Source organism: Amblyomma americanum, chromosome 1 (assembly GCF_052857255.1).
Source record: "Amblyomma americanum isolate KBUSLIRL-KWMA chromosome 1, ASM5285725v1, whole genome shotgun sequence".
NCBI lineage: Eukaryota > Metazoa > Arthropoda > Arachnida > Ixodida > Ixodidae > Amblyomma > Amblyomma americanum.
The window spans coordinates 447296771-447585128 of NC_135497.1; the positions used below are offsets into that span (position 1 = coordinate 447296771).

At 48.2% G+C, this 288358-nt stretch overlaps 2 protein-coding genes across 4 annotated transcripts; one reads left to right on the forward strand and one right to left on the reverse strand.

Moving 5' to 3' along the window:
- The first annotated feature begins 59630 nt into the window (after positions 1 to 59630).
- Positions 59631 to 73809, forward strand: LOC144115955 (uncharacterized). 3 transcript variants are annotated; one of them, XM_077650592.1, is made up of 4 exons: positions 59631 to 60491; positions 61303 to 61896; positions 66433 to 66658; positions 70132 to 73809. In XM_077650592.1, exons 1-4 carry the CDS (start codon positions 60351 to 60353, stop codon positions 70203 to 70205), a joined length of 1035 nt encoding a protein of 344 aa, XP_077506718.1. In that variant the 5' UTR covers positions 59631 to 60350; the 3' UTR covers positions 70206 to 73809. The 3 variants fall into 3 exon arrangements, with proteins under 3 accessions (XP_077506718.1, XP_077506717.1, XP_077506719.1); XM_077650591.1 differs by lacking the exon at positions 66433 to 66658; XM_077650593.1 differs by lacking the exon at positions 66433 to 66658 and having other exon boundaries at positions 61600 to 61896.
- Positions 73810 to 82358: 8549 nt separating this feature from the next.
- Positions 82359 to 204646, reverse strand: LOC144125695 (uncharacterized). Its single transcript, XM_077659316.1, has 6 exons — positions 204576 to 204646; positions 202232 to 202303; positions 192637 to 192761; positions 181215 to 181342; positions 155798 to 155911; positions 82359 to 82542 (listed from the first exon to the last, which is right to left on the reverse strand). Exons 4-6 carry the CDS (start codon positions 181307 to 181309, stop codon positions 82359 to 82361), a joined length of 393 nt encoding a protein of 130 aa, XP_077515442.1. The 5' UTR covers positions 181310 to 181342; positions 192637 to 192761; positions 202232 to 202303; positions 204576 to 204646.
- Positions 204647 to 288358: the final 83712 nt, after the last annotated feature.

Sequence of the window (288358 nt, forward strand, 5' to 3'; positions counted from 1 at the left end):
GGTGACTTGGTGTTTTGTGGCGTAAACATGCTTAGGTTTTTCTTTTCGGCACTATTTTCATGCAATAAAAGAAAAAAAAAATGCGGCGATAGCATAGTTTTCTAGTGCACTAGCCAGCGAAGCTGATCTGTTCGCGCCGCCGCGGGTTCGATACCTAGTCGTGGCAAAGTTTATTTTATTTATTCAAGGTCGATACTTCAACGGTAAATCAAAGTCAATACTTCAACGGTAAATCGACTTTTGCAGCTTTAGTAGTGAAACAGAGCTTTCGCTCTAAAAGTCAGGCCGCATATGTTCGGCCTGGCGATGTTTCATGAACGCCAAAGCGTTTGGTGTAAAATTAGGTACTGAAATTTTTCTGCCGTCACTGGCGTCGTTTACAGGCGCCCAAAGAGCCCGCCATTCTATCTACAACCCTTTGCTAATCGAATTCCACAAATAATTGAGCCGAAGCGAAAATGAATCGCGACAGGAGAGTTTAACTTGCCTTAGATAAACTGCAGCAAATTCAAAATATCAGTACCTGAGAACGCCGGTAGAGCGCGGCTGCTTTTAGATCTGACTTTTTTTTGTGTAACTCAGGTGATCTCTCTAAGAAAACGTTTCACTGACACATCGGAATCTATCCTTGACCTTACTTTCGTAAACTGTACTCAGGAATGTGCAATAGAAACAACGGATGGCATTTGACACCACAGTTTGATTCACACCGGTACAGGCATAAAAACTGAAATAGCTACCCCAGTGACCCGAAATTTTCTCGACTAATCTTCAGCTGACGACGAATCAATTCTATGGTAGGATATAACTTAAAAAAAAACAGCAGCTGGTGACCATGGGGCATGGTCCGCGGGGTCCTGTGTTACTTCGCTGACCAAAACAGCAAACAGTATCAGATTGGTAATCTTTGCGTTTAACAAGCAAGAGGCATCAAAATTAATTCTTGAGCTTATACTTTTGTCTGGTGGTTAGCTTCTTGTTTATGTAACAAAAAGTTTAAAAAACGGACTACTTTCTTGCCGTGGCGGAATTCTGTGCGGAGTTCCTGAATGTGGGCGGAGCTTTACTGCAGACTTAAGTTGTACCCAACTATTGATGGCCTGCACTTAGGTGTGGAGGAATTTGATAATGACTGTGATGTGCTTCTCCTCTGGGAATGGTTTAAGTTCTTGGTAATGAGATGCATAAGCAAGTTCGTCCCCATCCGGAGAGGAAAGTTAAACCGTGCCAGGCCACGGGCCACAACAGAAATCATTCACCTGGAGCGGCGATATGCGCCAAAACGAAAGGCGCGCACGGCAAATGCCACTCCCAAAAGCGATTTGGTTGAGACACGCACGATAGCAGTTTTATGAGCACACGCTGCCAAATATTTGCACAGAGCCGCCTAACAGGTTTTGGCGATTTTCCTCTGAAAAAGATACGTCCAATCGACCAACTTAAAATAAACTGCAAAATTAGTACTAATAATAAAGAAGTCGCTGATTAATTCAACAGCACATTTCAAAAGGTCTACGCAAACCCTGATAATAGTCATAACCTTCATTATGATGAACTCAAGATTTCGTACATCGCCATTTCTTGTTTTCTCAATTACCAACATCCGCTTAGTAATAATGTTTTCACAAGAAAGCAAGTGGTTGCTGACTTTGTACCGCTATTGATAAACAGCTTCTAATTGGCGCTCTGTTTTTGGATCTGCCCAAGACATCTGGCCGCATTCCGCATAGCTTACTAAGAGAAAGACCAGAGGAAATAGGGCACCTTGACTCAGTTCTCAACTTGATAACCGCATATCTCCGTAACAGCGAGCAGTTTATAGAAAATGAGGGAAATAAACCAAACAAATTCCAAGTCTTGTCTAGAGTACCACATGGCTCCGTGCTCCCGTTACTGTTTGTGATTTATGTTAATGATGCTGCGAAAACCATGGATGATTGCAAAAATCTTAAATTGTTTGCAGATGACTCTGTAGTTAACTCGGTTGTTAACTATGTGTGGTGTCAATTATTGCCTAATGAAAGCCTTTGTAAACTTGAAGACTAGTGCGAGCGTAAAGGAATGGCTGTTCGTTCACCTGTCGGCGCTGTGCTTTCTGCTGCAGTCCAGAGTGCTTCCAGACCACCGGGTGAGCGAGGATTGCCTGGCTTACCCGTACACCGCCTTCCGGACTTGGTGCCAGCAAGACAAGGGTGATCAGGGCAGGAAACTGCTGGTGGACGTCGTGCTGGTAGAGGCGCCTGCAGTCCCCCGCGAGAGGGCTACACCACCAAGCATCTATCTCATACGTAGCCTCGAGCCTTGGTCGCCACACGTCGTCACCTACTACGTCCTGCTGCACATCTCCGCCACAATCTTCCACGACTATCGACCGGTCAAAGAAAAGTTGAAGTGCTTCTCGTCTCTATTTCACCTGAACACCGACGTGCAGAGCCTTGTCGAGGACATCGGGCACCTCGATCATGGCAACCATGAGGAATGGGGGGAGTGCCTGCAGCAGGCGCAGCAGCAGGCCAATGCTGAACTCCGCCCTCTTCTGGGCGCCCTGTGGGCCCCTGCCGTGCGCCTGGTGCTCCAGCGCCAGCCCCCGCTGGCTCTGCGCTGCCCAGACCACCTACAGGTTGCCTTCGTATCCGAGCAGATGACCCTGCAGCTGGACGTGCTGCTGGCCAACTGTCGAGTCATTGACACCGTTGAGCTGGTCCGCTGGCACGGTCACCGGTCCCGCCTAGGTCAACTGCCGGCATGCGTTATGGCACTGGCCAGAAAATGCAAAGTGTGGCAAGTCCATGAGCAGCTGCAGCTGCTTCTGCAAGTGCCGCAGTCGTCAGCGGAGTAAGATAAGCTGGTCAGCTTCTTCTTCTAGCTGTTGGATTGTGTGAGGTCAACAACAACAACAACAGCCCTCCTGGATGCGCCACGTGGTGCGGCACTTCCTGCAGTCCGGACATTCCCATGCCGCCCTGCCGCTGACCAGCTGCCTTCGAGAGCTATTTCGGGAGGGGAAGACGCAGCGGTCACGCCTTCCCGAGGTGCGGTGGAAGGTATCTGTCACGGTGGCGCATTTGCAGAGCTTCGTGTGGTCGATGCCACTTCCAGCATCGCAGCTGAATGCAGCACCACGCAGGCGAAGCCAGTCTCGTGTACCAGTGCAGTACCTGAGGCCTGTGCTTCACAACGGCACTACGCCCTGCCTGACTACGCAGATGACTTCTGTAAGGATCACCATCGATGCTGCAGAGGCCTCAATGCCACCCGCTATGCGATCTGCTCGGGACAGGGTGGCTCAGAGTGAATTGTATGTTTCGATGTATACTCCTGCCGTCAGCCAGTATACCCCGCAAAGTCGAGTGAAGGAGGATGCACCATCGATGCTCTGCACGCCATGCGTCATTCTGTTGGAGGGTCATTCACGAGAGACGACTTCCGCGACGCAGTCATCAAAAAACATACTTGCCTATATCTTGAAGCGGCGACCCGTGGACCTTCCACCTGTTGTTGCCACGCCAGATCTTCTAAGGGACCCCGGGGAAGAACATGCTGGGGCCTGTCTGACGCCCACAGAAGTCGGCGAGGACTTCTAGCCAATACCAGCAGATCCATCAGATCAGAGGCTAAGATTTGTCATCTCAGATTCGAACAGTTCGCAAGCTACCCATGAACTTGACAGCACTGCCCATTGCCTAGGAAATTCCTCACTGCTGTCTCCGCCTGTGGTGCAAGGAAGCCGTTAAAAGGAAAAAGAAATTACCAGCGACCGATCGAGCCTGTTATTGACACCTACGCATAGTGCCAGCGACGACCCTGGCACTGATCTGCAAGACAGCACTCCGGGACCATTTCGTTCTCTACAGCCGACGCCTGAGCAGCCTGGTCAAAATTTGCAGCATCCTTCCAGTTTGGAGCCTGCACCCAGTACGCAGCCCAGGAGTACCAACCAGGATACAGTTGGGAACACGACACCAGGACCTGGATCCAGTCAGACGTCTTCCTTCGAACCCAGTGCCCTGCTGCCAGAGTTCCTGATTCAAGATGCGGCCAGGCACCTGCACTCGCCCACTGCAGCCATTTCCGCTCAGCCAGAAGCCAAAGAGTCACTGTTTCAGCCAGCGCCTCCAGTTGCAGTTTCAAGCCTTGCAGAGAGTGCGGGGACATTGGATGAAGAGGACCTGAATGAAAGACTTCTTAAGGACAGCTATGAGGACACGGTTCCTGAAATCAAGTTTAGGCCACATGGCCCGCCACATGGAGCCGATTTGAGCAGAGGCCCTGTGGTGACGACACTTGAGAATGAGAAGGCAGTTCCCAGGTCGGCTGCTCCTACTGCACACGTTAGAACTACGCCGTTTCGCCCCTCTAATGTCGGCACTCCACACGTTCGCACCTCAGACGTCGGTACTACAAACATCGGTACTGCAAAATTCGGCACTGCATACTTTGGGACTCCCCATGTCTGCAATGCACAGGTCAGCAATGCTCAGCTTCAGATGCCAGCTGAAGCGCAAGAGGACACTCTTCTCTGCGGTAATGACAGCAACAAGTCAGTAGAAGACGCACCAAGCAGAGCTTGTTCTCAGGAATCAGCGGTCTCTCTACGCTTGCCAGCGTTCGCGGTAAGTGGGGAACAACAGACTCCCAAGGAAAAAGACGAACCTGTTATTGAGCAGCACGCAATTATCATCAGTGTTTATGAAACCTCAGAAAGTGAAAAAAAGAGGAGGAGGACGATGTTGCTAAGTTGTCATACACCTCCTCAGAAGCACTCTTGGAATTGCAGACCACTCGCACGGAAAGCTCACAGGCCAGCTGGTCGAGGAGCTCTAGCACGAGCACCAGGGAGACTGTCGCACCACTGGCCGAGCGCAGTAACACAGAGTCGTTGCCGTCAGTGGAACCAGTCGTAGTGGCGCGTGATCCTTCTGCAGGGTTATTGACGGCAGCAGAAGAGCACCTGCAGGTAAGCAGCATCTTCCCAACGATGCTCTGTGCCATGTGGAAGAGAGAACTGTCCCCAAGATCTGACGGTCTCAGCTCAGATGGTGTGCTGATGACGTCGGCAAAGAAACACACTTTGAAGATAAGTCTGTGCCAGTCAACGAGTCATTTGGCATTCTACTAATTGTAAACTGTCCTCATGTTGAAGCTGTGTGAGGGCTTATAGCGAGTAATAATAAGTTTAGAATATGCGCCAGGCTATTTATATAGTTTTTAAAGCATAATTTTTATTCATGAATTTACTAAAGATATGCAGTCTTGCTCGGTATTCGCAATATATTCTTAATTTTTGTCGAAACTATATATGACCTGTGAAGCATGCTTTGAGCATGTTTAAATGAGTGGAAAAAACATCTATGCGTTTTTTTTGTTGGCAGTGTAATAAAATTGTACTTTCGTGAGTATGAAATTATTTAGTCCAAAGTATACTTCAATTGTGACAAATTGGTGGTACTCGCGAACATATTTGCCGAATACTTCAAGCTGCCGCGGAACAATATAGAGCACGCAATCGCGTTTCGAGGAACTGTCAAACACTTTTTCTGCCATCTTTTCGTTTATCACAAGCTCCAGCAGGGATATAACCACCACTTAATTACATTACGTGGGGACAACGTGATAGCATTACACCGGGAAGTGCGTGTTGGGAAGCTCCGGGCCGGAACCGGCCACCGAAAACGACCCCGACTGTCAGGGCAGGCCGCCTCTAATGGGCGCCCATGTAAGTGTAAGGAACGCATCACCGGCCAAGATGATGTGGCGTCTCTCACGAGGTATATATTAGGCAAGCCAAATACTACAGATGTCGGAACACTTCCAGTTTGCTGACGTAACTTTCTGTCCCCACTTGCGGTGTGGTGCTATCTCTACCGTCTAAGAGAAGTCACGTGACCTTGCGACGTCATTCACCTTTTAGTCTATGACAATGCCGCTTTTCTTACGGATCTGCCTCCTAATATTATTCGCATTAAAAGTTTCATCGAGCAAACCTTCGCATCGGCGGGTCAGTGATTTGTTGCTTCCTCGAACAGCTTTAGGAGAAACTTAATTGCGATGAAACAAGAAATATGTACAACACTATTTTGGCAGAAAAGTTCAAAGAATTGGATCCGGTCCTTCTCAAAAAATACTAAGGGGTTCACCAGCAGGGGGTGGAGGGCTTAATATATAATTGATAATGTGCACGCAGCAGTATAGTGTTGTACTAAAAATGTTTATAAAATACGCCCAACTCAAATGAAAAAAATATTGATAGGCTCCAAAATAAAAAAAAATGTGTGAGCACATAGTATAACACTAAGAAAGAAAAACTAGCAGAACAGAAATATAACAACTCAAAGAAAAAAAAGACATCAAAGCATAAGCCACAAAGCGCGAGTTTCAGGGAGAATTTGATTTTACTTTTAAAACAATTTAGATGTCAGTTTAAATTTTCTGGATAATTTACGTCGACAGAGAACTTTTGGCTCCACTGAACTCCATTAGGCGGTCACCATATGCTGTGCTACATTTGCGAAGGTTAAAATTGCAACCAGATGCTCGTTGTGTACTGCGAGAATGTAGCACGAATAGGCGTAATGGAAGCAGATAATTAGCATACTTTTTATGTTTAACAAAAGTGAAGGATAGAAACGATATGATAGGACGCAAGGATAGAAACGATAGCACATTATTAGAATGAAAAATATTGCTTCTAGAATGATCCAAATAAGAGGTAGTCGCGGTCGATGCCCGCTTTTGGAGGCGGACTAAGGGGGATCAGTAGGTTTTGTATGGTTCCCCCAAAATTCACAGGAGTAACATACATGTGAATGGCAGATCGAATAGTAGAGGGAGCGTAGATAAATTAACGTGGATTAGCTCAGCTAATCCAGGATATACAAAGCGAAAGATGCCGGCGTTCACTGTGTTCTTTGGCGTTGGCGTTGACAATGTTCTAGGCGGCGATGGTTTTGAGCAAAATAAAGGCGCATAACTGGCTCTCTGGATATGCGGACGCCTTATTCTTTCTTTGATACATGTGGTGGTGGTGAGAGAGAGATGTGGCCTGAATGCATTAGCGTTGACAGCATTGTGGCTGACATGCGGCACTTCAGCAATAGCTAGGCCGCAGCGTTCGTTTGATGAATTTCTCGCGATCAACCATTAACTGCATGTCACCTCCCAGGGTGGCAGGGAGGGCACGCAGCCTATCCAGTGTGCGGAACGCAATCAAAGCAGGCTTTTGCAGTTGGGAACCAACGCCACGTACATGAAAGCGAGATTGAAGTCTCCACTGACCTACGGAGCCGGTTGTGTGCCTTTCCTTTCGAGAAAATGAACGGCGTTTGCAAAGTTGTCAACGCCAATGAACTCTATAAACGCCGTCGGCTCACTTGTTTCGTTTGGGTTTTGAGGAAACGAAATGGCACAGTAACCGTAGCACATATCTCGGTGGAAACCCGAACCGCGCCGTAAAGGAAGGGATAAAGGAGGGAGGGAAAGAAGAAAGAGAAAATTGAAAATTGAAAGTTGGATTTTGAGGAAAGGCGCTCAGCGGCGGAACACCTGTGTCTTGGTGCTACAAGTGGCGCATGTGCAGTAGGGACTAGGAAGCGAGAGAGAGAAACAGCGGCGAAAGGTCAGGCGATGGAGTCGGCGGCGGCCAAATGCGCCGTGGTGGACGTCACTCGTGCTCTGACATACGACGGCTTGCGCGAAGCGCGGTGTTGACTAGCGCAGTGAAGCTTTTCGCTTCATTACGCATCTTTGTTAAATTAATATCTCGCCCTAATAAGCAGCTTGCAGCCAAAAGCAATTTTTTGCATGCATACTTAATTTGTTCCTTCCAATGTATCTGTAACTAAGAACAATCGCCAAGTATTTGAAGTGAAGGAACTACTTGAATTAATGAGGTATCATGAGTGAGTGTAATTAAATCCGCCTCGTGCACTAAAGCCAGATATGGCCCTTTTTTCTAGCGACAGCTACACTAAGCCAGCCATTTCGCGAGGTCAGCGTGGTTGCGAAGCAGAGCCGTGGCACCACCGCTCTGCCAGCTGTGCGCTAGCGAAGCCATGACACCACCGCTCCGCCAGCTGTGCGCTAGCGCGGAGTGACGTCATAGCCGCAGCTGGTGTGTGCGCCGCGAGCCTCGCCGCTGCTACTGTTACGTTTCGCCTACGACGCGCGGTATAGCCGGCGCGGATGCAACGGACGCCGGGGCTTCGTTCAAAGTGGCGGTCATATTGGGCCCGTTCAGTGCTGCCGTAACGCCTCCCTCCAAGCGCGTCCAGGCAGGTCTCAATGCCACGTGTCGTCGTGTGTGCGTGTGTGTGTGTGCATGTTGGTGCCCACGCTTGTCAAAGCGTGGCAGCCGGGGAGAGGAGCTCCCCAACTGGGAGGCGAGGAGGTCTGACCGGCGCCGGCCCGGCGGACGCGCACGTCACGTCTGAACATGTCCGAGCGTCGCCGTATCGGGCGCCTCATCCCGTGCCGTTCCTTCTTGCCCTCGACTCCGAGGGTATAAAAGGCAGCTGCCCCGGACGCCAAAGAGAGACTTCGATTTTCTTCCGTCGAGTAACGTAGTCGCCCTGACCGGCTGCTCTTTTGCGATGCCAGAATAAACAAGTTGTTCTGTTGCCAGTCGACTCATCCTTTGCCGGGACCTTCGGATGTTTCCAGCTGTGCCTAGGGCGCCAGGCCAACGCTACCCTTGGGGCTTGCAACCCATTTGCAACAACTGGTTGCCAGCGGTGAGATCCCGACAACGGAGGCCAGCAGCGAAGATATGCGGTCAACTGCATGCTGAGCAGCACAACGACCATCCGGGAGCAGTGCAACGAGCCCTGTGTGATGACTGGTTGCCTGCAGCGGAACGACTGCGCTGAATTCTTGGCTGCGAGGTTTGGTGAGTGCGGGACTTTCTTCTTCTGAGTTTTGCCAGGCTTTTGTTAGTGTCAGAAACAGAGCTGGTAATTGTGGTTGTCGTTGCTGCCGGGTTAGTTTGCGGCAAGACAATAGTAGGCAGTAGAGAAAGCAGCATTCGGAGCAGCCATGGATTTGAAGTCGTTGCGCAAACCGAAATTGCTGGAGCTTGCAAGAGAGTTGGGTCTGGATGTCTCAGACAAACTCAGAAAACCAGAACTGCTAAGGACTATTCTTGAGTTGGAGGCTGAGGATGACGAGCTGTCGGAATCCCTTGAGACCATTGAGTAGAGGGAACAAAAAGAAAAAGAGAAAGACGAGCGCGAACGTAAAGAACAAAAAGAAAAAGAGAAAGACAAGCGCGAACGTAAAGAGCAAAAAGAGGAGCGCGAACGTAAAGAGCAAAAAGAGAAAGAAGAGCGCGACCGTCAACACGCTTTGGAAATGAAGCGTCTCGAGGTAGAGATGGAACGCGCTCGTAATGGAACTCAGGCACACGGTGCAGGAGAACGGGTATCGTTCAAAATGACTGACCTGATGCGGCCGTTTAAGCTTGGAGAGGACATTGGTTTGTTCCTGGTTAACTTTGAGCGAACGTGCGAGAAGCAGGGGTTCTCTCGGGAAACGTGGCCACAGCGCTTGCTCACTTTGTTACCCGGCGAGGCGGCCGACGTAGTCGCTCGCTTGAAGAGAGAGGAGGCAGAGGATTTCGACCAAGTGAAATCGAGTCTGCTAAAAAAGTACAGGCTGTCAGCGGAGGCGTTCCGTCGGAAGTTTCGGGAAAATGAAAAAGGCAGAAGTGAGTCATATACAGAGTTTACCTACAGGCTTATGTCAAACATGCAGGAGTGGCTCAAAGAAGAGAAAGCGTATGGTGACCACGAGAAAATTCTGCAGTGTTTCGGGCTAGAACAGTTTTATAGTCGGTTACCTGAGAACGTGCGGTACTGGGTCTTGGATAGGCCAGACGTTAGTACAGTGGCTAAAGCCGCCGAGCTAGCCGAGGAGTTTGTGACGCGTCGGGCTCGCGGAGCTAAGGACGGTCAAAAGGGTGAATTTCGCTCCGAGTCTGAGAGGCCGAAATTCACACCCATGAGAGCAAGGGGGGACACACGTAGTGCGGATGCGAGTGAAAGCAGTCCGACCGAACGTAAGGAGACGGCGGCAGCCGAAGCCGAACGCAGAAAGCGCTTCGAGACGAGGCAAGCGCGCGTGTGTTATACGTGCCAGAAGCCGGGTCACTTTTCGGCGCAGTGTCCAGAAACAAAAACAAAAGTTGTGTTTTTGTCATTATGCAGCACTGACGAGAACATGAAGCTTCTCGAGCCTTACATGCGAGACTTCCTCGTGAACGGGAAAGAGTGCCGAGTGCTTCGTGATTCCGCAGCTACAATGGATGTAGTTCACCCCTCTTACGTAGAACCCGATATGTTCACGGGCGAGTGCGCATGGATCAAGCAAGCCGTGGAAGCTCACAGCGTGTGTCTGCCCGTAGCAAAAGTGCTTATTGAAGGACCTTTCGGAGCAATTGAGACGGAGGCCGCAGTGTCATCTATGCTGCCCCCCCCCCCAGTACCCGTACCTATTTTCGAACAGGTCCGATCACCTCCTGCGCGAGAAGGGGCTTTTGTTTGGTGAGGCTAGCGTTCAGGCCTTAACCAGATCGAGTGTTCGGGAGCTCGCTGCAAAGGCGGTAGTTGCGGGGCCGACGTTGTCGAACAATGAAAAAGGGTCGGAGGCGCAGCAAGCTGATATTCAGAGCACGTCCGAACTGAATAAAATTGAGCCTGTAGCGTTGAAGGCACCAGGTACTGGAGAGGAAATTCCCGACACGGGAAAGTTAGAAGAGCTTCCGGTCGAGCTTCCGGGACTAAGCTCAGTGACGAACAGGGAACACACTGATCAGGTCATTAGTGACTTAATCATTAAAGCACCACTGTCGCCTGAGCAGAAAACCGAACTACACCAACTCTTACAAGAGTTTCAAGGTCAGTTCTTTGAGAGGCCTGGTAGGACTTCTGTCCTTACTCATGATATAGAACTTACCTCCCCAGAGCCAGTACGATCCAAGGCGTACCGGGTGTCACCCTGCCAGCGCGATATTATGGAGGCTGAGGTAAAGAAAATGCTACAGCTCGGTGTTATTGAGGCGGGTGAGAGTGATTATACCTCCCCTTTGATTTTAGTTGAGGTACCGGGCAAGGAACCTCGTCCTTGCGTCGACTACCGCAGGCTTAATTCCATCACTAAGGATCAAATTTATCTGATCCCTAACATCGAGGAGCGCCTTGAGAAAGTTAGTAGCGCTCAGTTTATTTCCACCCTAGATCTTGTCAGGGGTTATTGGCAGATTCCACTTACAGAAGAGGCTAGTAGGTATGCGGCGTTCATTTCACCAATGGGAACATTCCGTCCTAAAGTTTTGAGTTTTGGTTTGAAGAACGCGCCATACTGCTTTTCAAGCCTCATGGACAAAGTTTTGCGGGGACATGAAGAATTCGCTTTACCGTATTTAGACGACGTAGCGATATTCTCCGCATCCTGGTCTGAGCATATGGCACACTTGCGGGCAGTGCTAACCCGCCTGCGCGAAGCGGGCTTGACAGTCAAGGCTCCCAAGTGCCAATTACCACAGGCCGAGGTTGTCTACCTCGGTCACGTGATTGGACAGGGTCGTCGCCGCCCCTCTGAAATAAAGGTGGCCGCTGTGCGAGACTTCCCGCAACCGCGCACGAAGACCGATATTCGGTCGTTCTTAGGTGTCGCCGGCTACTATCAGAGGTACATCCCCAGGTACTCCGATATCGCTGCTCCCCTGACGGATGCTCTAAGAAAAACAGAGCCCCAAACAGTCGTCTGGGGCGAGACAAAGGAAAGAGCTTTTAGCGCCCTAAAGAGCGCCCTAACAAGCCAGCCTGTGCTACGATCGCCAGACTACACAAAAGGGTTCGTTGTTCAGTGCGATGCTAGTGAGCGAGGCATGGGCGTTGTACTGTGCCAACGGGAAAATGGAGAAGTGGAACACCCCGTCCTGTATGCTAGTCGTAAGCTGACCTGTCGTGAGCAGGCGTACAGCGCCACCGAGAAAGAGTGTGCGTGTCTCGTGTGGGCCGTTCAGAAATTGTCATGCTACCTAGCCGGCTCGAGGTTTATCATTGAGACGGATCACTGCCCTCTCCAATGGCTGCAGACCATCTCTCCCAAAAATGGCCGCCTCCTGCGCTGGAGCCTCGCTTTGCAACAATATTCCTTTGAGATGCGTTACAAAAAGGGGAGTCTCAACGGTAACGCCGATGGCTTAAGTCGAGGCCCCCAACGTGGGAATCCGCCTCAAAGTTGTTTGTTACTGATGTTTTCTTCCTGAGGCAGGATTTTTAACATATTGCTTTTGTTTAGTGTTTCAAAGTGATTATGTGCTTTCTAGTGCAATTTTCCAATTTGTGGACGCGTTCTGAGCGCTGCTTGACTACTGTAGGGAACTAGGCAGTAGAGGGGAAAGAGCCTGGCAGAGCTTAGTGAGGGTTGTCTCGTGCTTGCTGACTGAGCGGTTGCGTTTCGGCGTAGTTCTAACGCTTGCTGGGAACGAGCACAAAAATGGCAACTCTCCCGAAGTCACTTTGCAGTGTCCTGTGTGAACCTGAACCTGAGCACGAAGCCTTCTCTGTGCGCTGCGCTCAAGCAACGTCGAGGGACGACCGGTTTCGATTACGAGCATCATCGAGCGACATCCCTCCGGACAGCGGATGCAGTCCCCTGACCATCGGGATCTCCTTCTCCCGGCGGGGCGGTCTGTTACGTGGCGGTCATTTTGGGCCCGTTCAGTGCTGCCGTAACGCCTCCCGCCAAGCGCGTCCAGGCAGGTCTCAATGCCACGTGTCGTCGTGTGTGCGTGTGTGTGTGTGCATGTTGGTGCCCACGCTTGTCAAAGCGCGGCAGCCGGGGAGAGGAACTCCCCAACTGGGAGGCGAGGAGGTCTGACCGGCGCCGGCCCGGCGGTCCGAGCGTCGCCGTATCGGGCGCCTCATCCCGTGCCGTTCCTTCTTGCCCTTGACTCCGAGGGTATAAAAGGCAGCTGCCCCGGACGCCAAAGAGAGACTTCGAATTTCTTCCGTCGAGTAACGTAGTCGCCCTGACCGGCTGCTCTTTTGCGATGCCAGAATAAACAAGTTGTTCTGTTGCCAGTCGACTCATCCTTTGCCGGGACCTTCGGATGTTTCCAGCTGTGCCCCAGGCCGCCAGGCCAACGCTACCCTTGGGGCTTGCAACCCATTTGCAACACTACAAAGGCGGAGCAGACGCCGCTCGCTTCGTCAGTTGTGCGCTTGGGCAGAGTGACGTCAGAGCACGCCGCTTGTGCGCGCGCCGCGCGCCTACATTACGCTAGCATTTAGAGCCTCCACCGAGGTGGCGCCGTGGCCACCGTGGCAGCTGCCGGCGGCGCGGCGCGCGGCCGAAACCGAGAGTAAAGGAGTGGAGAGGGAGGAGAGAATGAATCCACGTCCAGCGACGAAGATGAAGGAACGCCCAGCGAAACGCAGCTGCGAAAAACTGATTTTGCAATTCGACTGATCGAGTTCCACCCGGCGGGCTGTAGCTATCGCGTCACGCCAGGTTTGACCAGAGCTAAACCGCAGACATTTTTTTATGCCGAGCAGAATAAGATATATTTTGTGACGAAAGCTGCACAACGCTAGCCGGAGCGATTTCGCCCGTCTTGGCCATCTGCTCCTACAGCGCAAGCGCGAGTTTCTCCAAAGGTGCGCCATGCGTGACATCACAGCTGTGCCGCCGCCGCCACTGTTGCCGCGACCACCGCCTCGACCTCTCCCCCGCTGCGCGTTGACGCCACGACTAGCTATTGTTACGGACGGAAAACGCCAACATGCCAAGAATGTCGTCAATCGACAGATACTTCAAGGAGGTGCCGGCGTGGCTGCGGCGCCACGAATGCAGGTGGCGTCATCAACGAGGGAGCCCCGCTCCCCTTTTGTTTACGGGGGTGAAATGGACATCCGCTGCCTGGGAACATTTCTCGGGACCGTGGTTCTCATTAGTTCACGGCGCCGTACCCACCCGAGATGCAACGACATGGTGTCGAGTGTCGGCGGAGGCGGCGGGCAGCGGAGCTGCGAGTGAGTCACGGCGGACGCGGGCTTGTTTGTTTAAGGCGAGCAACGACGCCAGAATGCTCGCGCTTCGGAAGAGACCTCGTCTTCCCCTTAGTGTCTTCCTCTATGTGAAACCATCTGTGCAAGTGCAGTGGCGGCCTTTCGTTCCCACGAAGCGTTGTGCAGTGCAGGCGTCTGAGCTTCGACGCCGATTGGGCCTCCATCCGGGCTTTTCTTTACCGCTGCAGCAACAGCACGGATCATAACTTTCCAGAAGTGGCCAGACTGTGTTGTTGAGGTCGTTTTGGTAGGCGGAAACGCGATCCTAAAGACTGGACACGTGATCGACACCACAGTGATTCAACGCGTTTTAAATTAACTAAATTCCCAAACTAGGGACCTTCGGACAGGGGACCCTATTAAAGCATTAGTCTGGCATGTGATTAGCCAGCGTCCGGTACACTCTTTTGAACTTGGTAAAAATTTAAGGAGACCCTTTTCAGTCTTTCCTCCACCTCGAAAACCATCTCGTCTCTTCGTCACCCTGTTGCAGCAGACTCCCGATCCGGAACCCGTGGACCTTGGCACGGCGAGAGGCGGCAGAGGGCAACCAGAGGCCCACATCTAACACTATGCGACTTACTACGCATGCGCGTGGGGTCGAATGAATACGGGACGTGATGCGCTCGGCCGTCAGTTGCAAGCCATTGAAGAAGAGAAGCCATCCTCATTGCGGCAGCTTTCGCTACGTATACTAGGCCTAGCGTAGCTAAGCATAGCGCTTGCGCAGTAGGAGCAGAAGGCGCCATGAGTGACATCACAGCTGCGCCGCCGTCGCCACTCTCACCCTCCCCCGCTGTGCGTTGACGCCACGACTAGCTATGCGACATGCTACGCATGCACGTGGGGTCGAATGACTACTGGAGGGGATGCGCTCGGCCGTCAGTTGCAAATCATGGAAGAAGAGAAGCAATGCTCATTGCGGCAGCTTTCGCTACGTATACTAGGCCTAGCACAGCTAAGCCACCTTCTAGCTGTGCAATGCGAAACTAAGCTCCAAAACGCACTGCTCCTGAAGCTGAGCATGGCGAAAGTGGCGCGGTAAAAGCTGTAAAAAAACCTGACCGCTCTGGGGAACCACTCTGGCGGCATAAAGTTGTGACCTCTTCCTAAAACCTCAGGAGAAGACGGAACACATTTTCCAATGACGGGGAACACGGCTTGGCAAGAGTGACAACAGGTGCATCACGTAGGAAAAGTGGTTCTGTGCTACCATCTCATAGTTGCCAGCTACTGTGACCAAGGCTGGGCACAGCCGGGAGTGGAAATGAAGCGCCACAAGCAAGGAATCACCAGGACGCAAGACAAGGTCTGCCAGCGAGGAACCAGTGTCAGCGCAGGTAAACCGCGCACCAAGCACACAACACCAAAACCAAGGCGGAAGTCGGAGGCGCCCAGTCCCAGAGGACGAAGCAACGTGAAAGCAACCTTGGCCACTCCACGGAGTGCAGGCAAAAGGCTGGCCACGCCCACAACTCACAGGCGATCGACGACACCCAGTCCAAGAAGGGCAGGGGTAGCCAGAATGCAGTCTGCAACGCCCGTCGCATCCTGGCTCTTACCCACCGTGCTCGCCTCAGAGGGGCGACCGGTCTGTTCAGCCGCTCGGCTACGGTGATGTTCTTCGCCCTCACGCCCCGTGCTAGTGAGAGGGTCCGTCGGTCTTTATACAGTGCCTGCTGGCACCTTAGAGCCAAACTGGGACTACAGATTTCACTTCGTTTACTGCATCTCGATCCTCGTTTCCCCATCCCCCCCCCCCCAAATACACCATTAAATAACGTTCCAAAGCAAATAACTCCAAAGACACACATGCCCACGCTCTAAGGCGGAGCGCTGCGTCCCCCTCTTCTGTTTTTCCTCTCCCCTTGGAGCGGTCCACAAATCACTATTCCACGCACTCTCTCGGCGGTCACCTCGTCGCCGAAAAGTGTCCGACTCACGTGATCGGCTGCACGTGCACCGGCGAGTTGCGCGTGACTCCTGGGCTTCATGAATTCGGGGCCGTCGCCACGCATCCTTCACCACAGCCGTTTGTTGTCCGGTCGCATGAAACCATTGTAGAATGTCTCTCCCATCTAACCCCATAATAGACGAGGGGAGGCCCACGGGATGAAACAGGCCTCGCGTTTCCACGGGGCCTTTCAAAAATGACGCGTTGACGAGCGCGACAGCCGGGTAATGTGTCAAATTACAGGCTACCTGTTCCCTGGCTACTGTGAAGAGCATCGTCCGTGCCTTTTAACATAACTCAATACTTCCGCCTCGTGCAAGACGAAAGTTAGTGACTCACAGTCAGGAATAAAGGCAAAGGTAGGAAGTTGCCGGCATTCAATTTCCACTCCGGTAGGAAAATTGTGCACTCCCGGGATACTTTGTGAGGTTCTGCAATAAAGGCTACGCAGAAAAAAAGAAGGAGGCGCGCCTTTGTCCCCGTGCCATGCTTAGTGGGCTCGTTGTTCTGTTTAGAGGTGTCTCGGACTGAAAGCGAGACAGAGGCTCTCTGGCGCCTCACCCTTGTGCTCTCTCGTAGGTTGCTGAAGTCCGTTTGAACCTTACGAGCTCTTTTATGCTGCTGAAGTCCGTCTGAAAGTAACGCAAATTACGGGGACGTTGCCTCTTTTCCTTTCCGCAAAGAATGACTACCACTTACGAACATAAATGTTTGGCCGATTTCAGCAAGAAGACAGTTTGGCGGTGAAACTGACTAGTGAAGCCGGCATAAGCTAAGCGATGAAACTTGTAGGGCCGCAGGTCACAGCTTTGCGAGCCGCGTGTTTGAGACTCCTGCGCTAGGCCATTCGTCTGGAACGACTGAAACTCTTTGCCGCGGGTCGTGATGATTTAGGAGGATAGGAAAGCAGACGGGACGCTGGAGGAAGCAGAAACGTGGAGGGGGCTTGCTTCTCGCCAACAAGTGTACCTGCCCTAATGAAAAAAGTGTAAGACGCAATAGCCTCCCACAGGTTTGTCTACGTGTGTCCTAAAATAACTAAAAGATGTTATACATGGTTGCTAAATCATACATTTGTTTTACCAATGTCATGCAGTATCATACAAATTGTATGGCAGTTTATTGCAACATACGGCTTTTTGCAGTAGGGTGTCCACGCTGGTTAGTGTAGGTACCGGTGGCCTTGGAAAGGTTGAAGTGGTCGGACTAGGTTGGTCTGCACCGTATCAAAGCGTGCGTCGAGTGGAAGAAAAGAAGTGGTTTTTTATTCTGATCTCCTCGAGCCGACCCGGATCCGAGCCTTTCTGCCACGAGGCTCGTGTCACTTCGTCGTCCTTGCGCGCTCCCATCGTCCTGAGATAGCGCCGCTAAAGGACGTTCTCCTCCGCTGCTTGACTGCTCTAGTCAGAACAAATAACGACCGGTCAGCGCATTCTGACTCGCCTAGAGGAGCTACGCATCTTGTACCGCCTGCCGGGGGAAGCCCGGGGCATGGAGTTGGCCAACCCACGCCTGGAGGCAGTGTGGTATGACCTGGCGGGCCTGCTGTTCATGCAGCTGTCGGCGCTGTTCTTTCTGCTGCAGTCCAGGGTGCTGCCAGACCACCGGGAGAGGGAGGGCTGCCTGGCCTACCTGTACACCGCCTTCCAGACTTGGTGCCGGCAAGACAAGAGGGATCAGCGCAGGAAACTGCAGGTGGACATCGCGCAGGTAGAGGCTTTCCTGCGAGATCCTGCCGACCCCTGCACTCCTCTGCGATACGGCTCCCCGTCACCAAGCATCTATCTGATATGTGGTCTCGAGCCCTGGATGCCGCACGTCGTCACCTACTTCGTCGTGCTGCACATATCCGCCATAATCTTCCACAAAAATCCACCACTAAAAAAAGCTGAAGTGCTTCGCGTCTGCATTTGACCTGAGCACTGACGTCCAGAGCCTTGTCCAGGACATCTGGCACCTCGACCATGGCAACCATGAGGAACAGGTGGAGTGCCTGCTGCAGTCGCACCAGCAGTCCAGTGCAGAACTGCGGCCGCTTCTGGGTGCCTTGAGGGCCACAGCCTTGTGCCTGCTGCTCCAGTGCCAGCACCCACTGGCTCTGTGGTGCCTTGACCGCCTGCATGGAGCCTCCGCGGCCGAGCAGATGACACTGCAACTGGATGTGCTGCTGGCCAACTGTCGAGTCATCGACGCCGTTGGGCTGGTTCGCTGGCACGGTCACCCGTCCCACCTAGATCAGCTGCTGGGATGCGTAATGACTTTGGCCAGAAAATGTAAATTGTGGCAAGCCCCTGGACAGCTGTAGGTTCTTCTGCAAGTAACGCAGTCGGCCGAGGAGGAAGAGCAGCTGGTCAGCTTCTTCGAGCTGTTCGAACCCTCCTGGATGCGCCACGTGGTGCGGCACTTGCTGCAGACCGGACGTCCCCATGCTGCCCTGCCGCTGACCGGCTGCCTTCAGGAGTTCTTTCGGGAGGAGAGGAAGCAACAGTCTTACCTTCCCGAAGTGCGGCGCAAGGTATCTGCCACGCTGGCGCTTGTGCAGAGCTTCATGCGGTCGATGCCACCACCAGCATCGCAGCTGAATGCAGCAGCACGCAAAAAGGAAGAGGAGGACGACGATGTTATTAATTGGTCAGACGCCTCCTCAGAAGCGCTGCTGCACTTGCAGCCTACTCACATGAAGAGCCCAGAGGCCAGCTGGTCACGGAGCTCTGGCACGAGCACCAGGGAGAGTGAGGCGCCAGTGGCAGAGCTCAGTAACATGCAGCCGTTGCAGTCAATGCAACCACTCGAAGTGGCTCGTGATCCCTCTGCAGGGTTCATGAGGGCAGCAGAAGAGCACCTGCAGATAAGCGGCCTCTTCCCAACGATGCTCTGTGCCGTGTGGAAGAGAGAGACCTGTCCCCAAGATCTGACGGTCTCAACTCAGATGGTGTGCTGATGACGCCGGCAAAAGAAACACACTTTGAAGACAAGTCTATACCAGTCAACGAGTCTTTTGGCTTTGTTCTAATTGTGGACAGTCCTCATGTTGAAGTTGTGTGAGGGCTTATAGCGAATATTAATACAATTAGTATATGCGTTGGGATGTTTGTATAGCGTTTTAAACATAAATTTTATTCATGAATATACTAAAGATATGCAGTCTTGCTCGGTATTCGAAACACGTTCTTAATTTTTGTCGAAAATATTTGAATTGAAGTATGCTTCGAGCATGTTTCAAATGCATGGAAAAAGCATCTATGTGGTGTTTTTGTTGGCGATGTAATAAAAGTGTACATTCGTGAGTATGGTATCAATTCGTCTAAAGTATACTTGAATTGTAACAAATTCGGGGTACGCGTAAACATGCTTGCAGGACAATTCAAGCTGCCGCGTAACAATCTGGAGCACGAAATCGCTTTTCAAGGAATGGTGTAAACACTTGCTTTTCTGCCGTCTTTTTGTTTACTTCAAGTTGCAGAAAGGATACAACCACCACTTAATGACATTGCGTGTGGAGAACGTGATAGCATTACACCGGGAAGTGCATGTTGGGAAGCTCCGGGCCCGAACCGGCCAGCGAGACGGACCCCGACTCTCAGGGCGGGCCGCCTCTAATGGGCACCGATGTAAGTGTTGGTTGACAGACTTCTGACTTATTCCTGACGCAAGTTGCGACTAGCCGTTCGGTTCTAGATCGCCCGCCGGTTCGAACGCGACCAGTCCCGCACTAGTGCGACTTTTTGGGGGCCCACGGTTCCTGGGTCAGGAACGCCTCACCGGGTATTATGATGTATCGCGGCTCTCGAGGTTATATATGAGGCGAGCCAAATACTACAGCTGTAGGAACACTTACAGTTTTGAGACGTAACTTTCAGACGACACTTGCGGTGTGGTGACATCCGTCCCGGCTAAGTGACGTCACGTCACCTTGCGACGTCATAGACCTTTTTATCGATGACAATGTAGCTTTTCTTACGTGTCTGCCTCCTAATATTTATCGCATTAAAAGGGTCATCGAGCAAATTTTCGCGTCGGCGGGTCAGGGGTTCGTTCCTTCGTGGGACACCTTTAGGAGAAATTTCATTGCGCTGAAACAAGAAATTACCGCAACATTATTTGGATCAATAATTTCTAAGAATAGCATCTGGTCCATGGCAATAAATTACTAACATGTTCAGCTCAGAAGGTGTAGGGATTTGGAAATAAAGGGTAATGTACACGCAGCAGCGCGCTGCTGTACTAAAACGTTTAGAAATACGCAATACACAATAAAAAAAAATGCCGAAACACTTCTAAATAAGAAAATTTATGTAAACACATATGATAAGACTGTGAAAGAAAAAAATTTACTGCAAAAATGTAACATCTCAAATAGAAAGCAAGGTATCAAAGCACAATTCACAAAGTGTGAGTTCCAGGCAGAATTAGATAAGACTTGTACGGCAATTTACAGGTAGTTTCTGGCTACTTTTATCTCGATCGACATTATTTCGCTCTTTTGCTCCATCAAGCGTTCACCGTATACTGTGCTCTATTTGGGAAGTTTAGCATTACAATTAGATGCTTGTCGTGTACTGCGAGAAAGTAGGACGAAGAGGCCTAATGGAACGAGAGAATTAGTATACTTATTATATTGGTCAACGAAAGTAAAATTTTGTATTTGCGCAAAGAAAGAAACGATAGCACATGATTAGTAGAGAAAATGTTGCGCCTAGAATGATTGAAATTTGAGGTTTTCGCAGTCAATGCCCGTTTTTGGAGGCGGATGAAAGAGGATAAGCAGGTTTTATATGTTTTCGCCCAGAATTCACAACAGTAACTGATATCTGAATGAGAGAACGAGAGGCAGTAGGAGCGTAATACATGGTTATTAAAGGAATATCTCACCCTGACGAGCGTGTTCCAGCCAAAAGCAAATTTTTTGCATGATTTGATAATTTGTTCTTTCCAATGTGAGAGTAAACGAAAAATTACCCCCAAGTATTTAAATTAAGAAACCGGCTGTGGTAATCAGCGGTCAGGAGTGGGTGTAAATAAATGCGCCTCGTGCACTACAGCCAACATGTGACCATGTTTTGAGCCGATTTGAATATTGTATATTTTTTATTCGTCAGAAATATAAGCGAGGAGAAGTTGCATTTTGAGACGTTGTAAGAATGTTCAAAGTTTTATGCCTCGCACGCTTAGAAAGCATTCCTTTTCATATGTAAGTATCGCGGCAAAATAACACAGAATTATGAAATTAATGCAATATTTTTGAACTCCAATTTTAGCTACCTTTTTTCGATACGGAACCTCGCCGCGGTAGAAAAAGATTCACCTGGTGCTTCCGGTGTTTCTCTTCCTGTTATCCCGATCACCTTTTTGGATCGCTCTCCATCGCCGACTAATGCCATAAGGCTGCAAGAGATGCCTGCGAAGCCATGTCCACCAGCAGCGAGCTCAGAACATACGGCTGCAAAACACACTGCTTCTGAAGCAGAGCATGATGAAAGTGGCACGGTAAAAGCTGTAAAGACACCTGAGCGTTCAGGTGAACCACTCTGGTGGCATAAAGTTGTGAGCTCTTCTTACAACCTCAGGATAAGCGGGAAGACTTTTTCGAATGAGGAGGAGCACGGTTTGGAAACAGTGACAACACGTGCATCACGTAGGGAAAGTGGTTCTGTGCTACCATCTCACAGTTGCCAGCTACTCTGACCAAGGCGGGGTACAGCGGGCAGTCGACAGGGAGCCTCATAAGGAAGGATTCACCAGGGCCCAAGTCAAGGGTTGCCAGCGAGGAACCAGTGTCAGCGCAGGTACGATCAGCACCAAGCGTGACACCAAGTCCAAGGCGGAAGTCGGAGGTGCCCAGTTCTAGAAAAGGAGCAACGCGAAAGCCACCTTGGCCATTCCACGTAGTTCAGGCCAGAGGCTGGCCACACCAAGCCCTCACAGGCTATCACGACGCCCACTCCGAGAAGGGCAGGGGTAGCCAGGAATCAGTCTGCAACACCCGTCGCTTTCTGGCTCTCACCAGCCGTGCTCGTCTCGGAGGGACGACGGTCTGTTGAGCTGCCCGGCTAGGGTGATGTTCGCGCTCCCTCCCCGTGCTCGTGAGATGGTCCGGCGGGCTGTTGGGCGGTGCCTACCCTGGAGGCAAAGTGGGACTAGCAGATTTACTTCGTTTACTGCTTCTCGACCGTCTCTTCCTAAACACTTGAATAAATAACATTCCAAAACAAGGGAAAACAATCACACACACGCCGACGCCCTGGGGCGGAGTGCCACGTTTCCTCCTCGGTTTTCCACTTTTCCCCTGCAGCGGGCCACCAATGTCTGTACCACGCACTCTCTCGGCGGTCACCACGTCAACGCAAAGTTGCCTGAGTCACGTGGTCGCCTGCACGTGCACTGGCGAGCATAGGTGGGCCTCCTCACGCGGACGAGCCCTATCCCGATGAGGTGAGGGTGATGGAGGATGGGCGCATGAATATTCATGAGGACGAGGGTGAGGGAGGAAAGGCGTGGTGAGGTGAGTGCGAGGGAGGGTAGACGTGATGAGGTGAAGGCGATGGAGGGCAGGATGTACTGTCCGAGTAAGAGGCTGGTGGCTCGAACCGTACATCTGGCTTACGTGTTCTCTCTATGCAGCCCGTTATGGGTTGCCGTTTTTAAGCGCTAGTTCTTAGGGTGTAGATTCCCGGAGAAGACGTAGTTTCTGCAGACTAAATGTACACGAGGCGAACAAGAAAGACGGGGTGCTGCATGCCTTTGCCGTCGCCGCGATGTGCTAATCCGCTGACAATATGCTATGCCGAAAATAAACGCTCTTCAAAGTCAAAAAGGCTTTTTTAAAAATTGTGTAAAGTTTTAGTGGAAAACTTTGTATTGCGCGCGAACAACTGGCCCTAGCCGGGCCGTGCCGGTGGCCTAGTAAGGCTGTTCAATTCCTAAGTTGTATGCCTTTTTTCCATAAAGTTCGATTTCAGCTCAGTGAGGCTTTCAACAGCTGGCTGCAGCGCAAAACAGGTTTGTACGAAATTCCTCGGTGAAATCAAAGCCTGTTGGCGGCGTAGGTGTCGAATTTTTTCATTCACACTGTGAGTAGTTCAGTACAGCCGTATTTGCTTTATATTTTATATTTTCGCTGGAATTTCTGCAGTTTTATTGGCTACACACCTTGGTAACACTTAGCAACCAACTTTTTTTTTTGTCACTCGTAGGAAGGAGAGCCCAACGGTTTTGAAATCGCTGAACTTGGGTCCTGTCTGGTGCAACAGTTTCGTCCGAGAAACCCGGGAGGCATGTTTCGCAAGTGTTTCTCCGCCGGGAAGGTCGCGCACCAGCGGCGGCGGCAGGCGCGAAGGAGGGCTGCCTCGCTCTCCTGACCCTGCGATACAGAGCACAAGCGCCGTGATTCTCGCACAACACCTCGCGCGGATGTCTCCAGGGCCGCGGCATCTGAGACAGCGGCGCAGTTCATTCATCGTCGGATGAGCCGGAAAACGGCCGTCGGGGCTCCTTCGTTGAGCGCACGCAGAAAAGCTCTTCAGTCATGTTTTCTTCGGAGTCCAGCAAATGTCACGTGAACTTACGCTGCTTGTGTGACGGCACTTGGAAACTACCGATATCATCTTTTTTTTTTACAGCGGCGTTTTCAGTGAACTGATGATGATTTAAAGCTTTTTTGAATGTTTTTTATGCACAGCATGGTTTAATCTCTTGACGAGTTTGTAAAGCACGCCTTAAAACTAAAAACGCAGACGAATACGCGACACTTAACTGGCATCATCGTATCCAGTGCTGCCCACTTTAATGGCGACCTCTTTCAAGGCTCTTTGGGCGTTTTAAATGACGCCAGCGATGCTCAATGTTTTTGCAATTTGCAAAAGCAAGCGGATGTAGAAGAGACGTGTAAGTGCTATATTCGAGGACAGCAATGCCGGTGGCGAAATAGTTGAATTGTAAAAAAAAGTGGTAGGGTTTTAGCATTGACTGCGTAGGTTTTCGAAACCGTGTGTTTAGCCTGGTTAGCGCATGATTTTGCTTTGATGGGTCGTCGGCACGTCTGGCGACGATATTAGTTCGATAGTAGTATAAGTTGATGAAGACGACGACGTGCAATGCACAGAGCGAGAGTGTGTTGCAGTTTAGCCAGACCACAATAGACCCTGGCCAATCCCCCGCCGTGGGTTTGTGCCACTAAGCCCGAGGAAATCCTCCTCATCATTTGGGAGGGTTGCAGCGAGTGTTTATGGGTAAAAAATGTATGGGAACGTTTTTCTGAGCATTCTGTCGAGTAGCGCGTTTGCGGGCCGCGTCCCGATGTAGCGTTCGCCATCTGCTCGTCCCGCCGCACATTTGTGGCTCTGCATGGCCTCCCGCATACGTGCAGCACTTAAAGGCGGACGCCGGGCCTCGGCTGCATTTATGGGCCTCCCGCAATGTTACTGATGCACTGCCACGTCGCCGTTTGCGGCCTTATCGGAACTTCTGCGGTTGGCGCAGGGTGCCGCGCTTTCAGGATGCGTTCTTGAGAGGCGTTTGTAGGTGTTGGGCGCCGGGTTGTCGCGACCGCACGCCCCGACCCCATGACGCGAGTGCGCAGCAGAAAGCGGCCACGTGAACGCGGTCGCTGGATGTTGACAACGATACTACGACTACTATGCGGAGGCCGGGGACCTTCGTCTTGAACTGCTAGCGCTGTGCATAAGAGAAATGCATGACGTGGAGAGCACATCCTGTTACAAGATACCATTTCTAGACTGCTGATAAAAGAATTGAGCGGGTATTCACAATTTTTATTTCACGAACACCAACGCGCGATGCCAGTAACTTATTTTTGCTGGAAAATACTTTAAAAACGCTATATGAAAGTCTTCGTCGAATTATGTGATGCCCACCTTGATTTCAACAGGAAATTTAATAGCGCTTGATTTCTAGCGTCGAACTGTGAAAAAAAAACCAAGAACGAAGAGCCCTATTTATAAGATCCTACTAGTCGCGCCGGGGAAAAAATATATGCTTACCGTGGCCTTTTTTAAACTGCACAAGAAAGGTCCTTTTACACTGGTGTGCTGTATATGGGATTTAGCGTCTCAAACGAAACGTATGCTATTAAGGACACCGTAGTGGAGGGCTCCGGGTATATTCAGAACACTTGTTTTTTTATTTATTTATTAAATACTGCGGACATTCTGTATGTCCAAGCAGGAAAGGGAAATACATACAGTGGAAAATCAAAGCAAGTACGATATCACCGAACACTATAGATTCCAGAAAATAAACAATGCATAAACACAATTGAAAATGCGGTAACAGTGCAGCTACTAAGCCAGCAGTGAAGATATCATTAATGATTGGAAAGCAACGGAGAGTTCTGCGGTAGAGAATTCCATTATGAAACTGTTCTTGGAAAAGAAAAGAAAACTTGTATGTATTTGTGCGTGTAAAAATATGTTCCAGGCTATAGGTATGCTTGTGGCGCGCGGCTCGTCTAGAATCACTAGCGACGTGGTTTTCGCGTAGAATACCAAGTCGAGAAAAGTATAACGAATGAAAAAAATTGAGACGCAGACGCGCTTTCTTTCTTCTATCTGCAAGTGGTTTTAAGTCTGCACGTTTTAGCATGGCGGAAGGAGAGTCTAGGCGCTAGTAACGGTTGGAAATAAAGCGAGCCGCAAGACGTTGTATTTTTTCTAGTTTTTTGGTGTCATCTGTAGTGTAGGGGTCACATACAATGCAGGCATATTCGAGAATTGGCATTACAATCGATTTATATGCCTTCAGTCTTAGGGCACTAGGGCAACTGCCCATACGAAATTTGAGAAGTCCTAACTTTGTGCGGGCGGAGGAACATATATTATCGATGTTTCGTCCTTTTGAGCCGTGACGTTATTGTGACACCTAGATACTTATATTCCTTTACATCTCTGATGGAATTGTTATTTATGTTTTATCTGAAATTAAGTTGCGTAGTCTTTTTGTTGATGCAGAGAGAAACTGTTTTGTCAAAGTTAATAACCATTTAACATACGTTACACCATTTTGCTAATAATTGTAGATTTGCGTTCAAAGTAATCTGCTCAGACACAGATTTGATAGTACTAAATATAATGAAATAATTCGCAAACAGTTTTACGGACACAGTCGGTTCAAGAGCTTCTGTGGGGCCTTTTATATTGATATTGAAGAGTACTGTAGCCAAAACCTACTCCTGAGGTGCATCTGAGTAAACATCTAAGAATCGAGAGGTGGCACCATCGATTTCGACAAACTGCTTTTGTTTTGATAAATATAACGTGGCCCAATTGATTATTTGATCCGGAATGCCTATTAATTTCATTTTTGTTACTAGTTTATGATGACGGACTCTATTAAAGGCTTTGGAATAATCTAAAAAAAAATCATGTCGACCTGGCCGCCACAATCAGCACTTTGGCAAGTTCATCTACAGTGACCATTAGCTTTGTTGTGGAGAATCCTCGACGGAAGCCATGTTGCGCGTTGGTGATTATTCCCGTCTGATCTAAACAATTGTTGAGGTATTTGGTGAGCACGTGTTCTAGCACTTTGCAGGAGGTGGAAATCAGTGAAATAGGGCGGTACTTATACTCTTACCGTCGGTTGCCACATTTAAAAACTGGAACCACGCGGGAAATTTTCATCTGGTACTATGCCCGATTCAAGAGACTTATTAAATATTATTATCAAAAACTTGGCTAGTATTTCTGCGTAAATTTTAAGAAAGATAGTGGGAACATTATCGGGGCCGGGGTATTTCTTGGGGTCTGGCTGCAGTAGTAGGTCTACTGTTCCTTCTCTGCTAATAGTAACACTTATTTCGAGACTGTTCTGACAAAAATCATTAAACGTTGTATTCGATTTGATAAACACGCCTTGGAAGTAAGTAATAAAAGCATCGGCTATCTCCTTTTTGTCTGTAATGGCAGAGTCGTTGACAATTATCTAGTCAAATTCTCTAGTTCTTTTGTTTGAGAGAAACCGCCAAAATTTACAGGGATTTTCCGTCACGAAATGACCAAGCGTCTTACTAAAGTAGCGCTGTGTATAATATTGTATCTGTGACGCAAGTGCAGCTTTTAGGCTGCTAATGCTAGAAATGGCAGTGCTTTTTTCTCTCCGATATCGTTTCAGCTTGTGTTTAACGTGAATTATCTCCTTAGTTATTCAAGGACTTTTCCTATCCACCTTCTTTTTTCTTTCTGGAACAAAGTTGAGCAGGCAGAAGTGGCAGAGAGTCATAAACATTACCCAAAGTGTATTAACATCACTACTATTGAATGATTGTAGTGAATCTTCTAAATAGGAAACAATGCTCGGATGATCCGCTAAAGCAAAATTTTTTACCGTTACGATCCTGGAAGCAACCTTCAGGGATCGACGTGGAAGTGAGCAACAAAAAAAATACCAGCTTATGCTCCGAGATTCCATCATGCCATTTGGACAAAGGATTAGGTCTAGCACTGAAGCTGTCGATCCAGTTACGCGAGTTGGGAGTAGAACCGCCTGCTTAAGATTATAAGCTAAAAGCATGTCCAGAAGAGTGTCTGCACTTGGTACCTCATGCGTGCCAGCAGTCAGCGATTCCCAGTCGATATTTGGAAGATTAAAATCACCTGCTATAATCACGTTGTGTCTTCGATGTTTTTCCTAGCTGATCCTACAGTTTCAACATAAAGTCATGGTGAACTCCAGGCGCTCGGCAGACACCAACGATAACAATAGGATTACCACAAATGTCAATTTGACAAACACACTTTCATGCTCACTGTCGAAGGGAGGCAGAGCATAAGATGATAATCTATATTTAACCAGAATCGGAACTCCGCCTTCCCTCCTTAAGCGATCCTAGGGGTAGCCAATATAATAAGGCGAGAAAATGCAACTGTGAAGCACCTGAGGCTGCAGCCAAGTTTCAGGGATAACCACCACATGAGGATCGTAAGAAAGTAAAACATGCTCAAGACGTTCCTGCTCGTGGCACACACTTCGCGCATTCAAACAAATAAGGCGGAAACCTTTCAGCTCAGTCAACCCATTATTGTGAAGGCGTCAGGGCTCTTCTGGCAGCTTCGTGCTACGCAACAGCACCCTGCAGTTCTTTTCATCGTCTCACGCTCAAAGGTGGTCATTTATCAGCAGTTTGTCATGGACCAGCTTTGCTTTATCATTAGGGCGACGACCGTCTTCAAAGGATTGCCACATTTTCTTTCTTTTCTGCTGTGTGACGTATCAGCAATCATGCGAAACCGACACCCCAGAATCTTTGAGTTTGGAACAGGTTTGAAACATTACAAGCTTTTCGTTGTAGTTAATAACGCGGAAAATTACTGGCCGAGGTCCCCTTGTGGGGTTTGCCAATGCGGTGGATCCGTTCAACTGTGCTCACTGAGACGCCTAGTTTATCTTCCCATACTTTCTGGAGGACCTTTTCTTCTAAATTAGCTCTCGTTTCTTTTGGGCTTTCTTTTATACCAAACGCCACAACGGTGTTCCGGCGAGCGCGGTCCTCGTAAAGGAAAGAAGCAGGGGCCCCTTGATCTTCGTTACCTTCAGTCTACAGCAGCCTACATGAGCGCCCAATGGCGAGGCCCCAGACACCCTCTCTCTAACTTTCAGCCTGAGGCACCTCTAAACAGAACAACGAGCCCACTAAGCACAGCACGGGGGCGAAGGCCCGCCTCCTCTTTCCTGCGTAGCCTTCGCTGGAGAAGCACAGAAAGTTGTCAGGGAGGGGACAATTTTCCTACCGGGGTGGAAACTGAAAGCCAGTAACTTCCTACCTATGCCTTTTGTTCCATACAGTGAGTCACTATAACTTTCGTCTTGCACGGCACGAAAGTATTGAGGTGATAATAAAAGGCACGGACGATGCTCTTCAAAGGATCCACGACACAGGTAACCTGTAAATTGACACATTACCCGGCTGTCGCGTTCGTCAACACGTCAACCTTCAATGATCCCGTAAAAACACGAGGTCTGTTTTATCCCCGTGGGCCTCCCCTCGTCTATATTATGGGGTCAGGTGGGAGAGACATTCAACAGTGTTTTCCTGCGGCCGGACAGCAAGCGCCGGTGCATGGCGACGATCTCGAATCCTTGGAGCCCTGGAGTCACGCGCAGCTCGCTGGTGCACGTGCAGCCGACCACGTGACCAGGGAACTTCGCGGAAACTTGTTGACTGCGGAGAGAGTGCGTGGAAAAGTGACTGCTGGCCCGCTGCATGGGCGAGGGGAAAAACAGAAGAGGGGGACGCAGCGCTCCGCCTTAGGGCGTGGACATGTATGTCATTTTAGTTCCTTTTTTTTGGAACATGATGAAATGGTGTGCTTTGGGGAAATAAAAAAAAACGAGGATCTAGAAGCAACAAGCGAAGTAAAATCTGCTAGTCCCAGCTTGCCTCCATGGTGTCAGCAGGCACAGCCCAACACACCGCCGGACTCTGGCTAGCACGGCGCGTGAGGGCGAAGAACGTCACCATAGTCGAGCGGCTCAACGGACCATCGCCCCTCCAAGGCGAGCACGGCGGGTGAGAGCCTGGAAGCTACTGCAGGGAAGTTTAACTCTAGTATTGTTTATCTAAAGAATTTAAAGAACCTGAACACTGCTGCACAAAAGAAAAAAGTACCGTAGCTCCAAACAACCTGAGTTACGCAATAGTGCACGCATACAGGGCAAGACAAGTACGAATCCGCATTGTGCTGTCGTTCGAGCACGCAACGTTATCGCCACGACCACCTTATTGTGCACTATTGTTTCATGGCCCCCATAACCGGCATTCGGCCTTTTAATAATGAGCCTGCACATCTCTCTCCGAGCATTCCCAAATGCGTGCACGCATATGCGCCCAGCTCGATCCTTGCTGCCGATGCAAACCACGTCCGCGAACCAGCTCTATTAATGGATACCATGAACCGCTCGAGCTTGCCTCGCACAAGTGTGTGGTTCTCGTCGGCGCGAACTTCTCCCGGCTGCTCCTATGATGGCATGGCAAGGCGCCTTTGCTGGCTGTTAACTTTCCCCATTGGAATGGAGAAAAACGTCTTCCCGGACTCCGCCCTGCTTCTGCACCCAAAAGCGCAGCAGCTTGCCATGCTGCCTCGAAGTGCTTTTTTTCTTCGAAAGCCGAGAGACAAGCACGAAGCGTAGGAACCCCCAAACAACCACCGGGACAAAGGCGTCCGCGCTGCGTCTCTTTGGAAGCTTGATCGCGTGATGGGTGAGCGCGGGCCACGACGCACCACGCGACCTATGTTGACCAACCGGTGACAGTGGATAGCGCGGTGAAAAGGACTGCGACACTCTGTAATTTATCCGGTGGATCTAACAACGATAACTCAATAAACAGCGCGCACATGTCGAGGAGGCAAACGGAGGAACCACCGGAGGAACTACGACGCTTTAGGCGGCATTTAAAGCTATCGAAAGGATTAGTACGCTGGCTGTAGTAGCGAGCGCCCTGTATTTCTACAAGGCGTGTTCACCAACTAGCCAAACTTGCAAGTCTACTGCTGCACGAGTTAAACTAGCAGCTCACGCTGGCACAGCCAGGCGTGCAGTCCGAGACGGCAGCCTTTGCGCGCCGGCACTTCCACCGAATACTATGAAAACAAAAGCAACGGAAGTTCTGCCGTGCTAGAGGCTTCCCGCGGGAGTTCGAACTGAAGGTTGCCCTACCGCGAATGCAAAAAAAGGCTCGCAATGTCACCGATTGCTTGCTGTCTGCCGCTCGTCCTTCTAAAATATTCGCCCCACCCGCACCTACGCGAAAATGGCGTCGCTACAAGGCACGCCGGCTACAAAGCGAACTTTTTCGTTGATTTGGACCCTTTGGCCATATTCTGTCAGGATTCCTGATATATTTTTCATTTAGAATCATTTTGGCCCTCTCCCATGAGTGAGTGTTTCTCGATGACGTTGCCGCTGCTTCCACGCGTCAGTGGGAAGCGAGCGAACGATCGTCATCATTAGCTGCGATATGGCGAGGTCCGGTCGCCAATGCGCCACAGGTGAGGTCGCTTCCAACCGAGCCTTGAAAGCCGCGTCAGTGCCACCGAACAACAGTGACCAATGCTAGAGGACTGTACTGATTCTAAATAGAAAATGATGCTTATGGAATACGGCCCTATGTGGCGTCTCGAGGTCCCAGAAAAGTTTTAACGCCGCGTTCTAGCGGCGAGGAACAAAGAGCATATATAACCTGCTGAGCAGTGCCGCCAGTTGGTTCGCTCCTTCACCGCAGAACGAGAAGGCCTCCGCAAACATGAGTCCGATCAAGCCACGCCCTCTGCTCACTTCTCCACTGGCTCATTGGTCTGGCTCTCCGTTCCTGCTGCGTCTAAATTTTCGGCCCAGCACTTCGGCCCTTACCGCATTCTTGAACGTACGTAACCTGTCAACTACACCATCGAACCGGTGACACCTTCTTCGGACCATCGCCGCCGTGGCCCTGACATCGTACAGGTCAGCCCCTTGAACCCCTATTACAGCCCCCTCGTCGTCTCTTCGCCCTGAGTCACCAGGATGGCTCCCTCTGTCCGCCGGCTTACTTGGAATGAAGAAGATGGTCCAGCACAGACGCCGAGGACGACGGCGCGCTTGCGCAGCCCGTCGGAATGCACCCTGGACAATCTCCCGCCGTGGGTACGCGCCATTAATTCTGAGGACATCATCATCATGCTCGTGCTGGAGTGCTCCCGCTTTTGTCCCGGTCTCTTGCCTCGCTGGTTCTGAGATTCCTTGCGCCAGGGTCTTCGTCGCTGGCGCTTTCAACGTGCCAATAAACCGCCCTACAAACCAAGGAACAAATTACGTTTCGCGGCACTATTTAAAAAGAAATTTCTCTTTTGAGGCTGATTAATCGTATGAACATCACTAGAATACCTTGTCTGAACTCTTAGCATGACATCGCGTTGCGCATTATATAATGATAAAAAACTTTCGGTTTCTGTTATCTTGCTCTTGCGCACACGACTGTTTATTCATGTGCAAACGGCTTACACTTTTTATCTCTCCAATAAGCGAAGCAAACTATTCTGCTTTGTTACGCAGCCTAAGTGATATATATATATATATATATATATATATATATATATATATATATATATATATATATTATATATATATATATATATATATATATATATATAAGTAATGAGTCTTGCAATCGACACAGCGTAATTTGAAAACCTTTCCCACCCTCTGTGTGTGAAACTCCGGTTCACCTGTGATTATATTGTATACGGTTCCCAATTGGCTCTGCGCACTAAAGCCTTTCCGTATGCATCTCACTTGGCAGCTGTCAGTAGCTTCCTTTACCGAGGAGTGGTCATGTTGTTATATATAGGCTTTGTCATGGCTGTTTTTCAGAGATCTCCATTTGGCAAGATAAACGTATCATAAAAGCATATGATAATTCCCTGTCAAGGACTGCCATGTCTCAGCGGTGTATCCTCTGCAGTCATATATACTTGCTGTTTCATTGTGCAGGGTACAAATTTCGGAACACCAAGCCATGCTGTCGGCCTGCAATTTGCCAGTTCAGGACTCGCCGGAGTTATACTTTACGGCATGCGGCATATTTTTATGCTAGATAATAAGTACAAGTGCTTTCTTGTTTAATTAAAAGCCCTAATTTCAGTGCCTCATAGTTGTAGAATTTTGTTTTACTAGACATTTCTAGAATTGCTGCAAATAACAAAATAATTATATGTAAATAACAAGTCGCGTCGCTTCTGTAAGCCCTTACTTACCTTAGATGCACAATTATACACTTTCAAAGGAAGCGACAAAGCGTCAGTTCAAGCTGCAAGCATTCAGGTTTCGTAGTCGTGGTCCTGCTGGGTCACTAGTTATATTTATGGCAAGCTCTTCTGCTTTCACTTACTGTATGCCTTATCCGACACTGATGTCTGCTATATGCACGAAGAAGAGCTTCAACACCCGAATTGAAGCCTGGACAGCGGATTGCCCAGAGTCCACAAATACACTCGCGCCATATTTAAGGAACCTTGACTAACTGCTTGGTGGTCCTCTTGCTGGGGCGGAGATAATCAGGTAGCTACACCTGAATGGTGTATATATCCATAATTTAGATGAATCGTGGTTACATGCTCATAATTTATGTTTTAAAAAATGCGGCGGTGTATAAAAACAGGTTGTTTTGAATAAAAGATTTTCTGACTGACGTTTCGATTTTTGCGAGAATTATGGAGCGCAGCATTTAAAACCTTAGTTGGCGCCTCTAAAAAAACTTAATGAATTTCAGCAGCGTGTATTTCTGGGCTTGTTGATGCATAGCTGATAAACTATAGCGAAGCTGATGTTATGCTGCGCTGCGGTTCGTTCATCGTCAAATGAATATTTTGCTTTCATGAGTGAAGACGGTGAAAGGAACTGTGCATTTATTTATTTATTTATTTATTTATTTAGAAACAGTGTCAATCTGCTGGGGGTCTTTAGAGGCAGGGCACATACACAAAAAATAGTCGAACAGGATTACAAAATGTTTAACAGGAAGTCATTTTTAAGACAGGAAAGGGAACTTTATTATATTGCAATATATGTGGAGAAAAAAGGAGCTTTCCAATGTACTATGGCGATCAAAATATTACGAGACGCGTGTTCACGGAAAAAAACTTATTCTTGCTCTGCCTCGCGACCCAGTCGGGTGGTAATGTCGCCAGCGGATAGCGCATTCACATCGCCTCAAACCTTTTTATATTTCAGGAGACTGGATTACACGACTGCACCGATGTAATTTTTTCTTCCGCAAGCTCACGTCCCGTAAACTTTTGATCGCGATAGTTCATTAACAGCACCGATGAAGTATAGCCCGGTAAAAACACCACACCGAGACCGGCGTAATGAAATGCTAATTTCACAGCAATAAAAACGTATCATAACAAACGAACGTCTCGGTAGAAAATGCGTGAAAAATACATAAGATCGAATTAAAACTAGCAGGTATTGTAGGCTGATATATGCTTGCGAACTTTATATTCCAATTTTTTGCTGGGAAACCTCGACAAATTCAACAAATTCATACAATGTCAAAAGTGCATAATTGATGGCTCCAGGCTGTTCTTTTTCCCCGCTGCAAGTGGAAAGAATAAGTATTAAAGCGATGAAAGAATCCTTCGAAGTAAGGAAGTGTTTATGGCGTACGGATCTTCTGTCTGCAATAGTGATGGGCTTGCATTGTGACTATTGAGCTGTTTTTTTTTTTTACTATGACGAACACCATCAGCCTAGCCATTTTCTTAACGAACTGAGGAAAAACCATAACATATACATAAGTGACGTGCGACCCCTGCACAACAGTGCAGAAAACTACGGACCCATCCTCACTGATATACAGGGTGTTTTTCACCTAAGACTTCACGCAGTTTTTAAAAGCAGGCTTTTTGAGCTAGAAGAGCGCTTTTTTTGGCATGTCGTTGAACACTTCTTTCGTTTTCTTCATAATAATATTCAAGCCTTCCTTCGTACCACGTTTAGATCCATGAGTTTGCTGCGATTGATCTCATGAGTTAGCGATACAAAAATTAGCAAATCGACTGCTGCCAATGCTTTGTCCCCTAATTCTTATAATTTGTTCATCCCACTGCAGCCTTCTGAAAACTTTTTCTTTAACATGCGGTGAATAACTGGGGAGAGATTATGCCCGCCTCCTCCTTTCTGACTGGTATCCTCTCATTCCGCCTACTGTGGTCGCTGTGATGTTCCCGCAGGTATTTTCTAACAGGCGTATACAGGCTTCCTCCACTCCCGCAACGCCTGCATGACTGCTAATGTTTCAACTAAATAAAAAGCTTTTCTCTCATGTATGAATGCTACATAATGGGCTTGTTATACACTCGCCTGACTGATGGCACGAATATTCTCGTGTGCGGTTTGCGGAAGCCAACCTGCTTTTTTTTTCAAGTTAAATGCATTGGTGGGATCGTGTCTCCGTGGCTGGCACCCTTCCTAATCCCAATAAGGAAGGGCGTCAGGCACGGAGACACGATCTCGTCAATGCTATTCACCGTCTTTTTACAGGAGGTATTCCGAGACATGAACTGGGAACAGTTGGGGATAAGAATTAATGAAGAATACCAAAATAATCTGCGATTCGCGGATGACATTGCCTTGCTGAGTCACTTGGAGACGAACTGCAAATAATTATCAATGAGATAAGACAGACGGAGCAGAACGGTGGGTATAAAAATTAACATGCAGAAAACTAAGGTGATGCTCAACAGTCTAGCAAAGAAACAGCAGTTCACAAGTGCCAGCGAGGGCCTGGAAGTGGTAAAGGAATACGCCTACTTTGGGCAGGTAGAGACCACTGATCCAGATCATGAGCGGGGAAATGACTAGAAGGATAAGAATGAGGTGGAGCGCATAAGACAGGTTCTCTCATATCATGAATGGTAGTTTACCAGATTCCCTCAAGAGAAAAGTGTACAACAGCTGTATCCCACCGGTACTCACCTACGAGGCAGAAAGCTGGAGGCTAACGAAAAGAGTTCAGATTAAGTTTAGGACAACACAGCCAGCCATGGAAAGAAAAATGATAGGTGTAACGTTAAGAGACCGGAAGCGGGCAGAGTGGGTGAGGGAACAAACGCGAGGTTAATGACATCCCAGTCGAAATCAAGAGGAAGAATAGGGTTTTTGCAGGTCAAGCAATGCGAAGGGAAGATAACCGCTGGTCCTTAAGGGTAAATGAGTGGATTCCAAGAGAATGCAAGCGTAGCAAGAGGCGGCAGAAAGTTAGGTGGGCGGAAGTTTGCGGGGATACGTCGGGCACAGCTGGTAAAGGACTGGTTTAATTGGGAAGACATGGGAGAGGATTTTGCCGTGCAGGGGGCGTAGTCAGGCTGATGATGACGATGATGATTATGGTTGTGTAATTGATTGCTTTAGTAAATATATTCAAAGCAATGGATAGTATTTTAAATAGTGTTGATTTATAAGTATTTCAAGTTGCCTTTTTGAATATTGCCATTGACTTCATTCTTTCTTGATTCCTACAAATCTGAGGTCACGATACATTGTCTACACAAGCGTTGCACGCTTTCTCGGCGCTGCACCTTCACTGTCATTCAGCTGATATAGAGGTTCTTGAATCTCCCTGACGCTTTTCATCATCATTTGTAAAAACTTTTTTTGCTTTCTGCAGGCGTTTTCGAAAATACATGCGCTTTCGAAAGCACGCCGGCAAAGCAACCTTTCCAGTGCATGTAACTAGACAAAAAATCCAAATTTTTGTCGAGCCATAGCGCCAAGGGTAATCGTGTTTCAGAAATTCTAAAAACTGATATGGCTATTACTAATGACCGGATACAAATCGCTTATTGCAACTAAGCGCCTAACTCCACCAGTTAAAAGTTATTTATTAAAAATGACTTAATTAGCTTACTACTTAAGACGATTCACCGCTTTTCCGGTGTCCGCCAACACTGCTAATACTATGCTGCAAAAGCCATATTTTTACCCCAAAAAGCCTATTTTTCAAAGTGTTCCCTAAAACACCTGGTATACATGGTAGTTTGCTCCTGGTAAGTTACGAGAGCACTGTTCAGGAGTGCCTGAGACGTGACGACCTTTTCGATGGTTGAAGAAATATTTATCTCTGAGCAAACCCGTTTTCTGGTGGCATAGTAAGTAGAGGAATTTTAATTTTGCTATGTCTCGTCGTGCATGGCGTCGCCCTGGTCCAAGCTCCTTCAGTATGTCAGAAAGCGATGACATAGGCATGCAATCTGGCGAGATAAACATGGCAGCAAGTCACTGGATGCTCTTCACCCTGCCGACATCTTTGGAATTGCAGGGATCCCAGATTGACTGCCGTGTGCCCGACCACCGCGCGAACTAAGGTGCGATAAGTCTCAAGCCTAATATTGGAGTGGCGCGCGTTTTACTTTTCTGCGCAGAAATTATAACTTGTAAGCCTTCGTACAAAAGCTCTGAACGTGTGATTGCCAATTAATTTTACTGCTGATTGTCAAGCCGATATATTTAACTGACGTAGATCTGGTAATGATGTGACCGTTAATGCAAAATTTGAAATTAAGGGGATCCGTTTTCGTTGTTATGGCCGTGGTAACGCTTTTAGTAAATTCAGTTTGTATTCTTTCACGCTCGCACTAGTCTTCAAGTTTACAAAGGTTTTCATTAGGCAATTATTCACACCACACATAGTTAACAACCGAGTAAATAACAGAGTCATCAGCAAACAATTTAAGATTTTTGCAATCATCCACGGATTTAGCAGTATCATAAAAATAAATCAGAAACAGTAACGGGGCGAGCACAGAGCCATGTGGTACTCTAGACAAGACTTGTAATTTCTTTGGTTTATTTCCCTCATTTTCTACAAACTGCTCGCTGTTATGAAGATATGCGCTTATCAGGTTGAGAACTGAGTCTAGGAGGGCTATTTCCTCAGGTCTTTCTATCGTTAAGCTATGCGGAACGTGGTCGGATGTCTTGGGCAGATGCAAAAACATAGCGCCAATTTGAAGCTGTTTATCAATAGCGGAACAAATTCAGCAACCAGTTGCATTCTTGTGAAGACATTTTTACGAAACACATGTTGGTAATTGAGAAAAAAAAATGGCGATGTCCGAAATCTTGAGTTCATGACAAGGAAGGTTGTGACTATTATCAGGGTTGGCGAAGGCCATTTGAAATGTGCTGTTGAATTAATCAGCGACTTCTTTAATATTAGTACTCATTTTGCAGTTTATTTTAAGTAGGTCGATTGGACATGTCTTTGTCAGAGGAAAATTGCCAAAACTTGTTAGGCGGCTCTGTGGGGATATTTGGCAGCGTGTGCTCATGAAACTGCTCTCTTGTGTGTCTCAACCAAACTGCTTTTGAGAGTGGCATTTGCCGTGCGCGCCTTTTGTTTTGGCGCATATCGCCGCTCCAGGTGAATGATTTCTGTTGTAATCCGTGGCCTGGCACGGTTTAACTTTCCTCTCCGGATGGGGACGAACTTGCTTATGCATCTCATTACCAAGAACTTAAACCATTCCCAGAGGAGAGGCACATCACCGTCATTATCAAATTCCTCCACACCTAAGTGCAGGCCATCAATAGTTGGGTACATCTTAAGTCTGCAGTAAAGCTCCGCCCACATTCAGGGACTCCGCACAAAATTCCGCCACGACAAGAAAGTAGTCCGTTTTTTAAACTTTTTGTTACATAAACAAGAAGCTAACCACCAGACAAAAGTATAAGCTCAAGAATTAATGTTGATGCCTCTGTCTTGTTTAACGCAGTCAAAGATTACCAATCTGATTCTGTTTGCTGTTTTGGTCAGCGGAGTAACACAGGACCCCGCGGACCATAGCCCAGTGTCACCAGCTGCTGTTTTTTTTTAATTATATTCTACCGTAGAATTGATTCGTCGTCAGCTGAAGAAGAGTCAAGAAAATTTCGGGTCACTGGGGTAGCTATTTCAGGTATAGGTTTATAGGGTTTAACGTCCCAAAGCAACTCAGGTAGCTATTTCAGTTTTTATGCCTATACCGATGTCAATCAAACTGTGGTCTGAAATGACATTCGTTGTTTCTATTCCACATTCCTCAGTAAAGTTTACGAAAGTAAGGTCAAGGATAGATTCTGATGTCTCAGTGACACATTTTCTTAGAGAGATCACCTGAGTTACACAAAAAAAAGGCAGATCTAAAAGCAGCCGCGCTCTACCGGCGTTCTCAGGTACTGATATTTTGAATTTGTTGCAGTTTATCTAAGGCAAGTTAAACTCTCCTGTCGCCATTCATTTTCGCTTCGGCTCAATTATTTGTGGAATTCGATTAGCAAAGGGTTGTAGATAGAATGGTGGGCTCTTTGGGTGCCTGTAAACGACGCCAGCGACGGCAGAAAAATTTCAGTACCTAATTTTACACCAAACGCTTTGGCGTTCATGGAACATCGCCAGGCCGAACATATGCGGCCTGACTTTTAGAGCGAAAGCTCTGTTTCACTACAAAAGCTGCAAAAGTCGATTCACCGTAGAAGTATCGACCTTGACTACGAATAAAAAATAAATAAAATAAATTTTGCCACGACTAGGATTCGAACCCGCGGCGGCGCGAACAGATCAGCTTCGCTGGCCAGTGCACTAGAAAACTATGCTATCGCCGCATTTTTTTTCTTTTATTGCATGAAAATAGTGCCGAAAAGAAAAACCTAAGCATGCTTACGCCACAAAACACCAAGTCATCATACTCCTTCACAACCCCACCTTCCAAATCATCAAAAGTCTGAGAGGCATGCACACATGCATCCAGATAGGGGAGCCAGATAGGCGGCTCTTGCGGGGCAGCATATACTCCCCGCACCAAAGCGCATTGTTCGCGAGACAAATATTTCGACGGCCGTGGTGATTCGGTGTGGCGGTCCATCATGCGGCTCTTCCAGAGACTAAATAGTCCCAGCAACATAAATAGATCATATGGCATAGCACTGTTTTTCTCCACAGGCAAAATACAGATACTGTAGGTTGTGATGTCAGTGTCCTCCATAATTTTTCGTTCTAACATGTACCAGAAGAACATAGCATCAATGCACAGAATGTGGTCAATTGTCTCTGGTGCATTGCAGAGGCGAAAATTCATCATCCATGGCGCAAGCATCTCCCTTAGCGTGAATCCGTGCCGTCACAAACAGCGTAGATGCGTGCAGTTTAAAGAAGAATGCTTTTGCGGCAGAAGAAATGCACATTCGCCTAATATGTTTTAAAACACTGGTGTCAAGGAACTTCAGAAAAGCTTGCCGATACAGACGTACAGTTAACAAATACTCTGTAAGTGCCTGAGTCATCTGCCATCTGGAGAGACTATACAGGTAGCCTAAAGAAAAGCGCACAGTGAGGACATTGAAGGTCTCAGCAACTGCCTTAAGGAATCCCCATAAAGGCCCCTCACGAGTGTGTCCTGTCGGTGCGAATAAGAAAGGCAAATGAGCACTGAAACGCCTAATAAGGACAGCTACTAGAACGGGTAGTTTGACGATTTGAAGAAGAAAAAAACGCCAAACAAGCTGATGCACGAATACGTGAACAAGGCCGATTCCACCAGACTCTAGAGGAAGAAATAGGTTAACGCGAAGCATGGGTTCCCATTGGGAACGCCATAATAATGCAGCAAATTTTTTTTGCATCACCTGCACTTTCTCTCTCGCACAGTGGATAACCTGCAGCAAGCAGGCAAATTTTGCAAATAAAAAAATGTGGCAGACTTGAGCCCGAGCAAACTCTGACACGCCCCTACCCATACAAGCCTGGGTTTGTGGCCTCATGAAGATTATCTGTGTATCCCAGTAGGCTCCACTGTTGCGAATTTGGTGAAGAGCAACCCCTAGGTACTGAGGGGTCCCGCAGTCCCAGCTTATGCCACCGAAAAGACTTGGCGTTGTACCCCAATGACCCTACTAAATCCCCTTGGACTTATCTAAGTTAAGAGCCACACCTCATACCTCACAAAACATGTTCAGTAAAATGTAATGCCTCCAGCACACTCTTTTTGTCAGAACAAATGAGAGCGACATCATCTGCATAGGCTAGAGTCTTAATTTTACATTACAACAGGGTGAAACCACGGACAGGTCGCTGCTAATGATACTGAGGCAAAAAATGTTCACGATATCCAGTAAACAACAAAGGCGATAATGGACAGCCTTGGCGAACACATAATTTCAATTGAATAAGTTTGGTTAGCTCTTGGTTAACAATTAGCTTTGTATAGTTCTTTTTATAACTGAGTATTATGCTCCTAACCCACACATCTTCAATATTTGCATGCTCTAAATCCGAAAACAATAAATTGTGACGAACTTTATCAAATGGCTGAGCAAGCTAAATCTGAATTAGAGCTACTAGTCCGGTCTCATCTGATACTGTCTCCAATACTGAACATGCAATATGAATATGGGTTTAGATGCTGCGGCCTCTGATGCCGCATACCTGATGCGTGCCGATTAAGTCAGCGACAACTGCCTGCAGATGATTGCAAAGAAACTTTGCGAATAGTTTGTAATCTACACCGCAGAGAGAAATTGGACGATGTCCCTTAACAGTTTTCAACCGATTTGTATCAGTGCCTTCTGGAATTAATATAGTGCGTCCAGAATACAAAATGGGGGGGGGGGGGGGGCAAAAAACCAACATCGTAAGAAGCCTGGAAAACCTCCATCAAAACAGGCCTCACAAGTGGAAAATGTTTTGTAGAGCTCGCTACTAATACCATCTGGTCCAGGAGATTTCTGAGCCGTCAGGTCAGAAATGGCAGATTTGAATTCGCCTAATGATATAGGCCCCTCCACAACAGCACGCTGCTCATTGTCAAGTCGAGGAAACGCTTCGAATAAGCGATTGTAATCTGATCTCACATTTGGGCCCGCACAACCCCCCAACAGCTTCCGATAATGGTCAAAGAAAGCATCTATAATACGAGAACGATCGATGTATGGACCACCACCATATTAAATTTCCAATATTTCTTTAGCAAGAGCAGTCTGCCTTTCATCACTCAGGACCCGACGAGAGGGTTGCTCATCCAGAAACCTACGGGATGTCGACCTTACAAAGTCCCCCTTGAATCTATCAGTTTAAAACTGGTGAAGGTCTGCTTTTGCGGTAGTGATATCTTCTACGTAGGCACCTGGGCTAATCCTCTGTAACTCATGTAGCTCAACCAAACTACTGCCGAGCTCTCTAAGGTGATGTCTCTTCAAAAACGCGATTCTTGTTGAGGCTTCAATAGCAAAGTTTTTTTTTTGTTTCTTGCTTAAACAGGTCCAATTTTTGCAAAACTGAGTATCACCGCGTGACCATGTGTCTTCAAGCAAGTAGATACAGCACTTTTGAAGATTTCATCTGGGAGCAGACAGCTATTCAACTTCCACAGCTCCCATCGAGGATGGAGTATGCGCTGACTGTACCTCGCTTATCCGAAGAGACGCCATGCAGTGATCATTGACGACAATGGGCCTCACCAAGTATCCAAAAACGCTGGCTAACATATCTGCTGAAACGTAAGTCCTGTCAAGACGAGCACTAGAGAAGCACTGAAAGTGAATGAAATGAATATTATGTCCATTAGTTTGCCCAACATCCACGAGGTTTTATTCGTATGTCAAATCAGTAATTAAAGGAGCACTAGTGTCATAACGCTTACTGAACATGAACACAGTCTTCATCGCTACAAACGCATTTGAAATCAATATTGTAATTTTACGATCCGTGCGCAAATTGTCGACTAGTGACAGGAAAAATAGCCTTCTATTACGCTGCTTTACAGGGGCTTAAACAGAAATAAGTCTCCACTGTACACCCGAAATTGCGAGGTCACAGCATATAAGTCGCCCGTCACCATCTGTGCGATACGACGCGGCAGTAATCCCCAGGCCAGTAAAAGCATGCACCCTCCTGATAAGCCTCTCGAGTGACTAACGATAACATTGAATGCTGACAAAAAAGGCTCAAGAGAAGCTTCAGTCGCCTCATCAGAGGACAGTTTGTTTCCTTTATGACTGCCACACTCACACCCAGAGATAGGCAACCTCACGATGGCAAACCCTCAAAAGGGTGTACTCAGCCTTACCTCATGAGGATTTCAGTCGTTGAGTTGAGGGTGGGGGAGGATGGGCGCATAAAAATTCGTAGGGGTGAGGGTGAGGGTGAGAAGATATGATGAGGTGAAGGCGAGGGAGGAAAGATATGATGAGGGGAGGGTGAGGAAGGGCAAGAGGCACTGTCTGAAGGCGAGAGTGATGGCCCGAACCGTACTCCGGGCTAACATTTTTTTGGCTGTGCAGACCGTTACGAATTTCCATTTTAAAGCGCCAGTTCATAGGGTGTAGGTTCTTAGGGTGGTCTAGAGGCACACGAGGCGAAAACGAAGGGCGGGGAGCCGCACGCCTTCTCTGTCGCCACGATGCACTACACTGCTGTCAATGATATGCCGAAAAAAGCACTCTTCTAACTCAAGAAGCCTATTTTTAAAAATTGTTGCAAAGTCATAGGTGAATAACCCTGCATAGTGCCCTAATAAGGGGGCACTGGATGGGCCGTGCGGATGGCCGCCGGTCCTGCGGGAGCCGCAGCGCCTCATTCAACGTTTTCATTATCAGCCCAGAGTCAGCTAGATCATCAGAGTGCAGAGCAAAACATACAGAAATTACACCTAGTAGGGCTGATGAATTCCCAAGCTCTAAGCCTTGTTTCCCGGTACGAAGACCGCTTTCAGCTCAGTGAGGTTTTAAAGAAATGACTGCAGAGCAGAAAATGCTTTGAGGAAATTCCACTGTCAAATTAAACCTGTTGGTGCGTTGATGTGGAATGTTTTCATTCACATTGTAAGGAGTTCAGTGCATTCGTGTCTTCTTTCCATTTTCTACTTTCACTGGAATTGCAGCATACGAAAGCGATGCCACAGTGTGATGGGCAAAGCCAACCACTGTTCGAAAAATTCTAAAATTCAAAATTAGATTGCGTTTATTTCCGTTTAAAACAACGGAAGTTTTACCATGAAAATAAAGCAGCTGCTTAACCACCTTGGTCGGAATCATCACTGGCTCTGCCTTGCATTGTACGATGTGCTAAAAAAGAAAAGGTTGTACTGCCCTCCAAAGAAAAGGAACATCACTTGGTTTATTCGGTCCCTCGTCAGACCTGTGGCCACGTATTCGCGCGCCTGATTTTATGATCCAAATTTCTTGCAGGCATAATAGGTAATTGACAATGAGTGTTTGGATAATGCGTAGACGTGGAAGCAAAAGAATCACGGCCGGTTTAGCTTGAGGTTAACCACGAATTATCGTGCCCTAGCACTATTGTTCCTGGTTTTGCATGGTTTATTTCGAATTTCTGTTCTTTTACTTGACATGAACAGATTACTTTGGCTGATATATCATATAATGTAAGTTTGCGTGGTATTGCATCCTTTTAGACTTGTACTGCGGTAGAATTGGTCATTCTTTGCATTCGCAGATTTTTGGGAGCCCTGATTCCGCTCCTGGCGCAGAGGTGCAACGGTTAAGCTGCGCGCCACTGCCCTGCGATGGCAGGTGCTGCCATCGGTGGGGCTTTTGAGACCCATGTTGTTCCTGAGGAAACTCTCGCGATTAATCATATAATTTAACTGCCACCGTAGGCAGTTTGCTCACAAAACGGTGAGCAGCTTGTGATGTGGTCACAACTTCACGTGAGCAAGGTGATCCACGTGCTAGAAGCAGGCTTCGGACAGACAGGCAACCGCTTTTCGGCGGAGTGGAAGCGCTATAGGGCTCTACAATGGCAACCATAGGAATCGTTCACTGCAGACTCGGGGAGTTAGTGATTAGCATTTTCAGCTCAAATGCTGCATTTTAGCAACCGGTTTGATTTTGAACTGGTTTGAATAATGTTCCATTTTAAGCGACAGCATAAAAGCCTCACTGCAGCGGATAGCCGGCATCGCACCGCGGGAAGACACTAAATAAATAAAGAACTTCATAGCTGCAAGAGCGGGATCCGAATCCCGCGGCGGCGCTGACGAAATAAGTTCCGCTGGCCGCAGCTTCAGACCACTACACCATCGCCACAGCTTTTTTTAAGCATGGTATTTATTACATTGAATGTATGTTCTATTTACATTAAATAAATTCTTTACAAAGCATTTAGGAAATGTTGCGAAACACATCGCAGAACGACAGAGCAACAGAGATCTAGACGTGAGGTAAGGCTGAGCACATTACCAAGAGGGAGTTCCACTCCAATTTAAAGTCGGTTGGTTCATACATTTCCCTCAGATGAAAAGTCAATTGGGAGAAATCTTAACATCCTGCCTATATGATTTTCCAAGCTCTCGAGCTGTGCTTGCAATGTCATCGTTTTTGGCGCTTTTGTCGCTTTGTTGTTTTTGTCGCTTGTCATCGTTTTTGTTGCTCTAATCGTCGTTCATAGAAATACCTGATTCTTTCAGCTCTGAGCAGTTTCGCTGGACATAATTTTTTCCCTATAATCGATAAAATTTATTACCACTCGTTTGGGCCTCTCCTGTTTTTTTTTCTTCCCTTAATCTGTGTACTTTTTCAGTTAGCTCTAATTTTTCGATGAGGACATCTTTTATGCGGCTGGGGTTTTCATCTTATGATGTTTTCAAACCAAGGACTGCAACGTTTCTGAGGCGGCTTCTGCCCTCGGGATCAGTGAGCTTCTTTTGCTGGAAGTTCACAAGGTGTCTTGACGAAGGAACTACTGCTTTAATCAGAGTGGATATTCGGGCGAGTTGGATCATAAAAAAAGCCTTTTCAGATGTGATGAATGATGAGTGGGTGGCTAATGCGAGCAATTTTATTTAATGATGTGCAAGGGTGCTACAGTCTTGTGGGTTGCGTCGTCCTGTAGCAAAAAAACAATGGTAACGGCTGAAATTAAATGGTGCAAATTTACCAGAATCTTGAGTAGCCACATGTCCTATGGAACCAGGCTTCTTGTCCTGAGTGTGCTTTATAATTTTACAAGATGCAATACCAACTAGCTCAAATGTCGATTCTCCTTCACTGCCACGTGATTATGACACCTTATAAACAGTGTAAATAATGCACAAGATGAATGGTGCCACACACTTGACAGTGCATGAACCCTTCTTCCGACAGGCGGAATCTCTAACTATTCTATGCATTATGGCTCACACTCATGGCTTTTGGGGAGCTGGAAAAAAAGTCTCATTTCCTTCCTATGTTTCTCAGTTGCTAGAAAACAGCTTAAAAATGCAAGAAACAAATGTGTTTGACGATTTTAGGAGGAGCTCTTCCACACCACATCTTGCCCAAAGAACTACTTTTGTTGCATTCTGGTCACTTCTTACAAAGGGTTGCACGGAGTGTATCTCTACAGACAAAGGGAGGGCATGTGAAGAAAATTGTTCATACAAAATTATGCAGTGGGAAGAAAATGCAATGCAAAATAGTTGAGACCTATAGGCTGGCTACCCCTCAGGTTCAAATATGGCTATCTCACGGGTCGAATGCGGCAAACAGACACTGCAGGTAATGTCACACTTTCATTGAGCTCCTGCCCTGTCTGCATTTAACTGTTTAAAAATGAATAACTGGTTTCACTATAAATACTACTCCATTATACAGGGAACCTTTTCTTCAAATATTGCAATATGAAAGGAGGTTGTCTCTTTTCTTATAGGACAGTGCTGCATATTTTTTTGCCTGATGTCAGCCAAATGAAACAAGTGGACTTAACAGTAGTGTTTCTCTCAATTGCAACATTTTCAAAGAGCAAGAAAGGTGAAACATCTTAATTTACCACCTACTGACAAGTTGTATGAAAATACTGCATTGCATATTTTTTCAGTAGAACTGTATTTCACACTTGTTTAAGCCGAGATTTTTTGCCTAGGTGTTCGTTACAGCCACAAGATACATTTATGAAGCGTGACAGATGCGAACAAAAAGGCATCAAAAATGCCTTGAAAATTCAAGAATACTAGAGAAATAACCTCCAGACAAGAGCAGAGAGTGCAAAGCCTCATGGTATAGCTATGCCCATTACAAGACACTGCAGTGCACCTTAAGGCGGAAACATTGCGCACAGAGTGCTTACTCCAGGGTCGCTCCATGTGTGCCGCAGCTGTGTTGACATGGTCACGTTAGAAGGTGCCGCAGCTGCGCTGACTCCAGGAGCCTGCTGTTCATTGTGTACTGGTCCCACAGAACCTTCTCCAGGATCTTTAGCGGCCTGTGCGTCACTGTTATCATCAGGTGGTAGTGTTGAAGCATCTGTTGATTCTTCTCCAGACGGCCCAGCTTCGTCCATGATGGGTAGTTGCCGAGGGCAATTTTTTGCTCCAGTTCCTTGACGAGCTTTTCAGCTCTTTTGAGGTAGCCGTCGAGCCCTAGTGAGAAAACGATACCGCGCACTTTAGCAAACATTGATAGAAAGCAGTAGAAAGGAACAAAAAAAGTTGGCAGAGGGTTTTGTTATAAATTATTTACCACAGTTAATGCAGGAAATAACACAAGTGCAAATACATATACGTTTTGCTCAGAACAGTCTACTGCCAGAAAAAAGTGCAAAAATATTCATATATTTTTGTAAAACTTTCTATGCGATAACAGTAAGCATCGAAACCGTGGTTTGGGCAGGAATTTATACATTACATCGGCAAAGAATGCGACACCATAGCCAACTACAGCTATGTGCCGCGCTAAAACTTAACATGCGGCCCAAGCAGTCAGGTTGCTTTGTTGTTGTTGTTGTGTGTTGGTTTTAAAGGCGCAAAAGCAACTGAGGCTATCATGCACCAAACACAAGGTTCTAAGTCTGATCGGTGTATTATTGACTGCAATTGTTCTTTCCGAAAATCACTGAGCTAACAGAAGAAACTTGCTTTGGTATTTCCTTACTTGCCCCTGCAAATGTTCATTTTCTTTCCTTAAATCTTCAATTTCCTTGTGCAGATCCACTTCGTGGGCTTCCTTGATAGAAGCTAGAAGGTTGTCATCTTGTTTCTTTCGGCAGTGTTGTTTCTAATGATATTAAAGAAGAAAACAATTTGAACACATCTTTGCAAACATTGCATAAAAATAAAGCTGCAAAAATTATAAAACAAGCTAGACGGCTACTGGTCATGAACTCTGAAAGCCTTACAGCCCCAAGAGATTGCAGAACAGACAATACGGTATATAGGAAAGCTTTCTTTATAGAGCGATTTTCAACTGTGTTTTTTCGACACTGAACTTGGGTGCATAGAAGAAAACTAAGAAAAATGCTTCACTGGCAGTAACAGCGCAGTCTGCCTCTAGCACCCTGTGGCACAGGCAGAGATTTTTTTTATGTGTAAGCAATAATAGGCTCATGCCACAGAAAAGTGTCTGCTGAAAATGTGTCTGCCTGCAATCCCAAACCTGGCCTACTTGAACCCCTAGAACTGGACTTTGTCAGAATTTGACAAAGATTGGTATCCACCTGATTTAAGTATAGCCAACTCAGTGATGACTTCAAAATTGAGGTGGTCCACCCACAAAATCTGGCCCACCAGACACATGAAATTTGACTTCGTCCGAAGTTGACCAAAATTATAGGTGCCCAACTTAATCTGAATAAGGCCAACTTAGTGGTGACTCCCAAATACAGGTCGGCCACTCTCGAAATTTGAAATGCTTCGCATTCTCTGGGCATGAGAGGCTATGTGCACCCTTGGAATTTTTTTATTAGTCTTGACCCCCATATACCTTGTGTTACATGGGCACTTTCATTCTTAACTGAGCGCATTCCTGACTTACATTTGAATAATACTTCACATACAACACCACATGGTCAAGAAGGTAACCTGCTGTGTGTACTGGTATGCCTGTCATGTTTATCTAGAAAACTTTTTACTGCCTGCAAGGCGGTGTTCCCTCTGCTTCTGCCTCTCCTGTCATGGTAGATGAAGTTGAATGTTATGAAAAGTACCAGTCTACGGCTGCTTTATGGAGCAAGAGAATTATTTTTCTGTGCTTTTTCACCACACAACAAACACAGCACGTACATTTATTGCTAAGTGACATGCACTGTTTTGAACCGGTAACAAAAGACGCCTTAGAGCTGCCGTTGAGAAAGGCAAAAAATACTAACGCAAATGAAATTTAAATCACGTCTTAGACCTGCCCAATCACAAATGCAATCACTGTTTTATATCTCAAAGCCTTGCTATGTGTTGTGGTCTACGAAAGCAGAGAGAATATACATATCAGAAACAATATTTTTGAATATATGCAGTACCAGTTACTGCAGAGTGGATAATGGCGAAAAAAAATAATTGCAGGTGTCTATGCATGCACACGCGGGCGCGCTCGCACGCACGCGCGCGCACACACACACAAAGCTGAGAACGTACAGCGCTACCAAGAAATAAGGAGACAATATCATGCCTTTTTCCCGGACTCCATTCGTGCAGTCTTGTTCTGAAGTGAAATCATTTTTTCCATTTTCCGCACGAGCTTGTGTTCGTCCTCTTAAATGAGCAAGAAATTTATGGTTGGGAGCAAGTACAAAATGCGCCGCACTCAATAAAGAATTATTTCTTCTTCAATGCCTACAATCTGATACATGCAGCACACGTAGCAGATTTTCCACATTGATGTAAGCACTACGAAAAAAAAATCCTTTCTCGAATGAGAGAATTTGGATGCTGATTCAGGGAAAATGGCAGTTTAATTACCATGGCGTAAAAATTACCGCCGCAATACATCGCTGCACAATACTTTTCCGCGAGCGCCCTTTGTTAAAATTGGCCTTGTCTAGAATCGGGAACTATGCACGAACATGAAGCTGCCAGCACCAGTAACTAACTGAACACACGCCTGCAGGTAATCTAGAATTGCACAAACGGGCGTCTTAAAGAGCGATATGAATATCAGGACTTACCTGAAGCGCCGATGAGTGTAGCAGCGAACGACCGTTCATTTCGCCACTGCACAACAACTTCGCATCCCTCGGCAAGGTCTTCGCCAGACTTGCTGCTGATGCGATTCATTTTCAAGACATCATATGTCTTCTCACCTTTAAAAAACACCAGGCCGTAATGGTCCATTGTAGAAAAAAAGGCCGCGCACGGATGAAAGAAAATCAAACGTTTAGACGGTTATAATGTTGGACAAACCTGGACCACATTGAACGAGCACCCAACGGCCTGAAGGGACCGTAGTCTAACCGCCAAACTGCCAGAACATGACGCGCGCTGATGCGTTTTTTTCTCATATAGTTTCGGTTTCAGTCATCTAAGCGGACGCGTTTTGGTCTGTTTTGGTTGCGTGCGGCATGAAATATGACTGTATGATATATGACGGGCTTGCGAAAACGAACTAAGCAGCGACCGGTTTTCTGCAGTTTTTGTGCACCGTACATACATGAGTTGAATTCGTCTGTGGCATCACAACTGCCATACGAAGATCGAAACCGAACCCAAACAACCTAAAAAATTGATTTAAGTAATGTTTATTGTTGTTTAGCGCAATCCCTGTTACTTTTCGTGTTTAGTAAATTGCTGTGCATCCCGTTACATACATACTACACAACTAAAATTTGGTGTCCTTACTCCTTTATAAAGCCTTTGGCCGAGCCTTCTCCAGATGTCTTCTATCCACATCCAAATCCAAAAGGGCTTGGCGGCGTTTGGTTCTTGGTTCTAGTTCGGTTAGGGTGCCTCAACCGATGCACGCGCCTGGCGCGCGGCGCGCGCATCGAGGCACCCTAAGGACCCTAAGTTCGGTGTGTTCGTTGCGCACAGTTGTTCCTGCGGCCGGCACAGCGATTCATGGTACTGTGTCTACGCCTGTCGGCCTGCTCAACGAACAACACTTGGAGTACACCAGCGTGAACAACTCAGCGACGTAAGTATATATATCACCGAAGTGAGCATGCTTATGGAGAGCTAGAGCGGTGTGCTGCATGAAAAATAGCATACTAACGTGCGTGCCTGCTTTGTTTCTGCCACTGTGCTTGGGCTTTTATCATTCGTTTCGCTGTGCTGCAGCACTTGAACGAAGGAATTATCTGTGACAGCCGCTACGTGCGTTAAAGTTTTGTATATTTTGCGCCGCCTGGCACGGCTCGAGCACAAATGACCCCACCACGTGTTCGGAAATGCATAGCCACAATACTGTTTCGGGTTTCTATTTCATGTACTGGGAGGGCCAAAAATTAACGGGACGTGTGCGTACATGCTCTATCCGCTGGTAATATCACACGGCTGTTTCGCGAGGCAGAGCTATAAACTTTTTTTCCTGAAAACATGCGTCCTGTAAAACTTTATTTGTGATATTACCATGCGTATGGCGTGGCAGTTTTGTTACAGAGTGTGTCTGAATTTTTTCCTATCACATAATTTCATTGCTTGTTCAAGTAAAAAAACTTGCCAGTGCATGAAAGGTGTACAGATTTTACGCTCGAATGTTTTGTCGCATTGTCTAGGGTGCAATATGCTTGACAAACTATTTCAAACACTTTGCTCTTATTCCGTTAGGTACAAGAACTGTTGTGGTTTCGTTGCCACTCAAAGATGGATCCAAGCAGAAAGCGCGGCCTTTAAAAAAGTACCTGCGGAATGCAGGACAACTAGTAAGTCTACACTTTTCACATGATCTTGACTCAGTACATTGATTCAGACATGTATATAGGTAATGGTTGCTGCATGAAAGCCGACAGCTCACTAGTATGCATGGGCAATGGATGCATTAACCTTCTAATCACTGTATCATATTTAAACCAGAAATGTGTTGAACTTGCTTACCTGCTTTAAGAAATAAATTAACATTCTGAAATGTTAGTTTGGTCCTCATTAGAAAGTTCAAGCAGGATAAAAACTTTGCTGATTTAAATGCTTGTTTATGATTAGTAAAAGGTGCGATTGGAGGGAATACGAGGCCAAGAAAGCTATAACAGTCTCTAGTAGCAGTGAGAGGCACGCCTTCCTGTGTTGCTTTTGGCAAAAAGCTCTCTTGCATTTTATGTGAAACATTTCATGTTAAACATGGCTACATGTTTTGTCTGTTGCGTGAGTTTTGGGTGCCTTATCGCCTTCATGTTTCTGACTAATTTGGAACAGGCGACCTTCTTTGTCATTTTAGATTTCATATAAAAGTTTACACTTTTGTTTAACTTTCATCTGTAGAAACTGAAATTTTGTAGTAGTGAAAGGAAACATCATTTTTTATGCTGTTCTCAATGTGCACTCTTTGATTCTATATTTCTCCTAGCCTGCACTGAAATCTAAATGAGGTGCAGATGGTACTAGGCTAATGGACAAATTGATTAACATGCCTTGACTCGAAATTTTGCTCCATGTGACCAGAAACATACCTTCACTTGAATCGCTCCTCGAGTTTTGGAAAAGCTTGATGTCCTCAAGTATATCTCTAAGTTGCGCCGGTGTTACCTTGAGCGCTCCTCGATCGCTGCTCTGCTTATATGAGGGTTGATAACGGCGCTCACCTTGTACTGGTGGCAACCGTAGAACTCTGACTCGAACTCTTTCATATTGCACTCGTCCGTATACTCATTCTGTTGATCAGTTCATATCTACTGAATTCATTGGCAGCTTTCCTACCAGGCCTCCTAGTACTAATTCCATGAATTGGCAGCTTTTTTACCAGGCCTCCTAGTACTAATTCCATGAAGAATGAGGAAGTGTCATCAGGGACTGAGATCTTGTTGTTGGAAAAACAAGCCTTGGAGAGAAGCTGACTTACAGATAGCTGCAAATTGTTTATTGCTAGAGCAACGGAGATGCTAGCGGGTTCATTTCGGCGGCTGGCACGGCCGAGCCTCAAGTGCCCCCACCTTCCCCTGGGTCGCTTTTCTGAGTGCCTGCTGGCCTGTTTCTGTACTGTGAAAGGAAGCAAATGGGAAGTGTTTTGTTGAGTATGGGTCCTAGGCCAGGATGAACAAACCAAAAAGTGGCATTTTTCTGTTTTAACCGAACCCGCCGCGGTGACTCAGTGGTTAGGGCGCTCGACTACTGATCCGGAGTTCCCGGGTTCGAACCCGACCGCGGCGGCTGCGTTTTTATGGAGGAAAAACGCTAAGGCGCCCGTGTGCTGTGCGATGTCAGTGCACGTGAAAGATCCCCAGGTGGTCGAAATTATTCCGGAGCCCTCCACTACAGCACCTCTTTCTTCCTTTATACTTTCAATCCCTCCTTAATCCCTTCCCTTACGGCGCGGTTCAGGTGTCCAACAGTATATGAGACAGATACTGCGCTATTTCCTTTCCTCAAAAAATCAATTATTATAATTATTATTTACCGATGCCATAATATTTTTAGCAGCGGATTTTTATCAGTGTTTTTCGATTAAAAGCTGCAAATACAGAGCCTACTGATAATCGCGTACTGATGCTGTGGCATGGGCACAATTGAAGCCATCTTTGGACACCTGAGAAATGTTTCACAGACTACCGAGTGCCAAGTTGTGGAGTGCAGTTGGCGGCTAATAGCGAGCTCGATGTGCGTGGCAGCTTCCACATACAGCTGCCCACTTGTGGGCGTATCGGGCTTGCGTGATAACACGATAACAATGTGCCTGACATGCGCAGTGCGTAAACCGCGCTATCACGAAGGTTATATATATCAATGCCCTGCAATAAACTTGTTTCTTCTTGTTCTGGCCTTCAAGCTGTCGAGTGCCGTCATTGCGAACTGATACATGGTGTCAGAAGTGGCCAGTTGGGCAGGGCGTAGCTCGGAGCGCCGTGGACCTGCTGAAGCCCCCGGAACCTTTGCAGCTCTCCGGTAACCTGTCGCAGAATTGGAAGCGGTTTAAGCAAAAACTGGAACTCTTCATCAAGGCGACCACGCCAAAGGACGACCCAAGAAGCGGAGCAGCGAAAGCTGCACTCCTGTTGAGCGTTGCCGGAGACGAAGCACTTGACGTCTTCAACACGTTTACGTTTGGTGAGCAGGAAGACAAGGAAGATTACGACACCCTGGTCCGGAAGTTTGAAGCATACTGTGCCGAGGTAAGCAATGAAGTGCATGAGCGGTATGTTTTTCGCTCGAGAAAACAAGACGGAAAGCCGTTCGAAAGATTTATTAGAGACCTCAAGAAGCAAGCAGCGCAATGCAACTTCGAAGGACTGCACGATTCAATGATCAGGGATCAGATTGTCTGTGGGACGAATAATTCCTAACTGCGTGAAAAAATGCTGCGGGAAAAGGGCTTAACGTTGTTAAAGGCTGAAGAAATGTGCAGGGTAGCGGAATCAGTGGCACAAAGAAATCAGGTCTGGGCCAGGCCCGGTGACAGCATTGACTCCGTCTCTCGCAGTAGGGCATCGTGCCACCGCTGCGTAGACCGGAAAGAGACCAGTGCAGTGAACGGTAGTTCGTACCGGTGCAAGAAATGCAACCGACGGCACGAGCCGAGGCAGTGTCCTGCTTAAAACATCCCCGCAGGGGGGCGCCTGCAGCTTGCAGGCGTCGCGACGGTGAGTGGCGACACCGCGGGTTCCCGAGCATCCGCCGGGACATCCCCGCAAGGGGATGATGGGGAACTGTGCATCACCACGGACCCGAGCACCCGCGCCTCGCCGTGCGTGGCATCGCCGTGTCCGGGGAAAAGGGGATCCTGGTGGTTGAGCCGATGCCGAGCGTTTGGACCCTTAAGGCCCCTCGGCGGAGGCAACACACCACTTTGTCCCCTGCTTCCTGTAGACGGCACCTCCGGCCTGACCCGACCGGGGGAAATCGGCAGTCGTTTTTTCCTTATCCTCCCCTCCATCTTTTACTTTCCTATCATCTTTCTTACAACTCTCCTGTCTCCTCCTCCTTCCTTGGTTTTTTCCTTTTTCCTGGCGGCTAGGGTTAACCCTGTGTGGCGAACTATCCTGGGTTTCGTCATATTCGGTTATAGCAATGGTGTACAGCTGGCGTGGGCAGGACTTGTTTTCAAGTTCCTGTCCTGTCCCCTAGTTGGGCTCCATGGTGGGCGGCTGGCACCAAGGCCGAAGAACAAAACTTTTTATGGCTTCCTCCCTGCTTAATAATGATCGCCCTCTGAAAAGAGGACGGACCGATGTCACAACACAGTTTTTCAGCAAAAAGAAGACAACTTTTCCGAAGTACCACATCGTCCACAGTAAAGAAACAGAAAAGCCAGCCAGACAACTATCCCCGTTCCTTGTTTCAAGAGTTCTTACAGAATCCCTGGGCCCTCAGTACAAAGTCACAAAGTTGGCTTGTGGTGATCTCCTCCTCGAACTGCTCGACATAACTCAGATTTCAAAGCTTGCAAACATTGAAACTTTTGGCGATATTCCTGTCTCTGTTACACCGCACAGATCATTGAACACAGTACGTGGTGTCATCTCAGATAATGATTTCCTGCACCTAACAGATGAAGAGATGCTTGAAGGACTGAACCCTCAGAATGTTACCAACGTCCACAGAATTATAATCCGCAAAGACAACAAAGAGATTCCGACAAAACACCTGGTCCTGACGTTTGCCTCATGCACCCTACCCGAGTCAATCGAGGTAGGCTATGCAAAAATCTCCGTTCGCCCTTATATCCCCAACCCTAGACGCTGTTTCAAATGCCAGAAGTTCGGTCACGGCTCCCAGAGCTGCCGCGGCCGCAACACCTGTGCTAAATGTGCCTTCAATGACCACCAATCAGACGGCTGCGACGCCGCGCCACGCTGTGCAAACTGCGAAGGCGAGCACGCTGCTTACTCAAGGTCTTGTCCTGCCTGGAAAAAAGAAAAGGAAATCATTACAATAAAGACAAAAGATAATATCACTTTTAAAGAGGCAAGAAAGCGTTATGCAATGTCGCAAGGCACTTTCTCCTTAACACCCCACACAAACTTCGCCGATGTGGTGCGCGGGCGCGGCGCATCACACCGGTCTCAGGCACCTGCCCAGTTCACACCTAGTGAGGCTGAGGCAGGGCCATCCGCGCCCCTGGCAGATGCAGCGAGAGCTGCTATGCCACCCCCAACAACGGGCCGGCCGTCCTCCAAGTCGGCAGCCCGCAAAGCTTCCCCCGTTCGGGAGAAGTCTACCACCCCCCTGCCCGCGGGTTCCCCGCGGAACTCCAGCGCCTCCATGGAGGCGATGGATACAAGTCAAAGCTCGCCTCGGTCGCAACGGCGACGGGGCTCTCTTGACCGGAAAAAAGAAAAAAACCACGATAACAGGCCCTCAACAAGGAGGGACCTGAGGTATCAAAACACTCCTCCTTAAAATAATCATGGCGTTCCTTATCCACTGGAACTGCCGTGGAATTTTAAATAACTACAGCGATGCAACAGATCTCCTACGCTCTATGTCTCCTGTAGCACTGTGCCTTCAGGAGACCAATTTGGGACCTTTACAAAAAATATTCTTAAGAATTATAAAGTCTTTCGCCGTGACCGTGAGCAGGCAGATAGGCTCTCTGGAGGTGTTGCTGTCGTTGTTAAGAGCGGTGTTGCAACACGTGAAATCCAGCTGCAGACGAATTATGAAGCCATTGCAGTCACCGTCATTAGCTTTAAAACAATTACCATATGTTCAGTATACCTTCAGCCACACCTCACAGTAACACTTCATGACCTAGAATCCCTTTTTAATCAGCTACCAGAGCCATATCTGGTAGTTGGGGATTTTAATGCACACTCCCCTTTCTGGGGGAGTGAACAGACAGACACTAGGGGCCGTATATTAGAAGATTTTATTCTGTGCAATAATGTTTGCCTACTCAATACAGGCAAACCCACATATTGCTCTCCAGCCTCAGGAAAAATGAGTTGCATAGATTTATCTTTTAGCTCTTCTTCCGTTTTTACCGATTTTAAGTGGGATGTTCTCGATAACCCGTACGGAAGCGATCATCTTCCGGTAGTGATTAACTTTTCATCGCCACCATCAGTCATCCCTAGTAAACCACGCCGTTGGAAACTACACCTAGCCGACTGGCAACTATTTGGAGAAAAGGCTAGCCTGGAGAAATTATTTTCAAACAGTCTTAACGTTGACGAACTGAATGAAATTTTTACAAGCTGCATTATTGATGCTGCGTGCCAAGCTATTCCGCAATCGTCAGGAATAGTACGACAAAACAACAAGGTATGGTACACGCAGGAATGCCGGGAAGCAAAAAAGCAGCAAAATAAAGCTTGGGGAGTTTTTCGAAGATACCCATCTCAAGATAACCTCATCAACTTTAAAAAGACGAGAGCAAAAGCTCGGTACATCCGCCGAAATGCCGAAAGAACATCATGGAGAAGCTACGTATCATGCATAAATAGTTCAGTTACGTCCAAAAAAATGTGGGAACAAGTCCACAAGTTTAACAGCTTTTCTCCTTACACAATTCCTTTCTTAACAGCTCCAGGTACACAGACAAATATAGAGGAACAGGCAAACATCTTGGGAGAACATTTCTCAAACATTTCTAGTTCTTCACACTACACAGAAACATTTTTAAAGCATAAACATGCAGTGGAGAAACATAGACTTCCAACAACGGGCTGCACAAAAGAACCGTACAATGGTTTAATAACACTCCAAGAAATAAACGAAGTTCTCTCGGCCGGAAAAAAGACAGCACCTGGCCCTGACAATATACATTACGAAATGCTAGCACATCTTTCCCAGCCATCTGTGGAGGCGCTCTTGAAGTTTTTTAACCAAGTGTGGGTGCTCGGAAGATTGCCGAAAGCCTGGAAGAAAGCAGTTATTGTACCATTCCTGAAATCTGGAAAACAACCAACATCCCCTACTAGTTACAGGCCGATAGCCCTTACCAGCTGCCTTGCCAAATCATTCGAAAGTGTGCTGAATAAAATACTAACTTTTCTGATTGAATCTCTTGAGCCTATTGACATTCATCAGTGCGGTTTTAAGAAAGCATGCTCAACAACAGACCACTTAACTCGCCTGGAAAATACTGTCCGAGAGGCTTTTATACACAGACAGCACTGTCTTGCCGTCTTTTTTGACCTCGAGAAAGCATACGACACCACCTGGAGGTTCGGCATCCTTCGTGACTTAGCAGATCTTGGCATCCGTGGCAGGATGTTGAACTGCCTGAAGGACTTCCTTTCCGACCGCTCATTTCAAGTGCGCCTAGGATCAACCGTGTCCAGGGGCTTCGTTCAAGAGAACGGGGTTCCTCAGGGGTGTATTTTGAGCACGACATTGTTTGTTATTAAAGTAAATTCCATAGCCAAAGTAATACCGAAGGCCATTATGTATTCCGTCTATGTTGACGATCTGCAAATAGCCTGCACATCTTCAAACCTGGTAACATGCGAGAGACAAATACAGCTGACAATGGATAAACTGGTGACCTGGGCAGACGAGAACGGTTTCCGGTTTTCCACACAGAAAACCGTGGCCATTCTTTTCTCTATTCAGCGAGGCTTACAGGCTGACCCATTTATACACCTGAACAAAACACAGCTACCGGTGAAAAATGAGCACAAATTCCTAGGCGTAACCTTTGACAAAAAGCTTACTTTCCTGCCTCATATAAATGCACTGAAAAAGAAAGCCTCCCGATCCCTCAACATACTCAAAGTACTGTCACGAAAACATTGGGGTGCCGACAGGACATGCCTTCTAAAAATTTACCGCTCTGTAGTACGCTCTACCCTTGATTATGGATGTATAGTGTATGGGTCAGCGAGACCATCATACCTTAAACGACTAGATACAGTGCATAACTTGGGTTTGCGTCTCTCCACTGGTGCTTACAGGACATCACCCATTAACAGTCTTTATGTAGAAACCAACGAACCGTCACTCGAGGACCGAAGAACCATGCTCACGTGCTCGTACGTTTTAAAAATCCGTTCGCTTCCCAAACACCTATGTTACCCCATAGTCACAAAGTGCCCATCAAGAACACTTTTTAACAACAAACCACAAGCTATCAGGCCACTCCTCCTGCGTTTTGAAGAGATGTGTCAAAACCTCGGAGTACTGGACACATTACCTGCCATTGCTCGAAGACGAGCTCCACTGCCTCCATGGCACAATTTTCCGGCAATCTGTGATTTTACCCTTACGCAGTTCCAAAAAAAACAAACTCCAAAACAACATATAGTACAGGAATTCCTTGCACTCGAAGAAAAATACAGTAGTTTTACGGACTTTTACACTGACGGTTCAAAAACGAATGTTTACGTAGGAAGCGCAGTGGTGCGAGGAAATTCGGAGACAGCAATGCGACTTCCACAGTGCGCATCCATCTTCAGCGCAGAATGTTACGCAGTATGTGTGGCAACAAAAAAATATTAAATGAGAACCTCAAAAACACTATTATTTACACAGACTCTTTAAGTGTACTTACAGCCCTCCACTCTAGAAACGCAACCACTCCCATACTTGGGGACATCATACACAACATTGTAACAGCAACAGCTCGAGGACAAAACATTAAACTCTGCTGGGTCCTGAGCCACGTCGGAATAAAAGGAAATGAGAGAGCAGATTTGTGTGCCGCTCAAGCTCGGGGCAAGGAAATAAAAAAAGTAGATATACCCTTTAATGACTGCATGAAATTAGTTCAACAGAAATTAAGACAAAAATGGCAGTCGCGTTGGAACAGCGAAGTGAATAATGAACTGCACTTTGTAAAACCAGTTTTGGGTGAATTTAAATCATGTGTGCACCAGGAACGTTTTAAAGAAGTGGTTTTATGCCGTCTGCGAATAGGCCACACGCACCTCCCGCACAACTTCCTGCTAACAAAAACAAGATAAACCTGGTTGCGAGGAATGCGGAGAAGAACTTACTGTTAACCACATTCTATTCTCATGTGTGAAACTAGAAAAACTAAGAAAAAAGTACTTCACTCAATTTTATCATGAATACATTCCTTTTCACCCAACATTGCTCTTAGCTGATAATGCCATTGTTAACATACCCTCCGTTTTTAGCTTTTTAAAAGCAGTGGGCGTCCTCGAAAAACTGTAATTTTTGAACCACTGGTTCCCTTTATTATATGATACACCTCAGCCACTTTCTCATTCCTGAGAAGTAGGCTGAGGCTTTTTATTTGATTGGTTGGGAGCCTCAGGATCCTTGCCTAGCCAAGGATAGCCGCTAAGGCTGCCTGACCTTCTTTAAGGCTTTTACCATTAGCGATTTCCAAATTTCTTCTCTTCTTTTACTAGGCAGCACAATGTTTTTAGGTCATCTACGCCATCGGCATTTTTTGATATTCGTAAACATTCTACAGAAAGCCAATTCTACACCTTGAGTTTGGCGCATGATGGCCTTAGCTGCCTATGTGCCATAAAACCCAACACACAACAGCAGTGTCCTGCTTACGGAAAAAGATGCAACACTTGTCGAAAGCTGCATCACTTTACGATTTGTTGTCCAGCCAGGGCGGTCGTCAACGAAGTCTGCGCACAGTTCAATGATGAGTTTGATGTTCTTGACGTCTGCATCGACAGCTGCATTACTGGTGATTGGACTGTCGAAGCCAAATTTGGGGGTCGTAAAGCATTATTCAAGGTGGATACCGGAGCACAAGCAAGCCTCTTACCATTTTCAATATACCGCAAGTTGAAAACTGCCGAAGTGAATCCTACGAGCTCTGTGCTGCGAGCATACAATGGAGGCATCATCACCAACTTCGGAACAACAGTCCACAAAATAACCGTTGGAGATGCTGCAACTACAGTGAAATTCTACGTGGTGAAAAATGGACGTCGTGCAATACTGGGGCTTCACGCATGCGAAGCTCTAGGCCTTGTGCAGTGCACAGTGGACACTGTCAGCACTTCTGCTGAGTACGAAGCGATCAAGCACTTCAGGCACGTCTTTGAGGGTTTAGGATGCCTAAAGCAACCATACATCATGGTACTACAGCCAGATACTACCCCAATCGTCCAGCCAGCGCGGCGGGTGCCCCTGTCTTTGCGCCAACCGCTTCGCGACGAGCTTCAAAGAATGGAGAGAGCTGGTATCATCACAAAAGAAGATGGACCTACCGACTGGGTAAGCTTTTTGGTTTTGGTCAAAAAGAAAGACGGTAGTCTTAGGGTGTGCATGGACCCGAGAAGGATCAATGAGCATATAAAGAGGCAACACTACCAGCTTCCCAGGCGAGAAGATATTGAAGCAGAATTGACCGGCGCTTGCTACTTTAGTTGCCTAGATGCAAACTCTGGATTTCACCAGATACCCCTCGACGACGCAACATCAAAAATTTGCACTTTTGCCACTCCTTTCGGTCGATACCGTTACTTGCGCCTGCCGCTTGGCATTTCATCGGCACCGGAAGTTTTTCACAAAATGCTGAGTCAGATGTTGGACGGGCTGCCAGGAGTTCACGTGTATATCGACGACATTTTGGTGTGGGGCACTACACGTCAAGAGCATGATGAACGGCTAGTAGCAGTTCTGAAAGCTGCCGAAACAGCAGGATTGACACTAAACGCCGAAAAATGCAAGTTCGGTTTAACAGAGGTGCATTTTCTGGGTGACGTTATCGGACAAAAAGGAATTTCCCCGAACCCGAAGCTGGTGCGCAATCTGTTGGAAATGCCAACACCAAAAAGCAAAACCGATCTACAGCGCATGTTAGGAGTGATCAACTACTTCGGAAAATACGTGCCAGTGTTGTCAGAACGAACAGCGATGCTGCGAGCGCTTATCAAACCGCAAGTCGAGTTCGAGTGGACCGAAAACCACGCGAAGGAATGGAAATGCATCACGCAGGCACTTGCGACATCACCCTTGCTAGCGTGGGCATGGGAACAACGCTACAATGCAGCCGACCAATTTGTTCCGCTTCTGCCTGTTCCAGATCATGACCATCTCCAGCACAAGCACCGACGCGGCGCCTTATCGGTGTTGCGATGGTTTTCTGCCACACGTGCTGCAGCAAGACAAGCCAGCGCGAAGTGACCTGTGTTCCGCCCATCTTCTGGATACCACGCCGGCGCCAGTTACCGCGGCTCTTCCTGGACTGTTGACCGCAACTGCATCGACATCATCAAGCCCGCTCTACTTAAGCAACAGGCGACGCCCGCAGCAGTTTAGTGGGCATGGGAACAACGCTACAATGCAGCCGACCAATTTGTTCCGCTTCTGCCTGTTCCAGATCGTGACCATCTCCAGCACAAGCACCGACGCGGCGCCTTATCGGTGTTGCGATGGTTTTCTGCCACACGTGCTGCAGCGAGACAAGCCAGCGCGAAGTGACCGGTGTTCCGCCCATCTTCTGGATACCACGCCGGCGCCAGTTACCGCGGCTCTTCCTGGACTGTTGACCGCAACTGCATCGACATCATCAAGCCCGCTCTACTTAAGCAACAGGCGACGCCCGCAGCAGTTTAGTGGGCATGGGAACAACGCTACAATGCAGCCGACCAATTTGTTCCGCTTCTGCCTGTTCCAGGTTAGTTACACATCTTCTAAGCGCTCCAGTAATGCATTCCTTGTTGTGTTCCCGTGCCCACAACTGCTTTTGAATCATGTGCATGAGTGTTTTTGCGTAATGAAATTGCTGCTGTGTGGGGATGTCGAGCTGAATCCTGGGCCGAACAAAACTGGTGCCGCGAGGAATGCCCAGTCGGTTCAAGACGCTCTGGACAGCGGAAGCGAAGCGGTTTTAGCATTGCTTCATGACCTTAGGGACCGTTCTGCTAAAATTGAGGAAGGGCAAGAGCGTATATTCAGTTCCTTGCAAGACCTCACAGCCAATCATAAAGAATTGAGCGGACAGATTGCAGACCTTTCAATACGCCTTAATTCGGTTGAAGATAAACTGGAGCTTCTAGATGAAGTCCATGAAGATTTGGCGACGGTGAAAGAAAATGCTGAAAGGGCACTGGACGAAAATGAGAAGCTTAAAATCCGTTTAAACGATTTAGAGGATAGGTCTCGAAGGGAAAATCTGGTGTTTTTCAATGTTCCAGAAGTATCGACTGAATCATGGGCTGAATCTGAGAAAAAGGTACGGGAAATTATTGAAGACGAAATGTCTGTAACCTTAGCTGAAATGGACATTGAACGCGTCCATAGAATTGGTACGGCTGGACCAGAGAAAACGCGACCAATACTAGTCAAATTTTCGCATCACAAAATCAGAGAAAGAGTTTTCGGTGCAAAGACCAAATTAAAAGATTCAGACGTCTCGATTAGCGAAGATTTTTCTCAGGCCACCAGGCATGCGCGGAAGAAACTTGTTCAATTCGCAAAGCAAACTGAGCCCGAAGAATCATTTAGCCTCCGCTACAACAAGCTTGTTCTTAAGAAAAGATGTTACGTTTACTGCCCTATAACTGATAGTGTCCGGGGAAAACAATTCAACACGTGTTGTAACCAACTCAAGCCCTTCAAGCCATTCTTCTCCAAGATAACTAGATAAGGATGAGCATCGACCTGCGCAAACACTTAGAAACATTTCTATCCTTTTCACTAATATACGCAGTGTTTTTTGTCATCGTGACAGCTTATCCTGCACCGCCGATACCATGGGGGCTGATATTATCGTACTAACAGAGACTTGGCTCAATGAATCCGTGCGCAATAGTGAAATATTTTCCTCACAAAAGTGTTACCGTATATTTCGTTGTGACCGCCCTTCTGGCCGCGGAGGCGGCACTTTAATCGCTGTATCTGAGGATATAGAATGCTTTGAATTTAACCTTGATACCACTCTTGAGTTCATTTGTGTCCAGATCAAAATTAACAACAAAGCTCTCCTCTTTTGTGCATGTTACCGTCCACCATCTACTACCGTTGGCTTCTGTAATTACCTCCATGACATTCTTAACATAATTCAAACAAGGTTTCCTAATCGGCCTATTTTTCTTTTTGGTGACTTTAACTTTCCTGCCATTAACTGGTCAGACACTCATTTAGGCAACGATGGATCATCAGAATCAACAAAATTTTCAGCACTTTGCTCCACCTTTTCATTAACAAAGGTAGTCACACAACCTACAAGGGTGACATCTACAAGCTCAATCATATTAGACCTTTTGCTAACTAGTTCCCCAGACCTTGTTTCCGACGTAAGCTACTTACCAGGTTTAAGCGATCATTACCTACTCCTTACCGAATTAAGCTTACCGTCTAACAAATCGCGAAATAAAACTAAAACCATTTACGACTATGCTAAGGCAAATTTTACGTCAATTAATGATGGCCTTAAGCTATTTTTGGATGACTTTCTCATAAAGTCTGACCAAAGGTCTGTTAATGAAAATTGGTGTTTATTTAAGAACAAACTACATGAGCTAACTGAATTGCATGTTCCTCGAAGAATCATCACTACTAATGGCAGGTCACCATGGTTCACCCGGTCATTAAAACGCCTTGGTAACAAAAAAAGACGGTTATATTCCAAGGCAATGTAATCGGGAAAACCTGAACATTGGGCAGCACTCAGAGGTGTGGTTGAGGAGTACAAAAATGCGTTAAAGATAGCCAAGGAGCGATATTTTAACGTCACTCTGCCATCACTTTTACTAACTGATCCAAAAAAGTTCTTGAACGTTGTCAACGGTTCAGTCCAGCCATCAGTTTCTCTTCTCGATGCGCAATCAAATACCATCCCTATTAGCGACAGTGCTAAGGTACTTAATGAAACTTGTGCTAAGGCATTTTATCTCTCCTTAAGCACATCACTACCGGATTATAATGGTCACATCACATTCCCAATGGATCCCATTCATTTTGATTTTGAAGGCATCATAACTATCATAGATCACATGAAACTATCCTCTTCTTGCGGTCCAGATAATATCAGCAGTAAAATTCTGAAAAACACTAGAGTATATTCTGCCATAATACTGTCAAAATTATTTCAGCAATCCCTACAAGACGGTGAACTCCCAGATGACTGGAAATTGGGTAAGGTGGTTCCACTCCACAAATCAGGCGACAAACACCTTTCACTCAACTATCGACCAATATCATTAACCAGCATTCCTTGCAAGATAATGGAGCATGTCATCCTGTCTCACCTAGCTAACTTTCTTGAGTCATCTTCGTTCTTCAACTGTGCACAACATGGTTTTAGAAAATACTTCTCTTGCGAAACACAATTAATAAGTCTTACGAGCAATATTAACTTCATACTTGATCATGGCAATGAGGCTGACTGTATTTATTTAGACTTTCGCAAAGCATTTGACAGTGTCGCACAACTTACTTCTTTACAAACTAAGTAAACTTAATATTGATCGTAATGTACTAAGGTGGATTGAGTGCTTTTTGTCTAACCGATTGCAGTATGTACACGCTAATGGCTTTAACTCGTCATCCATTCATGTGACCTCCGGCGTCCCACAAGGTTCTCTCATAGGTCCTTTGCTGTTCCTTGTATATATTAATGACCTGCCTAACAATGTAACATCTTCAGTAGGACTCTTTGCGGACGGTTGTGTCGTTTACCGCGAAATAAAAAATACCAATGACGTTGAATTACTTCAGGCAGACTAACCACTATCTCTAACTAGTGTTCACAATGGCAAATGACTCTTAATACGACTAAATGCAAAGTAATGCGCTTTTCCCGTCGCGAAAATTCAAGTCCCGTTGCCTACACTATTTCTTCTTCCTTGCTAACACCCGTGGAATCTTATAAATATCTCGGCGTCATTCTAACATCAGACCTAACTTGGAAAGCACACGTCAGCTCTATCATAGCTTCCGCTAACCGCATGCTTGGATACCTTAAGCGCAATTTTTACTTAGCACCAACCCCTGTCAAGCTTCTTCTGTATAAGTCACTTGTGCGCTCAAAATTAGAATACGCTAACTCTGTTTGGGACCCTTTCACTAACACACTCATCGACGCTCTAGAAGCTGTGCAGAATAGAGCAGCGCGTTTTATTGTGCGCAACTATGATCGTGCTTCCAGTGTCACAGAAATAAAAAAATAGTTTATCGTTAACCCCTCTTGCTCTGCGCAGAAAAGTGTCCCGTCTGTGTCTGTTTTTTAAAATTTACAGCATGAACTCTACTCTGAAAGAAGCATTGATCACAACACCAACATATGTTGAATCTCGCATCGATCACTCACGGAAAGTTGGCGTTCCTCGTTGCCGGACAACATCCTGCATAAATTCCTTTATTCCAAAAACATCGTCGGAGTGGAACCACCTACCACCACATATTGTAGCTGCAAAGGACGTTGATGAGTTTAGGGCACTGTTGTCATTACATTATGGTTTACCATAGCCTCAGTTGGTTCACTTCGTTTTGTATATTGTGTATTTAGCCCTGTTCCTTTTTTTTTTCTCGCATGCACTTTGTTCTGTTAATAGCCTTCTGCCATCGTACCCGTTCAATGTTTCTACGAAGGGTGATGTTCTAGTTCATATCTTTGTGTTTACATGAAATGTTTTTTGACTGTTTTTGTGAATTTATTCGTTTTGGTGTTGGTGTTCCTAATTATTTTATTGTTTCGCTTTTTTGAATCATGTATTTTCTTGCAGCTAGCTTCTTTTTTTTGTAGACATGCCTATGTATGCGTTAACCCCCTTTTTGTAAGAGTTTCATTTTATATCTATGTACCACTCCCCTCAATAATGCCCTGTGGGCCATGAGGGTATCAGAAATAAATAAATAAATAAAATAAATAAATATTTGACCCCAAAAAGAAAACAAAAATAACTTGCGATGCGTCCAAGGACGGCGTCGGAGCGGCGCTTTTACAGTGTCACGGTGGTCACTGGCGACCGGTGGCATACGCTTCACGAGTCTTAACACCACCGGAGCAGCGTTAGGCGAAAATTGAAAAGGAGACGCTGGGCATTCTGTTCGGTTGCGAGAAGTTTCATCAGTTTGTGTATGGACAGACGGTCATTATCGAGACCGACCACAAGCCACTTCTGTCAATCGCTGCTAAAGGAATTTGTGACATGCCCCCACGATTGCAGAGATTTTTTTAAGACTTCTCAGGTATGACTATGTTCTACAGTACGTTACAGGGAAGCACCTGGTCTTGGCAGACATGCTCTCACGATCGACTACACCCGGGGGTGTCGACAATGCTGGTGCCACAGAAGACGTCGAAGTTCACGCACTACAGCTCCTGAACGGCATGGTCACGGTAACAACGCAGCAAAAACTGGCAAATGAAACTGCTCGTGACTGCTACTTGCAGACTGTCGTCAGCAACTTATCAGCAGGAAAACCAATTCAAGGTGAGCTGAAGCCGTTTTCATCTGAACTGTCCGTAATCAACGGAATTCTGTTCAAAGGAACAAAAGCTGTCATACCGAGAAGCATGAGACAAGAAATGCTAACAAGAATTCATGCCGGCCACCTTGGCTTAAACAAATGCAAAGAAAGAGCAAGACTTCTCGTTTTTTGGCCAGGCTTGAACAACGACATCGCAGTGCTTCTCCAAAACTGTTCTACATGCAGAAAGTTCGCGTACCAGCAATCCAAAGAACCGCTGATAATGCGCCCGGTGCCGCAGTGTGCGTGGTACAGGGTCGGAGCGGACATCTTTTCTTTTGGGGGAAATTCTTACGTTGTCGTATATGATGCTCTTTCCAACTTCCCAGATGTCGAGAGGCTTCCAGACACAAGTGCAAGAAGTGTTGTTGCGGCTCTCAGTGCTATGTTTGCTCGATACGGCATTCCTATCGAACTGTGCACTGATAATGGACCACAGTTTTCAAGCCAAGAGTTCGCAGCCTTCGCTAAAGAGTATGATTTTGCGCACGTCACGTCTAGCCCACACTACCCGCAGTCTAACGGCCTTGCCGAAAAAGGTGTGCAAATTGTCAAGCGGATAATGAAGAAAACTGAAGACGCACGACACTTCTGGCTAGGCCTTCTAGCCTACCGATCAACGCCACTGATTGATGGTCAATCCCCTGGCGAGCTTCTTCAAGGCAGGCGCCTTCGATCTAATCTCCCCGATTTTGTGGGTATCAAGACTATCGAAGTCAAGAAGCACCGCCAGACGCCCAAAGGACAGCCGTTGCCTCAACTAGGTAAAGGTGACGTCGCCAGGCTGCGAGACACAACTTGGTCACAGAAAGGAAAGGTGGTTGGGGAAGCTGCCCCGAGGTCCTACCACGTTGTAACTGAACGTCGTCGTGTTCTTCGGCGCAACAGGCGACACCTGCTTCATTCCAGCGAGCAGTATGCTGAAACAAGTGACGATGACACCGACGACGACTGCGCAGACGAAGCTGACCCAAATGCGAGGAACAGTCCAGGGAGTGTGACACCGCAGCCTTCTGGCACTTCAAGTGCAGCACCCAAGCAGCCTCCGGGTCTCTGTGACCAACATCTAGCCCACGGTGCCACGCCTTCGGCTTCGATTACCCATCCAGAGCAACCCACAAGTGTCATCAGTCTGAGGAGGTCGACTCGTACCGTGAAGTCTCCCCAACGTCTTCGTTATGACGCTGCTTTCAATCAGTTATCATGAACTTGAACCACTGTCTTGTGCTAACCTTGGAAGGATGTATCGGGCTTGCGTGATAACACGATAACAATGTGCCTGACATGCGCAGTGCGTAAACCGCGCTATCACGAAGGATATATATATATATCAATGCCCTGCAATGAACTTGTTTCTTCTTGTTCTGGCCTTCAAGCTGTCGAGTGCCGTCATTGCGAACTGATACAGTGGGGAATGGCGTGTTGCATACAGGAAGCGGGGGGGAATCGGAGAAACTGTCAACCTGTGCGAGCATCTGGGATGTGCGCACCAACAGCTTGCCTATCGCCTCAGGGTATGCATGTCCTTCGATGCGTAGTGCTGTCCAAGGAGCGCACTGATTTGCTTGTTCCACAAAAGGAGTGTTTGTGGTCAGTAAAAGGTACGGCTTTTCAAGTACATTGGTAATTACAGCTCCCAGCTTGCTTTGAACCCGCAAGCGACATTAGTTTTTAGAGAGTTGAACTCTTTGGTTTGGGTGCATGTGTTGCAACTTGCTGCATAGAAGCATGCGGTGTTTTCACCACACCCGAGCCCTGAGCTTCGCGAGGGCAAAGGGAAGGGTAACAAATTTTACACGAAACCCAAATAAACATAACTAGCTTTCAGACCATTCTTGAACACCGTCTTGTTCTACATGGGCTGTGCGTCGCCAGCAGAGACCATTTCCACACGCAAAAGTGTTTCCAGACATCTTTCACTGCATCTGTTGGTTCATGCAGCCAACAAAACACGTTTTACTGGGCTGTGAATGTAGAAATTGCTTGTGAAAGTTGTTTAGAAGACTCAGCATGACGAAATATATATGTTACATAGAGCGGCATGCTGATTGTGGGCCACATTTTGGCCTTAATATCAGCCTCTGTGGGCCATTCACGCCACCTCGAGTGGAAGGAGATTTCTTGAGGAGGCTTCCTCCGCAGAAATATTGAAATCATGAATCATCATTGACCGAAGAGTGAAGGAGCGGCTGTTTTCTCTATGTTGGTGAAAATGGTCGTAAAAGTTTTTGCTGTGTTAGGTAATAGCCAGCACATTGGATTTGCAGGTATTAGCCGCTGCTATGCCATAGTTAAAAGGCTACACATTCCCATGCTCTCTTTAAAGAGACACCAAGGTCAAATAAGGAGTTGGCTGTATTGCTGACTAATTCTATTGATAAATGATATTTTTCACTGAAAACAGAGCCTTTATAAACTGCAGAAAAAAAATACACGTTACCACTACCTGCCATTTTTTTTCAAATGAGGTGCATAAACAGCAGCACCTTTTTCTATTTATGCATATATATTAGTCCACACTGGTTTCCGTTTCATTAAGGTCATTTTATATTACCTACGAATTGGACACACACACATTACACACAATTTTATTCTTGCTAAACATCAGAGACCACCATGTGAGCTGTGTGGAGAAGAGATGACAGCAATGCACATTTTATGCTCGTGTAATGGACTGGATAAACTGAGGAAAAAACACTTCCCAGATTTTTTTTGAGAAACATCCCATTCTATCCCAGCCTAATCTTAGGACAAGATTCACTCGTCAATATCTCATGTGTCATTTCATTCTTGAAAGAAACAAAGCTTTTAAACCAGATATGATTTTTTAAACAACCCTTTTGATATCTCTCACCTATATACACACTAAACCTTGCGTTTGGGCATGATGCCCTTAGTAGCCTAGTGCCATTAAACCCAGTCGAACTGAACATTGGTTTCCACTTCAGTTGTTGGTAGCTAATTTCAATAAAAATGCAAGAATATATTTTTGTTGTTAAAAAGAGATGTGAAGAGAGCCATGAAATACCAAGAAATTGATCTCTTCTAACAATTGCAGTTTAATCAAATTGTCCTCAGTGTGCCTTCAGGCATGGCCCTACCTGCATATTGCAACATTGTGCAGAAAGTCTTTTATGTCCCTTTTTGATTCCTTTCATAACATTAATTTCCTGTGCTTTGCCATTCTTTGCTTTGTTATCCGCTTGCTTCATATTTGTTACAATTGGAGGAAAAGGTATAATGTACTATTGAGAGCATGTTCAGATTGTTACAATAATAGAATGTATATTGTGCCATTGATAGCATGCTCACTGGGGCGCAACCAGAAGCGAGTTTGACTTGGCTTCAAGTAGGAGTACTTCAAGAAGTACAAGCTCATAATTGAGTTGCTACAAATGTTCGTGTGAAGTACAAACACTTATAATTTGTATTTTAGCTTCCACGGGAAACCTGCCGGCGCTGGCAAGCATCGTTTGCAGCAAGCTCGAGCGAGGCTTCTGGCTTCAGTGAGACCTCTGGTTCCAGCGAGACTCCTGGCTCCAGCGAGACTCCTAGCCACTGCATTAGTGGCACTTCGTCACCCTCAGCGCTGGACGATGGACAGGGTGATATATCCAGTGCTGCCTCATGCAGTGATAGTGAGGAGGATGATCCAATGAACTGTTCCACATCTGAGATCGATTCTGCAGGTTCTGGTAACCCAATCACTTCTGGGAGCCCCGACACTACTAAGCGTGCACTTTTTGAGGGCAGTGCTTTCAGCAGTGTTGACGCATGCCTTATTTTAATGGTACAGTTTTTTAAGTTTAAACTAACCGGAAAGTGTTTGTACCAGATTTTGTTCATTTTTTCAGCTCTGTTGCCATCTTCCAACACACTTTCAAACACGTTTAAATTCTTCAAGTTGTCAGGATTTCAAAGAGGCACAGAAGTGCAGACACACTTTTTTGCAAAAATTGTCAGGAATATCTCGAAGTGGACATGACAGCCTGCCCCAGCTGTGATGAAGAGTGCCAAGATACGCGTGGCAGTTTTTTTTCAGATGAGGTTGACTGACACATTATGGTCATTTCTTGAAAACGACAAAATATATAAGTATTTAATGAAAAGAGTGAGTTCAGCCGGTGATCACCCTCTAGAAGACATTGTGGATGGCGCAATGTACCAAGGCAGTGCTGCCCACTCATCAGAATTTAACTTCACGCTACGCTGGAATACTGATGGTGTACAGGTATTCAAGAGTTCCGTAAGATTCCTTTGGCCAGTCCACTGTGTTATCGCTGAACTTCCGCCTCTCATTCGAAAAAAAATTCAAATCCTGACACTCTTGTGGTTTGGTCTGAAACCATTGATGAACACATTCCTGAAACCTTTTTGTTTGGAGTTGCGTCGCCTTGCAACTAACGGGCTTACATGGAGACACCCCGAAAGAGGCAAAACTGTAACATCATATGACTTTGCTCCTGTGTCATCAGTTGATGCTCTGGCAAGAGCGATGCCGCAAGGAATTCGGCAATTTAATGGGTTGTATGGTTGCTCATTCTGCGAGCACCCAGGAAAATCTCAACTGCTGCCAAGCAAAGGTCACGTACACGTTTACATCCCTGCGAAAATGTACACTCTAAGGAATGGTCATAGAATGAGGCGGCAAGCTGAATAAGCTGTCAGCAAAGGCCATCCGGTAAAATGTGTTAAAGGCCCTACTATTACAAGCCTCATCCCAGGTTTCGACTGCAGCACTGGCTTCGTAGTTGATTATATGCACTGTGTCCTCCTTGGGGTGGTGAGAACATTTCTCTTTCTTTGGTTTGACACTAAACATCATGGTCAGCCATGGTACATTGGGCGCCGGGTAGATCTGGCGGACAGCAAACTTCTAGCAATTAAGCCACCAGATTACATAACTAGAACTCCGCGTTCCCTCAAGCACAGGTGCTACTGCAAGGCTAATGAACTACGTGCATGGTTTCTGTTTTATTGTTTTCCTGTTTGTCTGGCATCGTACCAGATGCTTACCTGGAGCACTTTAATCTCCTTGTTGGTGGAATCTATATGTTGCTGTCAGAGTCTGTTTCTTTCGAGCAGGTTGATGTGGCAGAAAAATTGTTATTCAAATTTGTTGATGGTGTTCATGCATTATATGCAGCACGCCACTGCTCCTTTAATGTACATCAGCTTTTGCATCTTGCTGAATCGGTGAGAAACTGGGGGCCACTCTGGTGCACATCAGCATTTCTTTTTGAGAACAGGAATGGGCAATTGCTGCGCCTTATTAAAGGAACCCAGAGCACTGAAAAACAGCTTTCACAATTAGCTGGCTTGAGCAATGCGCTGAGCACTCTCCAGAATGAGGTAAAGGAGATGTCTGGTGTCGATTTTGTGTTACGCAAGATTGAAAGTGTTCACTCCACGAAGTTGTCGTCTAAAGCTGTTATTTATCATGGTGCATCATGCCGACCAACTGCAGTAGCCAGAAGGGCTTTGATTTCTTTCTTTTCTTCAATGGACAATGTCAGTGTGTATAGAAAAGTTACAATTGGTGCACAGACATTTTCTTCTGTGCTCTATGCAAAGCAGCCGAAGCGAAACAATTTCACAGTTTTGTATGTAGTTGGTGAGGAGAGAACTTTTGCATCAATTCAGTGCTTTGCTAAGTATGCTGGAGAACTCTATATAGTTGTAAACAGGCTGCTTGAGCACGCCGAGCAGTACATACACGGAGGGACCGGATTCATACTGCCTCATGTTGTTTCCACATATCCAAATAGCCAGATTGATGTGATTCCAGTTCTGCCAAAGCTGATCAATTGTGTAGAGGTGCTAGATTTTGTGTGTATCTCCCAATTCGTACGAGGAAAATTTATAACTTACAAAGACAGAAAAATGCATTGAACAGTGTGTTTATTCTCACAGAAACACCAAAATGTGGGGGGTTGTACGTGCAGTTCGTGGGAGTCGCTCCACAAGTTCTTTGTTCATGTGTTCTGAGCTACAGGCGCTGTAACATTTGCTGCTAATCTCTTTCAGTGACGTTAATGCAAAAACACTTTTCTGCAGTCCCTGCTGGTAGTAGTACGAGGGCGCTTCATTAAAATCTGTCTTCTAGTTCATAATGCGCCTTTAACCTGTTTAATTTAAAAGGTGTCACGTTCGAAAGAAAGCGTGGAATGTCTTGTTTTCCAAAAAAAAAAACAGATCATTTTTGACATTATCCCCACCGACAATGATGCACCTGTGTCGATAAACGAGCGTTTGTGTGCTGTCAGGGAATGAGCTTGCTGCTGACTACACCAACTACGCATTGCATTAGCGAACTTATTCTTAGACAGAAAGTGCATGCCCTTCAGCTGTTCCTTCAGCTTTGGCAGCAGCAATAAGTCACATGGCACTACATGTGGACTATCTGGAATTACAGATGGATATTTGTCACCTGGTAGCTGACATGACAGCGCTTAGCCGTGCTTGGCCACACGTTTGAAGACAACTGCCACATTAAAGAAGGTGCAGTTGTGAGATGTTATGCCTCCCAGCGTATATTCCAGACATAGCGCCATATGTGGCTCACCGCTAGTCCAAAGCTGTGTAGTAACAATTGAGAGGCATGTCCTTTTTGTCTGACAGTAAGCTCACCAATTCAGTGCGTAAATCTCCAGTGGCCAGCCCCATTCTTCTCTGATGGGGTACAAACACCAGTGTATCGGTAATGCAAGTTCTTTGTTGCTATGGTAACATAAAAAATGAACTTTTTTTCTTGAAGGAAAATGTTTCAAGCTTTCTTGGGATTGCGGCATGTTTGTATTTGAACAGACCAGATGTTACAGATGTTACAGACCAAGAGACCAAACTTTGTGAACGGGCCTTGTATATGAGTGATTATATATATTTGGCTTGTTTTCCTTGAATGTTTTTTGTACAATTTGTTTTATCTCCTGCACAAGGTGCAGTTGTTTTTCAGCTGCTCAACACAGATTTCATGATAAATTTCTCAAGTACAGACTGATTTATGCTGTGTTGGCACCTGTATGAGCTTCATGATGCCTGTGTATTGATTTTGTTGTAAGGGATATTTGATCTGCTGCTTTGCGGTTTTGTACACTTTCAAAATAAACATTGCGAAAATCCTTTTCAGTTTAACCTTTGCTTTCTGGAAACACGTGTATGTCACACACATCTGAATATTAGTGTTCATTGCTTTTCAACATGCATGGAAAGTTTCCATTAGCTTTTTTTTCTGTAGGCAGGTTTTGGTGTGGGCAGTTAGCACATGAAAGCTCCTTGGGCTCTGACTGGGTTTTGAACCACATTTTCTCTATTGCAGTTCGTTGTTATCACAGCCAAGAGAAATATTTTCTTGAAAGTTCTCTCGTTGCTTAAAAATTTGCGTTCGAGTGCAGATGGCTGCTGCTGTAAACAAATTGTCATATGTGCATGTTTTATACATAGTGTTCAATATTTATCTGTCCAGGTTGCAAAAAACCCCTTTGCAAACTACTGGACTCTTTGGGCTCAAATGCGACCACAAGGTACCTCGTGATAGTCTGTTTTTCGGTATGTAACTTAACGTGAACTTGCCTGCAGTTTCCACAATCGGCGAAAGATGGCAATCAGCTGCGGCAGCATTTTTAATCGTGGCGAGCAGAGCAGCTGGTTCGCCAAGCTGCATCATCTGGCCAACTGCGAGGCCCGTCTGTGCCCTAGCTATGCGGGACACTGCAGCGCAGTTAGCCAGATGGCACAACCTGTAAAATTGGCTGCTTCTATTGTTTAAAACTTTTGACGAAAAGTTGTGCCACCGCCGACTGCAGCTTTCAGCCGATTCTGGAAAATGCAGATGTTAAATTAATATCAGGAAACGTAGACCAAGTCAATTTGCCCGCAGTTAGCGTTTGGGTCCAAACTGTCCAGTATTTTGAGCAGGGGAATTTTTTATAGCCTGGACAGATAAACATGGAACACCTGGTATATTGATGTGCATGTGAAACCCAAAGTATAATTATGTCAGCATACATACATGCTTACAAGAATTATTTTGAAATATTGAGAGTCCTAGCTTCCCTAAATTCGACACAAATATATATGTCAAAACTAAGCATGTAGCTAGGCCATGCTGAATGTGTAAAAAAATTGAAGCTGGGCCACATGATGCCAATATTGCATATGTTGCGTATACCGTAGATGAATTAAGGCTAAATGTATTGCTGCATAAGGTCCCTATGGTGCGCAGATATGGCACTGATCTGGCTTTATGTCACGATGATGCCCAGATATAGCCCTAATCTGGCTGTATAAGGTCGTGACAACGCCAGATATGGCCCTGATCTGGCCATATAAGGCCGTGACGATGCCACATATACCCCTGATCTGGCCATATAAGGCCGTGACGATGCCACATATGCCCTGATCGGGCCATATAAGGTCCCGTTACCCGTTCAGATATGGATTATATGTTGTCTGATATAGTCAGATCTGAGCCATATAAGGGCAACATTTCGCACATATATGGCCATATATGGCCTGATTTTGACCTGGATCTGCCCAGATATGGCTTTATTTGCTGCCTTATATATTTATATCTGGCCGCATATAAAGCATATCTGGACCAGATATGGAATTTCCGTAATGGTGAGCGCTGAAGGTGGCGTCTTGGAAGGATCACAAACACGCTGATGTACTGACAGCGTGCTAATGATCTTCCCACACTAACGGTCTTTATTAGTGTTTCTAAATTACACGACTATCTCCTACAGATTTTCATACTGCACAGCTTGTTAGGAAGGCAGGCTAAGGGCCTTGCAACTTCAGGTAATGTTTTAATGCGTCAACCTTATTATCCCCATCTTCGCATAATACGTCAGTCTGGTGTTCTGTGATGCTGCCTCCACCCCCCCCCCCCCCAGAAGGCTCTCCGCCCACTACCCACCCACATTTTTCCTCCACCCGTCACCAACCAAACCACCGCCACATCCCAGAATGCCCTGCCCACCACCCACCCACTCACTCCAACCTAATCGTAGGAGGAAGACGTGAGGATGATGCCTCAAAAAATCAGGTCAATAGGATGATCACTTAATTAATTAGAGCCAAAAATGTAAAACATCGAAATAGCGCGGACGTCGTTGTAGTGCGTGGACGGTAAAATGGGAATGGACGGTAAGATAGGAGGAAATTGTGCAAAAAAGGGAGATAAAAATTTCCAATGAATTGAAACGCGTGTGATAAATGAAAATTAATCGATAAAAAGTTTGTTTTACGCGCAGCAATTAGGTGATTAATTATAAGCAAAAGTCAATGTACGTTTGAGCAGTGCACAAAGCAAAGCTCTCCCCTGTCCTTTCTTGCTGTCGCTCCTCTCTACATTTCTCCTGGCTATCCTCTCCCTTTCCCTTTCCATTCCGCCAGCTGCAGCTCGGGTGCGTAAGACATTAGATAGCAATTGCCGCGGCCAATAACATTCTTTTTCTGCACTTTTTTTAATAAACCACTGCTACTACTATAGTAAGTGGGCGGGAACGAACCGTGGCGGCAAATTTGAAAACGAACCATGGTGCCAGATTTGGAAATAAAGGGTGATTGAGATGAAAAGAGGGTATAATCAGAGTAAAACTGATGAATTAAGGTGAGTAATTACGGAATTGAGAAACGCAACCATGACGCCAAATTTGAAAGGCTACGAGTGTCGAGGAGGCGTCAACTCTTTCGTATTCTTGCAATGTGGGTAGCCGGAATGATCTCTAATTTTTCTTCGATTATGTGATACCCACTGTGCCTCCAGGCAACACAAAATATTAAGGATGGGGCAGGGAGGCTTTGCACAAAAATAAAATCAAATGTGCACGTATAAAATGCAATACATAAGCATTTCATTCTCAACTACGTTCCGAAATAAAAGCTGAGGATAAATAAACTCCAGATCAGTAAATATAAGTCTAGTCTACTGGGAACAGTACAATTCACGACAAAACAAAATTTTTATGCGCCATCAAGCTCGAAAGTCAGAGAACACTTTATATCGCGGGACCTCCATGTCAAACAGACAACACGTATAGGTACATGTACATAAGAAAGGAATCCGCAATCGTAACTGCACATCGAGCTTAAAAGACAAGGCCCGCAAGGATAGCCACCATGTTCTCATGCGCAGCACATGGCTGTCTGTCACATTCTGTAGAGATTATGAAAAATACCATATTATTATAGTGACGCCACCAGTCTCAGAGAATAATAAAACGCGTCACTACAGTTGAAAGGAAGCGCTTCAACAGTTGAATTGTTGTTTGAAAAAAAAGGAGCTGCAAAACAAATGCTTCACCGAAACACTTTTCCTTGCCCTTCTTAGGACGTGACGTCATCCAATTAACAGTGAAAATGTATTTTAAATTGGGGATATCAGTTCGGGAGTAGGGGGATCATCATCGTCGTCAGCCCAACAGCGTCCCCTGCGGGACAAAGACCTCTCTCACTGAATGCCTCAATTAACCCTTTCCTGTGCCAGCTGCTGCCGCTCTGTACACGCAAGATTCCTAATATGTGACCCTTGCTGCGTTGCCTGTCTCTTGGTATCCACTCAGTTATCCCAAGGGACCATCGCTTATCTTCTGTCTGCGTTACGTATCCTGTCCACTCCCATTTCCTCCTCTTGATCAAACTTGACCGAAACTTTTTCAAATTTCATCAAAGAGAAAAGGGCGCGGTGGGACCGCCACGGTCGTCCCAATAAATCTCTTTGTTGTTGTACGCGTCACGCTGTCGACATTGGGTGCCTGCGCACCATCGGATACTGTCACGTGCAGTTTCGTCGCACTTGCTCCTGTGCAAGAACAAACGGCAGCGTATGCTAGGCCAGGTCCACTGACGCAGCCTATCAGCAAGATAACAGAGAGCGCTGAAGCTACTCGGGTTATAAAACCACCCGCAAACTGGACAACTTCAGAAAGCCCGATGGGACCCCCACAGACACATAAATGAATCCTTTCGTTGTTGTGCAAGTTCGTGCGAAAACGTATTGTGCCTTTTGCGTAGTGACAATAGGTATATAACTGTCTTGACGTGCCCGGATAAGTGTCCTGATATGATCGCCGAAATGTACACTGTCATGCTCCTTTTGCTGGCGCATGACATTAAACGTAACGCAGGCCCGTGTGATGATGAGATTAAAACGCTATTGAAAATCATGAAGTCAGAATTGCTGGGTTCAGCTGATAGAATTTGCGCTTCAAACTCGGGGTTTTAGAAAACAATGAACGCCAAGTTCCTTGATTTGAATGAGATATGAAACGTTTTATAGCAACGCACCGAAGAAATAGTGCAACTGTAAGCTGAACAGAACATATAGCGCTAAGAAACCAGGACGAACAGTGAAAGAGACACCACGAGCGCTAACTTTCAACTGAAATTCATTCATTGCATGTGAAGTTATGCACGCTATGCACCTAGGACTAACAGACCATTGCTTCCGTACACTTCAGCTCATTCAAAACTATTCACGTGAAGCATAATCAAAACCACCTTTAAGAAAGCGCTGGACAAGTCATGCCAGCACATGATGAGCAATAGTTTCTGCCAGCAGGTTGAACGGCTGCAAGAAGCAGGTTATCCGAGTGCACTCCTGGTAGCAGTAGCCGAAAGTTTGATCGAAAAAAAAACAGTCGCCAGGTCAAAGCCTGACCGATGAATATAAACGAGTAGCGGCGCTTCCGTATATCCGCAAGGTTTCGCATAATCGAAAAAAAAAAAAAAATCGGGTAGCGTGCAAAAGTCAAAGTAGTGTTTTCAGCACCCGATAAACTGGCAAAACATTGTAGGATGACCGATCCCTTTGCTGTTAAAAAAGGAACGTGCACAATAAAGCACCAAAAGAAACGTGTAGAATGTGCAGAAGTTTTTGTATATTCCCTGCTCTTGTCATGTGGAAAACATTACATTGGTCAGACCAGTAGGTGTGTTAATGAAAGACTCCGAGAACATAATAGAACTTGTAGAACGGCTTGCCGAACACTGTTTGGATTGCAAGCCGGTGGGGTTGGGGTGCCATCAATTTTTCAAAGCATGCCGAATCATAAGAAAAAATCAACAGCAACTTACACGTGAGATTGTAGATGCCAGAGAGATACGAAAACTGAAAGATAAATGTGTTAGTGAAGCATCTATCTCGCTCTCTAAGAAAGAAATTGATTTCCTTGATGATGTAAATAAAAAGTAAGTGCGCGTTATCTGGTGACTCACGGCATGATAGCCTGGTACTATTTCTGCGATATTCAGCCCGTATAAGAACTTCACATGCAATGAATAAACTTCAGTTGAAAGTTAGTGCTCGTGGTGTCTCTCTCGTTGTTCGTCGTGATTTCTTAGCGCTATATGTTACGCATGACAAACCAACTCGCCCGAATATCCACTCTGATGAAAGCAGTAGTTCCTTCGTCAAGACACCTTGTGAACTTTCAGCAAAAGAAGCTCACTGATCTCGTGGGCAGAAGCCGCCTCAGAAACGTTGCAGTCTTTGGTTTCAAAACATCATAAAATGAAAACCCCAGCCGCATAAAAGATGTCCTCATCGAAAAATTAGAGCTAACTGAAAGAGTACACAGATTAAGGGAAGAAAAAAACAGGAGAGGCCCAAACGAGTGGTAATAAACTTTATGGATTATAGGGAAAAAATTATGTCCAGCGAAACTGCTCAGAGCTGATAGAATCAGGAATTTCTATGAACGACGATTAGAGCAACAAAAACGATGACAAGCGACAAAAACAACAAAGCGACAAAAGCGACAAAAACGATGACATTGCAAGCACAGCTCGAGAGCTTGGAAAATCATATAGGCAGGATGTTAAGATTTCTCCCAATTGACTTTTCATCTGAGGGAAATGTATGAACCAACCGACTTTAAACTGGAGTGGAACGCCCTCTTGTTAATGTGCTCAGCCTTACCTCGCGTCTAGATCTCTGTTGCTCTGTCGTTCTGCGATGTGTTTCGCAACATTTCCTAAATGCTTTGTAAAGAATTTATTTAATGTAAATAGAACATACTTTCAATGTAATAAATACCATGCTTAAAAAAAGCTGTGGCGATGGTGTAGTGGTCTGAAGCTGCGGCCAGCGGAACTTATTTCGTCAGCGCCGCCGCGGGATTCGGATCCCGCTCTTGCAGCTATGAAGTTTTTTATTTATTTAGTGTCTTCCCGCGGTGCGATGCCGGCTACCCGCTGCAGTGAGGCTTTTATGCTGTCGCTTAAAATGGAACATTATTCAAACCAGTTCAAAATCAAACCGGTTGCTAAAATGCAGCATTTGAGCTGAAAATGCTAATCACTAACTCCCCGAGTCTGCAGTGAACGATTCCTATGGTTGCCATTGTAGAGCCCTATAGCGCTTCCACTCCGCCGAAAAGCGGTTGCCTGTCTGTCCGAAGCCTGCTTCTAGCACGTGGATCACCTTGCTCACGTGAAGTTGTGACCACATCACAAGCTGCTCACCGTTTTGTGAGCAAACTGCCTACGGTGGCAGTTAAATTATATGATTAATCGCGAGAGTTTCCTCAGGAACAACATGGGTCTCAAAAGCCCCACCGATGGCAGCACCTGCCATCGCAGGGCAGTGGCGCGCAGCTTAACCGTTGCACCTCTGCGCCAGGAGCGGAATCAGGGCTCCCAAAAATCTGCGAATGCAAAGAATGACCAATTCTACCGCAGTACAAGTAAAAGGATGGAATACCACGCAAACTTACATCATATGATATATCAGCCAAAGTAAGCTGTTCATGTCAAGTAAAAGAACAGAAATTCGAAATAAACCAAACAAAACCAGGAACAATAGTGCTAGGGCACGATAATTCGTGGTTACCCTCAAGCTAAACCGGCCGTGATTCTTTTGCTTCCACGTCTACGCATTATCCAAACACTCATTGTCAATTACCTATTATGCCTGCAAGAAATTTGGTTCATAAAATCAGGCGCGCGAATACGTGGCCACAGGTCTGACGAGGGACCGAATAAACCAAGTGATGTTCCTTTTCTTTGGAGGGCAGTACAACCTGTTCTTTTTTAGCACATCGTACAATGCAAGGCAGAGCCAGCGATGATTCCGACCAAGGTGGTTAAGCTGCTGCTTTATTTTCATGGTAAGACTTCCGTTGTTTTAAACGGAAATAAACGCAATGTAATTTTGAATTTTAGAATTTTTCGAACAGTGGTTGGCTTTGCCCATCACACTGTGGCATCGCTTTCGTATACTGCAATTCCAGTGAAAGTAGAAAATGGAAAGAAGACACGAATGCACTGAACTCCTTACAATGTGAATGAAAACATTCCACATCAACGCACCAACAGGTTTAATTTGACAGTGGAATTTCCTCAAAGCATTTTCTGCGCTGCAGTCATTTCTTTAAAACCTCACTGAGCTGAAAGCGGTCTTCGTACCGGGAAACAAGGCTTAGAGCTTGGGAATTCATCAGCCCTACTAGGTGTAATTTCTGTATGTTTTGCTCTGCACTCTGATGATCTAGCTGACTCTGGGCTGATAATGAAAACGTTGACTGAGGCGCTGCGGCTCCCGCAGGACCGGCGGCCACCCGCACGGCCCAGCCAGTGCCCCCTTATTAGGGCACTATGCAGGGTTATTCACCTATGACTTTGCAACAATTTTTAAAAATAGGCTTCTTGAGTTAGAAGAGTGCTTTTTTCGGCATATCATTGACAGCGGTGTAGTGCATCGTGGCGACAGAGAAGGCGTGCGGCTCCCCGCCTTTCGTTTTCGCCTCGTGTGCCTCTAGACTTCACCCTAAGAACCTACACCCTATGAACTGGCGCTTTAAAATGGGAATTCGTAATGGTCTGCACAGCCAAAAAAATGTTAGCCCGGAGTACGGTTCGGGCCATCACTCTCGCCTACGGACAGTGCATCTTGCCCTTCCTCACCCTCCCCTCATCATATCTTTCCTCCCTCGCCTTCACTTCATCATATCTCCTCACCCTCACCCTCATCCCTACGAATTTTATGCGCCCATCCTCCCTCACCCTCACCTCAACGACTGAAATCCTCATGAGGTAAGGCTGAGCACACCCTTTTGAGGGTTTGCCATCGTGAGGTTGCCTATCTCTGGGTGTGAGTGTGGCAGTCATAAAGGAAACAAACTGTCCTCTGATGAGGCGACTGAAGCTTCTCTTGAGCCTTTTTTGTCAGCATTCAATGTTATCGTTAGTCACTCGAGAGGCTTATCAGGAGGGTGCATGCTTTTACTGGCCTGGGGATTACTGCCGCGTCGTATCGCACAGATGGTGACGGGCGACTTATATGCTGTGACCTCGCAATTTCGGGTGTACAGTGAAGACTTATTTCTGTTTAAGCCCCTGTAAAGCAGCGTGATAGAAGGCTATTTTTCCTGTCACTAGTCGACAATTTGCGCACGGATCGTAAAATTACACTATTGGTTTCAAATGCGTTTGTAGCGATGAAGACCGTGTTCATGTTCATTAAGCGTTATGGCACTAGTGCTCCTTTAATTACTGATTTGACATACGAATAAAGCCTCGTGGATGTTGGACAAACTAAGGGACATAATATTCATTTCATTCACTTTCAGTGCTTCTCTAGTGCTCGTCTTGACAGGACTTACGTTTCAGCAGATATGTTAGCCAGCGTTCTTGGATACTTGGTGCGGCCCATTGTCGTCAATGATCACTGCATGGCGTCTCTTCGGATAAGCGAGGTACAGTCAGCGCATACTCCATCCTCGATGGGAGCTGTGGAAGTTGAATAGCTGTCTGCTCCCAGATGAAATCTTCAAAAGTGCTGTATCTACTTGCTTGAAGACCCATGGTCACGCGGTGATACTCAGTTTTGCAAAAATTGGACCTGTTTAAGCAAGAAACAAAAAAAAACTTTGCTATTGAAGCCTCAACAAGAATCGCGTTTTTGAAGAGACATCACCTTAGAGAGCTCGGCCGTAGTTTGGTTGAGCTACATGAGTTAGAGAGGATTAGCCCAGGTGCCTACGTAGAAGATATCACTACCGCAAAAGCAGACCTTCAGCAGTTTTAAACTGATAGATTCAAGGTGGACTTTGTAAGGTCGACATCCCGTAGGTTTCTGGATGAGCAACCCTCTCGTCGGGTCCTGAGTGATGAAAGGCAGACTGCTCTTGCTAAAGAAATATTGGAAATTTAATATGGTGGTTGTCCATACATCGATCGTTCTCGTATTATAGATGCTTTCTTTGACCATTATCGGAAGCTGTTGGGGGGTTGTGCGGGCCCAAATGTGAGATCAGATTACAGTCGCTTATTCGAAGCATTTCCTCGACTTGACAATGAGCAGCGTGCTGTTGTGGAGGGGCCTATATCATTAGACGAATTCAAATCTGCCATTTCTGACCTGACGGCTCAGAAATCTCCTGGACCAGATGGTATTAGTAGCGAGTTCTACAAAACATTTTCCATTTGTGAGGCCTGTTTTGATGGAGGTTTTCCAGGCTTCTTACGATATTGTCTTTTTGCCCCCCGCCCCAGTTTCTATTCTGGCCGCACTATATTAATTCCAAAAAGCACGGCTACAAATCGGTTGAAAACAGTTAAAGGATATCGTCCAATTTCCCTCTGCGGTGTAGATTACAAACTATTCGCAAAGTTTCTTTGCAATCATCTGCAGGCAGTTGTCGCTGACTTAATCGGCACGCATCAGGTATGCGGCATCAGAGGCCGCAGCATCTAAACCCATATTCATATTGCATGTTCAGTATTGGAGACAGTATCAGATGAGACCAGACAAGTAGCTGTAATTCAGATTTAGCTTGCTCAGCCATTTGATAAAGTTCGTCACAATTTATTGTTTTCGGTCTTAGAGTATGCACATATTTGAGATGTGTTGGTTAGGAGCATAATTCTCTGTTATAAAGAGTCCTATACAAAGCTAATTGTTAACCAAGAGCTAACAAAACCTATTCAATTGAAATTATGTGTTCGCCAAGGCTGTCCATTATCGCCTTTGTTGTTTACCGGATATCGTGAACATTTTTTGCCTCAGTATCATTAGCAGCGACCTGTCCGTGGTTTCATCCTGTTGTAATGTAAAATTAAGACTCTAGCCTATGCAGATGATGTTGCCCTCATTTGTTCTGACAAAAAGAGTGTGCTGGAGGCATTACATTTCACTGAACATGTTTTGTGAGGTATGAGGTGCGGCTCTTAACTTAGATAAGTCCAAGGGGATTTAGTAGGGTCATTGGGGTACAACGCCAAGTCTTTTCGGTGGCATAAGCTGGGACTGCGGGACCCCTCAGTACCTAGGGGTTGCTCTTCACCAAATTCGCAACAGTGGAGCCTACTGGGATACACAGATAATCTTCATGAGGCCACAAACCCAGGCTTGTATGGGTAGGGACGTGTCAGAGTTTGCTCGGGCTCAAGTCTGCCACATTTTTTTATTTGCAAAATTTGCCTGCTTGCTGCAGGTTATCCACTGTGCGAGAGAGAAAGTGCAGGTGATGCAAAAAAAATTTGCTGCATTATTATGGCGTTCCCAATGGGAAACCATGCTTCGCGTTAACCTATTTCTTCCTCTAGAGTCCGGTGGAATCGGCCTTGTTCACGTATTCGTGCATCAGCTTGTTTGGCGTTTTTTTCTTCTTCAAATCGTCAAACTACCCGTTCTAGTAGCTGTCCTTATTAGGCGTTTCAGTGCTCATTTGCCTTTCTTATTCGCACCGACAGGACACACTCGTGAGGGGCCTTTATGGGGATTCCTTAAGGCAGTTGCTGAGACCTTCAATGTCCTCACTGTGCGCTTTTCTTTAGGCTACCTGTATAGTCTCTCCAGAAGGCAGATGACTCAGGCACTTACAGAGTATTTGTTAACTGTACCTCTGTATCGGCAAGGTTTTCTGGAGTTCCTTGACACCAGTGTTTTAAAACATATTAGGCGAATGTGCATTTCTTCTGCCGCAAAAGCATTCTTCTTTAAACTGCACGCATCTACGCTGTTTGTGACGGCACGGATTCACGCTAAGGGAGATGCTTGCGCCATGGATGATGAATTTTCGCCTCTGCAATGCACCAGAGACAATTGACCACATTCTGTGCATTGATGCTATGTTCTTCTGGTACATGTTAGAACGAAAAATTATGGAGGACACTGACATCACACCCTACAGTATCTGTATTTTGCCTGTGGAGAAAAACAGTGCTGTGCCATATGATCTATTTATGTTGCTGGGACTATTTAGTCTCTGGAAGAGCCACATGATGGACCGCCACGCCGAATCACCACGGCTGTCGAAATCTTTGTCTCGTGAACAATGCGCTTTGGTGCGGGGAGTATATGCTGCCCCGCAAGAGCCGCCTATCTGGCTCCCCTATCTGGATGCATGTGTGCATGCCTCCCAGACTTTTGATGATTTGGAAGGTAGGGTTGTGAAGCAATATGGTGACTTGGTGTTTTGTGGCGTAAGCATGCTTAGGTTTTTCTTTTCGACACTATTTTCATGCAATAAAAGAAAAAAATGCGGCGATTGCATAGTTTTCTAGTTCACTGGCCAGCGAAGCTGATCTGTTCGCGCCGCCGCAGGTTCGAATCCTAGTCGTGGCAAAATTTATTTTATTTATTTATTTATTTATTCGTAGTCAAGGTCGATACTTCTACGGTGAATCGACTTTTGCAGCTTTTGTAGTGAAACAGAGCTTTCGCTCTAAAAGTCAGGCCGCATATGTTCGGCCTGGCGATGTTCCATGAACGCCAAAGCGTTTGGTGTAAAATTAGGTACTGAAATTTTTCTGGCGTCGCTGGCGTCGTTTACAGGCACCCAAAGAGCCCACCATTCTATCTACAACCCTTTGCTAATCGAATTCCACAAATAATTGAGCCGAAGCGAAAATGACTCGCGACAGGAGAGTTTAACTTGCCTTAGATAAACTGCAACAAATTCAAAATATCAGTACCTGAGAACGCCGGTAGAGCGCGGCTGCTTTTAGATCTGCCTTTTTTTTGTGTAACTCAGGTGATCTCTCTAAGAAAATGTGTCACTAAGACATCAGAATCTATCCTTGACCTTACTTTCGTAAAATTTACTGAGGAATGTGGAATAGAAACAACGAATGTCATTTCAGACCACAGTTTGATTGACATCTGTATAGGCATAAAAACTGAAATAGCTGCCTGAGTTGCTTTGGGACGTTAAACCCTATAAACCTAAACCTGAAATAGCTACCCCAGTGATCCGAAATTTTCTTGACTCTTCTTCAGCTGACGACGAATCAATTCTACGGTAGAATACAATTAAAAAAAAACAGCAGCTGGTGACACTGGGCTATGGTCCGCGGGGTCCTGTGTTACTCCGCTGACCAAAACAGCAAACAGAATCAGATTGTTAATCTTTGACTGCGTTAAACAAGACAGAGGCATCAACATTAATTCTTGAGCTTATACTTTTGTCTGGTGGTTAGCTTCTTGTTTATGTAACAAAAAGTTTAAAAAACGGACTACTTTCTTGTCGTGGCGGAATTCTGTGCGGAGTCCCTGAAGGTGGGCGGCGCTTTACTGCAGACTTAAGATGTAACCAACTATTGATGGCCTGCATTTAGGTGTGGAGGAATTTGATAATGACGGTGATGCGCCTCTCCTCTGGGAATGGTTTAAGTTCTTGGTACTGAGATGCATAAGCAAGTTCGTAGGAAAGTTAAACCGTGCCAGGCCACGGATTACAACATAAATCGATCACCTGGAGCGGCGATATGCGCCAAAACAAAAGGCGCGCACGGCAAATGCCACTCTCAAAAGCGGTTTGGTTGAGACACGCAAGAGAGCTGTTTCATGAGCACACGCTGCCAAATATCCCCACAGAGCCGCCTAACAAGTTTTGGCAATTTTCCTCTGACAAAGACAGGTCCAATCAACCTACTTAAAATAAACTGCAAAATGAGTACTAATATAAAGAAGTCGCTGATTAATTCAACAGCACATTTCAAAGGGCCTTCGCAAACCCTGATAATAGTCACAACCTTCCTTGTCATGAACTCAAGATTTCGGACATCGCCATTTTTTTTTTCTCAATTACCAACATGGGTTTCGTAAAAATGTCTTCACAAGAATGCAACTGGTTGCTGAATTTGTTCCGCTATTGATAAACAGCTTCAAATTGGCGCTATGTTTTTGGATCTGCCCAAGACATCCGACCACATTCCGCATAGCTTACCGATAGAAAGACCTGAGGAAATAGGGCTCCTAGACTCAGTTCTCAACCTGATAAGCGCATATCTTCATAACAGCGAGCAGTTTGTAGAAAATGAGGGAAATAAACCAAAGAAATTACAAGTCTTGTCTAGAGTAACACATGGCTCCGTGCTCGGCCCGTTACTGTTTTTGATTTATTTTTATGATACTGCTAAATCCGTGGATGATTGCAAAAATCTTAAATTGTTTGCTGATGACTCTGTTATTTACTCGGTTGTTAACTATGTGTGGTGTGAATAATTGTCTAATGAAAACCTTTGTAAACTTGAAGACTAGTGCGAGCGTGAAAGAATACAAACTGAATTTACTAAAAGCGTTACCACGGCCATAACAACGAAAACGGATCCCCTTAATTTCAAATTTTGCATTAACGGTCACATCATTACCAGATCTACGTCAGTTAAATATATCGGCTTGACAATCAGCAGTAATATTAATTGGCAATCACACGTTCAGAGCTTTTGTACGAAGGCTTACAACAAGTTATAATTTCTGCGCAGAAAACTAAAACGCGCGCCACTCCAATATTAGGCTTGAGACTTATCGCACCTTAGTTCGCGCGGTGGTCGGGCACACGGCAGTCAATCTGGGATCCCTGCTATTCCAAAGATGTCGGCAGGGTGAAGAGCATCCAGTGACTTGCTGCCATGTTTATCTCGCCAGATTGCATGCCTATGTCATCGCTTTCTGACATACTGAAGGAGCTTGGACCAGGGCGACGCCATGCACGACGAGACATAGCAAAATTAAAATTCCTCTACTTACTATGCCACCAGAAAACGGGTTTGCTCAGAGATAAATATTTCTTCAACCATCGAAAAGGTCGTCACGTCTCAGGCACTCCTGAACAGTGCTCTCGTAACTTACCAGGAGCAAACTACCATGTATACCAGGTGTTTCAGGGAACACTTTGAAAAATAGGCTTTTTGGGGTAAAAATATGGCTTTTGCAGCATAGTATTAGCAGTGTTGGCGGACACCGGAAAAGCGGTGAATCGTCTTAAGTAGTAAGCTAATTAAGTCATTTTTAATAAATAACTTTTACCTGGTGGAGTTAGGCGCTTAGTTGCAATAAGCGATTTGTATCCGGTCATTAGTAATAGCCATATCAGTTTTTAGAATTTCTGAAACACGATTACCCTTGGCGCTATGGCTCGACAAAAATTTGGATTTTTTGTCTAGTTACATGCACTGGAAAGGTTGCTTTGCCGGCGTGCTTTCGAAAGCGCATGTATTTTCGAAAACGCCTGCAGAAAGCTAAAACATTTTTTACAAATGATGATGAAAAGCATCAGGGAGATTCAAGGAGCTCTATATCAGCTGAATGACAGTGAAGGTGCAGCGCCGAGAAAGCGTCCAACGCTTGTGTAGACAATGTATCGTGACCTCAGATTTGTTGGAATCAAGAAAGAATGAAGTCAATGGCAATATTGAAAAAGGCAACTTGAAATACCTATAAATCAACACTATTTAAAATACTATCCATTGCTTTGAATATATTTACTAAAGCAATCAATAACACAACCATAATCATCATCGTCATCAACAGCCTGACTACGCCCACTGCACGGAAAAATCCTCTCCCATGTCTTTCCAATTAAACCAGTCCTTTACCAGCTGCGCCCACCGTATCCCCGCAAACTTCCTCCCACCTAACTTTCTGCCGCCTCTTGCTACGCTTGCCTTCTCTTGGAATCCACTCCTTTACCCTTAAGGACCAGCGGTTATCTTCCCTTCGCATTGCTTGACCTGCACAAACCCTATTCTTCCTCTTGATTTCGACTGGGATGTCATTAACCCCGCGTTTGTACCCTCACCCACTCTGCCCGCTTCCGGTCTCTTAACGTTACACCTATCATTTTTCTTTCCATGGCTGGCTGTGTTGTCCTTAATTTAAGCTGAACTCTTTTCGTTAGCCTCCAGGTTTCTGCCCCGTAGGTGAGTACTGGTGGGATACAGCTGTTGTACACTTTTCTCCTGAGGGAATTTGGTAAACTACCATTCATGATCTGAGAGAACCTGCCTTATGCGCTCCACCTCATTCTTACCCTTCTAGTCATTTCCCTCTCATGATCCGGATCAGCGGTCACTACCTGCCCAAAGTAGGCGTATTCCTTTACCACTTCCAGGCCCTCGCTGGCAATTGTGAACTGCTGTTTCTTTGCTAGACTGTTGAGCATCACCTTAGTTTTCTGCATGTTAATTTTTATACCCACCGTTCTGCTCTGTCTGTCTTATCTCATTGACCATTATTTGCAGTTCGTCAACTTAGTGACTCAGCAAGGCAATGTCATCCGCGAATCGCAGATTATTTTGGTATTTTTCATTAGCTCTTATCTCAAACTGTTCCCAGTTCATGTCTCGGAATACCTCCTGTAAAAAGGCGGTGAATAGCATTGACGAGATCGTGTCTCCGTGCCTGACGCCCTTCCTTATTGGGATTAGGAAGGGCGCCAGCCACGGAGACACGATCTCACCAATGCATTAAACATGAAAAAAAAGCAGGTTGGCTTTAGCAAACCGCACTCGACAATATTCGTGCCATCAGTCAGGCGAGTGTATAACAAGCCCATTATGTAGCATTCATACATGAGAGAAAAGCTTTTTATTTAGTTGAAACATTAGCAGTCATGCAGGCGTTGCGGGAGTGGAGGAAGCCTGTATACGCCTGTTAGAAAATACCTGCGGGAACATCACAGCGACCACAGTAGGCGGAATGAGAGGATACCAGTCAGAAAGGCGGAGGCGGGCATAATCTCTCCCCAGTTATTCACCGCATGTTAAAGAAAAAGTTTTCAGAAGGCTGCAGTGGGATGAACAAATTATAAGAATTAGGGGACAAAGCATTGGCAGCATTCGATTCGCTAATTTTTGTATCGCTATCTCATGAGATCAATCGCAGCAAACTCATGGATCTAAACGTGGTACGAAGGAAGGCTTGAATATTATTATGAAGAAAACGAAAAAAGTGTTCAACGACATGCCGAAAAAAGCGCTCTTCTAGCTCAAAAAGCCTGCTTTTAAAAACTGCGTGAGGTCTGAGGTGAAAAATACGCTCTATATCAGTGAGGATGGGCCCGTAGTTTTCTGCACTGTTGTGTAGGGGTGGCACGTCACCTATGTATATGTTATGGTTTTTCCTCAGTTCGTTAAGAAAATGGCTAGGCTGATGGTGTTCGTTATAGTAAAAAAAACAGCTCAATAGTCACAATGCAAGCCCATCACTATTGCAGACAGAAGATCCGTACGCCATAAACACTTCCTTACTTCAAAGGATTCTTTCATCGCTTTAATACTTATTCTTTCCACTTGCAGCGGGGAAAAAGAACAGCCTGGAGCCATCAATTATGCACTTTTGACATTGTATGAATTTGTTGAATTTATCGAGGTTTCCCAGCAAAAAATTGGAATATAAAGTTCGCTAGCATATATCAGCCTACAATACCTGCTGGTTTTAATTCGATCTTATGCATTTTTCACGCATTTTCTACTGAGACGTTCGTTTGTTATGATCCGTTTTTATTGCTGTGAAATTAGCATTTCATTACGCCGGTCTCGGTGTGGTGTTTTTACCGGGCTATACTTCATCGGTGCTATTAATGAACTATCGCGATCAAAAGTTTACGGGACGTGAGCTTGCGGAAGAAAAAATTACATCGGTGCAGTCATGTAATCCAGTCTCCTGAAATATATAAAGGTTTGAGGCGATGTGAATGCGCCATCCGCTGGCGACATTACCACCCGACTGGGTCGCGAGGCAGAGCAAGAATAAGTTTATTTCCGTGAACACGCGTCTCGTAATATTTTGATCGCCATAGTACTTTGTAAAGCTCCTTTTTTCTCCACTTATATTGCAATATAATACAGTTCCTTTTCCTGTCTTAAAAATGACTTCCTGTTAAACATTTTGTAATTCTGTTCGACTATTTTTTGTGTATGTGCCCTGCCTCTAAAGACCCCCAGCAGATTGACACTGTTTCTAAATAAATAAATAAATGCACAGTCCCTTTCATCGTCTTCACTCATGAAAGCAAAATATTCATTTGACGATGAACAAACCGCAGCGCAGCATACCATGAGCTTCGCTATAGTTTATCAGCTATGCATCAACAAGCCCAGAAATACACGCTGCTGAAATTCATTAAGTTTTTTTAGAGGCGCAAACTAAGGTTTTAAATGCTGCGCTCCATAATTCTCACAAAAATCGAAACGTCAGTCAGAAAATCTTTTATTCAAAACAACCTGTTTTTATACACCGCCGCATTTTTTAAAACATAAATTATGAGCATGTAACCGCGTTTCATCTAAATTCTGGATATGTACACCATTCAGGTGTAGCTACCTGATTATCTCCGCCCCAGCAAGAGGACCACCAAGCAGTTAGTCAAGGTTCCTTAAATATGGCGCGAGTGTATTTGTGGACCCTGGGCAATCCGCTGTCCAGGCTTCAATTCGGGTGTTGAAGCTCTTCTTCGTGCATATAGCAGACATCAGTGTCGGATAAGGCATACAGTAAGTGAAAGCAGAAGAGCTTGCCATAAATATAACTAGTGACCCAGCAGGACCACGACTACGAAACCTGAATGCTTGCAGCTTAAACTGACGCTTTGTCGCTTCCTTTGAAAGTGTATAATTGCACATCTAAGGTACGTAAGGGCTTACAGAAGCGACGCGACTTGTTATTTACATATAATTATTTTGTTATTTGCAGCAATTCTAGAAATGTCTAGTAAAATAAAATGCTACAACTGTGAGGCACTGAAATTAGGGCTTTTAATTAAACAAGAAAGCATTTGTACTTATTATCTAGCATAAAAATATGCCGCATGCCGTAAAGTATAACTCCGGCGAGTCCTGAACTGGGAAATTGCAGGCCAACAGCATGGCTTGGTGTTCCGAAATTTGTACCCTGCACAATGAAACAGCAAGTATATATGACTGCAGAGGATACACCGCTGAGACATGGCAGTCCTTGACAGGGAATTATCATATGCTTTTATGATACGTTTATCTTGCCAAATGGAGATCTCTGAAAAACAGCCATGACAAAACCTATATATAACAACATGACCACTCCTCGGTAAAGGAAGCTACTGACAGCTGCCAAGTGAGATGCATACGGAAAGGCTTTAGTGCGCAGAGCCAATTGGGAACCGTATACCATGCTATAAAGAACGGAGGAAGCCTAAAAACAGTGAAGAGGAATCTAGGCATAGGTAAAAACCAGATGTATGCATTAAGAGACAAGCAGGGCAATGTCATTAGCAATATGGATAAGATAGTTAACGTAGCCGAAGAGTTCTACACAGACCTGTACAGTAGCCAATGTAATCAGAGCGCTAATGAGAACAGCAGTGCACAGCAATGCGTCATCCCGCCAGTAACGAAAGATGAAGTAAAGAAAGCCTTAGAAGCAATGAAAAGGGGAAAAGCAGCTGGGGAGGATCAGGTAACAGCAGATCTGTTGAAGGATGGAGGGGACATCGTGCTAGAAAAACTAGCCACCCTGTATACGCAATGCCTTATGACCTCGACTGTACCAGAAGCTTGGAAGAATGCAAACATTATCTTAATTCATAAGAAGGGAGACGCCAAGGACTTGAAAAATTACAGGCCGATCAGCTTACTATCCGTTGCCTACAAAGTATTTACTAAGGTAATCGCTAATAGAGTCAGGGCAACGTTAGACTTTAATCAACCAAATGATCAGGCAGGCTTTCGTAAAGGATATTCCACAATAGATCATATTCACACTATCAATCAGGTGATAGAGAAATGCGCAGAATATAACCAACCTCTCTATATAGCTTTCATTGATTACGAGAAAGCATTCGACTCAGTGGAAACCTCAGCAGTCATACAGGCATTGCGTAATCAGGGGGTAGAAGAGCCTTATGTCAAAATTCTGGAAGATATATATAGCAACTGCACAGCTACTATAGTCCTCCATAAAGTCAGCAATAAAATTCCAATAAGGAAGGGTGTCAGGCAAGGAGACACGATCTCGCCAATGCTGTTCACCGCATGTTTGCAGAAGGGTTTTCGAGGCCTGAATTGGGAACAGTTGGGCATAAGAATAAATGGAGAATACCTAAATAATCTGCGATTTGCTGATGACATTGCCTTGCTGAGTCACTCAGGAGGTGAACTGCAAATCATGATCAACGAGTTAGACAGGCAGAGCAGATCGATGGGTCTAAAAATTAACATGCAGAAAACCAAGGTAATGTTCAACAGCCTAGCAAGGGAACAACAGTTCACAATTGGCAGGGAGAGCCTAGAAATTGTGCCGGAATACGTCTACTTAGGGCAGGTAGTGACAGCTGATCCGGATCATGAGAGGGAGATAACTAGAAGGATAAGAATGGGGTGGAGCGCATATGGCAAATTCTCGCAGATCATGAGTGGCAGTTTACCAATTTCCCTCAAGAGGAAAGTGTACAACAGCATAATCTTACCGGTACTCACCTACGGGGCAGAAACGTGGAGGCTAACGAAAAGAGTTCAGCTTAAGTTAAGGACAACGCAGCGAGCCATGGAAAGAAAAATGATAGGTGTAACGTTAAGAGATCGGAAGCGGGCAGAGTGGGTGAGGGAACAAACACGGGTTAATGACATCCTAGTCGAAATCAAGAGAAAGAAATGGGCTTGGGCAGGGCATGTAATGCGAAGGCAAGATAACCGCTGGTCTTTGGGGGTAACAGAGTGGGTTCCAAGAGAAAGTAGGCGTAGCGGGGGGCGGCAGAAGGTTAGGTGGGCGGATGAGATTAAGAAGTTTGCAGGCAAAGGGTGGATGCAGCTGGCAAAGGATAGGGTTAATTGGAGAGACATGGGAGAGGCCTTTGCCCTGCAGTGGGTGTAGTAAGGCTGATGATGATGATGATGATGATGATACCATATAATCACAGGTGAACCGGAGTTTCACACACTGAGGGTGGGAATGGTTTTCAAATTACGCTGTGTCGATTGCACGAGTCATTTTTATATATATATATATATATATATATATATATATATATATATGTATATATATATATATATATATATATATATATATATATATATATATATATATATATATATATATATATATATATCACTTAGGCTGCGTAACAAAGCAGAATAGTTTGCTTCGCTTATTGGAGAGATAAAAAGTGTAAGCCGTTTGCACATGAATAAACAGTCGTGTGCGCAAGAGCAAGATAACAGAAACCGAAAGTTTTTTATCATTATATAATGCGCAACGCGATGTCATGCTAAGAGTTCAGACAAGGTATTCTAGTGATGTTCATACAATTAATCAGCCTCAAAAGAAAAATTTCTTTTTAAATAGTGCCGCGAAACGTTATTTGTTCCTTGGTTTGTAGGGCGGTTTATTGGCACGTTGAAAGCGCCAGCGACGAAGACCCTGGCGCAAGGAATCTCAGAACCAGCGAGGCAAGAGACCGGGGCAAAAGCGGGAGCACTCCAGCACGAGCATGATGATGGTGTCCTCAGAATTAATGGCGCGTACCTACGGCGGGAGATTGGCCAGGGTGCATTCCGACGGGCTGCGCAAGCGCGCCGTCGTCCTCGGCGTCGGTGCTGGACCATCTTCTTCATTCCAAGTAAGCCGGCGGACAGAGGGAGCCATCCTGATGACTCAGGGCGAAGAGACGACGAGGGGGCTGTAACAGGGGTTCAAGGGGCTGACCTGTACGATGTCAGGGCCACGGCGGCGATGGTCCGAAGAAGGTGTCACCGGTTCGATGGTGTAGTTGACAGGTTACGTACGTTCAAAGATGCGGTAAGGGCCGAAGTGCTGGGCCGAAAATTTAGACGCAGCAGGAACGGAGAGCCAGACCAATGAGCCAGTGGAGAAGTGAGCAGAGGGCGTGGCTTGATCGGACTCATGTTTGCGTTTGCGGAGGCCTGCTCAGCAGGTTATATATGCTCTTTGTTCCTCGCCGCTAGAACGCGGCGTTATCACTTTTCTGGGACCTCGAGACGCCACATAGGGCCGTATTTCATAAGCATCATTTTCTATTTAGAATCCGTACAGTCCTCTAGCATTGGTCACTGTTGTTCGGTGGCACTGACGCGGCTTTCAAGGCTCGGTTGGAAGCGACCTCACCTGTGGCGCATTGGCGACCGGACCTCGCCATATCGCAGCTAATGATGACGAACGGTCGCCGATGAGCCGATCGTTCGCTCGCTTCCCACTGACGCGTGGAAGCAGCGGCAACGTCATCGAGAAACACTCACTCATGGGAGAGGGCCAAAATGATTCTAAATGAAAAATATATCAGGAATCCTGACAGAATATGGCCAAAGGGTCCAAATCAACGAAAAAGTTCGCTTTGTAGCCGGCGCGCCTTGTAGCGACGCCATTTTCGCGTAGGTGCGGGTGGGGCGAATATTTTAGAAGGACGAGCGGCAGACAGCAAGCAATCGGTGACATTGCGAGCCTTTTTTTGCATTCGCGGTAGGGCAACCTTCAGTTCGAACTCCCGCGGGAAGCCTCTAGCACGGCAGAACTTCCGTTGCTTTTGTTTTCATAGTATTCGGTGGAAGTGCCGGCGCGCAAAGGCTGCCGTCTTGGACTGCACGCCTGGCTGTGCCAGCGTGAGCTGCTAGTTGAACTCGTGCAGCAGTAGACTTGCAAGTTTGGCTAGTTGGTGAACACGCCTTGTAGAAATACAGGGCGCTCGCTACTACAGCCAGCGTACTAATCCTTTCGATAGCTTTAAATGCCGCCTAAAGCGTCGTAGTTCCTCCGGTGGTTCCTCCGTTTGCCTCCTCGACATGTGCGCGCTGTTTATTGAGTTATCGTTGTTAGAGCCACCGGATAAATTACAGAGTGTCGCAGTCCTTTTCACCGCGCTATCTACTGTCACCGGTTGGTCAACATAGGTCGCGTGGTGCGTCGTGGCCCGCGCTCACCATCACGCGATCAAGCTTCCAAAGAGACGCAGCGCGGACGCCTTTGTCCCGGTGGTTGTTTGGGGGTTCCTACGCTTCGTGCTTGTCTCTCGGCTTTCGAAGAAAAAAAGCACTTCGAGGCAGCATGGCAAGCTGCTGCGCTTTTGGGTGCAGAAGCAGGGCGGAGTCCGGGAAAACGTTTTTCTCTATTCCAATGGGGAAAGTTAACAGCCAGCAAAGGCGCCTTGCCATGCCATCATAGGAGCAGCCGGGAGAAGTTCGCGCCGACGAGAAACACACACTTGTGCGAGGCAAGCTCGAGCGGTTCATGGTATCCATTAATAGAGCTGGTTCGCGGACGTGGTTTGCATCGGCAGCAAGGATCGAGCTGGGCGCATATGCGTGTACGCATTTGGGAATGCTCGGAGAGAGATGTGCAGGCTCATTATTAAAAGGCCGAATGCCGGTTATGGGGGCCATGAAACAATAGTGCACAATAAGGTGGTCGTGGCGATAACGTTGCGGGCTCGAACGACAGCACAATGCGGATTCGTACTTGTCTTGCCCTGTATGCGTGCACTATTGCGTCACTCAGGTTGTTTGGAGCTACGGTACTTTTTCTTTTGTGCAGCAGTGTTCAGGTTCTTTAAATTCTTTAAATAAACAATACTAGAGTTAAACTTCCCTGCAGTAGCTTCCAGGCTCTCACCCGCCGTGCTCGGCTTGGAGGGGCGATGGTCCGTTGAGCCGCTCGACTATGGTGACGTTCTTCGCCCTCACGCGCCGTGCTAGCCAGAGTCCGGCGGTGTGTTGGGCTGTGCCTGCTGACACCATGGAGGCAAGCTGGGACTAGCAGATTTTACTTCGCTTGTTGCTTCTAGATCCTCGTTTTTTTTTATTTCCCCAAAGCACACCATTTTATCATGTTCCAAAAAAAAGGAACTAAAATGACATACATGTCCACGCCCTAAGGCGGAGCGCTGCGTACCCCTCTTCTGTTTTTCCCCTCGCCCATGCAGCGGGCCAGCAGTCACTCTTCCACGCACTCTCTCCGCAGTCAAGCGCTACTGTGCTTGCGCCACTAGTAGCACCGAGCCACATGTGTTGCGCCGCTGCGCAGTGCGGAGTCAGACGTGCTGGTCGTCGGCTTCGGCGATTTTCAGCCGGAGCAGCGGAAGTTTCCGTCTGACCCTAGCAAGATCATCCCCAACGTGCACCGAAAGCTGTCGGGACCATCTGGACACCAGTTTTTTCCAAGGTGGGCCCGGTTAAACCCCCTTTTCGGGCAACACATGGCCCGATCGGGCCGGTGGCGCGGCTAGGCCTAACGGCCGAACCGGTACCCGGCACATCGGGGCCTCTGGCCACTGACGCCAGTATGGCTGCTACGCAAATCTCCTGCCGAGGCTACGACCCCGAGAACATGCACTGGACAACGGTTCACCTAGCGGAAACCGCAGGCCCAGTTTCGGCAACGGTTACCCCAGCGGGAACCGGAGGCCCAGATTCGGCAAGATTTCGCAGGGCCGCGTTGAACGCCGCAGTGCTGCGCCGAGCGCAAGACCAAGCCTTAAAGCCGGCGTCCGTAGACGCGGCCGGCGTTCACGCCGGAAACCAGCAGTCACCCGCCCCGCGCGCGGCGGGCCGCAGTCGGCGACTGCTCACGAAGTGGAAACCGCCTGTTATTCCCAAGCCTGCTCCAGACGACTACGTCGTCGTCATCAAGCCCCGGACCCGCGTCTCGTTGTACGAGACTTTCCAGGAGACCGGCTACGGCCGGGCGTTCACGGCTCTCCTGGGCGCGCAACCCGCAACAGATCTTACCATAATACCGGTAAGAGAACAAAACCTCATTATTGTTCACACTGCGAAACCTGAGCTAGCCGACCGTATCATCGGCGAATTTGAACTTAATGGACCCGACGGGAAGGTCCCCCTAGTGGGGCACCTGCGCCAAGACGACAAGGACGTCTGCTACGGCGTCATTACCGTCCGTAACTCTGAAACTACGGACTCGCTCCGTACTAGGCTCCAATGGCGCTTCGGCACCATCGTGGAAGTGCGAAAATTTGGGACATCCAACAAAGCGAGACTGACTTTCGCCGGAACAGAGAAGCCACGTTTCGTGCACTACGACTCGGAGCTTGTACAAGTTAGGCCTTACCAGCGAACCATTCCAGCCTGCCGACATTGCGGTGTGGTCGGCCACCGCGTGGACGCCTGCCCCGGCCAGAGGCTGGACCGGTGCGGCCTGTGCGGACAGCAGGCTCTACTCGTTGAGGGGGAGCGGGCCCCTCACCAGTGCAACCCAAAGTGTTCAGTGTGCGGCGCGGCCCATGCCACGGGGGGCCCAGCGTGTACTGCTAAATATCGCGCTATCCAGCCCACGCAGGCCGAGCGCGGGCGTAAATCGAAGCGAAACCGACGCAAGCGTGGCAAGCGTCGCCCGGACAAGCTGAAGGCCAAGGCTGCCGACCAAGCCATGGACCAGCCTGTGAATTCCTCTACTGGGAGCCAAGGGAAACCTCCAGCTGCGCCACCGCCGCCTCAAGCCGGTGCAGCGAAGCCCCTCGGACCTCCACAAAACGGCGGCTCCAAGACGTGGGCAACCGTTGTCAAGCAACACTCCCAGGTGAGCGGCGCCGGCAGGGCAGCTTCTCCCTTCGCTCCCCTTTCCCAATCCCAACAACGGCCAATCTCTGCCGAACAAAAAGAAATATCTGCTCTCCGCGAGCAGGTTGCAAATTTTCAAAAGCGCCTCGCAATAGCGGAGGCCCGCCAAAATTCCCCCAACCACACCTCTGCCTCACCCGCAGCAGAGGCAATGGAAAGCGACGCAACCCCTTCAGGACAGGCTGCGCATGCCCTCACGGCACTCGAGGCGAGAGTGAGCGCGCTCGAAACTCAAGTTAACAACAGAATATCCGCATTGGAAACGCAAATCAATGCCACACTTACGGCGGCACTCAACAAAATTAGCCACCTTGCGGCATATATCCCGAACCTCATAACCGCTCAGTTCGCTCAACTCACCCGCGCTCCCAAGCGCGCTGGCCCGCTCAAAACCTCCGCAGGCCGGCAGCTCAAAGCGTCTAGGCGTCGAATCGCCGGAGAAGAAGAAGAGGTCCCCTGTGCCATCCTCAGTATAGAGAGCGCTCCTCTCTTTGGAGCCACTGGCTCTCAAGCCTCCTCTCTCCAAACTCACAACTCTACCCTTGATCATGGCGGGCGCCCCTAAAAATAGGAAGCATCCGCGAAGCAATTCGATCCCTATTCAAATTGTACAGTGGAACTGTCGCGGATTCAAGGCACGCACAAAGCGAGCCGATCTACGCCTTTTCCTTACAACGTTCCCAGAATTACCTGCTGTGGTGGCCCTTCACGAGCCAGGAAATGGCGCCACCCTTGCCAGTTACACGGTGTACCAGCAGGATGCGCATAGCTGCCTCTGCGTACATAAAAATTACACGGCCTCCCAGGTTGACCTGGATCTTAGCGCTACTTTCTCCTATGTAATGGTGACGATCCTTCCGCTACGCAAACAGGACCCCCCATTGCACATACTCAACATTTACTGGCCCCCAAAGTTACCAAATGTTACATTCGCAGATATCTTCAGCCGGGCTTTGAAGGTCGCGAATCGGGATCCCCTCATATTTGTTGGGGACTTTAATGCTCCCAGCACCTTATGGGGGTACACACGTGAAGAGAAACGCGGACGCAAGTTGGCGGAGCTTGTTTCCACACTGGGCCTTACTCTTCACACGGATCCCGCGCAACCCACTCGTATAGGTAACTCCGTTACACGCGATACGTGTCCGGACCTCACCTTTACGAAAAATATTCGCTATGCAGATTGGAGGAACACCGAGGAATCCCTCGGTAGTGACCACTGCATAATTACCACTACAATCCATACCAAGCCACTCACAAGACCACAGGCCAATGCAAAACTACCCGACTGGACCAAATTTAGGAACAGTTACACCAATCCTCAATCGATAATGGACCAAGGATACTCAACGTGGTCCCAACACCTAGTATCCCACTTGAAATCAGTCGAGCAAAATGTTCAACTCTCAGAGGCGAGCCCGGCGGTGGATAACCACCTCCTCCCCCTCTGGGAGGCACGACACAGCCTAGTCCGCCGCTGGGGTCGTCAAAAACACAATCGGAAACTCAAAATTCGAATTGCGGATATCACCCAACAGGCGGCACAATACGCGGCCCAACTCGCCGACTCCAATTGGGTGCACCGATGCAACACTGCAGCTCGGCAAATGTCGAGTCGGAGTACGTGGCGCCTCTTCCGCGCTCTTATTGATCCGGCACAAACCCGTACTGAGACACAAAAACAGCTTCAAAGGGCTATACATAACTTCACTGGAGACACGGCCAAACTGGCCGATGCGCTCCGCGACCAATATTTGAGTATACACCAGGATCCCCGTGGTCAGGCGTACTCGTATGCAGGTTCCGAGAACGCGGATTTGGATCAACCGTTCCAGCTCCATTACCTAAAAGCGGCCCTGGCTAAAATGAAGCGAGGTACAGCACCAGGCCGGGACAAGGTGACGGTAAAGCTTATTGCCAACCTCCCAGATCCCGCCTACGAAACTCTCCTCGATTACTTCAACACTATCTGGATTGGAGGCACACCACTCCCCATAGATTGGAAAACGGCACTAGTAACTTTCATTCCCAAGCCAGGTAAAGCCATTAACACCGACAACCTCCGGCCCATCTCCCTCACTTCGTGTGTGGGGAAGCTGATGGAGACTATGGTCCGCGACAGATTGTCGGCTTTCCTGGAACAACAAAACATTTTCGCAGACACCATGTACGGTTTCCGCCCACACCGGTCCGCACAAGATGTCCTGTTGCAACTTCACAAGGAGATTCTCGACCCCGTCGAGCACCCCAGCAATGATAAAGTAGTCGTCGCACTTGACCTGCGGGGGGCTTTCGACAATGTGACCCACGAGATTATCCTATCCCACTTGTCGCAAACACATTGTGGGCGCAATACTTTCAATTATATCAAACAATTCCTTACAGATCGCCAATCCTATATCCGGCTACAAGACACAGAATATGGCCCATATCAACTTGGTACACGAGGGACCCCACAGGGAGCTGTCCTCTCGCCATTACTATTTAATCTGGCCATGATGAAGCTCCCTACCCAGCTGGCGGAGGTCGCCGGTGTGCAGCACGCTCTGTATGCGGACGACATCACCCTCTGGGCAACACAACAATCGGTTGGAGACATCGAGACCAACCTGCAACAAGCGGCAGCTATAGTGGACGAATACGCTCGTCGCTGTGGTCTTGAATGCTCCCCGAGCAAATCTGAATTTGTGCACATACGCCCCAACTCAAAGTGCACAACCAAAATTGCCCTTTCCCTACTTAGCGGACCGATACCTGAACACGCGGAGATCCGGGTACTGGGGCTTTTCATTCATCATAGGCGCAAGATAGACACTACCCTAAACAAGTTACGTAAGGTGGGGGACCAGGTGGGTCGGATGCTCCGCCGGGTGTCCAATAAAAGGGGGGGACTACGATGCAAAGATGCCCTGCGGCTGGCCAATGCATTCGTGACCAGCCGGATTTTATATTCGGCCCCCTACCTCCACCTACGCAAATGCGATGAGAATGCCTTAGAGGTAGTTCTCCGCAAGATTTATAAGAGAGCGCTCGACCTCCCCATAACGACGTCCAACAAGCGTCTCCTCGGTCTGGGGATGACCAACACCTTTGGGGAGTTACGAGAAGCTCATCTTAACAATCAATACTTGCGCCTAAGCAAAACACCTGCGGGGAGCCGCCTTCTAACCCGCTTACACATTTCCTACGCAACACATACAGAAGAACGGGTCCGCATCCCTGAAGCCTGGCGCTTTGCACTCCAGGTGCGACCCCTTCCGAAGAACATGACTGCAGACACCCATGATGGTCGCCGTCTCGCGCGGGCGGAGGCTATTTCTCAACAATATGGCCACAAGCCAGGTGTCTTCTATGTGGATGCGGCCGGCCCGCACCATGGGGGTTGGTACACGGCGGCCGTCATCCACCAAAACACTACAGTTCAGGGCCTTACTTTCCATGCCCCAAACATTACATTTGCGGAAGAGATCGCCATTGCACTGGCCGCCGCAGATCCAGAGTCCCGAGTCATTATTACGGACTCCAGGGGCGCCTGCCGCAATATTGAGCAAGGGTACGTTCCAGACCGTGCTTTCAAAATTCTCCACGCATGCGATTACACAGGGTTTCCGACCCATCGTACCATCGTGTGGGCTCCGGCTCATGCGGGTCTTGAGGGGAACGAGGCAGCCGACGCCGCCGCCCGCGCGCTTACTCACCGGGCGTCGCCTCATCCGCAGCCTGATCCGGAATTCAATTTCAATCCGGCCATCACCTTTAAAGAGATCACCTCTCTTTATCAAAATTTTCATGGTCTCTATCCCCCTCCCTGTAAAGGCCTCACCAGGGTGGAGGAGCGCTGGCTTCTCCGCCTCTATACCAATACTGTACTGTGCCCGGCAGTACTTAAGCACTTCAATTCTTCTTTCTCGGGCGCGTGCCCACACTGTGAGGAGTTTTCGGACACCTACCACATGGTGTGGGCATGCCCTTCCAATCCTGCCTACCCACCCCACCTCCACCCCACTCGAGAGGCCTGGGAAGCTGCCCTGCGCGGCTGCTCCGAACTCCATGCCCAACAGGCATTGGTAGCTAGAGCCCGAGCCGCTGCGGAAGCTACAGGGATCCCGGACTAGGGCTCCCTCCTAGTGTTTGTAAGGGACGGGCCCTTCCGGCTCGCCCCATCGACCTCTCACTGTAAATAGAAATAAAAGTTTTCCTCCTCCTCCTCCTCCGCAGTCAACAAGTTTCCGCGAAGTTCCCTGGTCACGTGGTCGGCTGCACGTGCACCAGCGAGCTGCGCGTGACTCCAGGGCTCCAAGGATTCGAGATCGTCGCCATGCACCGGCGCTTGCTGTCCGGCCGCAGGAAAACACTGTTGAATGTCTCTCCCACCTAACCCCATAATATAGACGAGGGGAGGCCCACGGGGATAAAACAGACCTCGCGTTTTTACGGGATCGTTGAAGGTTGACGTGTTGACGAACGCGACAGCCGGGTAATGTGTCAATTTACAGGTTACCTGTGTCGTGGATCCTTTGAAGAGCATCGTCCGTGCCTTTTATTATCACCTCAATACTTTCGCGCCGTGCAAGACGAAAGTTATAGTGACTCACTGTATGGAACAAAAGGCATAGGTAGGAAGTTACTGGCTTTCAGTTTCCACCCCGGTAGGAAAATTCTCCCCTCCCTGACAACTTTCTGTGCTTCTCCAGCGAAGGCTACGCAGGAAAGAGCAGGCGGGCCTTTGCCCCCGTGCTGTGCTTAGTGGGCTCGTTGTTCTGTTTAGAGGTGCCTCAGGCTGAAAGTGAGAGAGAGGGTGTCTGGGGCCTCGCCATTGGGCGCTCATGTAGGCTGCTGTAGACTGAAGGTAACGAAGATCAAGGGGCCCCTGCTTCTTTCCTTTCCGCAAAGAATGAGTACCGTTTACAAACGTAACTTTTTGATTGATTTCAGCTAGAAAACTATCTTGTGGTGAAGCTTACTAGTGTAGCTGGCACAAGCGAAAAGATGAAACTTGGAGCGCCGTAGACCACAGCTCGGAGGGCCGCGTGTTTGTGGCCCCTGCTCTAGGCCAATCGTCGGGGGGTGGCACGCAGTGGTGCACAGACGAGTCGTGTCGAGAAAGAGCAGGAGCTCAGCAAAACGAGAAAACTGAAACTGTCTGCCGCGGGTTGTGATGATTTAGGCGGGCATCCAAAACGGGCCACCCAGGTGGAAAGAAAAGAAGACGGGACAGTGGAGGCAGCAGAAAAGTGGAGGTGGCTTGCTTCTGGCCGACAGGTGTATCTGCCCTATTGAAAAAAGGTGTACGATGCAATAGCCTCCCACAGGTTTGTCATATATACGTAATCAAATAACCATATAAATGTCATACCTGGTTGCCACATCATACATTAGTTTTATCAATGTCATACAATATTATACAAAACGTACGACATTTGCATGACGAAGCAGGTACGAGTTTATTGCATCATACGGCTTTTTTGAGTAAGCTGTCCACGCAGATAAGAAACGGTGACCTTGGAAAGGCTGAACTGGTCCGACTAGGTTGATCTAGACGGTATCAAAGAGGGCGTCGGGTGAAAGAAAATAAGTGGACTTTTTATTCTGATTTCCTCGAGCCGACCCTGAGCCCGAGCCTTTCTGTCACGTGGCTCGTGTTACTTCGTTTTCGTCGCACGCTCCCATCGTTCAGAGATAGCGCTGCTACGGGGCGTTCTCGACCGCTGCTTGACTGCTCTGGTCAGAACAAGGTGACGACCGGTCAGGGCATGCTGACTCGCCTCGAGGAGCTACGCATCTTGTACCGGCTGCTGGGGAAAGCCCAGGGCATGCAGATGGCCAACCCACGGCTGGTGACAGTGTGGCATCACGTGACGAGCCTGCTGTTCAAGCATCTTTTGGCGCTGCACTTTCTGCTACAGTCCAGGTTTCTGCCAGACCACCGGGTGAGCGAGAGCTGCCTAGTCTACCCGTGCACTGCCCTCCAGACCTGGTGCCAGCAGGCCAAAAGTGATCAGGGCAGGAATCTGCTGGTGGACATCGTGCTGGTAGAGGCGGCCCTGGGAGATACGGCCGACCCCCGCACTCCCCTGCCAGAGGGCTACCAGCCACCAAGCATCTATCTCATAGGCGGCCTCGAGCATTGGACGCCGCTGCACATCTACGCCACAATCTTCCACGAATATCCATTGGTGAAAAGAAAGCTGAAGCACTTATCGTCTGGATTTGACCTGAGCACTGAAGTGCAGAACTTTGTCCAGGACATCTGGCACCTCAACCATGGCAAGTATGAGGAACGGGTGGAGAGCCGGCTGCAGGTGCAGCAGCAGGCCTGTGCTGAACTGCGGCCACTTATGGGCGCCTTGTGGGCCCCTGCCGTGCGCCTGCTGACCCAGTGCCAGCCCCCGCTGGCTCTGCGCTGCCTCGACTGCCTACAGGTGGCCTACGCGACCGAGCAGATCAACCTGCAGCTGGACTTGCTGCTGGCCAACTGTCGAGTCATCGACACCCTTGAGGAGGTCCGCAGGCACTGTCACCTGTCCAACCTACAGCAGCTGCTGGGATGCGTTAAGACAATGGCCAAAAATTTGAAAGTGTGGGAAGCCCGTGAGCAGATGGAACTGTTTCTGCAAGCGCCACTGCCTGCCGCGGAGGAAGAGCAGCTGGTGAGCTGCTTCTGCGAGCTGGTCGACCCCACCTGGATGCGCCACGTGCTGCAGCACTTCCGGCAAACCGGACGTCCCCATGCCGCTTTCCCGCTGAACGGCTGCCTTCAGGAGCTGTTTCGAGAGGTGAGGGCTCAACAGTCCAACCTTCCCGAAGTGCGGCGGAAGGTATTTGAAACGCAGGCGCTTGTACCGAGCTTCATGATGTCGATGTCACCGCCAGCATCGCAGCTGAAAGCAACAGCACGCAAGCAAAACCAGTTCGGAGCACCAGTGCAGTACCCTGAGACTGTGCCCACTCGTGTGCCTCTCAAGGGCACCACGCCTCGCCTGCCAACGCAGGTGACTTCTGCGAGGGTCACATTATATGTTGCAGAGGCTTCAAAGCCACCCGCTAGGCCATCTGCTCCCGACAAGGTGGCTGAGAGTGAATCGTATGCCTCAATGTTTACTCCGACTGTCGGCCACTGTACCCCGCGAAGTCTGCTGGAGAAAGATGTAGGATCGATCCTGTGCACGCCTTCCGTCATACTGTGGCACAGCCATCATCGAGTGACCACCTCCGCAACGCAGCAATCAAAAAGCATACTTTCCTTTAATCTGAAGCGGCGACCCGTGGAACTCCCACCTGTTGTTGCCACGCCAGTTCTTCCAAGGGGCTCCGAAGAAAAACATGCTGGCGCCTGTCTGACACGCACAGAACTCGGCGAGGACGTCCAGTTAATACCTGCAGATCCATCCGATCGGAGGCTAAGATTTTCCATCTCAGACTCGAACAGTTCGTAAGCTAGCCCTGTACTTGACACCACTGGCCAAAGCCTAGGAGGCTGCTTCATGCTGTCTCCACCTGTGGAACAGGCAAGCCGTTCAAAGGAGACAAATTTCTAGTGACCGATCCGGCCAGCCCGTGACTTCCCCGGACAGTGACAGCGACGACTCTGGCACTGATCTGCAAAACAGCTCTCCAGGACCATTTCGCTCCGCACAGCCTACGCTTGAACAGCCTCGTCCCAATTTGCAGCATCCTTCCAGCTTGCAGCCTGCTCCCAGTACGCAGCCCAGGAGTGCCAACCGGGATACAGATGGGAACAAGGCACCAAGACCGGGATCTGGTCAGACATCTATCGCGCGCAAGACCCTGCTGCCAGAGTTCCTGATGCAAGAGGCTGCCAGGTGTCTGCACTCGCCCACTGCAGCCATTTCCGCTGCTACCGGGCCTGCTCAGCCAGAAGCCAAAGAGTCACTGTCTCAGCCAGCACCTGCAGCTGCAGTACCAAGCCTTGCAGAGAGTGTGGAGACGTCGGATGGAAAAGACCTGGATGGAACACCACTTATGGACAGCTATGAGGAAATGACTCCTGCAAGCAAGAGTCGGCCACGTTGCCTACCGCATGGAGTGGATTTGAGCAGAGGGCCTGTGGTGACGACACCCGACGAAGAGAAGGCAGTACCCAGGTCGGCTGCTGCTGCATACGTTGGCACTGCGCAGTTCAGCCCTTCGCATGTCTGCACTCTACAAGGTAGCACTTCAGACGTAGGTATTCCGCTCATCGGTACTACAAACTTCGGTACTGCAAGATTCGGCACTGCATACTTTAGCACTCCACATGTCGGCAATGCGCAGGTCAGCACTGCTCAGTTTCGGATGCCAGCTGAAGTGGAAGAGCCCACACCTCTCTGCGACAATGACGGTACAGAGCTAGTAGAAGACCCACCAAGGAGAGCCTGTTCTCTGTCGTCAGCGGTCTCCCTACGCTTGCCAGCGTTCGCAGAAGTGGAGAACAACACACTCCCGAGGAAGACGAACCTGATATTGAGCAGCACGCAATCATCATAAGTGGTTTTGAAGCCTCAGGAAGAGAAAAGGAAGATGAGGAGGACGATATTATTTTTTTGTCAGACACCTCCTCAGAAGCGCTCTTGAAATTGAAGCCCCCTCGAATGGAAAGCCCAGAGGCCAGCTAGGCGAGGAGCTCTAGCACAAGCACTAGGGAGACTGAGGCACCACTTGCCGAGCTCAGTAACATGCCGCCGTCGCCGTCATTGAAATCGGTTGAAGTGCCGCGTGATCTCTCAGCAAGGTTGATGACGCCAGCAGCCGATGTAGAACACCTGCAGATTGAGCGGTCTCTTCCCAACGATGCTCTCTGCCCTGTGGAAGAGGGAGACCTATCACCGAGATCTGACGGTTTCCACTAAAAAGGTGTGATGATGACACCGGCCAAAGAAAGGCACTTTGAAGACAAATCTGTAGCGATCAACGAGTCTTTTGGCATTGTTAGAGTTGTGGACAGTCCTGTTGTTTAAGCTGCGTACAGACTTATAGGGGATATTAATACGTTTAGTATAGTCGGCGGGATATTTATATCGCATTTTAAACATATTTTTATTCACTACTGCACTAAATGTATGCAGGAAATAGGTTCCTGAAATTTATTTCTGGGTATTCGAAATATATTCTTATTTTTTGTCGAAAATACTTGTCCTGAAGCAAGCTTCTAACATGTTTCAAATGCGTGAAAAAACATATATGCGTTTTTTATTTTGGCAATATATGTGTCCTTTTGTGAATATGAAAGTAACTCTTTCAAAATATACTTGAATTCTAACAAATTCGCGGTACTCGTAAACATGCTTGCAGAACACTTCAATCTGCCATGGAACAATAAAGAGCACAAAATCGCGTTTAGGAGAATGGTGTAAACACTTCCTTTTCTGCAGTCTTTTCGCTCATCATCAGTTCCGGCAGGAATATAAGCATCACATTAATTACATTACTTGTGGAGAACGTGATAGCATTAGACCGGGAAGTGGGTGTTGGGAAGCGCCGGGCCCGAACCTGCCAGCGAAAACGACCCCCGACTCTCATGGCCGGCGGCCTCCAATGGGCGCCCAGGTAATTGTTGGTTGACGGACTTCTTACCTATTCCTGACGCAAGTTGCGACTGGCAGTTCGGTTCTAGATCGCCGGCAGGTTCGAACGCGACGCGTGCCGCACTAGTGCGACAATTTGGGGGCTCAGAGTCGTTGCGTCAGGAACCCCTCACAGGGCAAGTTGACGTGGCCTTTCTCTCGAGGTATACATTAGGCAAGCCAAATACTACAGATGTCGGAACACTTCCAGTTTGCTGACGTAAGTTTCAGTCCCCACTCTCGGTGCGGTGACATATCCCCCGGCTAAGTGACGTCACAGAGCCTTGCGACTTGATTGACCTTTCGATCAATGAGAATTTGTGCATTTTCTTACAGATCTGCCTCCTAATGGTTATTGCATTGAATGGGACATCGACCAAACCTTCGCGTCGTCGGTTCAGTGCTTCGTTCCTTCGTCGGCCAACTTTAGAAGAAACTTGATCGCCATGAAACAAGAATTAAGTACAACACTACTTGAACCGATAATTTCAAAGGCTACTATCCGGTCCATTGCAAAATTTACTAACACGTTCAGCTGCAGAGGGTGGAGGGCGTAAGAAATAAATTTTAATGTACGCGCAGCCTTATACGTCCGTACTAAAAGCGTTTAGAAAATACGCACAACACAAATTAAAAAAAATGCTGAAGACTCCAAAATAAACAAAAAATATGTAAGCACATAAGATAACAATATCAAAGTAAAAATTGCACAAAAATATAACAACTCAAATAAAACACAAGGCATCGAAGCACAATTCACAAAGAGCGAGTGTCCGGCAGAATTTAATTATACTTGTAAGGCAATTTACAGGTCAGTTTAAAGTTTCTGGCTACTTTTACCTCGATCGAAAATTTGTGGCTACATTGAACATTGAACTCCATCAGGCGGTCACATTATACACTGCTACATTTGGGAACGTTAAAATTACAATTAGATGCTTGCCTTGTACTGCGAGATGGTAGGGCGAAGATGCTTAATGGAAGCAGAGAATTAGTATACCTCTTATTTTGTTCAACAAAAATTAAATTTTGTAGTTGCGCAAGGATCGAAACGATGGCACATGATTAGCATAAAAAAGGTTGCTTCAAGAATGAGAGTACGATAACTAGAGGTTATCGCGGTCAATGCCCATTTTTGGAGGCGGAGTAAAGGGGATACGAAGGTTTTGTATGTTCTCCCCCTGGATTTGCAACAGTAACTGATATGCGAATGGCAGAGCGAGTAGTAGAGCAAGCTTAATACATGGTTATTAAAGTAATATATCGCTCTAATAAGCAGGTTACAGCCAAAAGCAATTTGTTTGCATGCATTGTTATTTGTTTTCTTTCGAATGTAAGTGTGAATAAAAAATAACCCCCAGTATTTAAATGAAGGAACTTGCTGTAGTAGTGCTACCCTGAGTGGGTGTAATTAAACCCGCCTGGTGCAGTAAAGCTAACATATGGCCCTTTTGTAAGCCGAACTGAATATGGTATATTTTTAATGCGTCAGAAATATACTAAGCGAGAAAAAATTGCATTTTGACACCTTGTAAGAATGTTCAAAGTTTCATTCCTAGCATACTTAGAATGCATTCCTTTTGGTATGTAAGTATAGGAACAAAATTAGACACAATTTTTATGAAATTAATACAATATTTTTGAAAAGCATCTTTAGCTCAGCCTTTTTTTGACAAGGAACCTCGTCGCGGCAGAAAATGAGCCACATGGTGCTGCCGATGTTTCTCTTCCTGTTATTCCGATCACATTTTTGGTTCGCTCCCCATCGCTGACTGATGCCAGAAGGATGTAAGAGATGCCTGCGAAGCCATCTCCGCCAGCAGCAAGCTCAGAACAATCAGCTCCAAAACGCACTGCTTCTGCGGCCGAGCATGATGAAAGTGGCGCAGTAAATTCAGTAAAGACACCTGAGCGTTGAGGTGAACTACTTTGCTGGTATATAGTTGTGACCTCTTCCTGCAGCCTCAGGAGAAGGCGGAAGACAGCTTCTAATGAGGAGGAAACACGGTTTTGCAACAGTGAAAACACTAGCATCACGTAGGAAATGTGGTTCTGTGCTACCATCCCACATGTGACAGCTACATTTACAAAGGCTGCAGGCACAGCAGGGAGTCGAAAGGGAACCCAACAAGCAAGGCATCACCAGGGCGCAAGACAAGGGCTGCCAGCGAGGAACGAGTGTCAGCGCAGGGACACTCAGCACCAAGCGTGCAACACCAAGTCCAAGGCGGAAGTCGGGAGTGGCCAATCCTAGAAGAAGCCGCAACGTGAAGGACACCTTGGCCTCTCCATGGAGCGCAGGCAAGAGGCTGCCCACACCCAGCCCTCACAGGCAATCAAGGACACCCAGTCCGAGAAGGGCAGGGGTAGCGAGGACGCAGTCTGCAACGCCCGTCGCTTCCTGGCTCTCACCCGCCGTGCTCGCCTCGGAGGGGCGACGGTCTGTTGAGCCGCTCGGCTACGGTGATGTTCTTAGCCCTCAGGCGCCGTGCTCGTGAGAGGGTCAAAGGCACTGATTCGATTCCCAGCCTCGACACAATATTTTTTTTATTCAGTGAGTGTGCGGGAGTTTAAGTGGCTCCCATAGATGCTGCCACAGAATGCGTTGGTTAGCGCCTAAGCGCAGGCTCTGTAAAGGCGCGTTTATACTCCGACGTAAAGCGTGGCCTGCATAGAGCGTTTTTTGACCACGAAATCGCGTCGCGCGCCCGACGCCCGCACCGGCGTCGACAAATTCACTGCTGCATGTTCAGCAGCCGAGCGGCGTTTTTTTGCCGCCCAGTTGTGCGATGCGCGCGCCCATCCATACTAAAAGCAGACGGATGCACAGGAAGCGAAGTGAAGCCACTGGCTCTCGCGCGCAAAATGCTCGCGAGCGCGCATCCTCCATGCGAGCGCGTCTCTCTCGGCCAGCGTGCACCGGCGTGGCTCCATCCAGAATCACGTGACGCCGGCTCCGGCTCTCATTGACCCTCTTTCGCTGCCCTCTTCCGGCGTCGGCGTTTTTTTCTGTTCCGCCAGAACCCGACGATTTGGCAAAAACGTCCTCTCCGGCGGCAACAAAACGCTCTGCTGCCGTCGACGCCGACGAATCGCCCGGGAAAACGCTCCATGCGGGCCACGCTTAAGGTGCGCGCGCTGCACGGCGACGTCACGTCGGCCAAAGCGAGACCCTCTATACTCCAACTGCGCATGAATGCCGACGCGTTCGGCGGCTTCGGCGCACTATGGCCGCACTGGCGGGGACTCAGAGCATGTCTCTATTTCGCGATGAGTGCGCCAGCCGCCGCCGGCGGCCTGGCCAGACCGGTTCGGCTCCGCGGCGAGGCGCGCGGTGTGACGTTATGCCTGAAGCGCGGCGAGCGCGCCGTCTACCAGCTGCGGCGGTTCCTAGGCAACGGCTCAAGGTCTGTCTCTGTGCTTCCTCGGAGCACCGCCACAGCGAAATCACAAGTTCGCGGCCAGTAAAATTTTCTCTTTAAATAATTGGCAGTGGCTTAGCTATGCTATGCCAGGATATAGGTAGCGAAAGCTAAGGCATAGCATGATTAGCCTTGGGTAATATTGATTGCAAGTCCAGGTTAGTCTGGTTGTGTAGCTATGTTGTCGCATTAAAGACGACACAACTGTGGTTGCGGCGCATGCGAGTTCTCCTTTTCAATCCTCTGACATGTTATAAGGCACGCGACGCAGCTGGCGAAGCGAGCGGAGGCGAGCGCAACGACGAGGAACGCGGTGTGACATCATACGAAACGGCGGCGGCGGCGAAGCGCGCGGTGTCACGTCATGCCAGATAGCGCAGCGAGCGCGCAAAGCACAGTAATCGTCGCACATATCTCGGTAAAAACCGAACCGCGCCGTAAAGGAAGGAATAAAGGAGGGATCGAAAGAAGAAAGAGAAAACTGAAAATGGAAAGTTGCATTTTAAGGAAAGTCGCGGCGCCGCGCAGCGGTGGGACAACTGTGGCTCGATGCTACTAGTGGCGCATGCGCAGTAGTGATTAGGGAGCGAGAGAGAGAGAAATATCCCCGGCGAGGCGCGCGTCGTGACGTCATGTGCCTCCTCAGAGTGCGACCACGGCGAAATCACAGTTTCGCGGCCAGTAAAGCTTTCGCTTTAAAACTCTTCAATAAATAACATTCCGAAACAAAGGACGCCAATCAAACACACGCTCACACCATGGTGCAGAGCGCTATGTCCCCCTCCTCTGTTTTCCCCTTTACCCTTGGAGCGGGCCACCAATCTCTATACCACGTACTCTCTTGGCAGTCGCCACGTCGCCGCAAAGATGCCGAGTGACGCGGTCGGCTACTTGTGCACCGGCGAGCACAGGTGGGCATCCTCACCATGCCGAGCCCCCATGAGGGCTTCGTAAACCTCACCTCATGAGGATTTCACTCGGTGGGGTGAGGGTGGGGGAAGATGGAAGCATGACATTTCATGAGGACGAGGGTGAGGGAGGAAAGACGTGGTGAGGTGAGGGCGAGGGAGGGAAGACATGAAAAGGTCAGGGCGAGGGAGGGAAGTTATGATGAGGTGAGGATGACGGAGAGGAAGATGCATGATCTGCATGAGGGCGAGGGTGATGGCCCGAACCGCACTCCGGGTTAACGTTTTTTGTCTTCGCAGCCCGTTATGGGTTGCCGTTTTTAAGCGCTAGTCATTAGGGTGTAGATTCCCGGAGAAGACGTAGTTTCTGCAGACTAAATGTACACGAGGCGAACAAGAAAGACGGGGAGACGCACGCCTTCTCCGTCGCCGCGATGTGCTACACCGCTGACAATGCTATGCCGAAAATAAGCGCTCTTCTAACTCAAAAACCCTATTTTTAAAAATGTGTGTAAAGTCTTAGGTTAAACCCGGTGTATTGTGCGCTAGCAAGGGGGCACTAGCCGGGCCGTGCGAGTGGCCGCCGCTCCAACGGGAACCGTGGTACCACAGTCAACATTTTAATTATCAGCCCCGAGTCGGTCAGATGACAGACTGTCGAAAAAACATATAGAAATTATACCTAGTAAGGCGGTTGAATTCTCAAGTTCTATGCCCTGTTCCCCGGAAGTCCGATTTCAGCTCAGTGAGGTTTCAAAGAATTGTCTGCAGCGCGAAAAATGCTTCTACAAATTTTCACTGTGAAATCAAAGCCTGTTGGCGGCGTTGGTGTGAGTTTTTTCATTCACACTGTGAGCTCACACCATAAGCTCTGGTTTTGCATGGTTTCTCTTGACTTTCTGCGTTTTTGCTTGACCTCAACGGGCTTATTTTGGTTGATATATCATAGGATGTAAGCTTTCGCGATATTGCATCATTTTAGACTTGTACTACGGTAGAATTGGTCATTGTCTATATCCACAGATACCTGGGAGTCCTGATTCCGCTCCTGGCGCAGAGGTGCAGAGGTTAATCTACGTGCCACTTCCCTGCGATGGCAGGTGCTGTCATCGGTGGGGCTTGCGAGACCCATGTTGTCCTTGAGGAAACTCTCGCGATTAATCAATAATTGAACTGCCACGGTGGGCAGTTTGCGCACAAAACGATGCACAGCATGTGATGACGTCACAATGTGACGTGAACAAGGTAGCCCACGTGCTACAAGCAGGCATCGAAGAGACAACAGCCCTTTGGCGGAGTGGAAGCCCTAGTGCTAGAGCACTAAAATGGCAACCACAGGAATCGTTCACTCCAGGCTCGAGACGTTAGTGATTACCATTATTCAACCCAAATGCTGCATTTTAGCGACCCGTTTGAATTTCAAGTGGCCAGAAGAATGTTTTATTTGAAGCGGCAGCATAAGAACAGCGGAAAGCCGTTAGCGCAATGGGGGAAGACACTAAAGTAATTAAAAAGAACTCTGTAGCTGGGAGAGCAGGATCTGAACCCTCGGCGGCGCTAAAAAATCAGTTCTGCTCGCTGCTGCTTCAGACCACCACGCTATAGTCAAAGCTTTTTTAAACATGACACTTATTACATTGAAACTGTATTCTGTTTATATTAGCTAAATTATATTTACAAAGCATTTAGGAAATGCCAAGAAACACATCGCAGAAAGACAGAGCAACAGAGCACTAACGCGAGCTAAGGCTAAACGCATCACCAAGAGGGAGTGCCACTACGGTTTACAGTCGGTAGGTTCGTGCACTTCCCTCGCATGAACAATCAGTTGGAGAAATCTTGAAATCCTGCCTCTACGAACTGCCAAACTCTCGAGCTGTGCTGGAAATGTCGTCTTCGCCACGTACCCGCGTCTTAAACTGCCAGTCTCTCACGCTCTATAGTGCGAAAGCTTGGTCCTCATCAGCTTTTGTCCGTGCGCGTGGAAGCGTCTTCAGGCGAGCATGCAGCAAACCGCACCAAATGGCGGGGAATTTGAAGCATTGAAATGCAGAGGACCCAGTGCTATCGAAAATGTCATCGGGTAATAGTAATTAAGCGACCTACGAACTTTACTTGTTCTGAGTATATTCTGTGCTTATATAGCACTTATTGTAACTCTGGTGGCAAACGCTTATGCATTGTTTTAAAATGTTTTTGGCGCACATTAGTTTTTGTGCACAGAAACAGCAACGCGCTGACTCATTTTAGAAGAATATATCGATAACAATGAAATGTTAATAGTGTGCGGCACATGTATGCGTGCAGTGAGTGCCAGAGGCCAAGGGTGATCTTTTGGGGATGAACTCGTAAATGTGTCAGTTCTGTCAACGTATTAGCTCAGACAGCTTACACACACATACACGCACACACGCGACAATATAAGCATCTAGTATCTCGTCCAATAGCGCCTTGAGGGCTTGTCTTATGTGTTTATTACTCAGTAATATTACTCATATATTTTACTCAGTAATATTACTCAGTTTATTACTCAGTAATCGGTACTACAAACTTCGGTACTGCAAAGTTCAGCACTGCTTACTTTAGCACTCCACATGTTAGCAATGCACCGGTGAGCACTGCGCAGTTTAGGATGCCAGCTGAAGCGGAAGAGGCCGCTCCTCTCGGCAACAATGACGGTACCGAGCTTGTAGAAGACCCACCGAGCACAGCCTGTTCTCAGGCGTCAGCGGTCTCCCTACGCTTGCCAGCGTTCGCTGTAAGTGGAGAACAACACACTCCCGAGGAAGAAGGCGAACCTGTTATTCAGCAGCACGCAATCATCTTCAGTGCTTTTGAAGCCTCAGAAAGAAAAAAGGAGAGAAGGGGAGGAGGACGATGTTGTTATTTTGTCAGACACCTACTCAGAAGCCATGTTCCAATTGCAGCTCACTCGCATGGAAAGCCCGGAGGCCAGCTGGCCGAGGAGCTCTGGCACGAGCACCAGCCCCTGGAGCACCCCTGACCGAGCTCAGTAACATGCAGCCGTTGCAGTCAGTGGAACCACTCGAAGTGGCTCGTGATCCCTCTGCAGGGTTTATTACGGCAGCAGAAGAGCACCTGCAGATAAGCGGCCTCTTCCCAGCGATGATCTGTGCCGTGTCGAAGAGAGAGACCTGTCTCCAATGTCTGACGGTTTCCACTCAGAAGGTGCACTGATGATAGCGGCAAAATGAGACACACTTTATTGACAAATCTGTACCAGTCAACGAGTCTTTTGTCTTTGTTCTAATTGTAGACAGTCATCTTGTTGAAGCTGGGTGAGGACATTTGGCGAATAGTATTACGTTTAGAATATGCGGCAGGATATTTATATATAATTTCATACAATTTTTATTCATGAATGCAATAAAATTTGTTGTAAATAGGTTCGCAAAATTTTTTGCTCTGTATTAGAAATATGTTCATAATTTTTGTCGAAAATACTTCGCCTGAAGCATGCAAATGCGTGAAAAAACACGTATGCAGTTTTATTATGTTGTCATTATAATAACAATATACTTTCGTTAATACAAAGTTAATTCTTCCAAAGTACACTTCAATTCCAACAAATGGGTGGTCCTCGTAAAAATATCTATAGAACACTTCAAGCTGCCGTGGAACCACCTAGGACTCGAATTCGCGTTTCGGGGAACGGTCAGAACACTTCTTTTTCTGCCGTCTGTTCGTTTATCACCATTTCCAGCAGGGATATAACCACCACTTAATTACGTTGCGTGTGAAGAACGTGATATGATTAGACAGGGAAGTGCGTGTTGTGAACCTCCGGGCCATAACCTGCCAGCGAAAAGGACCCCGATTCTCAGGGTTGGTAGCCTCCAATAGGCGCCCATGTAAGTGTTGGTTGACAGTTCGACTCTCGACCGATGCCTAACGCAAGTTGGGTCTAGCAGTGCGGTTCTAGATCGCCCGCAGATCCGAACGCGACCAGTCACGCACTAGTGCGACAATCTGGGGGCCCAAGTCCTTGCGTCAGGAACGCCTCACCGGGCAAGATGATGCGGCGTCTCTCGGAAGGTATATTTATGGAAAGCCAAATACTACAGATGTCGGAACACTTCCAGTAATGCGAAATCAAGACAACCGCTGGTTCCTAAGGGCAACAGGTTGGATTCCAAGAGCAGGAAAGCATTGGGCGGCTGAAGGTTACGTGGGCGGATGAGACTAAGAAGTTTGCAGGCATACGGTTGTCGCAGCTGGCAAAGGAAAGGGTTCAATGAAAAGAGATGGGAGAAGCCTTTGCCCGGCAGTGTGTAGTCAGGATGATGATGATGATGATGATGATGAATGCCGCGTTTTTTTAAGGAATGTGGCTCCTAATAGTTATCGCATTAAAAGGATCACCGAGCAAACAGTTGCGTCGGCGGGTTAGTGATTACTTCCGTCATTTTTGAATTTCTCTGAAGCAATAACCTAACAAATTCGTTGGCCTCAGTCACTCCAGGGAGAAGGATATTAAACTTCCATATACACCACTGTCCAGCAAATACAGACGTCAGCAACGATTCCTCACGGCCGGAGGGAAGCCAACTAGAACCTCGTATCGTCATCATGGCAACGGTGCCCGCTGGAAAAAAAAAATTCATTCCCGAGCGGCATTCGAACCATCGCCGTCGAAAGGAGAGCAGTTCCGTGCCGCGGAGCTCAGAAAATGCGGCCACGGACGCAGCCTTATCACACTCGGTGCGTGTGTAGGAATCATTCAATTTTCAGCTTCAGTTCACCTCCAGTCGCCAGTTGGAACCGAAAAAAGCCGGAGTTTCCTCCTAATGGCAGGGCTTTAGCTGACGTCCCAGTTCGATGGGGAAGGCAGTAAAGGCTTCATTAGCCCAGAAAATCAAGGTCAGCTTCGAACGACGTCCGGAATAGAACCAAAATCACATGTGAACTCCGTTGAAAGGACGAGGCCGAGCTGACGCTGCGTCGTTGCTTGCCGATAGAATGAAGCTCGCATTCGGGAGGTGGTGGGTTCGATCCCCACTGCCACCGAGTACCCACCGGTTTTATAATGGTTGCAAGATTTCCGCCGGACTGATGCTCTGCTTCCCTGGGGTGAAGTGCTTGCGAAAAGGGTTCTTGACAAAACCATTGCGTTGACGGGTCAGCGACTCGTTCCGCTGTCTAACTACTTAAATCCGCATTGTGAGGTACAACCCGACCGAAACGCTGAGGCGCCCGTCTGCTGTGCGATGTCAGAGCACGTTAAAGATCCCCAGGTGGTCGAAATTATTTCGGAGCCCTCCACTACGGCACCATTTTCTTCCTTTCCTCTTTCACTCCTTCCTATACCCCTTCCCTTACGGCGCGGTTCAGGTGTCCGCCGATATGTGAGACAGACACCGCTCCATTTCCTTCCCCGAAAAGCGATTTTCATTTTCATTTAAGCGCACTTGCGGCCATTTTTATAGCCTTAATCACTTATGCGCCAACAAACATTCTCAGCAACTATTGTTATTTATTTAATCATTTTGCAGAAAAACGCGGTTATGTATCTTCGTGTTGTGGCGGAATAACTGGCTTGAAATCCCCAGGTACTCACTGAATGCGCTGAAGGAAACAAGCAAAGCTGGTGGCCAGCTTCATTTTGTCATTTTGCTTGCTTTAACTCTCCCTTGTAAGTCTTTATCTCCCTTTGCTAAAATTGGTAGACGATAATCTCCACCAGCTAAACGTGCAGTCCTTCATACTTGTAGCCTTTATCACCTTAGTTGTCCTGATGCTTCGAGCCGCACTTTTGCTGTTAAACTAATTAAAACCTGTTAATGTACCTGAGGGTAACAGCAGGGTTTCAGGAATGAGGCAGGGCAAAGCACTCATGGGGTTGCTGTCAGCCAGGAAGTGCATGGCTTAAGCGGGAAGAAATAAATGGTTGATGGCCAATCTTTGTCGTCCTTTCAGTAAGGTGGCGAGAGTTTAACATGGTCTGCAGTCACTACCTTCCCCCCCACCCCCAGCCGACAAAAAAAAGAGAAACCACGCAGCTCTTACGGCCTACTCACATAGGCAAGTTTTGTGTGTAATCCGAGGTGTGCCCTCTGCGTCTTCATATCTTCCATTAGTTGTCTGTAGATGCCTGTCTCGTCCTCGGTACGCGATTTCACCGAATGAATAAAACAGCATTAATGCTGGAGCGCCCCAGGAGCAGAGAGTTACATTTCTCTGGTCGTCGCTTCCTGGCTCGCCTCGGAGGGGCAAAGGTCTGTTGAGTCGCTCGGCTACGGTGATGTTCTTCGCCCTCAGGCGCCGTGCTAATGAGAGGGTCCGGCGGTCTGTTCGGCTTTGCCTGCTGGCCCTTGGAGGCAAGCTGAGACTCGAAGAACTACTTCGCTTTATTAAAGCGAAAGCTTTTCTACGCCATGTTTGGCGAGTTTCGCTGACTTCTTCGCTTTAACCTTCAGAGAGCTTCAGCCGCTCCTGTTTGGTTTGGTTTTTGGGGAAGGAATTGGCGCAGTATCTGTCTCACATCTCGGCGGACACCTGAGCTGCGCCGTAAGGAAAGGGATAAAGGAGGAAGTTAAAGAAGAAAGGAAGAAAGAGGTGCCGTAGTGGAGGTATCCGGAATGGGTCTCCGGGTCGAGTCGGGGCGCGCCAGATGTCAGGCTGACCAGCCCGACGCGGCTGCGTTTACATGAGCCCGTTTTCTGTCGGGCAGAGATAGCCATTACCATTAGCGTCGAGCAAGCAAACCACGCACGGACGCTAGAAGAGGAGGAGGAACGCCCAGGCTTGCTCAGCGCCGCCAGACCAGAGAGGAGGCAGGAGAGGAGGCGCTAAGCTGACGCGGCAGCGTATACATGCTCCTTCCAACCGGGTCAGGTGGAGTCAACCCACCCCCTGCAGTAGGGCTGGCCCAACTCGACTAGACGGCCGCGTAGCTCGACCCCCTAGCGTATACATGAGCCCGACAACCGATTTTCAGCCCGACAGCCAACTCGACCCGACTTTTGTAGGGCTCATCATGTGAACCCCCACATAGTGGCGCTGCCTAGTTTCAAGGCTGGCCTGCTGCCGCAGGAAACCACTGTGATACGTCTCCCCTGACTAATCTCATATCAGACGAGGGGAGGCCCACGGGATGGGTCAGGCTTCGGCTCCCACGGGGTCGCTCAAGGTCGCGGGTTGCGTCGATGGGAGACGGTGCGTTGAGGAGCGCTACAACTAGCTTCTTCCGAGGTCCCATAGCTTTTGTCTTAATGTGTCGGTGCTTAAAAGTTTAAGGTGTACGTGTTCGTCATACAACTGGAAGGCCTTTTTAAATTTTTTTTTCTGGCGCGAACGACTATCATAAATTTCTACAAGCAGAAGTGCTGTTTAATTTCCATCATCAGTGCTGGACTGTTTAAAAATATATCCGGATCCAATTAAGTTGCACAGCCAGGGTACTTGTTTTCACAAAGTACTGAAACTGGGTATTAGCTTTTGATTGTTGAAATAAAAAGAAGGGACTTAAGATATCGTTTGTGTATATGCCAATTACCTTCAAGATAATATGGCATTTGAGATATGCAACATGTTGTCTATTTCATATCTATATTGCTTTTCAGATCCTTTTATAGTGTCTAATATTGGTAGTGTTTGCTTCTGACTACCACCTTTATGCGAATATGAAATTGGTTGCTCATCTAGCAGCTTTCTCTAAGCATGACTGTGAAACACCGCACGAATGAACAGTCGGAGCTTTCTTTCATCCTCGGTACAGCAAAGCAGTTTTGCCCCGATGCTCAGGTAGCACGGAAACTAATTCACTCCAAGGCAAAAAATGTCACGGAGCACAAGTATTATATTGGCCTCCTGTAACCAAGTTGAATGCCTTGCTACACCGGAAAGCACAAACTCGTGGAAGGCGACACGAATGTGCGCGCGAGTTTGTTTCTGTGTGCGTGTGCTCGCATGTGTGACGAGTTCGTCGGCAGCTGTGCCGTGTCATCGAGAATCGCTCGATGTTCTTGTTCGAGCGACTTAAACACCACCCAAATAGCGAAATATTAGTGGGCGCCGGGTTTATCGCTAGAGCTCATCGGCAGGACTGGAAATTTCTTTACGAAAACTGCCGCTCAACGTTCCATACTGGATTACCGCGCACAGTTCGCAATTTCTGTTCTCTCAGTAGCAGTTGAACTCTTGAAGGTAGTAGCATATAGGTTAATGTCCTTTGTGCATTCAGATTTTCGACTATTTTCTGCTCGCACGTAACCGCTCCAGAGGCGCGCTTCGAGCAGTTTGGGAGTGTCATGGGCGCACCGATCATGGCTTCCAGCACAAAGTGGGACCTTCACGGTACTCTGAAATTTATCGAGTCACTGTAATCGTTACCGGCGGCCGAACGTAGTACGTGAGAACCCTTTCGACATGTCCGATGATGCTTTTAGGCGGCAGTTCAGGCTGTCGATTGGAATAGTAATCCGCTATCCGCCGAACTACGAGTTCGCACCGCGGTGACGAGAGAGAAATGTCACCTGCGCACATCGGTTTTATGCAACCGGAGGCTTCCGGGTGGATTCTGGCAGGCGGACCACGACCACTGCTCGGCGCGAGCCTGCTGACGTCTGGCTTCTGCATGCGATACGTAGAGAAAAGGTTAGAGAAGGTGCTGCTGAGGAGGTGCCTGTGTCCCTTCGAGTGTCGCCACGCACGCTTGCGGAGTTAAGAACGGTTACGAAAGCACTATCGCTGAGCTATTTAACATCACAAACGCTTCGTCGTGCCGCGCGTTATAGGTTTCCTTCTTCAAGAACTTTCGCTGTTGCACTACGGCGATGCCAGCAGGGCCCACGACGTTCCACTTATCGTACGTCTCTTGCCACAGCTGTGCCTTCTTGGGCAGCCATTTGAGCCCAAAGGAAGTGTTCGCCATGTGAATAAGCTGCCTTTCACCAAGCCAACGTTCCTTTCTTAAGATAACCACAGGACACGGTATGTACCTTGTGTTTGCATGGATGTAATTGGATGCCCATTTTATCGCCGTAAGCTTTACCTGGCTCTTTAGTCCTTGTCTAAGGAATGTAAAAGAAAGGGGTTCCGCTCGTGTTTAGCTACAATAGCATTTTACATTCCCATAAGGACAGTTTTAATCGCGAGTTGATGGAAGCATATATCATCAGAAAATGAAATAGCGAATATGGCAGCCAGCCGTCCGGAGCGGACAGCGAGGTGCGAATTGTGTATGCTACGTGAACTGTAACGGCTGCGTTACTTTAGGTGTTTTCTTCCTGTTTATCTATTTTCTTCTTCGTTATATTTAGTGCACGTGTTACGTGATATTCACAATCATAATTAGTCCACGCGCGTGTTTACTTCCGGCTCTTTGTCCCGTGTCTGCTAGCGAACACCATGTTTTCTGCAGTGCGTGTTCACTAACTATAGTGGAACTTGCAACTCTGCTGCTTCTTGAGCTCAACTAGCAGCTCACGCTGGCGCCGCGAGACGTGCAGACCCAAACGACAGCCTTTGAGTGCCGGCACGGCCACCGAGTCACATGAAAACGAAGCGAAAACAATGGAAGTTCTGTCATGCCATAGGCTTCCCAAGCAATGGAGGAATAGGTGGACGGACGGACGGACGGACGGATGGATGGATGGATGGATGGACGGATGGATGGATGCATAGATGGATGGATGGACGGACGGAGGGACGGACGGACGGACGGACGGAACATCCTTTTTGAATGGTGTAGTGGCAGTTGCCACCATTCTCGGTTTTTTCCTATATTTATTCGCCGTTTTTGTTTAACTACAATTTCTAATCTTGAGCTTGTAACCTTACGTCACCGCCCCGCTTCTGAGCCACCAATTTTACAATCGCTTTATTCCAAGTTCTGCCGCAGATTCATTCGCATGACCATTATTATCTCTAAACCCTAGGGCCTCAGGTATAGTGTCTCTGCCTGCATCGAGATCCGCATGGATACCGCAGCATTCTGATTTAAGATGCTCAAATGTCTCTACAGCTTCAAAGCACTGTACCACAACCAAATACGAGGACAAGAAAGAACCGAAGGAACACCTAAAGTGTTTCTTCTGTTAAAATTTGTTGGAAGTTAGCGCTCGTGGTATTCCTTCTGTTCTTTTTGTCCTCGTCTTTGGTTGTGCTTCAGTGTTTTAAAGCTATGCACTACCAACAAGCCCAAACAGCCAACTTACTGCTTCTACAGATTTTCCGCGCACTGCACATGTGTCATCTTCTTGGTTAAATTTCTTTTTGTAGCTTCCTATTTTAAGAAATCCTGCTCTATAGCTTCAAAGATTAGGGCACTGCCTCATCTAGTTCTAAGTTCTAGGGCGAAGGGTGTCCTCTCGCGAATTCACAGTAAAGCTCGCGCAATCGCCGATTGGCTGCTGTTTCCCCCTCATCCACCCGCAATGTTCGCCCCACCCACGCCTACGTCAAAACGGCATTGCGGGAATACGAGCGGGAATAAAACAACAGGGGCTGAATCCACGAAACAGTTCGCTTTGAAACAGGCTCGCATTAAAATAATCCTGGATTCAGCCCCTGGTGTTTGATTCTATAATTATTTATTGTGCATTTTCCGTTTTAATCCATTTCGTCCTCTCGCAGTGGTCCTTCTTGTTGTTCGCTGACGTTCCGTGGCTTTCAACGATTGGCTCTTTGGCGACTGGGCTTCATCGTTGGCTACGATATGGTGACGCGTGGTTTTACTCGCCGGGTAAACACGCGATTAGCTTTTCCACATTGCCACGCGCTGTAAAGTATTGAATTAGTTTTCCGGAGCACATTGCGAACGTACGCTACCCACTAAGGTTTGAAAACGATTTGAGGACCTCCCTGTAGTAGAATGGGATCATGTTTAAAACGTTCACTATGCGCAAGCTGATTCCGTGGAATGCCGCTTAATAATGTAAACGTTCAAATTCTTTGTGAGCCACATCATATGATACATGGTTCTTGCATGCTTTGCTGTTTCTTTGCAGGTCAAATTGTATGCTATTGTTTACGTGTACATTTCTAAATCTTGTATCGGCCCAATATTGGAAATATATTGGCAACGGCCGGTCCTACAAAGGAGCAGACTGATACCAGCCACTGCCAGTACTGGGCTGATTTATGCGCTGCTTGGCATGCTATTTAATGACTCGAATTTTCTGTAACCAGTCCACGGACCGCAATGTTCCAAGTTTGAATCCTGTGAGGTACGGTATTTACACGATTGTAACGCCAGTTTTTGTTTTTTTCTGGGAATAATATTTTTTTAGAACGTACTTTGCGTTATAATCAGAACGAAAGCATAATATAAGGCTTTTTTTTTTCGCTGCTCGTCAATATGGCTCTATCACCAAGCTCGCGAGCTGCGTAGAGTAGCCAACGTTTTGGAACGTCGGGGCCTTAGAACGAGCGCGAAAGAGGCAGGGAGAGGCAATATAAGTGGAAAGGATAGGCTGGGGCGCCCAGCCCGGCGGGCATGTTGAGAGAGGATGTAGTGAGGCCGTAAGACGGTGGCCGTCTCACTACAGTGGCAGCGAGTTCCTCTCCCGCGCGTCTGCCCACTGTCTCACGGGGCTTCCGCGAGCTTCGAATTTCTCCTTTACCCGGGCAGTGTGGCTGCAGCAGGCTGCTGCCCGCGGATGGCCGTTCCTGATGATCCCTAACTCCGGTAATCTCTGGATAAGCGGAAAGCTGTGACTGATGTAAGTATACAGTGCAAGAAAATGACTTCCGCTCTCTTGTGGTGGTATGAATGAAGCGTCGAATGTGCATTTACACTTCGTCTCGCAACTTGGTTCGCAGCGATTTGAACGCTAGGAGCACACGATGGCGGTTACTACTATGTAGTTTTCACTTCTCGCGCTAGTGAGCTAGCCAGGCAGCTCTGGTTGACGTCGCCTAGCGCCCGTATTTACTCCGTTGCTCGAATGGTGTGAAACGGATCAAACTGTATTCCGTGAATCTTGAAAGATCGTTCCTTCATTATTCCAACTGAACAGATTCGACGCCCCAAAGAGATACCACTGGGGTGTGTTTTTGGCTGTTGCTCGTGACCCTGTAGTTTGTTTGCGCGCAGAATGTACTGAAATGTTTAAAGCGCAGTCACATGCATTACAAAACAGTTCAGCGCGTTAAATACGCCAGTAAAGCGAGGATACCAGGTAAGAGGACCATTCAACTGTAGTGTAGCGTGAAATGTGCAGCACTGAGAAAGTGGTGGCCATCACTGCTCGGAGGACCGACGGAGCAACGAGGACAGAGGAAAATAGGCATTCAATTAAAAGTGTCGCCATAAGAACTAATGCAGTAGCCATCAAATACCAAACCAGTGCGACTGATTGTCCAAGCAGCTAATCCAAAAGGAACGGTTATGAATGCAAGCCACTATGCGGTGCTACTGGGACTGAGACTGATATCGTGTTGTTACAGCGTGCAATACATGCAGGCACGTAAAAAACAGAGAGAACACTTGAATTCGGTCGGTCACCGATCATGTTGACATGACATTTAATACTATCCCTGTGTACCAGTAGGTACTTGCCATTGCGATGGTATCATCATTCACTGTGAACGTCATATAACCTTCCATTATTTTAGCAGTGTAGACGTAACTGAATAAACGTATTAATTTTTTGCCATCATTTATTGCATTGCTGTTGTCTGTGAAGCTTCATTTGCTGTTACTCACCAAAAGTTCTCTCAAAGCCGCACTGAGAGAGGGCTATTACTATTTGCGCGCTTTACTGATTCTGGCATCTATTTACATCGTTCAGCAACACCTGGTTGCTTCGTCTCTCTGACCTGAGTCTTGTTCTGACCTATACGAAGTCCTACTGCCACTTCAGTCTACCTACCCGGGATAAAGGTTACCAGCAGCTGGTCCGCTACACATCACTGTGTACCCGGGATGAAGGCTACCAGCAGCTGGTCCGCTACACATCACTGTGTAGACAGGCGACAAGGAACGGCGCACCGCACAATGTATCCACGAGGTGATTTAAACACGCTTCTTCTAATTATGAGCCCGTTTTAAGAAAGAACATGTGGGTACCTACTGAATTCATTCATTTTACTTTGTGACAGGGATGACCATGACTTCAAGCACACCAAACTTATTTGCATTTCAGAAAGTTCCGAGATAAGCCTGTCGCATTTTGTCTATCTTCTACTGTCAGTGAAAACTGGGCACAGAAACGAGGACACAGTGAAAACTGTTTCGCAGCAGCGAAAATTGGTGCGAAAATTGTGTGTTATTAAACACTTGCTTCTGTGAGGCTGTTAGGATGATGGCTAGGCTGAAATGATACCAGAACACCGCACAGTACTGCAAATCATGCGCTTCCAAACATTCATGGAGGAGTGTTTAAAAAGCTGAGATATTAAAAGTAGCTTGAACTGATTAGCCTCAAGTGACATGCATTTTTTTCAGCGCCTTCTCCTACAGCCATAGCCAACCAGATGAAGCAGTCTTCCCCAGCAGTCGGAGCCAATGCGACGAAACAGCTGAGGCAGTACTGAAGGCCATTTACAGTGACTGACACGGAAGGTAAGAATGTGCATTCAAGTTAACCTACTGTCTTGTTGCAAAAGTATGCAGGGTGTTTCAAATTATTCAATACAGATTTTTCTTTACAAAGCCTCGAAAGATACTTCGCTGCGGTGTCTGTAGTTTTATGTTACTTGAAGGGGGACATCAATTATGTGATAAAATGCAACTAAGATTAACTGATTACCATTTTTTATTTTTAGTTTTAGGGCGCAAGGTTATATTGCGAAACTGAAGTCCGCCAAAATCGAAGGACAGTACAGGTTTTAAAATTACAGAATCGGCGTCATGCTTCGAGATAACGGAAGCGAAAAAATTTTCTTTGAGATTTCTTCAAGTTGGCTTTCTCACGTTGCATATTGATGAAATGGGCGTTTAATGTATGAAATGCAACTGCAGTTTACTTATTTTAGGAAGTAGATTATATTTACATGATTACCATGACGACACAACATGTAACGACGCCATTTTATCAATATGTAACGCGGGTAAGCCAACTTAAAGAGCTGCCAAAAGCGTATATTCCACGCTCCATATCTCGAAGCACGATGCTGATTCATAAATTTCATAAACTGGGTCCACCTTCTATATCGAAGGCCTTATATTTCTCAATATAATCTTGTGTCCTAAAACCAATTTTCAAAAAGTTGATCAGTTTATTTTACTTAATTACTCTGTTTTCATTGCACTCTATTACGTAAATAACGTCCGCTATGCCGTATAATAAACCTACACTGACCGCACAGAGACACATTTCACGGCTTTTCAAAAAAATCTGTATTCAATAATCTGAAATAGCCTGTATAATACACTACATTCGCGAGGGTCCCGAAACACAATGTAACCGCGCAATATTGAAGTCACACGTAGACATAAAATGTATTTGAGCTTTGCAAAAAAAGCATCTAGAAAAACACCAAGTTGGTTTAAAAACAGGATACTACCATTGCGTGCTACAGCGGTCAGCATGGCTGAACTTTTTATCTTTGCCCTTATGAGATCATGCCTGGAATGCATGTTTATTATGAGGAAACTTAGCAGAGCAAGCATTGGAGTGATTTTAGCCTCTAGAACTTTGTTTGTAGCATAAGAGAAAATGGTTTGCAGTGATTCAGCTCTGTAATTTTATCTTTTTATAGACGCACAGGACAACTAATATGCCTGTGTCCTTCCAAGAAACAGCAGCCCAGAGCCGAGCACATCCAATGGCTGCTCGCAGACTATCACAGCCGCCCCTCGAGCATTCCAACGTGCGACAGAAATAAGGCGTGAAGAGAGGGCACGGCTGGACGAGGACATGGAGAGGGAAGACTGCCAGGACCAGGCCTGTCTCTACAAACAAACTGTGGCACACAAATGGCCCGATGAATTTAAAGCAAGAAATGGAGATCGAACTCTTGCAATTCATCGCCAAATGCACATTTCATGACACTCGGTAGAACACGATTAAAAAAGCTTCTTGTCGAACTGTATACAATGTGTCAGGGCGGATAGGATAGCAGGCAGTAAAGAGAGACTGCCATTCACTTTTTTTGCGTTTCTTCTTTGCTATGGGACACTACCTAACACCTATCGAAGCTTGACGGACAATATGGCAATGGGCGAACACTTAGTCCCAAGCGGTGTTGCTATGCAGAGCATAACTTTTATACAAAGTACAAAACACTGGTAATCGACGGGCACACAGCTCAAAGTAAAATACAGTGGCAACCAGAGTGAAGCATATATGAAACATAGAAGATATATGAAAACTGTCACAGACAGTATAACAGAGTCCAAAGGCTCCCGAGCACGGTTAATTCAATTCATTTGAGTGCGCGTAAATTAATATGATACAATTCTGCAAGAGAGACAGGGGCAGGGTTGCATAGTGAGATCCAAAATGCTTGGCAACTTTTTACAGGCATCAGTCCATCAGTGCTAGTTTCCTAACATGGATTTGATAAGCAGTTAAGGACTGTGATGCACAGCGGTGAATGATGAAGAAATAGAACAACTGATTGTGGGCCCTCTGTATGCTCCACTTGTCTGAGACCCTCCTTTGATATACGATTTGGAGCCGAATATGTTGGTTTGAAAAGAACTTTGAAGCGGACTCTCAGCCCCACCGCGATGACATTTTCTGGCATTTAGCCATCGCTTCCGCTCTTCTGGCGGACTCCAGGCCGTCAAGCCATTCCATGGTTACATGTCGGTGTCTGGTATCTCCAAGCTGCCAGCTGACCGGAAGAGGCGATTCTGCTGAAGTGCTTGAACAATCAAGGTCTGGATCTTTTCTATACCTTACCGTCATCATCTGCTCCGTCTTCAGCTTGTACTGCAGCACACACCCCTGACGTGGCACTTTTCCATGATGAGTTCGATGAGGTGCGGAGCACTTCAAAGCGTATATCACTACTCATCACCAGTTTCACCACCGTGTACATGTTCCACACGAGACAGCAAAAGAGAACTTCTCTGAACTGTAACATTTTCGGTGAGAGTAGATTTTGAAGACTAGCCTTAAGCAAAGCATGCATTCGACGCCCTTGCGCGACTGTACCTGTGCAACTTGCGCGCGCACCGAGGCAGCAGTATGAAGAAAACGATACTTTGTCGAGCGTAATGAGCGGTCAGTGTCGCTCGCTCGTGTTAAAGTTGCGCATAAATCGTTCGCTAGCAGCCCGAAATTAGCACGCACCTCTTGAGTTAAGGGCGATGTTTGCGGTGAAATAATCAGTTGCCCACTCTCTCACATTTGCAACATTATTTTATCTACGGGCGTTTTTCCGCAGAAAATGAAACTGGCCAAAGTGACGGTTGTGCACAAGGGTGGCCCCGCGAACGAACTAACAAATTATAGGCCCATATCAGTACTACCAGTATTTGCAAAGGTAGCCGAACAGGTTATAAACAAAAGATTCGTCCGATTTCTCACCGCGCAAAATATTATAGCCGATGAGCAATTTGGCTTTAGGAAAGATAGATCAGCCGAAACCGCACTCCTTGGGATAAAGGAAAAAATTCTAAACAACATTGAAGAAAAGGCACACACCCTGGGAATTTTCCTCGACCTCAGAAAGGCATTCGACTGCGTTCAGCACGATGTTCTAATAAGAAAGCTTCCATTTTACGGATTCCGCGACGTGTCGTTGACCTTAATTGAGAACTATTTAACGTCAAGAGAGCAATTTACTGTCATAAATGCTGCAGCCTCACATGTAAAAACAATAAAATATGGTGTGCCTCAGGGATCTATTCTCGGACCTGTACTCTTTATTTTATACCTGAATGATGTTGTGAATATACCAGGCAGCGAAAACCTAGTGTTGTACGCTGATGACACAAATGTCTTTTTCTCAGGTATTGACCCCTACGCGCTCGAAAGAAAGGCTAACTATTGGTTGACTGGTTTGAGTACATGGTTAAAACTAAACAGGATGCAATTAAATGCTAGAAAGACCAAATACATTCTCTTCAGGGCAAAAGGTGTAAAAGCTCCTGACAACCTAAACTTAAACTTTGAAAACACTCAGCTGCAACAGTGCTCACAAATTCGTTTTCTAGGAGTTCTGTTTCAAGAAAATCTCTCTTGGAACTCGCATGTTGATCAGCTTCGCAGTGATCTTTGTCGGGCGGTTGGCATTTTAAACAAACTGAGATATTATCTCCCGGCGTCCGTAAAGCGGCAAATATACTATTCATTAATACATTCCCGTTTAAGCTACTGCTCCCTTGTGTGGTTAACGACGACGCAGACAAATCGAGATTCCCTCCTTGCAATTCAAAAGCGGGCATTACGAGCTGTTGGGAAAATACAGTTATTGCGCAGCTGCCGGCATTTCTTTAGGTCTTATGGAATATTAGAAATAAGTAAACTGCACACATACAAACTATGTCTAGAAATATTACGCCAGTACAAACTAGACAAAAAAACCTTCGAAACCACCTATCACACTAAACTTAGCACATACGAACTTCGAAAACAATGTATGGAAACACCTCGTGTACGCACAAATTATGGTTTTCAGAGGTTAGAATGGCAAATTCCTGACTTAATTAACCAATATCCTATTATTCCGGATACTGCACGCACTACCCCCTCTATACGTAAATACAAAATGTTAATTAAACCAATGCTCATAAATGAACCTTAAAGATAAAAACTTAACGTATACCTATCACTAGTGTATGTTTTGTAAATATTGCTATGGTCGAATTCTGGTTAATGTATGCTGTGTGGGTTTTGTAAAGCCAGTGTTTTGTAAAGATGTCTTAATATATTGTGTAAAAATACTGAAAGTGTGTTCTATTATGTAATGCTCTTCTTGATTTTGTGTAGCCGGTGGTGCTGCCTGTCATCCGGGTGGCGTGGCCTCGTCAGGCAATGTATGCCTTTTGCCACGTCACCCTGGACAACCTCTTCGTTGTCTGAAATAAATTCTGAATGAAAAAAAAAACATATTAGTAAGAGCGGTGTAACAGCTCAAGGGCTAAGATGTCAAAACAACAGCGACGTTGCGTGAACGCCTGCCACTTTGCCTGATTTTGTTTTGCGCTGTTCCGCCGTTGCACGACGTCCTTTCTTATTGCAGGCCGGCGTCGGGGGCCGGAAACGTATTGCAAAGAAAAAAAAATCGAAATAGATTCGCACCGGATCCGCTCGAGTGTCCCATTCGCCGGGGTGCGAACACTGAATCAGCTGTGCCGGGTTCGTGGAGGCCGCTCCGACTGCCTCGAAACGCGCACCGTGCACGTGACGGACCAGAATACTCCGGCCGGAAGCATGCTCCGGCCTCAGCCTTGGGCGAGCATCCTCCTCCCGCGTTTCGCCCGACCACCGGCTCGACTCGTCCAAAATAGCGCGCTGGCAGCGTGAAGTTTTTGCTTCGCGCCAGAGAGTGGTTTGCAGCCACGTGCGCTCTACGTCCGACGAAACGGGCTGCTTCGGAGCGGCGTTTTCTTGCGCTGACTTTGCACGGGTGCGCCGCGTTGGCGAGAGCTGCCAACTGCCCCCCGCACCAGCCCCCATTTTAATGAACTCGCTCACTACTTGCCGTCTTCATGCGCTCTCGTGTCTGGCGTTGCCAGCGTTCAAAAGCAAAGTTAAAAGCTACGACTCTTCAAAGGCTCATTTCACGGTCTTACCAGTGCATCGCCAACAACCGCATTCCTGTTGCCTGCCGGGAGCTTAGCGGGAGAGGGGAAATTCCGTCTGCGGGACAACAGCCAACGGAGTGCATCCGTCAGAAGAGCGGCGTCCTCTGTTGGAAGGCACGCAAGTCGAGCCGAGCCGCCGAGCAACGGTCACGCAGACGGGCTCTGGCTCGGTCGCATGTCTGTGGTGCATGTATCTGCATCAGGATGTTGAACTGGAATATTTTCGAGTTTGCATGGTTCGGGTTCGCGCCTTTCGGGTTAAGCTCGGGTTCGGCTACGGAGTGACAATCTCTTCCAAGTCGTCGAAGCGGTTCAATCCTTTTCGAACCGGTCCAAATGGGTTCAGAACCAAAAAAAAATTCTGAACGCAGATGTGTTTTCAGTCAACTTTGTTTCGTTGTTTACTTTTCTGTGTGACATTTGCATAGAGAGAAAAAATTCAAAAGCTGAAAAATCTGATGACAGACAAAAATGAAACGCTGGCGGACATTGCATCTACAATAACCCTTCAGCTTGAGCAGTTTCGGAGACCCCGTCGCTTGAGTAATAGGTATCTCCTGAAGCTCGTGTCAGTCGAGAACTTCTACGGTGAGTACGTACGCGGGCGCCGTCAAGACCGCCGCATGCGCCCTCTACCTTACCGCACACTATTGAGAAAGGAAGCTAGTTGGTCGGTTTAGGAGGGTATAACGTCCCAAAACGACGAAGGCTATGAGGGACGCCATATTAAACGGCTCCACAAATTTCAACTACCTGGGGTTCTATAACGTGCACTGACATCGCACAGTACATGGGCCTCTAGAATTTCGCCTTAAAACCAATTTTCATTTCATTTTCCTTCTATTGCAGCGCGGTCCGGCTTATTCACCGAAATATGTGACAGGCGTTCCTTCCTTTCCTTGCGCTGCCGTCGCGCGCCCTCTGTTGGGTCAATGACGTACATTACGAGGAGGAGGAGGAGGAGGATCTTTCGCTCACGGTCCACGCCGACGACACCGGCTTTTCTGCGACACGAGCTCCTTAACACTGCCGTGTTAAAAGGGAACGCGGAAGCGTGTGGCCTCCGCACGCTGCCGTCGACAGCCGAACTGAGCGGGCGGCACAATGCGCATACGCGGAAAGGGCAGTCGGCCATGCTTATTGGGCACACGACTTTGCCGTCGATTCTCGCCGGCTTTCGGCGGAAGCGCTTCGCGAAGTGAGGAGGCCACACGCTCCCGTGTGTTCAATTTTATATTGCTGAAATATGTGACGCCATCCCGCGGCGCGCAAGCTGCTGCTGCTGCTGCTGCTGCTGCTGCTGCTGCTGCTGCTGCTGCTGCTGCTGCTGCTGCTGCTGCTGCTGCTGCTGCTGCTGCTGCTGCTGCTGCTGCTGCTGCTGCTGCTGCTGCTGCTGCTGCTGCTGCTGCTGCTGCTGCTGCTGCTGCTGCTGCTGCTGCTGCTGCTGCTGCTGCTGCTGCTGCTGCTGCTGCTGCTGCTGCTGCTGCTGCTGCTGCTGCTGCTGCTGCTGCTGCTGCTGCTGCTGCTGCTGCTGCTGCTGCTGCTGCTGCTGCTGCTGCTGCTGCTGCTGCTGCTGCTGCTGCTGCTGCTGCTGCTGCTGCTGCTGCTGCTGCTGCTGCTGCTGCTGCTGCTGCTGCTGCTGCTGCTGCTGCTGCTGCTGCTGCTGCTGCTGCTGCTGCTGCTGCTGCTGCTGCTGCTGCTGCTGCTGCTGCTGCTGCTGCTGCTGCTGCTGCTGCTGCTGCTGCTGCTGCTGCTGCTGCTGCTGCTGCTGCTGCTGCTGCTGCTGCTGCTGCTGCTGCTGCTGCTGCTGCTGCTGCTGCTGCTGCTGCTGCTGCTGCTGCTGCTGCTGCTGCTGCTGCTGCTGCTGCTGCTGCTGCTGCTGCTGCTGCTGCTGCTGCTGCTGCTGCTGCTGCTGCTGCTGCTGCTGCTGCTGCTGCTGCTGCTGCTGCTGCTGCTGCTGCTGCTGCTGCTGCTGCTGCTGCTGCTGCTGCTGCTGCTGCTGCTGCTGCTGCTGCTGCTGCTGCTGCTGCTGCTGCTGCTGCTGCTGCTGCTGCTGCTGCTGCTGCTGCTGCTGCTGCTGCTGCTGCTGCTGCTGCTGCTGCTGCTGCTGCTGCTGCTGCTGCTGCTGCTGCTGCTGCTGCTGCTGCTGCTGCTGCTGCTGCTGCTGCTGCTGCTGCTGCTGCTGCTGCTGCTGCTGCTGCTGCTGCTGCTGCTGCTGCTGCTGCTGCTGCTGCTGCTGCTGCTGCTGCTGCTGCTGCTGCTGCTGCTGCTGCTGCTGCTGCTGCTGCTGCTGCTGCTGCTGCTGCTGCTGCTGCTGCTGCTGCTGCTGCTGCTGCTGCTGCTGCTGCTGCTGCTGCTGCTGCTGCTGCTGCTGCTGCTGCTGCTGCTGCTGCTGCTGCTGCTGCTGCTGCTGCTGCTGCTGCTGCTGCTGCTGCTGCTGCTGCTGCTGCTGCTGCTGCTGCTGCTGCTGCTGCTGCTGCTGCTGCTGCTGCTGCTGCTGCTGCTGCTGCTGCTGCTGCTGCTGCTGCTGCTGCTGCTGCTGCTGCTGCTGCTGCTGCTGCTGCTGCTGCTGCTGCTGCTGCTGCTGCTGCTGCTGCTGCTGCTGCTGCTGCTGCTGCTGCTGCTGCTGCTGCTGCTGCTGCTGCTGCTGCTGCTGCTGCTGCTGCTGCTGCTGCTGCTGCTGCTGCTGCTGCTGCTGCTGCTGCTGCTGCTGCTGCTGCTGCTGCTGCTGCTGCTGCTGCTGCTGCTGCTGCTGCTGCTGCTGCTGCTGCTGCTGCTGCTGCTGCTGCTGCTGCTGCTGCTGCTGCTGCTGCTGCTGCTGCTGCTGCTGCTGCTGCTGCTGCTGCTGCTGCTGCTGCTGCTGCTGCTGCTGCTGCTGCTGCTGCTGCTGCTGCTGCTGCTGCTGCTGCTGCTGCTGCTGCTGCTGCTGCTGCTGCTGCTGCTGCTGCTGCTGCTGCTGCTGCTGCTGCTGCTGCTGCTGCTGCTGCTGCTGCTGCTGCTGCTGCTGCTGCTGCTGCTGCTGCTGCTGCTGCTGCTGCTGCTGCTGCTGCTGCTGCTGCTGCTGCTGCTGCTGCTGCTGCTGCTGCTGCTGCTGCTGCTGCTGCTGCTGCTGCTGCTGCTGCTGCTGCTGCTGCTGCTGCTGCTGCTGCTGCTGCTGCTGCTGCTGCTGCTGCTGCTGCTGCTGCTGCTGCTGCTGCTGCTGCTGCTGCTGCTGCTGCTGCTGCTGCTGCTGCTGCTGCTGCTGCTGCTGCTGCTGCTGCTGCTGCTGCTGCTGCTGCTGCTGCTGCTGCTGCTGCTGCTGCTGCTGCTGCTGCTGCTGCTGCTGCTGCTGCTGCTGCTGCTGCTGCTGCTGCTGCTGCTGCTGCTGCTGCTGCTGCTGCTGCTGCTGCTGCTGCTGCTGCTGCTGCTGCTGCTGCTGCTGCTGCTGCTGCTGCTGCTGCTGCTGCTGCTGCTGCTGCTGCTGCTGCTGCTGCTGCTGCTGCTGCTGCTGCTGCTGCTGCTGCTGCTGCTGCTGCTGCTGCTGCTGCTGCTGCTGCTGCTGCTGCTGCTGCTGCTGCTGCTGCTGCTGCTGCTGCTGCTGCTGCTGCTGCTGCTGCTGCTGCTGCTGCTGCTGCTGCTGCTGCTGCTGCTGCTGCTGCTGCTGCTGCTGCTGCTGCTGCTGCTGCTGCTGCTGCTGCTGCTGCTGCTGCTGCTGCTGCTGCTGCTGCTGCTGCTGCTGCTGCTGCTGCTGCTGCTGCTGCTGCTGCTGCTGCTGCTGCTGCTGCTGCTGCTGCTGCTGCTGCTGCTGCTGCTGCTGCTGCTGCTGCTGCTGCTGCTGCTGCTGCTGCTGCTGCTGCTGCTGCTGCTGCTGCTGCTGCTGCTGCTGCTGCTGCTGCTGCTGCTGCTGCTGCTGCTGCTGCTGCTGCTGCTGCTGCTGCTGCTGCTGCTGCTGCTGCTGCTGCTGCTGCTGCTGCTGCTGCTGCTGCTGCTGCTGCTGCTGCTGCTGCTGCTGCTGCTGCTGCTGCTGCTGCTGCTGCTGCTGCTGCTGCTGCTGCTGCTGCTGCTGCTGCTGCTGCTGCTGCTGCTGCTGCTGCTGCTGCTGCTGCTGCTGCTGCTGCTGCTGCTGCTGCTGCTGCTGCTGCTGCTGCTGCTGCTGCTGCTGCTGCTGCTGCTGCTGCTGCTGCTGCTGCTGCTGCTGCTGCTGCTGCTGCTGCTGCTGCTGCTGCTGCTGCTGCTGCTGCTGCTGCTGCTGCTGCTGCTGCTGCTGCTGCTGCTGCTGCTGCTGCTGCTGCTGCTGCTGCTGCTGCTGCTGCTGCTGCTGCTGCTGCTGCTGCTGCTGCTGCTGCTGCTGCTGCTGCTGCTGCTGCTGCTGCTGCTGCTGCTGCTGCTGCTGCTGCTGCTGCTGCTGCTGCTGCTGCTGCTGCTGCTGCTGCTGCTGCTGCTGCTGCTGCTGCTGCTGCTGCTGCTGCTGCTGCTGCTGCTGCTGCTGCTGCTGCTGCTGCTGCTGCTGCTGCTGCTGCTGCTGCTGCTGCTGCTGCTGCTGCTGCTGCTGCTGCTGCTGCTGCTGCTGCTGCTGCTGCTGCTGCTGCTGCTGCTGCTGCTGCTGCTGCTGCTGCTGCTGCTGCTGCTGCTGCTGCTGCTGCTGCTGCTGCTGCTGCTGCTGCTGCTGCTGCTGCTGCTGCTGCTGCTGCTGCTGCTGCTGCTGCTGCTGCTGCTGCTGCTGCTGCTGCTGCTGCTGCTGCTGCTGCTGCTGCTGCTGCTGCTGCTGCTGCTGCTGCTGCTGCTGCTGCTGCTGCTGCTGCTGCTGCTGCTGCTGCTGCTGCTGCTGCTGCTGCTGCTGCTGCTGCTGCTGCTGCTGCTGCTGCTGCTGCTGCTGCTGCTGCTGCTGCTGCTGCTGCTGCTGCTGCTGCTGCTGCTGCTGCTGCTGCTGCTGCTGCTGCTGCTGCTGCTGCTGCTGCTGCTGCTGCTGCTGCTGCTGCTGCTGCTGCTGCTGCTGCTGCTGCTGCTGCTGCTGCTGCTGCTGCTGCTGCTGCTGCTGCTGCTGCTGCTGCTGCTGCTGCTGCTGCTGCTGCTGCTGCTGCTGCTGCTGCTGCTGCTGCTGCTGCTGCTGCTGCTGCTGCTGCTGCTGCTGCTGCTGCTGCTGCTGCTGCTGCTGCTGCTGCTGCTGCTGCTGCTGCTGCTGCTGCTGCTGCTGCTGCTGCTGCTGCTGCTGCTGCTGCTGCTGCTGCTGCTGCTGCTGCTGCTGCTGCTGCTGCTGCTGCTGCTGCTGCTGCTGCTGCTGCTGCTGCTGCTGCTGCTGCTGCTGCTGCTGCTGCTGCTGCTGCTGCTGCTGCTGCTGCTGCTGCTGCTGCTGCTGCTGCTGCTGCTGCTGCTGCTGCTGCTGCTGCTGCTGCTGCTGCTGCTGCTGCTGCTGCTGCTGCTGCTGCTGCTGCTGCTGCTGCTGCTGCTGCTGCTGCTGCTGCTGCTGCTGCTGCTGCTGCTGCTGCTGCTGCTGCTGCTGCTGCTGCTGCTGCTGCTGCTGCTGCTGCTGCTGCTGCTGCTGCTGCTGCTGCTGCTGCTGCTGCTGCTGCTGCTGCTGCTGCTGCTGCTGCTGCTGCTGCTGCTGCTGCTGCTGCTGCTGCTGCTGCTGCTGCTGCTGCTGCTGCTGCTGCTGCTGCTGCTGCTGCTGCTGCTGCTGCTGCTGCTGCTGCTGCTGCTGCTGCTGCTGCTGCTGCTGCTGCTGCTGCTGCTGCTGCTGCTGCTGCTGCTGCTGCTGCTGCTGCTGCTGCTGCTGCTGCTGCTGCTGCTGCTGCTGCTGCTGCTGCTGCTGCTGCTGCTGCTGCTGCTGCTGCTGCTGCTGCTGCTGCTGCTGCTGCTGCTGCTGCTGCTGCTGCTGCTGCTGCTGCTGCTGCTGCTGCTGCTGCTGCTGCTGCTGCTGCTGCTGCTGCTGCTGCTGCTGCTGCTGCTGCTGCTGCTGCTGCTGCTGCTGCTGCTGCTGCTGCTGCTGCTGCTGCTGCTGCTGCTGCTGCTGCTGCTGCTGCTGCTGCTGCTGCTGCTGCTGCTGCTGCTGCTGCTGCTGCTGCTGCTGCTGCTGCTGCTGCTGCTGCTGCTGCTGCTGCTGCTGCTGCTGCTGCTGCTGCTGCTGCTGCTGCTGCTGCTGCTGCTGCTGCTGCTGCTGCTGCTGCTGCTGCTGCTGCTGCTGCTGCTGCTGCTGCTGCTGCTGCTGCTGCTGCTGCTGCTGCTGCTGCTGCTGCTGCTGCTGCTGCTGCTGCTGCTGCTGCTGCTGCTGCTGCTGCTGCTGCTGCTGCTGCTGCTGCTGCTGCTGCTGCTGCTGCTGCTGCTGCTGCTGCTGCTGCTGCTGCTGCTGCTGCTGCTGCTGCTGCTGCTGCTGCTGCTGCTGCTGCTGCTGCTGCTGCTGCTGCTGCTGCTGCTGCTGCTGCTGCTGCTGCTGCTGCTGCTGCTGCTGCTGCTGCTGCTGCAGGGGTGTCTCGATGCCAGCGTCGATTTTGAATTTGGGTCTGAAATCAGACTTCGGTACCTGGCTCAAAGTCGAAGCAGCTCGTAATCTATAAGGTCACGAATGGCAGTTGACCAATATCCCCCCCCCCGAGAAAATTTGTAGCGGCTGTATCTTACCGGTACTTTCATACGGGACAAAAACGTGGATGCCAGCGAAAAGGGTTCAACTTAAATTGAAGACAATGCAGCGAGCTATGGAATGGAAAATGATAGATGTAACATTAAGAGACCGGAAAAGGGGAGATTGGGGCAAGCAGCAAACGCGGGTTAATTACAGCCTAGTCGAAATAAAGAATAAGAAATGGGCTTGTGCAGGGCATGTAATGCGAAGGCAAGACAACTGCTGGTCCTTAAGGGTAACGGAGTAGATTCCAAGAGAAGGCAAGCGTAGCAGGGGGCGGCAGAAAGTTATGTGGGCGGATGAGATTAGGAAGTTCGCGGGGATCATTTGGCTTCAGCTGGAACATCACAGGGTTAATTGAAGAATTGGGCAGGGGGTGTTGGTGGCTTTGTCCTACAGTAGTGTAGACAAGCAGATGTTTTCATTTCATATATTGTTTACTTAAAGGCCCGAAAGCATTACATTAGGGGGGGACATATTGGTCTGCAACGGCGAAAGTGGTGTGAACATGAATAAAAGAACATCAAGCGTGCATACAAACATAACATGGATTGTAATCATGTCAGGTTTCAACAGGAGGAGATACACTACTCTTGAATGACATATTAAGCAGTATTCGCTACAAAGTGCGCAGAAGGGATCAAAATCTATGCGAGATGAATTTTTATTTTCTCGCGGAATGTTTTGCGATCAGTGCATGGAGCGATGCAGTTAGGCAGTGAATTCCAGAGGGCTATTGCTTTGGCAAGCAATGAGGTGTGTTAAGCAGATGTGTGGCCACCGATGCGTGCTATCGGGTTACCGTGACTGAGCCGGGAGGTCGTTCATTGTGGGGGCGGTTAATAGAGGGTGTCGTGATCTTGTGTTATGATAAAATGTATGAAGTAAGCACAGGCGGGCAACGACACGGCGTGATTCGAGTCTTGAGAGACGGAGGGACTACTTGAGGGCGGCGACACCAGTTTCTCTTCAGCAACATGAAGTGATGAACCGAGCTGCACGATTTTGCATCGATTCCAATTCGACGGTGTGATAGGATTGCCATGGGCGCGAGATGGATGATGCATACCCTAATATTGGCCGTACAAAAGTTTCGTAGGCGAACTGTTTTATGTTACTGGATGCAGATTTAAGATTTCTTCTGAGGTGATGATAATGAAATCTCAATGATGCGATTTGTGCTGCTTTCCGCAAAGATATTTTGCTGTTGCTAAACTGAGCGCGTTCCCCAGAATTGCGTTCAAGTTTCCACCGTTTTCTGTTGATTCTCACTAGCTGTGGGATGGCCGCTAGGGGACCGTGGCGAGCGAACGTGATTTCTAGCGGCAAATGTCGGATCGACCAGAGCAGGTTAAAATCGCCAATCGGAAGTTGAGAGGACTCTGCGGACACCAGCGTTTTTTCCGTAAGTGGATTTTTCGCCATTTTAGAACCAAACGTCTGCCAGCCGTGTGCCGACGCGCTAACCCGAACGCCGGCCACTAGGCCTAACGAGGGCTAAGGCTTACCGAGGCCCCCGGTGCCGCCGCGTCAGTTGTGCGGCAGCCAACAGGAGGTATGAATATCGCCGTGGAAGGTCGCAGCGCCGAAAAGGGCGAGCTCGACGCCCCAGATTGGATCACTGTACTCAACAAATGCAACCTCGAGGAGAAATGGGCACGGAAAACCAAGCTCGTCTCAGAAGAAATGAAATTGATAGACACCCCACCACCATCAGCGAAACGCAACGTCAAACAGCAAGCGGAAAAATCGATCGCCTCGAACCAAGTCAAGCTTCCCGAGAATGGCTGGAGAATCATTTTCCGCCCCAAGGGAGGCATGGTAGTCAAACAGTACGATGGACCAACCCTAACCGAAGCCATACATGTAAGTGCGAAGATTGAATGGAACAAAGCGTGCCAGCTCGTCAAGAACGAGAAGCAAGGCATTTTGGTCTTCTTCACGCACAGCACGGAGGCAAGAGACAAGTTCCTACGCCTCACACATCTGGCCATTGAAGAAAAAATGCACGAGGTGACCGTTCACCTGGCAGTACTAGACGACTTCTCAAGATGAGTCATCCACGGAATAGGACTCACGACCTCACTGCAAAAAAGATCAAGCAGGGGATAGCAGAACATGAGGAGAACCCCAAGGTGCTGGAGATCAGACGACTAGGACAGAGCAAGACCATCATGCTCACATTCATCACCAAGGAGGTACCGAGGAAAATCAAGTGTCTAGGTGCCATCATGAACTGTTATTTGTACAAGAAAAAGTACGACGTATGTTATAAGTGCGGAGACCTGGGACACCGATCCGACATATGCGAGAGCAACGAGGAGAAGTGCAGAGGCTGCGGCATCCCCAACCCAACCGAGGGACACGACTGCAACCCCACCTGCAAGCTGTGTGGCCAGCCGCACCCCACCGGCGACAGAACCTGCAAGGAGATCTTCAGAACCCCATACATCGTTAAGAAACGACAATGGGAGAAGCTCCAGCAGCAGGAAGAGGACGAGAAGAAACTACCAGAGCATCGCAGCAGGCGGGACGCGAGCAAGACGCGGGCCACGAGCAAGGAGCGAAGCCGGTCTACATCCTTTCCGAGGCTACCGCAGCAGGCCACCCCAACCCCGCCCAAGAAGCAAGGGGCACCACCCACCAAAAAGGTAGGCTGGGAAGCGGGGAATTCCCATGACTCAGACATAGTGAGGGAGCTTAAAGTGCAAATGAAACAACAACACGAAATGATGCAACAGCAACAGGAGCAATGGAAACTTTACGAGGAGCAAACACAGGCTCAGATGCAGGAGCTCCGTAATCACATTTTAGAGTTGCAAAGGGAGAACACTGAGCTCAAAGCTCAACTCAGACAACCGGAAGCGCATCAGGAGGCCATGGAAGATAAGCCGTTCGAATCCGAACCAGAGGTACCTGCACCACCAAAGAAAAAACGAGTTAAAACGACCGATACGGGCCTTACGAAGACCGAGGGCAGGAAAGACAAACTTGAGATAGACATGCAGCAACTAAAAGAGGTAGTACAACAGGCGGCCATAGCTACCCAGCGTAACGTGGAGAGGATAGACCAACTTTCCGTCCAGCTCAGCCAACTAGTTATTCCAATGGGAACTAGAATTGACCAACTGGCAGAACAGCAAAAACAAATCCTTCTGCGGCTGAATCATGGCCAGACTCAACACTAGGGCAAACACAATATGGCAATGGAACTGTAGGGGCTTTACAAAAAAAAGAAACGTTCTCCAAGCCTACCTTGCGGGACGCGATGGTCCCGACTTCATCGCGCTGCAAGAATGTGGGAAAAACGCTAAACTGAGCGGATACAAAACGCACCCAGGCCAGTCGCCAAACACGCAGACTGCTACCCTGGTGAAGAGAAATATCACTGTCATGCAGCATGAGGTAGGATGCACGCAGATTGACTATGTGTTAACGGAGATTATACCGCACAGTCGGAAAGAACGCAGCCTGCTAGTCTTGAACGTCTACAGCTCTCCTAAATTTAGGAAAGGCTGCGGCTTCAGGGAGGTCTTTGCCAAAGCGCAAGCACTGGCACAAGGTCAGCAGCGTCTCGTAATAGTAGGAGATTTTAATGCGCCACACCAAGCATAGGGATACAACCACTCCCAGATAAAAGGGAGGGAAGTATGGGACGCTATGACACAGTGCAATTTAACCCTCCTTAACGATCCGCTCGCACCGACGAGGCAGGGGAAAAGCGTTTCATACGACACCTCCCCCGACCTGGCCATGATAGGAGTGGACGTTGAGGCTACATGGCACAACACGAGAAAGAACCTAGGCAGTGATCACAGAATCATAGAGATCGTTATCCAAAACGGGGTCAACATCAAACGGGAAAGAAAAACCCTCAAATCCATCAATTGGCAGTCCTTCCGGGCCAACGGATGGGGTTGCAGGGAGATCACCGACATAGCTGAATGGGCCAATGGCATCAAGCAGGCGTGCAAAGCAGCTGAGGAGGAAGTGGAATTAGATGAGGAACAAAACTGGGTTGACAGCCACATGAGACAACTGTGGCAAAAGAAAAAAGAGGCAGAAACCGAGCTCGCCCATAAAAGGGGCAACCGTAACCTGAGAAGGAGAATAGCTGCTCTCAACAAGGAAATTGAGAGCCATGCCCAAACACTAAATAGACAACACTGGAACGACATCTGCGATAGACTAGACGGCCAATTAAGCTCCGTCACCACCTGAAAACTATTGCGAGACCAGGAGAAAAATGCAAAGACTAACCCACAATTTCCAGGGATCGGAGGAGGAGATGATCAACCAGATAAAAGAGAGGTACATAGGGGAAACAAACACCGAAACATTGCCCGACAATAGCGGAGAAAACAACGAGGAGCTAGACCAACCAATCTCTATAAGAGAGGTCCAAGCGGCCTTAAACAAGCTCCTCGGAAAAACTGCGGCTGGCCCAGATGGGATCAGCAATAAGATGCTTAGAAATCTCGATGACGACTCCTTCCAGCAACTAACAGCATTCATTCAAAAGTGTTGGGAACAGGGGGAGATACCCGGGGAGTGGAAAACAGCAAATCTAGTCCTCATCCCCAAACCTGGAAAAGAACTCAAACTTGAGAACCTTAGGCCAATATCGTTAACCTCCTGTGTAGGCAAGCTCATGGCGCACGTAATACAGAATAGGCTCAACGGATACTTGGAAGGTAAGGAACTCTACCCAGACAGCTTGGTCGGATTCAGACAACAACTGTCCACAAACGATGTCATGCTACAAATCAAAGAACAAGTATTGGAAAGGAAGACTAGCGACTCGAGAGTCATAGTGGGGCTTGACGTTAGCAAAGCATTTGACAACGTCAAACACCAAGCGATCCTGTCGCACCTCAATCACCTAAATGTAGGACTCAAGCTATACAACTATATCAAAAGCTTCCTCACGGACCGAACGGTAAACATAGAAATCGGGGGCACAATAAGAAAAAAACATTATGCTAGGCAACAAGGGAACACCGCAGGGATCGGTGCTCTCTCCTATTCTTTTCAACATTGCAATGATCGGGCTGCCTGAACGACTCAGAAAGCTAGAGGGCCTCTGCCACACTCTCTACGCTGATGACCTCACCCTTTGGGTTGACAGAGGGGGGAGCGATGGGCAAATAGAAGACACCCTACAAAGGGAAATATGGGAAACGGAAAGCTATCTGAGACCCATAGGGCTAAAATGCTCACCGGAAAAGTCGGAGATGCTAATCATGAGCCAGCAGCAGGTTAATATCCAGCTCCTGGTCAACAACACCCCGGTCCCAAGGGTGGACAAGATCAGGATACTGGGTATGTGGATACAACAAAATGGGAGAAACACCGAAACAATAAACCGACTTGAAGCCACGACCAACCAAACATGCAGGCTTCTCAAGAGGATAGCAAACAAAAACGCGGGGATGAAGGAGGCGAACCTTGTTCATTCTTTCATTATTAGCCGAATCACCTACGCTATCCCGTACCTAAAGACAACTAAAGCAGAGAGAGACAAGGTAGACATTCTCATCAGGAAAGGGGTAAAAACTGCCCTAGGTTTACCAGCGTGCACATCAACCGAGACGATCCTCCACCTAGGAGTGTCGAACACACTAGAGGAAATGTGCGAGGCTAAACTCACGGCACAATATGTCAGACTAACCGGCAGCAAAACGGGCAGATCCATCCTTAGGAAACAGGGCTACCAAAACCCAGAATCACGAGAGGGGATAACCACCATCCCCAAAGAGGTTGCCAACAAATTAAGAATACCCCCCATCCCAAGAAACATGCACCCCATACATAACGAGGAACGCAGGAGAAGCAGAGTCCAATGACTCCAAAGCTCCCTCCTCCAAAAACAAGGGGTTGTGTACACCGATGCGGCAGAGTACCCAGAAGGTCACTACGCTGCAGTAGTAGTGAGCGACAAAGGCGAGCTAATCTCAGGCTGTAGCGTAAGACACTCTTCACCAGAGGAGGCAGAGATGGCGGCGATTGCCCTGGCAATCACAAACCCATCAACTAGAATTATCATCACCGATTCTAAAACTGCAATCAAATCCTATGACAACGGTGAAGTGTCCAAAGAGGCCGGCAAAATTCTGCAAGCAGGCAAGGAGAACGTACCTAACGACCTAGTTAGCATAATATGGGCACCCGCCCATAGTGGACTCACAGGGAACGAGATCGCCAACGAGGTCGCCCGAGCCCTCACACACCGGGCCCCAGCGCCGGCAGAATACTCCCTGTCCAAAAAGCGACACTTAATCACTTACAGTGAAATTCTAGAACACTACAAAATGGGGAGGAGAACCCTGCCTCCCCCCTCATACATCTCTCACAAAGAAGTAAGGAGTAATCTGGCGAAAACTGCAGACGGGCACTTTTCCAAACACGTATGTCCTACACAAATGGCATCCTGAGGTGCACTCTTCAATTTGCAAAAACTGTGAAGACATAGCGACCCTAAATCACATGCTGTGGGCTTGCCCAGCGCTAAATGGTCGACATGGAAACAGAGAGTCATGGGAATCCTCCCTCCATAGCCAGGAAGAACAAGTACTGCGACAAGTCATCGGTCATGCCCAGGCCGCCGCCGGAAGTCAACTGATTCCGGCTGACGTCTAGGGGGGAAACAGACGGTGAAAGGGGAGCTGCGTCTCACCCATCACCCATACTCTCTGACGGGTGCAAATAAAGTGCTTTCTCTCTCTCTCTCTCACTAGCTGTGGTTGGTAATACCATTGGTTAACAATGCACGTTTTGACAAGTTTCCGATATGCTTTAAACAGAGAAGTTAAGCCGATACTCTCATCTTTAAAAGAAGTGGTATGCCATTAATGTTGAAGTGCAGTTTAGCGCTCTGCCTCGTACTTTCTGCGCTAAAAAAGGCGGCTCTTTTTTGTGTTCTTCAACCCGCAATCATAGCCATTTGATGGGACTTGCGGTCGTAAGACAACGTGAAACGTTTCGAAACGCCTCTCGAACGCTCTGCGCGTGTGTTTTCTAAGAGTTATAAGCATAGCTTACAAAGGCGCGAAATGAGTACGTCTTATACTGTTGTGAGGGAAGCGACTAAGGAAGGAATGAAAGGGTAGAGATAAAAAAAAAAGCGGGGAACGTTAAGCACTCCGAGTTTTTGAAGCACAGCGTAAGCGTATCCAGTTATTTTTTGTGTGTTTCTAGATAAGCTTGAGCAAGATCTCTCTTCACCGCGTTTATGCATCTATATAGGCTTCAGCGGAGTGAACGCCTGCCGAAATTTCAATGCAGAAAAGCAACCTTGAGCTGATCTTGAACCCCGCCTGTTCATCCATACCTGTTACGGCGCCTCGATACGAGCGTCGCTTTTGAATTACAATCTGAAATAAGGCGTTGATGCCAGGCATATTGCACGGTTCTGTGTTAAAAAATGTGAAAATGCTCCTTTTTTATATTTTGGGGTTGCAAGTTGAGCTCCTGGCCCACAACGGCATGCCTACCGCGATGGCTCAACGGTTAAGGCGCGCTCGGTTGCTGAGATGGCTAGAGTCACTCTCTAGGTATGGCTGGGTGACAGGTACACAAGGGCGTCTGCTTGTCTCATTATCGAGTGCTTACTATGAAAGTTGTCCGAGTTGATTGTGCAAAAAAAAAACACACAAGAATCATCCTGTACACTTAAAACTAATAAACGGTGCGGTTATGGCGCTCGGCTGCAGTCAAGAAAGACGCGGTTTCGATTCCTGTCGCCGTGGTCGAATTTCGTTGGAGGCGAAATTCTAGAGGCCCGTGTGCTGTGCGATGTGAGTGCAGGTTAAAGAACCCCAGGTGGTCGAAATTCCCGGAGCCCCTCACTACGGCGTCCCTCATAACCTGAGTCGGTTTGGGACGTTAAGCACCCATAAACCATGAACCGAAACAAATAAAAGTAAATTTCTTAACAAATCTGGATTTGGCCGTATACCCATCGTCGTCTTCGCTTTGGCTCAGGTGGCAGCGGCGCACCTTTTCTTTCTCTCTCTGGCTTCTTGATTCTGGCAAGGGGGCAATGTTGCGCCACCTTTCGTCGTTTTACAGCCTATCCGCCACTGTCGAGAAAACATGCAGTGAGCATCCTGTTGCGAGAAGTGCTTCAATATGACGAGAAAAACTGCGGCCAATCCTGCGGCAGCATTATTTTTTACCGCGTTTTTTTAAACAAGACGTGGTAATGCCTCGTTTGACAAGCTATGGGTGAGAGCAGCTGTAAGGTAATTTATTCATTTCAAAATACCCGTTAAGGCCCTCCCTACGACGGTGTTCCTTATGGGGACCATGGTAAAAGTGGAAAAGCACAAGAATGCAAAGAAAACTCGAAGATAAAGCAAAACCGACTTATGTAACAAAAAAAAACAATAAACAAGATTACACAACACAAGAGATGAATAAGCGATTAAGTATCAAAATGTGGCAGAAATACAACGCGCAAGATGAATTAACAAACTGAAAAATCCACATATCATATACATCAGACTGACTGCGCCCACCGCTGGACAAAGGCCTCTCCCGTATCTCTCTAACCTTGTCCTGTACCAGCCGCGGCCACCTTATCCCCACAGGCTTCTTAGCCTCATCCCCACCCTGCTACGCTAGCGTTCTCTTGGAATCCACTCCGTTACCATTAAGGACCAGCGGTTGCGTTGCCTTCGCAGTACATGCCCTGTCCAAGCCCATTTATTCCTCTTGATTTCGACTAGGATATGATTAACCCGAGTTTGTTCCCTCACCCACTCTGCTCTCTTCCTGTCTGTCCACGTTACAGATATCATTTTCCGTTCCATATCTCGCTGCGTCACCCTCATTTTATGTTGAACCCTTGTCGTTAGCCTTCACGTTTCTGCCCCGTAGGTGAGTACCGGTAAGATACAGCTGTTGTGCAATTTTCTCTTGAGGAATACTGGTAAACTGCCATCCATGATCTGAGAGAACCTTCTATATGCACTCCACCCCATTCTTATTATTACAGTTATTTCATTCTGGTTGTCCGGCTCTGCGGTCACTACCTGCCCTAACTAGATTTATTAACGCAAAAGCGTTAAGGGCGCCGTGGCGCAGAAACCCCGGTGTCGTCATTGTTGTTGGCGTTGGCGGCGCTATAACACGAGAATCTCCAAATAAAAAAATCTTGTGGAGAATCGAACCCAGGGGCCGTAATCCGGGTTTGTGCCATAATAAAAAGCCTCATAATCTGCCGCAGCGGTTACACCTGATTGGTCAAAAAAAAAAGCGCAAACGGATGTCTGTTCCACTGCGACTGTGAGCGGCGGCAGGATGTCACTGCGTTGCGGTTCCCGCAGCGAAACGTCCAGCGGCGCTTTTGCTCTTTGCCGAGAAAAAGAACGCGACCAATGCGACAGAAGAAACACTCAGCCACAAGTTTGGTTGCGCATCAGATTCCACTGTAAAGGAGTAATATCAACGCTGCTTTATTTACTCAATTGACTTCAGCAAATAAAACAATATAGTTGAGGCACTCTTTTCTGCACCGTAAAGGCCGGAGGTGTTCTTAAAGAAGAAAATACTCTACGCAACCATGCATGGCTGTTGAGTGACAGAAGGCGGCCGCTACAGCCGTCGATCGCCGATGGTAAACAAAAGGCAGCTAGAGTGTTCGCACAACAGGGCGTTTTACATCAATCTTCAGGAAAAGGTAACGGAGAGGAAATCTTGTACCATGCACTCACTCGCTGCACAACGCGCGCTTCGTGCCGGGCTGAACCAAGGCGCCGTGACGACTTACCGTCTGCAACATCGCTGAATGTAAATTGGTGCTTTGATCGGACGGTTGTGCAGACGGTAATATACGTTTTTTTTTTCATTTTATGCAGCCACTGCAAATTAAAAGGGATGAGCTAAAAAAATTTTCTTGCCGTGTTTCTCTTGATATATGCGTTGGGAGTCTTCGCAGACTAAGTTTTCATAGGTTCGCCATGGTACGAAGCGCACGCATGCCCATACTGACGACTGACAACTTTCAAGCTAACTCGCGAGCTCAGTGTTGAAGAGCCACACCACCGCGGCTATCGATAACTGTTAGGGACACCAAAAAACCACCTCTGGCATGCCAAACGCTTCGGTGTAGCAGCGCGTCGCTGGCGACTGACCATCCGTGCACGTGAGTGGTTTCACGCTGGCAGACATTACGCACGATCATGATGCAGGACGCTTTAACAGCTAATAGAGAGCTCTATAATTGGTAATGCACGTTTGCGCGCAGTAAACGCAAGTATTCTGCGGGCCATTCAGCTTTATGCTACATCCCTCAGCATAGGCAGACGAGATAACTCGGTGATAGTGGCGCCATCCAGTTTGAATGAAAAGAGCCATTTCTGCAACAAACCGGTGCTCGTTAGGCCTAGGAGCTACCGAAACGTCCAACGAAATAAAAAACAGGCCGAATTTATCGTCCATCCAATTTGTTACAGGCAAGACAAGACGAAGCGAAAGCCCCGTATCCAGTTTATAGCCAGATCACGGGCTGAAAAACGCAGTAACATCGACGAGTTCACTTCGAAGCGGGAGGCCTCACTTCACAGCGCGCCGCCATGTTGGCTGTCGAGCATTTGCTGCGTACGCGATGTGTTTGACGTCGTCGTCCGGTTTCTTCGACCCTTTTCGCTGCATCCGAACCACCACATATGCTACCGGCGTTTCGACCGCTCAGGTGTTCTCGTTGCAGAAGATTATGACGGTTTTTATTACGACACAAACTCGGAATACGGACCCAGGTCTTTCACATTGGAAGGCGATCACGCGCAGAACACGCAATGAAGGCTCGTAGGTTCGAACTGAGCAAATGTGGACCTAGTGAATGCGTTGCGCTCTTTGACTTCGTGAAGTGTCTTTGTGTGCTTTTGCGTGCATGAGTAATTATGAGTATGGGAATTTTGAAACAGGACTCGATATCAATCGAGTTCTACTCTATAAAACATTTTAATTGACTGAAATGATGGACAGACAGACAGACAGACAGACAGACAGACAGACAGACAGACAGACAGACAGACAGACAGACAGACAGACAGACAGACAGACAGACAGACAGACAGACAGACAGACAGACAGACAGACAGACAGACAGACAGACAGACAGACGGACGGACGGCCGGACGGACGGACGGACGGACGGACGGACGGACGGATGGATGGATGGATGGATGGATGGATGGATGGATGGATGGATGGATGGATGGACGGATGGATGGATGGACGGACGGACGGACGGACGGACGGATGTACAGGCATCTAAAAACTTTCCTAGCCCACTGCTTTCAACTCATTCTTCTATATCGCTCCTCAAATACCGTCTTCTGCTCTCGAACGACGCCCATCCCATATCATCCTGTACCCCCTGATTAGGTGTATTGCCATATGCCCTCAAAGCTAGCCTCCCTACGCCGCGTTGTTTTATTTGTAACCTGGCTTCAACATCTAGACTCATGCATAGGACCACATTGCCGAAAGTCAGAGTAGGAGCCATCACTCCTTTCCAGATACCTCTTACCACTTCGTACCTATTGTAATTTCACAGTGCCCTATTTTTCATGACAGCTCCATTCCTACTAGCTTTAGTCATACATATTTTTCATGCTCTGTCAGATACTCAACACGGTTGTTTACCCAAACCCCAAGATACTTGTACTCATCCACTACTTGTAGTGTGAACTCCTGTATTGTATGCTCGCCGCCCTCATGATTAAATATCATGACTGCAGATTTTTTCTTACTAAACTTGAAACCTAATCTATCTCCCTCTGTACCACATATGTCCATCATATTCAGATAGTCTTCCTTGTTGTCAGGCATTAGCACTATATCGTCCACATACATTAGTCCCGGTAATGACTGTTTAATCCATTCTCCTTGCTTAATAAAAGGGTTGAAGCCTAGTCCGCTCCTCTCTAGTTTGGTCTCTAGCCCTTGTGGGTACAACATGAACAACAAATGAGACAGAGGAAATCCTTGCTTAAGCTTCCGCTGTATCTCTATAGGCCCCGATACATTTTTCCCATTTCATAAGCACTCTGTTACGTGTATATATATATTTTTAAAAATTAATTACTCCATCTTCCACATCTAATGTACTCAGTATGTCCCACAAATCCTCTTGAATAACGTTGTCGTGCGCTCCCCTAATATCGAGAAATGCTAGCCATAGGGGTCTGTGTTCCTTTTCAGCAATCTCTATACACTGTGTCAATGAACACAGATTGTTTTCTAACCTCCTTTCTTTCCGGAACTCATTTTGTAGCTCCCCTAGAACCTCCTCGTTCTCCATCGAAGCCTGCAATCTGCCCTTGATAGTCTGCATCACCACCCTGTAAACAACAAACGTCACTGTTATTGGACGGTAGTTGTTTATGTAAGCTTTGTCCCCCTTTCCCTTGTATATCGTTCATCCTGCTTAATCGCCATTCATCGGGTGCTTTGCCATCCACTTTCATTTTGTTTACTACCTTTATTATTGTTTGCTTGGATTTTGGTCCCAGCTTCGTCATTAACATAATCGGAATACCATCCGGCCCTGTCGACGTACTACTAGGAATCTTCTTCTCTGCCCTTTCCCATTCTCTTTGTCCAAGCGAAACAATTGCGGTAACCGGTCTATACTCCTTTGATAAATTATGTGCAACATTTCTTTGTTTTTTAAATTTTTCTGTCATCCTTGTTCCTATATGTTCCATTGCTTCATCCCCTTCTAGTCGGATATCCTGATCTGTAACGATAAACCTTTGCTCTAGCCTAGCCTTATTACTCATAGAGTTGAGATGTTTCCAAAATTTCTGAGCTAATTTTCTGTCCTTCTTATTACTTTTGACAATCATTGGGCACCCTTTCTTGTAATTTTCTCATTGATCAAATATGTGGTTCCCTTCTACATTTTATGAAGGTATCCTATTTTCTGCCTACTTCAGCCTCTGGTTCCCCCCTCTTCTTTAAATATTTGTGTTCCCTCGACGATTCCTGACGTTTCTCTATGGCCTTCTTCACCTCCTCATCCCATAAACTCTTGTGTTTGTACCTACTTTTGCTTTTGGCTTGACTCGCACCTGAGCTAGCTCTAGCTCAAGTAATCGATTTAATCTGCTATAAGTGCATTCTGTTTGATTATCCTCAAAAATTTCTCAATTTGGCTGCTGCTTCCAATTCATTTTCTACGTGAGTAAAAGTTCCTCTCTGATGTTCAGGTCACTTCAGTCCTACATTGGCTTCTCTTCTGCAACTCAACTTGATATGTTTGTGGTGACTACCTAGGCTTCTGGAGCCATGTTCATCTATGCTCAGTACCCTTAACCTGTTATACATCCTATGTGACATAAATAAATGCATCATCTATCGTCGAGTGCAGACTCCATCCCTCCCATGTTATGAGCCCTTCACACTTCTAAGTACTGTTTCATTCAACTAAATCATGCCTCTCCCATATATTCAGCAGAATGCTTCCTGTAGAATCTGAGTACCCATTTAGGTTTTTTATGTGTGCATTCATGTCGCCTAATATAATTATCTCGCCCCGACCTCCTAGTTCATCAATGGGGCTTGAGATACAGTCTACCATATTTTTTTCTGTTTTCCTCTTTAAATTGGCATTAGCTCCTGTCCACAGGTATACAAAGCCAAGGAGTGTTTGCTCCCCTGCCCTTTTCCTTTTAGCCACAAATGTTCTTTACATTACTGTTTAACACTTTGAAAATTCATACTTCCATGAATGAATGACCCTATCCCCCCTTTCTGCTGCCCTCTCTTTTACTGCAACATTCCCATGCGTAGTCTGGATTACAAGGTGGTTTCTCCATGTCCCTAAGACGTGTTTCCACTAACCGATATACTATTAATTCCTCCTGCCTTAACTGTTCTTCTATTTCATCCCATTTCAGCCTATTCGTGCCACCTTGCATGTTAATGTACCCTATATTTGAATTAACTTGGCCCTGGCGCTTGTGTCTATTTCTTCTCCTATGGTTCCATCATTTCTTTGATCATCGTTCTTCCCTTGGTTCATCCTTCTCTAGAATTGTGCCCTCAGGGCTCTGGGTCCCCACCCAAAAAAAAAAATTGGTGATGGCCTAGCGCTGCTAATCCAGGATATACGTAACGTAAGCGCGGCGACATCTGGTTAGGAAGAGTATATATGAAAGGCGCGCATTCACTCATGATCATCATTATCAGCCTGACTACGCCCACTGCAGGGCAAAGGCCTCTCCCATGTCTCTCCAATTAAGCCTGTCCTTTGCCCGCTGCGCCCACCCTATGCCAGCAAACTCCTTAATCTCATCCGCCCACCTAACCTTCTGCTGCCCCCTGCTACGCTTACTTTCTCTTGGAATCCCCTCTGTTACCCTTAAGGACCAGCGGTTATCTAGCCTTCGCATTAGATGCCCTGCCCAAGCCCATTTCTTCCTCTTGATTTCGACTAGGATGTCATTAACACGCGTTTGTTCCCTCACCCGCTCGGCCTGTTTCCGGTCTCTTAATGTTACACCTATAATTTTACTTTCCATGGCTCGCTGTGTGGTCCTTAACTTAAGCTGAACCTTTTCTTTAGGCTCCACTTTTCTGCCCCATAGGTGAGTATCGGTAGGATACAGCTGTTGTACACTTTTCTCTTGAGGGATATTTGTAACCTGCTGTTCATGATCTGAGACAACCTGCCATATGCGCTCCACACCACTCGGCTACTTTAACTATCTCATCCATCTTTCTAATGACATTGCCCTCCTTGTCTCTTAACGCATACATCTGGTTTTTCCCTATGCCTAGTTTCCTCTTCACCGCTTTTAGACTACCTCCGTTCTTTAGAGCATGCTCGATTCACTCCATATTAAACTTTCATATGTCAGATACCTTGCACTTATTTGTTTTGCGCCTTTATTCACGGTTAAACATCGAGCCAAGAAAATATTTTAATGTGCAAAGGGAGGAATGAGATTACATTATACGCATTTCCAAGGGCGTAGTAGTGCTAGGCTAGGTAGGGCTTACGTTTCCCTTGAGCTAGCGGCGATCTGCGATAACTACATCGTCGAACCGGTTACATTTATCGATCACTGTTGTGTCATATTCACCATGGGAAAGAACATGACACCTTAAGAAAAATTCAGCTGGGACTTGTGGATGCTCAATGCAAAAGTATTAAAGGACGATACGTTTCATTTAGAAACAAAGAACGTGTTAGGAAAAGTTTGCTTGAGTTATGAGAAAAGTTGGGCAGAAAAATGGGAGGAATTTAAAGTTTATGTCAAAATGAGGGCTGTCGAAAGGTCCATAGAAATCAAACATGCTGAAAAAGCTGAACAAAAGAACCTAAAACAGATGTTGAAAGAATTAATTTTAGAGGAAAATAGAGCTCCGAGACTATACACTGATATTATCAGCGAAGTTAAAGCCAAGCGTGAGGCTATCGATGTGACCAGGTTTCAGGGAGCTGCAATTCGTGCACGAACGGGTCGCTTGCTGGCAGATCATATGCTCAGTAGGCGGAATTTGACGACAGAAAAAAGATACGCTAGAAGGAAAGATATCGTAGAAAATGAAAACAACGGTACTCTGACGCACGATCCGAAGGTTATAAGGGAGGCTTTACGTAAGTATTACCGTGATTTGTTCGCTTCCAAATCGGCGGATGTACAGGCCTTTCAGGCTGGATTTTTAAATCTATTACCCAGACTGACCAGTGAAGACACTGGCATCATGTCTGCCGACTTATCAACAGCGGAATTGGAATACGCTATTTAATGAGCTTCACTTGGGGAAATCGCCAGGTCCTGATGGGATAACAGTGGAATTTTATAAAGCGTTCAAACGCGAAACTGCTCTCATTTTACAGCACGTTTATGAGTCATTTAGAATGGGTATTTTACCACCGTCGTTTTCTCGTGCGCATACAGTACTTATACCGAAAACCGACAATCCTGCTAAGCTTAAGCAAGTTACTGGTTATCGGCCGATAACGTTTAGTAATGTAGATTATAAAATTTTTATGGAAGTATTAGCAAAACGTTTACAGTCAGTCATGGACATATTGGTTGGCCCCCACTAGACGTGTGCAATTCAAGGGCGGACCATCTTCACGAATGTTCATGTCACTCGAAGTATACTAGAATGCTGTGACGCTGACTTTAGGCCAGTCGCAATGTTGCAGATTGATTTAGAGACGGCCTTTGACCGTATGTCATGACATTCTTTTTAAAATCCTCGAACATGCCTGTGTTGGGGAAGTAATTTTAAAAGGGGTTAAAATGGCTTATAGTAACTGTACCATGAATCTGGTTGTTAACCGAGAGCTCAAGACAGAACTGCCGTGAGAGCATCCGTGCTGCAAGGCTGCCCATTGTCACCGCTACGTTTCGCTCTGTACCTAGAGGCACTTTGCCGGAATGTAATAAATAACAGCTCAATTCGTGGTTTTGAACAAAATCATGTGAAATTGAAGTTTTGGCTTATGCCGATGATGTGGCAATATTTTGTAGCGATCAAAGCAGCATAGAACATGCGATGTCGGTTGTTCGCAGGTTTTGTGATGCAACCAACAGCGTTGTTAATCTGGACAAACGTGCGGGCCTTTGGCACGGGAAATGGACATCAGCGCCTTTGTTTCATGCAAGTATAAAATGGTCACATGTCCCTTCCAAGTACCTAGATTTTCCTCGTGAAAAGTGCTGAGATAATGATGACTTTTGGAACGAGAAAATTCATGAACTGCCCACGCGTACACAGAAATGGTCGGGAAAGGAGCTGTCTATATTCGCGCGCGCAAACAGATGTAGTGTATACCTGGTTTCAAAACTGTGCTATTTAATTGTTGCAGCTCCTTTCGTGCTCTCGACTTAACATTGAAAAGTCTCATCCTCGCTTTGCCGTTTTTGTTTGGCAGTCCTCATGGGAGAGTACTAAACGTGATAATTTATTTCTGCGTTTGAGAAAATGGGGTCTTTCTTTGCCACACTTTTATACCTGAGGCAGGTGGTGTCAAGATTTGTTTCTTCGAGATCAACGCGACCCTTTCCTGTGGACTTTTATTCAAGTGAGGCTTTTTTCGGCTGTGCCAGACTATCATTTCCACTGTATACGGGATGCGATACAGTTCAAGTAGATTTTTGAAAGAAGTGATCTTTGCTTTCCGGTTTCTAAAGGCTCGGTTCCGTTTGGAATACCTTTCACATGTAGCGCGTAAGAAATTGCTAAAAGATTTGCTTGACTGTGTCTTCCCTGAGCCGATATATTGATCTCTCTATAGTATAGGCCAAGGAGGAAATGTTTTAAAAGGAGCAAGGAAAGTGGTGGTGCCAGCGGGTGTGAAGACGTTTTTCTTCAAGTTGAAGACTGGTACATTGCCGGTTAAAACATGGATGGAAGAAAAGGGATTGTTTTTACCATGGGGTGCTGACTGCTTGTTATGTCACAAACCATAGTCAATAGAACACGTCTTTATTGATTGCTGGGATGTGCTGCTTTTTATGCGTTGCATATTGCAATCACTCAGTTCAGCCCTTGGGCGCGGCCGGGCAGCCACCAAACCACGTGACGTGACGTCACGACAGCCGGAGGAAAAGCTGGGCCCCAACTCGCGCGGTCGCGCGCGGCCGTAGCCACCACCTGACTCCCGCTCCTCCCGCTAGGGGCGCTGCGCCGGCGCGTGACGTCACAGAGGAAAAGCTGGGCCCCAACTCGCGCGGTCGCGCGCGGCCGCAGCCACCACCTGACTCCCGCTCCTCCCGCTTGGGGCGCTGCGCCGGCGCGTGACGTCACGGAAGAAAAGCTGGGCCCCAACTGGCGCGGTCGCGCGCGGCCGCAGCCACCACCTTACTCCCGCTCCTCCCTATAGGGGCGCTGCGCTATGATTGACGTCACGGCATATGTATAAAAGAGCTGCGCTCCTTCGCCGGGACAGTCTTATACCCCTGTCACATGGGCATTTCGAGGGCCCTCGAACCGATAGTCTATCGACTCAAAGGCGATCGAGCGCTGCTACACGGGCAGTTTCAATGGCGATCGAGTCAATAGCCTATCGAGCCAACGGAGCAGCACGGAACTCCATCGAGATATGCAACGCATTCTTGGCTTAACCAAGCTAAGCCTGGCCATTTTTGGGACGTGCTCCAGCGTACAAAAAGAAAGACTTACCCTTGACGCCGTATGGGAAACGATTCCTGGACGTTGAGGCGGATCTTTACAAATAGATGTAATTTTCCTTCTTGGCCTGCACAGCCTTTGGTGAAGCAGGATGGCTGTAGGACACTGCGATGAAGATGTGCGGTCTGTCCGAGATTACTTCAAAAAAAAAACGTATTTAGGCTGCGTGAAGTGTACAAGGAGCTATGTTTTGGAGATGAAGTTATCGAGTTGATGGGAGAGTTGTGTTCTTTTGAAAGTTTTGGTTTTCACACGTGAGTGAAACACATGCACGCTCTTGATGTTTGAGAATGTAGCGCAGAACATGTTTGTGATCTGTTGTAAACTGTCGAAACAGGCAATAAAGATAAAAATAAAGCCGTCGTGGCGGAGTGGTAGCTTCTCCACCTCAAACGCCAAAGGCCCTGGTTCGATTCACGTTTGTGACGTCACTGCTACTCGCACATGCTCAGCACGGCTCTCCAGGATGCACGCGAAACTGGTTAACCTCGGCCAGTGTAGCTTACGCTACAAAAAGCTGTTGCCTGGCGACCTAACCTACCCCTACCCTCTTACCAGTGGCAGCACCGTAGTGAATGCCATCCTGTGCAAAAGCGTGGGGGCTGACCTCGTACACTTCCCTGTTAACTTCCATTACCCCGTATCCTAGTCGTCGACTCATTAACCTAATTACACGGTTAGCTTCAACGACCCTCCTTTCCATTCCTCTGGACCTCTGAGTTTGTTCACATGGTCACATGCACCCTCTCAAAGGCCTCTCTAAGCCGACGCATCCTCACTTGTGTTTCTCGAGGTTCTGGCTCCTCACCTTCAGCACACCGTTGAGACCAGGAGGGATAACGACACGGTGCTCGTTATCCATGCTGTCTCCTACCACCTCTAGGACTCTGGCCATTGCACCTCCCATGCACTTCCCTGACTGGGCCTCCACCTGCACCCGCCTTTACTATAGTTAAAACGCCTGCCTCAACCCTTGCTACGTTCGAGTCACCCATTACAAGATCCCTTCTGCGCTCTAACCGTTTGCTTCCTGCCTGCGACTGCTGCCCTCCGGATCGCGCTAGCTGGCTCTCCTGCCGCTGTACGCTACTGTCGCGCGTCACTGTGCCCGATACCTTTCCGTCTTTCCCACTCAAAGCCTGCTGCGCAGCCGCGCTGTAGGGTCGACGAGCCCCTTTGTTACCGCTACCTTCAGGCTGATGGACAACGGCCTTTATGTGTACCACGCTGTCCTCGTCCACCACCTGACGCTTCCCCGAACCGGAGTGACCTGTCGCCCATGACTTGAGCGCTTCCACCTGCTTTTCTATCTGGTCCCGCTTTTCCCGCTCTTCTTTCAGCTCTCCCACAATTCGCTCCAACAGGTCAGCCTCAGCCCCCCCCCCTCCCTGTTAAGCGTCTCGGCGACCTTAGTTTCTAGCTTAATCCGTTCCTCTCGCTCCGCCTTCAGGTCCCCTTTGAGTTCCCTAATCCTAGCTGCCCATTCATCTTCCAACGTTCGAACGGCCTCCTCAAAACGCTTACATAGCCTGCACGCGAAGCTAGAACATTCTGCCTCGGCTAAGCTCCCGAAATCCGTCTCGTCCAAATAACACAAACGCTCACACTCCTCGCACTGCGCTAGCTCCCCGTCCCCCTGGCTTTCCTAGCTTGCCATCCCATCATCCAACCAACTACGCAACATAAAAGCCCGCCAAAACTCCTAAACAAAGCCCTACGGCACACACAGCTCCGCTAGCCTTCCTAACCCTTACACGGTCTAAAACTACCGTCCCTACGGCATGTACAGTACACAAACAAATACCAAAAGCACTTAGCAGGGACTGCGGAACAGGCACGGCAAGGAGGGCGGTCGCCCCCCTCCCCCTGTCTCCGATTGCTTGCACTTGGGTCAGATTTCTGAAAATTGAAACACTTCAGTTACAGGACTCTTGTAATGCAAATCACAGTGGGTCTGAGCTACTTCGCTTCGTTGCCAGTTGTAAAGCATTTCGTACATGAGTAACCTAAACTAGTCATGTCCCAGCAGAAGTCGACTGTCTGACCAGTGTACATAATCATGATGAGCAGAATTTAAAAAAAAAAAACTATGCACAAACTGGTTTAATGTCATTTATCACTCCTCATGTGTAGATTCCCATTTCACTTCGTTTTATACTGCCGTAAATATTTGCACCGTTTGTTCGTTCGCACTCAAAACCGCCGGCCCGGGGCTTTATCATTTTGTTTTGTAATGCGAGATGCGACCAGACTTATCTCCACTGATCGTGGCCGCGTGCAAATGCTTCCACATTTTTCTAGATTGTTGCAGTGTCTATTGGTTCTTTATCGAAAGTTCCTTCCTAGATTTAAATTGAGCGCGGCCAAGAACTGCAGGGATTCAGTTCGATGACCGCCGAGCACGCTTGTGGCTATCGCCGCCGCAGAGTCATTCAGTTCTTAGTGGGCGCGAGTCAGCCCCTTTAACAGTTTCTTTTGGAAGCGCGGTTTCCGTTGTCCTCCTGACTGTTGGAGTGTCGTCACCACAACATGACAATTTGCATCAACCTTTTACAAAAATAATAAAATATAAAATTTATTCTGTAAATGAGTAATAAAAAATAACAAGATAAACCCGAAGTCTTGCCCTCCTCAGAAAAAAAAAAGTTCCGGAGTCCCTGGCTCTTAGCTTAGGACGAAGTAACTGGAGATCCAAAAAAGTGCACTCCGATGGCTTAGACGGCGTCCGAGACACAGATACATGCTGGCTGGATGGATGGATGGATGTATGGATGGATGGATGGGTGGGTGGGTGGGTGGGTGGGTGGGTGGGTGGATGTATGTATGGATGGATGGGTGAGTGGGTGGGTGGGTGGGTGGATGGATGGATGGATGGATGGATGGATGGATGGATGCATGCATGCATGCATGGATGGATGGATGGATGGATGGATGGGTGGGTGGGCGGGTGGGTTGGTGGATGGATGGATGGATGGATGTGTGGGTGAGTGGTTGGGTGGGTGGGTGGCTGGATGGATAAATGGATGGGTGGGTGGGTGGGTGGGTGGGTGGATGGATGGATGGATGGATGGATGGATAGATGGATGGATGGATGGATGGATGCATGGATGGATGGATGGATGGATGGATGGATGGGTGGGTGGATGGATGGGTGGATGGTAGGGTGGGTGGATGGATGGATGGATGTATGGATGGATGGATGGATAGATGGACGGATGGATGGATGGATGGATGGATGGATGGACGGACGGACGGACAAGGGCTGCCGCGGTGGCTGAGTGGTTATGGCGCTCGGCTGCTGGCCCAAAAGACGCGGGTTCGATCCCGGCAGCGGCGGTCGAATTTCGATGGAGGCGAAATTTTGGAGGCCCGTGTACTGTGCGATGTCAGTGCACATTAAAGAACCCCAGGTGGTCGAAATTTCCAGGGCCCTTCACTACGGCGTCTCTCATAGCCTGAGTCGCTCTGGGACGTTAAACCCCCTTAAACGAAACCAAACCGGATGGACAAGGCTGAATCCTTTAAAGGGACTATGCAATAAATTAATTGAGATCACGTAAAGCAGAGGAGAGAGGCATTTCATCTCACATGTTCACATTTCATTTCGCATGTTCCAGCGATGGCGCCTGGTAACCTGAAGAACTTCCTACAGCTGGTGCTTTCTTTTGAGTCCCTAATTTCCACCTTCGCAGCAAACTTCCTTGCGAACTAAAATGGATGGGGCTAAACCTCGTGGATCTCATATGCACCGAAAAGTGCCGTTTATATTGCAGTAGAACTGCGCTGGGATTTTAAGTCGGTTAGCTGAACTAAAACTATTCTTGAAAGAGACGTGTTCCAGTATTGGCCCTGTCAGAAGCTGGCCTGCTAAGCGGGAGATGTTTGACTGGATATGTCGCCCATAAAAACTGCAGCATAAAGTCATTTCCTGCAGGAAGTGCTGCGCTTTACATAAGAAGAGAAATTCTATATGTCTCTCTAAGCGTTGCCGATCTTTGCACGGATGACATTGAGGTAGCGGCTGTGAGAATAAAGCTCGGCTCTCGAACCCTTTCTATTGCATCCGTGTACGTGTCTCCGCGGAAGAAGGTAGCATTAGATTTGTTTCTACAGCAGCTCTGCGATCGCTGTCCAGCACCTAGAATCATCTGCGGTGATTTCAATGCCAATCATGTCGTTTGGGGTGACAAAAACACGGATTCCCGTGGACGCAAACTTGTAGAGGTTATTGACAGTTTGGACCTGTGTGTTGCCAATGACGGAAGCCCCACTTTTTTCCGGCCTCCAGCCTCAGCGACAGCTATAGACCGGACACTGCATTCACCTGACGTCCGCGTGAGTTGGTCAACAGCGCCTTACCACATGGGAAGTGATCACTATCCGATGTTTGTATTTGCTGCCGACTTTCGTATGCATGGTCCTAAAATTAGCAACGTGGTCAACTGGGACAAGTACAAAAAGCACCTAGAACGTGTTTCTGGTGATGTTGTTGACAAAATGATTTCTAGTAAGCTAGCAGCAACTACGGCGGTCAAGTTACCTGATCATTTTCCGGCCCCGGATTTAAAACTCAGGAACCTTTGCGCAGCGATAAGAAGGGCGGAGCGGCAACTCGTGCGGAAGAAGGACGACAGGCTACTGAAGACGACCTTCAATAGGCTGAATTCTGCTACTAGACGGCACAGGAACAAGCTTTACAGGTCGCAATGGGCCTCATTCTGTGCTAGTCTGACTGTGTTCTCACCGATAACGAGAATATGGCGAGTTATTGGCAGCCTTGCTGGAGAATCTCGCCCTTCGAAGCCTTTTGAAGCTTTTGCAATACTCAAGGAAAAATCTATTGCGTGCTTGGCAGAGGAATTTGCAGACGCACCCGTAAGCGCTGATTCTGGAATAGATATATATTCACCACCTGCTTCCTCCAGGTCTATCATGGACGTCCCGTTCACGCTTCGTGAGCTTCAGACTGCGCTCAGTGGCCTGCGGCGCCGGTGCTCACCAGGTCCCGACGGCATCACCAATCAAATGCTGAATAATCTGCCCTTGCAACTCAGAAAGGAGCTCCTCAACTTCATCAATCGAGTTTGGGAGACTGGCGATGTTCCTCCGTCATGGAAGGTGGCACATGTAGTTCCGGTACTGAAGCCTGGCAAAGACATGACAGACCTTGCCTCGTATCGCCCAGGGTCATTGACCTCCTGTGTAGCTAAGTTGATGGATAAGCTGGTAAATGAACGCTTATCACGGTGGCTTGAGGACAGCAAGGCACTGCCATCATGTATGACAGGATTCCGCCGATGTCTTAGTGCCCAAGATAGCGTCTTAGACTTGATCAGTCACACTGAACACCAGAGAGCTTTCGGCCTTTCCACCTTAGCCATTTTTCTTGATGTTGCGAAAGCTTACGGCAGCGTGCTTCAGAGCTCAATTCTAAACAGTTTGCAAGGCATGGGCATACAGGGCCATATGTTAAGATTCATTTACAAGTTTATAAGTGATCGCGCGGTTCGTGTACGGTTAGGGAGTACGTTAAGCACCGAAAGGGTTCTATCACGAGGTGTGCCTCAAGGAAGTGTTCTTTCCCCCTCGCTCTTTAACGCCGTAATGGCTGGCCTACCCGATTCGTTGAAAAAAAGTTGCAGGCAAGTGCGTATGTCACTTTATGCTGACGACATCTGTATTTGGATTACTGGCTACCAACACAAGCGATTAGCCCTGATAGCTCGGCAGGCTATACTTTCGGCACACGCTTACCTTCAAGGTGTGGGGTTGTCTCTGTCAGTGGACAAATCCGGCTTTATTCTGTTTCCAGGTGTAGGAAGACGTCAAGCGCGGTTGAAGATAGACCTTGGTCACTCTTGCATCCGTCAATTCAACCACGCGCGTTTCCTGGGCGTCAATATTGACTCCCGTCTACAGTGGCGAAAAGCGGTAGACGCGATTGTTTCATCTATATTTTCTCGTCTCAATGTCATCCGTAGAATTGCACATGAGCAATGGGGAAACCATCCTTCTTCAATGGTCAAACTTCATGAGCGCTGGTGGTCAGCCGGATAATGTATCAATTGCCTTTAATTTCCCCCTCAGCATCACGACTTGAGCGTCTCGAAGTTGTCCACAGAAAGGGCTTAAGAAGAGCCATGGGAGTTCCCCAGGCGGCTGCGAATAAGGCAGTACATCATGAATCCCTATCGAAACCTCTTAGCCTTATCGCTTCTCAGAGACTATTAATGCATCTTGACCGCTTAGGAGAGATGGTAGCTGGGCGATCCCCTCTCCAGCGGCTCTGCAAGAGATATGAGTCGAAGGCTTACTTGGCACTCAATAATACTCTTAGTTCTTTAGGCATTAATGTCCGAAGGCAAAGGAAACGGTTGAAAGCCCCCTGGTCTTTTCCGACCCTCGACTGTAAGGTCACAATTCCCCATGTGAGCGCAAAGCGCAGCTCTCCTTTGGCAGCAACGCGTCCGCTTGTACTGGAATACTTGGAAACAGAGTATGCCTGCCATCTTCAAATTTTCACGGATGGTTCTGTGAACAAGGTCAAACAAGCTAGCGCAGCGGCTTTTTACATTCCTTCTTTGGACTGTAAGTGGTCCGTACGCTGCACTGACGTCGTATCCGCCACAACAGCTGAAAGTGTTGCTATTGAGGCGGCTTTACGGAAGTTAGTGTCTTGTCCGGCTCAACCTGTTGTCATCCTAACTGATTCAAAATCTGCCCTTCAGAGGTTAGAGCGTGGATTCCCTACTGACGCCTTGTCTCTAAGCTATCTGCGCTTGGTGCAGAATCTGCACAGCAGAGGCTTTACTCTACTATTCCAGTGGGTGCCCTCTCACATATGAGTCAACGGTAATGAGGTGGCAGACAGTCTCGCCCATAAAGCTCTCTCAAGGATTCCATCAAAAAAGTACCTCAAGATGGGAAAAAGTCTTTGCAGGAAAACGGTGCTCGATCACTTCAGTACCCTGTGGAGTGCGTCCCACAAGCCATGCGTGACCAAGGGACTGAGAAGATCTCAGGCGACCCTTCTACATCAAATTCGCACGGCCTCTGCTCGCACTCCTGCATGGATGCATAAGACCAGCATAGCATCGTCTCCGCTCTGCTCTATATGTGGTGTGCGCGGGGATATCGAACATTATATTATGTACTGCCCAGAGTACAACGCGGAAAGGCATGTGATGTTCGCTTCCTTCAAGAAGACAGGAACCCGTCACAGCACAGTGCAGGACATTGTCTACCCGAGTGGAAACCAGACATGCAGAAAGGAGGCTGCACGCCTTCTTTTAACATTTCTGCAGAACACGTATCTTGTTTTTAAGTGGTGACAGCAGGAACGGACTATGGCCTACTGTGATTGAATGTGTGCGTAGATGGTGTCTTCCGGAGTGGACTACTTTATACAGTGAGTGAATGTGTGTATGGAGTGTGGCACTGCAATGGCCTATGTTCTACTGTGACTGAATATGTGCATAGATGGTGACTTCTGGAGTGGACTGTGATGTGAACTGTGTTTATTGATTGTGTGCATAGATGGTGACTGCGGGAGAGAATGTGTGCTATTATAAGAGACTGTGCGCTTAGCGAGGTAGATGCGGCATTGTTAATATCGATGGGACGCTGCGGTGGAGCAATTGCCGGCAGACAAAGCAAGGCTAACCCCACCTGTAGCATTCAACACCTCAACCTCAATCTCAGGCATTTCATCCCTCGTCACCCCAACGCAAGAATTTTTAACCTAGCATCAATAACAACGAAGATATAGACGATTAAAAATTACGCTCCTCCTCTCTCCCTCAGTTCGTACACGCGGGGCACCAGACAAAAATAAAGAAAACAGGTCTGGGACTGGTCCCCGCCTTTGAATACGTTATCAGATGACGTTCGCTTTGGAACGTCCGGTTGTCGCTCCTAGCACCCCAGCAGCAGCGTCGGCTGCGTGGCGGCCTCTCTCCAGTCTCTCTTCGCCTTCCTGGATTGCGGCGCGCATCGGATTTCTTTGCTTGTCATCTGTTGTAGTTAGCAGTAATAAACCCGCTGCTCTTAAGGCCGCGAAAGGCATCGAGCCCTATGCGTGCCCACGAAGAGCCGTGCGAGTGGCTCCGGAACTCCTGACAGAAGGAGGCGGCAGAGGAAAATTTAAACCATATGAGCGAAGGCAATGCCCTGGCCCGCGCGGCGGCACGAGCAGACGATTTTCACGGCTACCGGGAGTGTGCCCGTGACGTCGTGGCTGCCGTGGCTCCAGCGAACGACAGCGTGCTGGTGGCCTGGTGACGTCATGGGTACAGTGACGTCTTTTTTCACGATTTTAGTTCCAAAATCGGTCACTACAAGGACATCAATTGGCCCGCGAATTTAAAAAGAAAACAAGTATTTTTTATGTATAATTGACGGCTCAGTTTGGAAGCGATACTTGGTGTGAATGCTCATTAGCATCATTTCTAAGCGTTGAAAACATTTACAAGCGACTTTGAATTCTTTGCATAGTCCCTTTAAATCTGGCGGTGGTTCAAGGCACCTAGCCACGACTTGTGAAATTTTACTCTTGTCTTGATTTTAGCCACCAATGAGATACCCTTCGCTTGTGCTTTAAATCTACTTTCCTTCGCTGTACTTACACCCCAATGCTTTGGATAAATCAGGCCCCCTGCTTTCACTGTAGGGTGAAGCCCTTTACAGAAAAGTATCAAGTGTACAGCCGTTTCCCCCGCCTCTCCGCACGCAACGCACAACTTGTCTATCTCGCGGTGCCTGAATCTATATGTCTTAGTCCGCAAATCTCTCATCCTGGCCTCAAACAACAAAGAGCTTCCCCTGCAATTATCATAGATACTTTCTTTGGCAATTTCCTGCTTAAAGATCCTGTATGTTGCCAGTGCCGGTTTCGTCAGCATCCCTGTTTTCGACAGAGTTCTTCCTTTAACATATTTCTTAACCGATTATTGCTGATTTGCCCCCTACTGCTGTCCCGATATTTGGTTTTCAATTTTCTAGTTTGCTTCCTCCATTTCGTGTCAACATTCCTTATGTACAGGTATCTGAAAATGAGCTGCGGCAAACCAGCGCCATCTACGTTGTAGAGATGAAAGTAAAAGCGGATAGCTCGCGCTGAGGTGCGATAGGTGGTGTTATCACTGTGTTTGGTTTGAGTTTGGGTTTAATAATAATTGGTTTTTGGCGGGAAAGGAAATGGCGCAGTATCTGTCTCATATATCGTTGGACACCCGAACCGCGCCGTAAGGGAAGGGATAAAGGAGGGAGTGAAAGAACAAAGGGAGAAGTAGGTGCCGTAGTGGAGGGCTCCGGAATAATTTCGACCACCTGGGGATCTTTAATGTGCACTGACATCGCACAGCATACGGGCGCCTTAGCGTTTTGCCTCCATAAAAACGCAGCCGCCGCGGTCTGGTTCGAACCTGGGAACTACTGATCCGGGAACTACTGATCACAGGTGTTTGCTCTATCGTGCAAACACCTGTGAGCCCGTGACGAGCCGCCCGTTCTAGTGTGCTGGAGGAACAGCACAAATGCAAGCAAGGGGCCGGGGAATATATACTGGCGTCGGAATGGCGAGACTGCCTCTAAAAATAAAAAAAATGACCAGCGACGTGTCAGTCAGCGCCTGAAAGCGGCACGATGCTGAGATTGGACTACTGGCGAATGCACGGGCCAACAGTTGCCATTGCCACGGGCGAGTGGCAAAGCTCAGAAACCAAAACTACGCGGCCAGGTTATTTTTTTTTACCTAGTGACAGGGGCCCTCCGAACGTTGTCACGCCTGCTGTCACGCCCACTTAATAGGTGCATGGGTTACAGTGCACCATGCAATAGGTGGGATTTTTACAGGATCGCTTGCCCTGTTTCGACACCTAGGCTCTCCTCACGCGAAATTCCGCAAGTAGGCTTTCCCGCATAGCGTAGTTGACCAAAATAAGATGGCGGTGGTCACGCTCAGAGAGTTAAGGTGACCGAACGGATGCCACTGGTGTGGGCATTAATTAGATAACATATTACAAAAGGACAAAAAAATAAACGAGCTTTCGCGTTGCAATTGTTAGAAGCGGGTCATCCCCCATTTTGTTCGCCGCAAGTGTGATATGTGGAAAAGCCCACTTTCGGAATAGCGCACAAGGTCAAGTCTAGCGGCATTGGAATGCGATCGGTCCACGCTATAAACTATGGAGAAGAGAGAGAACAGGTCCGTTGTATTGTTTTCCTGGAACTTTAAACTCTATATTCAGATAATTTGTCCAGATATTGCGCTTTTGCCACAAACAAATTGACGAAAGTCGGCGCGGTATACGGTCGCTGCCGAGTATTCGGGAATTTCCTAATATTCGTAAATTCACGAATATCATTTCTCGAGTACGAATATGAACCGAATATGAAACATATTCGATTCGTATTCGAAAGTTCAAATATTCGCACACCCCTAGTATTAACATAACTAAACAAAAAGCGGAGAGAATGCTCACTTGCAGGCTCTGCTATTTAGTGCAGTGACGTATGCACTAAGGCCCAGCTCCATCCTTTTTCTGCCTAGCCTTGACTGCAGTGGCTCAGAAAGATGACGCCAAGTGCAGTGCGAACAACACATACACTCTGAACTTCTTAACAATGTGACAATGCACAACGTGTAATTACTTTGTGGCCGCACCTCTCGAAAATAATACTCCCCTAATTAAGCGATAGAAAGGACAGTAATTGCAAAGGTTCATTTTGAAGAGCACATATTGGACAGTGCAGGGGTTGCATATGTGCTCTGCTGTACGACCTTATGGTGCATCTTCGATTAAAATATGCACCACTTGTCCCGCAACCCTCACACTAAAAACACCAAAGGGAATACAAACTCATCCTTGAGCAAATAAATTTTTGTTCCACAAATAAAACCTTGAGGTCCAAAGTGCGCGTGCACGCAATGGTTGCCTCTGAATGTACACAGCTGATCGCACTTGTCTAGAGCGCTCGAGAGGTGCCATCCGGGGGAAATAAAGCGGAATTCTTAAGCAGGTATTGACTTTCACTAATAATGGTTGCGCTGTAGGGCAGCAGAATAGACACGTGGACAGCGCAGGCACCAGCGCCTTACTGCTAGCAAAGCAGCTGCAAAAAGATTTCACTTCATTTGCTCCGCACCACAAAGCCCGAGCGCTCTAGACAAGTGTGATCAACTCTGTATATAAGTATGGAATAAATGCTTCAAAAATTTCACGGACACATTTCAGTGTATTGTTATGTGAACAATGGTCAGTCATTATGATAGCAAAATCGACAGAGAGTAAAAGATCACACTTCGAAATGAGAGGACTTTGTGCTGTCAACCAGAGCCTCCTCTATTTTTTACAATGCCAGCCACATCGCCCGCTTCGCAATGGGAGCCGCCGGTACGCCCCACTTCAGTTAGTTGCTGCGCTGCGGCGCTAACAGCTAGGATGGTTGGACTGCTTGCGTCATGCTTGCCAACGGTCGCGCGGTGCTAGCGTTATCTCTCCTACTCCTATACTACAGACATACACCACGCGTCTGTCAGATTCCTGCTTCGTACCCCTTCTTGCGTAGCTCTCGATTCATCCGCGGCGCAGCGCTTTTTCCTACGAAAATCGGCTGGAGCGGCCGCTTTGCTCGCCGTTTGCAGAGGTGGGCTCAGGCGTTCGCTCCGCCTATCACTTGATGATTCTGCGCCTTGCCAGATAACTAGAGCATTGTAAGTTGTTATGTTTGTTTGTTTCGTGGCACCATGATTAACGAAAATTGTTTTGCGAGGATAAATGGTGTGGTCCGCGACACTGATGAGGTGTCTTCGCAGCAGCACTAAAATGGCACCAGTCAATTATGGCAAGCACAGCTGCTGCTTTCAGTTTTGTGCGAAGTGTGGGAAATTTTAAGCTCATTTGTAGAAAAGAAGGGGACGTTCACGTGCATTTATTTACATATATTTACAACTCTTTACAGCAATAGCATATACAATACTTTGCATGTGTCTGTTGCTATATACATTACAACTCTGTGTTTATAGCCATTTACATTTCTAGAATTTGTGTATTTGCTTGTATTGACACTTATTTACAGACATAAGAAATATGCATTGTAGCGCAACCACATTTGTACGCTCGAGGTGGTGTTGCAAAAGGGTTGCAAGCCCCAAGGGTAGCGTTGGCCTGGCGGCCTGGGGCAAAGCTGGAAACATCCGAAGGTCCCGGCAAAGGATGAGTCGACTGGCAACAGAACAACTTGTTTATTCTGGCATCTCAAAAGAGCAGCCGGTCAGGGCGACCACGTTACTCGAAGGAAGGAATCGAAGTCTCTCGTTGGCGTCCGGGGCAGCCCCCTTTATACCCACGGAGTCGATGGCAAGAAGGAACGGCTTGGGAAGAGGCGTCCGATACGGCGACGCTTGAACATGTCCAGACGTGACGGGCGCGTCCGCCAGGCCGGCGCCGGTCAGACCTCCTCGCCTCCCAGTTGGGGAGCTCCTCTCCCCGGCTGCCGCGCTTTGACAAGCGTGGGCACCAACATGCACACACACACACACGCACGCACGACGACACGTGGCACTGAAACCTGCCTGGACGCGCTTGGCGGGAGGCGTTGCGGCCGCGATGAACGAAGCCGCGGCGTCCGTTGCATCCGCGCCGGCTATACCGCGCGTCGAAGGCGAGACGTAACAGACCGCCCCGCCGGGAGAAGGAGATCCCGATGGTCAGGGGACTGCATCCGCTGTCCAGAGGGATGTCGCTCGATGATGCTCGTAAACGAAACCGGTCGTCCCTCGACGTTGCTTGAGCGCAGCGCACAGAGAAGGCCTCGTTCTCGGGTTCAGGATCACATAGGACACTGCAAAGTCACTTCGGGAGAGTTGCCATTTTTGTGCTCGTTCCCAGCAAGCGTTAGAACTACGCCGAAACGCAACCGCTCAGTCAGCAAGCACGAGACAACCCTCACTAAGCTCTGCCAGGCTCTTTCCCCTTTTATACTACTGCCTAGTTCCTTACAGTAGTCAAGCAGCACTCAGAACGCGTCCACAAATTGGAAAATTGCACTAGAGAGCACATAATCACTTTGAAACACTAAACAAAAGCAATATGTTAAAAATCCTGCCTCAGGAAGAAAACATCAGTAACCAACAACTTTGAGGCGGATTCCCACGTTAGGGGCTTCGACTTAAGCCATCGGCGTTACCGTTGAGACTCCCCTTTTTGTAACGCACCTCAAAGGAATATTGTTGCAAAGCGAGGCTCCAGCGCAGGAGGCGGCCATTTTTGGGAGATATGGTCTGCAGCCATTGGAGAGGGCAATGATCCGTCTCAATGATAAACCTCGAGCCGGCTAGGTAGCATGACAATTTCTGAACGGCCCACACGAGACACGCACACTCTTTCTCGGTGGCGCTGTACGCCTGCTCACGACAGGTCAGCTTACGACTAGCATACAGGACGGGGTGTTCCACTTCTCCATTGTCCCTTTGGCACAGTACAACGCCCATGCCTCGCTCACTAGCATCGCACTGAACAACGAACCCTTTTGTGTAGTCTGGCGATCGTAGCACAGGCTGGCTTGTTAGGGCGCTCTTTAGGGCGCTAAAAGCTCTTTCCTTTGTCTCGCTCCAGACGACTGTTTGGGGCTCTGTTTTTCTTAGAGCATCCGTCAGGGGAGCCGCGATATCGGAGTACCTGGGGATGTACCTCTGATAGTAGCCGGCGACACCTAAGAACGACCGAATATCGGTCTTCGTGCGCGGTTGCGGGAAGTCTCGCACAGCGGCCACCTTTATTTCAGAGGGGCGGCGACGACCCTGTCCAATCACGTGACCGAGGTATACAACCTCGGCCTGTGCTAATTGGCACTTGGGAGCTTTGACTGTCAAGCCCGCTTCGCGCAGGCGGGTTAGCACTGCCCGCAAGTGTGCCATATGCTCAGACCAGGATGCGGAGAATATCGCTACGTCGTCTAAATACGGTAAAGCGAATTCTTCCTGTCCCCGCAACACTTTGTCCATGAGGCTTGAAAAGCAGTATGGCGCGTTCTTCAAACCAAAACTCAAAACTTTAGGACGGAATGTTCCCATTGGTGAAATGAACGCCGCATACCTACTAGCCTCTTCTGTAAGTGGAACCTGCCAATAACCCCTGACAAGATCTAGGGTGGAAATAAACTGAGCGCTACTAACTTTCTCAAGGCGCTCCTCGATGTTAGGGATCGGATAAATTTGATCCTTAGTAATGGAATTAAGCCTGCGGTAGTCGACGCAAGGACGAGGTTCCTTGCCCGGTACCTCAACTAAAATCAAAGGGGAGGTATAATCACTCTCACCCGCCTCAATAACACCGAGCTGTAGCATTTTCTTTACCTCAGCCTCCATAATATCGCGCTGGCGGGGTGACACCCGGTACGCCTTGGATCGTACTGGCTCTGGGGAGGTAAGTTCTATATCATGAGTAAGGACAGAAGTCCTACCAGGCCTCTCAGAGAACTGACCTTGAAACTCTTGTAAGAGTTGGTGTAGTTCGGTTTTCTGCTCAGGCGACAGCGGTGCTTTACTGAGTAAGTCACTAATGACCTGATCAGTGTCTTCCCTGTTCGTCACTGAGCCTAGTCCTGGAAGCTCGACCGGAAGCTCTTCTAACTTTCCCGTGTCGTGCATTTCATCTCCAGTACCTGGTGCCTTCAACGCTACAGGCTCAATTTTATCCATTTCTGACGTGCTCGGAATATCAGCTTGCTGCGCCTCCGACCCTTTCTCATTGTTCGACAACGTCGGCCCCGCAACTACCGCCTTTGCAGCGAGCTCCCGAACTCTCGATCTGGTTAAGGCCTGAACGCTAGCCTCACCAAACAAAAGCCCCTTCTCGCGCAGGAGGTGATCGGACCTGTTCGAAAATAGGTACGGGTACTGGGGGGGCAGCCTAGATGACACTACGGCCTCCGTCTCAAGTGCTCCGAAAGGTCCTTCAATAAGCACTTTTGCTACGGGCAGACACACGCTATGAGCTTCCACGGCTTGCTTGATCCATGCGCGCTCGCCCGTGAACATATCGGGTTCTACGTAAGAGGGGTGAACTACATCCATTGTAGCTGCGGAATCACGAAGCACTCGGCACTCTTTCCCGTTCACGAGGAAGTCTCGCATGTAAGGCTCGAGAAGCTTCATGTTCTCGTCAGTGCTACATAATGACAAACACACGACTTCTCTTTTTGTTTCTGGACACTGCGCCGAAAAGTACCCGGCTTCTGGCACGTATAACACACGCGCGCTTGCCTCGCCTCGAACCGCTTTCTGCGTTCGGCTTCGGCTGCCGCCGTCTCCTTACGTTCGGTCGGACTGCTTTCACTCGCATCCGCACTACGCGTGTCCCCCCTTGCTCTCATGGGTGTGAACTTCGGCCTCTCAGACTTGGAGCCAAATTCACCCTTTTGACCGTCCTTAGCTCCGCGAGCCCGACGCGTCACAAACTCCTCGGCTAGCTCGGCGGCTTTAGCCACTGTACTAACGTCTGGCCTATCCAAGACCCAGTACCGCACGTTCTCAGGTAACCGACTATAAAACTGTTCCAGCCCGAAACACTGCAGAATTTTCTCGTGGTCACCAAACGCTTTCTCTTCTTTGAGCCACTCCTGCATGTTTGACATAAGCCTGTAGGCAAACTCTGTATATGACTCATTTCTGCCTTTTTCATTTTCCCGAAACTTCCGACGGAACGCCTCCGCTGACAGCCTGTACTTTTTTAGCAGACTCGATTTCACTTGGTCGAAATCCTCTGCCTCCTCTCTCTTCAAGCGAGCGACTACGTCGGCCGCCTCGCCGGGTAACAAAGTGAGCAAGCGCTGTGGCCACGTTTCCCGAGAGAACCCCTGCTTCTCGCACGTTCGCTCAAAGTTAACCAGGAACAAACCAATGTCCTCTCCAAGCTTAAACGGCCGCATCAGGTCAGTCATTTTGAACGATACCCGTTCTCCTGCACCGTGTGCCTGACTTCCATTACGAGCGCGTTCCATCTCTACCTCGAGACGCTTCATTTCCAAAGCGTGTTGACGGTCGCGCTCTTCTTTCTCTTTTTGCTCTTTACGTTCGCGCTCCTCTTTCTCTTTTTGTTCTTTACGTTCGCGCTCGTCTTTCTCTTTTTGTTCTTTACGTTCTCGCTCCTCTTTCTCTTTTTGTTCTTTACGTTCGCGCTCGTCTTTCTCTTTTTGCTCTTTACGTTCGCGCTCGTTTTTCTGCTCTTTACGTTCGCGCTCCTCTTTTTGCTCCCTCTCCTCAATGGTCTCAAGGCATTCCGACAGCTCGTCATCCTCAGCCTCCAACTCAAGAATAGCCCTTAGCAGTTCTGGTTTTCTGAGTTTGTCTGAGACATTCAGACCCAACTCTCTTGCAAGCTCCAGCAATTTCGGTTTGCGCAACGACTTCAAATCCATGGCTGCTCCGAATGCTGCTTTCTCTACTGCCTACTATTGTCTTGCCGCAAACTAACCCGGCAGCAACGACAACACAATTACCAGCTCTGTTTCTGACACTAACAAAAGCCTGGCAAAACTCAGAAGAAGAAAGTCCCGCACTCACCAAACCTCGCAGCCAAGAATTCAGCGCAGTCGTTCCGCTGCAGGCAACCAGTCATCACACAGGGCTCGTTGCACTGCTCCCGGATGGTCGTTGTGCTGCTCAGCATACAGTTGACCGCATATCTTCGCTGCTGGCCTCCGTTGTCGGGATCTCACCGCTGGCAACCAGTTGTTGCATTTGGGTTGCAAGCCCCAAGGGTAGCGTTGGCCTGGCGGCCTGGGGCAAAGCTGGAAACATCCGAAGGTCCCGGCAAAGGATGAGTCGACTGGCAACAGAACAACTTGTTTATTCTGGCATCTCAAAAGAGCAGCCGGTCAGGGCGACCACGTTACTCGAAGGAAGGAATCGAAGTCTCTCGTTGGCGTCCGGGGCAGCCCCCTTTATACCCACGGAGTCGATGGCAAGAAGGAACGGCTTGGGAAGAGGCGTCCGATACGGCGACGCTTGAACATGTCCAGACGTGACGGGCGCGTCCGCCAGGCCGGCGCCGGTCAGACCTCCTCGCCTCCCAGTTGGGGAGCTCCTCTCCCCGGCTGCCGCGCTTTGACAAGCGTGGGCACCAACATGCACACACACACACACGCACGCACGACGACACGTGGCACTGAAACCTGCCTGGACGCGCTTGGCGGGAGGCGTTGCGGCCGCGATGAACGAAGACGCGGCGTCCGTTGCATCCGCGCCGGCTATACCGCGCGTCGAAGGCGAGACGTAACAGTGGACAAAGCATCTCGTGCGCGAGCGGAACAACAGTGAACGAAACAAAACACACCTAAAGCCCATCTGTACAACCAGTTTGTATGCCCTCGTGTGTTTGATCGCCCTCTTCTGTGGCCTGAAGCGACAACGACGGTAAAATAAACGCTGATGCTGCGCCGAAGAAACGCTGCCTTTTGGTTCGGCCTTTACGGTGACTGCGCCTCAAGACGTGCTCAAGCGGACTTGATTTCAATTTTATCTGCCTCCTTTCCTTCAAGCGCTTTTTTTTTAGTTTTGCATTGTTTTATTAGCGCCTGGTTGTAGTCAAGACCAGGCAGAACGTCCGAAATACCTCGGCATCAGCTGCTGCGCCGTGCATTTGCGACTGGAGTTATTTTCGCTTCTTAAAACAATCGTAGCTGCCGTCTGAAACGCACAGAGAAAAATCTTTACTAGTTGTCGTAACGATGACAGCTTAGCCTGCGAAAAGTAGAGCTACGACTTGAAAGGTACTGCTACTTGGCAGTTTCGAAAAATGCCTTCTCGGGGAGATATATCATTCCTTCTTTATTTCATTCTTCCATTTTCCTTACTGAACATGATTGAGTCGCAGATCAATAGAGTAAAACATATTACTAACTACCTTTACCCTCTGATTTCATATTTCTGCCAAGCAGTTTCAGTACCTCTCTCCGAATGTTTCAGCGTTGTAGCTAAAAGAGAAACATGATTCGAACAAGTCGCCACAGCCTTTCGTTACAATCCCAACGCCGCCGCACAGCAGTCTCTGTGGCCCCTTTTAAAACCAGCGCCTTCAGCGGCTCCACGGTGAGCAGCGCCACGAACGGCGCGCTCTATGACGCATCAATACCTGACAGGCAGCCTGATTACTATAAGGGATGCTGAGTGCCGCCTCACGAAGAAAGAGAGAACGTTTAAAATATTGTCTTCATCCGCTGTCCGTCGTCAGGCACCACTAAGATGGCACTCTCTCTCACAGGCGTAGAGCAGGCGCGAAGACTAGCCGACGGGGGAGAGCAGAAAAGGAGGATAGGAGAGGGTGTTGAACGGTCGGATCGGCGGTACTGGCAGGCATTGTAAAAATATAGGAGGCGCTGTGTCAACAAATGCATTTTAAAAGTGATACGCGACCTCAAAGTTGTATTCTTTGCATACCAGACGTACGCATGCACACAATTGCATAAAGCATGCACGGGATGTTTGTTCTCGTATGTTTAGTGTAATGAGAATAATGCAATCCAGTACTCCTGACTGCATTACCAAATAGGTTGCAGTGGTGTGAACGTATTTTTTTTCAAGGCTCTGCAGCCACCTTTTGCATGACGTATGCTGAGGAACTTGATGCATGTCAAGCCATTCCTGCCAGAGCAATTAATGCGGCACGACTGGCACCTGTCTCCTTGCTTGCAAATGTTGAAAGAGCGGGCACGCAATAACATACCTGACAGAAGAAACAGGTAGAATGAGTTCTCATGCACAAAAATAAATTATTTCACAATTTCTGCCATTCCTTAAAAATTAACTACCACCTGCAGCTAAGTGCATGTCCGCCCACGATAATCCCTGAGCTTGCATTTCGAAATCAACCTTCCGTTGCGCAATATGTGAAACACAGGCTGGAATCAATGTTGAGAATGCCCTTCAGAAGATCGTGGTGTACAAACACGTAGCAAACAAAGGAATGCCCTCAAAGAAATGTAAGCATTTTTTCATGCTGTTAGCCTGCAGAGCTGTCATGTCTATTGGGTAATTTGTTTTGCTCAATGCGGGTAACCTCTGCACATTGTGGAGGCTGGCAGCCTTGACTTTGATATTTCTGAACTGCTGTATGCACGCCGAGAACGTACATATAAATACTGTAGGTATTACTACTTGAGCCCACAATGGGCTGAGGTAGTGGCGCTCCTCACGCCAATGAGATGAAAGTGCTTTCCTTTGGTAACAGCATCTCACTACCTTGGCGGGCTTTGCTGCTCTTGATAGAACAGCGCCAGCTATGCCCAAGGATGAACGCTATAGCATGTTTTACAATTTCATAGGCCGTAAGTCGTGATGGTGCACAAGGTGAAATGTAAAACACAACAATCAGCACTGCTGCTGGGGGGATATTCATACATTGCTATCACAGTTAGAAGTGCGCACTTGCTTTTAATGTTCCCAGAATACGCACTGTAAGGCACAGGTATAGAAAAAATAATGCGTGTGACACGCAATAAACAACTGCCACTACAATGGGTGGGCGACACGACAAAAAGAGGTAAAACTGGCATACCAGTACATTAGGTGAACATTACAAATACGGTACAAATGTTTGCCCCAAGACGTAACAATAAACCACTGCCACAAGTGTGGCACACCAAGGAAACGAGAAATTGAGTGCTTTAACGTGACACCAATACACACAGAGAGAGGTTATTTCGGACATTTTATATACCAGTTTTTCTTCCAGGAACTGGCTTTGTACCTTTCTTAGATTGCACGGAACTGGAAGGCTCTCCCCTGGTGACTTGATGGGATGATGCAGGAAATTGAACCTTAATGGTATACAGGACTGAGAACAATAGTACACACTTGACAACATTATGGGGGGTTCCTAACCAATTCTTGCGATGTCTGAATGCAAGAATCAGTTGTACTTGTCGTTGAGTGTGCTGTTGACTTGTTGGCGGCGATTTGGCGAGGCGAATGCTGTTCCACTTCAGCAGTTGCCCTCACAACCTTCGCTTCTTTGTGATGGTGTCGAAATTAGTCTGCAGTGAACTAACCGCCTTCAGCCATGCTTTCCTGTGTCGCCCGGTGTAATTATGACTGTAGAGGACTGCGTAACCAATGTTTACTGCTACACTGCCAATGCCACGGCATCGAGCAGCCGCGACGGTGGACAGCATTTGTCGCGGAGCCCACAAGCCACTATGTACAGTCGAGCCCACATATAACAGCCCCACTTAAGACGAACTTTCACTTATAATGAACGAGACCTGCGCGACCGTCAAAATATACATTGTTTCAATGGCACAAAATAACACGTATAACGAACGTCATTAAGCCCTGCTGATTGGTTACAGTGAACGGACGGCGTAAAGCCGACGCCGCGATGCGAGATAACCTGCCTCCGACCCCTTTGTGAGCCCGGCGCGCGGCATGTTTTCCCGAGACTCATCGCAGGCAAACTGCGCACCCCGTTTCACGCCGCTCTCGAGCAAGCTACCCTTCTCCGCCGACGTGCCTTCCAACGTCGCCCTCCCACCCCTCCTCGCAACTACGCTCCCCTCTCCTCACTCTCTTGCAAATCCGCGCATGGCGTCCGCGATCAACCGCGCCGCCGGCGGTGCCGATCGCAGAGGTCACGCTCCGTGATGCAGGCCTTCCGTGGAAACCAAGAGGTGGCTGCACTGACGCTCACGAACGCCCCTCATTGGTCTCTCCGCTGGCGCTGTGCGTCTGTATCTTTAGCTTGATTGGCTTGATGGCCGCCTGTGCACATTGCATGTCTACCCCGTTGCACACTTTTGTCAGTCTTGTTGTTTATCATGTCGAGGTGCGGGCGTTTCGTTGGCTTTGTTCAAATCTCTGGCCTGGTTGTAATTCGGGATGACGGACGGGAACACCGTACCCATTTGCCATTGTAATCAGCGGTAGAGGTGATGAAAGCAGCCTGGACGGAGGTGACGGCCGCTGGCGAGCGGAACTGCTTCCGCAAGGCCGGCTTCGTCGAGAGTGTCTGACGCTGAGCCTGATGCTTCGGAAGGTGACCAGCCCGGCAGCGATTTGTGGCAGCGCGTCATCGACTCCAACATGGGGGGTCATGAATTTGATTGGAGTGATTTTATTTTTGTCGATGACGACGCCGACACTGCGGAACCGTGCACGGACGAGGGCATCGTTTCTGAAGAGTGGGACGAGAGTGACACGGAGGAATCAGATGAGGATGAAACTTCGGAGCCAGCAACCATAAGCGCGCCTGTAGCAATGAGCTACATAGAGAGCCCCAGACAACTTGTCTATGCCAAAGGCCTCGGCGATAGCACGCTTCTGCTTTAAAAAAACTGGAAACCTCTCTCATCGGATCTGCGCTGCAGAAACAGATGTCCATCATGGACTTTTTTGCAAAGAAAAAATTTTGTGTTTTGACAAGCACCTGCCTTTAAAGCTGTGGTACACTTACTACGAACTTCGGCATATAACGAACGGACGCCGCATGACGATCATGTTCGTTATAAGCGGGCTCGACTGTACGTGTACCACGTGAAGTCCGCCGGGACGGCGATCACCTTCCAGAGCGTGCGATGGTGGGATCCAGCTGCGTCCATCTTGAGCACAGTATGCTTTGTAATCCAGCTGAACGTCACTGCAGGGAGAAGGAGCGGTTCCTCTAAACCTGTTTCCATTCAATGCGGACATCAACGTGCATTTCTCGGCCTACCCCTGCCTTCTTGAGACGGATGACTGCTTCAAGAGGGGTGATCACTTCCTTCGCGGCCCGCGTTTCTACCACAGATTTCGGCCAAGAGTTTTTGTGATAATGGCAGAGTTTTTGCAGATCGACCAAGTAATGTTCTTGCATTACAACTGCTGCTCGCGAATTGTCAGGAAGCACTGACAGTGGGTGGCAGCATGTCGGGAGAGGTTATGTAAAAGCAGACGAACATGTTCCCACCCGAAGAACATGAATGTCCTCTTTTTATTTGTAAATTTACATTTGTGTACTGTTACGTTTGCATCGCTTCAGTATTGATTCTTAGTAATGTGTTCTATAACTGCATATTCAATGCTCATATGGTACACAGACCGACATTGGGTAGGCACAAGCTCCTTGAATAGTTCCAGGGTCGCAGAGAAATGCCGTTGCATTCGCCGGCATACTTTCCTCATCCATCCTTCCCTGCTCTGCCAAGTGTGCAAGCAGCAAATGACCACAATAGCACTGTGAGGCTGTACAAACTGTACCCTATGGAAACAGATCGGTATACACGGAGTAATGAGTGCTTGTGCGCATCCCATTTGAAGCCTGCAACATACCAAGCAAATTGTGTAAAATTCAATAGACTTCACCACATTCATGTGTATTTACCATGACTGAGCATGGTCATTGATGACAACAGAAAAATGAGTGGTGGGTTCTGTACGACATCATGTCTGTTGACTGGTGTTTGGTAGAGGCAAATTGTTTTTTGTGTGAATGCATTTACGGCACATTTCCCTTCCAGTAAACGTAGTGCCGGACAACATAGGCACCTTGATGATGAAGGTGGCACTATTCGTTGCAGCCTTGTGCGCATTTGCACGTAAACAACGTGACCGTGAAATAATGGGAACAGGAGGGAGAGTTTGTGGAGACTGCCCCGCTGTGCCCTTTCTTGGCTTTCCCGCGATGCACCCTGCAGCAAAAGATTCGCCTCGATGCGGGGCGCGCCACGTGACTCTCCCTGGTTAACTTAAATCACAAGAGAGGGCGCTGGCGTCGCAGCGGGAGACACTGCTTGCTGCACGTGCGCGGGTACAGCATCCTCTTGGGCTGGGGAACATCGCCGTGAGCAGACGAGTCGCTCGCGGTGCTCTGCTCTCCGCTAGCGGGTCGAGGCCTTGCGGGGAAAACCGTTCTCCCTCATCTCGTCCCGTCCGGCTTCGGAGTCTCCCCTGCCTTCAGCGTGGGCAAACATTCGCATGTAACCTTGCTGGTGAGTCGGACGGCCTCGATTCCTCAGCGTGTTTTGTTGCTAGCAGTCGTTTTTGTTGCTGTAGCAACAAATGCCTTGTTTGTGTCAGCCAGTGTGTCGTTCCTTTGTTCCCTCTTAGCAAGGTCCGCTGAAGTCGGCGTGCGCTCGGTAGCGTAAGCGATCACACGGTGGGGCCTGGCGGTTTTGAACTGTGTCAGCCGCGATTAAGTGGGGAGAACGTATTTATCCGCCATTTAAAACCACACAAGTTACAAACATATCACGATTTGAACGTGAATGATGATGACTGGTTTTATGGACCAAGGGCATCCCGGGCCAAAGACCACCATGGCACAAGGTGTTTTCGTCTTCTTAAGGTGCAGTAAAATGCCCAATCCCCAAGAATTTCATTCTAAAGAAGCCGAGCACCACGCCAGGGGAAAGCTTGTACCAAAGTATCACCAGTGGGCACCCGGCGGCACTGGGATTTGAACCCCACACTTCCTGCGTGCGGTTTTTACGCAATGTGGGCCTGCTCATGGCAACTGCATCTGAGGACTTGGAAAGAATGGGGATGACACAAAAAATCTGCAGGAAAAGGATGCGTAGATACTGTTGTGAGGTTGTACTTACTAAATGTGTATAGTATCAACGAGTAGCAAGGCCACTCTGTCACCACAGCTTCGATTCATACTGCCCTGTTGTGTGTGCCTTCGTCCTTCTTTCTTTTCCCTACTGCACTGCTGTTTTAATGGCGCATATTTCTCAACAGCCCGCATCTCTTTCCCGTGTGCGCCGCATATCCCCCAAGAGAGGTTAGAAGTAGCCACCTCCTACCCCTTGCAAAGTGTGGTGCTGAAGGTAGGGATGATTATCGTAAGAAGTAAAGAAAAGTTATATTTATACCTTGCTGCAGAGTATAATGCGACGTACCCTCTGAAGTGGATGAAGTAAGGAAGAAAACTCGCCATAACGCTACAAATACTACAGGCAACAGTGAATAAGCGTGGCCTCAAGACACCTTCTTGTGCGACACATGGTACAACTGTCCAACCTCACCACCAGCCACTGCGGTTGCTAACAATTAACAGGTAAAGGCGGCTGCTACCACAAATGATATCAAGGAGGACTCTGGCAAACAGCTTTGATGTCTGTAAAGACTGCAGCTACAAGTCGGCAACGATTGTTTTCCTTGGTGTGCTGTTGTGACAAGAATAATGACACTGTAGAGAGGAGCGCGCCCGTACGGCCGAATAAATGTTGCCACTTCCTAAAAATCATTCCAGCTTTGCCAGTACCATTCACTTCATTACTAGGACAACACAGCTCGGTGGGACAACAGAGGAACATGAGGAAAGCTCACAGGCAGCCTTTCCTCGCTTCGGAAGAGAAACACGGTTGCTGATCTCCCTGTGTTCTGGAACAGTGTGAGAAACGCATCTGCTGTTTAAATTCTCCAGGAGTGTTGTTCAAGCCTCTCCACCACCAGAAAGTAGTCACGTATGAAATCACGTGGCGATAACTGCTTACATGTGGCCAAAGCCATGTTCAAATCAGACGATGTGACGACAATGCCTGAATGGGCATTACTTGAATGTTCGGTGAACATCTCCAAAGGATGACTGAGTCAAAAGTATAGATGTGAAATGTGATGCCGCAAAGCTGTAGCCCAATACTGGGTTCCTCATAGCTGTCAGCAGCAGCACAGGAATGTTTGCAAGGCGCAATGAACGCTACATGTGGCTCCCTCTTTGTCCACTTCTGTTCTTAGAACTATGCATTGTACGTGTTCCCTCGGCTGCCGTCATGACGTGTGAAGCCTCCACCATAAGCCGCCTTCCCAAGCTGCAACATGCACTCGCCTTCCTTTGCGGGTTTGGCGCTTCAAGAGGCAGCGTGTTCAGCATGAAGGTTTTGGTGCCGGGTAGGAACCCAAGAGGTCAGGAGTTAAAATATGTAATGGCCGCGTAGTGTGATGCATCAGAAAACAAGGTTGTGTTGTTTGCACTGGTGGAGGTTAGAAATCTATTCTGGACCGGAAGTACAGAGATTTTTTTCTCTGCTCTCTACTGTAGTGAGAAAAAGTTTTGAAACTTTCTGTGAGGGCACACACTCTCACCATATTAGGCAAACTTTGCTGACAATGGGAGCTAACAGGTTTTTATGCTTAAAAACAACCATCAAACAAACAGGCATCACAAGTATGTCACTTTGAGACGCAAAACAATAACAAGAAACATTCGCCTCGAGGGTAATTTCTCATATTACGACACAAAATGACAAATAAATTTGGAAACATGACAGAAACATTACATGAACAATAAAGAAGCAAAAAGCAGAGGAAAATTATAACTATGCAGTATGTACACTTTGTAGACTTTGAAAATCAACACAGCAAAATAAATATAAAATACAGCACTGGCTGGCTTGCCAAAAACAAAAACAATGTTCACATTTAAGGTCCTACCTCCCCTGCCTTGCCTCCGTGAGGTGTACCTGTCGCTCGAGGGCCGCAGCTATCCTGACCATGGACTGCCGAATTCCTGAAAGTTCGTGCTCCATGGATTGACGAAATCCTCTCAGCTCCTCCGTAAGCTGCGATAAAAAACAATGCCCTCAATAGCAGTATGCACACGACTGCACGCTGTGCTTCAAGGTTAAATATTCGCAAGCAAATACTGTAAACAATCATGAGATTCAGTGCAAAGTGTTTACGCAGTCACACATAAACTGTGCACTGTATGACCTTAGTAAGTACTGCCACTGTATTAGCGTTAGTGCATTACAACATTCTGTACCGGACCTATGCATCAGAGAGCTGAATTTGTACTACATTTGTGTTTGTAATCTGTACATAAATTTTACTTTTAATTTTCACGGTCCCGATGCAGCATTTACAACCTTTCAACATGTGTACACCGCTCATCACATGAACAGCACATGGCACAAAATTTCATTTGTAGGCACGTGTTTTAACTGTAGTGTTATATTGGCAATAGTTTTCCAGAATTAATGCCGTCCAGCAGCATTGCTGTACTGCACGTGAATATTTTAATTTGTGCCACTCACCAAACACACGTAAGTGTACACTGCGTTTGTCGGTATTGTGCCCCAAAAGAAGGCACGCAAATGTACAGTACAGCAAGGAACCCTGAATTGTTCTCGCCAGATGGCATTGCAACATAGAATTATCCGAAAACTTATGCCCACTTAAATATCAATGTATTCCATAAGTAATTTCACCTGTCGTGGGGTTATTTTTTCGTACGCCTGCGAACTGTGTTACACCAAGGGACAAAGCACAATTAGAGATCATTGCACACAAGTTATGCAGCGGTGAAATATGAATTTTACGGGAAAAATAAGATTTCTATAATTGCACATTTCTTTCGCAACACCAGCCTTAAAAAGTAGATGCAAACAGATTCAGTACAGTCTCGTTAGGACAAACTCTGTTAACATGAAATCCTGCACAAGCTAGCCGTGAAAACTTTTCACTGTTTTCGACATGGCAAATTGGAAACAAAAAAACCACGTCAAACAATTTCCTCACTGTGTGCTTCAGTTGAGGTGAACTTTAGCGGCAACCGCAATTACGGCACCGTCAACAACAGGAAAAGAACAGGTAATGCTTGTACACAAAAATACGCACCCCCAGAAGAGATGGTTCCCGCAAGCCTGTCACGAAACATGAGAGGAGTCACCTTGCTAGAGTGCAGGGTCCTATTGCGGGGCTTTCAAGCCTGCGCAGAAAAGGTACCGCACCATTGTGCCTGCACTGCAGCAGAGATCTCAATCTCTGCATCATGCGTGCTCCAGTGCCATACATTGCCTCCCACACAGTAAAAGGCAAGCATGTGCAAAGTTCACCTCCTCAGTTTACGTGGCATCTGAGCATTAGTGCGCACAGCGTACAGATAGCTGGGATATTGACCTCGTGCATTTTCTGTGATGCAACAGGTACGTGGGTGCAACTAATCATGGATGTAATAAAAGGTATGCTGCAGAAGGAGTCAGATTACAAGACATGTGCCGCTGCCCTGCTGGACACCTCCGAAGCTCTTGCTGCAGAACGCACAGGAAAAAATTACAGAAAAAAAACACAATGAGCAACCGCTGTGGGCAGCAGTGGAAATGCAAACGCAAAGCAATAATGCCATTTTCAACAAGGATAATGTCTTGGTTAATGTGCCATCCTTAACCTCAATATGTACATAGTTCAATAAATGCTCTGCATGCATGCAAACTCTCTCTGAAATGCTACTTTAATCACTGTTTTCTTGTAACATATATAAGGCTCCACCCAGCATGCTCACACACCTTTTCTACGGTCATTACTGACAATACCAAGACATTTGCTCCTATGTTAGGTTTGCCGCCTTAAAGAGAGTGTACAGCACTGCACATTGTGAGTATTTTTAAAACGGCAAGTGCATGTCCATTACCACACTCAATTCTAAACGTTCAACCCCTCTACAGTACACTTCAATGAATGCACGCACAACACTTTTTTTTCACATCTCACGAGCAGTTACCTTAGCTGGACAGGATGTAGCGTTAGGTTACGCAGCAAACTTCAAGTACCAACATTCAACAAGTACTGGAAAAATAACAGTGAGTGGAAAGAATAAAAGGAGGCTTTCAAAAACAGTATTTCAAAAAAGTCGTAACCACTGCGCCTTCCATCAAGCGTTTAGTAGTTGTGTGGCTCAGGTTTCCTATGGCACCTGCTGTTTTGTTACACACATCTATGTTTGTCCACACTTGTCTAAAGAAACAACCCCTAGGGCATCGAAAGAATATGACTGCGTTAAAAATGTTGGCTGAGCAACTGAGTACAGTTATGCATTGGCAGGTTCCAAATTGGAACGGCTGCACAATAAAACATAATCGCCTCGGTCATCATGATGTTTGCTCTAGCCCTCCTATTTCTTTCACAGCGCAGCACAGTGGAACATAAGTAATCACTATATTTTCCTGTATGATTCGATTCAGAGTGGAAATGTAAAAATTTGTCTTAACCCCTGTGTACTCATCTTTGGATGGCCCATCTCAAATACACTATACTTTTATTTATTTATTTTTTTATTTATTCCTATCGCCTCACAGGCTCCAAGAACGAGGTATTGTGTGAGGGGGCGATTACATAGATAGCGGTAATCACAGGAGCATGAGCAACACGTTTATGCAAAACTTATTGACTGCTAGTACCGGTCACTGAAAAGTAAAAACATCATTATACAATGTTTAATGGCACGTTAGGAACTTGAAAGAATGGCTGTTATTTTGGCCCTAAAACGAGCTGGGTCACGAATATTCAAGGTGTCTTCCAGAAGACATTCCATTGAATGATAGCCTGCGACAGGGCAGATGAACTAAATGCAATGGTTCTACCAGAAATTGGTTGGAAGCTCAGAGGGTTGTTTAAACGACGTGAGGTGCGGTTTGGTTGTACAAGAGGCAGCGTTGAGGAGTAGGCACTGTAGACTATTGTGTGAAGTAGGCAGATTAGGGCGATTAATCTCGTGATAATCTCAGTGATAGCAATGTAGAGAGAGATATAGATGATCTGATGTTCGTTATGCTCAAGTGATGGTTGCAGTTTCTGGAAATGAAATGTACAGCACGATTCTGAACCGATTAAAATAATTAAGTAAGCCTGATGAGGTGACCATATGGGAGATGCATATTCGAGTTGTGGACGAGCAAATGTTTGATAGGCGAGCTTACCGATAGTGGCAGGAGTTCCATGAAGATTACGTTTTAGATACCCTAATGTGCTTGATGCTTTAGCTGTTACTTTCTGTACGTGGATGCACCAACAGAGGTTACTCGAGAAATGCACGCCGAGGTATTTGTATGAACATGCGTGGGACACTGATGTATTATTCAATAAGTAACTGAAAGAAGAGTTTTTTTGCAGCTGAATATCACTAGCTTGCACTTTTTGGTGTTAAGAGACATTTGCCATGATGTGCACCAAGTGGTTATGCGATCGAGGTCTCTTTGAAGTTCTAGGTGATCGGCAGATGAGCGTAGGGTATTTTTCGGTAAATGATGTAGTCATCTGCGAACAACCGAATAGTGCAATTATTGTTTGATGGCAGGTTGTTTATGTATATGAGGAAGAGCAATGAACCCAGGACGCTACCTTGAGGTACACCAGAAAGGACGTCGCTAAATGAAGATTGGTGACCGTTAACTTCAAGCTGCTTGTGAGATGACAAGAAATTTCTTACTCATGAGGTCGTTAATGAGTCTAGGTTAAGGCAGGTGATTTTAGCCATTAAACGTGAATGCGCGATGTGGTCAAATGGGTTGGAGAAGTATAAGAATACGCAGTCTGTTTGAAAGTTCTCATCCATATTATGTAGCAGTTCGCTAGTAAATTCCAATAGTTGAGTCTCGCATGAGAAGCTTTTCCTGAACCCATGCTGGTTAGTAAAAAGGAAGTTGTTACTATCGAGATGCTGCCCAACGCCTGATATGATGATTCGTTCGAGGATCTTGCATGGGACAGATGTCAGTGATATGGGGCGGTAATAACGTGCGTTTGTTTTGTCACTTGATTTGAAGATGGGGATAATTTTGCCAATTTTCCAGTCCTCTGGAATTTCTCTGGGTGAGAGTGACTGACGAAAGATATGGAACAGAATAGTGCTTGAATGCATAACAGTGTTTTTAGAATTTTCGTATTAATATTATCTACACCAGCGGAAGTTGATATCATGAGACTATTAATTAATGCTGAAATACCGGTATCACTTATTTCTCTTTGGTACTAGGCGCGAACACACACAGAACACAAGGAAGGGAACGGCACAAAGTGCCACTTACAACTGCTTTATTCGGAGGCACATCACACACACTTTCTTGAACGCAAGGAACACAATCAAATCAGGATCGATAAGCACGTGCACTGGTTAAAAATTTCTTTTCCGCCTTATATAAAGATGCGGATGGATCACTGACGCACATGTTTCCTTTCTCTCCGATAAAAAAAAGCTTCAATTAATGGGGAAGGTCCCCCTCGAGAAGAGGTGGTGAGACCTGTAGTGGTGCCCTATGTACATAAGATGGGCCACAATTTAAAGAAGGTCGCATGCAGGCATGGGGTGCCGCTTGTGTTTTCAGCCCCCAAAATCTCGGAAACCTGTGCTCGCGTATCGAAAGAGTACGTGATGAGAAAAAGGATGCGGCACTAAGCATGGGCGACCGTTTTTGAAGTGCGCCGTAGGGGTGGTGTATGAAATTCCCCTCTCATGCGGTCACTCATACGTAGAGCAAACCGGGCGCTGCGTCAATGACCGCATTAGGGGACATGAAAGAAATCTAGAGCAAAATAAAGAAGGGCCAAACATACCCAAGCATATTAGGTCCTGCCCTTCGCGCTCCTGTGAGGCATATTTTTCAGGGGCGAGGATTCTAGCTTCCAGCAAAGATACCAAAGCTCGGGAATTAATTGAAGCTTTTTTTTATCGGAGAGAAAGGAAACATGTGCGTCAGTGATCCATCCGTATCTTTATATAAGGCGGAAAAGAAACTTTTAACCAGTGCATGTGCTTATCGATCCTGATTTGATTGTGTTCCTTGCGTTTAAGAAAGTGTGTATGATGTGCCTCCGAATAAATCAGTTGTAAGTGGCGCTTTTTCCCGTTCCCATCCTTGTGTTCTGCGTGTGTTCGCGCCTAGTACCAAAGATGAATTGTGACCAACTCGCCCAAGGAGACGTTCTTTTAAGCTACACTTATTTCTATGGGGCTCATGTATTGGGAATCTACATCTGCTAATGGTGGAATACTGGAATGGTCTTCCTGCGTGAATACTGAAGTAAAATAATTACTGATATAAGCGGGCATTCATCTTGATTAACTGGGACACCAGTGTCATTCAACAAGGAAATCAGAGCAGGAGCGTCAGTGGCCGCTATGGTTTTCCAAAATTTTTTGGGTTGTGCGTCATAAGCGATTGACGGTCGTGGGAGTAATATTTAAACTGGGCTTTACAAATGCCACTGCAGTACTCTTTATCGGCAGCTTATGCAGTGCAGACAAAATATGTCAGGAGCGGTAGAAACAACAGGTATAAAGTTTCGCTATACAGTCGCTGACCGATTTTTCCGACTCGAAGGGACCCGGAAAATGGTATGAATAATCGAACAGTCCGAAAAATTTGAGAAGTACAAAAAACCACTTTACTGATATGAAATCGGCTTAAAAATGTCACTGATTTTACCTCGCGACATATTACTCTTGCTGGCGATGATTTGTGCCTGTATTTGTGCCAAAGTTGTGCTTTCACTGTACACGCTAGACAGCAAGGTCACCGCATTTAGTTGCAATACTTCCCACACTTCTTTGACGAACCCGGCGTAGCCATGTTTTCCACGACCCGAGTGTGCACCACACCGCTCGTCAAACACACGCAAAGATAAGGCACTTTTTGTTCAAAGCGGCGGAACCGCCGGACGCAATCACAAAACGGCGAACGGATGTAGCTTCGTGAATACTGAGCGCCACTCGGTCGACGCGGTCAGAGGAACCCAAGTGACGAAACAATGACAAACGTATGAGACCCGCCGCGGTGCCTCAGTGGTTAGGGCGCTTGGCTACTGATCCGGAGTACCCAGGTTGGATCCCGACCGCGGTAGCCGCGTTTCGATGGAGGCGAAACGCTAAGGCGCCCGTGTGCTGTGCGATGTTAAAGATCCCCAGGTGGTCGAAACTATTCCGGAGCCCTCCATTACGGCACCTCTTTGTTCCTTCCTTCTCTCAGTCCCTCCTTTATTCCTTCCGGCCGAGATGCGAGATAGCTCCTGCGCAATTTCCTTCCCCCAACTCCCAATTTCCTCTTGCATTAATCTGGGGTGGTTATTAACTCTACGACGACAGCACCCAGGGTGGCCTGTTTTAGTCTTTAGTCGGTGGTGACTTTAACGCCCCTCATCCGGACTGGGGGTACCCCACTTCAAGCCCCCGTGATAGGCGTGTGCGGGAGGCATTCGTGGATGCGCTGTTTGTTTTATTCAACCATCCAGATTCAGCAACGCGGACTGTGCGCCATGCTCGCAGTCCAGCATATGCTCCGGACCTTACGTGGTGGTCAGGACCCGGGACTCCATCGTGGCACCGGGAGCCAGACTGCTGGGGTAGTGACCGCCATCCTATAATCATCGATCTCCATCCATCAAGGGCCCGCCGATTACGCCGTAGGTGTTCTGTGGTCAATTGGGACAAGTTTCGCACCACCGTCGAAGATCTCTCTCTCTCTGCAATCATCTACACTACTTGTGGACTACTTACAAACTGCGCTGAATAAGGCTACTGCTGTCACCTGGACGGACTTGAATGGCCCGGCGCCGGATGTTGGTCTGCTTAATCTGTGGGCTGCTCGCCGACAAGCAGAGATGGCAGCTTCCTGAGACCAGACTTCTGCGCAAGCACGGACAAGGCTGAATTACCTTACTGCCAAGGCTCGCAGATATGAACGCGATCTCTCGCGACGGCAGTGGCATGCATGGTGTGAGCAGTTCTCGATAAAGTCATCGAATGCTGCTCTCTGGCGAACGTTTCGTGCAATGGAACATGGTTCCCGTCGTCCTGACACAGCGGCCACAGCATGCTTCGCAGCTAACTTAGCTCCGGATGATTTCGCCAGAGAGGCAGCGCGGAAGTTTTTCCCCAAGTATGATGTGTTGCCTCCAAGGGTCATAGGAGCCCCCTTGGCTGCCATTCCAGCATGTGTCGATAAGCTCCCATCTACAGCCGACGCCGAGGGAATTGCATGCCCATTTTCAATGCCCGAGTTGCTTGCAGCAATAGACGAGGCCCGTCGGAAACTGCGCCCGGTCCGGACTCCATTCCGTACGAGGTTTACAAGAACTTCAGTTCCGCTGTACTGCCTTAACTCCACGCCACCATTAACTAGGTATGGATAGAAGGCTTCGTACCAGAAACTTGGAAATCGGCTATTGTGATCCCCATACCAAAGCCGGGGGAGCTGCCGGGGGAGCTGCCGACAGACCTCGGAAATTTCCGGCCTATATCGCTTACGCCAACATTATGCAAGCTTACCGAAAAAATGCTTGCCACACGACTGTTGTGGTGGCTTGAGCACCATGGTTTCTATCATCCCGCCAGTAAACGTTTGCCGGTGGTGTTGGCCCGGTGATTTTCAGAAACTGGATGCACCGCTTGAAGGCTTCTCGGTGATATGACTTGCAGGCGAAGCGATTTAGTGAGAAACGAACTTTTATACAGGCTATTTACAGATGGGTACAAACAAAAGTCAGTATACGGCCACAACTATCCGCGACCGGCCTAGCCGACCGCCTGCACAGAGGCGAGGGACACCGCGTCCCAACAGTCAAACTGGCGCGCCTCGCACCAGCTCTCAACGGTCACTCCCTCCGCACTCGGCCAGACCGAGCGCCTGCCAGCTAGGAGTAGCTAGAGACAAAAAAGCACACGGGCGCGGCTCCCTTCGCGGGTACACCCCGAAGATGCCCGCGCCCCTTTCCACGCGTAAAAATAAACTGCTAACTGCGGCTCATCAGTTTTGACGAATAGGAAAGCTCAAAACTGATGTCAGCGTTTTTCCTTACCCCCGAAGCCTCCCTAGGTGGTCTCGCAGTCCTTCGCCAAGGGAACAGAGGTCCAAGGTCGAGGCCAGCAGATAGCCCCGCCGTCCGGAGCGGTGAAGGAAACCGCAAGGACGAATGCGGAGACTAACCAAAAAGGCATGAGTCCCCTTCTAACGGCGTGCACCAAAGCAAAACAAAATGAAACAAAACCGGACGCGCAGCCTAGGTCACTGCCCTCTCGCGGAATATTCGCAACACATGTACAAAAAGATGCGACAGCGCGCCGAACCCTACACCGCCCATATTGGTTTTCGTACGTCCATAGGTACAGAAGATGGACTGGCTGTCTTGGCGTCAGCAGTTCTTGCCTCAACTCACAGCCACAATGTACGTACTGTACTGGCCGTGGACGCTGAAAAGGGGTACGATAATATCAGTCATGCCGCCATCCTGGAAACGCATGACATGCTGCATTTCCCCGTTAGAGTGCGCAATTTTATTAAATCCTTCCTTGAAGGCTGACACTTTGCCATACACCTCAGTGGTGAGGCCGTCGGATCATTTGTGCCTATTCGCGGCGTTCCTCAGGGACCGGTGTTATCACCAACATTATTTAATATTGCTTTTAGCCCCCTTCCTTGGCGCTTGCATGATGTCTCCGAGATTAAGTTCTTATTGTATGCTGATGAAATAACAGTGTGGAGCACTCACAACGACCTGATGACTCAAGCAGCAGGCCTACAATCAGTCATAGATATTACGTCGACTTTTGCTTCTTCAATTGGTCAGCAGCTTTCAGTGAGCAAAACCACGTTCGTGTCAGTCGCCAACCGCTGGAGGCACCGTAAACTGGCTGCAACACCAATTCGTCTCTATCTGTCCGGAGCTCTAATTCAAAAAAGTTCGACCGTAAAAATCTTGGGCTTGACAATACACGAGTCAGGAACAGGTACTGCATGGCTTTCTCGGGCTAAAAAGCAAGCAATTCCGGCGTTGGGTCTGATTAGACGCATTGATCCTAAAACAGGCGGAGCCCGCTCTCATGTTGCACGACAGTTGGTGCAGGCGGTTGTGCAACCGTGCCTCGTTTACCAAGCCCAATTCCAGCATTTGACAAGGGCTCAATGGGATCGTCTAGAAGCTGTTAATCGAGAGGAAATGAGGGTCATCACTTGCCTTCCCCGCATTAGCCCGATCGTGGCGCTCCAAGAACATGCACAGCTGAATACAGTAGATGAGCTGGTGCCACAACGACGCGATGCTCGCTGCCTGAAGTCAAGCTTTACACACACCACGTGTGCACTCAGGGCATATGCTTCATCGCACTCCCTTCTACAGCCGGCCCCGCCAGTTCTTCCTCCCTGGTGTTTTGTGCAGCTAAGCGACAACAAGCCAACTGATCTACGTCGACCATCATCTATCCGCGCGGCATCGTCGTTTCGTGACCGAATTATAGAGCAAGACGCCAATGTGCCGCATGGCTCCATCGTTATGTACGTTGACGCAAGCATTCAGGGCTGCAAAACAATACCAGCAGTTTACTGTCCTTGCAAGCCTGGTCTGAACAAAATTTCAAGGTTTCGCCTCTCAGAACCTCCTTCCTCCTTCTGTGTGGAGATGCTTGCGGTTCAAGAGGCACTTGGCTCTTTGGCCGCCGTTCCCATGCTACCCACTGCCCGCATTGTCATTCTCACCGATGCCCTTCACGTCACACGCCTACTATGACGAGTTAGTCGCACCCCAGAAACCTGCCAAGACATCCATCGTCTAGTGGCACGCATCCCGCAACAAGTCCGTATTCAGTGCGTCCCGCGTGAGCTCCTGAGCGCACAAAGCCGGGCAGATTCTGCGACCCGCCTTTCGACCCCAACCTCGTCTTTGCCTCGAGTCCTCACTTTGGATGACACCCCCCCCCCCCTTTTAACAAGAAAGGAACACCTCCGGCGCCACACACGTGCTCTGATCCCTCCGTGTGCGGTAACCCCCCCCCCCCCCCCCCCCCGTGGTCTTACCCGTGCAGAGGAGGTTCTGCTTCGGAAGATACGGGTCGGGGTTGCCCTAACTCCAGCTGTGACACGCAAGTGGCCGCATTTCAAAGATTTATATCCCCGCCCCGGGTGTCCAGTCTGCAAGAACAGAGACTGTGAGGCGGATATCCACCACCTGCTGTGGGCCTGCCCGGCGCTAAAGCCGAAGAATTCGGCACCTGGCATCAGTGGGACTCTCACCGGACAATCCGGATTCATATATTGCATGGACACAGGGTCCATATCATCGTTCACTTCTTGATTTCATCAGATCAGCTCAACTTCTTTCATTTATTTAGGCATCTTACTCATCTCTCACTTCATAGTTTTTATGCCATGAGGCAATAAACATTGCTTCAAAAAAAAACAATTTTCAACGTATGGGGCAAGCAATAACTGCCTGCGACAACGTCGGCGACAAAAACAAGTTGACGGCGATGACAATCCGCCTGCCACCTCGAAGTGTCAGAGATCGCAGGGACCTCTACTGGCAACAATGAGGTACCGAAAGTATGTCAAGCCAATCCAACTGCAGTGTAAATCTACATCAATCCAAGATGGCACCTTTTGCGCCGGCGAAAAGCAGATAAGATGGCTGATTTTGGCCCGCAGGCGATGAAATTTGTCCGAAAAATCGAACTTTCGGACTTTTAATGTCCAAAATATCCGTCGCGAATATGTATGCGCTTCTATGGAGTGACTGACGGCGCCTCATCGAGGTCCGAGATATCCTACAAGTCCGAATTATTGGAGTCCGAATTACCCGTCGGCTTCTGTATTTCAATGCGTGCAGCCTGTTTGTGAAGTAGAGTAAACTCTTTTTTAACTCTATTGCGACCAACAATATGGCTGGTGATTAGACATGTGAATTCTTCTAACAATGACATACCAGTGTACTGAGGGTACGCAGTGCTTCTGCGGATGCTGCCACACAATGGCCGGTGGGCTTTGCCATTAGAGACTCCGATGCACTATCATTATGCCCTGCAGAGAAGTCTGACAGCCACTCCAGCTTCACTTGGTAAATACATTAGCATTTGAAATGCTGGCCCGAAAATGGTTTTCATGCTGTAACTTCCAGTACCACATATCCGACCCTTTTAAGCTCATTTTGCTGGACAAGCAGTGTCGAACAGCCTTGTTCTGCGCACAGCAGTAAGCAATGTACTGGAAAGACTGTTAAATAGCCTCTTAATGACTGCAATGCTTCATTAAAAAAGCAACACAGTGAAATCAGAAACGTAATAGGGACAGGTCTTGCAAAACCCATGAATACATACATTTCGGCTTTCTTGCAACAGCTGCACCTGTGTCGCGTGGCTGGCGTCGGCCAGGTGCACCCGACGGGCACCATCCCCCACTGCCCTTCGCAATAACGGGGTTCCCCTTCTGGCTGCTGGAGGCCCTGCAGCAGGAGCAAAGACACAATTTATCGCTGACACTACTTATTCTTTGAATTATACAATACTGCAGGCTTTGGTGTGGCCCAAGCAGGTGGGGCATACAAATAATAATAATATAGTAGAACAATATGGGCAGATATAAAGAAGAAAGATTATTCCACAGTACATAGAATACCAAACCAGTCAATCAGCTATAAAAACAAATAATGAAAAAGGATGGTTTGCTAATATTAGAGAAATTCCCAAAACAATTAATGCAAATATATGTAGAAATGAGCCATCAATACAATGAGTGTAGTAAAAGAACCAATATTGCAGAAATACAAATTGATAAATAATTCACAACACCATATGATGTCAATAATTCAAACGCTCAATAGAATCAATACTGGTTCATAGCGACTGACGTAAATTGCTCCAATCTGTTTTAGTGCGCGGGAAAAAAGAATATCTAAAGGCATTAGGTCTGGCATTGTAGGGAGTTCGGGTGACGAGGTCGTGTTCGGCGTGCGTCAGTGGCATGGCATAAAGCTCAGGAGGCGAACCAAAGAGGTTATTTTTAAGAAGGAAAAGAATATTCAGCCGTTGGATTTTTCTTCTCATTTCCAGTGTCTGAATGCCATGTTGCATCATTAGAGCTGTCGGGGAAACTATCATGCGGTACTTGGAAAAATAAATCTGACTGCTTTATGCTGGATTCTTTCTAGTGAATCTATGTTAGCTTCAGTGTGAGGGTCACATACTATACATGCGTACTCAAGTTTTGGTCTTATTAGTGATGTGTAGGCTAAAAGGTTAATTTCGGCGCGAGCTTGTTTAGGTTTGGTTTGGTTTATGGTGGTTTTACGTCCCAAAGCGACTCAGGCTATGAGAGACGCCGTAGTGAAGGAGCTTGTTTAGGTTTATGGCGTAGAAGACAGTTTAAGAAAAGCCGAGTCACGTGCGATAGTAAAGTGTGTGTTCCAGTTGAGGGTATTTGTTACTGTGATACCAAGATATTTGTATTCCCTCACCTCGGTCAGCAGTCAGGGCCCGAGGGTGTAAGGAAAAATAGACCGTATAACTTTCTAGTTATCTTCATATACACTGTTCTGTTAGCATTCAGTTCCATATCCCAGACATTGCACCAAGAAAGATTTTGAAGGTTATTGTTCAGGGTTATCTGATAATCGCGGCCGGTTACTTCACTGATCAGTAAAGTCATCCGCAAACAGTCTGACTTGAACTGGTTCCGTAACTGTGCTCACAATATCATTAATATCTATTTAAAACAATAAAGGCCCTAAAATGCTATCCTGAGGGACAGCTGAGGTAACTGGGAGTTCATGGGAATAGCGAGTGTCGATACTAACAAGCTGTTTTCAATTAGTGAGGTACACAGAAACACAATTAACAACGAAAAAATGAAGGTTAATTAATCGAAGCTTTTCAATGAGTTCAGAGTGTGAGACAAGGTCAAATGCTTTCCTGAAATCTAAAAATATTACATCCGTTTGGCTGGATTTGTCTAGAATATTAGCAAAGTAATCAATAGCCGATGTTATTTTGGTGACAGTAAACAATCATTTTCAATAACCGTGCTTCGCAGGCAAAAGTACACTGTTATCACTTAAAATTTATAATGAAATTGGCTATGATGTGCTCCAACATCTTACAACATGATGATGTTAGTGATATTGGGCTATAGTTAATTATCAATGTTCGGTGACCCACCTTCAGAACTGGCACTACACGTGCAGTTCACCAGCCAGTAGGAAGGGTTACTGCAGATAATGATGAACGAAAAATGATCACTAGAACCTGGGACAGTATTTCTGCGTATCGATGAAAAAAACATTTGGTGTGTTGTGGGGGCCAGACGTATATTTGGTTTTCGGGTTAAGAAGGATGGAAAGTATGCCTGGCACAGATACGAGCTCCAAGTTTGCACTGAACAGCGGCAAAATAGGAAGCAAAGGCTCATTCGTATTGGTTAAGGCACTGTGAAAGTATGCGCTGGAATGCTTTGCAATACTTTGCGTTTCGACGATAAGTATGCCATCATCCACTATTTGTTCCACTCGTGTTTTTTTTACTCAGGAATGTCCAAAATTTGTGCAGTGCAGTACGAATAAAATTGAGTACAATGTGTTTGAAATATCGCCTTTTAGCATGCACAATAGACAAGTTCAGCATAGCTTGCAAGTTTTTAAACCTTATTTTATATGTGTCCTTTCGTCTGAAGCAATTTATTTTCCTTGAAGAGCGGTTTATTGTAGAGCTGGAAGGGCTGGCGGCGTAACCGTTTCACAAACTGACCCAGCAGCAGCGGCACCAGTACGGACTTCCAGAGCGAGCTCGAGCTCCCTAACGCGCGCGGCAGCCGGTCGCCGAGGCCGGCCGAACCTCTTCGTCGTCGATGGTGGCGCACTGTCGTCTTCTTCATTTCAACTGCCCCGGTGACAAGAGGGAGCCATCCTGGAGACTCAGGGCGAAGAAATGACAAGGGGGTCGTAGTATGGCTTTAGCCGGCTGACATGAACAATTTCGCGGCCCCGACAGCGGTGTTTCGAAGAGCGGGTCACTGGCTCGACGGTGTAGTTCATAGATGACGTGCGCTCCAGGACACGGTAAGGGCTGAGGTACTGAACTGCAAACTTGGAGGCAGCCGGTACAGACAACCAGGCGAGTGAGTCAGTGGGAAAGTCATGGGCGGACTGGCCGCGGTCACTCGCATATGTGCGGAGGCCTTGTGTGGTACTCGTCAACGAGCGAGCCAGCTGGCGGCACTGCTCGGCATGACGCGACAGTGAGAGAGAAAAGTGCATTTCGAGCTGTTGGGGTGGTACGGAAGGATGGTATCCAGGAGACAAGAAGGTTCGCGGCCATATAAAAGAAAGAACGGAGAAAAAACGGTTGTGGCATGAGAGGCAGTATTGTAATTGCATAGGTGACGAATGGAAGTACTTGATCCCAACTGGAGGCGTCGGAGGAAATGTACATGGCAAGCATGTCTCCAAGAGTCCGGTTGAAGCGTTCAGTGAGGCCATTCGTCTGCGGATGGTAGGCAGTGGTCTTGCGATGAACAGTGTGGCATGCATCCAGTAGCTCATGAACGACGTCAGATAAGAAAACTCGGCCGCGGTCGCTGAGAAGCTCCCGAGGGGCGCCGTGACGCAGGATGAAATGGTGGAGGAGGAAGGATGCGACGTCGTGAGCACTAGCAGAGGGCAGGGCTGCCGTCTCCGCATACCTAGTGAGGTGGTCCGCGGCAACATAATCCAACGATTCCCGGCAGGCGTTGATGGCGGGGGCCATACAGATCGATTACCACGCGATCGAAGGGGCAAGCTGGGCAAGGCAATGGGTTTTAACGGGCCGGGGAGGAGCGAGGAGCGGACTTGCGCTGCTGACAAGCAATGCAGGAGCATATATAACGGCGAACAAAACTTCTACATTCCACGCCAGTAGTATCGCTGGCGCAGACGTTCGTAGGTTTGCAGCAATCCTGCATGACCGCTTTGTGGGTCGGAATAATGATGCGCACAAACTTCAGAGCGAAGCTGGCGAAGAATATCCAAGAGCAATTTGCGACCATCCGTGTGATAGTTGCGGCGATAACGTAGAGAGTCGCGAATCGTGAAATGAGAAGCTTGACGACGAAGGGCCCGAGGTAACGAAGCTGTAGTCGGCGCATTGAGGGCATGCATCTAGGAGCGAAGAAATCCATGGATTTCGACGCTGTTCCATGGGGAGGTCCGTGGCAGTGAGCGCGGCCAGCGCCGAGGCGGACAAGGAAGAAGAGGGCGTAAAACATGGCAGAGGTGAGCGCGACAAGGCATCAGCGTCGGAATGTTTGCGGCCCAACCTATATATGACGTTACTATCATATTCCTGATGATGAAGGGCTCAGCGGCCGAGGCGTCCAGAAGGGTCTTTGAGGGTAGCCAACCAGCAGAGGTCATGGTGATCAGTAACGACTTCGATAGGGCGGCCATAAAGGTAAGGACGAAATTTTGTGAGTGCCCACACTATGGTGAGGCACACCTTTTCCGTAACGGTGTAATTAGATCCGGCTTTCGTGAGCGTACGACTGGCGTAAGCAACAGTGTATTCGGAAAAGCCGGCCTTACGCTGTGCAAGGACGGCTCCGAGGCCTACGCCACTGGCGTCGGTGTGCAACTCGGTTGGCGCACTGTGGTCGTAATGGCGCATGATCGGTGGTGAAGTCAGAAGACGACAGAGTGTAGCGAAAGCAGCATCGCAGGTTGAGTTATAAGCAGACAGATCGGCGGGCCCATTGAGGAGCTTCGTAAGCGGGGCGATGATAGAGGCGAAGTTGCGCACAAAGCGGCGAAAATATGAGCACAGGCCCACGAAGCTTTGGAGCTCCTTAACAGAAGACGGTTTGGGAAAGTTTATGACAGCACGAAGCTTCTCCAGATTGGGCAGGATGCCATCTTTGGAGACGACATGGCCGAGTATGGTCAGTTGGCGGGCCCCAAATCGACATTTCTTGAGGTTGAGTTGGAGACCAGCATCGGTGAGACAGCACAGTATCTTGTGCAAGCGCTCGAGATGTGTCGGAAAACCAGGTGAAAAAACGACAACATCGTCTAAATAGCATAGGCGAATGTGCCATTTGAGGCCACGCAAGATATTGCCCATCATGCGCTCAAACGTTGCGAGAGCGTTACAAAGGACGAATGGCATCACGTTGAATTCATAGAGGCCGTCAGGGGGGACAAAAGCTGCTTTAGGGCGGTCAGATTCAGCCATGGGGACCTGCCAATAGCCGGAACGAAGATCCAGGGAGGAGAAAAACTCGGCTCCTAGCAAACAGTCGAGGGCGTCATCAATACGGTGTAGTGGGTAGACGTCTTTGCGCGTAATTTTGTTTAGACAACGGTAATCAACACAAAACCAAATCGAACCATCCTTCTTTTTGACGAGCACGACGGGCGATAACAACGTAGTAGAAGCGGACTGGATAACGCCGCAGTGCAGCATGTCGTCAACCTATTCAGTGATGACACGCCGCTCTGGAGGCGACACACGGTAGTGGCGCTGGTGGAGAGAGGCATGAGCGCTTGTATCAATACGGTGAGCGATGGTGGTCGCGCGGCCCAAAGGAGTTGTCTGGTGGTCAACGGAAGAGCGGAACTTGTGAAGCAGGGCAAGGAGCTTCTCGCGGTGAGCTGGGTCGAGGTCGCTGGCCACTGAACGGTGAAACATTTTCTGGGAGAGCGGGTCGGAGACAGCACTAGGCGGTGTGAGGGCAGCGACGGAGGTACCACCGCAAAGAGTTTCATCGTCGAAAGGCATGAGCAGGTCAAGGTGTTCAATGTGTCCAAGACATTCGCCACGGAGCAAGGTGAACTGGCAGGGCGAGGGATTCGAGACGACGGGTTCGGTGGCACCGTCGTGTATGTCGAGGACGGCGAATGGAAGAGGTAGGTGTCAGCGAGAAGCGAGGATGGGCGAAGGCGCGAAGAGTACAGTCTTACTGGACCCAGCGGTGGCGAACACGGGAACGAGCACGGCACTGGCCGGGGGAACATCTGTGTCCGCAGCAACAACAAGTTTGGTACAAGAGGAGCAAGGCAGCGGGTCGTCGGCGAGCGTATCAGGGAGCACGGAGAATGCCACATGAGCACGGGCACAGTCTATGCCGGCATGAAGGTGGGATAGAAAATCCCAGCCAAGGATGAGGTCATGGGAGCAAGAACTGAGTACCAAGAATTCGACGACATACAAAATGGCCGCGATAAGGACACGTGCTGTGCAAGCAGCGGAAGGATGAACAGTCTCGGCGCTAGCGGTACAAAGAGATAGTCCCGAAGGTGTGGTGGTGACTTTAAGCAGCGAACGACAGAAGTTTTCGGATATAACAGAAACGGTAGCACCTGTGTCCACAAGCGCAAGTGCTCGAACGCCGTCAACTAACACATTTAAAAAGTTCGGTGGGGAAAAGCGAGGACTTGAGCTGGCCGAAGTGTGCGCACTTCGTGCCCCAGGAACTGCAGCTCCTAGTTTTTCGGTTCCGCGGGAACGCTGCGACGCCGCACGGGTGACAAGGAGCGATGGCGAGGTAAAGGCGAGCGGTGCGAAGCGAATGGCTGGCGACCGGGAGCAAGGTCAGAAGGGGGCGCTGGGGTCGGCGGTCCTGAAGGTGGGCAAAAGGTGCGGTAGTACTGGGCGTAGGCCGGCAGATATAGCACAGGGGCAGGCAGAGTATGGCGACAGAGGCACGCGACATGGCCCGGTAGCCCGCAAGCGTAGCAAATCAGCCAGTTATCAGCCGTGCGCCAAGGGTTGTGAGCAGCCGGCGCTGGGTGGAAACGGGGAGCAACAGGCGGAGGCACTGGTGCGGGAACGTAGGCCATGGCCTGCGGCTGCGATGGGCGTGCGAGGACTTCAGCATATGTGAGAGGCCCAGGCATGGGGGCAGGAGGCATCGCAATGGATGCACCGTAGCCCAAAGGTGCAGCAACGGGAGCGGGCGGCATTTAGAGAAGGCTGACTTGACGAGCTACGGGAACCAGCTGCCAACGAGCTGGAAGTGCTTCGGCTACCTCCTGGGCGATGGGTGCAGCAACGAAAGCTACCGGGCCACCTCATCGCGTACGAAGTCTTTGATTTGACCCAACAGGTAACTGTTGACAGCCAGGCCAGATATGGACTCGCCAGGCACGACGGGTGAGCGACGAGCGCCAAGCCGTAGCTTGCGCAACTCATCGTAGCCCTGGCAGAGGTTGTACACGGAAGCGACGGTAGTTGAACTTATCGCCAACAGCATTTGGAAAGCGTCGACGTCAGTTCCCTTCATAATATGCTTGATCTTGTCGGGCTCAGGCATAGACGGGCCGACACGTTTGCAGAGATCGACCACATCTTCGACGTAGGCGGTAAGGCTCTCACCCGCATGCTGAGCCCGAACGCGCAAACATTGCTCAGCGCGAAGTTTCTATGCCGCGGGTCGGGCAAAAACTTCTGCAAACGTCGTCTTGAAATTAGCCCAGGTTGGAATATCAGCCTCGCGGTTCCGAAACCAGAGGTTGGCGACGTCACTCAGAAAAAATATGAGCTTGTTGAGTTTCATGCGGTCGTCCCTGTTGTTATGACGGCTCACCCGCTCGTACGAGACCAGTCAGTCTTCAACATCTTGATCGCAGTGCCCGTTGAAAACGACGGGGTCTCGCTGATGGACGGCAGCGGAGCAGATGACGAGGGAGCCCACCTGAGCGGCTGGGTGGTTGGCTTCGGGCGGAGCGGGCATAACGGGGGTCGGTAGCGTGCGGTTGCGGAGGTCCAGGACGGTGCGAGGACGGGAAACCGAACCTCCATCAAGTGAAGAGAGGTTCATTGTACAGCTGAAAGGGCTGGCTGCGTAACCGTTGCACAAACTGACCCAGCAGCAGCGGCACCAGTACGGACTTCCAGAGCGAGCTCGAGCTCCCTAACGCGCCCGGCAGCCGGTCGCCGAGGCCGGCCGAACCTCTTCATCATCGTCGATGGTGGCGCACTGTCGTCTTCTTCATTCTATCCTTTTTAAGTGAATGACTTCTCGTGTTATCCAAGGATTAATTTTCGTGGCCTTTATTTTGTTCGGAAAAAAATTTTTAATACAGTATGAGCAAAAATATGTGAACCGGTCCCACAATTATATAACATTGTTTTCATGAAAGTTTCTCTGGTGAAGATCCAAAAAACCTAAAATAGTTTCGTTGCTGACACGCAAGAAGTCCTTCATAAAAACATTTTTCCTTTTACTCGGATTGTGTTTTCCAAACAGCATGAATAGCATACCATTTCATGATCAGATATGCCGCGCTCAACAGACACTGAAAAATTTTCAGTGGCTGTACTTACAAACAAAAGATCAAGTACTGACTGTGATGAACCATGCACGTGTGTGGGTACATTTACAACTTGTTGTGAATTGTGTCACAGGATTATATCATGCATAGAACTGACATGGGGAGCAAGTTCAGTACAAGAAGAATTATGCTCCCAGTTAACCCCTGGGAGATTGAAGTCTCCAATATGAAAAGTTTTGTCATGTACAAATGAGGTAATATGGGCATGCAAATCATTTAAGTATTGAGTTGGTGAGCCTGGTGCTCGATAAACGGTGAACAACAAGAAAGATTTTCCCCAGCAAGGAACCTTTAAGCTAATAGTTCCTAGATCGTGAGCCTGACGCAAAAGACTGACCAGCATGTTTTTCATCCCCAGAACAGCCACCCCCGCCACCTCTCGGTCTGTCCCGACAAAATATATGATAAGAAGGTGGGAACACATCATTTATGCTGCTGTGTAGCCAGGTTTCTGTTAGAATAACAATATTTGGACTATTGCCAATGATAGCAGCCTCAAGCAGATCGCATTTGTTAACAATTCTACAGGCGTTAATATTTATAATACGCAGTTCTTTTTCTCAAGGGAGTGAAGTCAATGTTTTTTAGAATTCATGTAGTACTTCCCTATTTTTACTCTAGTTTTTCCTGTCATCCCAAACAAAAAGATTGTTCAGTAAAGAGACTTTCCTTTTCTGCTCTCATTCTTCAGAAGCACTGTCCCACAGAAGTTTGCACTTCCTGAGCGTGTTTCGCGAATACTCATTTTGAACAGATGTATCAGTCTCTTTCAGTTTGTAAGCATTCTTCATAATTTGCTGCTTTTCTTCATAATCTTGAAAGCACAGGATGATTGAGCAGGATTTACCAAGCTTACCAAGGCAATGAATTCTGCCGACTGACTTGCATGTGATTTCAGGCTAAGTGGAAAAAAATGTTAGTTAAAACTTTTTGGCACAACACAGTTTCTGTCTCGTCTTCATCCTCTGATACACTAAAAAAACCACCAAGTTAGAACTCTACTCCTGTCCTCCAAGTCAGCAATCCTTGCTTCCAAGAACTGTATCGTGCGCATGAGACAGTCTACGCACGCAGGTAGTTTTTCTATTTCAGAGAAACGAGCGTCCATGTCTCAAAGACTTTTTTTCTATGCTTTCCTGTTGTGTGCGGATCAACGCTACATCCTCAGCCAACTTATTCTGGCCCAAAAGAAATTTTTCTAGCATTTCACTAGTGATAGGTTTATCTCCCTTAGTGCTAGGCTCACCTCCATTAAGGCCGGGATTCAACTCGTCTCCGTGCAAGAGAAGCAAGCCGATACAGTATACATCATATGTCATTGATACAGAGTGCTGTGTGCATGGCAAGACCAAAGGAAAGCGACAGTTGCACTTTAAGGAGCTGTAGTAAGGACTAACCTGCACGAGGCTCAATCCTGGTCCACCGCGCCCACTGAACCTGAAAGCCTGAAGGTCCTGCTTTATAGCTCAATGCGCTGAGGTCACGTGATGGGAAGGTGGCGCTGTTGAAACACCACGAGGCATTGAAGCTACAACGCTAGGAAGGGGAGGTGCTGTGCACCGCGACGTCCGTGACTCAGCTGTAGATATGAATTGTGTTGTAGTGTTCCTTACTGTCAGATGTTTGACATGTCCTGTGAAGTGTTCGTTCTGCTTCCTTGGTCCGGCAAGTCCAAAAGCAAGCACCTGCACGAGGCAGAAGAATGGCTAATTAGGCCACATGCTCGACCCTGGTCCGCCGTGCCCACTTCAGAAACAAACACCCTGCATCCGTTTACGGGCAAAAGGTATGTGTACGTTGTAGCAAGTGCTGCACAATCATCACATTGACAGGCATTAGGGGAAACTAACTTTTAAACACAGCAACAACGTAAAACCATGCAGTAGTGGCCTTTTCTGAACAACATCAATCATCTACTATGGCTTGCCATGTTCTGCTAAGGTTCAACAGATTGTAGACATAGCATTTCGCTACTATACCAAAAGAAAACTGCCACCAGCAATGCATTTCGTGCTGTCTTTAAAATGTAATGTTACGCTTACAGTTTCAAACTCAATTATGACCTTGGAAGGAAAGAAAACAGTTCACGTGCTGCTATATGAAGCATGCAATATACATTTCGTATCCTCTTTTATGTGAACACTATGACATGCGACTACTGATTGTGACATTATTTCATTATTTTATCGATTTCAAGTTGGCCACTTTCTTTACATCATCACATTTCACTTTCCCACTCCTGCCGAAGAATGCACAGTGCGCATGGCTCATGTCGCTGCACCATACTTTACATTCCTCTAGTTTAGGGCCTTAGGCATTCTTGAAACGTGACACAAGAAATGCTTGTTGTCCTCCATAAAAGCAATTTCTATCGTTGTTGCAAATACAGTAGTTCAAGCCATCTTACGGCTGCCAATAGCCATGCAGAGTGAATGCACTTTGCAGAATATATGGAGAAGGTACCAGGGTTGCATACGACAATGAGAAATACGGAGAGATGACTGTGTCGGCAAATCTATTTAACGCAGAAAGCTAGAAGCTTCCAATGTCAAGGAAAGGTTTCTCTAAATTTAAAGTTGCATGACAATGCACCAAGATTCATTTCACATTCCTGTCAGCAGGGATATGCTTCGTGGTTGACAGTTTTTGTACACAAAATCATAACATACCAAAAAGGCCGTTCTGTGTTAAAGGACTACAGACACTACATTTTTGCCTCTGTGTTTTGTTACCACAAATGATTAATTACATATTAATATACATGAATCACCCCACGATATTCATGTAGAGTGCCCCTAAAAAACTGCAAGCAGATTTACTTTGTGACTCTACTTCAGTTTCATTAACGGAATGGTGACTGCAATATGCAGCTGGCATTTAGGTCACATGAGCCACAAAAAACTTCATGATAAACGTGATGCATAGTTTAAGTTTATTAGAGCTGTTATACCAGCGTGCTTCAAGAGCTTGAATGACAACACAGGATGTATCAGCAGTTATATTGCTGTTTGTTTCCGGCCTCATATGAACTAAGCATCAATTACTCACCCAAGCTATCATTGAACTGCTGAAACTGAAACGAAGTGGTGCAAGAAATAAACAAATTTATACATCATTTACCGGTGCTCTACGTTGTCAAGATATCGTGGGCGGCTGTGGTGTTGGTTGGCGCCGCAGTAACAATTAATCGGGCCAACCTGCCCACCACTGCACTCTCCGTAAGTTCAGAGGGGGAGGAGCGACAAACTTCTCCACCCCGCGTGCGAAAGATTGTGATTCGACTGCTGACCGGCGATAGGGGCCACGCCTGATTAGTCGTTGACCGGAGGCATGAGGCGTAGGCAAGTTCCGTAGCGAATTAATTTAATTAGGCAAACAACAACCAAGTATTACAATATGCCCGACAAGGTAGCGTCGTACACTGACGTGACGCAAATAACACAAGCAGCAATTGAACACGTTAACACAACAAATAACACAAAGAAAGAAACATCAGAGCGATTGCTATATAAAAATGTTACGAGACGGAAATACAGTAGAAAGGACTACAACGAGAAACAAAGAAAGCAAAAATACAAAGATAAAAGAGTTGAAGTGAGTGGTGAGAAACGATAGCTTAGCTGCGGAGTGGCAAGGTCCGGTCGCAGGGAGCGTCGGGCTGCGGTTGCTCGTCGCGGGGCTGATGGGGGCTTACGGATACGGGCGGACTTGGGCCTCGCGTCTTCGGGACCACCGTTGCCGCTCTCTACGCGTCAGATCTCCGCCTAGGCTCCTTGCCGACCACTTCCCTGGCTGACCTCACTCACGACAGCACGCACTGAAATCTCCAGACCAACTGCCAGCGCGCGGCGTTCTCGTCGCCTCCTTCGCATGGCAAAGAATGAGAAAAAAAAACAACACAGGGAAAACTATGGTTAAGCCTAGGCTGCGAAGCGTACGTCGCATGGCAAGCCGTACTTCTCGTTCTTCTCCCGTTTCCGTGGCTCTTTGTAACTTGCGCTTTGCGGTCTGGCGAGCCGCCCTCTCCCTGGCCGACATCTCGCTGCTCAACTGACTCAACGAGTGCGTTGCCTTTTATACAATTGCGTGACGTCAGTATCTCCTAGCGGTAGGAGCGGGAGTTAGGCCGCCGGCGGAGGCTGCGTGTCCGCAAGCGAGCGCACAAGTAAAGCCCCAACTTTCACAGCTGTTGTGACGTCATATCACGTGGTGCGCCGATGCAGGTCAAGTGCTAGCTACGCGGCCGCGCGCGGCGCAGCAAGGAAGAGCTCGGTTGTGCGGCTAGTATGCTTCGCATAAAAAAGACTCTTCAGGAGCCACGCACAGAGGAACACAGCTCCCAAAAATAAAAATGAGCACATGAACGAATGTCGAAAGAATTCGGCACAATGCCTTAAACCCACGAGGAGTTATTGGGGGCCGCGAACAGTGCCGGGGCATTCAATCCGCTTCTGCTGTTCCCAACACGTGCAAGCGCTTGCCACCTGTATGGCAACAATGCTAGGAGGGGGGGGGGAGTAGTATTCAGTGACCCCTCCAGCGCTATGGTGAGAATGCCGTTCCCCCGCGGGGGAGGGGGAAAAGTCGTCGACGCCGCTCCGCGACTAGACTGTTGAAGACAAGCAGGAAACAGTGTCACTCTCAGCAATGACGGGCAAAATGTGAAGATCTCGCACTCATGAAGCCCCCATTACGTCCTAATAGCATGGTACACAGGACTTCCCACCAATTATCGGGAAATGCCTCATGGGTTGCAGCCATCATAAGTACAAAAATTGCAGTGCATGTGATAGGTCGCATTGTTCCCAGTGTTCCTCCTAGCATTTGTCGTTTCTTACAAAGTGCGATGCAGATCAATCTACACTTCCTGACTCTTCATAATACAGTCGCCGACCAATTTCTCGGACTCGAAGGGACCCGAAAAATGGTCCGAATAATCGAACAGTCCAAAAAATCTGTGAAGTACAAAAAATCACTTTATTGATGTGAAATCGGCTTAAAAAAGTCACTGATTTTACCTTGTGGAAAATTTCTTTTTCTGGCGACGATCTGCGCCTGTATTTGCGACAAAGTTGTGCTTTCGCTGTATACGCTAGACAGCAAGGTGACAGCGTTTGCAATCTGAGCAACCGATGGTTGTGGTTGGCCGCCGGAGTCGTCGTCGGAGTCCGACTCGTTTTCAGGCTGAAGAACCTGGCGCACATGTTCATCGTCCGTGAGGTCCGCACACATATCGAGGCCGTCGTCCACTTCAACAAACTCGCGAAACGTGGAGCCCATTGGAATGTCCATTCCATTCCCGCGAAGGTCAGCGATGAGGTCTTCGCCACTGTCCGTAGTCAAATCCTCGGAAGTGTTTCAGTCATCTGCGACATCGACATCATCGGCGGAGAATCCAGCATGCCTAAAGCAATTGGCAATAGTTTCACCTCTAACTGCCTTCCTTGTGTCGGCCAGCATGCTAACCGCCGCAAACGGGTTTGTGGCGTACGTTTTTCCATTGTCGAAACAAACGACTGTGCACCGCAGAAGACGGGTCCGATATTGCACCTTCAGGTTTTTAATCACCCCCTGGTCCATTGGTTGGAGCACACTAGTTGTGTTTGGCGGCAGGTACTCGAGCCGTATGGCTTTCAGGTTGTCGATGGTGCCGTGAGCCGCGCAGTTATCAACAAAAATAATAACCTGTCTCCCCTGCCGCTCGAAACTACGGTCCAGTCGACGCACATAATCTTCAAACAATGCATGAGTTATCCATGCCTTAGAATTGCTGCAGTACCAATCGGGAATGTTCTTCGCGCCCTTAAAACATCTAGGATTTTTTTACTTTCCTATTACAAGGAGTGGCAGCTTCTCGGTGCCAGTGGCATTTGCACCTACCATTACTGTGACCCTTTCCTTACTATGGCGCCTCCTGAACAGGAGTCGCCCGAAAGAGAAAGGGTGCGGTCAGGCAGCATCTTGAAAAAGAGGCCGGTCTCATCACAATTGAAGGTGTCCTCCGGGCTGTACTGGCTCAACAAAGGCTGAAACTTATTTATATGGTAGTCTGCAACCGTGGCTGGGTTGGCGGCTCCGCTCTTCCCGCACACCTTCTTAAAAGATATACCGTGTCTTTTCTTGAACCCGCGGAGCCATCCGTCTGTGAACTTGAATTTTTCAATGTTCATTTTAACGTCCAAGGTCTCCGCCTTTTCCTTCAATGTGTCGCCCGACACTGGAAGATTCTTCGCTAAAGCAGCTTTAAGCCAAATTAGTAAGGCCGTTTCCAATTCGGGGTGGTCGCCTTTTGTGTCGTTTTTCTGGCTGCTGCTGTGGGGCGCCTCAAAGGTGGAAAAGATCTCCTTATTCTTCACATAGTCCGAAATCGTCTGCTTTGACACACTGAACTGCTTGGCCACGTCAGCTTGTGTTCGCCCACTCAGCACTAGCTTAATGATGGCCGCCTTTTTCTCAAGGGCCATAGTGGAATACTTCCCACGCTTCTTCGACGGACCCGGGAGCACCGGCGGGGCCATGTTGTCTACAACCCGGGTGTGCACCACACCTCTCGTCAAACACACGCAAAGACAAGGCGGTGGAACCGCTGGACGCAATCGCAAAACGGCGAACGGATGAAACTCGGTCGATGCGGTCGGAGAAATCCAAGTGACGAAACGGCAAATGGCGACGATGGCGAACGTATGAGACAAGCATGGAGGAAAGAACAAGCGAGAAATAGGGAAGCGATAACTGCCCACAACAAAAAAAAGCAAGTTGACCGCGATGACAATTCGACTGCCACCTCGAAGTGGCAGAGATCGCAGGGACCTCTACTGGCAAAAATGAGGTACCGAAAGCATGTCAAACCAATCCAACTGCAGCGTAAATCCACCTCAATCCAAGATGGTGCTTTTTGCGCCGGCGAAAATTCGATAAGATGGCCGATTCTGGCCCGCAGGCAACTGAAATTAGTCCGAAAAATCGAACTTTCGGAATTTTGAAGTCCGATATATCCGTCGCGAATATGTATGCGCTTCAATGGGGTGACTGACGGTGCCTCATTGAAGTCCGAAATATCCTACAAGTCCGAATTATTGGAGTCCGAATTACCCGTCGGCTACTGTATAATGACAGTATGAAACGACTCTGCATTTTGAAGGTGATAATATTAATGCTCCCGTTCTGCAGGAAATGCCACGTGCGTGTTGTCGGCGCTGCAGTGCAACCGAGCATGCAGTGGAACCGAGGCGAAGTGATGCGCAAAGAGTACTGCAAGCTGCTGACATGATCCGTTAATGCCATCGGCTCATGTGGTTAAGGCCGAGTTGAAGTGTCCCTTCTAGTTTTTTTCCTTACTTCCAAAAATGCTTACAAGCATATCTTGGTTGGTCTGTTTGTATGCTTCAACGCAGCCGTGTGTAATCACAGTCCTGTCCCACTTTGTTGCCACTGGCCCCGTGATGCTTAGTTAAATATGAACATTTTCTTGCTATTGTACTGGCATTGTCTGTCTCTTGGGCTATACTGCCTTGATCATTGGTGCTTCAGAACAGCATGGTACATTCAGAACATCTCGGCATTTTGCAACCATATTATATGTTATCGAAACTTACTAGTACTAGACAATAAATACTCAATTCCTGTAAAAATTGAATAACAATAGACTGCAACACAAATGCGGCTAGTGCACAAATAAAAACGTCCCATTTTGCCTCATAATTTAATGCCTGCAGAAGACTCATTTCGGACATGCAAAGGAGTGAACTGACGCTTAACACACAAACGCTCTGTTGTACACAGCTTCTGCATCTACAAAGAACACTACACATATACATAGCTAAGATCACATACGAGGAACTGGGTCAAATGAGTGTGTAATTTGCCTTGATTAACATACCATAATGAGAAGGTATTACTTACGGTGTACAGAGCTGCCTGTGAAGCGCACATCACTTGACCTGCCCGGAGCGTTGCTGCCTGTGTCGACCATTGATGAGGCACAGGCAATACCAGCAGCTTCAGGCATGTCACCGTTACACTGTCCCAAAAGCAAAGGAAGCAAAACAGCCACCATAATGTTACCAAACAAAGTAGCAGTTGTCACCATTCAGTTCATATTATGTGCGCTTAGCGTGCTAAACAAGTGACGGCAGGAGACTTCCAGATTATGTCAATGGATCACACTCTGCCTTTGTGTTGTAATTTGGTGTTTAATTTTTTTTACAGCCTCACATTACTTTCATCTTTGTGCTCTGGCAATGGATTCCTTTTATGTTATTTGACCTTTAGGTGCCGAACACAATCAATGTATGCTGTCATGCTTTGGTGCCACCTCTTGTGTGCTTCTTGTTTTCATGGTTGTAGCATACTTGTACTTATCACACTCTCCCACACCCTTTCAAGTCATTTTCTTTGTTTTGTGATAGCTTAGTTTTCTTTTCCTACTGATTCTTCCTCCGTTCTTTGTAGACAGCCTGCCAAGCATGTAGCAAATAAATGGCATTATCGTTGGCGCAGTCGTCTTTTGCCACATTTATTTGCCTTTCTTTGTAAGCACTGTTTCTTGCGTTTCACAACAGCTGTAGTGGGCTGATCACAAGGTGTGTATCAATCTGCCCACTTTGGAAGACCTGAATGCTGCATTGCTTTTCTCAGAAAACCAGGCACTGATGCACACTGCTAACTGGGTATTTCAACCTCTACTGTACGCTTTTCAAGTCCTTACATTCAGCACTGTACATTAGCGTATACAAAAAAATGTTTGTACACAGTGCACTATTATATGACTTCTGACTGCAGCATTTAAATCGCAATTTTTCCTTTTTACTCACACCTGTTGCTAATTGCACATAATCACCACTGTGATCGATGCTTTGTGAAATACAACCTGAAACTTATGTTTACCTCGCTTGCTGCTTCCATAAAGTGTGCCGGCCTCGTCGGCGCAACCGATCTGCCAATAATGTCCAGAAGCCGGCCCCGGGGCCCCACCAGTACCCCGGCGATAAGTACCACCACAAGCATTTGAAAAGACCGGCCGCATCATAGCGGGGTTAAACGTGCAAAAGCACTTAGCCTATTCGAGTTGTAAACGAGGAAGCATCGCGCCTCGCGCGGCTGGCCAACGGCGCCATCCCTTCACGGACCTGACAGGCGGGATTTCTTTAACAGTTCGGACAGCCTGCACTACAACCGATTCCTTGGGGCTGCTGTAAAATTTGTGCCCAAACCGCCTCCCCTTGCGCGACGGGGGTTGCTCTCCATAAAGTTAAAATTCCTTCTTGCTACCGATTAATGTGAGAGGTAATTATTGCCCACAGGATAAAGTTATCGCACAAATAAGGAACAACACTAAAACAAAAATTCTGTGCATGCAGAACGGTTCATTCGGTAAACATTAGTATCTTCTGCTGAGTCGGGCTGGAGCTTGTCACGCGAAACTGAATTTTCATCCATGTAATGCACGAAGGTGCCGACACTGCGTGTTGCGACGAGATGATCCTGGCAGAAAATGTCCCACGCCAAAAACAACCGCCGTCCATAACCGTCCTTACCTGCAAAAAGATGAACATGACAAGTATTACTATCGTCTGCTGAGCCGCGCTGGCGCTCGGCATGCGAACTTATGGTGAATTCCAATCGCAGGCCCGGAGTGGTCTGCACGCTCTGTGACAGAGCGCCTGAATCCGGCGCAGAGTGCGCGACCTGAAACTGCGATTGGAGTAAACTTGCTCTGGCCAGAGCATGCAGGCCAGAGCATGGTGTTAGAATAGAATAGGTGTACGAACGAGTCTCGCTGGCGCGGCGCGCCGCAGATCGTAGTGTGCCCGTCCTCTGGCAGGCGGCGCCCCAAACTTGGGGCCTTCGACGCAGCGTCCATGAACAATCGGCTAGGTTGAACGCGCGCACTGCTGGCTCCTTGCAATATATTAGGAAGGCCAATTCAGCCTTAGTCGTAATAAACCTAACAACTTGTGGCGCTTTATATTAAATGCTCCTCGTGAAAATCGCAGGCCACAAAAGAGCTGTTTACTCTCGTTCGCACTGAAAGTTAGAATTGGCGCGGGCTGTAACAGCAGCTATTCTGTGATACGTCTCAGTGTTCCTAATATTTTGCCATTATATTTAGTTACAATGTGAGCGATGTTGCGTCTAATTGTGCAAAACACTGTCTCTAAAACTGCCGACAGAGGACTTCTGAAAGTTGGCGTCCGGAAACGAGTGTCTTGTGTTTTCGTTTGCAGCTGTTATGTGCGCAAGTTTCCGCGTAGGTTTCGGGCGCTGAATGCTGCTTTCATGCTTTGAAAAAACCACACAATGCTGCATCACCATTTATTTCACACACACATCTGCAGTCACAAAAGAGGCCAGCTATTACAGGTTTTGCGTAAAATTTGGGAGAGCTTCCGCAGCCGCTTTGTCGCATCATATACGGCTACATTGCGCTATCTTCTGTTTAGTTCACACAAAAATGTGTGGCATAAAAAATACAGACGAGTAAAAAATCATCTGTTGAACAAGTTTAGCGAGCTTCCGCAGCTGCTGTGTTTTGTTTTTTCATCAGCTTTTCCTTGCTTGCAGACCTGCCGCATTCTCATTGCTATATAGTGATGCAGAAGACATGCCATCATTTCTTCTTTGTGTTCCAAACAAGGAAAAGAAAAATGGTAGCTTTCTAGCATGCTTTCTACTGTCAATTCATAGACATTTTTGTGAAAGGTGTGCTTCTGAAATTCAGTCTCGGCTGCTTGCAGTAGGTGGAAAATGGTCCTACTGGGCTGTAATAATCCAGCTCGAGTTTTGCACTGAACTAGGGCACTTTCCTTTAGAGACTGTGCGGCAGCTTCTCCAATAAGGCACTCTCTATATTTTGAGCATGTTGTACTCTTCATAAGTTTTCGACACATAAAACCAGCCAGGTAATAAATTATACAATCAATAACCTCTGGCTCTGTACATACATGATCAAAAACTTCTTCACACTCAACTTCCGCGTCCACTAAGCCATCCAGTTTTTGTTTTAGTAGCTGAAGTTGTGTCTTTTCTTCATTGTCAACCTTAAACGCAAGCTTAACGTCAGTCAGTGTTAGTGTATGTGTATTATCGGCGGTTTGCACTTCGCAATTGCCAAACTTTGGCGGCTTGAGCAAACTATACACTGAGAGCATGTTATATAATTGCAGGAAAGTGGGCATAGAGGGGTGGTCATTTTGGCCTCCTGTCTGTCGGATAATTCCGAAGAAGCGTTCAAGCACGTCCTGATTGAACTTTCCCGTCAAGACATACCTGAACCCACACTCCTTGAGCAGGTACCGAGAGAGTTCCAGTGACGATAAAATTGACACGCGCAGTCCCTCTGCAGTCGGCTCGGTGAGGCAATTTTTACGAGAAATCTTTTCAGATAGTACATCTTGCTCCCACCTGTTTAGCCAATACAGTGAAGAAGCTAAAACTCGTAGATCTTTGCTTCCTACAGTAATGCCTTCTATCGGGCGGTTTCGATTCAGGGCGTCAAAGAGGTCATTGAGTTTTACGGTAAACTCCACCGTACCTTTCACATTTTCTAATCCTTGCGTGCCTCTCCTCGAATAAAACTCCAGACCTTTAGCTACGCTCCGGCGGAACAACTGGGTCGCCAGCTTAACACGCATTTTTTCAGTGTTTGTTGGATTAAGATGGAAAAATGTTAATTTAGGACAGACACGCGCCATGCCAGGTTGCTTCGAATCTTCTACAAACAATATGTCATAGTGCGCCCAGTGAACCCGTTCACCATTGACAACCAAAATCTTTTGTCGATGCAAGCGGTTCCGCACACATTTCAGGAGGTGAGGCACGTCAGAAAAAACAAAAACATTGCGCTTGTTGTCAACAGGATGAGTAAAGGAGTGTTTAGTGTGCCGAAGAGCTCCACTCACTCCGAACTCTTTCCACATTAAGCGATTAGTAGCTGCTCCATCGCACACAATCCCATCGACCAACGCGCCAGCTTCCTCCAGGAGAAAAATCGCTTTTAGTATGAGCTGTGCAAGTTTGGTGCCTTTTGTAGGACCCTTGCTCGCAAAGACAGCAACCGGCTGCGAAATGTGATCACCAGTCCATGGTCGGCGAGGCCATCGCTGGTCGTCGCACTGTCACAAAAATCGCTGAATCCACAATAAGTCATTGACTTTGAGTGCACTCTCATCTCTTTCCTTACCTGCAATTCATCGAACACTAAAATCCCGTGTCGCTGAAACTCGTCCTTGGTGACCATTTTTATTTAAATGCCGCAAAAAATCGCGTGTCAAATCCGCACTTTACTCTCACCACACTTAAATACCTTCGAACTGTTGTGACACAAGGAAGCGGTAAAACATCATTTTCTCGGAGGAAGGAATACGCCGATGGGCTGCGAATGTGCAGCAACAGACACAGCAAAAGACAGTCTTCTGTGTAGCGACGGCTCTTTTTATTTGCGAGTTTGGCAGCTGCCAAGCACTCTTTCACTGCCGTCAGCTGTATTCCTGGTAGCTCAGCTTCGGAAAGCTTCGTTTCAATGTCTTCCCCAGAAATTGTCTGCAGGCGCTAACGAGCTTGCTTAAGCTCAGCAGTGAGCATCTTCAACCGGTTGCAAAGGCGATTCTTCGATCTTTTGAGGGCATAGTTAGCACGCTTGAGCGTTGCAAGTTTTTCACGGTTTTGCAAGTTTTTCGCGGAGAAACGAGCACCACTCGCGAATTCGGAATGTGTCTGAGAGGCTGAAGCACTTCTGGCAGACCGATCCACCGGCACTGAGGATTAGTGGACATTTCTTGTGCCGCCATTTATTATCAGAATCGAGGAACGCACTTTGCGGCTCAGCCTTAGGATACTCTTTGACGCTAGGTCCTCCAGTACAAAGCCTTACTTTGTCTACATGCTCCAAAATAGTTTTAACGTCCTCCAAAGATCTCACAGAGCTTGTACATTTTAAATCCTCCAAAGAAACAAGTTTGCCCATCACCACTACTCTCACCTCCATTTTGTCATCAATTTCGACCACCTTGGCAGCCATCAGAGAAGCAGCAGGGCAGATGCCGCCCCACGAGCACGTTGCTTCATTCATGTCTGATGCGGTCATGTCGCCCGCTGATGCAGCACGTGAGGTAACCGACAGCAACTGGCTGGCAGATGTCTTGGAGCGTTTAAGTTGAAGAAAGACAACACTTTTGACTTCGTCCGTTTCGAGCCGGTGAAAACCCCAGCATTTAGACGGTAGGCACGAGAGTGGAGGATTTTCGAACAACTTGCGAATGCTCAGATCGCCGCTGTTGCTGAGCTGAAATCGGATTCTTCTTCAACCGGTGTCACGTTGCTCGCCTCAGCGGTAGTCGGCAAGGGGCTCATGCTAGCTTCTTCTGACAATTGCACACAAGGTTCGGCACTCCTCATTTTTTTCGCATCTAGCGGTTGCCTTTCGGCGGGTCGTTTTCTAGTTTTTTGAAGTCTTCGAAAGGTAGGCAGGGCAGTCAGGGAATCTCGTGGGCACCGCGTCCTTTACCAGAAACGCGCGTCGCGGGACGCTTTGCAGCACATGCCCATTGTACTCTGCCGTCCAGGTTTTGGACACAAAACTGGGCTCAAAATGTCTCTCGCTAACGTAGTCGGTTGTTTTTAGAGCTCGCTCCTCTCTTGGTATGGCCCGCCGCCACAGCTGCAGCCGTTCGTCTTCTTTCGGCGCCAAAAACAGCGAAAATTTTTCCTTGCAGGATTTGTGGCCCGTATTGCAGCGTGGCACAAAACACTTTTTCCCCATCACGTGAACGTAGAATGCACCAAAAACGAAGAAAATGATGGAGCGTGAATATCAGCGAAAAGCACCGAGCACGTGCACGAGAGAAAAACGACGCGGACGACAGAAGACAAGAACTGACACTTTCCATGCGGCCACCCGCCGCCCTGCCACCTAAAGCTAAGCCCCCAACCGCCTCGCGCCTTCTCTCGGCAGCCGGCGGGAATTCGTTCCTCGCTGTCGCCACTTGCTCTCCGTCGCGGGATGGCCCGTTCACACACCAAACCTATTCTAACACCATCGGCCAGAGCATGTAGGGCGCCGCTATCGCTGCTGCATAAGAACGTCACGCAAACTTCCGGTCGGATCCGCCGATTTCGGCGGAGCAGTCCCGGCTGCTCCACGGAGCAATCTCGGCTCGGCAACCGCTCCCTGTCTATGGTTGGAATTGGAAAACGCGATCCGTGGCTCAGATCTGCGTTTGGAATACAGTTGCTCCGAAAAGAGCAGGAAACGTTGCTCCAGAACTGCTCCAACTCTGCGATTGGAAGTCACCATTATTTTGCTCTGCTCTGTAAACAGACGACGAAGCAGCCGCTGCGACGAGATGGCCTTTGCGGCGTTTGCGCTGGCGGCTACATGACCCTTCAAGGCGCTTTATTGCACGTCAGCGCCACCAAACAGTGTCTACACGAGCCAAAGAGGCATTAAAGCAATACGACGACATTTACAGACAACTGAAGATTAAACACCTCCGTGTTGCCGCTAACGTTTCAACCCCCGCCGCGGCCGGAAACAGCACTGAATGAGGCTATAAGAAATGCTAGTGCCACGAGATAGTTCCCGCACAGGCTAAGCAGGCAAAAAACGTACATGACAACGTTCACATTCGCATTGCTGATCATTAACGTCCCTTGAATAGTCAACACGATTCAGACACCAACACAGCCGGCGCCATTTTAATCTCGGCTTACACCGCAATCGCATTCGTAAACCAAATATAAATTCAAAATTAGCGCCACTATTCATGCATTGCAATTTCTTGTCGACTATATAATGCATACAATACACTGCTTAAAATAAAAAAAATAAACACTTCTACAAAAGTAAACAACGTGGAGGAAGGAAAAATTAGAGGCCGTCACGTGACATATTCTGAAGCCGGAAACTAGCTCGGCGCCATATTGTCCGGGCGCGCTCTTATTTTTATCCGCGCTCCTGTTTACGTTTCTCCGCGGGCGTTTCAAACCAGGCGAAGGAGCCGACCTAAAGAGACTCCAGTGCGAGTGGTGCTTGGTTTCTGGCCGTTGTTCACGTACGGGAGACGTCGGAAGCGTTCGTGCGAGACATTCGGCTGCTTCCAGTTATTTCTTTGCCGCGTCGTCTCCGCACCATCCCCGCTCTCTCGTTCGAACGAAACAGTCCGGCCTTGCATGACCATAACCAAGTAGCATTCGGCGAAGGCACGTATCGTAACTGCGGTTAGCGCGGGTAGGGACTTTCACTTATTATGGTGGCCCACCATGGTACGCAGTTTCACACCAAGTGGGCCCGTCGCACCAAGAGTCTGGCGAATAAATACGGAGTGGAACCCCGTATTTATCCTGCTATGGTTGGTGTATGTCACCAACCATAGCAGTGATTGCATTTTTAGAGTGGAGAGCAGTAAGTAAACTTAAGGATTCTGTGTAAATAATACTGTTTGTGAGGTTCTCGTAAACTATTTGTTCAATGGCTACACAGACGGCGTAACATTTGGCAGTGAAAATTGATGCGCACTGTGTAAGTTATTTCATTCCAATTCTCTTTTATCACTGTGCTTCCAAAGTAAATATCTGCTTTTGAGCCATCTGTATAAAAGCTGTGGAAGTACTGTATTTTTCCTCAAGTCCAAGAAATTTTTGTGTATTATATGTCGCTGTGGAGTTTGTTCGTTACTAAACTGTGTAAGAGTGAAATCACAGATTGTAGGAAAATGAATCCATGGAGGCAATGGATCGCATGTTCGAGCAATGCCAGGTAATGTCAATGTAAAGTACTGCCTTTACTAAAGCTCAATGAAAATTTTTAGTACATGGCTCTCCTTGGAAGCTTCCCGTGTCCAGCTTGCTGGCACGGGGCTTATATTTAAATGGCCCTCTGCAACACTTTGTATTTGAGAGAATAATGATTTTTGAGTGGACAGCTGTCAAATGTGCCCATGAGGTAGTAAAAAATTTTTTCTTTGCTAGAATGAATTTAGAGCTTCATGCATGACGTCCCTGAGCAAGGTTTTGATGGCTGGTTGTTTGCATGCTATGCTCCATGAAAGTGGCCCACATACTGGCCACGCTTTAATCATGCTCTATGGTGGATAGCACAACCCTCTCAGTTTTATGCTGAATGAGCGTGCACGTGTCTGCTTTTGGCTGAGTCGTGAACAATACTGCCATGCATGGTCACACCCCAGCTTAGTGTTCAGCCTGACTTTTAATGCTGCTCTTGTTTTTGAATGTTGCAAACTGTCTCTATTGCGTATGCTTGGGTGCTGTGTCAACAGGGCCTTCTGCTACAGCAGTGAGGACGAGAAAAATCCTGTAGTATCTTGTTTTTGATCTTGAATACAGTATTTATCTTCATGACATGTTTTTGTGTGGCTGCCTATTTCAGGAATGCTTTCTCATAGAGCAGTGAGGATGGGCAAATATACTAAAAAGTTACAGTGCTTGACACTGAAGCAAAATGTAGCATCAGAATATGTTCATGAAGGTGGCCGTGCCAACAATTACTTTTGATTCACAACTCCAAGAGCCGCTCAAAGAGGTGACAGAAAGAGAGAGGCCTGAAGTGCCTATAGTAGCACAGCAGGAGAGGATATATGGCGGTGGGGGTGTCACCCCCTTCCCAGAACCAGAAATTTTACTTAGGAAAACCATGCTGAACCCCTTTTTCTCAACAAAAACAGTCCAAAAAATATGTGTTTCAAATAGGACTGGTCCTCTTTGAGAATGATTCATAAATCCATGCATTGTAGCACTGCAACACAGCATGTTTCACATCCAGAGATATAGTTTGGAGCATAATGTATATGACCGCAGCTTTTCAGACTGCTTCTAGAAGTTTAGAAGTACCCAGTGGCTGCAGTATGTTGCAGAGTGCTGTGCAATATTTCAGTGCTGTATTTCATTTTTAACGTGCAGAGCTGCAACTGTACGCACCAATTTTCGCTGCTTGATGAAATACTAGCTTGTAATGTTACTGCATAGTAGCACACTTAACTTGCCATCAACAATACAGGCAATGAAAGTGAATTTGTTGTACGTAATGAACTCATGGAATTATTTTTCTTCAACATAACCACACGCATCATTGAAATTCAATGCACATATGTGGATCCTCATTCCACTAAGTGCTTTTTACCACAAATAACACTCACTGAACATGGGCACATTAACCACGTGTGAGAAAAGGCCTCCAAATTCAGTTAGAGCTTAACCGTTTTCGTACTGCTTGACCATGGCCACAGCCAGAAAAGCAATTGCAATACTTGCTACAGGAAACTGGTCTAAAAATAGCACGCGATCAAAAATACAGACTTGACCTCGATATGAACGAATACACTTGAGCCCGGCACGCCACAGAGGCAAACACAGACGTTTCAGACGTTATACGCTTCAAACGGGCATGCAACAAAGTTTCTGAATACTAAGCACAAAGCTAGCGCAGCTGCATCATTTATAATAGCGCCTTCCTCCCATGTTATGGCCCCTGCCGCTAACACAAGCGCAATTTCGGGAAAACAAAATTGGCAGCTGTATTATAATCAACACCAGTTGCAATCGCTGGAGCGTTGCAAGAACACGTATAAGTAGCAACGAGGTTTCACTGCCGATGCAAACGGGAGCGCGAATGGCACACGCACACTGCACGCTCAAGACACGAAACGTTCGCACAACACGCCGACGAACACTCTGCAGCGCACGCCGTACTGAACCAATGGTGAACGAACAGCGCGAATGGTCCTCGATGAACAGCGGCGGTCTCCCGGCGGCTCTGGCCAGTGTCGCAGTAGATAAAATGCCCGTGCTATCGTTGTCGCCGAGCGCGTTCAAATCCGGGCACGCAAAAAGATTTTTTGTGCTCAATTACACCTTGAGATATGGGCGAACGCCGGCAAACGTCAGACTGTGAGCACCACCAAAAACAGAAATTCGAGCAGTTACGCCTACGCCGTACCTCAAATGGCACGCCGCGGCCCGCTGCTGCGCCCGGTTGGTAAACAAGCTGCCCGGACAAGATGGCCTCCCGATTAAAAAAATGACGTCACTTCCGCCACACTTTATTTTCCATGTTGTTGTATGGGAAGGGCCTCTCCTGAGTTTTCCTTCCTCCATGGTAAACAAAAGCGATTCAAAAATGCGAAACTAATGCTACAAGTGAATCAGTAATGGTTATTTTTCGTCATACAGTTTCTGGATTCATAGCAGAATCCAGAGCCGCTCTTGCGCGCCGCCATTGGATGGATGGATGGATAGATGGATGGATGGATGGATGGATGGATGGATGGACTTATGGATGTATGGATGGATGGATACGGCTGAACCCTTGGCAGAGAAGCGTTTGCGGGTCGGTAGGCTGGAAACGCCGATTGGTGTCGAGAATAGGCCCAGGTCGAAATAACGCAAGCGTTATTTCAACCCATGACGTCGCATCCGGTTTGAAGAAAAGACATCACGTCCGGCCATTTTTTTTTTTTTGCTGTTTGAGCCGAGCCGAGCATTGCTTTCAGTAGCACTATGGCCGGTCGGCGTGAGGAGCGTGCGATCGTGTTGCACGTGAGTAATTTGTTCTTTCTATCTTTCCGTATGCACTTACTGAGCGATTGCCTGTTTTCTGACACTCGGCATTCTGTTGTCAACTTCCTTGCGCCCGAATATTTTGTGTTAGCAGATAACCCCGGACTAGCAAGGAGCCCGCTTGCCTGCCAGTGGACCCAAAGGCCCGGAGGGAAAGACTCATTTGTTTTATCGTAAGTTCTGCTCAAAAGCTCTGTGCAGGTCTACGGAAAAGAGCAAGCGCTGAACGTGTTTTTATATCTTTTGTCAACCCAGCCCAACGTATCTCATGGTCATGTAAAACATGCGTAATTAACAGCTTTTGCGTGCTCCCGAAAAAAGGCGGGAAAGTTTTGACAACAGTCCAGTTAAACCACGGCCACCTTTATTACTAATAAAGCCGGTCGTGAGTTGAACTAACCGTTTGTGCGATGAGTTTTGTACGCGGTCCGATTTTTTGTGGCCCCGCGGCTGGGAAAGTCTGCAGAGTGTTGACTTAATTGCACTTCACAATTGTGTGCTCCTGTTACAATTCGCTTTCTAACACAGGCGTAAAAATTTCGGCGAGATAAGCGATTACTCTTTGGTGTTTGCAGAGCGAAACATGTTCTTCATTTAAATTCATGTCTATTTCAGAAAACAGCCCTTGAAAAACTGGCATGCAGTTTTCTGGTATGCACGGGCCTTCCCGATTCCTGCTTCGAGTCCGCGTTCACTTGCTGGCGCAGAGGCTGAAAAAATGGGACGTTATAATGCTGAGGCAGCAAAGGCTTTAAGGCGCCACAAGGTGAGCCCTCCACCTTCGGTGATAATTTTAAAATGAGTGCTGTGCCACCTGCACCGAACATCGGTTTTACGTGGGGAAGGTGTTTGGACTTAGATGGCCAACTAGCATGGAGCGCATGAGGCAACTGGAAAAGCAAGCATTCTTTTAAGGCCTCTAATCTTAAGACCTTTTTACAGCTGATGCTGTAAAGAGGCCTTAAAGAGATGAACACTGTGGACAATGTGCATGATGTCCTTTGACTGTTTTGAAGCTTGTGAGCTGCATAAAGCTCACAAGGCACTGTTTCAGTGTGTGACAGGTCATTGTGGTGATATGAGAAGAAGACATAGTACAGCACAATGGGACAGAGAAAAGGAGTACACAGGATAAGCGCTCACCCTGTGTGCTCCTTTTCTTTGTCCCGTTGTGCTGCGCTGTCTTCTAATATGCTATACCAACAAGCCCAAACTACCACTTTGTTAAGATTGTGATCACGATAGGTTTCGTTGATTTGGCTGCACTCTCTGCACTAGTTCTGAGAAGTTCTGCAGTGGTGCCGGCAGCGTGCAGCGTCAGTTCAGACAATTCAAATGCATCTTGGCACTGGTCGCTTCTAAAACGAATGGTCGAGTGCAGACCTGATTGTCTGATAGCCTTGCTGTCGTCACGAAAGTGCAGCCAACTGCATGCCTCCGACACCAACGACCACCAAAATCCTGAAAACTTGGAAGAATTTTCAAGCAGCAAAGTGCAAAGAAATCTTACCATGAACCTGCTCTAGGAAATCGTCATTTCACAGAGAAAAAAAGTCGGTGCATGTATACACACAGACGACTTACGAATTAGCACTGAAATGCTGCCCATGCGACTCGACTTGACCGCTTAGGTTTTCATTATGACGCCTAAAACAGTCACTCAACTCCTCCATGTGTAGGTCGAAGAATAAGAGACGGTATGGCACGTGTTATTTATTGAAATGATGACAGTTATTTGCTGAATGGTTATGGATTATGGAGGTATAGTGTCCTAAAGCACCTCAGGCTATGAGGGACGCCGTAGTGAAGGGCTCCAGAAATTTGTACCACCTGGCGTTGTTTAAGGGAGCTGCTGACCCGAAGGACATGGGTTCAATCCCGGTCACGGCGGTTGAATTTTGATGGAGGCGAAATTCTAGAGGCCCGTGTACTGTGCAATGTCAGTGCACTTTAATGAACCCCAGGTGGTCGAAATTTCCGGAGCCCTTCACTACAGTGTTCCTCATAGCCTGAGTCACTTTGGGATGTGAAACCCCCATAAACCAAACCAATCTTTTTTGTAATTAGGTGTAAGGCATTATTATACACGGATTACTAGTGGTATACTCCTACGGCTGCTAAATAATTTATAACTGAATTTCTCTTGATGTTTCAGTTTCAACAGCTGAACGATGACTGTGTCCTTAAAGAGAGGTTGTAGCTCATGTGAGGCGTGAAAAACTGCAAAATAATTGGTGCTTCTATATTTGTTGTCAATCCTCCTCTCGAGGAAGGCTGGTTTCAGCAGTGCAGTAAACTTAAACGATAAAGCAGCAATTAAATCGCAATTTTTTATGCCTCTAATGACCTAAAACCTCTCTTTGTTGTCACAGCTCTCATTCGGCTGTTTAAACTGAAACAGCATGACAGAAAAATTCGATTATAAATGATTTAGCGGTCGTAGGCGAATGCCGCATTGTGATTCATGCGTTGTAGTGTCTTCCGCTTCAACATAAAGAAGAAAATATGCCACCAAAATTAGGTCTCTATGCTCCCTTTACGTGCACTGACATCGGACAGTACACGGGCCCCTAGAATTTTGCCTCCATCAAAATTCTAGAGGCCCATGTACTGTGATGTCAGTGCATGGTAAAGAACCCCAGGTGGTCGAAATTTCCAGAGCCCTTCACTATGGCATCCCTCATAGCTTGAGTCACTTTGTGACGTTTAAACCCCCATCGACATTTCAACAAAGAACTGTCATCATTTCATTAAATAACTAGTGCCATACCCTTTTCAGTTCTTGAACCTACACATGGGCACTGCCATAATGCTGCACCGCAGCTGCGGTGCAGCAATCCGGCTTTCATTTCATTCATTTCTGCCAATCTATAACTCGTGCCGCACTTCTTATAATAGTGCAGGAAGTGCAGCTGAATGGAAGAGACCTTACCATCATGTGGCTACTTTCTTTGCATTGTGTGGGCAACAGTTTTTTGTCCTAGCCATTACATAGAAAGAAGAAAAAAAAGGAAACGTGGGAACATTCATTATTAAGACTACAGCTTTCACCTGCAGACCCCAAATGAACAAAGCCTGCCTGTATACTGAACAAAGCAACTAGGCTGTCACGTATCTAGCATATTATAATTTTGAAAGTGGGGCCCCTGCTGTGAAACTGGCAACGTTTATGCCCCTAGAGACAAGCAGTGGTGAGAGGCGAGAAGTCACAGACGAATGTAGGTAGGACAGGTAGCTGAACGAGGAAGTAGTTCCCATATTTGAAGAATACATGGAAAGACAAGGACGAGGCATGTTTATGTTCTTCCTTTTATGAGTGTCGTTTTGTTTTCATAAGTTAGGAGTAGATGTTTCTTGTAGTTTCACTTTTTAAGGAAAATGGGAAGGTTGTTCATCTTGAGACATGCAGGCCAAAAGACAGAGCACAGCAGTGACACAAACAACATTAGTGTTTGTGTTCTGTTCCTACTGTTCTGTATGCTTGCACCCCTTGTCCCCAAATGGGGCATTGACATGATCTTACGTGGTGCTATGCTGGTAAAGGATGTGTGCTGCATACATATGGGTGTGTGTGGCATTCAGATTCAAGCACGCAACACACGGCTTCTAGTGCAGTAGGAATTATGGGAGAAAAAACCTCAAGGATGTGGATGAATAGTTTAGCTCTTCAACACGATAGCAAGGCGGGCGAGTTGGTGATACATATTTAAAAAATTAACAGCGCGGAAAACGTGGACATCAAGGGTAGAAAACACAAGACAAGCGTGGACGAGTTGGTGATACATATTTAAAAAATTAAGAACACGGAAGACCGCAAAATCAAAGGTAGAAAACATAGGACAAGCGGTTTTCCTGTGTTTTCTACCCTTGAAGTCCCCATTTTCCGCACTGTTATGTTTTTTGCTCTTCAGCTTGCCTTTTCTGAAAAAATTCTGTGGCAGGAGGTTCTAATACATGCAGCCCACCCCTCATGTAATACTCCCTTGTGGGCCATTGAGATACAAATAGATAAAAAAGTAGTGCCCTTTCAAACAGTATAATTTGCAACTTTGGTGCAAGATTTTCAGTGGCCCCTTGATAGAGTTTTTGCCCAGATCTTGTAGTGATTGCTTAATGTCACTTGGTCCCAAGAACCAGACAGTTAACCAATTGCCCTTGTGCCTCTTGATGAGAAAATCTGAGAGGTAAAAATGACAATTTACCATAGCTGTGAACAGTAATGAGCTGGATGTATTGCCGAGAGAATCGAGGTCATCTACTTGACAGAGGTAAGAATTTTGGTTTGGCTAGAGCATAGGTGGCTTAACATCATGTTCCGTATCTTAATAGATGTGGCATTGTTGGCATGTGTAATTAAAATTTTTTTTCGATGTGTGTGGCTGGTGAGCTGTCAGCGCAGGCATGACTAAGTTGTAAGCTCAACCAGAAGTACCTGTGCTGTTTGAGCTCAGGGCAAGAGCTTTGAGCGAGGCCACTGCACTACCTCCTTGTTGTACATTTGGCTTTCGTGGTGCTCCAGCTTCCTCCTTCCCCCACCTTTGTTAGGAATGTCGCCATGGGGCCGAGCGAAAGTGGTGGGGTGTAATTAGAGCAGTGGCATGGCCAGAAGGTCCATCCGAACAGCACTGCGTAAGACTTGTTTGCTGGATTGGCCCCGCAGTCAGAAATGAGGTGAGTTATGAGTGGGCCACTGTGGAGAAAGACCGTAGAACAGCGGGAAACATGCCACGAATGGTGGAGAGCTATAGTTTGGAAGCAACCTTTAATGCCTTTGTTGCCATTGTGGTTAAAGTTATCTGTGAGACCATCAAGGGCAGCACCTGTTCTGAATGCATCGCATAGCAATAGATCAGAACTTGAATTTTATAGTTGGCTCATGGGCGTATGAATGCAGGAGGGGTATGAATCGGTTCAGATTTCACATTGAGACGCATCAAATTCAGAAACCTTAGTACTCACAGATACAGTAAAACCTCATTAAAGCGAACCTCGTGGCACTGCGGAGAAACTAAGTGCAAAGCGGCAATATTGTCACGAAGACGATGAAGCTGGCAGTGGTGCAGGAACAGAAAGGTCGCGTTATAGGCGAGTGGCCATTAAAATCATCTCACTGCCATCATTCATCGCCGCTTATTATTGGGCTGGTCGCTACATAGCAGTTGGTGTGAGATGGGGAATATCAGCCCCATCCTGGTCCTGGAGCTTCAGAATCCTCCGCCGGCCGTGTGCACCTGGTTCGCCCTGCCAGGCTGTGCCCCAGCCCGCCAGACCTGGTGTGAGATGGGGGGTATCATCCTGCTCTGTTAGGCCGTATTTGAGTGAACAAGCAAGTGCCTAGCACGCATGCAGCTTTTTCCAACAGTACAAGTTTAGCTGTCTTCAGCTTCCATGTAGGCATTGCTTTCATTAGATGGCGTTTTGCCAATGATGGAAGCAACAGTGTCAGTACCAAACTGTGCTGAAGAAGTCTTGGACTGCAGTGCCTAATACATCACCAATCATGCAAAAAAAAATTGAGTCTCCACAATGCCTCCTGTAAACAGGGGGTATTTAGGAATACCTGCTCTATTCCAAGGCCTGGATTGCGAGCAGTTGGGGATAAGAGTTAATGGAGAACACCTTAGTAATCTGCGATTCACAGATGAGATCGCTAAGTCACCCAGAAGATGAACTGCAAAGCAAGATCAGTGAGCAGAATGGTGGGTCTAAAGAATTAAATGAGTATAGACACCTAACTTTCGGGTGCTTGTTTTTTTGTTTGTAATGATGCATGAGGCATTGTTAAACATGGATTACCACCTGGCATTTTTCTATAACCATTAAATAATTTTTAATGTCATTTATTTCTCGTTCTGTTTCGGTCTCAGTTTCAACAGCCGAATGAGGACTATGACGCCAACGTGTGCCTATAGGTCACGTGAGGCATGAAAAAACTGTAATATAATCCCTGCTTCCACATTAGTTGTCATTCCGGCTCTTGAGGAAGGCTGGCTTCAGCAGTGCAGTAAATTATAACGATGAAGCAGCGATTATATGGGCGTTTTTCCATGCCTCACGTGACACAAAAGCACTCTTCGACATCGCCGCCATTGTTTGGCTGTTGAAACCGAAACAGCATGAAAGAAAAAATTAAATTATTTAGCGGCCGTGGGCAAATATTTCATGGTGATTCATGTGTAGTAGTATTTTCCACATCATTAGAGAAAATAAAACATGCAACCGCAATTACGTGCCTACACTCCTTTAACATGAAAAAAAAACAAATGGAAAATGCTCTTGGCCATTCCCTCCAATGCAAATGCTGTGTGGTGTAAAATATTGTTACATGGTGGCCGGCTGAAGAGTGAGGCGCTATGAACGATGGCAGAGGTGATTTACATTGAGGGAATGGCTGAGTGCTCTGTAGCGAGTGATCTGTACCGCACCAGTGCCAGCTTTGTCGTCACTTTTGTCATTGGAGTATGCAACTTCAACAAGGAAATCCCCCCACCTCTCACCTGCCCCACTACCCCACCCCATCCCTCACCTTCCCTTACCGAGCGATGGGAGACCTTGCTAACCAGCCCCGCCGTGGAAGACCAGCTCGTCCTGATCTCCAGGGGCCAGGCGGCTAGGGAAGCATATGGGTCCCGTGAAGAGGGAACCACTCCCATCGACGGCGTCTAAGCAGACGTCGAGCTCGAATCAATAAAGTTGTTTCTCTCTCTCTCTCTCTTGTCGTCTCCATCATAATATTCCTTTTCCCCATGAACATGGTCACATATAGGAAACTCGGTGGTGTATCATCGTTTGCGTAAGAACTTAAGGACACTGACAAGTTCCCTATGCAGCCGCTGACCACACACCATACATGGCAAAATAACTTTTGAAAAGTAATAAATTTCATTACTAATTACTTTCCTGGAAATCTCACAGAACTAATTGAATTACATTACAAATTACTGCTCTCAAAAATTAATGACATGACATTACAATTACCTGCCTTAAGTAATGAAACGTACTTCTTAGTTTTGATGCTAAAATGTTGCGCATTGGTCATAGTTTGTGCAAAATTTCTAGTTTTTTGTTTGCACTGCCACTAAGCTTGGAAATGGCCGTTGGAAATTTTGCCCCTCTTTAGTCAATTTGAACAGCCAGTTTGCTGATGTAGATGGTATTTCTCATATCACTCTTCAATCAGAAGTACATCATTCAATGTGTAATATCGTCCCACCTTCCTGATTTTGAAGAATTTGTCATCCGCGTAAACAGCGGGAGTGCATTGACTACTTATCTATGCATCATCCCAGAAGTGCATAGGGGCGCTGAGGAGCTGCCAATTCTGCTGATGTTCAATTGATTTGTTCTGGAGGCAAGTTGGTGGAAATAAATTGCATGTCGCTGGGACGCTGTTGCCTTTATTGCCCTTGAGTTACAAATAGGGCCTCAAATGAGGCCACAAAAAACCGACAACTGACGACCAACTTTCTTAGATGTGTCAGTTGAGACTTCTTGTCAGTGCGGCGATGTCAAAGTACTTGCTCAAGCACTCGCAGTGCGTCTGTGCAAAGGTGCCATGTGGCATGCCTTGGTCATGGAGCTCTTCTGGTGGCCATGCAGCGCCTTTGTGTATGAAACCATATGCAGTGCAGGAAGATTCGTAGCAGTCCTGCGACTGATATGCAGACCTTTCACAAAGGCAGTGCTGGCGCCTGCGCGCACACCACCTCTCGTACGCGTACGCCGCTTCCCTAGGGTGCTGGCTATTACTGGTTGCGCGCTTTTAAGGCAAGAGCCTTAAGTGGCACATTAACGTCGATACGTGGGTATGTTGTCGATGTCCAGGAAAAGTGGTTCACAACCCCTAGTGTCATCATCAGCAAAGAGAAAAATTTCTTCCGAGGGTGCAGAGAATTGAACCAAGGGCCTTCAGATTGTGAGGCGATCGCACAACCCATGGGCCACAAAACCGTATTGCTTCGTGGCAAGTAATGATTCATTTAATGTATGTGTTGCCCTATGACTATATGCTAATGAGAAGGTGTGTCACTAGAAAGGAAGGAAACGTTATAAATTAAAAAGTGAATGTTTTTTGCCTTCAAAGCATGGAACTAGTCTCTAGTGCCTCCGTAATTTATTCTTCTTTTGGGTGTCGCCGCGGTGGCTCATTGGTTATATGGTGCTCGGTTGCTGACCCGAAAGACTCTGGTTTGATCCCGGCCGCAGCAGTCTCATTTCGGTGGTGGTGTAATGCTATAGGCCCCTGTACTGTGCGATGTCAGTGCACTTCAAAGAACCCCAGGTGGTCACGATCCCCGGAGCCCTTCACTATGGCATCCCTCATAGCCCGAGTCGATTGCGTTGGGACATTAAACCCCCATAAACTGCGTCTTTGCTTTGTATATGCTCATCTCCACAAACGCGAGGCCAAAGCATGGCAGATACGAGAAGCATGGACTCGGTATGCAGCAAAAGTAATATCGCTAGTAATTAATTACTTTTCCGTGAAATTACTGCTTGAAGGTAGTTCATTACATTACTAAATTGCCAGGCCACAAAAGTAATGAATTACATTCAAAATTACCGAGAAAAGTAATTTATTTACTGTAATTTTATTACAGTAATTTAATTGCTGGCCAGTCTGCCACACACTGATTTCAAGGTGATTGCACACTGCTTCTCAATGAATGCGAAATCCTGACATGATAGCTTTTGGAAATGGTACAAAACAACACCTTTTGCATTTTTAAAGCAAAGATTTGTGCCACCTTCCCTTTTATTTTTTGTCTCCCTCCCTCCCTTTTTCCACCTTCGTATTTTTTTTGGATGTTATGAATGCAAAGTTTTCAACAACCTTGAATCAGCCCCTATGAAAAATTTATTTGCTGGTCTGCACGTGACTGTCTCTATGTCCAGGTTTTGCGCCATTTCCTAGTCCCTGGCATTTATTAGCACTTTCACTTCAATAAAACTTTTGTGAATGTGCTGGCACAAATTTTGAAAAGTTCCTTTGCTAGCGCTTGCAAGTTGTTTCCGTATTTTTGTTTTCCATGGGGGTGAAGTTTCATGGCATGTCCAGTCCGTCAACTATTTCTTACCGTTCTCAGATACTTTGTCCAGTTACACTTGTTCATTGTGGAAGAGCCGCAGCTGCTCTTAAGATGCTTCATGTCCTTGCCTTTGTGCAGGGCAGCAGCGGTATCTTCTCCGCAGTGCTATCTTGCATGTGGGCAAAGCATCCAAAATTGATAACTAGCTTGGCTGGCATTTTCTCTTGTCTCTGAATGCATCATATGGTCAGAATTTGGCAATATTATGGACATGTATACCAGGGAATCGTTTCAAAAAGTTATCCAGGATTTGTATTGTGAATAAAAATGGCACAACACGCATAATTTTTTGTTTTGTGATACTGCAGATTACACGAACCAAGAACAGAACAGCAAGGATCTACTGTATTTCTTTGATGGGCTGCGACGGTTTTAAAGGGTGTCTAGCAACCTAGAAGGGTCAAGAGGAATTTCGTTTACCTGGCAAAATCTGGGAGTTGCGAGGGATACCATCAAGAAAGTGGTCAAGTCTCGGAAAAGGACGAACTGAAATTAACGCAGAGGTCTGCTGCGAATTTTATCGATACTGTGAGTGTCCAGCACACGGTCCGTTCTTAGTGGCATGACATAGTTTTGCTTCTAATGAGTATTAGGCATGGCAGCCTGTCTGTTATAACTCTTTTTCTTGTCTTCAATTAAGTGAGCATTGTATATACTAATTGGTTCTGTACAGGTTGCCACACTCCTCCTTAAGTTTGGTCTGGTGCATATGAATAGACACAGCTACGTTCAAAAGTATTTTCTGTGGAATAAATCGTAGTCATATGAATGTGCAGAATTCATGCGCTTTCAGTATACTGATGCGAGGTGCCACGCCACACCAGTGTGGCATCAAAATCGGTCTGTAAATCTTGCTCTCAGGCCTTGTCAATCTTGTAGGCTATTGCAGAAACAGAGGCCAGTTTCTCTGTGGTTCGAGCTGTGGTGACGAGGTCGTAAAAATCTGTTACTTTTTGTGGAAATGCTTGGTGCTTATCCTGTGGCATTGCTGCTGTCGAAAGGGATGCCAGTGTGTGCCTTCATTGGAAAGGCAGTAAAAGGTAGTGCTTATCAGTTATCAGCAAACCAACCCTTGTCAGCCCTCTTGTTCAAGGGTTCCTTCTTGAAAGCTTGAAATATTCTTTTGCAGTACAATGAACTGTGTATGGAGTCCCTGAAATCATGCAGAGCGTTCCGTTTAGAATTTTTCCAGAATTTTTTCAAAGTAGAGATTTGTTTCTGTTGTGAAAGCACATGTAATGTCAGCACATATGGCTGCCACTCTTATGAACCATTAAAAGAAAGCAAAAACTTGTGAGCATAACTTTAACAAACTTCCATATCTAAGAGTCCGGATCAGTCAGGCACTATTCGTCCAGTGAGAAGGAAAACAGCTGCTGAAATTTCAGCACAGATTCCTAGTTGAAATGTGCCAGCATCTGTGGGTCCTTTACGGCCAGGGATTCCAGTGTGGTGAAACCCATACACAAGAGTTAAGTGGGCCATGTCCCGTCAAGAATGCTGCATCTGGGGCAGCATTCCACAGCTGGAGGTGTCACAAGAAAGTGTGGAAGAGGTCGTCTTGTTAATGCTCTAACTCTTGTTGTAGCTTAAGCTGCTGTTCATCGATTTTGTGTGTCATTTTATGTTTCTCAACAATGCTACATCAGATCATATGCCTTTTCAGTGTATAAACTGTGACAAGAAGAGCATCTCCACCGAAGCTGTGGTCTCGTGCTTGGGTGCTCGGCTACGGGAGGTCGTGTGTTCGATTTCCGCAAGCCTCCGGTCCACCAGCCGGTTAATCCAATGGGAACAGGCGGTCCCCCGGCTTAGTTCTCGGCTCTCTAGGGCTGCACTGCGTGGGAAGGATAGACTGCGCCTCAAAATTCCGGTCATATGCGGGCACAAAAACGTCTCCACGTGGTTAAAACCCGCAGTCCAAAACTCTCGCCTTGTGCCAGTTACAAAACTCACAACGTTCACTTCTCCAGCCTCAAGATAGATGTGCCATAAGCACTCTCCGCTCACAAACCCCCTTCGAGCAAAGTGCGGCGGTATTTGATTGCTACCGTTGTGGCTGGCTCACACGCATCAGCAGGTGTGCATGACAGGTTAAAAAAAAAGATGGGCTTCTACCGCACGAGGTGGATTTAGGGTTTCTTGACGGTGGAACTTATATCTGATCCATCAAGGCAACGGTTTGGTCGAAGACCCTTCTCCCAAACATCGCACCCTAGATGAGCCGAGCACCATGGCAGGGAAATCTCAAAACCGGTGGGTACCCGGCGGCACTGGGAATCGAACACAGCACCTCCCAAATGTGAGGCGAATGCTCTACCACAAAGTCGCGCTTCGGTGCTATGATCTTCGCCAAAAGGCCGAGAAATGAAAAGCCGTCAGATTGTCGTTCGGCAGCTTACAAAGTCAAGCTGTCATGTTTTCCTGAATACAGTTATGGCTCAGGCTAATTGTACCATTCTACACGATTTTCCCTCATTAATTGAGACTCTCAGTAAGCTTTTCGATGCGATAAATTATGAAGAGGAATGAAATATTTGTGTGAAATGTTTCTTTTCATCACTGCATTTTGTGGAAACATGTTTGTATTGTAATTTCAAAGGTTTTGTCAAGGCGTTCATTCGAAGCACAGGTCGGTTGGTCTTGGTTGACCGGCGACACGACGGGCACACTCACAGGCGTCGTCCGAAAAACCCAGCTGCACTTCGTCTGCTTCTTCGTAGTCCCGCTTGAACTCGTCCGCTTCTTCGCTGCGCTGCGCCTGTCGGTCCCATTACAATTACTCTCCTTCCGAAAAAGGAGCCATCCTGGCGACTTACGGAGAGGAGAGGATGGGCGGGTCATAGTAAGGCTTGAGGCGCTCAACGTGCACAGTTTCGGGCCCCCGGCGACGGTGGTCCGAAGAGGGAACGAGCGGCTCAACGATATAAGTCACCGGAGAAGTTTGGTGGACAACCCGGTAAGGTCCGTGAAAGCGAGACAGTAGTTTCGTGGCGAGGCCGGGAGTGGAGGAAGGCACCCAGAGCCAAACGAGGGCGCCAGATGGGTATGACGCTGGAGGGTCCGGGGAATCCCGACGGTGTTTCTGATCCCATTGTTGCTGGGTGGTGAAAGAGCGGGCAAGTTGCCGGCATTCTTCGGCATACAGGTGAGCTTCGGAGAGTAAGGTGGTCTCGGAAGGGTCAGGGTGATAAGGAAGGATGGTGTCCATGGTGGATGTAGGCTCCCGGCCATATAAGAGGAAGAAAGGAGAAAACCCCGTTGTTGTCTGAGTAGCTGTGTTATACGCGTACGTGACGAACGGGAGCACTTGATCCCAGTTGGAGTGGGCGGTGTCAACGTACATGGCGAGCATGTCACTCAGAGTGCGGATGAACCGCTCAGTCATGCCGTTGGTCTGGGGGTGATAGGCGCTGGTGTAGCGATCAACGATTTGGCATTGCTTGAGCAGGGCCTCGACGGCGTCCGAGAGAAAAACACGGCCGCGGTCACTTAGAAGTTCTTTCGGGGCGCCGTGACGAAGAACAAGACCGTGGAGAATGAAGTGAGCGACATCGTTTGCGGTAGCAGATTTGAGAGCCGACGTTTCGACGTAACGGGTGAGATGGTCAACGGCAACGATGATCCACCGATTATTAGCCGAAGTAGTTGGAAGCGGGCCATAAAGATCAATGCCGACGCGGTCAAAGGGACGGCCAGGGCAAGGTAACGGCTGCAAAGAAGCGGCGGCGGAGTGGGGAGGTTTCTTGCGACGTTGGCAGGCTGTGCATGACCGAATGTTCTGACGTATGTAGCGGTACCTACCTCGCCAGTAGAATCGCTGACGAAGGCGAGCATATGTTTTCAGTACACCGGCGTGGCCGCATTGTGGAGCGGCGTGAAAAGAGGCACAGATTGTAGCACGGAGGTGTCGAGGGATGACCAACAGCCACTTCCGGCCGTCGGGGAGGTAATTACGGTGGTATAAGAGGCCATCACGAACGGCGAAGTGGTGGGCTTGGCGGCGAAGGGTCCGGGTCGAATGATGCGGCGAGGGAGTGTTCAGGAAGTTTAGCAGCGAGGTGATCCAAGGATCCTTCAGGCACAGACGAGGGCAGAGGTTGACTCGCATGGGAGTGGTGAACGAGAAAAGGCGTCGGCGTCCGAGTGCTTGCGGCCGGAGCGATAAATGACGTGTATATCAAACTCCTGGAGACGTAAAGCCCAGCGGCCGAGTCGGCCAGAAGGATCTTTGAGGGAGGATAGCCAGCATAGTGCGTGGTGGTCTGTGACGACATAGAAGGGCCGGCCGTAAATGTAAGGGCGGAACTTGGCAATTGCCCAAATGATGGCGAGACATTCTTTTTCTGTGACAGAATAGTTTGATTCCGCCTTGGTGAGGGCGCGGCTGGCGTAAGCGACGACGTATTCCGGATACCCAGGCTTTCGCTGGGCAAGAACTGCGCCCAAGCCCACACCGCTCGCGTCAGTGTGAACTTCTGTCGGACAGGCGGGATCAAAATGGCGAAAGATGGGGGGAGAGACCAGCAGGCGGCGTAAAGTGCTGAACGCGGTATCGCAGGCGGGGGACCAAGACGAAAGGTTCGGGCTGCCGGCAAGAAGCTGCGTTAAAGGGGCGATGATACTGGCGAAATTTCGGATGAAGCGGCGAAAATATGAGCATAACCCTATAAAACTGCGAAGTTCTTTTAAGGTGGTTGGTTTGGGGAAGTCAGCGACGGCGCGAAGTTTGGCAGGGTCAAGAAGAACGCCGTCTTTGGAGATGACATGGCCTAATATTGTGAGCTGCGTTGCACCGAAGTAACATTTTTTCAAGTTTATTTGGAGGCCGGCGTCAGTAAGGCTAGTGAGTACGCGCTGAAGGTGGTGCAGATGGGAAGGAAAATCTTTGGAAAAAACGACAATGTCATCTAGGTAACACAGACAAGTTTCCCATTTGAGGCCACTGAGAATAGTGTCCATCATCCTTTCGAATGTGGCTGGAGCATTGCAGAGGCCGAATGGCATCACATTGAACTCATACAAGCCGTCTGGGGTGACGAAAGCGGTTTTCGGCCTGTCGTTCGCTGCCATCGGGACCTGCCAGTAGCCGGAGCGTAAGTCGAGGGATGAAAAATACTCCGCTCCCTGCAAGCAATCCAGTGCGTCGTCGATTCGGGGTAGAGGATAAACATCCTTGCGTGTGATCTTGTTGAGACGGCGGTAGTCCACACAGAACCTGATGGAGCCATCTTTTTTCGTCACCAAGACAACAGGAGAGGCCCAAGGGCTGTGAGAAGGCTGTATTATGCCGCGCCGAAGCATGTCGTCAACATTGTCACGGATGACGCGGCGCTCGCTCGGCGAGACTCGGTACGGTCGCTGACGCAAGGGAGCGTGGGTACCAGTGTCAATTGTGTGAGAGACTGCCAATGCGCGCCCCAAGGAAGGCTGGGAAAGGTCGAAAGAGTTGCGGAAGCGGCAGAGAAGTTCCAAGATTTGGTCACGGTAAGCGGACGGAAGGTCGGGAGCGATGTTACGCCGAAAGACGTCGATGGAAATCGGATCGGGCGCTGTCGCACAACAGGCTAAGGCAGTAACTGGGGAACAGGCACGGGTATCGGAGAACTCGGAAGCAAGAGCAGGGTCCAGTTCTTCAATAGAGCCGAGGCTTTCGCCGCGAAGAACAAACGACGGGCAAGAAAATGGGTTGGTGACATAGATGGCGCAGTGGCCATCGGAAATCGAGACAACGGCGAATGGAATGAGGAGGCGCTGATGGCGAGTGGCTGCTGCGGTAGGTGTGAAAAGAACAGGGCCGCTGAGGAAAGAGTCGGGGCGGAGCGGAACGAGGGCTGAAGAGGAGGGAGGTATGTCGGTGTCGGCAGCTACAAGAAGCTTAGCGGAGCGCACAGGTAGGTCACACAACGAAACATCACACAGGGGAGAAAGCTCAAGTTCCGCACGGGCACAATCAATCACCGCACGGTGGGTCGAGAGGAAATCGCAGCCGAGGATGACGTCGTGAGAGCAGGCGGTCAGCCCAACAAACTCGATGGTATAGGCGACGTCGTTGATAGAAACGCGGACCGTGCAGGCTGCGATGGGGTGGATGCGCTGAGAGGTGGCCGTACGTAGTGAAAAGTCAGACAGCGGCGTTGTCACCTTACGAAGTTTGCGGCGAAGAGCATCACTAATTACTGACACTGCAGCACCCGTGTCGACGAGCGCGAGAACGGGGACGCCTTCAACAGACACCTCAATCACGTTAGCAGGAGAACACGGAGGACTTAAAAAGTTGGCAAAACACGCAGTTCTTACCTCCTGAACTGCGGCAGTCAGTTTTCTTCTGGGAGAGGGTCCGGGCGGCGGAGCATCGGAGAAATGGAACGTCGACGAGGGGAAGGCGAGCGGCGAGTAGGGTACTGGGGGCGATGTGTAGAGGAGGCAGAAGAGACATTAGGCAAGGGCGGCCCGGAATCGTAGCGAAAATTGCGCATGAAATCGCCAGAACGAGGAGATCGCTGACGGCCAAAGCGTGCGACATGGCCCGGAAGACCGCAGGAATAGCATATCGGTCGATTGTCCTCGGTACGCCAGGGGTTCGTAGGGTTTCGGCGAGGTCGACGAACCGGGACCTGCGGCGGGGGTATAGACGGCGGTGGAGCATAAAAGGCCGGGCTGCTAGGGTAGGCGGCAGAGGTGGGCGAGCGCCGTGTACCGGTGACTGCTTCAGCATAGGTGAGCGGCGCTGCCACAGGAGGAGGTGGGGGACTGGATGGCAGAACTGCAGCGACCTGCTCCTGAATAGCACGACGGATAGTGGGCGTGAGAGATGGCGCCAGGTCGTGCGGAGGGCAGACGGGGTCGGGAATGTGATGCAGCAGAGAAAGCTGGCGAGCGATCTCTTCGCGGATGAAGTCTTTAACCTGCTGCATGAACAGGGACTGCTCAGCTGACGAGCCACCAAGGGCCAAGCCAGCAAGACCCCACGCAGGCGCGCCGGACTGCCGCGTAGATGCGCGTTGCTTGCGGAGTTCGTCGAAGCTTTGGCACAGCTGGATGACGGTAGCGACGGAGGTGGGGTTCTTCGCCAGCAGCATCTGGAAAGCGTCATCGGCTATGCCTTTAAGTATGTGGTTGACTTTATCCCCTTCGGACATGGAGGGGTTGACACGCTTGCACAGGTCAACGATGTCCTCGATGTAGCTTGTGAACGTCTCGGAAGGGAGCTGAGATCGAGCACGAAGACGTTGCTCGGCGCGAAGCTTCCGGACGGCGGAGCGGCCGAAAACGTCGGCGAAGCTCGTTTTAAAGGACGACCAGGTGGGAAGATTGGCCTCATGGTTGCGAAACCATAGGTTGGCAACGTTCGTTAGGTAGAAGAGGACGTTGCTAAGTTTCACGGAATCGTCCCACCGATTGTAAGTGCTCATGCGCTCATAGGAGGCCAGCCAATCGTCGACGTCTTGGTCATCGGTGCCACTAAATGGAGAAGGGTCACGCTGGCGCTGCACCCCGTGACAGAGTACGGTGGCAGGGATGGGCTGCGATGGTTCACTCGGACCTTCCGGCATGGTGGCGGAGACGAGGAGCGTTCCACTTCGAAGTTCCAGGATGAGGACCGGGACGGGAACCGAGGCACCTCCACCAAGTGTCAAGGCGTTTATTTGAAGCACAGGTCGGTTGGTCTTGGTTGACCGGCGACACGGCGGGCACACTCACAGGCGTCGTCCGAAAAACCCAGCTGCACTTCGTCTGCTTCTTCGTAGTCCCGCTTGAACTCGTCCGCTTCTTTGCTGCGCTGCGCCTGTCGGTCCCATTGCAGTTTTATAACTTGAACTTCTCGAAAATAAAGCATATCGTATTACTGGCCGGCATTTCGAATGGCCCTGATATGCACAGCATGTGTACGAGAGCAAACGATGCAGCGGTCCCTGTGTCACTACTTTTGGAGCCCACATGACCAGGGTTGCTGCTCTTCCTCGGGAGTGACGTCATAATGCACCCCGACACTCAGAAACCGAAGTCGCTCAGTGTAAATAATGCGGTAATATTTAATGTTCATATTTAAATTGCGGAGCATGTATCACGTACCGGGTGGGAGTATGCAATGTTTGAAACTAAGAACACTCCAAAAAAAAATTTGATGTCTGCGCCCCTTTAAGGTTTTGGGTTTAGCATATGGAGCTTGTGACCTCCTGTGTGCCAGCGTTAGAAGCCTTTCAGAAATCGTTTCGTTGTTTTTCTTGACTGTTTTTATTCATTCTTTGTCTCTGCATTGTACACACTTCTTTTTGTGTGTGGTTTCTCTGGCACATCTTGAACAATGTTCCTTTGATTCTTTTTTTAAGGATCTTTCTAATGTCCATACGCAAAGCCATTACAGGAGTGCGTGGGCTGCTGCTGTAGCCTGTTGAGAGATGTCCTTATCTTTTTTCCCTCATATGCATTCCATTTTTTGTGTATTTGTTTGTGGGTTTCTCTTAGTGTTTATTAGTTGCATTTCATTGTTCTGAGCTTGCATACTTTTTCTCTTTTCATGGCATCCAACCCTGTGTATGACAGACCCTAGTGGAGGGACTGCAACAGCCGACCTTGCATGGCGCGGCATTCTCTGGTCCAAGGCACCTATTCCCCGTTCCAGGCTACAGGCTCAAGATTGTGCCCACAAGTCTGCACCTTGGCTTACAGGCAGAGTGGCATTAGGCCCACGTCAGCCAGGACTTCCTTGCCAAATAAAGTGTTCCTACCGACAGGCCTTGTCAGTAATTGATGAAGCGTATGAAGGAATGAGTAACAACTTCTTTGGCCGTATAGAAAAACCGTGTTACAAAGCAGTTTTTTTAAGGCCATACCCAGCCACCACAGTGTTTCCTCTGAGCAACCTACTCATCTTTGAGGTAAGTGCTTGCCGTGTGCCGCATCACAGTCTGAAGTGTTGCTCCAGGACCGCAGATAGCCTTCCTGTTTATGCGATTGCATCAGAAAATTCTCCACAAAGCTAATGAAAAAAAATAAATTTCGCAAACATACTGCATTGAGACAACTGCTAAACGGGTGCTGAAGCCCACTGAACATTGTAACTGAGGCCCTTTGAATTGATTGTTCTTTGTAGGTATTTTACAAAGGCAATATAACCGTCCTAGCAGTGCTACTGGGATTGCAACTCGCTGCAAACGAGGTGGATCCTGTAGCACGGCTCTTGCTGGCAGTTTTTTAAATTCGAATTACCCGAAACTGCACTGTAAAAGAGCGTAAAGAAAACGATGTCTTCCTCGGTAATACATGCCATGCAGCATGGCATGGAAACCATCACATGGCCAGTTTATCTATTGTCTTCAGGTTCAAGACATCTGCCAGTTTCTATACGGTAGCTTCAGACTGTTGCACTGGAAAATTACATCTCTTGAAGGCACTTTTTGAGCAGGAATTGGGTTTACCCTGGTTTTCGTGATTTATGTTTTGGGTGCAAAAACTGGGTAATATCAGTCTTTAACTGCTAACAAGAGGCATTAAATATTCGCTAAATTTGATTTATAGTCTTTTCTTACTGTTGTAACCTATCTTTCCTCAAGCAGAACTGTGGCTGAGTGAATTCGCATCATCTGTTAATGCCATTATTTTTTTTCTTTTCTCAGCTGCTGAGGGCCATTATTGCCAGAGTGGTATGTAAGGTGTGTACTGTACACAGACGGGGAAATCGCTTAATTCAAACTGACGGTATTTACAAACTCGCACTTCGCTCCCGTCAAAATCGCATATTTCAGTGCAACCAAGCTGCCGGTAATGTAAGCATACCCAACGGCCGTAGAGCTTACCTGTCCTGACCGATGAAGCATGGTAATGCAGCGCGCTGCATGTGGCCATCGTGGAGAACCACTCGTCTACTACCCCAGTCACACGGTGCTTTCGAAGTGCAGTTTCTCTGCCCAGCTGCGTTCCTGTTCCTGCCACGACGTGGGACCACTTTATCTTAGCGTATGCGGGGCCTATCGAGTGGAATCTGTGAGGCGCCGCTGACAGTGCTGATGAGCGGTCGCATAAGAATGAAAAGGCCCGTACCAACCCCTTTGGTCGGGCGCTCTTTATTCCGAACTTTGCGTAAAGAACTATTTTACGGTCCCCTTACCCTTTGTTTCTAATCATCATAGTTCGAACAAATTTTCGGTCACTTAATAGTTTGAAGTATCGAGGCATCGAATATCTGACCACTGGTACGTGGCCATATATATTTCCCAGACATGGCGCGCGCACAATTTGTCCCTAAACGTAATGACCGTTGGATATATTGTCTTCATCTTCAAAAGACCTGTCAAAAATCTCAAAAGTTTATTATAGCGACAAATTTTTATATGAGACTGCTCAAAAGAGCACGACTACAAAACCACCTCTGCACACACGCGTTCACTCTTGGCGCTCTTAATTCAGTTCTAATAGATCGACCTAAAATTTGAGCTATAAAAGTGAGCACGAAACAAAGAGAATTCACTGTGTGAGCGTGTGTTTGAGGACGGATCGCGCATAAAAGGTATTACCACTAAAAGCACTGATCATAGTGCTCGCATGCGGCACAGCGAAACGGTTATATCAATATAAGATGGAATTCCGCACCTGGCGCTTCTAGCCCTAGCAATAAAAAGAGGCAGGATTAATTTTTCCCTTTGCAAAAAAAACATCTAGTAGAACCCGCTGTTACGTTCGCGGTTGCTGCGTTTTTCCCGGTACGTTTTTTTTTTCATATGAGCCAGATAGTCCAGCTGCCACAGAAGCCCCTACAACTGAAACTCGATCGCCTATATCTGTTAGATAATGCAATTGTTTCCCTTGTCGTACGTCGCGAAAGTCATCTCACGATGGTAGTTTACACCATCCCGGAATTCGTTCAATGCGAGCGTAAAGGCGACGCCGGACAGAAAATGCGATACTATACGCGTACTTTATATAGGCAGTTGTTCGCCGCTGCGTTCGGCGACGTCTGGTTGCACCCAGGCCAACGCCAACATACTTACAGACCATGTGATTTTTTGTGCGTCTGTTGGGACAGTTACATCGACGCTGCGACGCTAGCGCGAACGACAGCACAAAAAGGAAACTATGCCGCGGCAGACGGCACAAACAGCGTTGTACGAAATGCGCTTGCGTGGGTTCACTCCGACAGTTTTGTTTCTGTCATCCGGTTTATTCTTGTCGCCTGCACCTTAAAATACACAATTTCTAGATTCCAATACAGCGATGATTCTATGGGATTAATGCGGCCACCACGATAGCAGCGAAGAAACGCACGCGTACCGCATCTTCGCACGCTCCAGGTATGCTCCCTCTTCATTGCTAAATACCTTCCACAGACAGCTGCTCATGCTATCCGAGACTCATCGCAGTGCGTTTCTGAAGGACGGTATTTGATTATGTCAGCTTTGTCTAACTTTCCCTTATATATCGTGTTCATTCTACTTGATCGCTATTGGATGTGCCATACTGGGCACATACAATGTGCCTAGTATGTCCCACAAATCCTCTTGAGTAACGTTGCCGTAGGCTCGCCTGATATCCAGAAATGCTAGCCATAGGGGCCAATGTTTCTTTTCAGCAATTTCTATATAATGCGTCAATGAAAACAGATTGCCTATAGCTCCAACCTCCTCTGTTTCCGGAACCCATTGTGTAGCTCCGCTAGCACCCCCTCGTTCTCCGCCCAAGCCTGCTGTCTGTCCTTTATAATCTGCACCACCCTATAAACAACACACCTCACTGTTATGGGACGGTATTTGCTTATGTCGGCTTTGTCCCCCTTTCCCCTATATATCATGTTCATTCTACTCGATCGCCGTTCATACACTATAATTTTGTTCACTAAATCTAATAATATTTGCTTGGATTTTGGTCCTAGCTTCTTTATTAACATAATCGAAATACCATCTGGTCCTGTCGACGTGTCACTAGCAACCCTCTTCTCTTGTCGTAACGCGAGCGCATGGTTGCGCTCTCTCGAGGGCCACTGCGTCCGACCCGGCCGCGCATCGATGCGTAGTGGCAGATGACGGGAAGCGCCACGCCCAGGTCCAACTTCTGCGCCACTCGACTGCGATGAGTGGCCGTGTCGCACGCAGTGGCCGTCCAGAGTGTGCAGCCACGCACTCACATGTTCAGGGTCGACGATCCTGTACGTATGAGACCACTGCTCGCTTCGACCGACGGATGCCTCGGGGACTGCAGAACCACCGTGCCTGATCGTATTTCTGACCATGTCCACACGTTGTAAAGAATTCCCATTACTAACTTGCCTATACTCTGCGCAAATTAGGACGAAAGCTCGGAACGGATGAGCGCACATATGCCCACTCGATCAACCCATAAATTACGCGAAATGAAAGCGTATTTTCATACGGTCAATTACGACAAGATTTTCCTGAGAAAGCTTCGAAAAGGCTTTCATTTTTCTGGAGCGCCTTCGAAGGCAATGAATGTGCCACACCACACGTCGAGAGCATCCAGAGGCCGACCAAACAAGCAAGCGATGCAAAACGCCCGCGCCCGCACGACCGCGATCCACAAATCACAAGTGACGCCAAGCCAATTTATAATCCATGGGTGAAAATAACGCTTTCATGAGTGAAAATAACGCTTTCGTTATTGACGCCGGCGTTATTTCGACCAGGTGAAAATAACGGAAAGCCATGCCAAATCGTTATTCCGACCTGGTCGTAATAACGAAAGCGTTATTTTCACCCATGGATTATAGATTGGCTTGGCGTCATTTGTGATTTGTGGATCGCGGTCGTGGGGGCGTTTTGCATCACTTGCTTATTTGGTGAGCCTCTGGATGCTCTCGACGTGTGGTGTGGCACATTCGTTGTGAAGGGACGCTTGAGTGGTTTGTGTGCTCGCACTTGTGTAGTGCATATGCCTTCGAAGGTGCTCCAGAAAAATGAAAGACTTTTCGAAACTTCCTCAGGAAAATCTTGTCGTAATTGACCGTATGAAAATACGCTTTCATTTCGCGTAATTTATGGGTTGTTCGAGTGGGCATATGTGCGCTCATAAGTTCCGAGCTTTCATCCTGATTTGCGCAGAGTATAGGCAAGTTAGTAATGTGAACTCTTTACAACGTGTGGAAATGGTCAGAAATACAATCAGGCACGGTGGTTATACAGTCCCCGAGGCATCCGTCGGTCGAAGCGAATAGCGGTCCCATACGTACAGGGTAATCCACCCTGAACACGCGAGTGCGTGGCTGCACTCTCTGGAGGGCCACTGCGTCCGACACGGCCACTCATCGCAGTCGAGTGGCGCAGGACAAGTTGGACCTGGGCATGGCGCTTCGCGTCATCTGCCACTTCGCTTCGATGCGCGGCCGTGTCAGACTCTGTGGCCCTCCGGGGAGCGCAGCCATGCGCTCGCGTTACAAGAGAAGGCTGCTAGTGGCACGTCGACAGGACCAGATGGTATTCCGATTATGTTAACAAAGAAGCTAGGACCAAAATCCAAGCAAACAATAATAGAGTTAGTGAACAGAAAGATAGAGGGTGGCAAAACCCCCAATGAATGGCGATCAAGTAGAATGAACATGATATATAGGGGAAAGGGGGACAAAGCTGACATAAGAAAATACCGTCCCATAACAGTGAAGTGTGTGGTTTATAGGGTGATGAGGCAGATTATAAAGGACAGACTGCAGGCTTGGGTAGAGAACGAGGGGCTGCTAAGGGAGCTATACAATGGGTTCCGGAAACAGAGGAGGTTGGAGCTAGGACAATCTTTTATCATTGACGCATTATATAGAGATTGCTGAAAAGGAACACATGCCCCTGTGGCTAGCATTTCTGGATATCAGGCGAGCCTACGGCAACGTTATTCAATAGGATTTGTTGGATATAGTGATCACATTGGATGTGGATGATGGAGTAATTAATCTTTTAATATATATATATATATATATATATATATATATATATATATATATATATATATATATATATATATATATATATATATATATATATATATATATATATATATAAAGCTAACAGAGTGCTTATAAAATGGCAAAAAATAGCACAGCACACGGACGCTAAGCCGCCCGTGTGCTGTGCGATGTCAGTGCACGTTAAATATCCCCAGGTGGTCGAAATTATTCCGAAGCCCTCCACTACGGCTCCTCTGCTTCCTTTCTTCTTTCACTCCCTCCTTTATCCCTTCCCTTACGGCGCGGTTCAGGTGTCCAGCCATGTACGAGACCGATACTGCGCCATTTCCTTTCCCCCAAACCAATTAATATTATTATTATTGTCTTGGCCTATAGACATACAGTGGGGGCTTAAGCAAGGATGTCCTCTGTCTCCTTTAATTGTTGTTCATGTTGTACCTGCAAGGGTTAGAGACCAAACTAGAGAGGAGCGGACTTGGCTTCAACCCTTCTCTTTTCAAACAAGGAGAATGGAATAAACAGTCATTACCGGGACTAATGTACGCGGATGATGCACTGCTAATGGCTGACAATAAGGAAGATTTGCAGAAGTTGATTATCATCTGTGGTACAGAGGGAGATTAGGTTTGAAGTTTAGTAAAGAAAAAATCTGCTGTAATGATATTTAATGATGAGGGCGGCCAGCATAGAAGACAAGAGTTCACACTAGAAGTCGTGGATGCGTACAAGTATCTTGGGATGTGAATAAATAACGGTGAATAAAGGGGTGCAGCTAGGTGACAAGAATAAAGCGGATGGCAGAAACAAAATTGTCGGAGCCAACCCATGCAACCGCAATTCGTACAGCGCTGCTTGTGCCGTCTAGCTGCCGCGGCATAGTTTCGTTTTTGTGCTTTGGGCCGTTCGCGCTAACGCCGCAGCGGCGATGTAACTGTGCCAACCGATGCACAAAACTCACATAGTCTGTAAGTGTGTTGGCGTTGGCCTGGGTTCTTCCTTCCAGAAATCGCGGAAAGCAGCGGCGAACAAGCGCCGATATAGAGTATACGTACGTGTATATTCTCGGTTTTTCAGGCCGGCGTCGCCATTACGCGCGCACTGAACGAACTACCATCGTGAGGTGACTTTCTTGACGTACGACAAGGGAATTATGCAACAATTGCATTATGTAACAGATATAGGCGATCGAATTTCAGTTGCAGGGGTTTCTGTGGCAGCTGGACTACCTGGCTCATATGGAGAAAAAAAATGTAGCACCGGGAAAAACGCAGCAACCGCGGATGTAACAGCATGCGGGGGTCTACTGGATGTTTGTTTTGCAAAGGGAGAAATCAATCCTGCCTCTTCATTGCGAGGGCTGGATGCGCCCCCAGCTGCGGAATTTTATCTCGTACCGATATCGCCGTTTCGCTGGCCTCATGCAAGCACCATGATCAGTGCGTTTCATGGTAAAAGCTTTTATGCACAATCCTTCCTCAAGCACACGCTCACACAAAGAACTCTCGTTGTTTCGTGCTCGCTTTTATAGTTCAAACTTTCGGTCAATCTATTGGAACTGAATTAAGAGCGCCAAGATAGTGGACGCGTGTGTGCGGCGGTGGTTTTGTAGCCGTGCTCCCTTTGAGGAGCCATATATAAATTTGTCGCTATAATAAACTTTTGAGATTTGCGACAAGTCTTTCGAAGATGAAAACAATATATCCAAGGGCCATTAAGTTTAGGGACAAATTATGCGCGCGCCATGGATGGGAAATATATATATATATATATATATATATATATATATATATATATATATATATATATATATATATATATATATATATGGCCACGTATCAATGGTCAGGCATTCGACGTCTCGATACTTGAAACTATTAAGCGACCGAAAATTTGTTCACACTATGCTGATTAGAGACGAAGGTTAAGGGGACCGAAAAATGGTTCTTTTACGCCGAGTCCAGAATAAAGAGAGCCCGACCAGAGCGGTTGGTACGGGTCTATTCATTCTCATGCGACCGCTCATCAGCACTGATAGCATTAATAGCAACGCCTCATAGATTCCATTCTATCGGCCCCGCATGTGCTAAAATAAACTGGTCCCACGTCGTGACAGGAACAGGAACGCAGCTGGGCAGAGAAACTGCACTTCGAAAGCACCGTGTGACTGGGGTAGTAGACGAGTGGTTCTCCACGATGGCCGCATGCAGCACGCTGCATTGCCATGCTTCATCAGTCAGGACAGGTAAGCTGTACGGCCGTTGCGTATGCTTGTATTACCGGCAGCTTTGTCGCACTGAAATACGCGATTTTGGCGGGATCGAAGGGCCAGTTTGTGAATACCGCAGGTTTGAATTAAGCGGTTTCCCTGTCTGTGTACAGTACGCTCCTTACACACCTCCCTGGCAATAATGGCCTTCAGCAGCTGAGAAAGTTAGAACAAGAAAAAAATTAATCTGACTTTAAGAGGTGATGCAAATTCACTCAGCGACCTAGCTCAGGTCACTGTTCTGCTAGAGGAAAGATAGTTCACAACAGTAAGAGAAGATTATAAATCAAATTTAGCAAATATTTAGGGCCTTTCATTATCAAATAAAGCCCGATGTTATCCTATTTGTGCACCCGAAGCAGAAACCATGAAAACCAGGATAAACCCAATTCCTGCTCAAAAAGTGCCTTCAAGAGAAATGTAGTTTTTCAATGCAACAGGCTGAAGCTACTGTATAGAAACTGGCAGATGTCTTGCACCTCGAGGCAATGGATAAACTGGCCAGGTGATGGTTTCCATGTCATGTTGCATGGCATGAATTACTGTGGAAGAGTTTTCTTTATTCTCTTTTACAGCGCAGTTGCGGCTAATACCAATTTCACAAACTGCCAGCAAGAGCCCAGTGCTACAGAATCTGCCTCGTTTGCAGAGAGTTGCAATCCCAGTAGCACTGCTAGGACAGTTACCTTGCCTTTGTAAAATACCTACAAAGAGCATTCAATTCAAAGGGCCTCGATTACAATGTTCAGCAAGAGCTTCCCTAGCACTGTCAATGCTCAAGTGCTGAATGAGGTGGTGGTATGGGTACAAGCATCCCACTCAGTGATGATACAATCAGAAAAGGCACTACCCACCTGTAAGTGTTGAAACTGGCCCCTCCTATGCATTAAAGGTACACACATGCAGTGCCCACAACCATCCTGTTCATTACCTGATTTCCATTTTCAGTGAGCTTCAGCACCCATTTAACCGTTGTCTCAAAGCAGTATGTTGGGGAATTTTTTTTCATTAGCTTTCTGGGGCATTTTCTGCTGCAATGGCATAAACAGGAAGGCAATATGCGGTTCTGCAGCAACACTTCAGACTGTGATGCGACACACGGCAAGCACTTACCTCAAATATGAGTAGGATACTCAGAGGAAACAATGTGGTGGCTGGGTATGGTCTTAAAAAACAAAGCTGCTTTGTAACACGGTTCTTCTATACGGCCAATGAAGTTGTTACTCATTTATACATACACTTCAATAATTACTGACAAGGCGTGTCGGTAGGAATACTTTATTTGGCACGGAAGTCCTGGCCGACGTGGGTCTAATGCGACTCTGCTTATAGGCAAACGTAGAGACTTGTGGGCACAATCTTGAGCCTGTAGCCTGGAACGGGGAATAGGTGCCTTGGACCAGAGAATGCCGCGCCATGCAAGGTCGGCTGTTGCAGTCCCTCCACTAGGGTCTGTCATACACAGGGTTGGATGCCATGAAAAGAGAAAAAGTATGCAAGCTCAGAACAATGAAATGCAACTAATAAACACTAAGAGAAACCCACAAACAAATACACAAAAAATGGAATGCATATGAGGGAAAAAAGATAAGGACATCTCTCAACAGGCTACAGCAGCAGCCCACGCACTCCTGTAATGGCTTTGCGTATGGACATTAGAAAGATCCTCGAAAAAGGATAAAAGGAACATTGTTCAAGATGTGCCGGAGAAACCACACACAAAAAGAAGTGTGTACAAGGCAGAGAACAAAAATTAATGAAAATAGTCAAGACAAACAATGAAAGGGTTTCAGAAAGGCTTCTGACGCTGGCACACAGGCGGTCACAAGCTCCATATGCTAAACCCAAAACCTTAAGGGGGCGAAGGCACCAAATTTTTGGTTGGAGTGTTTTTAGTTTCAAACATAGCATACTCCCACCAGGCACAGGATACGTGCTCTGCGATTCAAATATGCGCATTAAATATTATCGCATCATTTATACTGAGCGATTTCGGTTTGAGTGTTGGGGTGCGTTATGACGTCACTCCCGAGGAAGAGCAGCAACCCTAGTCATGTGGGCTCCAAAAGTAGTGACAGAGAGACCGCTGCATCCTCTGTTCTAGTACAAATGCTGCGCATACCAGGACCTTTCAAAATGCCGGCCAGTACTGCGATATGCTTTATTTTCGAGTACTTGAAATATTAAAACAGATATTTGAAATTACAATACAAACATGTTTCCACAAAAAGAAGTGGTGAAAAGAAACATTTCACACAAATATTTTATCCCTCCTCATCATTTATCACATCCTAAAGCTTACTGAGCATCTCAATGAATGAGGGGAAATCATGTAGAATGGTACAATTTGTGTTAGCCATAACTGTGTTCAGGAAAAAAACATGACAGCTTGACTGTAAGCTGCCGAACGACAAAATTTCGGCTTTTCTCTTCTCAGCCTTTTGGCGAAGATCATAGCGCCGAAGCGCGCCCTTGTGGTAGAGCATCCGCCTCACATTCGGGAGGGTCCATTCAGAGCGAAGCCGGGTATCCACCGGTTTTTTAATGGGTACAAGATTGCCCCCACCATGGTGCTCGGCTCATTTAGGGTGAGATGCTTGGGAAAAGGGTCTTCGACCAAACCGTTGCCTTGACGGATCAGAGATAAGTTCCGCCGTCAAGCAACCCAAAATCCGCCTCGTGATGTAGAAGCGCATTTTTTTTTTTACCCGTCATGCACACCTGGCGATGCGTGTGAGCCAGCCACAACGGTAGTGAGCAAATACCACTTCGCTTTGCTCGAAGGGGGTTTGTAAGTAGAGAGTGCTATGGCATATGTCTCGTGATGCTAGAGAAGTGAACGTTTCATGAATGTTGAAAGTTTTGTAACTGGCACAAAGCTAGAGTTTTGGACTGTGGGTTTTAACCACGTGGAGTCGTTTTTGTGCCCGCATTTGACGGGAATTTTGAGGCGCAGGCTATCCTTCCCACGTGGTGCACCCCTAGAGAGCCGAGAACTAAGCCGGGGGACCGCCTGTTCCCATTGGATTAACCGGCTGGTGGACCGGAGGCTTGCGGAAATCGAACACACGACCTCCCGTAGCCGAGCACCCAAGCACGAGACCACAGCTTCGGTGGAGATGCTCTTCTTGTCACAGTTTATACACTGAAAAGGCATATGATCTGATGTAGCATTGTTGAGAAACTTAAAATGACACACAAAATCGATGAACAGCAGCTTAAGCTACTACAAGAGGGAGAGCATTAACACGACGATCTCTTCCACACTCCCTTGCGACACGTCCAGACGTGGAATGCTGCCCCAGATACAGTATTCTTGACGGCAGCTAGCCCGCTTAAATCTTGTGTATGGGTTCCACCACACTGGAATCCCTGGCCGTAACGGACCCACAGATGCTGGCATATTTCAACTAGGAATCTGTGCAGGAATTTCAGCAGCTGTTTCCCTTCTGACTAGATGAAAAGTGCCTGACTGATCCAGACTCTTAGACTTGGAAGTCTGTTAAAATTATGCTCACAGGTCTTTGTTTTCTTTTAATGGTTCATATGAGTGGTGGTCATTTGTGCTGACATTACACGTGCTTTCACAGAAGAAACAAACAACTCTACTTTAAGAAAATTCTGGAAAATTTCTAAACGGAACACTGCATGCTTTCAGGGGCTTCATTGTACTGCAAATGAATATTTCAGGCTTTCAAGAAGGAACCCTTGAACAAGGGGGCTGACAAAGGTTGGTTTGCTCATCACTGAGAAGCACTGCCTTTCCAATGAAGGCACACTCTGGCATCCCTTTCGATAGCAGCAATGCCACAGGACAAGCACCAAGCGATTTCCACATAAAGTAACAGCTTTTTATGGCCTCGTGATTACAGCTCGAACCGCAGAGAAACTAGCCTCTGTTTCTGCAATAGCCTACAAGATTGATGAGGCCTGAGAGCAAGATTTACAGATGCATTTTGATGCCACACTAGGGTGGCGTGGCACCTCGCATCAGCACAGTGAAAGTGCATGAATTCAGCACATTACTACGATTACGGCTTATTCCGCAGAAAATACTTTTGAACCTAGCTGCGTCTATTCATATGCACCAGCCCAAATTTAATGAGCAGTGTGGCAACCGGTACAGAACCAACCAGTATATAAAATGCTCACTTCATGGACAACAAGAAGCAGACAGTTAAAACGGACAAGCTGCCATAATGTGATCGCGGTTCACGTGGTGGTGGGGTTGCTGTGATTGCTAGGTGTGAAGTGAACGTAACGCTCCTTGACCAAATTGATCAGCATGAAAGCTTGTTTTTGCGCCTAGTAACGCATGGCTTCACCTTTTACCTTTGCACTGTGTATCGTCCACCTGATGCAACGGATTCTTTTATGTCTAGTCTTTTCGATCATTTAATACATTACCAGAATCGGAATCTTATCCTTACCGGTGACTTCAATCTTCCTGCCATCGACTGGGACAAACCATCGTATGGCCTATGTGCCTCATGTGATATTGTTTTAAATCTGATGTTTTCTTTAAACCTTAAGCAAGCTGTTCGTGAATGCACCAGACAGTTATCTGTACTAGACCTATTCTTTGTTAGCCAAACCTTTTTTGATGGTGTGCTTGACGTTGAACCGGGAATATCAGATCATTGTCTTTTATACTTTTGTTGTGTTTCGCCTGGTGCTTCGGGGGTTCGTCAGGCTAGAATGATAAAGGACTTCGTTCGTGGTAATGATAATGCAGTCATCGACGGCTTACAGTCGCTGTTAAGCAGCTCCTCCGGGAATGACGTTCATAGTTTGTGGCATCACTTTAAGAATGCAGTGCAGTACTGTACCGAACATTTTATTCCACTTAGAAAAGTTCATATCAACCGTCGCAATCCTTGAATAAGTCGAGAACTTCTTCAACTGAAACGCAAAGTGAAGCGATTTAGGAAGAAAAACATATCTTCATTACAACAGTTCCAACTACTCAAACAGAAACTTGCCATAAAGTTAAAATCAGCAAAGTTTCATTATTTTGAAATGACGCTCCCCGAATTCATCCGAAGCAATCCCCAAAAGTTTTGGAAATTTTTAGGTCGAAAGAATGAGCAGTTGAGTAAGGTTCGAATTAATGACGACATTGTGACCGACTGCACAGTGATTGCAGAAGGTTTTAACTCTTACTTTCAAAGCGTATTTCTGACGGAGAGGGCAACCACAGCTAGAATTCCAGGTGATGATCTTGGTAACGTACCGGCTATTTCTGTGAATGGTGTTCTGTCGATGCTGCGTAAACTTGATAAGAAATGTTCTGGTCCTGATGGGCTTGCAAATGCTTTTCTTAAACGTTTTATCCGAGTTTTTAACACAGATATTTCAAGTCTCTTTAACTTCTGGTGATGTGCCGGAGGACTGGAAAATGGCCCGCGTTGTATCAATTCATAAAAAAGAAGATAAGCTAAGTATTTCTAACTACAGACCGATTTCAATTACTTCTTCTTGTTGTAAGTTAATAGAACACATAGTTTCTGGGTACCTTAATTCATTTCTAGCTGAAAATAACATTTTATCCCCTTTGCAACACGGCTTCAGAAAGGGTATGTCCACCGTGACGCAGTTGGTTTCTACTGTTAATGAATTCCAAGTTGTTCTTGATAAATCCGGGCAGGTTGATGTTCTTTTTTTAGACTTCCGCAAAGCTTTTGACACTGTTTCTCATGGCAAACTCATTTCTAAATTAGATAGTATTGGCATCCCTACTTATCTTGTCAACTGGATGTTTCTCATGGCAAACTCATTTCTAAATTAGATAGTATTGGCATCCCTACTTATCTTGTCAACTGGATTCGTGCTTATCTTAAACATAGGAAACAATACGTAGACGTTAATGGCTGCAGATCTAACGATCTTCCAGTTACTTCAGGCGTACCTCAAGGCAGCGTCTTAGGGCCACTGCTTTTCCTAATCTGTATAAATGATCTGTCTGCTTCCATCCCCGGAAATGTCTCTTTAAATCTTTTTGCAGACGATTGCATACTTTTTAAGACCATAAATAACCAGAACGGTCACTACTTCTTGCAAAATGCGCTTCTAGCTGTTCATCAGTGGTGTGTAAAATGGGATATGCAACTAAACCTTGATAAAACTATTCTCTTACGCATTTCGCGCAAAAAGCATCTTAGTTTTTTCTCTTACACCCTGCAAAATTATGTAATCCACGAGGTTACACAATATAAATATTTAGGGGTAACGTTAACTCATGACTTAACATGGACTTCCCACATTGCAGACATTTGCTCCTCGTCCTTTTCTAAGCTTTGTTACTTAAGGCGGAAGCTTAAAGATGCCCCAAGTAAAGTTAAACTCCTTGCATACTCAACATTCATTAGGTCCAATTTAGAGTACGCTTCGGTATTATGGGATCCATTCATAAAGAAAGACATATACAAGATAGAGATGGTCCAAAGGAAAGCGGTTAGGTTTATTTGTAACAAATACAGGAGGTTAGACTCACCTACAACACTAATGAAAACCAACCATATTCCATTACTTGAAGTACGCAGAAAAATTTCCCGTCTGTTGTTTATGCATAACCTTTTAACACATAAACTAAACATACCCCGCCCAGAAATTCTCAAACAATTGTCGTGTCGAGGACACCATTCACGAATTCATTTGCTGGAACCCATTTTTGCAAAGACTGACTCATTCAAGCACAGTTTTTTTCCACGGACTGTTTCCGACTGGAACTCTCTTCCCGAGGCCATTTTCCAGTCCTCAAATTTTAGTAAAGCTCTTGAGAAGCATTTTCTCGAGTAAATGAGCGTTGTATTTCGTTATTCTGCTCATTGTTTGTAACCCCATGTATTTTCTTAGTATTTGTCATTTTCAATGCCTTGTATAGCCCCTCCTGCATGGGCCAATCTATTGGCCTGCAGTATTATGAAATAAATAAATAAATAAATGCCTTATACACGTTAGAAGCAAAAATATGTCATGCAAATGAGAACGGACCGTGCGCTGGACACTCACAGTATCGGTAAAATTCGCAGCAGACCTCTGCGTTAATTTCAGTCCGTTCTTTTTCGAGACTTGACCACTTTCTTGATGGTATCCCTCACAACTCTCAGATTTTGCCAGGTAAACGAAATTCCTCTTGACAATTCCAAGTTGCTAGACACCCTTTAAAACCGTCACAGCCCTTCAAAAAATACAGTAGAACCTTGCTGTTCTGTGTTTGGTTCGTGTAGTCTGCACTATCACAAAACCAAAAATTATGCGTGTTGTGCTATTTTTATTCATAGTACAAATCCTAGATCATTTTTTGAAACGATTCCTCAGTATGCATGTCCATAATTTTGCTAAATTCTGACCATATGATGCTTGGTTTGGTTTATGGGGGTTTAACGTCCCAAAGCAACTGAGGCTATGAGACGCGCCGTAGTGAAGGGCTCAGGAAATTTCGACTACCTGGGGTTCTTTAACGTGCACTGACATTTCACAGTACACGGGCCTCTAGAATTTCGCCTCCATCGAAATTCGACCGCCGCAGCAGGGATCGAACCCACGTATTTTGGTCCAGCAGCCCAGCGCGGTAACCACTCTGCCACCACAGCGGCTGACCATATGATGCATTCAGAGACCAAGAGAAAATGCCAGCCAAGCTAGTCATCATTTTTTGGATGCTTTGGCCACATGCACCTGAGCACTGCGAAAAAGACGCCGCACTGCCCTGCACAAAGCCAAGGACACAAAGCATCTTAAGAGCAGCTGCGGCTCTTCCACAATGCAGTATTGTAATGGGACAAAGTATCTCAAAACTGTAAGTAGTAGTTGACCGACTGGACGTGCCATGAAACTTCATCCCCATGGAAAAAAAAAATATGAAAACAACTTGCAAGCGCTAGAAAAGGAACTTTTCAAAATTGGTGCCAGCACATTCACAAAAGTTTTAATAAAGTGAAAGTGCCATTAAATGCCAGGGACTAGGAAATGGCGCAAAACCTGGACATAAAGGCAATCACATGCAGACCAGCAAAATTTTTTTTCGTAGGTGCTAATTCAAGCTTGTTGCTAAAACATTGCATTCATAACATCCATAAAAAATATAAAGGGGGAAAAAGGGGGGCTTTTGCCTTAAAAATGCAAAAGGCCTTGTCTGGTACCATTTGCAGACGCTATCATGCAGGATTTCGCATGCACTGAAAAGCAGTGTGCAATCACCTTGAAATCAGTGTCTGGCAGACTAGCCAGCAATTAAATTACTGTAATAAAATTACTTTTCTCGGTAATTTCTAATGCAATTCATTAGTTTTGTGACCTGGTAATTTAGTAATTTAATGAACTACATTCAAGCAGTAATTTCACGGAAAAGTAATTAATTACTACAGATATTACTTTTGCTGCATACCGAGTCCATGCTTCTCCTCGTATCTGCCATGCTTTGGCCTCGCGTTTGTGGAGGTGAGCATATTGCCACACTGCTGACATTCTGCCGGCGCCACACGGTGGCCGAACCTGACTCCCAGCGCGTGGCCGAACGTTTTGTCTCGAATGAACACGGCGGTTCGGCAAGCTTCGCCCCAGCATACGGCTTTGTTTCCCGCTTCTTGCTACGTTTGTCGGTGACAATATACAAAGCAAAGATGCAGTTTATGGGGGTTTAACATCCCAAAGCAAGCGACTTGGGCTATGAGGCACGCCATAGTGAAGGGCTCTGGGAATTTTGGCCACGTGGGGTTCTTTAACGCGCACTGACATTGCACAGTACGCGGGCCTATAGCATTTCTTCTCCACCGAAATGAGACTGCTGCTGCCGGAATCAAACCAGAGTCTTTCGGGCCATCAGCCGAGCACCATATTACCAATGAGCCACCGCGGCAACTCCCAAAGCAAGAATAAATTACGGAGGCGACTAGAGACTGCTTCCATGCTTTGAAGGCGAAAAACATTCACTTTTTAATTTATATTGTTTCCTTCCTTTCTAGTGACACACCTACTCACTTGCATAGTCATCGGGCAACACATAAATTAAATAAATCATTACTCGCCACGAAGCAACGCGGTATTGTGGCCCATGGGTTGCGCGATCGCCTCGCAATGTGAAGGCCCTTGGTTCAATTCTCTGCACCCTCAGAAGAAATTTTTCTCTTTGCTGATGATGTCTCTGGGGGTTGTGGACCACTTTTCCTTGGCATCTACAACGACGCCGGGTATCGACGTTAATGTGCCACTTAAGGCTCTTTCCTTAAAAGCGCGCAACGAGTAATAGCAAGCACCCCAGGGAAGCGGCGCATGCGGACGAGAGGTGATGTGCACGCAGGCGGTAGCACTGCCTCTGTGAAGAGCCTGCATATCGGTCAAAGGACTGCTACGTGTCTTCCTGCACTGCATACGGTCTCACACACAAACGCACTGCATGGGCACCAGAAGAGCTCGATGAGCAAGGCATGCCATATGGCACCTTCACGCAGACGCACTGCGAGTACTTGAGCAAGTACATTGACGTCACCGCACTGACAACAAGTCTCAATTGACACTTCTAAGAAAGTTGGTCGTGAGTTGTCGGTTTTGTGTGGCCTCATTTGAGGCCCTATTTCTAACTCAAGGACAACACAGGCAACAGCGCCCCAGCGATATGCAATTTACTTCCACCAACTTGCCCACAGAACAAATCAATTGAACATCAGCAGAATTGGCAGCTTTTCTGCGCCCCTGTGCACTTCTGGCATGATGCGTGGATAAGCAGTCAATGTACTCCCGCTGTTTATGCAGATGACAAATTCTTCAAAATCAGGATGGTGGGACCATATTACACATTGAATGATGTACTTCTGCTTGAAGATTGATATGAGAAAGACCATCTACATCAGCAAAGTGGCTGTTCAAATTGACCAAAGAGGGGCAAAATATCCAACGCCCATTTTCAAGCTCTTGGCAGTGCAAACAAAAAAACTAGAAATTTTGCATAAACTATGACTAATGCGCAAGATTTTAGCAACAAAACTAAGTAATTTTGATTACTTAAGGCAGGTAATTGTAATGTCATTACTTTTTGATAGCAGTAATTTGTAATGTAATTTAATTACTTTTCAAAAGTAATTTTGCCATGTATATGGTCAGCGGCTGCTTAGGGAACTTGTCAATGTCCTTAAGTTCTTACGCAAACGATGATACACCATCCAGTTTCCTACATGTGACAATGTTCATGAGAAAAAGGAATATTGTGACAAAGACGACAAAGCTGGCAGTGGTGTGGTACAGAGCACTCGCTACAGAGCACTCGGCCATTCCCTCCATGCAAATCATATCTCTGCCATCGTTCATTGCGTCTCACTCTTTGGCCGGCCACCATGTAACAATATTATACACCACACAGCATTTGCATATAGAGAATGGCAAAGAGAATTTTCCATTTGGTTTTCATGTTAAAGGAGTATAGGCACGTAATTGTGGTGGCATGTTTTCTCCTCTACAATGATGTAGAAAATACTACTACACATGAATCACAATGTAATATTTGCCCATGGCCGCTAAAAAGCGCATCTTGCACGTGTGCACGTGTCTCTAGTTAAGCTAACTGCGCCGCTGATTCCGCATTGACTCTTCCTGCCGAAGAGGCTGCAGGGAAGTGTCCTGCCCTGTCTGCGTTTTATTCTGTTTATTTGTTTACTCGTTTTGGCCAGCGGCACGCGAGTACATGCATCTATAATTCTTATCTGTTCCGCGAATCCGCCACCGTCTGCTTCTGTACTAGCCGCCGCTCTGCCTTGAGGGGCGACCATTCTCCCCTCCTGCTCCTCGTTTTCCTTTATTATTTCTCTTTTTTTTTTCTGCCCGCTCCCTGCGGTAGGTGGCGACAGCGCGTTTTTCCTTTTCTCCTTATTTCTCTTTCTGCTTTGAAAAACGCTCTCCTTCGACTTAACAAACAGATCACACAGGAGACAAACAGCGAGCGACCAGACTCCTCCTTTCGACTGAGGGAAAGGAAGAGGGTGGTCAAAGAAACAGACGAAAAAAAAGGTGGAGGAAGGAGAAAGCAGAGGTTAGAGACAGCGGGGGCGGAGAGGGGTGAGTTGTCCGCAAGGAAAAAAGGGGGGGGGGGGGGGGGGGCGCCACAAGAATTATTATTGGGGGACGCTTCCTTCGGCGGAAGCGAGAGGTTCGAGCACGAGGAAAAATATCATAAACAAGAAAACAGCAAGAAACGGACTACACACTGCGCGCATATTCCTCAGAGCGCGATGCGCTCCCCACGGGTGCGGCTGTTAACAGTTAAAATGTTAAGTTACGGCGGCGGTGCGGCCGGCCAAACGCACCGCAGAAACCCGATCCCGCAGCCGGGCGCCGCAAAGCGCAAATGTCTCCGCTCTGCCTCGCGTCAGAAGGGCGCCTCCGCCCCGCGTTCTTCTTCGTCTGTCATTCTATTCTATGCTCGTTGGAAATAGTTCTGTGCAGCGCGTGCAACTGTATCTCTCTATTTAGAGATCACCTTCGGTGCGCCGCACATGGGGGAGGGGGGAAAGCGGGAGAAAAGAGACAGAGTAGAAAACGTGTCTGGTCGGGGGAAACTGGCGAAGGGAGAGGGCACAAACAGCGCGGGGTCAACGCACAGCGGTGCGAGGGGGGCAGCGGGTCTGCAGGCATCCGAAGTGGGGGCGCACGGGCTTTGTGTCAGCGCTGGCGGGCACAATACGAGGAAGTGGGCTTTTGTTAAGAGCGTCTGAGGAGACCCGCCTTATCAATGTAGCGGGCCAGCGCGCCAAGTGCACTTTTCGCCTTTTGGTGCGGCGCTTGGGGGAAGGTCAGAGCCCCTACGTTGTCCGAAGGGAGCCCTAGATCTTTGAATGTCGCGGTCATTTCTGCTCGCGCACTCGCGTGGGTGGGGCACGAACACAACAGGTGCTCCACAGTTTCTGTTGCACCGCAGTCCGCGCAGAGTGGGTCGCCCTCCTGGGTGAGGCGGTGTCGGCGTTCTGCTGTCCAAACGCAGCCGATTCTCAGCCGCAGGAGAGCAGAGACAGCGCGGTTGCCGAGGTCGAGGAATGGGAGCGGCCGAGGCATTCTTCCCGATGCCACTCGTGGGTCCGGGTGGCACATGTTTAACTTGTAGCGGATGATGTGGCGTGCCACATCGAAGGCTGAGATATTTGCGCAATATGGCACAGCCGGGTCACCGTGCGCAGCCTTCGCTAGTCGGTCGGCTGCCTCGTTGCCAGGGGGCCCCGCGTGTGCTGGCACCCACTGCAGCACGATGTCGCAACCTCGCGCACACAGCTTATGAAACAGCCACTGCACACACATCGCGGCGCGGTAGGGACGCTGCAGCTGCATGAGAGCTGATCGCGAGTCGCTGAGTATAGCGACGTGCTTCAGGTCTGGCGTCTCGGCGATCACATCAGCTGCCAGATGTAGCGCAGAGATTTCAGCCGTTGTTGATGACGCAAAGAAGCGCACACGGCGCTGTTAGGTGACGCCGATCGCGGGCGCGGTGCAGGCAGCTGTGGCCGAGTTGCCATCCTGTGAGACGGACCCGTCCGCGCAGAGATGGACACGGGAGGCGTAGTCCAGTTCCACTCGCTGAGCGGTCTCCTGCCGGATTGCGCAGTGCGGCGTGCGCTGCTTGCTCTGCACTCCCAGGATGGTTGTCTCGATTCGGAGCGCCGGTGCTTGATGGGGCGGCTGGCGAGGTGGTGCTGGGGCTGGCTTCGCGCGAACAACAAAGTCGAAATCTCGTCGCGCCTGTCCCATGCGTGAGCGCGGCGACGCTCTCAGGTCTGCGATGATTTCTGCCGTGCCAGTTGCTCGATGCAGGCGCTCGATATGATTGAGCGCCGTGCGCTCCGCGCGAAGCGAGACCGGTCAGACACAGAGTTCCGCGTGAGTTGGACCGATGTAGGATCCCTTCGGGAGGCCCGCGAATCTCCGCATTGCTGCGCGCTGGTTCCGGTCCAGTTGTTCCCACTGCGCGGGGCCGCCCCGCGTTCCGTCGCGGAGACAAAAAGAGGGCTCCTTCCTAGAAACTGAGAGGAGAGTAACAGAAAGAAAATGGGGAACGAAGGCGCGAAATCACCCAATTGTCCGTTATTGCAATGGGTTACTGCCCTATATAAAGCATCACGCTCTACTATCTGCAAAGCAGGAAAAAAATTAAGAAAAATAAAAATATAAAAAGTTGAGGGGGAATAGGCAATATGATTTGCTGTCACAACTGTTTTCTCTGGTCATGAGCATGAAAGAATGGCATGGGGAGAAGGGCGGCATGTGGAAGCAAGCACGCAAATTGGCATGACCTCAGGCGATGCAGTCGGGGTGCTATATATATATATATATATATATATATATATATATATATATATATATATATATATATATATATATATATATATATATATATATATATATATATATATATATATATATATATATATATATATATATATATAAACGCTTGATTTAGACATTTATTTTCAGTCGACGTTTTGGACAGAGCCTGTCCTTTCTCAAGACTGAAGTTACAGCCATCTTCCCCCAAACCCACCACCTTCTAAGGAGTTTGAATTGGCATACATGTCCGCTACATGAACAGAGCAACAAGCAATCGGATTCTGGAAAGAAGATGGGCACAAAAGAAAAATATTAGAAAAGGGAGAAAGAAATATAGAGAACAAGAAAAACGCGCTGTCGCCCCCTGTCCACTGAGCAGCGGCGGGGAGCGGGCAGGAATTATCGAAATCGCAATTCTTCGCAAGTTCGCGTATTTGAGCAATATGAACCTCTGACAGGCTCACCAGGGTTCTGTAAACATATCTTGAACCGCGGTGGTGTTCCGTCGTGGCTGAGAACAGACGGTCGCAAGTGTTGAGCGCGGTTAGAAACGCATCTTCGCCTTTGGTAACTTCATTTACTTGAGGTCCCTGCTCCTTCGTTTTAAAATTGCGCCCGTGGCGGGAGGCGTTCCGCAACGACGCTGACCTTCGACGCCGCGCGAATGCAGAAGCATAGCTTTGCGCCGGGATGCAGCAAACTCAGGCGCCAGACGCCTCTAAGTAGGTAGAAAACAGTGCCTTCCACTGGTTCCATTGTATTGGTGGCTGGCCCGGGGTTTTCAGGAATGTACGAGGGGGCGTAAGATCCCGTGAAACTCAACGTAAAGGTTTACCTCGTCGGCACGTTGTTGTATTGTAGATGCAAGATCGAACGACACACCGGAGCGAGCGATGTCATGCTGACGCCAAGTTTCCTCCGACCCCCCCCCCCCCTCTACTTTTCCTGCGTCACGTATACGCGGTGTCAAGCAACATGCATGTGACTGAAACTGAAACTCTGAAGAAGAGAAACTGAGAGAAAGAGAAGTGAATTTGAAAATAAGAGAAGAGAAACTGAAACTGCCGCACAGTTCATTACCTGATGGACACAACAGTATCACGCTTTACTTAACGCCTTCATAAAACCGCTGTTTGTTCTTCTATAAGATTAGCAGCATTAGTATATGTTTGCTATTAAAGACATTCAGGTAATGAACATAATTTACCAACTTAAATAGTGTTAACGCACGAATAATTTATAGGCATGCCTTTGTGTATACGTCAGAAATTAAATTGTGAAGCAAGCCTTGAAACTGGCTGTGCATTTCTCATAAAAAAAGGAAAAAATTATCTTGCTTTCATAGCATGCGTGTCATCTATATTAGTGTGACGTTCGTTGTGTGTGCTACGAGGGTCTGCTTTCGACGGCGCGGCGTAGACGGAGCCCCCAGTGGCGGCGAAAGCACAACCGGACCCCCTTTCATGTTTCTACTGTATATGGCTGCAAGCAACTTGAGTGAGATTGCTTTTGGGCCTGCCGCCGTGGACCGCACGGAGACGACCCAGATGAAAGCGGCATCAACAATTACCGAGCCATACTCGTTGAGAGTGAACGACCAGAACGAAGGGGTTTAAGCACAACCGGATCCCCTTTCCATAGTGTCGGCACGAGTCGAACGCCGCCGCCGCCGCCGCGGGGAGACGGGCGTTATCTTCCCCAATTGCCGTGGCCGTTCCAAGGGGGCCTCGTTTCGGCGGGCCTGGCCCCGTGGCAAGACGGCGGGCATCATCAATCAACCCTCCCGAGCACATCCCAGGACAAGGGACCACTTTCCCGGCCTTTTAGTGACCTCGCGTTCCGGCCTTGAGGGGCGAGTGTCATTTGATGGAGAACGGAGGCCGGTGACCCGCGGGAACCGACAGCGGGCCAGAGCGCGCCTTACCACAGCCGACGCTATGCGCTACCTCGACGACAACCTTCTTTCCCTCGGACTCAACACGTGAGGGGGGCGAGACCATAAGTGCGGTGGTGTGTTTGTGCGCCCAAGTGAAAGTCCTAGCCCCCCCCCCCCAACTCCGGCGTGGGCGTCCTCACCCTAGGGAGTGTGGGGATAAGAGGATATAAAAATCGACATGGAGTACCGAAGGAGGAACGCTCAGGACGACATCGTTCGCCAAGGGGGCCTTCAGCGCCGAAGCCCGACGGCGTGCAGCTTCTGCCAGCAACCGTTCGAGCTCAACTCCGGAGCCCCTCCATCGTCCCCATGAAGTCGTCGGCACGTAAGCTCGGACGCCCCAGCCTCTGATGTATAATCATAATCATGTGTAATTATTGAATATATCTGTTTGTTTAAACTGAGCCATACGGTGTCTCTTTGCCTCTCCGTCCCGTGTGGACCGACGCATTATGGGGGGTCATCACACTGGTGTCAGAAGTGGGGTCTCAAAAGCAAATGTCCTCTGAATGCTGCGACATTCATGACTTCAAAATTGTAATCAAAAGGGAATCACGGGACTGATTGTGGGACCTTTACCCCCATTTGAGAGGCTTGAGGTACCGGAGGGCTTGAGTGAAAAAGAAAATGTCTGTATCTGAGGGAGCTCCCACTCCACAGCCGTCGCTCGGAGCAAGCATGCTGGCATTAGGAAGCGTCATTCCGACGTTTACAGGAGATAAGACAGGGGTTCCAATCTGCGATTTCTTTTCCATGCTAGAAGAGATTGGGAAAATGGGGGGATGGTCCGATGCTCAAATGCTGGGAATGGTGAGGTGTAAGATGGCAGGAGCTGCTCATGATTTTGCATGGCGAGACGAAAAAGTAAAAACCACAAAATCATTTGCGGAATTTAAGAAGCTCGCGTTTGAGCATTTCGACACTGAACCACGACGTGCGGTTCAGAGGTTCCGTGACGCCGGACAGATGGTAGGGGAGGACGTGCGAACGTTTGCGTCGCGGCTTCAGCGCCTAGCACGCGATACGTTAAGCAGGGAGGAGGAAGGAGACCAGCTAAGGAAGAAATACGCGGAGGATCTACTTAAAGAGGAAATGACCGCTTTTTTCGTTTCTGGTCTGCAAGACCCCGTGCGCCGGTTCGTGCTCTCGCGCAAGCCGAGCAATTTCGACCAAGCCGTGGCGGCCGCATTGCATGAGGAACGAAATGAGGCGTTAACGACAGCCGCAGCGAGAGTACGCGTCATAGAGAGAGCGGTGCTCAACCCTGAGGTTGCTCTCTTGACAGAGCGGTTAGATCGCTTAGAACAGCTGCTATCTCTGCAGGTGAAACGCCAGGTTGAAGCGCGCGCTCGACAGCGCCCATTCGCTGGAAACCGGAGACCGCCATAAAGCTACAGGCGCGGTATGCGAGATTTTGAAGAAATCGTATGCTTCGCTTGCCAGGGTCGCGGACACATCGCCAGGTTCTGCCAAAACGTGCGCCGTGGGGAGCCACAAAGAGAAGCAGGCGAGACACGCCCTAAGCAAGCCTACAGCGGGGCTCCAGATACCGAGACAAAAAACTAGATAGTCCTCCCCAGCCTGAGGAGCGTGGGGAGGGAGCAGTGGATGATGAGGTGGTGGTAGTTTGTGTGGCCGACGAGGCATGCCCTGTTGTGCGTTGCAAGTTAAATGGTTGTTGCATGGAATTGTTGATAGATACGGGGTCAAAGGTGACATTGCTTAAGGAGAGCAGTTTTAACACGCTTCGAAGGAAGGGGGACCGCGAGTTGTTGGAAGCGTCTGGTGGTATGGCAACCAAATTTGTAGGCATAACGGGGGATCCTCTTGGCATAAGTGGACTCTACCGGTTACACTTCTCTCTCGGCGGAATTGCATTGGAGCACTCCTGCTACGTATGCCCGGACACGGTGTCTCTGCCAAACGGAGTGTCAGGTATATTAGGGCAGGATTTTTTGAGAAAAGGGAAGGTAGTAGTCTCATTCTCTGAGGAAGAGGTTAATGCGGGCGGCTCAAAAGTTCCGTTTTTGAACAGGAGAGGGGCTGAGATTCGCATTACCGATATTGACACCCGTCAAACAGTGGGATCATTGGAGAAGGTATATTCGCGGGTTGCCGTCAGGCTGGTCGATGAGGCGGTCGTCCTTCCTTGGTCGGAGCACATTTTGTACGCGTTTGTGCCTTCAGATGTAGAGAGGGGCGCTGTGGGAGTGCTTGAGCCGGTCGACTCTCTCCGCAATGGCCTCAAGGCAGCCGCGTGCCTCGTGACAGTTAATGACGCCCACAGAGTGCCCCTACGGCTGGTTAACTGTAGCCAGCAGCCACTTAGCCTTCCCAAGAACAAAACATTGGCTTTCTTCACTTCTGCGATAGAGAAACGTGAGCCCACCGATACGGTACTCGCAACTATAGAGCATGCTAGTCCTTCCAAAGGTGTCGTTCGATCTTCCTCACGTAAAATCCAGGGAAAGGGAGGCTCTGGCTGGTTTGCTGAACGACTACTCGGAGGTATTCGCCGCGTCCAACCTGGATTTGGGCTGCTGTCGCGTTATAAAGCACAGGATAGATACCGGCACTTCATCGCCCGTTTACCAGCGTGCGTACAGGATTCCTTACTCCCAACGTTAGGAGATGGAGCGGCAGGTGCAGGACCTGATTGATCGCGGCATTGTCGAACACTCAAAGTCACCCTGGGGAGCACCAGCACTATTGGTGGAAAAGCCAGATGGCTCGTATCGATTAGTAGTGGACTACCGCAAACTAAATGCCGTAACTCGCATCGATCCATACCCCATCCCCAATATACAGGAGACGCTTTCTCAGCTGGGCTCTGCCAGGTACTTCACGGTAGTGGACATGGCGGCGGGATTCTGGCAGATAGCAATGGATCCGGCAGATGCCGAGAAAACGGCATTCAACACGCCCTCAGGGCACTATGAATGGAAAAGAATGCCGATGGGTCTGGCCAACAGCCCTGCTGTCTGGCAGAGAACCGCTGATGTTATCCTGGCAGGTCTTCTGGGGAGGCTGTGCTTCGTGTATATGGATGACATAATCATATACAGTGACAGTTTTGAGAACCATTTGCGCGATATTGAGCAGGTTTTGGTGCGACTAAGAGGAGCGGGTCTCAAGCTGAAGCCCTCTAAGTGCCAATTCCTCAAAAACGAGGTGAAATACCTCGGGCACGTTGTTTCAGCTGACGGCATGCGACCGGACCCTGAGAAACTAAGGTGTGTCTCGGATTTTCCATCCCCGACTAGCGTCCGCCAGGTCCGGCAGTTTCTCGGCCTGATCGGTTACTACCGAAGGCACATAGAGGAGTTCGCCAAGCTCGCTAAGCCGCTCACCGCCTTAACAGCCAAAAATGTCGCCTTTCGCTGGGACGAAAACGCGGAGGATGCTTTTGGGGCCCTGAAAAGGAAGCTAATGAGTGCACCGCTGTTGCGCCACCCGGATTTTAATTTGTTCTTCGTTATGGCCACAGATGCGTCAAAGTTCGCAGTTGGTGCCGTGCTATCTCAGGTTATCGAGGGCAAGGAACATCCCGTTGCTTTTGCTAGCCGACAGCTGAGCCCCACAGAGCAAAAGTACGGAGCTACGGAAAGGGAGTGCCTCGCCGTTGTCTGGGCAGTAAAGCACTTCAGATGCTACCTTTACGGCAGCAAATTCAAGCTAGTCACAGACTGCCATCCTCTGAAATGGGTGATGAGTGTCAGGGACCCTAGCTCGCGACTCGCTAGATGGAATCTACACCTGCAGGAATACTGCTTTGAAGTTGAGCACAAGTCAGGAAAGACACATCTGAATGCTGATGCACTCAGCCGCACAGCTGCCGTGGCAGCTATAGATGAGTTTGTCCCCGTAGTCGACCCCGCCGAATTACGCACAGAGCAGTGCAAAGATCCTGGCCTGAAGCGAATAATCGGAAGCTTAGAGGGCGCACCGTCTCACCCCGAACAGCTAGGTTATTTCATTGGCAAAGACGGCACTCTGTGTCGGCGCACGAGGCCAGCCAGGAAAGGGAGACCAGAGAAAACCGCTTGGGAGAGAGTCGTCATACCTCGGTCGTGGACAGAAAGGGTTCTTCGCGCGTTTCACGATGCGCCATGCGCCGGTCATTTTGGCGTAGCGAAGACACGCGGGCGTGTGGAGCGTTTGTACTTTTGGAGTGGCATGCGACAGGATGTTAGAGACTACTGTGCGAAGTGTCATTCCTGTCTCGAAAGAAAAACACCCAAGGGACGAAGACCAGCTCCAATTCAGCCGTTCCCTGAGGTTTCGGCTCCCTTCGAGCGGACAGGTATGGACAGAATGGGCCCATTGCCCACGACCACTTCCGGAAACTAGTACATTTTAGTATTTGTCGATCACCTTTCAAAATACGCGGAAGCGGTAGCACTCCCAGATCAGAAGGCAGACACGGTTGCAAGAGCATTTGTCGAACAGATCGTGCTCCGGCATCCACCCCCGAGGCAACTCTTGACAGACCGGGGAACGAACGTCGTGTCGCAGCTAATGAGGAGAGTTTGCGAGCTGCTTAAGATCGCTAAGAGCAGACAACACCGTACCATCCGGCTTGCAACGGCGCGGTGGAGCGACTGAACCAAACCGTGGCCGGGTTCCTGTCGCATTTTGTTTCGCGCGACCAGCGGGACTGGGACTTGTGGCTCCCGTATGCAATGTTTGCCTACAATTCCGCAGCACACGAGAGCACGGGCGAATCGCCATTCTTTCTTCTCTACGGCCGAGACCCGGACCAGCCTAGTGAAGTGCCAGAGGGCCCCCGTCGTGTCCCATACGCTTCACTGGACGACTATAAGGTTGAGCTAGAATCGCGCTTGCAAGTGGCGAGGGACATCGCAAAGGAGGCATTAAAGAAAGCGGCGAAGCGCAGGAAGGAGGTGCACGATCGCAGTGCTAGAGACGTCCGTTTGATGTGGGGGACAGCGTGTACATTGAAAACTGCCAAAGGCAGATTGGGCTAGCTCGTAAGTTCCAGACGAAGTGGAGAGGACCGTGCGAGGTTGTCGAGAAGCTTTCTCCGGTAAACTTCAGAGTCCGAGACGTGAACCGGCGCTTGGTAAGGATACACGCAAATCGCCTCAAGTCGGCACCGGTTCAGTATTCACGAAATGAGGAAAGGGAAAGCGCGGATTTTGATGGGGACAGAAGTGAAGCGGAGCGCGCAGATAGTTCGCAAGAAACGCCCTCTCCTGCATTTGTTCGGCAGGCGCCAGAGGTGACGGCCGGAATGCCACCGGATTTACTTCATGCATTGCTAGAAGAAGAAGCGCGCGAGGTTGCCGCGCAGATAACGCCAGGAGAGGCTCCTGCCACGAGCCCTCGCGAGTCCCAAAGCAGACAAAGGGTCACAGACTTACTTAGTATGACTCATGAAGGCCGATATCCGCTGCGAAATCGGAAAGCTAAGTCGGACTAATGGCCTAACAGAGTGGAGTTGTGAACTGGTTAGAATTGTGTAATGCCGCAGCTCATAACACTGCTATGTGCTTATGTGTTAAGTTATCGGAGACTATAGTTAAACCTTTCTGTCATTAAGTAACACCTTCACAGGAGAGCATGCGGAGCGCATGCAGAACCTGCCCTACTTCCTTTCGTTATCTATATTTTTGTCTGTGCCGTGATCGTGCTAGAAGTGGGAGCTCCTTTGTAACTGTGGTAAATTTATTTCGTCCAGTTTGGACTAGAAAGGAGGGGCTTGGGTGCTGAGTTTCATGTTTATCTGTAAAAGAAGATCAGTGCTGCCCCTGGAGACGCCAGTTATGACAGCGGAGGCATATGGTGTTGTGCAGTGGTGTTGAGTGCAGCGAAAAGTGTTTTGTCGGACGCACTGTGCGAGGCGATTCAGAAAGACAAGGGGAGCTGCATGGACTCAAATGTTCGGAGAACATTCTTCTGGAGGGTGAGCGAGTGTGACGTTCCTTGTGTGTGCTACGAGGGTCCGCGTTCGACGGCGCTGCATAGACGGAGCCCCGAGTGGCGGCGAAAGCACAACCGGACCCCCTTTCATGTTTCTACTGTATATGGCTGCAAGCAACTTGAGTGAGATTGCTTTTGGGCCTGCCGCCGTGGACCGCACGGAGACGACCCAGATGACAGCGGCATCATCAATTACCGAGCCATACTCGTTGAGAGTGAACGACCAGAACCAAGGGGTTTAAGCACAACCGGATCCCCTTTCCATAGTGTCGGCACGAGTCGAAAGCCGCCGCCGCCGCCGCCGAGGGGAGACGGGCGTTATCTTCCCCAATTGCCGTGGCCGTTCCAAGGGGGCCTCGTTTCGGCGGGCCTGGCCCCGTGGCAAGACGGCAGGCATCATCAATCAACCTTCCCGAGAACATTCCAGGACAAGGGACCACTTTCCCGGCCTTTTAGTGACCTCGCGTTCCGGCCTTGAGGGGCGAGTGTCATTTGATGGAGAACGGAGGCCGGTGACCCGCGGGAACCGACAGCGGGCCAGAGCGCGCCTTACCACAGCCGACGCTAAGCGCTACCTCGACGACAACCTTCTTTCCCTCGGACTCAACACGTGAGGGGGCGAGACCATAAGTGCGGTGGTGTGTTTGTGCGCCCAAGTGAAAGCCCTAGCCCCCCCCCCCCTCCGGCGTGGGCGTCCTCACCCTAGGGAGTGTGGGGATAAGAGGATATAAAAATCGACAAGGAGCACGGAAGAAAGAAACGCTCAGGACGACATCGTTCGCCAAGGGGGCCTTCAGCGCTGAAGCCCGACGGCGTGCAGCCTCTGCCAGCAACCGTTCGAGCTCATCTCCGGAGCCCCTCCATCGTCCCCATGAAGTCGTCGGCACGTAAGCTCGGACGCCCCAGCCTCTGATGTATAATCATAATCATGTGTAATTATTGAATATATCAGTTTGTTTAAACTGAGCCATACGGTGTCTCTGCCTCTCCGTCCGGTGTGGACCGACGCATTATGGGGGGTCATCACATTAGATGTAATTGTAATCTTGATCTATAACATGAAATGACCAATGCTGGCTGCCATCAAAAATCACTTTTTTAATTGTTCAACGAACCTCATAACTCATTTCTGTCACGAAAGGAATGAAATGCTTCACTCATATCTCATTGCTTTGGTACAGTCATGGTTCATTATGCAATGTAAAATCTGATTTAGGAATATTTTTGTTGCTTGTTGCATGGTTTGTTCCTGAAATTCAGCACATCCGCCAGTGTTGCGTTCCACCGTGGTTTTCTTTTTTATTAATTGAGTACAGATGAATAGCCACCGGATTCTTGGCCGATCGCCCAGTGAGGGTATGTGCCATCTTTTTATAGGCTAACAATATCAACAACATTCGTCTTTCACTTTCAGTCATATATGTGCTGCACTATATTTTTCTTCTACTTTGTATTGATTCCATCCATAATCATGTCAGAGTTTAAAGACAAATCCTCAATGCTTGCAGATATTTATATGTGCCCAATTTTTGTTATTGCGACAATGATGGCACAATATGTAATGAAGAAGTTAATATATATTTCACCACTTCAGTTCGCGAAAAGACTATGAGAGAGAAAGGGCAAATCACTCACAGCCAAAGTACCTTTCACATACTTCTAAGCTGTGCAGATAAAACGGCTGAGAAGGTAATTTTCCTTTAACTCATTCCACACTACGGCCGGCTTTCAGGCTAATTGTGAGAAATGTCTGTGTAAGCATAGAGGAAGGGTTGAGCCGGAATGCTGTTATGATTCATGGAAGAAAAAGATAGTAGGCATGGGAGGCAGTGGCCACGCTATCAGCTTCCGCAAGTTAGATTCACGCAAGCTCCGCTGCAGGTTGATCTGATCTCCGTGCCACGAGTTGCTGATACGCAGGCTGACCACGTCTTCTATTACGACCATATTTACCCGTCCCATGCGAAACATACACCCGCAAATATCCTAAACGGTCTTCTTTCTGAACACCTACAGAATTTTCCTCATCATACTGTTCTCTCCACTGATGCCTCCGGCAGCGGTGAGAAGGCGGCGATTGGGATATATTTGCAAGATCTGGCTTGGAGCTATTCCTTTCGTATCCCTGGTCATACTCCTATATTCTTCGTAGACATTTTGGCTATTGGTTTGGCATTTCTCACACTTCCCAAGCATGTAGCACGGGTTCTTATTCTTGCAGACTGCCTTTCAGTTCTGTGGGATACACTGGTATCCCCTCCTCGTTCCCCGCGCCAGCGGCGACCGTGACCTACACGGGCGCGCTGGCCACCAGGAATGTGGAGAGAAGGCACCCCCGCGACTCTGCTCATTTCCGCCCCAGCACTGACGTGACGTCACGGCAGCGCGCCGCCTTCTGCGGAGAGGGTAGCACGCCTAAGCTTGACGGTAACGATTTGCTGCCAGGGAGGGAATGACCGAGGGGATAAAAAGGGGTGATCGCGCGGCGGGAAGGACTCGCCGCCGGACCTGACCTAACTACCCCACGGACCCCTTCCGCTGCCCGCCGGCCCCCGAACACCAACGCCGGTCGACGTCAACGACTTGGTGAGCTACTGAACATCTATTTTACGGATAGAACATTCTTCCGCAGTGTGCTTTACCTCGCGTTAGGATAATAAACTATTTCCTAGCGTGCCCTGCCGTTGCCTATTTCGTCCGGACCTGCCGTGGCTGCGACTCTGCGCCACGGGTTGGGGAAACGTGTTGCGTGCTTAAATAACGCCTGCGTGTAGCTTGCACGGAAGCTCGCCTTCCCGGCCGGCTGGACGCAGAGTGACCCCATATCTTGGCGCCCGAACGTGGGGCGAACTAGGCAATCGAGCAGTGACCTTTGTTGGAGCGAACGACTACCGTCGCCCTAACAAAGGATGGCAGCCGACAGGAGTGACTTGCAGTCTTTGTTTACGCTGTCAGAGCCAGCGGCACATAACCAGGGCTCCCTACTTGACGCGCCGTTGGAAGGGTTTGAATTTGTGAATCTTGGGCGTTCCACGCGGAATAGCCGAGTAACATCCCCTGACGCGTTGGTAGGACTTAGGCCTGGCAGGGGGGGGCTCCACATCGGGCGCCTCGCCGCTCCGCGGCGCGAACAATGAGGCACCTAGGCCTCATCATTCGACGCCATCAGCGGCTGCGCCCAACTCCGGGGGTGTTAGTCCGCAATCATCCGAGGTGCTCTTGCAGAACGCAATGCAGGTTATGCAGAGTCTAGCGGGTATTTTGCAAAACAATTTGCAAGCCCCGGCCCAGTCACCACGTGTTAGGATAGACTTGCCTACCTACACGGGGTACCACGACATTGCGGGAGCAAATGAGTACCTCGACCGTCTGCTGCATTATCAGCAAGTGACAGGAATCGCAGACGCCGAAATGCTCGCGCGTGTTGTGCCTGTTTCTTTGACGGAGCAAGCGGCCCGCTGGTACCGACTAGCCGGCAACCGAGCGAGGACAATGGAGGAGTTTTGCGCAAGCTTCCGCGACGAATTCCTTCCCGCAAACTATGAGTGGCGTTTGAGGAGAGAGCTGGAGCTCCGAACCCAGCACCCCGACGAGTCTCTGTTAGAGTACGTCCGAGCGATGGACGAACTTTATCGCCTCGCTGACCCTCGCGCCACGAACACGGAGAAAGTTGAGCGTGTCACGAGACAAGCGCACCCGACTTTCACGGCTTACCTGAGAGGAGTCAGGTTCAGAGATTTGGATGAGCTGGCAGCTGAGGCGAAGCGCATTCAGGGAGACATCCTCTCTGCGCGAGCGTATCGGCCGCCCCCACCCGCATCGCTGTCACTTGAGCCGCGCTGCGCGTGGAATGGCAGCTCAGCGCGCAGTCCATCTAGAACTGAAGCGTCAGCACAGTTTGCTGACGAGCGTGTCCCAAGGGGTTGGGAGTTGACCGACCGCGCTTTGGACCCATTCAGCTACGCGTTGCGAACAGCACACGCTGCCGCAGAGCGGAATGAACCGAGGCGAGATCGCGAGGCCGACACGCGGCCCCCACCATCCGCGCCGCGAGTTCGAGATGACCGACCGGAACGGGGCGACCAGCGCCTAGCCCGTCGGGGCCCGGGCAACCGTTGCTACCGGTGCGACCAGCCGGGACACTTCGCCCGCGAGTGTGGCCGCCCTCCCGCCCGTGACCAAACACGGTCGGGAAACGGCCAAAGCCGCCGGTGATCGACCTTCGATTCCGCGCGGCGTGCACAGAAAACCCCGGTTTGCTAGCGCCTTTGGCATGTCGCGTAGGAAATTCTGTTGACCTGTCAGCGCCGTTCATTGAGCTAACAATAGCTCGAAAGAAATTCACCGCGTTACTAGATACAGGAGCAAGCGCTTCTTTGTTCGGTGACGAGGTGTTAAACCATCTCCGCGAGAACAAAATCCGGCTGAGAGAGTGCGATACCACTTTTCGCCTCGCGAGCGGCACAGCGCAATCAAGCGGTGCAGCTAGGATAGTGGTTCGCTGGGAAAGACGCGTGCGGCGACAACGCCTCGTTCATCTTCCCTGTTTATCCGTTCCTGTAATTCTTGGACGAGACTTCCTAGCCAAGACAGGTATTGTGATAGACATGAGCAGCGGAGGCTACAGGGAGCGCACGTCAGGCGCCTTGAAGCCTTTCGCGAAAGCGCCCGCGGCGTCGCACACCATTCAGACTCCGAACGCGGCGCGAGCGGGGGGAGACCGTGACAAATCCACCGCGCCAGCCCGAGATCCAGGAGGCGAGCGGACCATCGCCGCTGAGGGAGAGGGCAGAGAGAAGGTTGCCGCGGTAGAAAGCTGCTCTGCCGCGCAGGGAAGGTCAGCGCACCCCTTGTTGTCGGAAGTGAACAGCGTGACGGAGAGGGAGAAGGCACGTTTGTCATCGCTCCTCTACGAGTACAACGCGACATTCACTGACCGCCCGGGCCTCACTACCCTAGTCAGGCACCGAATAGACACGGGTGACGCACTGCCTTGGAAGTGCAATCCTAGACCAATTAGCTTGGCCAAGAGAAAAGCACTGGACAGCGCCTTAGACGAACTTATCGACACTGGCGTTGTTGAGAGGTCTAACAGCCCTTGGGGCTTCCCGGTAGTCTTGGTTCCAAAGAAAGACGATACATATCGACTTTGCGTGGACTACCGCAAGCTGAATGAGGTTACGAGGAAAGACGCCTACCCTCTACCCACCATTTCTTCCCTAGTGTCCAACCTAGGTGGGGCGAAGTACTTCACAACGCTCGATGCTAGCCGCGGATACTTTCAGGTTGAAATGAATGAGCGGGACAAGGAGAAAACTGCTTTCACTTGTCACAGAGGCCTTTTCCAGTTCAAGAGAATGTCTTTTGGTTTGGTAGGAGCACCCGCTACTTATCAGCGCCTAATGGACCGTGTTCTGGGAGATGCGAAGTGGCAACATGCGCTCGCGTACCTAGACGACATCGTGGTGTACTCGAAAACGTTCGAGGAACACCTGCGCCACTTGAGGGACGTCCTAGAGAGGCTGAGGTCCGCGGGAATCACTTTGAACCCGAAGAAGGCACAGATCGCCGCGACCCGAATAACACTGTTGGGGTTCACGATCGACAGAGGCCGCATTCTGCCGTGCGACGATAAGCTTGAGGCTTTGCTTAAGTTTCCGTCGCCCACAGATATAGCCGGACTCAGGCGCTTCCTGGGAATGGGGAACTTTTATCGCCAGTTCATCCCAGAGTGCGCAGCGCTGCAGGCGCCTTTGACAAAGCTTTTGAAGAAAGGCGAGCGCTGGAGTTGGGGTCACGAGCAAGAGGATGCACTGCGCAACCTCACCAAAGTGCTCGCTGACACGGCTGAGTTGCAGCTACCCGACCTAAACAGGGAGTTTGTGATTCAAACCGACGCAAGCGACCTGGGCTTAGGAGCAGTGCTGCTTTAGGAGCATGAAGGCTTTCTCCGTCCGGTAGCTTTCGCGAGCCGTTCGTTGACGCCGGCAGAGAGAAACTACTCGGTGACAGAGAAGGAATGTCTCGCGATAGTTTTTGCTCTGCGTAAGTTCGACTACTACGTCGATGGGGTGACATTTGTGATAGAGACGGATCACATGGCGCTCACCTGGCTGAGACGACTCAGCGAGCCGAGCGGCCGCCTAGCGCGTTGGTCCCTGTTGCTGCAGCGTTACGACTTCACCGTGCGCTACCGCAAAGGGAAAAACAACGCTGTGGCTGACGCACTCTCGCGAGCGCCTGTCCAGTGCGAGGAAGGTCACGCGACCGACCGCCCGACAGCCGGGGAGAGCGAGGGACTGACCCGAGCCGTAGCCCATGTAAGGAACGCGGACCAACCGTTGATCCAGGGCGAGAGCGTGAACCACGTGGACTACGCGAGTTCCGTGGGGATCGTGTTCAGCAGAAAGGAGCTGCTCGAAGCTCAGCAGAAGGATCCGTTTTGTCGAAAGGTGTTCGACGGGCTCCGGGAGCCGGGCGGCAGGGCCGCCGCGCACAAGGAGACAGCTGGTTTTGCTGTCGGTGCGGAGCGCTGGGAAACAGCTGGTAGTGCTGTGAGCGCGATGGATTCGTATCTGCTGGATTCCGACGGCGTCCTGCTGAGGTATATCACCTCCGAGAACGACACAAACGAGGCGTTCAAGGTGGTGATACCGCGAGTATTGAGAGCAGCACTGCTACGCTACTTGCACGACTCGTGCATCGCTGGGCATGCAAGCGGCCCCAAGACTTACACTAAGTTGTGTCGCTTTGCTACCTGGCTTGGCATGAAAAGGGACGTAATACGCTACGCCCGCTCGTGCCACGTGTGCCAAAGTGTGAAGCCCCGAGGCGGACGACCACCCGGCCTCATGCACCCGATTAACAGCCAGACTCCCTGGAAAATCGCGGCGTGCGACATCATGGGACCGTATCCTATGACACCGAGTAGGAACAAGTTCTTGCTGGTGGCCACGGATCACTTCAGCAAGTGGGTTGAACTTTTCCCCCTTAGAAAGCTGACGGCACGAGTGATCATGGAGAAGCTGATGGACGTATTCACCAGGTTCGGTTTCCCAGAGCAGCTGATAACGGACAACGCGTCCTACTTCACTGCGAAGGTGTTCGTTGATTCGTGCGCTGCACTCGGCATTAAGCACAAGAAAACGACCACCTATCATGCTCAGTCGAACCCCACGGAACGAGTCAATCGCAACGTTAAGCACTTGCTTGTCGCGTACTCTGAGAGGCACAAAGATTGGGACTCCTATCTGCCGGAGATCGCGTTTGCTTTGCGTTCGACCGTTAACCGCTCGACTGGGTATGCGCCGTGTTCTCTCAATCTGGGTAGAGAGCTGCTAAATCCGATGGACCGGATTCTATCGGACAGCAGGAAGACGCCAGTCGCTTCGTCAGCACGAGCTGAGTACGCGACGCAGCTGCGCGCTAAGATGACGGAGGCCTTACGCAAGGCTGGCCGCAACCTGAGCACCGCTAGGGCGCAGCAGAAAGCACAGTACGACCGCTCGCACCGGGATGTTCACTACGAAGTCGGCGATCTGGTGCTTCGACGCCAGCACGTTCTCAGCGACGCTAGCAAACAGTTTGCGGCCTCGTTGGCGCCGAAATGGATCGGGCCGTTCCGCGTGCGAGAGAAACTTTCCTCGCTCGTTTACAGGCTCGAGGACTTGCGGTCGAAACCGACAGGCGGACCGGTGCACGTATGCGACCTGAAACGTTACGTGCAGCGAGATGAGTGCGTAGAGGACACAGCCCGACCCGCGCCGCAGTCGGATAACGAGATCTGCGATCAGCCGGCGAACCCCGCGTCCCGCTATAACTTGCGCCCTAGGCAGAAACAGAATCTGCCTGCGCAGCCTAGAGCGAGGGCGCGAGCCGGCAGGCAGTCTCGTTAGATGCATGAACGTACGGGCCGCTCATGCCGATCAGTGTCACGCAAGACTGACTTGCATTAACCCTCATGACTCTCGTGAGGGTCGAACAGCCACGCAGCACGCGCTGCGGGAGCTGGCTACATCTGTGTTGGCCTTTTCCAGCGCAGATGGAAAAGAAGCAGGGCACATCGGAACGACACCGTTCCACTACCAGCCACCATCCAGCTTCGGCAACGCGCCGCGCCCAAGGCTCGACGCTACGCCCCGCCCGCAACCTGCAGTTGCCACCCTGGCCACCCCGGCTACCTGCCACAACGCATCGGGGCTGCCCACCCGTCGACTGTGCGCCACCGCCTGCGGGGCCCCATTACCACCGCAACCCTGGGTCCTCGCCTGCTGACCAGGTATGCCAGGGCAGCCCAACCGCGGCCTCAACCATAAAGCGCCGCAGCCCTGGCCCCTGAAGCCACCTGACCCAGTACCTCAGGGGCGCAGCCATGGACCTGGCCTCCAAGCCATCCCAGCCGGCGCCAAGGAGGCGGTCGACCGAATTCGCCGGAACGGCGCAGCCGCGCGCACTCGGAAGACCGTGAGAGGGAGCAAGATTCCAAGCGTCATCGTGCGGGAGGCCAAGCCCTCGGAGCGAAGCAGCTGATCGGCGGGGGCGTGGCGCGGCCGTCAACCGATGCACCGGCGGGAGCTGAAGAACTTCGATCCCAGGATGGCGGAGATCAAGTAATGTTGCCCCTGTTTCTGTGTTCGGGAGGCTTCTTAAGGAGGGGAGGATGTGGGATACACTGGTATCCCCTCCTCGTTCCCCGCGCCAGCGGCGACCGTGACCTACACGGGCGCGCTGGCCACCAGGAATGTGGAGAGAAGGCACCCCCGCGACTCTGCTCATTTCCGCCCCAGCACTGACGTGACGTCACGGCAGTGCGCCGCCTTCTGCGGAGAGGGTAGCACGCCTAAGCTTGACGGTAACGATTTGCTGCCAGGGAGGGAATGACCGAGGGGATAAAAAGGGGTGATCGCGCGGCGGGAAGGACTCTCGCCGCCGGACCTGACCTAACTACCCCACGGACCCCTTCCGCTGCCCGCCGGCCCCCGAACACCAACGCCGGTCGACGTCAACGACTTGGTGAGCTACTGAACATCTATTTTACGGATAGAACATTCTTCCGCAGTGTGCTTTACCTCGCGTTAGGATAATAAACTATTTCCTAGCGTGCCCTGCCGTTGCCTATTTCGTCCGGACCTGCCGTGGCTGCGACTCTGCGCCACGGGTTGGGGAAACGTGTTGCGTGCTTAAATAACGCCTGCGTGTAGCTTGCACGGAAGCTCGCCTTCCCGGCCGGCTGGACGCAGAGTGACCCCATAGTTCTAGTCTCTCTCCAAAATTCCGGAAAATATTTATTTATTTATTTATTTATTTATTTATTTATTTATTTATTTATTTATTTATTGTACCCTCAGGGCCAAAGGCATTACAGAGGGGAGTGGGTTTAGGATAAACAACAATGAAATAGAAAACAGTGAAATTAGGTATTACAAAATAAATTTCCTCCAGAATAAAACAAATAACAACATCCAGAAAACGTAAATAGTATAGAAACAATGTATACAATACAGTGGAACCAGATAAAACACACAATCAACTTTCTTCAGAATAAACAATATTAGCTATACCGTCATGAAAGATTTTATTATGAGGAATGGCTGCAATATCGGGGGGAAGGCGGTTCCATTCCAAGATGTGCGGGGAAGATAAGACTGAAAAGAAGATTTGGTGTGGCATGTTGGGATGCCAACCTTGTGGCGGTGATCGATGCGACGTGAAATGTATTCGTGGGGTGACATGAAATAGTTGTGAAGTGCAACGTGATGATATAGCTTGTGAAATAGCGTTAGGGGACCAATTTCGCGGCGAGATTGTAACGGTGGGAGTGAGACGTTAGATTTCATGGCTGTGATGCTTGCCGTACGGTTTTAATTTGAAAGAATGAAGCGAACGGAATTATTTTGGACTAATTCCACGGAATATGTGAGGTTTTCATGCGTAGGGTCCCATATTGATGCTGCGTATTCTAGTTTAGGACGTATGAGTGTTTTATAGAGTAGAAGTTTAGGAGATGAGGGAGCGGTAGAGAATTTGCGACGTAAGTATCCTAACATGCTGTTAGCGTTATTAATCACGTAGTCAATATGAATAGACCATGTTAAGTTTTCAGTGATATGAATTCCTAAGTACTTATATGTTTTTACCCAATCAAGAGGAGTGCCATCAAGATAATATGAAGGAAGAGCGTTAGATGTCCGGGAAACACGCAAAGCTTTACATTTATTAGTGTAATTTCATATTCCATGTAGTGCACCAATTTGACACCAAATTAAGGTCTGACTGGAGATTGTCAGTATCGTTGACATTATTTATTTCCCGAAATGTTACACAATCGTCAGCAAAAAGGTGAATGTTAGAAGATATGGCAGAAGGAAGGTCATTAATATAGATTAAAAATAGGAGTGGCCCAAGGACCGATCCCTGTGGAACACCAGATAGCACGTTAGAAATCGGTGAATTAGTGTTATTAGCATGCACAAATTGCCAACGGTTTAGAAGGAAAGATTTAATCTATTGGAAGACGTTAGGATCGAAATTAAGATGGCTCAGTTTAGGTAGTAGCAATTTATGGCATACTTTATCAAAGGCTTTAGAAAAGTCCAAAAAAATGCAGTCAGCGCAAGATGAGTTGTCAAGTATGCAGTATAGCTTATCAGTAAAGGCAAGTAATTGAGTTTCACAGGAGTATGTTTGACGAAAACCATGTTGCGCAGGCGTGAAAAATGTATTCTCATCGAGAAAGGTAACGACATTCTTGGAAATGATATGTTCTAGTAATTTGCAGCATGTGTTGGTGAGCGAAATGGGACGCAAGTTTTGAGGGCAGTGCTTACCACCGGACTTGTGGAGTGGAACCACCTTCCCAATTTTCCAGTCGATAGGAAGGCTTGCTGTGTCGAGTGACTGTTGGAAAAGTTTGGTTAGTATAACTGAACTACAAGCACAAGTATGTTTTAGGAATTTAGCGCTAATAGCATCAGAACCAGGTGAAGAATCATTTTTAAAGATTCAATTAATTTGGCTACACCAGGTGGATCGACAGTTACGGGTGGCATTGTCGGGAACCTGTGGTGCGGTATGAACGGAAGATTAACGCTTGAAATGGAGGAAAAGCTTTCAACGAATGTGTCATTCGGCACGGAAGCACAAAGATCATTGGGGATAAGTTTACCGGAGGCGTCTTGTAGTCTAATTAATGGGTCGTTCGCAGGATTTATAACGAGCCAAATTTTTTTAATACTCGTTTTCAAAATTGTTGGTAATGTGGCAGACAAAAAGTTATTCTTTGTAAGTTTAATCGCGTTGACGTAAGCGTCGGAAGCAAACTTGTACTTCGCCCATCGCGCATTAGATGGTGAAAGCTTCGCGTGGCGGTATAGACGTTTTTTTTGTTAGATAATCGTCTGATGTGAGAGTTGTGCCATGGTGCTTGTGGATTAGAGGTGACGATGCGCTTTGGGATATACTTATAAGTTAGTTTGTGAGCCTTTGTTTTGAATGATATCCAGTTATCCTCCACAGAGCAGTAGTCTGAGTTAGCAATAAAGTAATCAACAAAAGTGCCCAGCTCATTGTTAATAGCGGTAAAGTTGGCGCGTTTGTAATCTAGAATGATTTTTTTCATGTTATCTACTTTTGGACGTGGTATACTAACGCAAAAGTTGAGCAGAACGTGATCGCTTATGCCTGGAAGATATGTTATGTCAGTAGCTAACTCTGGATTAGTTGCTAGAACTAGATCGAGAGTGTTCGAAGCGTTATTTACCGTCCTAGTGGCTTTTGTAACTAGCTGAGTTAGCGAAAATGTGACGCATAGTTCTAAGAATTCTTTAGCTTGATGCGAAGGGGGAGATGAAGAAGGCGGCTGACAAGTCCATAAAATAGTTGGGAAATTAAAGTCCCCAAGTAGAAAAAGCGGTGATGAAGGAAATCGTGCGCGAACAAGATATATAGCGTCATGAAGTTCGTTAGGGAACGTAGACGAATAAGAAGGAGAACGGTAACAGACGCCAATAACCAATTTGAGATGACCTATCACTATTGACGCAAAAATTAGTTCGTTTGCTGAAGACTTGGATACATGAAGATGGAATGTCTTTGGAAATGGCAAGTAAAGCACCACCGCCACGCTTGGCTGTTCTATCGCAACGATATACCGAATAGCATGAGCGTTATGGAAGATTTCGGAATCTTACACATGCGTTGGAAGCCAAGTTTCCGTTAGCGCTATAATGTCAGCTGAGCATGTGTCTATGGCAGAAGATAAAGAAGTATGCTTGTTAAGTAGGCTTCTGACGTCAGTATAAAGAACTGATATCGATGATGACAACTGTCCACTACCCCTCGCGATTCGCTACGGTGAAGCGGAAGATCCAGGTACGGAATCCAATGCAGACGATTCCAATGCAGAGGATTCGCCACGTGACACGATTTCTTCAACAGAAGATTTCTTCATTGAATCGGTCGCTTAGGTTTTTGTTCCGTGCACAGTGCGCGATATCCGCTTTGCCCGGGTACCTTCAGGCATTCAGGTGTCTATTTTAACGAGGTGGCTGATTTATTGTCAAGGTTAGTTCTCAGCGCTCCTGTAATCTATCCCGTCCCTCACCTCATTCTTTTGGAAACATCACGTTTCCAGCTTTTTCAAAATATTTCAGCCAGCTTGAGTGATCCTTTGCTCAATACCGTGGATTTTCACCACTTAAAGTACCCATGGGATGCCCGGTTGTGTAAATGAAGGCATTGTGAAGTGTCCATGACACTTCTGCGATGCAGAATCCCTCACTTAAATTTGTACTTACGCAAATGCGGGTTCGCTGCGACAAATATTTGTGTCTCTGTCAAGATGTCGTGGGCGGCTGTGGTGTTGGTTGGCGCCGCAGTTACAATTAATCGGGCCAACCTGCCCACCACTGCACTCTCCGTAAGTTCGGAGGGGGAGGAGCGACAAACTTCTCCACCCCGCGTGCGAATGATTGTGATTCGACTGCTGACTGGCGATAGGGGCCACGCCTGATTAGTTGTTGACCGGAAGCATGAGGCGTAGGCAAGTTCCGTAGCGAATTAATTTAATTAGGCAAACAACAACCAAGTATTACAATATGCCCGACAAGGTAGCGCCGTACACTGACGTGACGCAAATAACACAAGCACCAATTGAACACGTTAACACAACAATTAACACAGAGAAAGAAACATCAGGGCGATTGCTATACAAAAATGCTACGAGACGGAAATGCAGTACAAAGGACTACAACGAGAACCAAAGAAAGCAAAAATACAAAGATAAAAGAGTTGAAGTGAGTGGTGAGAAACGATAGCTTAGCTGCGGAGTGGCAAGGTCCGGTCGCAGGGAGCGTCGGGCTGCGGTTGCTCGTCGCGGGGCTGATGGGGGCTTACGGATACGGGCGGACTTGGGCCTCGCGTCTTCGGGACCACCGTTGCCGCGCTCTACGCGTCAGATCTCCGCCTAGGCTCCTTGCCGACCACTTCCCTGGCTGACCTCACTCACGACCGCACGCACCGAAATCTCCAGACCAACTGCCAGCGCGCGATGTTCCCGTCGCCCCATTCTCACGGCAAAGAATGAAAAAAAAAAACACAAGAAAAAAAAGACTTCAGGAGCCACGCACCGAGGAATGCAGCTCCCAAAAAGAAAAAAAAGAACACATGAAGTAATGTCGAAAGAATTCGGCACAATGCCTTAATCCCACGAGGAGTCATTGGGGGCCGCGAACAGTGCCGGGGCATTCAATCCGCTTCTGCTGTTCCCAACACGTGCAAGCGCTTGCCACCTGTATGGCAACAATGCTAGGAGGGGGGGGGGGGGGAGTAGTTTTGAGTGACCCCTCCAGCGCTATGGTGAGAATGGCGTTCCCCCGTGGGGAGGGGGAAAAAGTCGTCGACGTCGCTCCGCTACAGGTTTCTGGGAAACAAAGATCAAAGCTGGACAGGGCAGGCATGAACTTTGTGACAGTGTCATGTGGGCAAGTTGAAACATTAGATCAATTTCTCCTCTCTTGCCGGCGGTTCGCAGTTCAAGGAAAGCAGTATTTGGAGGTCTCTCTTTCGAGGTTAGGACTCCCTATGTCTCTTCCAGTTCTTCTCTCGTTCGGTGCGAGCGCCAAGGAATTCCCGTTAAGTAGTGTTTGTGGCTACCTTCATGATTACATAAGTGCAACTGATCGGTTACCTTGTTAGCTGCATACAATATTCTGTCTCATGTCCAAAATGCTTGATTCTATTCCTGGTAATTCATATTTGTTAAATTTAATTGAATTTCCCTATTTTTATCTTGATTCAGACTTCTACGCCGCCGCCTGACGTCTTTTTTCCCCCGTGCAAATACTTCAATGGCAAATCTCCACTGTACCTTGGCCAATCAGCCCGCATGGGTATGTGCCATATTTACTGAGGTGAAGAAGAAGAGTGTGGACTACAAACACTATCTGTACTTGTGCTCTGTTTTTTTGTCTGTTTGCATTGTAAGCCATTAATAGGTAGAAAGGCATGCACGTAATGGGCATACCCTGTACACATGAATGCGGAAAGCTGGTCATGGCTCTCAAAGCATTGCCAACAAAGCAACGGGACCTTCAAGAAACAGGATATGATTGTGACTCCTCACTTGCAATGATTTTCACACAATTTGAAAATGTGGCAAGTTACAGCAGTCCCGTGGTTATATTGCTGCAAACCAAGCTAGCTCATTTATGCAGAAACATTTTTAGAGGCTGCCAAAAAGGAACATGTCAAAACGTTACACATACACAATGTTTCATTGATGATGTTTATATGCGTGGTAAACGATAGGAACAAGCATCTCTGTGTTGGCTAACTGCTCTGCAATTCACGCACTGTCATGCAGTACATACACAATCACAGTCCAGTGACTGCCGAGCGGTCTGCAACCAGTAACTTGCAACTATATTATGCAGAAAGCTTCTTTGCACGGTATTTGTTACATTTATCGAACGATGACATGGACTTGGTATGGCTATTTCTACACAGTGCATTTCCTAAAGACTCCTTTCTGCCATACTGTACTTTTTACCCAAAAAGCTTCCTACAGAGTCATTTCAATCGCTACGCATAAATATGTTTGTAGCAGGTGTGTGAGCCTGAACAAAAAAATGTTTTTCTTTTCCTTAATTCTTCGGTATTCCTGATTATCACGACAAGGACACTTATATGTTGGTACTACTTTTTCAGGCATCACAACTGATGCACCGATGTGTTTGGTACAGATTCACCTTCAGACATTTCATATCTGTTGGGTAAAAAAAATACGAAATAATAGTTTACTGCATAAGTTTTTTACTGAGATAACTAGCATCACACTGCATGCTCTTGAAATTCCTCTAGCTGTCTGTAATTGGATTCATTGTATAGCTCCAAACTTGTTTCATTTAAACTCTGCACACTGCTCTTTTCAACGCACATGGCGACATGGCACGCGGAGCCCCGTGGGAATGGGCGAGGAGGATTCAGAGGTCGGCTGCTACTTCCCTGGAACCCAAACACAGCTATAGGCACCTGCAAGTCACGGTTAATTTCGGAAAGGCAGCTTTGCCCGCTTCCTTTTGTCGTCTTGTCCGTCGTGCGTCGCGTCTCGCGGTGAACCCGACAAAGGAAAGGCCATCAGCCCCCCCTCCCCCACCCATCCTGAAGCGGGGGAAAGATCCCGCAAATAGTTTCCTAGAGAAGTCCTTTTTTTTCCGTGGGGTCGACCGAGGGGTCAAACGACAAGCCCAAGCGGTGCGAGGCAACATTCTCTTTTCATTCTAGAGAGGCAAGCTTACACTGCAAAATGAAACGTTGTCTTTCTCTTCCAAATGCAATTTCATTTCATTTCATTTCACATTATTTTTCCAGAATACAAGTTACACCCTAGAGAGATGCAAGGACTAAAAGCTGCTAAAAAGCAGCTTGACTGGGCCCAAGCACCTCTGAAATGGTAGTACACGACAAACGCACTTCAAGCAGGACGAATATATATATATATATATATATATATATATATATATATATATATATATATATATATATATATATATATATATATATATATATATATATTAAGGAAGCGAACAGTCACCGAAACCAAGGTGCATAGGTGAATGTTTGTGTTTTTTCATATCTAGTGCCAATCAATTAGTTTTTTAAAAGGAAATTACTTATAAAACAGCAGAAAAAACAACCATGCCGCCGGTGGGATCCGAAACCACAACGAACGTGTATATATATATATATATATATATATATATATATATATATATATATATATATATATATATATATATATATGTGTGTGTGTGTGTGTGTGTGTGTGTGTGTGTGTGTGTGTGTGTGTGTGTGTGTGTGTGTGTGTGTGTGTGTGTGTGTGACAGAAGCGTTTGCGGGTCATCATCATCATCATCATCAGCCCTACTACACCCACTGCAGGGCAAAGGCCTCTCCCATGTCTCTCCAATTAACCCTATCCTTTGCCAGCTGCATCCACCCTTTGCCTGCAAACTTCTTAATCTCATCCGCCCATCTAACCTTCTGCCGCCCCCTGCTACGCTTACTTTCTCTTGGAACCCACTCCGTTACCCTTAAAGACCAGCGGTTAAGGTAGGTTTGCGGGTCGGTAGGCTGGAAAAGCCGATTCGTCGGTGGGATGCGTGTCTGCTTGACGTTTTTTCGCTTCGCCCTCGTTCTCGACCGGATGTGGGGTCGCTGCGCCTCTCTCGGCCTGTCCCTAGAGGGCCTAGGGAATCGCTAGGGGGCCGCCGGCCGGCCGCCGGGCGTGCGTGTCCGCGGGCATTCTCTTCGTGAGCGTAGGCGGCGACGCGCGCGTTTCTGGAGCTGTCCAGGTATGGCTTTTTTTGCGTGGTGCGCTCGTCGGCGCAGCCAGCTGAAATTTCTGTACAGTTCTTGCTTCCACGACATTGCGACGACCCCCAAAAGGCGCTGACCCGCGAGAAATCGCTAGCGACATAAAGGTACGCATTTTATGTCAAATTTCGCTTCATGAAGTGCTGTACCGCTTACCTACATGCCTTCCGCATTCCAGGGCCTCGTTTTCCTGCTGCAGGAGCACGTCGTGCTGGTGTTCAAAATTTTTGCAACGCCATTACGACGACCCACATAAGGTGCGGTTTGAGGACCGCAGGCGTCGCCATCTGAACCGCCGTCTGACAGCCACGATGAAGCGCTTGTCTGGCGTGCACGTTCTCACTCACGAGGTAAGGGTTGAACAACGTTTTCGCAAGTTTTCTCGTGCAGAACTCGCCAAATTGCGGCGCTTGTAACGTAACCTTTTTTTGCAGCATCGTTTCCTGGATGCTTCTGGCGAGCCGATGCTGTCCTTATTTGCCGCGAACCGATACCACGTGGCGAGAGGCCGGGGCATCGACCCCAGTGCAGCTTTGTTCCTTTGCAGTGGCAGGTCCAGGGTAAAAGTGGCCACGATAATTCTGCCACCACAATCTGCCCTTTAGGATCGCTATCAGCTGTAACAGTAAGTCCAGAAGCATTCACCCAGTGCAGTGCAGCTTTGTTTAATTCCTTAAAGACTTCTCGCGCTTTGTCGAAATCGACGGCAGCCGTGAAAATTTACATATTAGACCTCGCTACGCCTTTGTTTCTTTGCGTTGGCAAGCGTTAGAAGCGTGCGCCGTCTCGCGCTTTGTCCAAGTCTGCTCTAAAACTTGCGCTAGGCCTCGTTGCCTGGTTGACAAAGTGCACGGCTTTGTTTCTTTCAATGGCAAGCCTCTGCCACTACAGTCGGCGGCCTTAATTTTTATGATCGCTGTCAGCTTCAACAGTAAGTCCAAGAAATGTTATGACGATGGCGCGGTGTGGAAATCGGCGGTAGAGACAAAATGTCGTGCTTGTATCTACAGACTTACCCAGCTCCAGTGCGCCTCTGTTTTATTTCCGTAGCGACTACTCGCGCTTTGTAGAAATCGACGCCAGCCGTGAAAATTTACATAATAGACCTCGCTACAGCATTAGCGCAGCGCGCCTTCGTTTCTTTGCGTTCTAACTTGTTTGCAGCACACCTTTGTTTGCTCGTTACTTTTGTTCTTTTCAGTCGTTTCCTGCATCTGTCCAAAAAGCCGGGCTAGGTGGATGATTGTTCGCCGTCAGTGAACCACATGGCGATCGCACTGCATGCAGCACGACTTTGGTCCCTGTGTTTTTTAAATAAAAGCATCAGATGTAGAAGGCCATGGTCGTGTCCGAAGATTGCTTTGACAGCTGGGGCAAAACCATGGGGACCGCACACGCTGTGTCGTCGCTGCGAAGTGAAGAGGCGCAAAACGGCTGTCAACCTTAATAAAGGCCCTTCTCGGGGCCGCCGCAGTGTTTCCGGGCAGATCACACTCTTTCCACCCTGTGCACGTGTTCTCCTCATTTCCAATTAAATAGGTCCTTCAAACCCTGCAGAAGTCTTGTATTAGGAACTGCTAATATCAATATGGTGTATTTTACTTGAGAAACAATAGCGGCTACAATGGTAAAGATGAAGGGCTGGAGTTAAACGCAAATAAAAAAAGGTTGGAGGTACCCAAATAACAAGCTGAAATGGTTTTGGACGGGACTCCTAGTTATTCGATATAAAAGACTCAAATAATGCATATTCAGCCGTTATCAAAGTTTTTGTAGAAATATACTCTAAGCACTTTTCCTTCAAGAACATTAAGCAGTCTAAACGATAAGAAAACCATGGATCACGCCAGAGCTAAAAAGAATGTAAGAGGCAAAAACAAGTTGTACAATGCCTTTTTAAATAATCGCTCTCTAGAATCTCTAATATGATTAAAAACAACAAGAAATAATCAAAATGCTGAGCTTAGGCGTGCTAAGATTGTGTATCATCAAAAACTGTTCTCTGATGTTAGAATGAAAAATTCAGACGCTGTGTGGGAAGTTGTAAATAATTTGTTACGTCGCAATGCGAAAAAATTTGCCAGCTCAACGAATAATCTATAAGTGCTCTGATTATTCGGTCAGGCTCTTGTTGGCCATTTCAACAGCCATTTTTTAAACGACCCATTTACCTATGATGCATCCACCTGAAGTTCCTTCATCTTGTAGCCCTTTCGAAAGCCTTTTCCTTGAGCCCACCATTGAGACCGAAGTATGTACACCTTATGAATTTGAATAATCGCAAAGCCTTAGATGGTGACAATATACAGATAAAACTATCTTTTATTGCACCTGTGCTTGCGTACATCTTCAATTTGGTAATTGAAACGGGAGTTTACCCGGAAGAAATTAAGAAAGCAAGAGTGACAGTTGTGTTTCAAGAGGGAGATAAAGATGTAGTGTCGAATTATAGACCAATATCTGTGATTCCAGTCTTTTGAAAGGGCTTGGAAAAATAAATCTTTTCCCGTCTAGTGAACTTTTTTAATGCAAAAAAGATCCTGTCTGAGGCTTAATTTAGCTTCCGGAAGGGAAAGTCGCTGGAAACAGCTTTGTTATCACTTATGGAATGTATCCTGCAAAACATTGAAGCAGGTATTTTCACTGTCGGAATCTTCATTGATTTTAGTAAGGCTTTCGATTCCCTAAACCATCAAATTTTAACTCATAAACTTTCTCAAAACGGAGTTCGTGGAACACCTTTAGACCTCATGAAACCATACATGCAAAATCGAAAACAATCTGTCTATATCCACAACCATCAGTGTTCTTTTCTGGCGGTACGAAATGCTGTGCCTCAAGGCAGCATTCTGGGCCCGATGCTTTTTAACATATATATAAATGACATTGTGCACGCATATTTATGACAAAGCGAAATTAATTATAAACGCCGATGATAGCAGTAAACTAATCTCTGGTCACGACATAAACAAGTTAATTGAAGAGTTCAATGTAATCCTTACGAAACTAGAGAACTGGTCCTCTTCTAATTGCCTCCAAATAAACCCTACAATGACTAAGGTAATAATTTTCCGTGCAAGGAACAAGCCAGTCGAACTACAACGCGCTCCTAAATACGCAGGTGAAGAAATTCATATTGTTGACAGCCGTAAAATCCTTGGAGTTACTTTCTCGTCGCATCTCAGCTGGGATCGGTATGTGGAAAATATTTGTAAAAAGCTCTCCTCAGTAGCAGGTGTTCTATCACGATGTATATGGCTCCTTCCCACTCACGTGAAAATTCAAATTTATGAAAATTCAATTAAATTTAAGAAATATGAATAACCAGGAATAGAATCAAGCATTTTCGACATGAGACAAAATTTTGTATACAGCTAACAAAGTAACTGATCAGTTTCACTTATGTAATCATGAAGGTAGCCATAAACACTGCTTAAGGGGAATTCCTTGGCACTCGCACTGAACGAGAGAAGAACTGGAAGAGACAGAGGGAGTCCTAACCTCGAAAGAGAGACCTCCAAATACTGCTTTCTCTGAACTGCGCACCGCCGGCAAGAGAGGAGAAAATGATCTAATGTTTCAACTTGCCCACATTTGACACAAAGGTTTGTCGCAGCGAACCCGCATTTGCGTAAGTACAAATTTAAGTGAGGGATTCTGCATCGCAGAAGTGTCATGGACACTTCACAATGCCTTGATTTCCACCACCGGACATTCTATAGGTAATTTAAGTGGTGAAAATCCACGGTATTGAGCAACGGATCACTCAAGCTGGCTGAAATATTTCGGAAAAGCTGGAAACGTGAAGTTTCCAACAGAATGAGGTGACGTACGGGATAGATTACAGGAGCGCTGACAGTTAACCTTTCCAATAAACCAGCCACCTCGTTAAAATATACACCCGAATGCCTGCAGGTACCCGAACAAAGCGCATCTCACGCACTGTGCACGGAACAAAAAACCTAAGCGACTGATTCAATAATGATTTTTTCCGGAATTTTATAATTGTTTTTTTGGGGAAAGGAAATGGCGCAGTATCTGTCTCATATATCTTTGGAGACCTGAACTGCGCCGTGAGGGAAGAGATAAAGGAGGGAGTGAAAGAAGAAAGGAAGAATAGGTGCCGCAGTGGAGGGCTCCGGAATAATTTCGACCACCTGGGGATCATTAACGTGCGCTGACATAATTTTGGAGAGAGACTAGAACTGAAAGGCAGTCTGCAAGAATAAGAACCAGTGCTACAAGCCTGGGAAGTTTGAGAAAAGCCAAACCAATCGCCAAAAACTCTACGCAGAATATAGGAGTATAATCTGGGGCACGAACGGAACAGAATAGCTCCAAGCCAGATGCTGCGAATATATCCCAATCGCCGCCTTCTCACAGCTGTCGGAGGCATCAGTAGAGAGAACAGTATGATGAAGAAAATTCTGTATTTGTTCAGAAAGAAGACCGTTTAGGATATTTACGGGCATATGTTTCGCATGGGACGGATAAATATGGTCGTAATAAAAGACGGGGTCCGCCTGCGTATCAGCAACTCGTGGCAAGGAGATCAGATCAACCTGCAGCGGAGCTTGCGTGAACCTAACTTGCGGAAGCTGATAGCGTGGCCAGTGCCTCCCATGCCTACTGTCTTTTTCTTCCATGGATCATGACAGCAGTCCTGCTCACCCCTTTCTCCATGCTTACACAGACATTTCTCACAATTAGCCTGAAAGCCGGCCGTAGTATGTAATGAGTTTAAGAAAAATTACCTTTTTAGTCGTTTTATCTGCACAGCTTAGAAGTATGTGAAAGGTACTTTGGCAGTGAGTGATTTGCCTTTTCTCTCTCATAGCCTTTTTGCGAACTGAAGTGGTGAAATATATATTAACTTCTTCATTACATATTGTGCCATCATTGTCGCAATAACAAAAATTGGGCACATAGTAAATATCTGCAAGCATTGAGGATTTGTCTTTAAACTCTGACATCATTATGGATGGAATCAATACAAAGTAGAAGAAAAAGTATAGTGCAGCACATATATGATTGAAAGTGAAAGACGAATGTTGTTGATATTGTTAGCCTGTGCCCGGGCCTGCCCACTGACTCTTGGCTCTGTTAGGAGGACATCGTTCGACCCAGTGGCGTTCGTCCTGTTCATCGCTGCCCCGACGGCTTTGCTCTGCTGGGAACGATCGGCTAAGTTTCGGGTGGCTGATTGTGACATTTTCTCTCTGCGTCTTTGCGCGGTAAGGCAGTAGGCCCGGACTATGTCCACCCAGTCTCCCGGCCAGGGGAGTTCCCTCTGGTCGGCTTCTCTGTCAACTGATCTCCTACCGTTGGAAGCTTTTTTGCGCAGTGGTGTCGGCAGTATCCCTGTCGCGCTGGTGCCTAAGGATGGTGGTGCTATCAGGATGAACAACCCTGGTGCTGTTCGGGCTGCTCTCCAGTCGGCGACTTCTCATTATGAGTCAATCTCAGAGGTTCGCCAGTTTGGACGCGGTGGGATTCTGTGCAGATCGCCAGACCTCGCCTGTGTAAGAGATTTACTAAACTCTTCATCCTTTGCCTCCCTTCGGGTAAGTTCTTTCATCCCTTCTCATCTGGCGTGCACGAAAGGTATTGTACGAGGTGTAGACTCTTCCCTGTCTCCGGCAGAGACTCTTGAGCTTCTGTCGGCTGTAGGTGTTGTTGCTGTGCACCGCTGTAGCCGGGATGTAAACAACGTGCGGATGCCCACTGAATCAGTGATTGCTACCTTTGCCGGCACTTCCTGCCCCTCTGAAATCAAGGCAAGGCCTCTAATTTTTCGGGTAGACCCATTATCATCTCGGCCTCTGCAGTGTAACAACTGCTGGCGCTATGGAC

Bases quoted from the DNA above. Each gene is read 5' to 3' on its own strand.
- LOC144115955 (XM_077650591.1), top strand. From the start codon at position 60,351: ATGGTACTACAGCCAGATACTACCCCAATCGTCCAGCCAGCGCGGCGG. The intron at 60,492-61,302 runs GTAAGCTTTTTG...TGCCTGTTCCAG, and splicing joins AAGATGGACCTACCGACTGG to ATCATGACCATCTCCAGCAC. The intron at 61,897-70,131 runs GTTAGTTACACA...TTTGTATTTTAG, and splicing joins TCCGCTTCTGCCTGTTCCAG to CTTCCACGGGAAACCTGCCG.
- LOC144125695 (XM_077659316.1), bottom strand. From the start codon at position 181,309: ATGGAGCACGAACTTTCAGGAATTCGGCAGTCCATGGTCAGGATAGCT. The intron at 155,912-181,214 runs GTAGGACCTTAA...TCTTCATCGCAG, and splicing joins ACGGAGGCAAGGCAGGGGAG to TGTCCTACAGCCATCCTGCT. The intron at 82,543-155,797 runs GTAAGTCTTTCT...TTGCTTAAACAG, and splicing joins TTTCCCATACGGCGTCAAGG to GTCCAATTTTTGCAAAACTG.